The sequence below is a fragment of the Pinus tabuliformis genome, chromosome J, assembly GCF_031772625.1.
Source record: "Pinus tabuliformis cultivar Carrire ecotype Pingquan chromosome J, CPIR1, whole genome shotgun sequence".
NCBI lineage: Eukaryota > Viridiplantae > Streptophyta > Pinopsida > Pinales > Pinaceae > Pinus > Pinus tabuliformis.
The window spans coordinates 548,153,292-548,441,649 of record NC_142295.1 but is presented as its reverse complement, the minus strand read 5'-3'; the positions used below and the strand labels follow the sequence as shown (position 1 = coordinate 548,441,649).

The 288,358-nt window shown below is 38.8% G+C and overlaps 1 protein-coding gene across 1 annotated transcript; it reads left to right on the top strand.

Moving 5' to 3' along the window:
- The first annotated feature begins 142,386 nt into the window (after positions 1–142,386).
- On the top strand, positions 142,387–283,941 carry LOC149228184 (putative non-intrinsic ABC protein 5). The gene is made up of 4 exons (XM_089380696.1): positions 142,387–142,530; positions 142,806–142,892; positions 143,065–143,382; positions 283,810–283,941. The coding sequence occupies exons 1-4, from the start codon at positions 142,387–142,389 to the stop codon at positions 283,939–283,941; spliced, it is 681 nt and encodes a 226-aa protein (XP_089236822.1).
- The last annotated feature ends 4,417 nt before the right edge of the window (positions 283,942–288,358 follow it).

Here is a 288,358-nt window from a genome sequence, read left to right as displayed (position 1 = left end):
GGTGCTCAAGTAGTTGGTGGCAACATAAAATTAGGAATCCATGAGCCATTTTAACTTCGGAAAATGATACACGAGATGATAATCTGGTGCCAGAAAATATGAAAGCCTTTGTCTGCTAACATTCTTCAGAGTCATAGTCTTTGGATCTATATGAGAAATTATCCAGCTGAAGACGTGTACACATGGAAAATCCAAATAATTGCATGTAACCTTATGTAACCTTGACTTCTGGAGATTGATATACACATGTTTGTCTTCAAGGTTTGCTTTGAAGCTTCTGACTGAGAATGCTTCATTCACTTTATGCCATGTGATATTTGATTCTTTTTCTATGAACAATTAAGTATCTCCATAAACTGGTAAGTTCATTGGCATACTCTCAACTGCATCCATGGTGCTTATTTTTGTGGTGTCCTTTGAATCAGATCTCTTTGGTGCCATGAATTCATTGACTGATGGAGATAAGTGCTCAACAACTGCAATACCTGTAGGAGGAAAATGCACTCATGGCAAAGAAAAATTAGCTTTAGAAAATCAACTTACATAGAAAGATCACAGCAACAACGAGTAGATTGACTAGGAAAATTACGCAATTATTGAAGTGAAGGAGGGAGGCTGGTTGCCTGAACTATGCATTGTGTAGTATCAACATCTAGTTGTGCATCCTGAGGCTAGAGACTGTGTAATGCGTTGTTCATCCTAGGTAAAATGGGGTGGAGACTACACATTGTGCAATCTCAATGGCCAAGGGATGGGCTTGAGCCCTGGAACTACGTAATGTGCAATTGGGCTAGCAAGGTACTCCACATTATGTAGTCTTAGAGGCCAAGATCACAACTTGAGCCTTGGACTTGTGCAATACCCAGTTAGACAAGGCAACCACCAACCAAGGGATGAGCAAATTTTCTCGGTAAGAGTACAGGAAACTGGTAGATCTGAGTGATGGTGTAAGCTTAAAGTGAAAATATTACTAAGGATAGATGGATTAGTGCAAATCAAGTTCATAAGATCAGCATGCAAAAGGAAAAAAACATTCATGGAGAGTCGTCAAGACGACGACCACTAATGGGCAACAAACAAGAAAATTGATGTGACACTTGTAAAAGGTGAACGATGAGCCAAACCAAAACTTGTACAAGCTAATATACATTAAAACACTAGAAACCATGAAAATAAAAAAGAAAAACAACACTCACAAAAGCCAAACGACAAAAAGCAATAGAAAAAAGTGAAAAAAGATGATAAAAGCAAAACTCACCCGGAAAAGCACCGCACAATCCACTGAAGGCTCCTTCATCTCCTTGGAAATGCTAGAGCTCCACGATCGAATGTAAAAATGAGATCTAGGGCATCCATTATATAGATATAGATTGATTAGGGTTTATGACGCACATGCCTAAAATAAAGAAAAAAGTGACACTAGGCAGATAATTCCAAAAATAGTAAGTGTGCAACCTTCAGGAATTTAATTAATGACCGCTTATTTTTTAGGGATGCTTTTTTCTTTTTTCTTTTTTAGGAAGATGGGCATGCACACTTCCAAAAAATATTGTGCAAATCCAAAGGACTCATCAACTTCTTGACTCAGTGCATTGCACAGTTTCTAAGCTGATGAGATGCTTTGCACATTTTCCATCATCAAGGCTGGGATGACATCCAGAATTGCATAGTTTTCATGCTCAAGGTTGGATTGCCATGAAGAATTGTACAGTTTATGGAGGCAAGGTTGGCCGACCTTCCAAGATTGTGCAGTTTCTAGAGGAAAGCCCAACAATCCTGCAAGGTCAATTCAAGAGTTAGCTTGTGTTTGAAATACATCAAACCGGGATCAGTACATCACAAGAAAAGCATGAGAAGATAAGTCTTTTATCATAACATGAATACTTGACGACAGTGAAAGATAAGCTCCTATGGACAGAAGGGAGGCTCCAAAATCAAAGCATGGGAAAAATTTTGGAGGGTGGTTGTAGTAGCTACAACACTTGGCGACACACTGGTAGAACTCCAGCTCTCTGTATGGATCTTAGCTCATGTAAAATAGGTCTAACTCTTCAAGAAGTATTGTTTAGTTCATTGATCATCATAGCTTCTTTACTTAGCTTAGGTTAAATATGTAGTCCCTACCATTCTCTTCATCAGTGACACACTTAATCAAGCCAAGTCAAACTTAGTTGTTTCAATTAGGGATGAGGAGTATATAGATATACAACTAAAAGTATTTTCAGAGTTTTAGTTTTCATCTCTAGTGTTACTCCACTGTTAGCAGGCTTGGATAGTACCCCGGTAGAGTTACTTTAGGAGCACAAACATTGCTCCGCTGCCAATGATCTTGGACAATACCCCAGTTGATTTTCTCACTTCACCTCTCTGCGCAGGAAGCCTTTCTCTTCTTTCGCATTTTATTTTATTTATTTTATTTTTCATTTTTCATTTTTTTCATAGAACTATGCATAGTCACTTATTAATTTCATGGGGCAGAAGAGGGATCCCGACTTATTCAGAGAAAAAGAGGTTGTACCTTCAGAGAAGGATATTTATACAAATATGGCATACTTGTTAAAATTTGCTCCCATCCTTACTCTACTCGACTTAGTTGACAAGGAACGGAAAATTATAAAAGACATAGTAGAGTAGGTGGTGCTATTTATAGATTTAAGCATCATGATTCCACTATGGTTTTCTCTGAAAAATAACGTATTTTCCATCAGGTTATCATCAACTAGAAGGTGTAAGATTCATGCAAAGAGAGGGAATAAACAGATAATGAAGCATTGACAATAGCACAATTTCCTCCCGAACTTCACCATGCTTGCTTCGAAAACCAAACACGGTCTCATGTAGAATTTATCCTACGGCAAAAGGAAAGGAAAGGGGATGGACAGAAAGTAAATCAAAACAGGACAAACAAATAAAAAAAACAAACTACTCATAGTCCTAAACTAATTGATAATAGCCCTACTTACGTAAAATGAAACTTCCAACATAACCATTGATGCATCGGTTGACCTACGTAGGCGAGGCAATGCATATTAAGAAATATATTCAAAATAACAACAAACAATAAAGATAAAATGATGCATGCCATAACATTCAAAGTTTGAAAATATACACAGAAAAATATGAGAGAAAAGCACATGGAAAACATTTTGCGGGCACATGATGGTGTTTGAACACACTGCGACAATATGACATGCAAGAGCGATATTTCGAACTTTCAAACTAGGTGAACATAACGAAAGAAAAAAAAACTTGTTTCACAATAGAGCTTGCTAAGCATGAATCCTCCAAAGATTGAGCGAGAGGATCGTGCAAAAGAGATGGAGGGTACAAAAATTGAGCTACGAACTGATTTTCAATTTGTGTAGAGGAGTGATGAGGAGCCTTGAAAGATACAACGTTGTTTTGATTAGAATTGGAACTTACGTCAATATTGTGACAACCTGACATAACCATCAGCGCAGGTTGAAGTGCCTCGACAACTTGAAGTAATTCCAACACATCATAATGTAGATCATCAAAAATCAGTGGCTTAGAGAGACCAACAACAGAAAAATCAGAGTCGTGACCAGATGAGTCAGTGAAAATATCATGATAGCCATGATCAAAAAGTTCAAGATCAAAAACAAAGTCATCCTCCTGATCAAATGAATTGTAAAGAGGGGGAGATTGAAAATAAGAAATTTCACCCTCTATTTCTTCACAATGATCAGATGATGGATTGGAGAGATTAAGAAGAGAAGACTTTTCCTCTCCACTCTTCGATGTAAAACTGACATTCCATTAGTTTTAAGTGTGATAAAAAATAACATCATCAGAAACTTATTATTTGGAAGATTCAAATTAATCGTGGAATATGTCAGGGTAATGAGGGAGAGGTGCAGAAGGAGAAAAATCCACCTTTATCGCAGATTCTTGTTCATAAATAGACTCCCACACATAGTCATCATAAATGATATTTCAGGTTTGTTGCTCAACACTAACTCCATCCTGAACTTGATCCTCATGAACATAAAAATAAAAAGTTGAAACAAATGAACCAAACAACTCACAATCAGGAGGACCACAAGAATTGACAGATGGAGGGTGAGGAGAAAGAACATCACTAGAAAAATCAGATTCATAGTCCAAACCTGCACTAAAATTCTGAGTATGTGGGGTGGGAGAAGATGGTGTTAAATGAGTGGATTAACTCTCAAGTTCTCCCACTTCAACCTACAGAAATGGAGTTGTTTAATGAGAAAAAGATGAAGAGTCACTTGGGACAACAACTTCCTTCGTCGCAGATTCAGGAGTTCCATAATTGAGGTATGTTGGGAGACTTTCGAAAGATTCATATTCTTATGGATTCATAGAAATATCAACAAGAAATTAGAACTTCTCTTTCATTAAATTCCAATCAAAATCATCTTCAGAAAATTCAAAACATAAATGAATGGAGCGATCGTGAAAATTTTTAAGAGATTCATTAGTAGCTTTTCACAATCACATGATTTTCTTAAAAACAAATTTGTAATCATACCTATCAAAGGCATTGTAAATCTCCTTGACAAGATGTTTGAAAGAGTGTATGGAAGCAGCTGGCAATGTGTAACACCATTCCTTTATGTGTGCTTCAAACGTGAGGACGAACAACCTGCACACAGTATCCTCACAATGAACATTATTTTTAGTGAAAAATTCAAAAAAACGAGCGATGTGCTTAAGAATGGTTGTTCCACCCTCACCATCAAATTTCAGATTTGACAAGTCATTGGTTATCCCCATGAGAACTTTCATATTTTTGGTTCTGGAAAAACATGTAAGGGTTAAGGTATGGGAAGAAACCATTAGAGATATGGGAAGTTCAAACAAACTTCATGGGCTCATCTTGTCATCTGGCCCTTCTTCTAGCGTCAGAAATGTTGACAGTTTTGGACCTACCAACATTCAAGGGGTCTCCTCAACATGAAGTCCCAATTAGACCTCACACCATTTGGTGTAGGAGTCCTATCTAGAATATGGACCAATTACCGATGAAATGGATTTTAATGATGTGCCTTAGCTGCAATAATGCATAGAGTGTTGTACGATGACTTTGGTGGGAACAAGTGCGTGACTCTAGGGAAAGTCAACTGTAATGCATGAAGGTTCTAACACATGAAGGGAAAGTGAGTGAGTCCCTTAGAATCCTGTAATAGTACACAGCTTGGAAGGAACACATGAGCATAAAGACATCACAAGCTGGCCTGCAAAATAGTTCACAAATTAATCGTGATGGAAATATACAACAGGACGCATTCAACAAGATTTGTACCAATGCAAACAAAATAGTTCATAAGCATAAGCGTAAGTCAAATAACATACATTTCAAACATAACAAGAATAGTCCTACTATATTCACAACATATGCATGAAAACGTGTCGGCTCTGAGATTTTATTAAAGTGAAAGTTCCAATCATACATATACCATTGACGGACCACTAGCCCCAATAGTGGAAAATGAAGTCTACACCTTCTCTTCCAAAGAAATATACTCCCTCTATGCTACGAAGAAGCCAAGGCTCTCACTAACTCTCAAGATCTTGATTCTAAGCCTAAGCCTAGCCAAAAGCTTGGCTCCCCAAAATCCCTTTACATGAGTTATGAGGGTGTATTTATAACCAAAGGGGTGACTATTCCCTTCCCCTTGTGACTCTTGGACTTCCCTCATGACTCTTCACATTCCACAATTGACACTTGTAATTCCACTTACAAATTAATTACAAAAGAGTATTATAATACACTTGTACCCATATAATATAAAATTGGGTAGAGCCAACTAGACAATCTAATAAGACAAAACATTTAAGCTTTAGTTTGGGGAAAATCCAACTCAACGACTTCCACATGATGTTTCTTAGTCACGTAACGATGCCAAGATTTGTACTATGCGATGACATCCCCAAATTATGCAATGGTGTCAGGCTGGAAGTGGATTCTAGCCTCCATGCAATCCAGGTACATCGATTTGGAACCGATCTGTGTTTCCTTCTTGAGTAAGAGCAATACTATATTGATCTAGATAGGGAAGCCAATGTACTTTTGCATATTCTATGTATTTACTTCAAGATCTTCCTCGATGGTGATCTATCTCAAATATTCCAAGTATTCTTCAATCTCCTGCCTAACCTAATCCTATGTTTGATCTCTGTGAGTGAGTCGACCTATTGGATCCCATGCGATTTCACCAACAAGTCCAAGTTGTTGTACAATCATGCATATGAGGCCTGAGTGTTGGAAATGAATGAGGTGAGGTGTTTGTTATTTTGGATGATCATCCAAAACTTTTCTTTATTTATTTTTGCATCTTGACTTGTCTTCTTTCATAGTTCAAGCGGTGCCCCTTTGTATTTCATTGACCATTCATGCACAACGACAATAGCTTATTGTACAACCTTGAGAGTTTTGACATGATCTTTACATTTTTGTTGCAACCCATGCAAGTGGAAAACGGCCTTATGCACAGTAACAAGCTCCTCATAAAGATTATGCATTGTCTCTCTCAGTGTCGGTACTTCACCTAGTATCACGGCCTTCAACTCTTCCATATAGACCTATTGGGGAATTGCTTTCTGTAATTTTGCTCAAGGTTGTTCAACCTATTGCCTAGCATCCTGCAAGTTCTTTGAAACTGTTTGTTCTCAGCCATTAGGTAGTCCATGTTTGACTTTGTACACCTTCAAAGGCCAAGTTAGTTGCAGAAATGGCACCTGGATTACTTTTGGTGTCTTTCATGATCATCCTTTCTCTGATGAATGCAGGAGATGTGAGGTCATCCGGAAAATGTTTCTTCCTCACTTATACAATATTTTTCTAAATCTCATCATAAATCAATTTATATGTGTCCATAACCAGACCATCATCAAGAGGAAAAATTTCCTCTTTCTCACTTAGATCTTGCTCTGTCGGAGGGTGGAGAGATTGAATGGTGACCTGGTGTGTACTTGGCATCATATAAATATCTTAGTTTTACGGCTCCATCTCCTCCTTCATGTATTGGATCTCAATCAATTACTTAATCTCTTGAGCAAGCTCCTTGTCTTGCATCTTCTTTCTCTCCTCCTCCAACTGTTGGTTATGTTCCTGTTCTTCGGATTGTCTTCATGTGGCTTATTCTTCTTCTACTCTTCACCTTTCTTATTCTTCCTGCTTTTTCCTTTCTTCCTCCAATATGTTATTCTCTCATTCTTCCCTCTGCTTCCTTCGTCCTTTGTTTCCTCTTTTTCTCTATTGTTACAGTCACTTTAAGTATGATTGGATCTTCTTTCACCTTTCAGTTTTTCTCTCCCCCTAGATTGTGCACAACTTTCCTCTTTCCCTTCTCACACACTGTGTTGCACCCTTCTATTGGTACTGCCTTTGGAGTGATTTATTTTTGTGGAGTAACCTACAAAGTCCCAACGAATTTGACTGGTTCGTGGGACTTGGAGGCATTATAATAATTCTTCCATGGTTCCTCCTCCGGCCAATAGAATACCCCGCTTAGCCACTGGAAATGAATCCTTTCACATTAGTCTCTACAAACATTTCAAGGATTGTACAGATTGAATTCCAGAGTATCGAATGTAAAAAAAATTATCATTTTTCCTGCGGTATCCTCAAATTTTAGATTCTTAATCTCGTACAGTCTGATTTATGTTGAAGGAAATGTAACTAGGTTCGGTCTTCATAAATGTACTTTTGATATTTTTATTTATTCAAGAAAAGAAATATTATTTTTATAATATATGTCAATGATTTTCTTGCTCATTGAAATAGGTCTAGCACTATTTAAAGTGTTATAGGTGAGTCAAATAGTTAAAAGAACTATGTTGAAGACCTTAAGGGCATGTTACACCATGTACAAATATATATATTAAAGTCAAAGGGAAAACCTCCAAGCAAAGTCAAGTCTACTCCTATGCAATGGCACCATCAAGAAGCGCCTTCAAGAATGCTACACCTCCATGGAAACTATCTGAAGTTTGCTCAACAAGTTGACCTACAAACAGTCCTCAAAGTCGGCTCACAAACAAGGTGAGTAGTCGGCCTTCTAGTCAACCTAAATGGAGGGACATACCTCTATATATGGCATATGTCCACTCGTCTATAACATATTAAAAAAATACTATGAAATTAGTGAAGAGAAAATCTGAGAGAAGGAATGGAAGGGAAGTCTAAAGGGTCTCCAAAGGTCCAGCAAAGTAAGAAGGAAGGGCAGCGAAGGTAAGGGACTATTTCTAGGGCTAGAAATAGTCACACGTGCGAGGAAGAGGAGAAATCTGCGAGTATGACAGCAGGGAGAATCAGTCCATAATTTTATGTTATTTGGGTTTGACACTAGCCTCACAAGGCTCCCCAAGGCAAGCGAATAATCCCCTCTCTCTAGCGAAGGAAGAAAGACCCTAATTCACTAAGGGTACTCTCCACACATGAAAAACTAGGGCAGTAGAACAATCATACACTCAAAAAGGATCTCGGTTGGTAAAAGTTGAAGTATACTTGAGCAAGGGATAGAAGAGGAATACCTCATCTATAAGACTCACTCAAGGAAGGTCTATCTCTAGACAATAATCATAGTAAGGGAATGAAGTGTTGGAAGAAGGAGGATGAAATGTCAGAGAACAAAGTGCCGAAAGCAGTGTTGGAAGAAGTGTCAAGGAATAAGGTACAGAAAGAAGGAAGGAATTGAATTATGCTTGGAGGATACTCTTGTCAGGGGTATAGGGTTTGGCATTGATCAATATAAGCTTCAATAAGATAAATTCACTGAAGGGTTTTCCTCTCAAGAGAAGAGAGGCTTTGGCCCTGGCAGAGAGCCAATATCTTGTGTTCTTGTTCTTATGTTTTGGTAGAAGTTTGATGAAGTACACATGCATGCATTAATAAGAAGAAGAATAAGATTAAGCTAACAAAGAAATGTAAAAATACTTCACAAATTGTTATCAAGAAACGAAGAATCACATTACACTACTTTGCCCTAGATTCTTCAACATGGTATCAGAGCGTGAGGTGACACATCAAGGAAAGGGAAACTCAAGAACACTTATCAAGGAAGGACATCTACATCAAGCCTAGAAGTCTCAATCACTTCAAGGACAAGAAGGTCTCCAATCCATCATTCATCAAGGAACTCTACATAGAAAGAATAAGAGACTTGCATAAAGGAACCTACAAAGAAGGTCAGATCGAAGCAAGACCTACATCAATCTACAAGTCATCGAGCAAGTCCATTTGGAGAAGGAAACTTAAAGAACATCAAAGGAAGGCAAACCATCAAGTCTTCAAGCAGAAATAAAATCCACTACATCTCAAAATCTATCAAGTAAGTACATGTCCCCTTTTGAATATACATCAATGTCTTTTTGCAAGGAAAGCAATAAATTGGTAGGTACCAATAACTTTCTTGCATGGAAGAAGAGGACTGATTTACTTCTCAAGGAAAATGAACTCCTAGAACATGTCAAAGGGAATATCACTATCCCTGCTAAGGAACAAACTCAAGCCTTAGCTAAGTAAAATAAGGATGAGACAAGAGCTCAAAGGATTCTAATAGAATCAATCAAAGACTCTCTCATTCCCTATGTCTCCAAATTTGAGACATCGAAATAAATTTATGATAAGCTAGTAGATCTATTCTCAGTATCCACAACCAGAGAAGCGATATCTCTAAGGAATGAATTATACAATATGAAGATAACAAAGGAAGGAATATCTCCCTACTTCATGAAATTATTTGAAATGAGAGATCAAGTTCAAGAGTTTGGGGAAGTCATGTCTGATAGAGAAATGACAACTGTAGTACTCAATGCTCTACATGAGGAGAGGGGAAACTTCACAACAAGCATATATGCCAAGAAGGAAGCAACCACTCTCAGTGAAATGTGGTCTCTATGCAGAACAGAGGAAACTAGACTCAAGGCAATGGAAGATGTGGGATCAAAGGAGCAAGAATTTGCTACCATGGCCAAGAGAAAGGGTAAATTTGGCAAGTTTGGTCCATGAATAACTAACAATAAATACATGTCAAAAATCCAATGTTTTGGATGTCAACAATATGGACACTACGAAAGGAATTGTCCTAATCTTAAGAAGGACAACAACAACAACAAAAAACAGGAAAGAAGCTCACATAACTCAAGAGGTGAAAGAAGAATGAAATAAGCAAAAGAAGGAAGATCCTCTGGATCTCTACTATGGCTAGGTCAAACTCTTTACTTCTAAACTTCTTTCAAAGTTTTGAGTAGGATAGGAGCATGTAGGAATAGATTAAAATTTCATGGCTAGAAACATCCTCTAGAATCTAGAAGCATGGTGTACATAGAGTTCTAGATACTCATGAAGATGTAGCATTTATGATAAGAACAAAAATGCATGAGTAGAAATATCTTCTAGAATATAGGAGCATGGCAGATATAGCTCAAGATATTCATGTAGAAGAAGCATACCTAGTATAGGACCTCATCCACAATGAAAGAAAAATTGATCATGATTAAGAATCTTAGAAGACCTCCATCATCAAAAAGAAAAGAAACATTTGCAAGGCAAGGATCTTTAAGATCCTATGATGGAATCTTCAAAAGAAGGTTCATGGACCAAAGCAGATGTCTCATTGGGAATCCCATTCATGGGATTCAAGAAAAGGATGATATGCAGGCAAGCTAAGATGAAGCAAGAAGGGCCACACCAAGGACAACCAAATGAAGCTAAGATGATCAAAGGAGAATCAATATGAGGTATGTATACATCAAAGGTTTAGTCATGTTATCATATGTATATTATTGAGACATGGGAATAGTTCTATAACGTGATCAAGTATGAAAGAATCTATTTCATTGTAGACATGCTCGAAGGCATGCACTACATTTCAATGAAGGTCAACAAAAGAATATGCTCACATAAGGAGCATAAGATTGTTGACTAAGAAGCAAGAAGAAATGTTGATAAGTCCATAAAATAAGCAATGAAGGAATTCTCTCACAAGAAGCATTAGATGGTTGACCTATCTGAAAAGAAGAAAATGAAGAAAGAGATCAAGCATGTGAAGAACACCATGATCACCGAGAATCACTATCTGAAAAAATGCTTTGAAGATATCTCCCGAAAGAAGGTAGGAAAACTCTGACAAAGAAAGAAAGGACCCTTGACACCTATGAAGGCCTTGGAGATATGAAATATGAAGATAATTTATTCTACTCTACAAAGATGTCGTGATGAATAAGCCATCTAGCAAAAGAAAAAGAAATGGTGAAGCAATATCAAGATGAAGTCATAGTGGGCTACTAGGTCAAAGCATGTAAACAAGCAAGTACAACGAAGAATCCATGAGAAGAATATTCTAAATCATGGACAAGATGAAAAAGGAGTAGCCAAGACGACAAGAAAACCTGATGTATGACATGAAATCCACTTTCCACGATGGAAGCAATGACATGATAAACAAGGGAGGAAAGTGATAGATGGATGGTGCCTACCTAGAAGAAGTTCGAACAAAGACTTCATGACATCAAGAAAGGAAGGAGATCAAGCAGCTGAAGGACCCGCGAAGAAGAAGTTGTTGATGAAGGAAAGAGTCCTAGTTAAGAGGGAGCCCTGATAGGTCCCTTATCAAGAGGGAGTTTTGAATCACCCCTGATTACAAAGGAGTGACAATTGTGTTTTTCCATTTCATGGGTCATGCACTAGACCAAGACTAACAACCGTAAGTCTAGATGAAGGCCATGAATGGAAATGTAGACACAATATAGACACTACATTGTTGTCTTCAATTGGGAATAAAGAATGGGAGGATTAGGTAATCATCTAGCATATGATACTCTTTGAGGATGTGTAGGGCATCCAAGACAAAAGTAGGCAAGAGGACTAATATTCTTTGAGGGTTGGGAACCCAAGATAAGAATAGTCCTAGAAGGTCATACTCAGAGAACACCAGGGTGGGTATCTACCTTGAGAGACAATGATGAAGGTGTCTATAAATCATTGGTCTTGCCAGCATTGTAGCTCATGGTATCATAGAGAGATGGAGTTGTTAGTCAAGGCCTTGCACTATGACAATGTTGATGGATATGATGTTATAACAGATGGATTGCAAATCTGATTTCTCTTATGTGAATTCTTCAAGATTGATAATAGATAAACACCTTGGAATATTGTATGAATACCTCCCCAGTTAAGAGGGAGTGTTGAAGGAAATGTAACTAGGTTTGGTCTTCATAAATGTACTTTTTATATTTGTATTTATTCAAGAAAATATATTATTCTTATAATATATGTCAATGAGTTTCTTTCTCATTGAAATAGGTCTAGAACTATTTAAAGTGCTAGAGGTGAGTCAAATAGTCAAAAGAACTATGTTGAAGACCTTAAGGGCATCTTACACCATGTATAAATATATATATTAAAGTCAAAGGGAAAACCTCCAAGCACAGTCAAGTCTACTCATATGCAATGGCACCATCAAGAATCTACTTTAAGCATGCTACACCACCATGGAAACTATATGAAGTCTACTCAACAAGTCGGCCTACAAACAATCCTCAAAAGTTGGTTTACAAACAAGGTGACTAGTCGGCCTAAATGGAGGGACAACCCTCTATATATAGCAGTTGTCCACTCCTCCATAACGTATTCAAAAAACCTATGAAATTAGTGAAGATAAAATCCGAGATAAGGAAGGGAAGGGAAGTCTAAAGGGTCTCCAAAGGTGAAGCGAAGTAAGAAGGAAGGACAACAAAGGTAAAGAAATGTTTCTAGGGCTAGAAACAGTCACACATGCGAGGAAGAGGATAAATCTGTAGGTATGAAAGCAGGGAGAAGCAGTCCATACTTTTGTGTTGTTTGGATTTGAAACTATGCTCACAAGGCCCCCCCAAGGCAAGCGATGAAGTCCCTCTCTCTAGCAAAGGAAGAAAGACCCTAATTCACTAAGGGCACTCTCCACACGTGAAAAACTAGGACAGCAGAATAGCAAAATAGTCATACACTCAAGAAAGATATCGGTTGGTCAAAGTTGAAGTATACTTGAGCAAGGGATAGAAGAGAAACACCTCATCTAGAAGACTCACTCAAGGAAGGTCTATCTCTAGACAATAATCATAGTAAGAGAATGAAGTGCCAGAAGGAGGACGAAGTGAAAGAGAACAAATTGTCGGAAGAAGTATCGGAAGAAGTGTCGGGGAATAAGGTACAGAAAGAAGGAAGGACTTGACTTGTGATTGGAGGATACTCTTGTCAGTGGTCTAGGGTTTTTAATCAATAGAATCTTTAATAAGAGAAATTCACTAAAGGGTTTTCCTCTCAATAGTATAGAGGTTTTGGCCCTGGTAGAGAGTCATTATCTTATGTTCTTGTGCTTATGTTTTGGTTGCAATTTGATGAAGTACACACACATGCATTAATAAGAAGAAGCAGAAGATTAAGCTAATAAGGAAAAGTAAAAATACTCCATAAATTGTTATCGAGTAATGAAGAATCACATTACACTACTTTTCCCTAGATTCTTCAACAATTTACATAGCAAGAGTTGGCCAAGGTGATTTCTTCTTCCTATGTAAAGTTTATGACAACCTTGTGGACATATGATATGTAACTTCTTGCATGACTAATTTATCGGTAGCATACCTCGATAAAATATGCGAGAATTTTGTCCATGGAACAGGAAAGTACCATCCGATGAGGCAAACCAATTTTCTATCTCCAATATTGCTTCCATTACCCCATGTGACATGCAAGGGGGGTCTTCCTCAAAGATCAACCTATACAACGGAATGAGGAAGTGATTAGTCATCTTTTCCATTACTCCTCTATGGCTGCACTCTTAAAGCAACTTGCAATGAATCTGCATAGCAGGCTCTCGTGGTTTCCAAGTCCAATTCATGCCAGGGAATGAATTGTGTGCATAGATTGCATTGAGTAGATAGGAAGACATGTAAAATCTAGCTTGCTTGGCCTTGGGTGGACTAGGGGAATTAGATACAGTTGTTGAGCCAAAAAGACTGATCAATTGAATGGTTTAACTTCTTTCACAATCTGGTTCATTAAGAATTCCCACCCTTCAAGGAAGGTCTCATTGCTCTGTTGACCATAGATTCTGCAACATAGAACTATCAAGAGTTGATAGGCCCTCCTGAGAGATTTTGTCTTGTAGGTGTTGGTGGGTGTCTGACGGAACTTTGTTGGATTTTTCACCCAACCTTTAACAATATCCTTGTTGTTCAAGTAGCTAGTGGCAGCACAAAAGTAGGAATACATGAGCAATTTTGGCTTTGGCAAATGATACATGAGATGATAATCTGGTGCTAGAAAAGAAGCAAGCCTTTGTCCGTTGGAATTGTTTAGAGTCATATTCTTTGGATCTATATGATAAATTGTCCAGCTAAAAATGTATGCACATGGGAAATTTGGATACTTTCATGCAACCTTATGTAACACTAACTTCTAGACATTGATATACACCTCTCGGTCTTCAAGGTTTGTTTTGAAGCTTCTTTCTGAGAACACTTCATTCACTTTCTGCCATGTGATATCAGATTCTTTTTCTATGAATAGCTGAGTATCTGCGTAAAGTGGAAAGTTCATTGGCATACTCTCAACTGCCTCCCCAATGCTAATTTCTATGGTGTCCTTTGAATCAAATCTCTTTGGTGCCATGATGTCAGTGACTAATGAAGAGAATTTCTCAACAATTGCAATACCTGTAGGAGGAAAATGCACTCATGGAAAAGACAAATTAGCTTCAATAAATCAACTTATAAAGAAATATCACAGTAGAAACCAGTGGACTGATTAGGAGAATTGCACAATTATCGAGGAGAAGGAGGGAGACTGGCTGCCTGAACTATGCATTGCGCAGTCTCAGCATCCAGTGGTGTAGCCTGATGCTAGAGACCGTGTAATGTGTAGCTCAACCTTGGCAGACTCGGGTGGAGATTGCACATTGCGCAGTCTCAGTGGCCAAGGGATAGGATTGAGCCCTGAAATTGCAAAATGTGTAGTTGGGCCAGCCATGTACTTCACATTGCGCAGTCTAAGAGGCAAACTGACAGCTTGAGCCTTAGACTTGCACAATGCCCAGCTATACAGGGAAAACACTAACCAAGGGATGAGCAGATTTGCTTGGTAAGAGTGCAGGAAATGGGTAGATCTGAGTGATGGTTAAAGTTTAAAGTTAATATTTGACTAAGGATAGATGGATCATTGCAAATCAAGTGCATAATATCAACATGCAAAAGGAAAAAGCAAACATGAATGGAGAGTCGTCGAGACAACGGCCACTAATGGGAAAAAAATAAGAAAATCGATGTGACACTTGTAAAAGGAAAATGACAAACTGAACCAACACTTGTACAAGATAATATACATTAAAACACCAACAACCATGAAAATAAACAAGCAAAAAAACACTCACATAAGCCAAACGATAAAAAGTGACAGAAAAAAAAGCGACAAAAGATGACACACGAAGACAAAAGCAAAACTTACCTGGAAAAGTGTCGCACACTCCACCGAAGACTCCTTCATCTCCTTGGGAATGCTAGAGATCTAGGATAGAATGTAAAAATTATCTCTAGGGGCATCCATTATATATATCTAGACTGATTAGGGTTTATGTTGTGCATGGCTAAAATCAAGGAAAAAGCGACACTTGGAAGAAAGTTCAAAAAATAGTAAGTGTGCCACCTTCGGGAAACTAATTAATGACTCCTTATTTTCTAGGGATGCTTTTTGCTTATTTTTTTATTTTTTTCTTTTTCGAGAAACTGGGCACACACACTTCCAAAAAGGATTGCGCAACTCATAAGGACTAGGTAACTTCTTGACTAAGTGTATTGCGAATTTTCTGAGTTGATGAGATGCTTTGCACAGTTTCCATCATTAAGGCTAGGTTTCCATATAGAATTGCGTAGTTTTCTTGCTCAAGGTTTGCCTGCCAAGAAGAATTGCACAGTTTATGGAGGCAAGGTTGGCCTACCTTCCAATATTACTCAGTTCCTGGAGGCAAGCCCAGCAATGTTGCAATGTCAAGTCAAGAGTTATCTTGTGTTTGGAAGACATCAAACCAAGATCAGTATATCATGAGAAAAGCATGAAAATATAAGTATTTTATCATAACATGAATACTTGACAACAGTGAAGGATAAGCTCATGTGCATAGAATGGAGGCTCCAAAATCAAAGCATGGGGAAAATTTTGGACGATGGTTGTAGTAGGTACAACAAGTTGCAAAGAAAAAAATGAAAGAATTGTTAGAGCTTAGGTGAAACAAGTAGAATTAAATGCAATGATCTTATGATTTTATCATACTTACAAAGAAAAAACAATACGATGTTGGTGCCAACTATTTAGACAAATGCAAATACAGGAAAATACTAATTGACATAAAGAAGCATGGATTAGAAGTTAATCCAATAGAATACAGTAAATCAAAAAGGCACAAGCAAGCTAGAAAAGATCCTATAAGAAGAGAAATCCCAGGTAACACTCTAAAGAGAAAGGCATACAACCCTAGTCAGTCGTCAAGGACTGCAGCTCAAAGACATTATCGACAAGGAAGGAGTAAAAACTGTTTAATATCAGAGCAATTTAAGAAAGAAAATCCACCCACCTTCGACAGAGAGAATAAGAAAGCTTAAAAGCCGGAGGCCTAGTTGCTGGGGATGCATAAATATTTTAGAGTACATGATTACTTTGAAAACGTGAAGGGCAAGGTAGAAATTTTCAACTTAAAAGGTAAGGTTGATACATGGTGGGAGGAATTAAGTAACGTTAAAGACATAGATAAAAGGAGTTATCATGGAGTGAATTCAAAAAAAATATTTTAGGAGAAGTATACATTGGAAAGGTATTATGAAAGTAAGATCAAGGAATTTTAGAAGCTCAAATTGGGATAACTTATTACAGATGAGTACACAAATAATTTTTTAGAACTACTGAGATGTGTACCTTACATCAAAGATAAAAAAATTGAACATTCAAACGTACCTCAGTGGGTTGCATCAAGCATTCAGAGATAGGATTGAGTTCTATGAACCTTAAACATTAAAGGGTAATATCTGGAAAACCAATTACTACCATGAACAATTCAAAAATAACACTAAGAACTGGATTTACTGGAAGAAGGATCAAAGCAATTTCAAAGGAAAAGTGATTAAAACCATTTGGGCATAAGCAAATGAGGAAAGGATGAAAATTAACCACTCTTTCCAAAGGTGAATTCCAACGTATGTATCCTGCTAATGGAGAGTAATCCACTAAGCTAGTAAGAGAAGCAGAGGGGTACAACAAAATTGAATGTTGGAACTATGGAGGAAACCATATGTGAAGAAATTTCCCTCATCCACAGAAGAAAAATGACAAAATGATATGTAATGTAGAAGAGGCAATGATAGTGAACAATGTGGCTCAGAGTATGCCTCAAATTTATGCCACATTGGACAATTAGCAAGAGGATCATCCGACCTCAGTCATCGAGATGGGAGGTAAGATTATTGACCAATCAATTTAAATTTAATTTATCAATGATCTAAACTTAGTTATATTAACCCTAAAGTTTTAAAAGCTTGTGCCATGCAAAAGAAATAGCATACCAAACCATGTTTGGTCCACTTGACCACAGGAGCCAAGAAGAAAGCAACAAAATTAGTGGAATTACACTACTAGAATTGGATGGCATTTCTACAATAGCAAACCTCAACATCCTTTGATTTGGTTTGTATGATGTATTAATTGGTATGGATTGGATGGCACCCTGTAGGACCAAGGTGGACTATTACAATAAATCATTGGAATCCCTTGATGATGAAGGTGAAGGAAGGAGACTACAAGGGAAAAAAAATCCTATTACTATTAGAAAATTTTCAACATTGTGGAAAAATAAATGTAGTTAGAAAGGGTGTACTTGATTCATGATGAAAGTAAAAATGTATTAGAGGGAAGTAAAACTGAACTAGAGGATCACCCCATTTTATAGTTGTACAATGATGTATTCACAAATGAAATGCCAAGGTTACCACCTAAGAGAGACATTGATTTCTCTATTCAAATAATTTTTGGTTCGATGCCAGTCTCTAAGACACCATATCTTATGAACACCCCTGAATTTTTGGAAGTGAAACTACAACTAAAGGTGCTTTTGGATAAGGGATATATCAGACCAATGTGTCACCCTAGGGAGCATCGGTTATGTTTGTGAAGAAGAGATATGGCACATTACGACTATGCATTGATTATACACAATTGAACAAATCAAGAATAAATAATAAATATCCACTACCAGGAAGTTATGACTTATTTGACCAATTAAGAGGAGTTACTATGTTTTCTAAAATTGATTTAAGGTCTAGAAGTTATCACCAAGTTTGGATTAAAGATTAATACATTCATAAGACAACCTTCAGAGTGCTATACGAGCACTATGTTTTCGTGGTGGTGCCATTTGTACTAAAAAATTCTCCTGCCACATTTATGTGCTTAATAAACAATGTGTTCAACCAATACCTGGACAAGTTTATGTTAGTATTTATTGAAGATATTCCAGTTTACTCAAAACCAGAGAGGAGCATGGAGAACACTTGATGGCAGTATTACAGTTGCTGGGGGAACACAAGTTATATGCTAAACTCAAAAAATGTGAGTTATTTAAGACTCAGGTTCAATATTTAAGGCACATGATCTCAAAAGAAGGTGTGGTGTGGACCCTAAGAAGACCAAGGCCATCATAGAGTGGTCCACTCCCATAAATGTCACAAAATTCAAATCTTTTATGGGGTTGGTTGGATATTATTGGTGATTCATCTAGGACTTTTTGAAAATTAGGCATCCAATCTTAGCTCTGCAGAGGAAAGGGGTAAAGTTTCAGTGGACATTAGAGTGCACAACCAACTTCAAGCAACTCAAGCATTTTCTTATGCATGCACCCATCTTGAGGATTGTTGATCTAGAGAAAAATTCTTAGTTTGCATGGATGCTTGTAAGGAAGGATTGGGTGGAGTAATAATGCAGGAAGGACATGTAATCTAATATGAAACAAGGAAGTTAAACAAGCATGAAAGAAATTATGTCACCCACAACTTAGAACCTGAAACAATCATCCATGCATTAAAAATGTGGAGACATTATTTGATCGGACAAATTTTTTTGTTGATGTTAGATGATGTAGGATTGAAATTGTTGGCATTGATGTTGTGTTGCACTGATTGATGGTTGGCATTGATGTCAACCTGGGCATATATTGCAAATGTTATGCATATGCTTGATTGGTTTATGGTATTGGATTGTGTATGGTTGTTATGGAATATGTTTGTCTTGCAAGTGGCTTGTGTCTAGATGTTTTTTGGCATGTATCTGATGAGCTATGACCTATGACTTATGTGGGGTTGATCTAGGACAGATGAGTATGTGGTTTTTAGCCCGTGCTACTAATTATAGGAAATGTCACTTATGATTTGAGAGTTATGCAGGTGATGGAAGAGATGTGGAGAAAGTTGGCAAAGGATTGGGCTGAGAAGATTTTTTTTTCCTATACTCTGCCCTAGCCAAAAGGAGGCCCATGTGTGCAACTAGATGCCTCTAGCCGCTAGGAGGAAAGCCTATGTGTACAACTGCAACTGATATATGCTAGTTAGGTGCGTGCGGGCAAGGATCTGAGTATGCAAAAAACATACCTTGGTATTTGTCCTTGGTATTGGGCATGAGTGAAATAATAGCAAGGCATTTTCCCTTGGTATTAATTCGAGCTATATATATATATATATATATATATATATATATATATATATTTGTGTGTGTGGGTGTCATTTTTGTTGTATTATTAGTTGAGAGAGTGAGAGAGTGTGCTATAGTGCCTTGTATAACATATTTTCTATTTGTAGCTGTATTGAGTGGTGTAATTATTAGATTTCATTTTCAGATCAAAGACGCTATTGGGTTGCTCATGTTGAGAATATTTAAGAACCCAGTCTCAAAAATTTTGAAATGTGGTTCACATGGAGGAGTTGGAGGTGTAGAAACTTCATGCTTGTGGAGACTAGAAAATAACGATTAGAGGAGGAGAATCTCAATTCGATGGTAGTTGGATAGTCCAATGGGTGTTCAGCGAGGCTCATTGGTTGTGGTGGCTTCCAAAACATGATTATCTACAGAGTTGTGTGAGTAGGAACTTCTCAACTGATGGATGTCAGCACACTACTATTGGAGTCAAATCTTCCATCTAATGGTTGTTAGCTACTCCATGTACAAATATTTTTAGCTATTAATAGAAGATTCGAGAAGTAGTAGTAATGGGTGGTTTTTTTCCCTAGAGGGGGTTTTCCACTAGAAACGTGTGTCCTCTTGCGTGCATGCTATGATATTGTTTATGGTATTTTTACGTTATTGATATGATGGTTCTACATGTTTTTATGTGTTGATTTTATGTTGGTTTCATAAGTTTAGCTGGTGGGTTATTGAATCTTGTGCTTTGGTAAAAAGAGGTAAAAAATATAATATCACAGTCACTACTTATTCACCCCCCTCCCCTCAATAGTAAACTCATTTCCTACAATTTTTATCAGAGCCTAGTGCCTTCTTGTGTAGCTTCATCATTGGAAGGTAGATCATGGATAGGACTGTAGAAGCTGGAGTTTCGTTTCTTGATGGGACAAATTATTCATTATGGAAGGTGAGATTGGAGGCATATTTTATATCTATTAATGAGAACATTTTGTTATCAATTGAATATGGTTTTCAATATAAGCATAATGAAAAATCCAAAAGAACCATATTTAAGGGTGTAACACCCTCCTCCCACATCCACCCAAGTAACCATGCCAAATAGGGTAAACATGAGACGAGAGGCTATTGTGATCAGACTCGACCTCCTAGGTAACCTTAAGGAAGTGGAATCGATGGAACATCACACACATCCATCCAACATCATCAATAGAACCCTCAAGAGACAAGTCAGCCACTCACATAGCCTGTCCCTGGGTCCCACTATTCATCTGGATAAATTAAGGCTAAGTTTCTCTCATGCCATGGGCAAGGGAGCGACCAAAGACCTAAAGTCGCTCTCATAGGCATGCATGCCAGCAACTGTGGACAAAACTTGCTAGTTCTGTGCCAGTGACTCCAAGATTTGAGCCACTTTTTTAGGCCCAGAGCCCAAGCCATTGCCCAGAATGGAATGAAAGCTCATAATTAAGTAAAGTACAAGGAAACAATGATGCAAAAGTAAATAGTTGATCAAGGCCTTAACTAGACCCCCACTATCCATGACAGGAATTTCATCAAACATATCATCGACATGTAACCTACAAGTGTAAATAACAGAGTTAAAGGTAGGGATCTCTTACTTGAATGAGAATCACCATGAACCATTGTTTCCTCATTTCATTTGCTTCCTTATCACTTATTAGGTCACAGATACAATATCCAATCAAATACATGTAAAAATATGTTGAGAGCCAAACATAAATACGGCCATAAAATGAACATATAACCAACATAATAGGAACATAATTACAATAAACATATCAGCCATCAAAATCCATATATACACTAGTACATTTACACATGAAAATCAATGGAATGAATTTCTCATTAATCAATGAAATGAACCAACTGGTGATGGGACTACCACGTTCCACTTGACCATATATTGGCTGAGCCAAGTCTCTCTTTAGCCAATCACCCCTGTTCCATATTCCAAGCATGAATGTGGGACTCATAGAACACATCAAAAAACACCAATCAATGTGGATGTCACTGGAGTTCTCCGCCTACACCATGAGGAATTTGAGTGCCTCCTAGTCTCTCAGGATTTACCATGCATCTGCAGTCTGATCCAAGGATCACTAGGCCCTACACTGAGACATACTCTCTAGGCTTTACCGTGCATTCCATCCCATAATCACTAGGTACAACGGAGAGGAAATCCACCTCTTGGCTTTACCGTATATCTCACCATTCACCTACAAGGATTCCTAGGCCCACCGAGGCACACAATCTGGCTTTACCACAACCCACAGTCTAGTTCAGGGGTTACTAGGCCAATGGATTTATGCATCCTCATCCTAGTTCAGGGACCACTACCACCATATGTTTTTCAATTCAGAGATCCACCCCACTCAGCTTCGAATCCAATCTGGCCATCCCACACAAATTGCATGAGAGAACCCATCTCATCAAAGTTATCAGGAAATGGCAAGGCTAGGTTGAAAATACTATCACACCTGGCAAAACCCATGCCATGTTAGAAAAGAAACACATGCATGCCAAATCTACAAAGGAAAATACACATGCAAGTTGATACCTGCAATGAAGCCTGTTGTAGATGCTTGATCCTACCTTTCCATGCTTGATCTTTGCTTCCTCTTGCCTTCTTTTCCTTTCTTGCTCCAATGCCAAAGTGTTCCAAGAAAACTCTAAGTGTCCAAGAGTATGAGAGAGAGACAATAATGAGAGAGCTCCAAAGCTAAACTAACAAAAGGTTACCAACTGATCCTCAGAAGCCTTTTTATGAATAAGGCCTCTATTTCTTCATTTTCCTCCTCACATGCAACCTATGGCCTTTCACCTCATTTTTCTCCTAATTTCCATTATTTTCATAAATAAATGTACCAAAAATTCCATTTTTCCTTTCCAAATCCTTATCCATTGCCTTTGCCAATTTCCTTAGCCATAAACAACCAAATTAACACACACTAGGATGTCCTCCCCAACATTCAGCTTGGAATAAGTGTCCACGTCATCCACGGTTATTGTTTTTTAACATTTATTACATGGAATTTTCACCGGGCTATTACAGAACCCTCCCCCTTGGGGGACATCGTCCTCGGTGTTCAGTCACACATATACCTCAGCAACCTGCTAAAAGAAAACATACTATTTATGGAGCTTTATAACACAGTTCGATGTAGTATTTATAATGAAATATCTGCTCAAGACATAACATCATGACAACATACCGCATAATGGAGCTTTATATCACAACTCATTACGATATTTACAAATATCATCTTGTTGAGTGCCAATCCACATGACATCATGATAACATAACCATATGATAGAATAATAGCCTAACAACATAACCATAATGACATGACACCCATACCGCATAGTGAAGCTTTATAACACATCTCGTTATGGTATTTACATCCATACACGGGTGTACATATAGCAACATAATCAAAATTATATATACCAACATATATCAAACATACACTAACATCATATAGCATATATCAAAACATCATAAAGCATATATCAAAACATCATATGGCATGTATCAACCATCATAAAGAATATATCGATCACCATAAAGTATATACTAAACCAACGTAAAGTAAATAATAAACCACCATGAAGCATATACCAATCCATCATTATAAAATACTAAACCCCCATAAAGCAACTACTAAACCACCATAAGAAACTACCAAGCCATCATAAGCAATCATCAAACCACCATAATCAATCACCAAACCACCATAAGAAATCACCAAACCACCATATCAAGGTTGCTTTGCCTCAGCTGGCAAACAATGAAGGATACATAGCCCGCATCTAATATGCCATCTCCCATGTAGCTTCATGTGGCCCAAAGTGCTTCCATTGCACTTTAACTTGATCTATTGCTCGGTTCCGGAGCATGAGCACCTTTTTCCACAATATACAATGAGGGTCTGACTGGAATTCTCCATCTGGTTCCACCTACAATACATATCAGTCAATCACAATATCAGCATATTTATCATACTTCTTAAGTAATGATACATGGAAAAGATCATGGACTTTCATTGTCGGAGGTAGTGAAAGTCGATAAGCTACTAGCCCAATCCTCTCAATGATACTGAAGGGTCCACAAAATCGTGGTGTCAGCTTGGCACATGAGCCAATCCACAAGGAGCTCGTCTTTGGTTTGTTGTGAAAGTACACCTGTTCCCCTACCTACAACTCCTTGAACAACCTATTCTTGTCTGCATAACTTTTCTGCCTATCCTATGCTGCCTTGAGATTCTTCTTGATCACCTGCATCTCATGTTCCATGTCTGCCAACATATCTGGTCCAATAAATACCCTACTAACCAGATCACTCCAACTGATGGGAGTGTTACAACTCTGCCCATACAATGCCTCAAAAGGACTCATCCTCAGTGACTCCTCATAACCATAGTTGTATGCTAACTCTACCAAAGGGGGATACTCTTCCCACTTCCTCTGCTAATGCATCGCATACATCCTCAACATGTCCTCTAAAATCTTGTTGACCCTGTCAGTCTGTCCATCTGTCTATGAATGGTAAGGTGTGTTGAAGGCCAACTCGGTGCCCAAACCTACAAATAAATCCTTCCAAAACTTGGAAGTGAAGTTTGCATCCTTGTCTAACACAGTCTTCTTCGAGACACCATGTAGTCTAACCACATCTCTGATAAATACATGTGCCACATCACTAACTGAGAATGTAGACTTTACCGGAACAAAGTGTGCAACCTTTGTTAACATGTCCATAATGACCATGATGGAATCATGTTGCTTCAATGTCTTCGGCAAAACTGTGATGAAATCCATGGAAATGACCTCCCATTTTGGCTTGGGAATAGCGATCAGCTATAGCAGTCCACCTGGATGTTTGTACTCTGCTTTCACTTGCTGACAATCAAGACATCTAGCCAAAAACTCTGCTACATTCCTCTTTAGATTTAGCCAATATTAATATATCTTCACCATTGTGAGTGTCTTCTGATAACCTAGGTGACCCGAATAAGGCTTCTCATGAACTCCCTCAAGACCACCTTCTTGAGCTCACTGTTATCCGATACATATATTCTGTCTCAAAACCTAACCAATTCCTCTACTATAAGACAATAGCCCATGCCCTGTGCACCTGCACCTGCACCTGTATCTATACATGTGCATGTACCTGTACTTCCACCTATACCTATACCACTACATGTACATGTACCTTCACTTGTACATATACATGTACTATCACCCTGCTGCAACATGTGCACAATCTCCATATACCTAACATCATGTTGTCATGCCTGGAAGATCCTATCCTGCAAGTCTGTCCCATAGGAGCTCATAGCTGCCAAGTTATGTGATCACTCTGTAATTTCTTAAGACTGTAAAATAAATTGCAAAGGTAACAACACAACCACTTTTAAGTTTAGAAGCTAGCCCTTCTAAACTCAGAGAGGGATCTCTCTATCAGATTTAGCTTTATTGGCATTGTAGGATTTTAGGCTAGATGTGAAAGTTCAAGGTTTGATTTTTAAAATGGTTTGGTTGGAAGAGTAAAGAAAGCCATTGGGAAAATGGAATCAAAGGATCTTAGAGTGATAAATTTGCAGAAATATCAAGCTTAAGTGTAGTAGGGCAAAGTAGGCATACTATTGGATCCTTGTAGTTTGTTAAATGGAGAAGGAGGAACATATTAAGATTCACTTTAAATATAGAGCATTGTTACCTGAATTCTATATTTAAACTTGAGTGGAAAACATTGATATTGTTTTAAGCCAGAATAGAGTGTTATGAAACAAATTCTGAACTTAATTTTCTTTATAACAATAGAGGAAAGAAACACATATGAAAACAGAGAAGTAACAAAATTACAGTAAGGAGCACTTCACCAATAAATATGACACATGAATCCTGGAACAATTTGCTTGTATTGATGCAAAATGGCCACTTGAGCTTGAAAACAGATTTACAACAAATGGTAGTCTTTCTTAGTACAAATCCCAACACTAATACTTTGAAATCTGATGTATTTATAAAAATCATTACAAAATATATTCTTTGGAAAATATCTAGGATTGCTTGCAAAAATATCTCAAACTTATTACAAAAATAGAACTCAAATATAGGAAATCTGAAAATGATGGAGTTGTTGGCACTATTTTCCTGGGTTGTCAGTGATGACTGGATTTGAAAAATAGAGGCTTTGTTGTTGATTTCCTTATGGAGGCTCGATCACTGTTTACTCTGGTAACTCACTAAACTTAATTAACTTTCGATAAGTCTCATCTACCTCTGTGTATTTCTTAAAGGTAGGTTTACCAAGAAACAAATGATTGATTTCATGTTTATTTAGTAGGTGGTAACTGAGAACAACGTAAACTTTGAAACGAGAACTGATACTATTACTCGTTTCGTAGAGGTAGCAAAAAATTAACCCAATTTTGAAAAGGGGCGATGCAGAACACACATATTTTTTTTAGAGCATAGTTTTTGGCACTTTAAATAACCGATACGATTACCCATTTTGTAGGGGTAGTAAAAACGTGACCCGATTTTCAAAAGTGGTTAAGCATAATACACTTATTTTTGTTGGGAGCATATTTTTGACATTTTAAATTTTCTTATGTATCAAATATAATTATTTGTTTTTAAATATTAGTGATTTTCATGCTGATTTTGAAACGTCTAGATGCAACGTGTTGATGCAGCGTACATTTTCTTTAGAGGACTTATTTTTCACACTTTAAAATTTATTATGTCCAATTTTTTTTTAAATGTGTTTTTGATTTAAAAATAAATAAATAAATAAAATAAAATAAAATTTATTAAATTTTCATTGTTTATTTAAAAACAAACAAATAAAAAATTTTAATTTTAATTTTTTTTTTCCTTTTAAATAAAATTTTGTTTCTTTATTTTAATATATATATATTAAAAAAAATTCAATTTTTTTTTTTTAAATTTTGTTTATATATATATATATATATATATATATATATATATATATATATATTCTGAACGCCCATGGCCTGCCCGCCGCCCGGTGGTGGCGTGGCCGTGGGCAGAGGGGCTGCGTGCAACCCTCCGCCCATGGTCGTGCCACCACCGGGTGGCGGGCGGGCCGTGGGGCGATTCCAAGAATCGCCCAACCGCCGCCCGATGGTGGCGCGGCCATGGGCGGAGGGGTTGCGTGCTGCGCTCTGCCCGCGGTCGTGGGCGGAGGGGTTGCGTGCTGCCCTCCGCCCACAGCCGTGCCACCACTGGGCGGTGGGCGAGCCGTTGGGCGATTCTCACCGAGCGGCGGGGCCGTGGGCAGAGGGGTTGCGTGCAGCCCTCCGCCCAAGGTCGCACCACCATAGGGCAGGTGGCGCAGCTGTGGGCGTTAAGAAATAAATAAATAAATTGAAATTTTTTTAATAATTAAAAAAAAAAAAAAAAAAAAAAAAAAAAAAAAAAAAAAAAAAAAAAACAAAATTTTGTTTAAAAAAAAAAAAATTAAATTTTTTTATCTGTTTGTTTTTAAATAAACAATGAAAGTTTAATAAATAAAATATATATATATTTTTTTTTTAAATCAAAAACACATTTTTTTATAAATTTGAAATGTTTTTTAATTTTTTTTTTATTTTTTTTTTTTTAAATTTGAAAAGACATATTTTTAAAATTTTCATATATATATATATATATATATATATATATAAATTTTTTTTTTGAGTTTATATTTGCTTTTTTAGTTTTTTTTTAAATGTTTTCAATATTAATTTTACTAGTTTTTAAATTTTTTTGGGGTTAATTTTCTATTTTTGTTTAATCTAGCTTTTTTTTTTATTTTTTTTTCCTAGTTTTTGTTAATGATTTTTTTTTTTTATTATTATTATATATATATATATATATAATTTTGTTTTTTGTTTTTTTTTTGTTTTTCCAAATTCTTTTATGGTTTATGAGATAATTTTTTTTTTTAAACTTTTTTTTGTCTTTTTTATATATTTTTTATATTTTTTTTTAAGTAATCAACATTTTAATTTTATTTCACTAGTTTTTAATTTTTTTTGTCAATTTTCCAATTTTTTTTAAATCTAATTGGTTTTTAATTTTCAATTTTTTTTTTTAGTTTTTTGTTAATGTTTTTTTAATTTTTCTATTTTTACCTACTTAATTTTATAGTTTTTCCCCAAAATTTTTATGGTTTACATTTTTTTTTTTCATTTTATTTTAATATGCTTTTTTACTATTTATTTGTTTATAATTTATAAATTTTTTTTTGTTTTTTAGTTCTTATCTATAGGTTAATTTTGTTCCTCTTTTTTTTTTACATTTTTATGATTGATTTTTTTTTTTGGATGTTTGATTTTTTTTGTTTTTTATTTTTATTTTATGTTTTGTTTTTAGTATATATTTTAATTTATGTTTTGTTATTTTTTTATTTTTATTTTTTTAGTTTTCTGTTTTTTCATTGTTTTAATATTTATTTATTTATTTATTTTTTGAAATTTTCATGTTTTTCGGGGTCATGATAAAATATTTTACGCCATTATTTCGAAATGTTGAAATTTTACCCTTGAAAAAATTTGTTATCCCAGCGTCAACACTTTTCATTTTGAGGGTGTTTTTTGCACAAAATTTACCATTGACAAAAAAATAAATAAATAAAATAAATAAATAAAATAAAATGTTATTCGAACATCGACACTTCGTTTTGAGGGTGTTTTTTGGACAATTTTTGCACAAAAAATTGGTTTTCACCGCCATTTTTAAAACATGTTGAAAATTTACCCTAGAAAAAAAAGGGTGTTATTCCAGTATCAACACTTTTCGTTTTTAGCACTGTTTTTGATGTTTTTACGAGGTTTTTTGGCTAGAGTTCCCGTTTTGAGTTTATAGTTCCCGTTTCAAAGTTTACATTGTTTGAAGCCTTCCATGAATGCTTTTCCTGTAATTATACCCTTAATCTTAGAAAATTTTGACTTGTCTTTAGCAATTGAGTACGATTTCTGCTGATAATCTTCAAACTTGACCAATGTATCTCCCATCCCTTCCAGACCAGGGAGACCTTTCTGATGTAATATATTAAATTTCTTATGAAACCTTTGTATAATAGTCTCCAGACCATTGCATTTTCTCTCTAATTGTAGCATCAAGTTTCTCTTAGTGAGAACCTTTCTCACTTCCATGATGGTGTCTGTTATGTCCTGTATATCTAGCTCTTCCAATTCTTCTCTAGATTTTGAATTTAAAAATCTTATCAGAGCAGTGGCATCACTGGGTCTGGTGCCAAGGTCCCTTTTCACATATGTTAAGAGTCTCTTTGATTTCTGCACCAAATCATCTTATTCAAAGATGATCTCAATGGATGGCCATATCTTTGTGATGGCCTCATTTATCTCCAGCCATATGTTCTCTTTAGCTTGTGCCATGGTGTCAGCCATAATGGATTGGTTTTCTAGATATTCTATCTTTTGTGTGAGCTTGTGTGTTTTCTGTAACTCTGCCAGATAGACAATATCCACTTTAATTTTTTGTTCTTGCAAATTGTTCAGTTTTGCAGTCAATTTCTTGATCTCTTGGTCTTTGATGGACATGTTTTCCATTTCTTTGGCTAAGTCTAATGGTGTGTTTTTGGACTGTTCTTTTGTTGTTTTAAATGTTTCTGAAGTTGTTGCTAATGTTGATGCCTCTGTTGTTGATGTACCTATCACTGGAATCACAGCCAAAGGAATGGCCTACACTGAAACTACTTGTTGTTCTTTTTCTTTTAGGAGTATTTCCATTTCTTTCTCCATCTTAGCAATTTGATTTTTTTGTTCAATAATAATTTTGAACAGATTCTCTTTTTTCTTTTCCTGTTCTCCATACTCTTTAGTCTTTGGATCTTCAATGGAGGGGAGCTTAAGTTGTTTTCTCAATGATGTTATGTCTGCATTTTTATTCTTTATAATCTCCTTAACTGTTGTTATATTGTTGGGATCATATCCCAATTTAATGATCAAATCTTTCAAATACTTTATCTTTGTGTCTTTGGCCAGAGAAGAAATCCTTTCCAGTTTTAATTGTGCTTGAATGCTGTTTACAGAGACTTGGAGCTTAGTTGCAGCCATAGCTGAATTTGTGATAGTGTTGTAAATCATCTCACCAGACTGCTTATGGAAGTCCATTTGGTCTATAGGATGGATCATATATGTATCGAAAGAGAAAATGGACTACTTGTAGTCATCTACTGATTGAGGCTGAGCAACTTTGGGCTTTAGGAAAGGAATTTGCATTCATCTCTTCTCAATATCAAAGGCTGAAAGAAGCCTATGCTAGGTGGTGGTTGTTTTCTTCCAAAACTATGAAAATGTAGTAGCCTTGAGTGCTTGATTTTTTGCTTTAATTTCTTTGTAGATGGAAAAAATACTCTGATCTTTCTTTCTCTGTTCCATCTCTCCTGTTGGTGATGAAACAGGTGTATCTATTATTATTGAGGTCATCAAAGATACAAGAATGGTATCCTCTCTACTTGACACTGAAGGTATACCTGAGCTTGTTAAGATAATAGGTTATTCTTATTCTGCACTCTATTGTTGTGTCTCTCCTACATCCATGGTCTTCTGCCTCTTATTGTACACTATGAAATCCTTTGTTGAAATCTTTGTCACTGAAGGGGAAATGGTTTCCCTTGGTCTTTTTTCAACCTTTTCCTATGGTACTGGTGTCTGTGAAGTTGACAGCACCTGTTCTTCAGCCTCCTGTAATGTATTCTCCTGTCATTCTTCTTGGTTCATGAATTTCTCTATCTCTTGTCTGGAAGTATGGGCATAACGAGAATACTTATGTTTTACCCTCAATTTAGAAATTATACCAAAAGGTTCATAAGACCATGTAAAACTATGCTTGAAGTTCATCTGCTTCAAAATGGCATTTGCTTCTTGTCCTGTTGATCTTGAATTGCATGTGAAGGGACCAATTTGTGTTTTTGTTTTGAATTGTGCTTTCTTCTTTGCTGCCAAGAAGTGTAGTTGGTCCATGTTGATCATTTGTTTGATAAATTCTAAGGCAAAAATGTGAATTGGCACAAATTTGGGGAGTTTAAAAGGGGTCAATTCACACCCATCTATCTTGATATTTGTATAACTCTTGTATAAATACCAATCTCCTTTCTTGGTCTAGTCACTTAGGTGCAAAATTATGTTGATCTATGGATGTATTCTTGGTTCTGCATCACTGTTTAACAAACTAGTTGCCATATGCAAAAATTGATCCACAAAATCACTGAATGTGAATTTAGTGTTGTTCTTTCTGACCAGGGAGGTCTAGTGAATGACTGATTTGGGTTCCCTTGACTGTCTAACTTTTGTAGATGAAAATAAAACATGTTTTATTAATAATAAAGAAACAAATACACTAAGACAAATGCATACTTGAATACTCCTTCAATTGAAAAATTCATGAATTGTTCATGAATGTTGTCTGCTAAAAATTCACTATAACATAATATGGTAGGAGTATTTTCACCTTTGGAAAATATAGAAAGAAAGACTAGAATGATTTCATCGACCCATTGGTCAAAATGGTATCCTAATAGGCATGAAACTATTGAAATTATATGTTTGGTCATCTCAGGGAACATAGAAGCATGGTAAGGAGGGTTTGTTTTGGGCAATTGGGCATTTTTTGGTAGGAAAGTTTCAAAAAATTTAGCTCCTGGGGGAAATCTATTTTATTATACATTTCCATGAGGAAATCTGGGTGAAAAGGCTACATATGATTAGGATTTTGGATTTGGATCATCTCTGAGATTGAATGACTACTAATGGAAAAAAAGATTTCACCATTTTGGGTCACTACTGTTCTCTGACTGGGAATGTATCAAAACTAACACCAGGTTACAAATTCTAGGAAATAATAGGTCTAGGGAAAAATAAATTGGGGTAGAAGGGAGTCCCACAGTCCCAAATCATCGTTGAGGTCAAGGTGATTCTTTTTGAGCCAACTGTGAAGTTCATAAAGATTGAACTCACAATTTGTCTCTGCAACTTGGTATAAATGATTGACTAAGGGTTTATGGTCCAAATCAATAGGTGGAGGTTGTTAGTGCCTAGATTTACCTCAGGCTAAAAAGGTGGGATCCAAGGCCAACATCAAACCACGCTCAGCCTGGTAGCTATCCCTACCAGGTCAGGAGAGGGCTCTCTTCTGGTCAATCTCAGCAAATAATGATCGATGAGGGCTTGAGATGACTGATAGAAATACTCATCTTAGGCTAGGTATAAGTGCAAAAGAGTTTGATTTGATAAAGTGGTGTTTTGTTGGCTCAGATGGAAAGATAGATTTTGGGTGCGGGGATTGAGGCTCAGTCCTGCAGAGATCTCAATGGGGCAAGGTAGGCAATCATTTTTGGCACTTAAAATTGAATGAGATGGAAATAATAGACAGGTGAGGTGTTGAAGAGGGCAAGAGAAACCATGGATCCTCCCCAAACAGCTAAAAACATCAAGAAACTAAAGCAAACTTCAAGTAGAGCATTGCAATTTCAATGGATTCTACTTACACTCTTGTTTGTTTAGTTCATAAGAAACAAGATAGAGAATGGCATATATGATATATAAGCAAATTCACAATTACAAAGAAAAGCACTGTACCAAGACAAATTGCAACATGGATCCCAAAGAGTGCTGCAAACCCTGGTCTCAATTCCTTAGCCAAAATGCTGATATGAATGTCCAATGAAGCTCAAGGCTTTCTCAAAAGTCCCACCATGCTAATGACTGAAAAACAACATAATATAGACAACCATAGCTCATCCTTGCCTCTAGGGGTCGATCTCACATGTTTAGGAGCTGTTTCAACTAATTCTAAAATGAGAACTAGAAATTAGGCAACAGAACAGCATGCCTCTAGAAACAAGGGAACTAATTCATTCAGTTTCAAACAATTTTTAAACTGATGAATCTACCTCTACAATTGAACATTTGACATATTTACATCATGATCCATCAATGTACATTAAATTACATCACAAATTTTCCATTAAGAAAGTGAAAAAGTCAAATTGGCCAAAGCTGGGCGAAAAACAGAGCAATACTTGGTCAAACTGGCAATTTTTCCTCTATGCACCGCGCCTGATTCTCTATGTGTAGCGCCTGTTTGGACCCACTTTTGGAGGCCTTCCTGGTGTCCAAATTAGCTCCAAGTGTGCTTGTTGGAAATTTTTGCCTGTCTACTTTCCAACCCAAGTGGAATTTTTCAATTTGGCCTCCATTTTCCCCTCCAAAAGTCAATTCTCCCAACACTGCTTCCTGTGTGTCAAAATAGGGGCAGTGAGGTCATTTTTTGAGTGTTTTTGACCTTTTTGAGGGCTCAAAACCTGTCCAAATTTCTTGGCCATTGGTAGGAAAGCATATTTTTTCATGCCAAATCCAAAAATGCTGAGTTTTTGTGCTTTGGAGGCTCCTAGCAAAAGCGAGCGCCACGTGGCGCGGCGCATAGGGCAGAAAAACCTGTTTTTTGTGCCAAAATTTTCAAAAATACAAAAAGTGCTCCAAATTTTTTGAAATTTGGGTTGAGTCTTCTCCATAAAACATTGTGTTGGGCCAAGGAAGCCTCAGCCAATATCTGAAGTCCTTCATGCTCTTTTTTCCTCCTTGATGCTCTCTTCAACTTTGCCTTTAAACTCCTGATTCTCGCTTGGCACACCAAGTTCCTTGACAAGTAATGATATGACAGGTTTCTAAGCATATTCTTCTCATTGATGGCCTTTTAGAGCTTCCTCTCCAAGTGTATATTGACTCTTTAAAGCCATGACTCCCTATCGGCATTAACCTCCTGCTCAAGTGAAGTGAACTCAATCCTCCTCCTTTGGGCAACTTGGCGATTCACCCGAATGTTTTACAGCTCCATAATCACCTGCTGGTCCTCAAGCTGCTTATTCCTTTGCTCTAGGTACTATATTTTCCATTGGGCTCTATCCAAGTTGATGGATAAGGCATCAATGTCCGCCTGCTACTCCTGAATGATTTCTCTAAGATTTGTGCTTTGCAGGCCCAAATCGATATCATCACCCTCAATAAGAATGAAATCGATCTCCCGCTCACCTGATGGTCCTTCCTCCTGTAGTGGCCTCTTGCCTTTGTCCTAAACCTATTGTGTTGATGATGGAAGCGAGGCCCCTTCCACCCCGGGTGGAGATAACACTCCCCTTGGTGCTGCAAACAACTGTCTAGTTCCCTTCTGATAGGTGATAAATACTGGCATGCTAGTGGTCTGTATCTCATGACCCTTATGCTGATAAGAAGGTCCACCTATCTCATGCAAAGCCTCTAAAGGTCCCTGTGGAGCTCTGAAAAACTCACGAGAGATGAAGTCCTCCCAAGTGATGCCCTATAAGCCAAGCTGATGAATGACCACAATTTTAATGAGAGCAAAGTGGTAAATATTGTTGAACTACTGCTGAGGAGTCTTGTGCTGCACTAGGGTGGTCATCTTCTCTATGTTTCGGCACATGAAGTAAGGGATGTTCATCATCCTTACCCTGGTAAAATGCATCAGCAGCCTGATATGATAAGCATATAAACGTGAAAACCAGCCCTCACAGCTGAAATACCTCATGATCAATTTCATCAAAGGAGCATAAGTATCTTTGAGGTACCAGAAAGGAAATACTCTGTTGAGTTGTCTCAAATAGCTCGGTTTGATATATGGTTCATAATGCTGCCGGTCAATTTGCTGCCTCTTGTCCCATTGCTCTCTAATGTTGGGAATACCGGTTGCTAGTGAAATGGATTCTGGTGTTAATGTGAAAGTGACACCAGCTAGAGTGGCTTGACCATCATGTAAATGCAGCACAAACAAACGAGCCAACTCATGATGAAACTGAATGCTAGCAACCTTCTCACAAAATTCATAGCAGGACTGATGTTGGAAACAAGAGATGGCAAGAGGGCAGGCCTGTAATTCAGAAAGAGTGGTTGGTTCTTCTTTAATATGTTTTCCACCTCTACGAGGCCTCCTAGGTGCATGTACCTCTGTACGTGAATCACTGTGGGTTTCCTCTTCATAATCATATGAAGGATCAGATGCCATGACTGCTAGTGGATGGACTGTTTTGGAGCTGTCTTGATGAAAAATAGGTGATTTTGTGATGTGTTTAACCTTTGCCACCAAGGTAAATAGTGATATGAGGGAGGGGAAACAATGAGGGATTTAGGGACTGTTGGGACAGGTTTAATTAGGGAAATATGGGATTAGGGATGTTTTAGGAGTTTTTGATATAGGACTAGGGTTTTGGAGTTAGAGAGTATTTGGGACTTTGGGAAATGGGAATTAGGGTATGGGATTATGAATTTAGGGGTATGTGAACGTAGGGAATAGGGCAATCAAGGGAAAAATGGAGCAAGGGAATGTGAGGTGGGAGGAGTAACTTGGCAGCCAAACAGTTCATGCAAAACTATAACACTGTTTTCCTTGAAAATTTTAAAGAGATAGGGATTGATTTCTTTTAAAGAATCACCATATATCAACTACCATGAAACAACCACCAAACTTGGATGAAAAATAGTAGTAAAGACTCAACCTACTTGTACCAATGACAATCCACACGTTTTGGGCGATTTTGGAGCAATTGTTTGAAGTTTCGGGCTTGCTGGCTGTGTGTGCCACGCATCAAACCCAATGCACTACACCCTTTATATGCCCCATGCCAATGTATTTTTAACACTGTGGAGGCCGGCCCAATGTGCCGCACCTCTCACCCAATGCGCCGCGCCTTTGGATTTGCACAGTTTTGCTTCAAACTTGCTTCGTTTCTCCAACACAACCTTCTCTTGCTTAATATGTCTTCTTTGAATGAAAATGAGCTCTTTGAACATGACCAATGAGTTATATACAAGAGATTTTATTTTTTCACTTATCAAAAACCCACTTTGTAATGTTTGCATTTGACTTGCTTTTCAAACTCTGTTTTTGGGAAATTTCACTTTATTAAAACTTGTGATGGACTGAATGACCTGTGCTTTTATTGTTTTGCGGGTAGTTGGAGCTATTGGGGCTAGGGAAAGAGACCAGGGTTGCAGATGGAGTTATTCACATATGAAGAAAATCAAATTACATAAATTTGTACCATAAAAGAAAAAATACTATGTTTTTCCTTAAAACAGAGTTTTGAGGAAAGACACATTTCTGAGCACTTAATGATGAAATTTATTTGATGTTGGAACCTCCTCATGGCCTGCTGGTTGTTATTGGACACTTTGAAACTCCTTTTGACGAAACCCTAATGAAACCTAGACCTAAATGGCAATGAAACCCTAAAACAAAAATCTTTGCAATCTCTAAGACAAAAGATGATTGTATATGCTTTGTAATGAACATACATGAGCCAGCAGGTAGATAACATGAGGGAAACTATAGGAAAGCCACTACCGTCAGATGATCCATGCTCCTAATGGAATGCAGCTAACTGAGCGAGATATCTAACATGCAATGCAACAAGAGAATTTGATATCTGACGGAGGGATGAAGATACTGACACTAACAAAGGTAACATTGGGTTTTCATTGGATGCTTTGGATTTTCCCTTAAGTGCCATACCGAAACAAAAAAATGATATCGAAGAGATAATGGTTAACCGAGAAAAACAAAGTGGTCACTGTGTATTTTGTTGCCATGATAGGTACTTGACTGGAGGAATGTTGTATGGATTCTGCAGCAGTTGAATGGATAACTAAGTAGAAGGAGGTGGCAGTCGAGTCACGCAGCAGACCTTTATCGTGAATAGAAAAATAAAGGGGGGCCACCTGAGCAATTTTTGGCTTTTATAGAGCAATTGTGTTTTTCCATTGCATTCAACTCGTTATGGAGTGGGTTTTTTGCATACAGGAATGTTCTGATTAGGAACGGTTGGATTTCAATAGAAAGAAGCAATGGATGGGAGCGAGAAGGATAGGTGGCAGAATCAGAGTGGTTTGTGGCGAGATAGGATGACATGAGGCAATTAAGTGGTGGGGTAAGGTGGAGCGGAGGGAAACGGTTGTGTGGGCGGTCAAAGGTAGCGAAAAGCGGATTAGGGGCGAGCCTAGAGGGGGGTAGTGGCATAAATGGTTTCGGGCAGTGGAGTGGATGAAGGGACACCATGTAGCAAAAGCGGGTTAGAGGAGACCACTTACCCAGACCACCCCCCCCCCACACATGTTGGATAACCTTCGGAAGTGTTGGGGGGAGGGGGAACAATCCCCCTTTATTGATCTAGGTGAGGTAGATCGTGGCCTTTGAAAAATGCACTCAGCTTATTACAAATGAAAAAAGTGTCACATCCGACCATAACTCTATCACAAATTATGATAATCGTGATGAAATGATGCGATTAATTAATCTAACCATGATCTATTAATTCTAAGGGCGCATTTTGACTTGCAATCCCTTTTTTCATTTTTTCTAAGGTTTTAATCTTTTTTTCTCATTTGTTTATCAACTAACCAAGCTTAAACGATTTGGTTAATCCATTTATTCTACATAATCAAATTCAATTATGATTACATTGTGTAGTTGATTTATTTACTATCCTAAACTAATTTTTATTTGATTCAGTTTAATCATTTTTAAACAATATGATCAAACTAAGTAATCTACTTCTTACTTTGATGTAGCATTTAAACAAAATGCACACTTCATTGAAAATCTCTAAAGTATTATTCATGCATTTTTTTATTTTTTTGAGTAGCACTTAGACTTACTCTCTTTCATACATATTTTTTGTGGGCTCTCTTTCATATATATATATATATATATATACCCTCTTTTGTATTTTTCGTTGGAAATAAATTTACAAGATGGAAGATTATTTACAACATCTAATATACAAAATCATAGCTACAATCAATTCATCCTATGAAATATAGGACCCTAACAGTGGCTCCAATGGGGATGACACCTCCTTGTGAGGTGTTAAGAACGTTGTAGATCATTAGACTTGATCCATTGGGCATGTTGTCTTTATTCTGCAATTGAATCTGATCCATCTGATGTTATTTACCAATATGGGCAACAAATCACCAGAAGCTTAGGGCCTTCTCTCCAGGCTTCAACTTTTAATGTGAGCCACCCTCACTCTTGCAATAGAATAGTAAAATGACATATATACAATGGCTCTAAAATGAAATTGATTTAACATTAAAGAAAATAGTGTTTAAGAAGTCTGTCATTGACAGGTCCACCAGGCAGTGCTTCTTCATTCAAGTCCTTCAAGAAAAATTCATTATTGCCTCTAAAAGCTTCAATTTTATATGGCCCTTTCCACAAGCTGTCAAACTTACCATGTTTGCCCTTGTCTTCTTTCCTTAAATCCCACTTTAACACCAGGTCACCTAAATGGAATTCATATGCTTTTGTTCTTCTATAATAGATCTTTTTGATTTTGTCTTGAATAAGCTAAGTTTTTTTATAAACTTCTTCCCTTGACTGCTGCAATTGTATATTTTGGTTGATTCTTCTTTGTAGATCACTGGTTTCCACTTATGACTCTTGTAACAATTTCAACACAGGTACTCCTAGAGAAGTAGGAAAAACAACATCAAATCCATAGAGTATTTGGAAGGGAGAGATTCCAATAGACTTTTTAGTGTTGATTCTATCAGCCCACTGAGCATTGATCAACTTTTTATGCCGAGATTTTTTATTCGCCTACCAAAGCTTTTTAATGATATTGACCAAACTCTTGTTCAAGGACTCAGCTAACCCATTTCCTTGTGGGTAATAGGTAGTTGAGTGGCCTAATCTAATATGGTATTTATTGCAAAAGTCAACCATTTTTTTCGACTTAAAGGCAACAGCATTGTCATTGATAATTTTATGGGGGCATCCAAACCTAGACATAAAGTGGTTTTCTAAAAATTGGATAATGACAGTGTTTGTGGCTTGCCTAGTTGGGATATCTTCAATCCACTTGGTAAAATAGTCAATGTTTGTTAATATCCATCTATGCTAGCCTAAGGAGCTAGGATTAATTTCACCAATGAAATCCAGACCCCATTGTTGAAAAGGAGTTTCGACTGAGATTGGTTTCAAGGGTAAAGGCAACAACTTTCTTTTACCTTCAAATATTTGACACTGGTGGCAAGTGGTGACTTTTTTATGCACATCCAGGAACAGGTTTGGCCAATAAAAACCAACCCTTAAGATTTTGTTGGTAGTAGTTTTCCAATACAAATGGCCTCCACAATCTCCTTGATGAAACTCTTCCATAACATTGTCAGCTTCATCTTGCAATAAATAGTTTAGTAAAAGACCTCCAGAATCTTTCCAATATAAATTCTGATCTAAAATACAAAATTTCATAGATTTCAGTTTAAGAAACCTAGCTTTTGTTTTGGTTAAACCAGGAGGAGCTTGTAAGTTTTGTAGTATAAAGATAATGTCTACATACCATGGTGAGGTGGCAAAGGCTTCTGATACCTGTGGAGTCTACAACTCTTCCCATTCATCCAATGCGGCAATATAATTGATATCTAGTGCATGAAAATTGGATTCAACCATTAATTTTGCTAGTCCCTAACCTTTTATGAGCTTGGTTGGTTTGATTTCAGTGTCATACTCTAGGATCATAGCAATCTATTCCCTCTTCTTCCATCTAGGTTAGTCTGCGTTAGAATATCTTTTACCACAACACTTGGGACAAATGCAATGATATGTGAATGTAGGATGTATACTCTAAAATATTTTAATACCTTCACCAAAGCAAAGGCTTGTTTCTCCATAATGTTTTACTTCAGAGATGCATCCCTCAGAGCTCTGCTGAAAAAAGCTATGGGTTGTTCATGGCCTTCACTGTTTTTCTGCAATAAAACAGCTGCAATAGTATGCTCATATGCAAAAGAAAAAATCATAAAATCCTTAGTAAAGTCAGGGCTTATCAAAACAGGAGCAGTAGTTAAAGCTAACTTTACATCACTAAAGGATTTCTTAGCTTCAGTATTCCATTTTATTTCCACATCTTTCTTTAAAATATTTGTAATGGATCTTAAAATTTCAGCGAAGTTAGGAATAAACCTCCTGAGGAAATTTATTCTCCCAATGAAAGATTGAACTTCTTTCTTATTTCTAGGTGGGTCTATTTTGAGAATGGCTTCGAATCTTCTAGGATCTATTCTAATACCTTCTTTAGAAATGATATGGCCTAGAATTTTTCCCGCCTCCAAACCGAACAGTGTTTTCTTAGGGTTTAGAGGGATGCCATATTTCCTGCATCTTTCAAACACTCTCTTTAAATGCATCAAGTTTTCTTCATCTATCTTTGAAAACACAGTTATATCACCTAGGTAAATCACAATAAATCTGGCAATTTCATCAGCAAATGCTATGTCCATTGCTCTCTAGAAGGTGGCCCCAACATTCATAAGGCCAAAAGGCATTTTTACATACATAAAAGTGCCCCAGGGTGTAGTGAATGCTTTTTTGTGTTGGTCAACAGGATGAACCAGAACCTGGTTAGGAAGGGGATAGTTATCTTTCAGAGAAACCTTGTTAAGATTTATAAAATCTACACAAAGCCTAATTTCACCTGTTTTCTTCCTAGTAGGTACAAGATTTGAGACCCATTTCGAAAATCTAAGAGGTACAATGATCTTTGCATCGAAAAGTTTCTTGACTTCCTTTTCTATCAAAGGCAGTAAAACTGGGTTTATTCTTCTCAATTTTTGTTTAAAAGGATTTTGATCTTCCCTAATGGGAATGATGTGTTGAATGATACTTGTATCATAAGATTTTAAGTCTTCATAGCTCCAGGCAAACACATCAATGAATTCTTTAAAAAGATCAATGTATTTTTGTTTTTCTTTAGGAGGTAGGGACTTGGATAGTTTGACAATTTTGGGGTCCTCTGCAGTTCCTATGTTACAGTCCTCTACATCAGCTCCTATAGGTTCTATTTTTGGCTTCTTTGCCACATCATCAAAGTCAAAAGTCTCTTCCAATGGTACCAATCCTCTTGGTAACACATTGTCCTTGGACTACAGAACCTCAAGTTCTTCTTGATTAGCATCAATTTTATTAACTATGATTTCTTTTTCATTTTCATTTTCATCTATATCATTTTCTGTATCAATATTTACACACTCAGATTCATCTTTCATTTGTAAAAAAAAAATTATTTGTTTATCATTATCAAAAACCTACCAATCATCAAAGTCAAAAATCGTTTCCAATGGTACCAATCATGTTGGTAACACATTGTCCTTTAATTGTAGAACCTCAAGTTCTTCTTGATTATCATCAATTTCATTAACTATTATTTCTTTTTCATTTTCATTTTCATCTTCATCTATACTATATCAATATTTACAAACTCAAATTCATCTTTCATTTGTAAAAAAAAAACTATTTGTTTATCATTATCGAAAACCTACCAATATCTTACAATATTAGGAACAGTTGGCCTGTGTTGTAGAAATTCTCACTGTGGATTAACCTGATTATGCAATATAACTAAAGCAAAATACTTAATCTACTTCTATAATCAAATTTGTGGAAGCTTAATCAATTTGAGCAAGATCAAGCAGAACATATATAACAGAGAAGAAGAATCAATACACATGAAACACAGAAGAATACTCTAGGGAAAGCCTCAGCTAAAAACCCCGCTATCTATATTATCATACAAGGTGGAAATATCTCAGGATTACACAAATCTTTAGCTCTCACAGCTAGCCAGCTCTCAGTACAATCCTCCTGGATGCTCACAGGAAAACAAGGCTTCTCAAAAACCTTCTCCTCAGCCCTCCAAGCCTCCTATTTCCTTGCGTTGTTTCTCCTAGGTGATCCTCTTGTTACCAAGTGTAACACTGATCACTCACACTAATCTCACACCCTGTAAAACTGCACAATCCTAAAGGAACCTTGTTCCTTTTGCATGGATGAGTTTCCTTTATAGGAAAATTCCTCCAATTGATAGTTCAATGTCCCTGTCTTTAATCTCAAATGGGTCTTTGTCTGAACTGACATGCATGAGTTATTTATGAGAGAATATTCAGTTATCTAGAGTACACTAGTTGGATGCATGCCTGCATTAACTAACTGAACTCACAATTAGTTCCTCAAATTGTTTGGAACTAATTTAACTAGACTTAACTCAATTAACTGAGCTAACTAATTACAACTCAAATACAACTCATCATTATCTCCTTAATTAAGGGATAATCTCCTTAATTTAAGGGATAATTGTTGCATGACTTCACAAAGATTTCTAGCTTGAATTTCTCCAACTAATTAACTCAATATGAATTAATTAATTATTTTTCAAGCAGCTGGTGACACTAAATTCGAATTTCAATTCTCAATTTTAATTCAAGGACAAATTAAAATTGGAATATACTGGATTCTATTTTATCATTTCTTGTTGCTATTTTCAACATGTGTTTCACTTCCACAACATATTTCCTATTAGAATGAAAATGAATTTTTCAAATGCTGGCTGAAACAGCCAAGGCATCAGCTAAAATATTTTGGCCTCTATGAATGATAGACAAATCATATTCAGAAAAGCATTGGAAAAAATCCAAAACTGCATTTCTATAGGCTCTTAGTCTAGGGTGTTTACCAGCATATTCACCCTTAATTTGGTTGATTATTAGCTCAGAATCCTCGTGCATAGAAATTTGTTTTGTCCTAATCAGTGCTTCATATTCAGCTATGTTATTTGTGCACTGAAAGTTTAGTTTGTAACCATGGCCCTTAGCCATATTTGTGGATAAGTTTACAATAAAAACACATGCCCCTGCTCCATCCTTACTTACAGCCCCATCGAAATTCATATTCCAAAGAGCCTCACCCTCTACATATTTTTCCTCAAAATCCAATTTATTTCCTCTGTATCATTTTTTTCAGCTTCTAAGGATGAAACTTCATTTTCTACACATTCATTTCCCTCTTATCTCTTTGTTTAATCTGAGGTTGGTTTTTCTTGAAACTTGGATTTCTAATTTGGGAACCACCTTGGTTTTCCCTTGGAGGGGTTCTATCAGCTATAGAAATTCTCTCCATCATTTTCTCCATTATTCTTACTGAAGTTTCAAAATTAACATCGAAGGAAGAAGAAGCATGTTCCTCTTTTATAGTAACTCTCCTTTCAACTTTCATTCTAGCTCTCTTTGCTAATAGATTGGCTTCAACACTAACTGCATTTCTCTGCATTTCCTCCAGAGTTGCAGGGTTTCTTTCTCTTAATTGGTAAGACATATCAAGGTCAAAACCATCTGGGAATTTAATCAGGACTAGCCCAGGCGGAGGTTGTATTATTGTAGGGATAGAGTTATAGATATTTTTAAATCTTGTACAATAGTCTTGGACTGATTCACCTGGGGCTCTTTTGATACTTTCATACTCTGTTAAAATTTGTAGAGGGTTCTTTGTCACTTCCCATCTTCTGATGAAACTCTCATGAAACTGAGCAAGGTTCGGGATAGAGTTAGTCGATAACCCTTTAAACCATTTTTTAACCTCACCAGTGATACTTTGAGCAAACAATCGCATTTTTACGTCAGCATCATCTATCTCTTGGAGGTCTAAGTAATCATTCATTTTATCAATATGTTATTGAGCAGTTATGGGCCCAGTGCTATCGAATTGAGGAATCCTACTCTAGTAATCTTGAGGCATTGCATTGAGTTATGGAGGAAGGACCAAGGGGGCATACCTGCCATGATTGGTGTTTAAGATGCAGATGGGCTTACAATAGGTGTTTGAGATGAAGATGGGGTTGTAATAGGTGTGGGTATATAAGGTATGAAAGGGGGTGTAATTACACTTTGTTGTGTTTATGTAGAAGTAGTAGTGGTTGAAGATGAAATGGATGCAGTGAAAATGGGGGTGGTTATTAGAGAGGTAGTAGGAATAGAAACAATAGGAAATTATAAAGGGACAAAAATAGTAGGAATAAAAGGAATTGTATGAACAACTGGTATTTCAGATGGAACATAAAACTAGGTGGAATTACTGGAGTTAGGGATGAAGCAGTGGAAGAAGAATGTGAGGATTTAGGTGATTCAAGAGTTTTCTGTACATCTTGATCTAGTTCAGACACCAACACTTCAAGTTTGTTAAATTGTTTAATGACATCATCCTCAGAGTCTGATTTCAAAGTTTTATGTTTTGAAGTGTAAGGTTTTAAAATGTTTTCGTCAAAAATAGTTTCAGCTACAAAACTATCAGATTTAGTTCAGAAGAGACTATGTTCAAATGGTAAATCAAATTCTATGTCTTCTATTGTTTCAAAACCTTCATGCAGAGAATTAACCCTACGGAGAGGATTATTACTTGCATGACTCTCAGCTAAACTTTTCTTTCTAAGGATTTTTTCTTGATTATCTACAATTCGATGATTGTTTACTCTAGTACAGGCAATATTTTGTATCATATTACATTGTTATAAATAGCCTTAAATTTATTTTATATAAAAAAATTAGGTATGGAGGTTAGCCCACCTTATTTTAAGGGAGAGGGTAAAAAAAGTAAATTTAGCCCTTGAAATTATGCGTTACAACCTTCATTTGCCCTAATTTTCAAGAATAGGTATTTATGATAGTTATTTCGCCCTCCCCATTCAGTGTAAAAAAAAAAAAATGGTATTGGGATTAATTTAAAGAAAATGACCCTCATTTTTTGGAACAAATAGTCCTAAAAGAATAATTCATTTTTATTTAAAAATTTGTCTCTTATTGTCATGTCTATTTAAAGATAGCACTCTTCCATGTTTGCATTTGTTTAGTCATAATCATATACGAGGGTTGTTCGCAAAGTTGTAGAATTTGAATTAAGAAGTTGAGATTGAAAATAGTGGTATAGGGTTGTTCGCAAAGTAGTGAAATTTGAATTAATACGTCAAGAATCAGCGTACATTGGTACAAGTAAGTTTGTGTTTTAATGGATTTTTAGTATATACAATTATTAATTTTCTGCTATATACTTGTCATTTTCAAATATTATTTAGATAATAGTTTTTTTGAATTTCCAATCCCGTTAAAATAATTCTTGCTTTTCAGCTTCCACCCATCATTAAGTCAACATCTGTGAATATTTTAAAAATCTCTATTCCAAAAAAGTAACCCCTTACGTTCCAAAAACAATACAACCCAAATTCCATCGTTTATTTTGTTACTTACCCTTTATCTTCAATGTACACTATGTAAGTCACATTTCTACAAGAAATGATAAAGTAGTTGTTACTATTTGAATACCAAGGTGTTGGCGGTTTGAGAAACTCTACCAAAACTCTACCAATAGACAGTTTGTTAGAAGACACGCTATTAAAAATCAAATTTCGCTAAAATTGTTTAACTTTTATCGATTACGTTTCTACTAGGAATTGATAAAGTAGATGTTTTTATTCTTGGAATAGTAAGGTATTGGTCATTTCAAAAATTCAGCTGGAACACAATTAAATGGATGTGTGAAGACATCTTATTAAAAAAAACATATATATTTAAAATATATGTATTATCAAAACAAGGATTGTTATCCAAACTTTAAAGATGGAAACGAAAAAGGTTATATTAAAATGAGAATTTAAGAACATGAATAATAAATTTGAAACTATTTATTTCAAATAAATTTCATTAGCAAGATGAAGATGGAGGAGATATTTTGAGCGATTTTATATGCATAGATGCAGTGCAATTTTTATTTATTGGGTTCCCATAGACATCAATAATCATTGACATCTTATTCATATATATGGTAGCCATGAAGAGGAGAGAGATTTAACATTTTGAAGGCATTAAAAAAAATGAAGAGATTAAAAAATTACATGTGTTGTGTGTGTGGGTGTGGGTGTGTGTATTAGTTATAAATCTATTAGGTTTCTAGAGGGATTAAATCTATTCTATGCAAATGTTTTAGCCATTTTTTTCACTGTAAATTTTGAAGACATTGAATCCATTTTATTCATTCAAAAATATAATTTAAACAATGAAAAATTACACGTGGTATATATATATATATATATATATATATATATATATATATATATATATATATATATATATATATATATATATATATATATATATCTATATCTATATCTATATCTATATCTATATCTATATCTATATCTATATCTATATAGATATAGATATATATATATATATATATATATATATATATATATATATATATATATATATATATATATATATATATATATGTATATATATATATATATATATATATATATATATATATATATATATATATTAGGTTTTCAGAGGGATTACATATGTTGTGTGCAAATTTTTCACTGTAAATAAAAAAGGTGGGCTGTAAATTTTGAAGACATTGAATACATTTTATTCATTCAAAAATATAGTTTAAACAATGAAAAATTACACGTGGTATATATATATTAGGTTTTCAGAGGGATTACATATGTTGCTGTCTCTAGGAAAACTAGTGTCTTTTCGAGCGACTAGCCCTCTAGGTTTGGTAGCTACCTTAGAAACAACAATTTAAAGCAATTCAACGATTTCTTCTATGTGTAATGGATAAGAGAAAGATAATGGGACCAACCTGGAACTTCTGCCTAATCCTTTGCTTGATCTCTCTCCCCCTTGACAGAGCTTGCAACTCCTCCCCGTACTTATCCCGCTTGGAGAGTACCTGTAGAAACATAGTAACAAAGAACCATCAAAGCATCTTGATCTATTACAACATACACACTACAGAATCAGATATATAATGAACATATATTAGCATTCACAAATGATAACATTCACAATTGCACAATCATATGGAAGAAAACTTGAAGATCTTTATTAAATAGAAGGGAGAATTACAACCCAATTGTCTGATCCAGCATCATCCTCCTAGCATCAAGCCCTCTTCACCTCATGAAATAGAAAGATCACACCAACAATACAATGCTCTTTCCTCAATTACAAACTATCAGCACTTACTTGCAATTCACAACATTCCAGCCTCTGGATCTCTTAGATGAGGGATCCATTTATAGATGTGTGCAAGGGTGTGAGTCATCTCTGGGGTTTGATTAGTGTCATTCCACTTGTTACATTTGGTTCCACAAGAGAAGAGATAACTGAAGTTTAGATCCCTTACTCATCCTTGGGCGAATTCAGAGAGGCAAGTGGCAGAGGGGAAGTTTCTAGAAGATTCTATGAGCATCCACTTAGCAAACTGTCTCGGACATTTGTCCATCCTCGCTCATCACACCCTATAGAAGGCCTAATCAATATGCATCGCACCTGAGCAGTGTATCACTCAGTATGCATCGCACCTGGCTAGTGTAGCAGTCAGTATGGTTCAGTTTAGGCTATTTCTGGTTGGTTTTTTAGGTGGAACTTTTGGGGAATGATGTAATCAAATGACCATGTTCTTTTAGGGTATGAAACAACTCTTGTAGGGGTTGATGAGCCCTAGTTTATCGACATATAATTTTTGGGTTTGAAGTGTCCAAATATGTCTATAATAGTTTCCCCCTAAAGCATGAAGTTGTAAATCTTAATGTCGGGCGAAATGCTTTATCATGAGGATCCGAGGTTTTGAACTGGAAGGTGACCTGTATAAGATACAATACAATACATCATCATAATATATTTTTCATGATCTAGCTAAGGCGGGCATTCCCATGCTCAGCTTTATAAATTCATTTCATGTACATAGATCAGATAGTCGTCTGCAGATGCAGACTGGTGATTCTTCAGAGGTAGATTCATCATCCTTGGTTCAGATGACCATCTGTGAAGCATCTTTGTTCATTTGATGTTTTTATATCCCTGAATATATCGTAGCCCGGATGGATGAAACTAGATTCGGGGTCTTCAAACTCTTTCAATCTTCGCCCGATGTACAAGTCAATCCATGTGAAAAGATGTTCTGAAGTCAAACATAGAAAGACATCGCCTGATTAGCAGCCAATAATGTGAGCTGTTAATAGACGCAAGAGGAATCACTGATAATGATGATGACCCTAAAGGTACTACAGTACAATTCACGTGGTGTGGATATATGATCCGATGTCGAACACCACGCAAAATCTTTCGGTCGAAGGCCATTGATGTCAACCTGTCGTCGGAAGTGAGAAACTTGCCATTGAGGCATGCAAGCTTCAGAGCACTGAAAGGGTTGTTTCTAATTCAACTTCTTGGATAATGAGCTGATGTCGACAAGAAGTGACTCGTCGTAGCAGGGCCTTGATGTATCCCACATCTATGACACGAAACGAAGCAAATTATTTTATGGAGGTGAAAATGATCTAATGACACAAGGTTCAGGAATGGCGATCATGAAAAATGAAGGTTGAAAGTATTGCAGTGGATGAGACATTAACTGGATTGTGGTTTCTCGACTAAATGACTTCTCTTGAACATGTCAGTGACACTGAGATGGATTGGTAGCATTAACCCCAAAAGATGGATGGTTTAAAAGATCAATGGTGAGATGACCGGTGAACAGAATAACCCAACCCGACTCAATAATGGTGATGGAGTGAAAGTGTCATGTTCAAGAGCAACCTGATACCATAAATTTTTCAAGTTTTCTTCCCTTTTTCCCCAGTCATTGCTGACCAGTACCTCTTTATTTTTGTCAAGCTTGAGGAGGATAACATATTCTTGTTCTATAATTTGCCCTTTGGGCAAACCTGTCGCTATGTTTTAACGAGTCTAGCGACAGTGAAACTTGTTCTTGTCGAGAATGGACAAGTTTGTCACTATTGTTTTAATGAGTTTAACGACAAGGATAACTCAGTCCTTTTCATATTTAGAGAGTTTGAAAAGGGACAAAAAAGGAAACTCTGTCTCGTCTAGAATGGACAAGTTTGTCGCTATTGTTTTAATGAGTTTCATGACAAGGATAACTCAGTCCTTTTCATATTTAAAGATTTTGAAAAGAGATGAAAAGGAAACTTCGGAAGTTCTTTTTCGTAGAATAATCCCTTAGGCCCGAAAAAGGATAAAATAATACGAAAGGGATGACTTTTCCGATCACTTTAATGAGCCAAAAAATACAAGCGCTCGAACTTTTTCGTGAGATAATCCCTCAGGTCCGAAAAAGATTAAAATATACAGGAGGGATGACACTTCCGATCACTTTAACAAGCTGGAAAGGTCAATTGCTCAACGATCTTTTCATATTTAATGAGTCTGAAAAGGGTTTAAAGGAGACTCGATTTGAGGAACAGGTGGTGTCTAGGGTAGCAACTGGTTCCAGTGAATTTGGAGCTTCTCAAAACATGTTGAATTCTATGAAGAGGCTGGCTAATAAGACCACTCGTCGCAACTGTTCCTCAAAAAGGGTAAACAACCAAGTGGAAGTGTATGATTGGCCAAAAGAATGGAGGTGATGAGAGGTACACAAGAAAGTATCAAAAGGGTGATAGCATGGCAATCACAAAGGTTAATTACCCGAAGGTGGGTTCATTTTTTAACGAGCTTGAACCATGGGGGAACTATGCTCGGTTCTAGTTCTACTTTTACGCAAGCTAGAAACGACAAAACTAAAAAGCTAGAAAATGAAAATTGAAAAAGGAAATGAAAAGTTTGCATGCCCCCAGCATGATGAAAAGGAGAGTCTCCAGTAGCCATATGGAAACTTACTGAGGTTAGGTAGGATGGTTTCATCCAGAAGACAAAACACATCCTTGGCTTCATCCGCAGAATAGGCAAAGGTGAGTGGTATCTTAGACCAATCACATAACCTATAGGGAAAATTATCTTTTCAACTGGGTTCGTCTACAAAATAGACAAGGGCTCGATTTTAGTTCTACTTTTACGCAAGCTAGAAATGACAAAACAAAAAAACTAGAACTGACAAAACTAAAAAGCTAGAAAATGAAAATTGAAAAAGGAAATGAAAAGTTTGCATGCCCCCAGCATGATGAAAAGGAGAGTCTCTAATAGCCATATGGAAACTTACTGAGGTTAGGTAGGATGGTTTCATCTAGAAGACAAAACACTTCCTTGGCTTCATCCGCAGAATAGACAAAGGTGAGTGGTGTGTTAGACCAATCACGTAACCTACAGGGAAACTTATCTTTTCAGCTGGGTTTGTCCGTAGAATAGACAAGGGTGCATGCCCCCTAAGTTTCATTACCTTCACCAGACTACTCATGGCAGTCAGGTGGATGGAATGAAGGTTCAAAAGATACTTTTGATGCAAAAGGACTATTTAGGGATGATGTTTGACTTGGAGCTATGCTTGGACCGGGAAATGAAAGCTGGTCAACGGTGACAATTTTGCCTTCATGCGCGAAACACATCACTCGTAAGAGTGTTGAAACAATAGCTTCCATGTTAACATAGTCACGTCCAAGGAGTATATTGTAATCTAACGGTCCTAGGACTACCATCACGTTCAGATGAACGGTTTTCCCTCCCAAAGTGATTGGTAACTTAGGAAGGATCCCTAACGGCTGACTGGTTCCTTTGTTAAAGCCTAACATACTCTGTGTAATAGGCATAAGCAATGGTGAACCAAGCGTTTTCCAAGAAGTTGAGGAAAGGATACTCATTGATGCCCCTTCATCTAGGATAGTGCCTAAAATGATCATTTTACGAACTTGTACTATGATCTGGAAAGGTACATGATAAGGAAGGCGGGATCTTGTTGGTTGATTACAATCAAAGGAAGCGACTAGACTACTTGGAGGGGGTACCAAATAAATGGGTGAACTAACCTCTTGAGTTATGATAACTGGAGGATTTTCCTCCTATTGTGAAGGAACGGGTGGATTGCCCCCAAGTTCATCGGACTCTGAAGTAACAAAAATAATTTGAACGGTATCGTTCTCACTCTCTTCAGGAAGGGTATGATTTTCTGAAGGTAAAACTGGGTCAATTATCACCTCGACTTGTTGACTTTGGTTGGGTATAGACTCATAAGGTTCACTTTCAGAGAGAGTGGTTTCGACCAACGGTTGATTTAAGTCAGTCGGTTTTTCAACTAGTAAAGGACTTGGGGAGAGTTTCTGGTAACCAGATGGAAGTTGTTGCGGTGAAGCAGGACAGTTATCCAACACTCTTTTGGCTTCATCCAAAAAAGGACAACGGTGAAGGGAATGATTACCTTCACATAACCTACATGGAACTTTGACCTTTCCCTTTTGTCCATGAGCTTCACTATCACTAGTCGAAGGAGTGTTACCAACATGATCACCAGAGGTTGATGACACCGGACGGTGCGAACAGGGAGACCATTCTCTCAAGATCCGAGGAAAGTAGGGACAATCTCGATGAAAATGGTCTCCTCTACAAATTATGCAAGGAAATTTGGGTTTAGGAGCTTTAATGTGTAGATTTTCACCAGCTGATGCATCCAAAGCAATGGTTGCTTGGTTGCCCCCTTGCTGAATTGGCTTCTTCTTCTTCTCCTTCCCTTTCTTCTTCTTCTTAGCCACCTGGTTACTAGCATCACTACTTTCACCAAGCGAAGAGGAAGAAGGGGAGGGAGAAACAAATGAAGAAGAAGGCGAAGGGTCAACTTCAGTATCAGCTGGAGGTTGATTCGATTGTGGAGGAATCGTGGCATTTTGAACCACTAAGGTTGAGAACAGCCATACTAGCAGGCCAATGGTAAGTCCCGGAAGGGACAATGTGGCCATATGAGGAGCACCAATATTTCCCCAAGAAGTAAAAGGACTAGGATTCCCCTCAAAAGGGATTCCTTGATTGGTGGACTCCATATATCTCAACCTAAGATCAGCTAAGGAACAGGGATGTTATTCTGAATTCAATTAATTTTAAAGATGCTTTGACACAACTTCACTTTTTCAGTTTTTAAGAGTCGAGAAAAAGCTAAGATGACTCTAGTCCCCTTCGATTTTTAATGAGCCTGAAGTGACAAGTGATCAGATGGACCTTTTCTTTTAAAGAGTTGAAAAGGAACAAAAGTGACTACTCTGGAAAATCTAGACAAAGGGATTAACAAACCAATCGCAAAACTGCAATATACACCTTGGTGATAAATTAAAGAGAAATTACCAAGGACTTATGTATGGTAGTCAATCTTCCCGAATGTTGTGTTCAGTGCATTGCGATCAATAAGGCGGCAGACTCAACTTCCTATGGATAAAGGATATAAGCCTATTATGGTCTCCCAATATATACGCGACGGTACGGGGAGCACAAGTCCATGCTAGCACTTGTCGTATCAAGGAGGAGGAATCACCCAACCTTCAATGAAAACAATAGTTACTAGTTTTTACGATGTCGGAACACGTCTCTAGCCTAGACCTCTAGATATGTTGCATTAAGTTCCAAAGCATTGTTAAGTTCATTGAGATTTATTTTAAAGTTGATCTTGTTTAAATTTTTCCTTTCAATGGTTCACCGCGTGATGATGATTTGAAATTCCTAAAATGCAATCTATAATGATAAACAATCTTTATTTATTTCGATCAATGAAAATCCTAGCTACTAGGGAAAGAAGATTACAATTCTTTCAACAAAGAGCAAAGAGCACACACTAGTGCATTTTCCTAAATCATTTTTTGCACACAAACTAAATGCAAATGAAAATGCATGTATTTGTTTTCGTTCTCCTTAATGTGAAAAATGCCAAAAAGGAAAAGTAAATGCAGCAAAGATCTGAAATATTTCTTTCAAAGCGTCATTTTCGACAATTTCTTCTTCAAAAGAGAAAGGAAGACTAAATGACACTTTTCAATTTTGAATTAAAAAAATTCTTTTGACACATCGAATATCAACAAATCAAACCAAATACATGACGAAAATTTCAATCGATTATTCAGGGAAGGAAGAATCTACAACACTTCTCTTTTCGATACAAAATGATAGTTACGACACTTTTTGAATCAAAGCGACAGATCGATTTAAACAAATTTTAGACAAAGGATTGTAAATGATGAACAAATATGGAAAAAAACATTCACTAATCCTAATCAATGGAGGCTGATCTATGTGATGCAAGCAGGCTTCAGTAAGGAGGCACTGTTTATAAGCAGCAAAACAACTAAACAAAACTGAAAACAAGGTCAAAACCTTCAATTTATAGAATGGAAAAAGATTTCACTCAGTCATCGCACATGGGCTTCACAGAAACAGGGATGCATCGCACTTACTGCACTCGAGAGGTGCTATGCATACTGAGTCACAGTGGGAGATAGTGTGATGGTCCAGGGAGTGCAACTGAAGTGGGTTTTGGCTCAAATGTGTAGCTGTTTTCAGTGAGTTAAGCTGAGCTATGATGGACAGTAAAGAGAAAAGTACAGAGGAATTTCTTGAGAGGTTACTGAGCTACCAAAAGGGCATCTAGAATTCTTGTGAGTCAAATGTTTAATTTATAAACTAAACCAAAGATTGACTGAAGCAGCATTCATCTACTATGCAATTGCAGAGCAAGAGCAGTTCGAAGGCCACCTGGCTGACTTTAGGCTTTGTCTATAGTTTATAAACAAACAATAACAACAAACAAACATCTATTTGATCCCCAGTGGAGTCGCCAATTTGTTTATGGGAAAACTAGTGTCTTTTCGAGCGACTAGCCCTCTAGGTTTGGCAGCTACCCTAAAAACAACAATTTAAAGCAATTCAACGATTTCTTCTATGTGTAATGGATAAGAGAAAGATAATGGGACCAACTTGGAACTTCTGCCTAATCCTTTTCTTGATCTCTCTCCCCCTTGACAAAGCTTGCAACTCCTCCTCGTACTTATCCCACTTGGAGAGTACTTGTAGAAACACAATAAAAAAGAACCGTCAAAGCATCTTGATCTATTACAACATACACATTACAAAATCAGATATATAATGAACATATAATAGCATTCACAAATGATAACATTCACAATTGCACAATCATATGGAAGAAAACTTGAAGATCTTTATTAAATAGAAGGGAGAATTACAACCCAATTGTCTGATCCAGCATCATCCTCCCAGCATAAAGCCCTCTTCACCTCATGAAATAGCAAGATCACACCAACAATACAATGCTCTTTCCTTAATTACAAACTATCAGCACTTACTTGCAATTCAAACATTCCAGCCTTTGGATCTCTTAGATGAGGGATCCATTTATAGATGTGTGCAAGGGTGTGAGTCATCTCTGGGGTTTGAATAGTGTCATTCCACTTGTTGCATTTGATTCCACAAGAAAAGAGATAACTGAAGTTTAGATCCCTTACTCATCCTTGGGCGAATTCAGAGAGGCAAGTGGTAGAGGGGAAGTTTCTAGAAGATTCTATGAGCATCCCATTAGAAAATTGTCCCGGACATTTGTCCATCCTCGCTCATCACACCCTATAGAAGGCCTAATCAGTATGCATCGCACCTGAGCAGTGTATCACTCAGTATGCATCACACCTGGCTAGTGTAGCAGTCAATATGGTTCAGTTTAGGCCATTTCTGGATGGTTTTTCAGGTGGAACTTTTGGGGAATGATGTAATCAGATGACCATGTTCTTTTAGGGTATAAAACAACTCTTTTAGGGGTTGATGAGCCCTAGTTTATCGACATATAAGTTTTGGGGTTGAAGTTCCCAAATATGTCTATAACAGTTGTGTGCAAATTTTTCACTATAAATAAAAAAGGTGGGCTATAAAAAAAAATGAATATACATGTTATACATGTTATACTCTTATTGTCAACCATAAATAAAATATTTCAATTTCCATATCAACTATCATAATCTTATATCAAATTTATATAGAAATAAAGTAACTAAAAATAATAATAAAATTGTTATACTTTTGAGTACAACAAATTGTATAATTCTTATACTTTCTAAAAATATTTCAGTACCTGACTTAAAAAACTTTTTTAAAATATTTTAGTACATGACTCAAATAATGTTTTTAAATATGCATGTCCAATAATTTATTTCAATCTCAACTTCATGCATATGTATATGGAGAGAGCGTAAATGACTAATTATTTTAATGTTGATCATAATAAAATATTTCAATGCTGTAAGAGGAGTAATTAAAAGTAAAAATGTTCAAAGAGATATGTATTTTATTTAATTATTAATATAAAATTAAAATGCAACATTTAAAAATATATAATTAATAATAAAATATTCAATGTGACTAATAAATAAATATTTTAATATGGAGGGTTAATTAATATTGAAATGTATTCAAAAATATATTAATAACAGTAAACTCATTTTAATGTGAAAAATATATTCCATAGATAAAATATTTAAATGTGTATATTATATATTATTAAAATAAATTATATATTCATTATATAAAGCAATTGAAAAAAAAAAAAATTATGGTTAAAACATTTTAAGTAGTCTCGTTATGGCCCTTTTTTAAGAATATTTTTTTGGTTGGTTTTGTTTGAAATCGAGCAAAGATGTGTTAGAATTGCAAGTTTAAGTTATGTAATTTACACAATCCAAGTTCTCAGGTAATTTTTGAGGACATTGAACTCATTTTTTACATTCAAAAATATAATTTAAACAATGAAAAATTACAGTGGTATATATATATATATATATATATATATATATATATATATATATATATATATATATATATATATATATATAGATATATAGATATTACAAATCTATTAGGTTTCCAGATAAGTTGTGTGCAAAATTTTTAGTCAAAATTTTCACTGTAAAAGAGGTTCTCCTTGGAGCTACAAGATTGTCTTGCTCCCCCGAAAAAACCCTATATAGTCTCTCTCCAAGATTGAAATCCAATCTAAACCAACACAAACATGTACGTCTACACTAATTTGATCATGTGGGAACAAATTCGTTGTTAGTTCCAAGTACTGCAGTTAAGTTTCTAATTAAAGAATTGATCCTCATATCCCACTGATGAAAACATACAAAAAAATCACCATGATCACTCTCAATAAGAATTTGAGGCATTGTACATATGGATTTTTATCTAAAATGCTCAAGAAGCACTTGGAGAAAGAAAAATCTTCATGGATAGCCTCGTTTTCAAAAACCTAGGGTATAGAGGAACTATGTCTTTTGGAATTTTACCTTACACAATTGTATTTTATATCTAAATTTTTGTTACATTAATTTTAATCAAAAAATATTACAAGGTAAATGAGTATGATTAAGTAGATGAGGCAAAATATATACTTTTAGTTTCATGCACAACATTAGCACAGAAAGCATATGTTCCATCCACAGTTCGTTATTTCCTAATGGTATCCTATAACCATAATATCGATTCACATAGCATGTTCATCACAAGTTATAACATTATGGATGTTTACTGGCACACTCACATCCAAAAATAAATAGATGTAATGATACTTAGTAAAAACGTTGTACCATCATATTCCATTTACAATAATTACATTGGCACATATAACATTGATTTCCCATTATGAAGAAATAGTAAACCTATAGCAATATTCAACATTCAACATTCAAATACTAAAATACTCCAGCAAAGTGCATTGTATTAATCAATTGAATAAACAAACTAAAGGAAAAACTTATCTATTTGAAAGTTGAAGGCCAACATTAACTTAGGTAGATAAATGTTCCACCCAACCATACACTCTATTGCACTTATTATTTTTATACTAGGCCACCCCAATTGAGGCTATGATACCACTAAGGAAAATTAGAACATTTTTATGGAAATCATTCTATCTTAGGACAAAAAATTACCTATCCCATTGTCTCACCACTAATTTTTTTCTTGGAACAACACAACTATTTTGGTGACACATTGCTTTCCTTACATATAAAATGGATAATACTTTCCTTATCTACTCAATATTCCCTCAAAAGTCTCTGAGTTGTCCCTCTATGTGTGCATAGAGGGTCTAGATACTATCCATTAACTCCAACAACATTTACCTAGTTCTTGACCTTTTTCAAGTTTTAAAGGCTTCCTTGCTTGGCAGTTCAACCCACACTATGCTTTCCTAAGATTCTATCCATGGATTCTCCATCACATAGCTTGATATCTTTCCTGGATCCCTTTCCAACCCAATTTTTGAATCTCTTTATGCTCTCCCTCTCTAGAATTTGCTTATTTTCCAAGGAATTAGCTTCTAACGATTTGAATCTCTTCTTTATCTATTTTCATAATCTATACATATTTATGTAGTTCTCATCACATGAATTCAAAATGGTCTCTATCATTCCTTGATCAGCCTCCTAGTATGAATCAATACCTCTAAAACTACTTTCATCGATGTTAGCATCAACCAAGAGAGAATGAATTTATCTCTCCCTCTATTTTCTTTCTATCTTATAACCTACTTCTCTTCCATATGATTTTCCTTCTCGGTTGTGTCTATCCCCATGCATCGCTCTTCAATATTCTTTGCATGAGTTCATAATGGTCACATGCCATTCATGTGAATCTGAAATGGCCTCCACCATTCACCTTAGAACCAAAATTAATTATGTCATTTAGGTGATCATTTTATTGTACTATGTTGCTTGTCTTAGTCCAATAATTATCAATAATGAATCATTCCTTCTTCCCTACAACTATTCACATACATGCCTCTAAGACTACATGAATCATTACCTCTCTACAATCAATTTCCTACATCCAATCGTGATTTTGTTCCCTCCCCATCAACCACATGTGTGGGGGGTATAATGATGAATGAATGAATAAAAAAATCACCTCGTCCCCAACACCCCAAAGACCTCATTTTCCCCCTTATTGTGGGGACATGATTTTTTTCAAAGAAAATGTGAGAAAATCTAGGTTTTACCACTCCTCTCACAATTCCCATGATGAAGGTACTTATCGCCTTGATTTCGTAATTGTGGAAGGTGTACATCTCCACAACCACCACATGCGTTCCATGATTGGTAGTTAAGGTTTCTAGATTTTTAGTAAGGAACATGGTGATGAAGGAAACAAAATAAAGTTTTGAAAAATGGAAAACTAAGGATTATTCAGCATGTATAACCCACTAGTACCCTCTCACCTTTCCCATCTCCTGCTATCATAACCCCTTTTTTATGTGCTCCTATCTTAGGTAGCTCTATTATTTTATTAAATTCAAGAAAGATAATACATACATTATTCAATGTACCATAAAATTTCTTCCTCATGGTGTAAATAAAGCATGGTAATTAAAATATACATGCTAAAGAAAATTGAACATTTGATCATAATTAAGTATAGTTAAGATTTTTTTATTAATGAAAAGATAAATCACAGTTAGACCGGAGATATTTGGGTGAAGAAGCGGAGAGGGCGAACAGTAAACAACGAAGCTTGCAGGAAGTAATAATTGGGGAACCCTATGGAGGGTTGTAGAGGGGGGAGCTCCACTCCCTCCTTCAAGGAGGTCATGGCAAGTAGAGGCAAAAAACCTCTAGAAAATTCTGGAGGAAAGGGGGAGGAAGGGAAAAGAGATATGGAAGAAGAAGCAGAAGAAGCCATAAATAAGGAAAAGAATGGCACAAAAGACAAAGAGACAGAAGACAAAAAACAAAAAGGACCCTGCAAACCCAAAGCAGAGATAACACCTAGGGTCATTTTAAATGATCCAGCTCTGTAGGTGCACAAAGAGCACATGCGGACATATTCCATCATTTGTAAGTTCATGGGTCTATGGCCCACTGAAAAAGCTTTACAGTCGTGGATTAAATACCACTGGAAACCTAAAGGGAGCATAGATCTACATCTGGGGTCTAAAGGATTCTTCACAGTGGTGTTCACGAATATTGAAGACAAGGACAGAATATTTGAAGGAGGGCCTTACTTCTATGCTGCAGTGGGACTCTACATGAGACCATGGAGGATGAATTTTGTTCCAGAAATGGAAACCTTTACTTCAGTTCCAGTCTAGGTAAGGCTCTATTCTCTACCTCTTGATTACTGGCAAAATGAATCGTTCGCTGCCATAGGCAATAAATTAGGATGATATGTTAAAGCCTATGAAGCCACTAGAAGGGGAAAATATACTTCCTTTGCCAGAATATGTGTGGAAATGGATCTATCAGGAGCTCTACCGGACGAGGTGATCTTGGAAGTTCATGATGAAGAATGGGTGCAAACAGTAGACTATGAACACATTCCATTCAGATGTCGAAAATGTCATGAACATGGACACCCTTTCAGAGACTGTCCGCTCAGCAAAGAAGTAAATAAGAACAAAACCAACACAATGAAAGAAACAAACAGCTTCCAGAAAGTGGTTAATCGAGGTAAAGGAGGTAAAAGAGGACCGAAACAACCTCAAGATGAAGGAAAACAGTCTAGGCAAAACAAATACCAAGTGCTTCAAGAAGAGGAGGAGATCACAAAAGAAGATCAAGCAATGGAAGGAAGTACTATAGAAAGGGAGAAGGAAGAAAACCGGGAACAAACACAAAATTTTGAGTACCAGAAAGAAGCTACTATGAGTGATGTTGAACAAGAAATGGATCAGGAAATGACCCAGAATGAAATGGACCTGGAGGACCATGAACTACAGGAAATTCTTGACAAAGAAAACCTAGATCTAGAAGGGTTCTTGATGCAGGGAACCACGAGAGGAGTGGACTCGTTACCTCAAGAAAAGCTCAACATAATACAACAGTTGTTTCTATGGAAAACGCAGGCTAAAGCATTGGAAAGGGGAAAAACCAGTGATAAGCAGGACAACAAAGGAGTGAAAACGATGAAAACTACTCTGGGACTAGCCACTAGAAACCCAGGCAAGAAAAGAGGGAGGAAAAAGCAGAATGAACTCTTGATGGAGTGTGGAAAGCTAATGATTGATTCAGGTAAGATGAAAGATCTAGCCAGCTACTCCTTTACAAATCTTTAATAATGAAGTTCACATCTTGGAATATTAGAGGTCTAGGGAGCAGGAGAAAGCAAAGAATGCTTAGTAACATAATGAAACAAGAATCGTCGGATATAATTTTCATCCAAGAAACGAAATGTTCCATTCAAAAATTAAGACAAATTCATAGCAAATGGCTCAGCAAATTTGAGTTTCTTGAAGTCAAAGCAGAGAATACAGCAGGGGGAATTCTCACCCTATGGAACCCCCACAAAGTAGGCATTCTGGATGTTGAGGCCTCCATAAATTATTTATCAGTTGTCATTCAACCAGTAGGAGAAAGGGACACCTTTCTGGTCACAAACGTGTATGGTCCTCAGAGAATAAATGACAAACTCAAGTTTCTAAATTCCCTAGCAGATCTTAGGGACAGAAATGCAGATATACCCTGGATCATGGGAGGGGATTTCAACATGATCAAAACTCTTTCAGAGAAAAAAGGAGGAACAAGAACTCTAAGTAGCTTTCCAATCCTTTTCAAACAACATGAATCTTGTTAACACTAATCGCAATACTGGCCTCTATACTTGGAATAACAAAAGAGGAGGAGGTTCCCAAGTGGCCTCTATGTTAGACAGATTCCTCATCTCTGAGAATTTTATGATGACAGATAAAGAGGTAACAACGCAAGTTCTTCCCTTTGGAGGCTCAAACCACTGGCCATTTTAGTTGGAGATTAAAGGGATAGGCACTCCTAGGAACAAACCCTTCAAATTTGAAAATATATGGCTGACTCACCCAGACTTCATTAGCAACATTGAAAAATGGTGGTCAGAAGATTTGCAGATTCAAGGGACTAGAATGTACCTTCTTCACAAAAGACTAAAGCATATCAAGCTTTGGCTTAAGGAATGGAACAAGAAGGATTTTGGCAATATTTTTGAGGAGAAAAAAGCGGTGGAGAGAAAAATGCAGGTTCTCAACCAAGCTCTGATCAAGGAAGGCTTTGATGAAGGCATTGTGATCAAGCGGATAAACATTTTCAAGAATGGGAGAATCTATGTAAGCAAGAGGAAATATTCTGGAGACAAAAGTCCAGAGTTCAATGGCTCAAAGAAGGAGAGCGCAACACTAAGTTTTTTCATAGAACCACCTTAGCCAATAGAACTCACAATAGAATCTCTTCAATCAAGAATGGGGAGGGGGAGCTTCTAATCTCCCACGAAGCTATAGAAAATGTGTTATTCCACCACTTCCAAGGTATAACCCAAGAGAACAATTCAGATAGAGAGCAATTCATCAAGGAAGTTACCAGCAATATACCGAAACTGGTGTCCAGAGAGGACAATTGCAACCTTAACAAACCAGTGATGGATGTGGAGCTTAGGGAAGTCCTCAAAGAAATGCAGAATGATAAAGCACCAGGCCTGGATGGTTTTAATGTGGACTTCTTCAAAGCGTGCTGGAATATTGTAAAGCATGATATCTTGAATGTGGTGGAGGACTTCAGGTCAAACAAAACAATTCTGAAAGCACTCAACACTTCCTTCATCGCCCTGATTCCCAAACAGGACATTGCTCATACATCAGATAAATATAAACCCATAGCCCTATGCAATGTAATCTATAAGATTATATCCAAGGTTGTGGCTAACAGACTCAAACCTTTACTTCTGTTTCTTGTTTCAGGGGAACAATCAGGTTATGTGGAAGGCAGACAAATTCTTGATAACATCATTCAAGCCCAAGAGGTGGTACACTCATTAACAAGCAAGAAGCAGGTGGGCATGATCATGCAATTAGATATTGCAAAAGCTTATGACAAGGTTAACTGGGCCTACATAAGGAATATGTTGATAGCTTTTGGATTTGACCATAATTGGGTCAGATGGGTTATGGCATTGGTGACCTCCTCCAGTTTTTCTATATTAGTTAATGGCTCTCCCTCAGAGATTTTCAGTCCTTCAAGAGGACTCAAACAGGGAGACCTGCTCTCTCCCTTTCTTTTTATCATCATGATGGAAGGTCTGGGTAGGGCTATAAAGCAGGCGAAAGCAACAGGAAAGATTAAAGGGCTGCAGCTAACAGAAAATGGTCAAGCCCTGACTCACCAACAATTTGTAGATGATACCATGTTACAGGGAATCCCCACAGTCAAAGAAGCTACATCCTACAAAAAAAATTTGACTCTCTTTGCCTTAGCTTCAGGTATGGAAGTAAATCTCTCTAAATCAAAAATCTTTTTCTTCAATACCAATATTGCTATTCAGAAAAATATCTCCAAAATTCTAGGCCTTCAAAGGGATTCCCTGCCTTCAAAATATTTGGGAGTTCCTCTAACTGCTAAACCAATGCTCAAAAGCATTTGGGAACCTTTGATAAATAAGTTGCAGGACAAAGTCAGTAAATGGACCATCAGATCCTTAAATCTTGCTGGCAGGTTAGTTCTTACTAAAGTTGTTCTGCAAGCAATCCCTATTTTTATGTTATCTGCCCTCCCAGCTCCAAAAGGAGTCCTTCAGCAATTCAAAGATATTCAAAGAAAATTCCTCTAGGGCAAGGAGGAGACTAAGAAGAAATGGGCCTTTGTGTCTTGGGAAAAAATTTGTAAGCCCAAGAACCATGGAGGGCTGGGTTTGGATGATCAGGAGATACTCAATCAAGTTATAGGGTCCAAAATTTGGTGGCGTTGAGTTCAGCATCCAGAGACTCAATGGGCAAACATATGGAAAGAAAAATATGCTAGCTCCTGGAAAAACAGTGATCTCATAAGAATGTCAGGAAATATAAAGGGCTCATATATCTGGAACAAAGCCTAGGAGAATAGAAGACTAGTACAAGAAAATAGCTTCTAGGAAATCAGAGAAGGAAATCTTGCTCTTTTTTGGGAAGACAAGTGGCAACAAGAATCAATTTTGTTAAAAGAAAACTTTAGGGATCTTAAGCAGGAGTTATATTCCCAAGGATTAATTAAGGTAAAGGACTTATGGGATCATTCTCATCATACAGAAAAGTGGAGAATCTAGAGAAACATTGATTGCAGAGATAACGATCTCCTGAAAACAAAACCAGAGGAACTCAGGAAAATAGTGGAACTAAGGAAGATCTTAGTTGCAGAGGGACAAGATCAACTTAGATGGGGCAACAACAAAGAGGGCACCTTTAATCTTAAGGAAGCAAAAGGCATTCTCCTTGAGCTAGATCCCCAGGTTCTGAACAAAATCTGGCAAAACCTTTGGAGGCAGCAAGGGTGGATGAAAATCAAACTCTTCATGTGGTTAGTATATCATAAGAAAATACTAACTTGGGACAACATCAAGAAAAGGGGTGTTCAGGGGCCTTCAAGATGCCAGCTCTGTGAGGCTCAAGAAGAAACTATGGAACATTTACTCAATAGCTGCATTTTCACTTCCTGGTTATGGGACATTTTTGCTACAATCTTTCAGCAATTTGATAGAGATAGAGGGAGCATTATTAATACCCTCACCAATTGGAGAAGAAATTTTTTGGATTATGAAATTCTCAGCTCAGTGTGGGCTCTTATTCCAAGCTTCATTATATGGAATGTTTGGAAGGAGAGGAATAAAAGAATATTTAAGGATGAAAAGATGCCCCCACACCGCTTGTTAGAAAGAATCCTAAAACAGCTCAAGGAGACTATGGGAACTACGGTTCGCAACTACCCTAAAAAACTGCCCTGAGATTTAGATTTAAAAATTCTCAGGAAACTGGGGTTACAGGAGCTCACTCCCCTAGGACCTGACAAGAAGGTTATTACTTTGGATACGGATAAGGAATTATGGCATCCTCCTCCAAAAGGCTATCTAAAATACAACATTGATGGAGCTTCAAAAGGGAAACCAGGAACTGCTGGGTATGGTAGCGTCCTTAGAGATGCAGATGGAAGGATTATATCCATCTTCCATTGCCACCTTGGTACTACCACTAACAACATGGTTGAACTAATGGCTATGGAGCAATGCTTGGATTTTCTGAGCCAAGACAATTGTTTCAATGTTATGATAGAGGCGGATTCCGAGTTAGTCATTAACTCAGTGCAAAAAATAAATAATGGAACTACAGCGGAGAAAGTCTCTAAACATTGGAAATTAATTCGGGTCTTCCAAAGAATTCAGAGCCATCTGCAGGGCCTTCGCACGGTCAGGTTCCACCATGTTCGCAAAAAGGCCAATAAGTTGGCAGATCTTCTTGCCAACCAGGGGGTCAGTTGCACAGAAAATAAAGTGTCGATAAAGTGGCAGGAGTGGCGTCCGGGCAGATTGAAAGCTCTATGCTGTGAACAGGTGGAAGAAGACTAGGAAGTGTTTAGACATAAAGCCATGGAGGTCAACTAGATTTAACTTTTCCCCTGAATGAGTCACCATTATCAGGTATATTGTTCTTTGGTGGGAAGTAGACCATGTCTAGACACTCATACTCCAGAAGTTAGCAAGAGAAGATCTCTGTTCATAGGGGGCAACAAACAGAATCCCTCCAGTCTGCGTTCATTGGAAAGCCTCTAACCTTTACAAGGTTCCAGGTTCAGGAAAGGGAGATTAACAGGCGCAAGAAGAATCCTGTTTTGTCTGGAAATTGTTTTTTTCAGAAATCGGAGTCCTGACATGTAAAACCGCCTCCCAGCCGGTTTTTGGCTGATCGCACCACTTTCTTGTGGAAAACAGTTTTGATGATTTCAACTTATAACACATGGCAGAGTGGGGTCCCGAAAACCGGACTTTATCTCACGCTAAGGCCAGACCATCTTGTCCCGTGCGATATTATTCTTAACCGTAGGATTCAGGTGGAGGGAATCAACGGTTGAGTTTGTTCGTGCATCTCGGTGAGGTGGTTCCACTAAACGATGGGCTTTTTAGACTAAGCGATACTCTTCTCAGTCGTTGATCCTTTTGCTTTTGTTGGACGGCTCAGATGGTTCGGACTTTTCCGGGAGTGGGACAGCGGGAAAGTTTGCAGGCTTTCAGGCGGCCAGGCTTTATTTTGGTTGTTTGTTCCTTGGGTTCGGGTCTTTGGTTGTAAGGCTAGGAGGTTTAGCCCTTGGTGGCTTGGGCTTTTCTTTCTATTCTAATTCCTTGGCGTCGGATGGACATTTGTAAAAATTGTACACCTTTTTTTCGGATTATTGAAATAGAAGGACCCACACTTGCTTTAGCAAAAAAATAATAATTAAGTATAGTTAATCAATGGGATTCAATACTAGGACATTCTATCAAATCCCCCTTCGAATAACACAATCATAAATATTCTCTTCTCATTAACAACACTTATTTTCCTCATTCTTCAGTTGTATTTGCAGCTCCATCCTATTCACTATCTTGGTATAGCACCAAACTTCAACATTCCAACATATGCCTACATTAGTACTCAAGTAAGAATACATATTATATAAATTATCAAGAAACACTTATCTTATGCACAAGATTTCTCAATTCCATGATATAAGCATCTATTAAAATATATGTATGTATTTTTTATTTAATACTTATCTCTATGGATATGCATCTATCCTATATAATGTCTTCCATAGGAAATAATTAATTTCATTATCTTTTCTAATTCACCCACAAGATTCTAGCCACCATCCCACATGAAGTTTTAAGCTTCCTCCTCCTTGATACACTCACCCTCTAGGCTTAGATGTCCCCTTCTCTACTAAACAATCCCTTAGGTGATCCATATTGTCATGGATTTCTCATGTAAGGAGAGCACTAACTTACTACTAGACATCTACTAGTAGTATATAATGTGTGGCAATCACAAGGTTTCTTTGTCCTAACAATGGCCTTTCTTCGAGGGTTTCCATCTTCAATAACCATCATCTACCATGTATCATACACATACAGTTACCATAGATATATTTGTAATAATACAACTTATAAATTCCAAGTCTACTTCATAAATAAGGTCATATTTCATAAGTATGAGATTCCTTCTCATAGTGTTTGGCTCTTGTGTGTTGTAGCACCTAATATTTCTTACAGAATTACACTCATTTTCATATTTGAGACCATTCTACCTACAACCTAAACTTTTTAATAAACCAAATAAAAGTGAGTATTTATGCATATAATCCTTTCTTTCAATATTTACTACCATCCATTGCGTGTTCTCAGAATAGTATTAACAAACTAATAATTCAATCATTTTTAGTTGTTAATCATACTCAATGAAATGGAACTATGATTCAATGTACATTGGTTAATTAACATACCTACCTTTACAAGATGAAACTAAATATTTATTCCAATAAACCAATGTGCCAATACTCATGATCACGTCTACTCGGTCTATCTTTGTCGCTTAATATCAAAATTTTACATTTCTATACCATGTATTCCACCATCATCAGTTAGAAGGTCTAGCCAACACCTCAACACATCATCTAGTCACCTCCCATCTATACCTTAGGAATACTACAAGGAACTTCCATTCTCTACTCTATATTACCTTAGGAACCCTCTCCTCTATAGGTGCTCCTCACTATTTGCAAGAAGGTTAAAGTCTACAACACCAATATAAGCAGGGAGACAATTGGACACTTGTGCAGTATTATATCCTTCCATATCCATCAACAATATGGTCTCACACATTAGCTCTATTGGCATTCACTTTCATGTGTTATACAAATTCATAACATGATTATGTTACCCATTCACTCATTGTCATGTGACTCAATCATGATATACTAATTCATGGTTGAATCAAAGGGATTATAACAATCTTTCCCATACGAAAAGGTTCTTCCTTCATTATATCCCACCTAGGTATCATTATCATTCCATCATAAACAAATAAATGAATATATAAAGTACGCCTAAAGAAATCCTTACTCCAATAATTTCAAGTCATATATGTTGGCATGATTAATTTTCATACTTGGATAGTTTCCTTTAGCATTCCAAGCGTTACTTGATCAGTTGATGTCTCATGGCAACTCACATGATCCCTTAATAAAACTATTGACAAGAATCCTATCATCTTTATACTTTTCACAAGTTTTTCTATCACAAGCCACTTCATCATCAACATTTTCAACCATTGTTGATATTTTTTTTGGAATAAACTGTGTCAATATTTGAAATGCCCAATATTCGAGTGGACACTCCACCCATCATCAAGGAAAAATAAAGAAATAAAATATGAAGTGAGTTTAGTAATGAAAAGAGAATATAAAGGTAACGGAAAGGATTTAACCATGACATAAGAAAATGGGTTCCAAGGAATGGAAAAGATCTTTAAATCATATAAAGAATAATGTAGACATTACGAGAAATTTTTGCCATAAAAGATAAATTATTTTCTTTATATATTTGATTATTTAAGGAAAGTTTTTTTCCTTTCACTTTGTGTTGCCACAAAAGAATCTTCGCCTTTTAAAATATACTATGTTTATTTTATATTTTCTTTGAAAATACTTATTGTTTGTTAAGAAATGAAAATGAGATCTTCTTAGTTAACTGAAGAGAAAAATGCTCTATGCACGAGGATCCTATGTTTTCATTATAGGAGTCCTATTATCATGAGACCGACATTCATCTAATGAAATTATACTTTGATTCCAATACAAAAAAAAAATCATCACATGTTATTAGAAGAGAATGATAGACTATTTAGTGCACTACCATTCTTGAAGTGAAAAATCCCTTGATGATGATTGTTTTGTGACATATTTTTTGAAGTAATGAACATGCGGAAAATATTGTTTATATTTGTGTTATCTTTTTTTAACTCACCAGTTGTATTCTTTTAATGAGTTTGTGTTATTACCTTCTTTTTTCATCATGTATGAAATTAAGTTTCAATACATATTTATATTCCATTCATTTTCATTTTTCATTTTGTGCGATTTCAAATAATTGTTTACCAAATCAACATTATTAAATTTGTCAACTGTAGAATAAAGTGCAACAACTACTACAATAGTTATGGTCCAAAAATTAGGTGAAAAACCTACATATGACAAGGAAGCGCCATATTTTAAAGTCGTCAATTTATTTGAACTTGAGGAATTGGAGAAGTAACTACCTTATAGAAAATCTATGTATAAGAAAACAAAAGAATTTGATGTAAATATTCATGATTTTGAATCGTTGTTCATAGACCTTATTTTCATGTGAAGCCTACAGAATATGAATTACATTAAATATGATTGAGTTATCTAGATGCATCAAGAACAAGTTTGAGCAAAATAATTTCTTTAGTTCAAGATCACACACCTTTGGGGCCGCCTTTCCAACTAGTTTCCCCTTGGGATGTGATAAGACCTTTGTGGTAAAACATGATAAAAACATGCAAAAAGATTTTCAATAGTGTATAATAAGAACCTAGAGCAACATTACTCATGATTTTTCTTTTCCAAAACATGGAAAATTAGTATATTATAATTTAACTAAATAATTTTATTTATTATTATTATTATTATTATTATTATATATATATATATATATATATATATATATATATATATATATATATATATAGATACATTATCAAGGAATCACCAATATTTTACAATGTTTTCTATTTTTTTAGAAGATTAGCCAAGAATTTGCAATACCATATAACCTAGTGAAAATTTCACCAAGATTTAACAAAATTTTATAATTCAGTGAAAGATTCGCCAAAAAATTATATATGTATATTAGATCAATGAAAAATAGCCTATGAATTTTTCTATATACCATGGGGATTCACCCATTTATTATACATATAAATTTTGGGGGTTTCTAAAAATTTCCCTGTTGACCCGAGGAATGTTGTATGGACTCTGCAGCTGCTGATTGGATAGCTAGGTAGAAGGAGGTGGCAGTCGAGTCACGCAGCAAACCTTTGTTGTGAACAGAAAAAGAAAGGGGGGCCACCTGAGCAATTTTTGGCTTTTATAGAGTAACTGTGTTTTTCCATTACATTCAGCCTGTTATGGAATGGGTCTGTTGCATACAGGAATGTTCCGATTAGGAACGGTTGGATTTCAATGAAAAGAAGCAACAGACAAGAGAGGGCAGGACAGGTGGCAGAATGGGAGTGATTCGTGGCGAGACAGGATGACGGGAGGCAATTAGGTGGCGGGGTAGGGTGGAGCGGTGGGAAACAGTCATGTGGGCAGCCAAAGGTAGCGGAAAGCAGATTAGGGGGGATCCCGGAGGTGGGTAGTGGCGGTAAATGGTTTCGAGGGGGCGGGGAGCAGAGTGGATGAGAGGACGCCACAGAGAAAAAGTGGGTTAGAGGAGATCACTTACGACCCCCCAATTGGATAACCTTTGGAAGTGTTGGGGTGGGTGGAAATGATCCACCGTCGTTGATCCGGGCGGGGTAGATCATGGCCTTTGAAAAATGTGCCTAGCTTATTACAAATGACAAAAGTGTCGCATCTAACCATAACTCTATTACAACTTATGATAATCACGATTAAATAATGCGATTAATTAATATAACCATGATTTATTAATTCTAAGGGCGCATTTTGACTTGCAAGCCCTTTTTTCATTTTTCTAAGGTTTTTAATCCTTTTTTCTCATTTATTTATCAACTAACCAAGCTCAAACAATTTGGTTAATCCATTTATTCTACCTAATCAAATTCGACCACGATTACAATGTGTGGTTGATTTATTTACTATCCTAGACTAATTTTTATTTGATTCAGTTTAATCATGTTTAAACAGTATGATCAAACTAAGTAATACACTTCTAACTTCGATGTGGCATTTAAACAAGTTGCACACTTCATTGAAAATATCTAAAGAATTAGTGATGCATTTTTTAATTTTTTTAGTGGCATTTAAGCTCACTTTCATACATATTTTTTGTGGGGTTTCTTCATTCTTTTTCTTTTATTTTCTGATATTTTTTATTTTAATTCTTTTCACACACACACACACACATATATATACCCTCTTTTGTCTTTTTTCTATTTTTACTTTTTCTTTGGAAATAAATTTGCAGGATGGAAGATTATTTACAATATCTAATATACAAAATCATAGCTACAATCAAGTCATCCTATGAAATATAGGACCCTAATATGATGTACCTGTACCCGTCTGCTGATATCATCTGCCACCTTGTTCTCTTTACCCTTGATGTACCTGATCTCTAAGTCAAACTCAATGATCGTGGCCAACCATCTAGCCTACCTGACATTTATATTCGGCTGGTCAAACAAATACCTCAACCCAATGTGATCACTCATAAGCACAAACTGCCTGCCAAGAAAATAGTGCCTCCACATCTTCAGTGCATGTATAATCATTGCTAATTCAAGATCATTTGTCAAGTAGTTCTGCTCATGCTCATTTAATTTCCAGGACTCATAACATACCACCTATCCATATGGCATAAGGACTCCACTAAGTCCTCTCTTGCAAGAATTTTTACATTCTACAAACTCTTTATCTGGATCTGCAATCTATAGCACTAGTGCATGTGTCAACAACTGCTTGAGCTACTCCAAGCTAGCCTCACACTCTTTGGTCCATTCTAACTTCTTACCTTCCCTCTGCAATGATGTGATGGGATAAGTAATCTGTGAGAAGTTCCTGATGAACCTTCTATAATAGCTTGCCAGACCCATGAAAGATCTCATGTCATTCACACTCTTAGGAGCTACCCACTCCATGATGGCCCTTATCTTCTTTGGATCTACTACAATGCCCTCCTTGGCGACAACATGTCCTAAGTAGTGTACCTCAGTCTGAAAGAAGCTACATTTTTTGAGCTGAGCATACAACTGATGCTCTCTCAACAACCTCAATACTATTGCTAAGCGCTCGGCATGCTCTTCCTCATTTTTAGAATATACCAATATATCATCAATGAACACAATAAAAAACATATCCAAATAGGGACGCAACACAATATTCATCAAACACATGAATGTAGCTGGAGAATTTGTTAAGCCAAATGGAACAACAAAAAACTCATAATGCCCATACTTGGTCCTGAACACAGCCTTGTATATGTCCTCCTCTTTGATGTGTACCTGACGGTATCCAGATCTCAATTCAATATTCAAGAACATTGTTGCTCCCTTCAGCTGATCGAACAAGTAATCAATCCTTGGAAAATGATATATGTTCTTGATAGTCACTTTGTTCAACTGCTCATAATCAATGCATAATCTAAGGCTAACATCTTTCTTCCTCACAAACAAGACCAATGTGCCCCAAGGTGATACACTTGGCCTAATGTATCCCTTTTCAAACATTTCCTTAAGCTGCAATTTTAACTCAACCAACTCAGGTGTGCTCATCCTGTAAGGTGCTTTCGATGTTGGAGTTGCCACTAGCACTAACTCAATAAAAAATTCTACCTCCCTATGAGGTGTCAACTCTGTAATGTCCTCAGGAAATGCATCCTTGAACTGCTGCAACACTAGGTACATGTTCAACACATCTACATCTTCAACCTCCTTACCCTTATCACTAGAAATGTGTTCGCATATAGCTTGCACCCTTTCCTGCGACTACGCTTTGCTTGCATAGTTGTCACCATCCTAACGGATGTGGATTTCTTCTTACCTTGTAAGACTCTTGGTTCTCCATTGTCGTCAACACACTTAATAGCTTTGTCATAGCAGTCAACCTTGGTTCTATGTAAATACAATCAATCCATGCCCAATAACATATTGTATGAACCCAACAGTAACACATTCAAATGTGTTATCGTAGGCATACCATTCAAATCGAATGCATAATCTCTTACCCAATGATGAACTCGCTTCTTCGTACCTGTAGCCAACTGCACTAACCAAGACTCTGCATGCAACTCCTTATTTAACCCACACCTATCCATTAAGTTAGGACTAACATAGCTATAATTAGATCCAGGGTCAATCAAAATAGAAATAAATTGATCACAAAGCTTACCTCCCATCTCAATGATAGATGCATAGTGTGTTTCTTGCCCATTGTCCACTGTTGCATAGATAGTGGAATACTTTGACCAACATCCCCAACAGTCTACGCCTCCTGTGCACTATATATCTTAGGCCTTCCACCCTGATGCTGTGAACAATCTCTCCTAAGGTGCTCCTCACCACATGTCTAACACTCCAACAGACTAGTGCCCTCACCTTGTTGTTGTTGTGGCCCATGTCATTGTCTATCTGCATTAAATCTCTTTTGTGGTGCCACATTTTCTTTCCCATCTGCATGTTGAGGCCTTGTCCTATTAGGATGCCACTTACCTCTACCTTTGTTTTTTCCTTTCCATCCATGATGAGATTCATTCTTACGCTTTGACTTCTCATAGCAATGCTTCAATTTCCCAATAACTTCCTCAAGTGACCAAGTCTCATCATACTCAATCTGATCTCTAAATGCTAATGGAAAACCACTGACAAATCTCTAAACCTTAGCCTTCTCATCAGTAAGATGTGGTACATACCTCAACAACTCAAGAAACTTGGTCGTATACTCTTTGTCTGTCATTGACCCCATATTTAACTCATAGAACACTTTAGCCTTGTTGTCATAGTACCTTTTTGATAAGTACTTCTTCCTTAAAAGCCTCTTGAATTCCCGCCAACACAAGTCTTCTGTCCTAATGTCTCTAACCCGCTTAACATCTTCCCACCAGATGTTTGCTTTACCTTTCAAGCAAAAGATATATATCTAGGCCTTAATGTTATCTATGTACTCATCCAACTCAAATAATTTGTCATACCAAGTATCCATGTGAATAGGTGCTCAAAAATCAAAGTTGTCGGATCAGTGTGGAACTTGAACGACCATGTAGTGCTCGTCATCGTGAATCCGACGCAACTCATTTCGCGTGAAACGGACTCCGTATGCTCCCAGAAACATGTTATGTTCGTTTTCCTAAACAAACGATTTTTTTGCAAAAATAAATATGACAATCCAGTGAGCATTCTGTACTGTTGACGTGGTGTTGACTAGGCATGCCTACGTGTCAGGGTGACTGGGCATTGACTTTTTTCCTCCAACGAATTAGGTGGTGCCTGTTATCACCCCAAGAAACTCTCCTAGGTTGTATCTCATAGATGCTTGGGAACATTACAAACTCAACAAAAATGTTGGAAAATGGTGGATGAATGAAAGAAATGCTGCATATTCAAGCTAGATAACCACTTCTACTGTGCTTAACCCCAAACATGGGTGAACACCCCCAGACTACAAGGCTTTAGACCACCAACTACTCACAGTTTTAAGGAAAATGTGATGATGGAAAATACTGATCACACCAGCAGATTCACAGGACCCTGTGATGGCCAGCTGCAACCAGTTAAGAGGTCTGTAAATCTACTTCTTCATGCACAGACAGGATGATAGCTCTCTGGCATTAAAACAACAAAAACCTACATACATATTCAATAATACATGCTAAGTTCTAACAAAAAGGTAGGATGATAGCCCCTCTAATGCTAAACATCAACAGCACATGAATAAATGCATAACAGGCACAGCCTGGAGCAAAGAAGAAGTGGAAAGTGAGCAATTAACTGCAAAAGAAGCTTGTATTAGCTGAAAATGAAGACCAGAAGCTGCAGGTATCACAGTAGTTAAAGTCTCCAGAAGTTGAACCTTACATCAAAATAACATTCATCAACCCTCTTACACTCTGTTTCTGGGTATATATGGAGGTTGATTACAAAATTGTTCTGCATAACCTATGCGTGGAGGGGTCATAACTGACCACCAACCGCATTTACAATCAGACATGGTCTTTGATACAATTTGATTGTTTTAATGGATCAATTTGACATTTACTGGTACTTTGTTGTCCTTCCTGAATAGGTGAAGTATTATTTGAATGAATTTCAATAACTATTGTAGTCATTGAACTGCACGAGGATTGTCCTTCTCGTCTTTGGCCGTGCTATTCTTTGAATGTGGTAGCTGAGGATTTTATGCGCAGAATATTGAACCATGAGCTTCTTTCTTCTTCGGGTGCACAGGACAAGTCAAACAAGGAAAATGTATGTAAAATGGACGATGAGCTGGGAAAGAATAATGACCATTAGATGGCTCAGATGGACGGTTTAGATCTGATGGCGACAGGTGATGAGAAGGCGCGAGGCAAAACAACTATAAACCATCGGATCGTGTAATCAGACGGCGGCGAACGGTGTATAGAGGCTATCGGAAGGTAGGGGAGCATGGAGATCGTGGAACATCGGATCATGAGATGGACAATCAGACGATGGACGGGCACAGAAGTTGTGGAGAAATTAACAGGCAGGAGTAGTACGAGATTAGCGGTAACCAGTTTCCCTGCACCACTCTACGGGAATGGGTGGTTTATGTATGCAATGGCACAATCCTATAATAAAGCACCGCGTGGCAAATGGGATAGCGGGGAAACAGCTTTCTCCGCGGGCTATCGTGTGTGCAAGTTCGTGGGGCGGGAGTTGCGTACGCCGTCAGATCTTGTGGCGGATCATCAAACGGCTGGGAAAATCGCGCACGTTCCGGGGTTGATGTGACAGAGAAATTCGCGGGCCCGGGATTTTGTTAAAGCTTAGGGTTATGAGGAAATGGTCATATGGTCGTTTTAACTCTGCGCTCGGGCTAAAACGAAAAACCTTTGCATGTGATAATAAACGAATGACCCGCGGGAAAAAGAAGAAATGAGGATGAACGAGGTGGAGGGTGGCTTAAACGAGGTTTTGAGAGAAAAACAGAGATAAAGGGGTTTAAAGGAAAATGAAGGAGAATGAAGGGGGAGATGAAACCAACTTCTGTGAACCTCCTGAAAGCACAACCTGCACTGCCAAAACTACTTTTTACCCATCAAAAGCTTAATCTTATAGCAGAGCTAACACTAGCTCCTTCTAGGGATGAGAGCCTCCCTGTGAGGTCTCAATAACCTGCAGACCATTGCCTTTCCAGCTGCAAACAAATTAGCCAAAATTCCTAGTATTCCATTGGGCATGGAGTCTACTGCACCTATACTAAAACTGATAAAAAACACAATATTTACAACCTTTAAGGCCAAAGACCTTAAATCACATAAAATTTCAAAAACCACCCATTAACTGGGCCATCAAAAACTGCTTCTCCTCCCATACTTTTCAGTATGAAGGTGTTGTTCTCTTGAATCTGTGAAATGATGGAAGGCCCTGTCCAGAAAGCATCAAATTTCCCATGATTGCCTTTATTTTCCTTTAGTGCATACCACTTCAAAACCAAGTCACCAACCTAAAAATTATCTGTTTTTGCCTTCTTGTCAAAGGCTTCCTTGGTCTTTCTCTGATGTGCTGTAGCTTTTTCAACCAGTTGTTCTCTAATCTGATGTAACTCTGCCAAATCAGTGATTCTCTTTGCCATTTCTTCTTCCTCATTCTGCTCTTCTTGAAGGAATTTTGCCACGGGGAGAGTTAGCTGAATTGGGAATATAGCTTTAGTGCCATACACCAGCTTGAAAGGAGAATTCCCTATGGATTTCTTAATGGTCACTCTGTCAGCCCACAGTGCATACTTGAGCTTGGAGTCCCAATTATTTTTATTGTCCTCTAACAGCTTTTTAATTATCATGATCAGACTTTTATTAGAGGATTCTACCAGACCATTTCCTTGAGGATAATATGAGGTGGAATGAACAAGTTTAATGCCCATTGAATCACACATTTCCACCAACTCTTTTGCCCTGAAGGCTGCTGCATTGTCTGTGACTAATTTATGTGGACAACCAAATCTACTGAAGATATTCTCCATCAAAAACTTCATGACCACATTATGATCAGCCTTCCTAGTAGGGACTGCTTCAATCCACTTAGTGAAATAATCAGTAGCTACTAATATCCATCTGTGCTGGCCACTGGAATGTGGATTGATTTCTCCAATGAAATTCAAGCCCCACTGCTGAAAAGGTCCTTTTGCAAGTATTGATTTTAAGGGCAGGGACTTCAACTGTTGTTTTCCTTCAAATCTCTGGCACTTGTCACAAGATTTAACAAAAGAAAATACATCAGAAAATAAGGTGGGCCAATAGTACCCAGCTTTGAGAATCTTATGGGCTGTAGTCTTCCAATAATGGTGCCCTCCACACCTGCTGGAATAAAATTGTTGCATGACTTCTACTAATTGTTCTTTGTCCAGACACCTCAAAAGCACTCCAGATGGATCCCTCCAGTAGAGCATATTTTCATTAATGCAATATTTAGCCGCTCTAAGTTTTAAAGTTCTAGCTTGAATTTAAGTAAATCCTGAAGGGATTTCTAGCTTCAACAAGAAATTAATTATTACAGAATACCAATTACCTGAAGCTAGATTCTCAGCCACTGACTGCTTCCTCTTTGTTTCAGTTGCTTCCTCTTTTTCTGCCTGATCATTTTCTACAATTGTGCACAAGAGATTAATATCTAAAGACCTGCAATTTTCTTCAGCCAATAACTTGGCAAGCCCCTGACCTCTGACAAGCTTGGTGGGATTCAGTTCTATATTAAATTCTATCATCTTTGCAATCCATTTTGCCCTTCTTCCATCAGCATCAGGTTGTGTTAAGACATCTTTTATTGCAGCAGAGGGTACATATGCAACTATCTTTGAATGCAAGATATAAACTCTGAAAGCTTTTAAGGATTTGATAAGAGCATATGCATGTTTCTCAATAATATCATACCTCAGTTCAGCGTCCCTCAAGTTCTTGCTGAAAAATGCTACTAGATGTTCTGAACCTTCTTCATCTTGCTGCAATAAAACTGCTGCAATGGTTTCTTCAAAGGCAAATGAGAATACATGGAACTCCTTGCTGTAATCTGGACTTATTAATGTGGGAGCCTCCATTATAGCTTTTTTGATGGAATCAAATGATTTTCTTGCTGCATCAGTCCATCTTACCTCTGACCCTTTTCTCAACATGGAGGTAATATGCTTTACTAGTTCTGCAAAATTTGGTATAAACCTCCTGACAAAATTAATTTTGCCCAGAAAGGATTGGATATCCTTCTTTGATCTAGGGACAGACAAAGTCTGTATTGCTTTGACTCTTTCTGGATCAATCTGAACACCTGCAGCAGACACAATATGTCCTAACAGCTTGCCTTCCTTTAAAGCAAATTGTGATTTTTTGGGATTGACTGAAATCCAAAACCTTCTGCACTTCAGAAACACTCTTTTCAAATGCTACAAATGATTTTGATGGCTACTGGAGTAAACTGTTATGTCATCAAAGTAGATAAGGACAAATTTATCCTTCTCTCCCACAAATTCTATATCCATAGCTCTCTGAAAGGTGGCTCCAACATTCATCAATCCAAAAGGCATCTTGGCATACATAAAAGTGCCCCAAGGAGTGGTGAATGCGGTCTTCTGTTGATCATCTGGGTGGATAGCAATCTGATTAAAGCTTGAAAAACCATCCAAGAAAGACATTACTTTGGCACCTGAGACTTTTTGCAGCAAATGCTCCATCTTGGGTAGAGGATAGTTGTCTTTCTTGGAGCATTTGTTTAAATTTCTGAAATCAACACACAGTCTGATTTCTCCACTTTTCTTCCTTACAACCACCAAATTGGCTACCCATTTGGAATATCTAAGAGGAACTATAATCTTGGCAGCCAACAATTTTTTAATTTCTTTTTCAATTAGAGGAAGAAGCATAGGATTTATTGGTCTCAGCTTCTGTTTGAAAGGAATAGTGTCTTTCTCCAGAGGGATTTTATGCTGGATTATGTTCTTATCATACGTTTTCAGATCACTATATTCCCAGGCAAACACATCAGCAAATTGCTTCATTAAATTGCAGTATTCAGCACTCTGGTCAGCAGACAGATGAGTGGACAAATTTACATATCTAGGCTGACCTGGACTTCCTATATCATGCTTACAGACTGCAGATTGGTCTTCTTTTTGGGCAGCTTTGTAAGGCACATCATTCTGGTCAAACAGTCTTTCAAGAGGAATTAGACCCTTAGGAATATGGTTGCTGGGAAGCTGGACAATGTTGTCTTTGCCAATTTTATTTCTAAGCTGGGATTGGGGGTTTTCTAATAAGGCATCATTTTCTTGGTCAATTTGCATTTCGGAAAACTCATCAATGACTTGAAGGAACCTATTTATCTCATCATCATCTTCAAAAACTTTCCAATGGTGGACATTGTCAGGCAAGGATGGTCTATACTTCATTTGGACTTCATAAACTAGTCTGGGAGGCATGGGAGGTATAAATAGACTAGCAGAAATAGCAAGGGAATCAGCAAGCTGATTTTGGGCTCTAGGAATATATGAAATACAGAAATAATCAAAAGAGTCTCTGATTCTCCATACCTCATCTCTGTATGCTTTCAGCCTTGGGTGCTTTGCTTGAAATGTTTTATTTATTTTCTGAATGATCAAATCAGCATCTCCAAACACTTTCAGGTTCTTGATTCCTCTGTCTTTTGCTACATTAAGGCCCAATAGCAGAGCTTCATATTTTGCTATGTTGTTTGTGACTTGAAAAGCCAGCTTAAAAGACAGCTGAATGCTTTCTTGTTGTGGAGATATTAGCACCACCCCTGCTCATGCAGTATCCCTGGAACATGCTCCATCAAAGAACATCTCCCAAACCTGACTTCCTTGCTCTTCCTCAGCCTAAACTGTTGGTTTCTTGATCTGCATTGAGGCCTTCTGAGATTCTTCTATTTGGAGAATACCTGCTCCAAAATCGGTGTCCATTGCATATATTGGATGATTGGTAGGATTCTTCTCATCACTAATGATGTATGCCAACTGTGCTTCTCTATACAATCTCCTACTTTCTCCTCCAAATACTAGGACATTTGCATAAGAAAGATCATTCTGTAAGGTCCCACCTAGTCTCTTAATCCATCCTCTTGACAGCAGCATGCCAAACTTAGGAGGGACATCTGCTACCACAATATCCATCATCATACTCTTCATGGGCAGCTGAGTTAAGGTAATGGCTAGGTCTTTAATCAATCCCAGGCATTTCACCTTCCTTGAATCAAAAGAGAATAAATCATGATAAGGTCTGGTGATATCAAGGCCTAGCTCTTCCATGACAGCTTTAGGCATTAAATTGTGGTTGGCCCCTGTGTCTAGCAGGCAATTGTGGAGGATTTTGTCATGAATGGTCAATGATACATAAAAATATGGAGAATTATTATCAGCATGTTCAATCATGGGGCTAAGCACAATGGCAGGCTTGTCATCTTGCAAATTGACAGAGTCAGTAGAGGTTTGTGTGGTTTCTAGCTCAAGGGCTTCAAGGATAGGCTTTCTAAATACTTCACTCTTCACCAACTCTATTAGAGGCACAGATATTTTCAATTTCTGAACTTCTGACTCTAAGCTGAAAGAAGAAGCTAACTTATCAGAACCTTTTACCTCTTGAACTGGAGCTTTGAGGATGACTAGATCAGCCGCTGGTCTTCTCTGCTTGTTATTCTGTGACTCTATTTGGACAGCAGCTCTTTGGGCAGGATTCTCTTTGACATTTTTTGCATTTGATCTCAGGTTATATCTTTGTTGCTGCTCAGTTTGTAGAACTGCTCCTCTGTCCCACTCCTGACTGTTTTGTTCTTGCAGCAATGATTCTTCATAAGCAGCCAGAGTCAAAAATGCAGCGCTGTCTTTATCCTCCATGTAGTGAATTTCATCCTCATCTTCTTCAAATTGTTCCTCCTCCATGACTACATTTTGGAAGGGAGCTTTAACTTTCTGATCTTCCTTTGATTCTTCATCCCTCTACATTATCTGTAACTGCTCATTTGCTCTTCTGAAAGGATTTGGATTTCTTGGAGCAAATGTGTTCTGCTGCCTTGTTTTCCCTGAATTCTGCTTAACCTTCAGCTTAGAAATTTCAGCAACCAATGACTCTATCATCTTGGTCATTCTATCTAATTTAGGCTCTGAAGATAATGCGGAAGAAGTAGAAGCCTGACCTCTCTGCCTCCTTCTATCAGCTTGACTTTTTAGCTTTTTTGCAGCCATAATATTAGATTCCACTTCTAATGTTTCATCCTGCATATCAGCTATAGTGGCACATCTTCTTTCTCTCAATAACAGGCAGAAATCAGAGTCAAAATCATTGGCATAAGTGAGTTTGGCAGAGGTATGAGTAGGCTTTACCTCAGCTAGTATCTTACTATACATACGATTAAATCTTTTATTAAAAGCAGGCAAAGATTCACCATTTTCCCTCTTCAGATTACCAAACTCGGTATGGTAATATAGCAAGTCTTTTTTATCTCCCCAGTGCTTCAAAAATGCATCATCTAATGCTTCAATATTAGTTATAGATCTCTGGGGTAATTCTCTGAACCACTTCCTAGCCTATCCATCAAGGCTCTGGACAAAAACTCTCATCCACACATCATTTTCACTTATATCTAAATTATCAGCATAACTGTAAAAAGCTTCTAGGTGCTCTTCTGCTGTTACTCCCTCTGTTCCAGTGAACTTGGGCATATACTTCTGATATTCTCCCACAGGCATAGGATTCAGAGGAACAGGCAAGACTAAAGGTCCATATCTAGCAGCAACAATTCTCTCTATCTTCGTGGGTGCTTGTTGTCCTGCCATGATTGGAATATGTGGAAGAATGCTAGAAGTTTGAATGGTAGGAAGTGATATGATGCATGGCAGAGATAACGAGATGTTTTGGACTGAATGGGAAACTTTCTTTGGACTGAGATTCAAAGGGGAACTAACTGAACAAGGGGCTGCACTAATCTCTGAAGGAATTTCCTTATTAACAGTGCTTATTTCTAAATCCTGAATCTGTATATCTTCAGCTATAAATTTATCTTTCAGAGATGAATGAGATTTCTTAGGCACCTGATCTTGATGCCCCTATCAGTGATGCTTTGTTCTGTTTAACGATCTTCTCAGGGTCAGGCACTGATTCAGCTGGTGATTTCTGAGGATTTCTTTGAGTATGTCTCACAAACTGAGCCAGAACTTCAATGTGGAGTCGCCAAAGGATGGTCTTCCCCAATGGAGTCGCTAGATAGATGATTACAACCAGAAACTATGTTCAAACCTTGACTATCATCAAAGTTTGAAACTGTGTTGTTTTCCCAGGGAAGATGAGCTTCACTTCTCCTCTCCCTGGCAACGACGCCAATTAATGTTATCACCCCAAGAAACTCTCCTAGGTTGTATCTCAGAGATGCTCGGGAACATTACAAACTCAACGAAAAATGTTGGAAAATGGTGGATGAATGAAAGAAATGTTGCATATTCAAGCCAGATAACCACTTCTATTGTGCTTAACCCCAGACATGGGTGAACACCCCCAGACTACAAGGCTTTAGACCACCAATTACTCACAGTTTTAAGGAAAATGTGATGATGGAGAATATTGATCACACCAACAGATTCACAGGACCCTGTGATGGCCAGCTGCAACCAGTTAAGAGGTCTGTAAATCTACTTCTTAATGCACAGACAGGATGATAGCTCTCTGGCATTAAAACAACAGAAACATGCATACATATTCAATAATACATGCTAAATTCTAACACAGAGGTGGGATGATAGCCCCTCTAATGCTAAACATCAACAGCACATGAATAAATGCATAACAGGCACAGCCTGGAACAAAGAAGTGTAGAAATTTTGAATAATTTAACACATATTCAATGGAGATTATCCTGATCATGTACTATTGTGGAATACATACACAATACATAAGCTCCTCTACGTTGATCATCAATATAGCAGCATCAATAACAATAAAACATCAAGAGCATTCACACATTAACACAGTATGTAACCCGGGGAAAGCATCTCGCTAAAAACCCCACACTATCTGTATATTAATGATTGAGACCATGTAACATTACAAAGTACAATGCTTATCACAAGAAATCCAGTACCAACTCCACCTGTTACACACAATACAGCTCAGATCTGATCTCCAAATCTATTCCACTGCTTGCCTGCCTCTCCAGCTCAATACCTGCTCAAGAACTGATGAGAATGGTTTACCAAACTCGTATTTCACCTGCAAAGAATCACTCACACTCTGTTGGACGTGAGCACAAGCTACAATTCTTAATATTGGCCAATTCATTGGCATACTCAATCCCTTTGATTATGCAAATCATCATGCACAGCTATAGTCACAACTGATAGCAATCTGATCCTCTAACACCTGTCCCTGCTAAACTGAACATGCACTGACATGCAACTGAGTTAACTGATGTATTCTATAGTTGCATTATGAGTTAATAACTTGTGAATTAATTAATAACTAATTCACCCAATTCATCTCTAGTCTATTTGCCAGTTAGACTAAATACAACCAGTTTAACAAAGCTAAACTGAACACAACTCCATCAATTGCACCTCCAGTCCACTAAACTCAACTCACTTGAGTTCTAACTGAAGTCCTGCATGCAAATATTAGTCATCCCATAGGTAACCACGTATTTCCCTCTAGGATCTGCATGTACCACATCCGTAGCTCATCCTGAAGTGCTCCAAGAGAATAAGATCAAGTTTATAGTCCAAATATTATTATGAGACAATAATATTTGACTTTTCTATTTTTGACAGCCAGTCTAAAAATAGACTTTGATCACTTACACTGTGATCATCCCTGCTGGGATCAAAAATAGAACTTGCGCCATAATTTGCCTGCGAGCCCACTTAGTGAAGGCGACTCTTTTCACTAAGCTCCATTATCTTGTTGCATTCTCAACAAGCATTTCTTGTTGCACACTTTTCAACAAGAAGAAGTGGAAAGTGAGCAATTAACTGCAAAAGGAGCTTGTATTAGCTGAAAATGAAGACCAGAAGCTGCAGGTATCACAGTAGTTACAGTCTCCAGAAGTTGAACCTTACATCAAAATAACATTCATCAACCCTCTTACACTCTGTTTCTGGGTATATATGGAGGTTGATTTCAAAATTGCTCTTCATAACCTATGCGTGGAGGGGTCATAACTGACCACCAACCGCATTTACAATCAGACATGGTCTTTGATACAATTTGATTGTTTTAATGGATCAATTTGACATTTACTGGTACTTTTTTGTCCTTCCTGAACAGGGGAAGTATTATTTGAATGAATTTCAATAACTGCTGCAGTCATTGCACTGCTCGAGGATCATCCTTCTCGTCCTTGGCCGTGCTGTTCTTTGAATGTGGTAGCTGAGGATTTAATGCGCAGAATATTGAACCATGAGCTTCTTTCTTCTTTGGGTGCACAGGACAGGTCAAACAAGGAAAATGTATGGAAAAAGGACGATGAGCTGGGAAAGAATAATGACCATTGGATGGCTCAGATGGACGGTCGAGATCTGATGGAGGGAGGTGATGAGAAGGCGTGAGGCAAAACAACTATAAACCATCGGATCGTGTAATCGGACGGCAGCGAACTATGTACGGAGGCTATCGGAAGGTAGGGGAGCAAGGAGATCGCGAACCGTCGGATCATGGGATGGACGATTGGATGGTGGATGGGCGCAGAAGCTGCGGAGAAATTAACGAGCATGAGTAGTACGGGATGAGTGGTAAGCGGTTTCCCCACACTGCTCTATGGGAATGGGTGGTTTACATACGCAATGGTGCAATCCTGTAATAAAGTGCCGCGTGGCAGATGGGACGGCGGGGAAACAGCGTTCCCCGCGGGCTATTGCGTGCGCAAGTTCGCGGGGCAGGAGCTGCGAACGCCGTCAGATATTGTGGCGGATGATCGAACAGCTGGGAAAATCGCGCACATTTCAGGGTTGATGTGACAGAGAAATCCGCGGGACCGGGATCTTGTTAAAGCTTAGGGTTATGAGGAAATGGTCATATGGCCGTTTTAACTCTGCGCTCGGGCTAAAAGGAAAAACCTTTGCATGTGATTTTAAACGAATGACCCATGGGAAAAAGAAGAAATGAGGATGAACGAGGTGGAGAGTGGCTTAAATGGGGTTTTGAGAGAAAAACAGAGATAAAGGGGTTTAAAGGAAAATGAAGGAGAATGAAGGGGGAGATGAAACCAACTTCTGTGAACCTCTTGAGAGCACAACCTGCACTGCCAAACCTGCTTTTTACCCATCAAAAGCTTAATCTTATAGTAGAGCTAACAGTGCCAAGTGGCACGATTTCAATGGTGTTGACATGGCATGATATGGTTGGTCAATTGGTGGCCAGCCACAGGCTGCCATGTGGCCCAGCTAGGCACCACCACGTGGCAACCCAAGGGCCACCAAAATTTCTTAAGTTCTAAATGGACCGAGTGGGGGTCAAACACCATACCTCTGTCCAAAAAACGTTTCCATCTACCATTGCGCCACTATGTGTCTTGTTATATTATGTCATGTGGATTATATTTAAACTCCAATTTTTGTGCCATTCGGAAAAGGGGCTAACCCCTGGGCACGTGCAACCCAACAAAACTATGAGTGGAGCAAAGTGGGGGCCCGGCCAGCGAGGACGGGTCATTGGCCTTAGCCCCGGGCACGTGGCCCCCAGTGTGGCTGGGATTTTTCAAATAAGGCCTCATTGGGCATTTAATCGCTCCAACAAATTCGCCCAGAATTTGGTGGAATCGGTGCCCAATTAGTGGAAATTGGGCCAAATTTTGTAGGATGGTGCCAGATTTTGGGGAAATTGAGGTGCAGTTAGAAGAAAGACTTGGGGAAAACAAAACTTCTTCATTTTTTTATGAATTTAGGAGCAGGAAGAAGCTAAATAGGCATTTTTGGGCATTCTGGAGCCATTGGAGCAGGTTTCAGAGTTGTTTGAGCATTGTAAACTGATGTATTCACACTTTTGAGCATAATAGAGAGGGCTAAGCCACTAGAAGTTGGACCAAGGAGACGTATCCCAGGAGGGGTGAACTCTTTCATCATGTGCTATTATGATAATGTTTTGGTGATGTTCTTGTTTGTTGTATGTTGATGTTCAGTCATTTGTTTATGTTAATTTGTACATGAAATTTACATAAAACACTCAAAAAATCATGATAAAACTTGCAATTAACCTCATGAATCCTTAAGCACTTTTACATATTCTGAAGAGGAATTTAGCACAACAAAACTAACTTTCATATTCATATCACCAAACCTCTACATCTTCTGGCTTGTTCACATCTCCATCAAAAGTAGGTGGTTTTGCTTTCTTGAATTCATCCGGCAAGTACCCCTATCATTCCTCTTGTAAGGATGATAACGATGATGATCATGATGTCTATCAGAAACAGAACTAGAATAATACCTGTACTCATCGCCCCTCCTTTTTGGAGTGTCCAACAACCTGTCATCTCTCACTGTGTCAGATCTATCTGACCTATGTCTACCAAGAGATCCACTGCCATATGCTCCATTAGTTCTATATTCATGTGCATGGCTGATCGGAAGCAACCCTTGTCGCTGCAAGTCTGACAAACTCTGAAGAAGTATAGCATTCAAATCTTCCTACTTCTCTTGTGCATGTATGATTCAGTCATTATCTTCCTTACAACTCCTTATCTCTTCCTTCAAGCTCCTTGGTGTATTAGCCAAATCAGAAGTATGCCCCACACCACACTGTTCATCTGATGCATAGGGAGATTCTACGTAGTCTACCACCTTGCTAGCCATTTGATCTCTTTCTTCCTGCAATGCATAATATGTCAAATAAACCAAATCACAATAATTTACGTACCTTAGTATAGCTTGGGGAGGATACCTTGTCTGTAAGATCACCAAATCAGTGTGATACATGTATAACATAATCATAACAGCATATAGACATGCACAAATAAATGAATCAACACATAAACATCACTCTAACTAGGATCCAGTCATCAATGTAAGGCCATATCAACAATGCATGTTATGACCTCATGCATAACAACAACCATTACTCCATTGTACACATTTCTACATGCAATCGGAAATATGTGTAAGCAATGCCTAACCAACTAAAAATACACATAACCGCATGTAGTCAAACATAATCGATCAATTCTTGTAATCAACCTACAAGACTGATGCATGTAATCAAAATATTCAAAATGTAACCTAACATACAAGGATGTAAGTAGGCGACATAAAATCAACATGTAAGCGACAAATAACCATATACAGTCAGTCACATACCCATGTCAATTACTCTTCATGAAATCAACATCAAATTCTCCATGATAACCATACTACAACCCTAATCCATCATCAAGCAAATGCAACAAGTATATAAGTGTAAGAGACACACATGCAACTGACATGCATGCATGACTAACACATTCAACCCATTCAGTCTGAGAGTTGAACCATGCTCTGATAAACTCTGTAACACCCTATTCCCACATCCACCCAAGTAACCATGATAATTGGGGTAAACATGAGACGAGAGGCTACTATGATCAGATTCGACCTCCTAGGTAACCTTAAGGAAGTGGAATCGATGGAACATCACACATAACCATCCAACATCATCAACAGAACCCTCAGGAGACAAGTCATCCACTCAGACAAACTAACCTTGGGTCCCACTGTTGTTCTGGACAATTTAAGGCTCATTTTCTCTCATGTTATGGGCAAGGGAGCAACCAGGGACCTAAAGTCACTCTCATAGGCTTGCATGCCAGCGACTGTGGACGAAACTTGCCAGTTTTGTGCTAGCGACTCCGAGATTTGGGCCACTTTTTCAGGCCACTGCCAAAAATGGAATGAAAGCTCAAATTTAAGTAAAGTATAGGGAAACAATGATGCAAATGTAAATAGTTTATCAAGGCCTTAACCAGACCTCCACTAGCCATGACAGGAATTTCACAAACATATCATCGACATGTAACCTACAAGTGTAAATAACAGAGCTAAGGGTAGGGATCTCTTACTTATCTGAGAATCGCCATGAACCATTGTTTCCTTGTGTCATTTGCTTCATTATCATTTATCAGGTCATAGATATAATATCCAATCAAATACAAGTAAAAACATGCTGAGAGCCAAACATAGTAGTTGCCATAAAATGAACATATAACCAACATAATAGGAACAAAATTAAAATAAACATATCATCCATTGAAACCTATATATACACTAGTACATTTACAGATGAAAATAAATATAATGAATTTCTCATTAATCAATGAAATGAACCAACCAGTGATGGGACTACCATGTTCCACCAGACCATAGATTGGCTAAGCCAAGTCTCTCTTCAACCAATCACCCTTGTGCCATATTCCAAGCATGAATGTGGGACTCATAGAACACATCAAAAAACACCAATCAATGTGGATGCCACCGAAGTTCTCTGCCTACACCGTGAGGAATTTGAGTGCCTCCTAGTCTCTCAAGCTTTACCGTGCATCCACAGTCTGATCCAGGGATCACTAGGCCCTACACCGAGACATACTCTCTAGGATTTACCGTGCATTCCATCCCGGAATCACTAGGCCCAACAGAGAGAAAATCCACCTCTTGGCTTTACCATATATCCTGCCATTCACTGGAAAGGATTCCTAAGCCCACTGAGGCACACAATCTAGCTTTACCGCGGCCCACATTCCGGTTCAGGGGTTACTAGGCCAGTGGCTTCATGCATCCTCAGTCTGTTTCAAGGACCACTACATGTGTTTGTCAATTCATAGATCCACCCCACTCATCTTCGAATCCAATCCGGTCATCCCACATAAATCGCATGAGAGAACCCATCTCATCAAAGCTATCAAGAAATGGAAAGGCTAGGCTGAAAATACTGTCACACCTGGAAAAACCCATGTCATGGTAGAAAACAAACACATGAAATCCCATGCATGCCAACTCTAGAAAGGAAAATACACATGCAAGTTGATACCTGCAATGAAGCCTGATGTAGCTGCTTGATCTTGCCTTTCCCTGCTTGATCTTTGCTTCCCCTTGCCTTCTTTTCCTTTCTTGCTCCAATGCCGAAGTGCTCCAAGAAAACTCTAAGTTTCCAAGAGTATGAGAGAGAGAGACAATAATGAGAGAGCTCCAAAGCTAAACTGACAAAAGGTTACCAACTGATCCTCAGAAACCTTTTTATGAATGAGGCCTCTATTTCTTCATTTTCCATTATTTTCCTTCGTTTTCCTCCTCGCATGCAACATGTGACCTTTAACCTCCTTTTTCTCCTAATTTCCATCATTTTCATAAATAAATGTGCCAAAAATGTCATTTTGCCTTTCCAAAGCATTAGTCATTGCCTTTGCCAATTTCCTTAGCCATAAGCAACCAAATGAACACACACTAGGATGTCATGCCCAACGTTCATCTTGGAATAAGTGTCCAAGTCATCCATGGTTATTGTTTTTTTACATTTATTCCATGGAATTTTCACCAGGGTTGTTACAAAGGGTTTATCAGCTCATGATTCAGTCGAGGTAAGATATTGTCAAACAACCAAGGAAATGATGGACTGATTACATTGGATCTATTAAGAAGGTGGGTCATGTTCTATTGAAAGAGGTAAGGATTGTTGTTGCTCAAGTAATGAGACACATTTCAAGGATAATGCTCTAATAGTAAAACTCACAACTAAAATTAAGATCCAAAATAGAGTACTCCAGATATGTGATGAAAGGGAGCATGAACTTAAAGAAGAGATTATTAGACTGAAGCACCAATTAGAAAATGCAATAGGAGTTGAAGAATTAATGGACATCCATCTTAAAGAAAAGGTTGATAAATATGAAAAGATAAAGGTTGAGCCTACCAGTCTAAGAAGTGACTTAGAGGGAACTAGAAGACAACTATTTCAATATCAAAAGGTTGAAAGGAGTACTGAATTTTTAAATGAGATCCTAAACATTCAAAGATCCCCTCTCATTAAAACAAGTTTGGCCTTTAAGGAAGTTTATTTCTTAAAGAAAGGAATGGGAAATCAAATTGTAAAAGACTCCATTAGCAGCAAAACCAAAGAAATCCATAAGAGGCAGCAACATCAAGGAAAGTCAAGGAAGAGAAGCTCTCATAAGCAGAAACAATGACAAGCGGATCTCAATTATAAAAGGAAGCAACATTCAAGAAGAGAAAAGAAGAAGATAAGATCATATTTCCCTCATGGTTCAAGGATCCAAGAAACAAGGTATCAAAGTCTATTCCATGGTTATTGTTTTTTTTGCAACACTTTTGGACATAGAGCAATAGTATGCAAGTATTTTGTAAAAAAATAATTTTTGTTGAGTTCCAGTACAAGCTAAGGTAGTGTTCATGATCATGTTGAATGCTTTAAGTATGGTAGCCTTGGCCACGAGGCTTTAGTTTTCATATTTGGTAAAATAAAACTTGCAAAAAGTACAGCCCAACCATTGAAAGAAATGAAAGATTGGAAGAAAAAAGATATTCCTATTAGATCTCAGCCTACTAAGGTTTGGAAGAGAAAATATGAGCTACAAAAATCTAATGAACTTCCAAAGGATTGTAAACACAAACATTTTATTTCAGTTGGTGATCTGCATGATAATATCCTACTAAGGAGAGTAAGCCCTTGATTTATGCTCATTAGATAATTCCTTCAAGAGAATCCAAATATGATGGTTACAAGCTGTAAGAAAAGGAACATCCAACGCTATGTAGCAAATCATTTTTTTTATTTGTTTTTCATAATCACAAAGTTCTGCGTGAGGGAGCATCATATGAAAAAGATTTGATTTATGTATTTTGTGCGCCTCTGTGATGATAGAAAAGCATACTGCAATTCTAGTACCTGCGATCAAAATAAAAATAAAAAAGGTGAGGGACCAAAAAAATAATAATGGAAATAAATTGTCACTATTTCTATAAAGGGCTTGTAAACAACCACAAAAATATGATGCTTATCCGCAGTTCTATTTTAACATAGGTGGTCGTTTCTCTTCTATAAGGTATCTCCTGCTTAGGTGGATTCACAACTGATCTGAGTAGCATTTGACTTTGTCAGTGGGGCATATTCCCTCCATATCTCCAAGCTGAGCTATTTCTTGCTACACTTGCTCGATCATGGCTACTACGTCCTTATTAAAATTATTTCTCTTGGCAACAACTATTATTTCTCTTGGCAACAACTTGCTGAAGCATCTTGATTATCGAGTTACATTTAATGGATATCGAGTTATGTGACCAATTGAATTTGACATAGTCCTCCATGTATGCATTGGATTTGGTCTTCTAAATGAAAGTTTGATCAAATAGTGTATAAAAACAATGATTAAATGAATCATTGGTTAATGGTTAGATTTGATTATGCGTGGATAACCATTAAAGTTTTGATCTGGTCAAAGTCTACAAATGTGAACGCATTTAATGATGGTGCAAGTGGCTTTAATTTAATATTTTTCTGTGTTTGATAACTGAGGACGTGATTGGCGCTTGATCTAGTCCCGAAGATGAAAAGTTATTATTGTTAATTTGGTCGAGTGCATCGTGCATGAGTATGGTGGAATGATTAGATGAAGAGTGAAAATGAAGATCGAGTCTTATGTTAGACACTAAGGAATGTTAATCAATGTGATTAGGTGTTGGATTGAGTGATCTAGAATGACATGTGATCTTGTAGATTAATGGGAGAAATGATTTGATCTATGCATGTGGATAATGGGAATTGTTTGTTTGTAGGATCGGCCAAATCAAGAAGATATATATTGCAACTGCAACAAATTTCCAGGGATGTTGTGCATTTTGGTGTCTGGATGTAAACACTTGTAACATAATGCAATTTAGAGTAGCTTTATACTCCTTGTTTATGTAGGCAATTTTTAAGTCGATTGCAGATTCCCTAAATTTTCAGGAATTCGACAGACATGGACGTGATTTTGTTGTTCAGTTGTGATTGTTTAACAAAAATACAATTATGAATCTACTAGTAAAGTGTGAAGGCCAATCATGGTTCCAGGGACACAATCAAACTCTCAGCTCGATCTTTGTTAAAATGCAATGTCCCGTTTTGGTCACGTCGATGTGCTCGACAACACCTTACACATGGTTGGAAAATTCACAATCCTTCGATTTTTAATTCATCTTTGTGCTTGGATTTGTGTGGATCACCCTGAATTGTATCAAGTATTGATCGTTTATGTGCCTTAGGAAAATGCCCTTGAAGAGTAAGGAAGCTCACTGTGATTTGAAATAAAACACCCAAAACACAATGCACTACTTCAGAAACGTATTTATGAAGAGATCGTGGAATTGTGCCGGGATATGGTCAAATAATTATCGACTAGAGTCACCGATTTTCCTGAGGGAGAGACACCCTCTTACTTGATTAAATCATTGCAAGGAGAACCCTAGCTGTGCAAATCAGATTTGATAAATTGACCACCAAGTTTCTAGAATTTGAAATAAAACACCCATAACACTATGCACTGCTTCAGAAACGTATCTATGAAGAGATCGTTGAATTGTGCCCGGATTTGGTCAAATAATTATCGACTAGAGTCGTCGATTTTCCTCGGGGAGATACACCCCCTTGCTTGGTTAAATCACTGCAAGGAGAATCCTAGCTATGAAAATTGGATATGATAAATCGACCTCCAGGTTTCTAGGATGGGGAGACATGTAAACATATTGAGAGACTCGAACTGAAGGAAGAGCGGGAATTAGACAAAGAAAAGGAGGACCTTTCATAGAATTTGAGTCTGGCCTATTGCATTTGTTGAATGGTAGAAACAACATGCGTCAATCATCTGTAGAAAGAATTCAAGAGTTGTGCAAAGAACTAGTTCCAAATATTGTATCACGTCGTTGTCCAAAGAACTAGTTCCAAATATTGTATCACGTCCTTATCCAAATGATATTACTGAAGGAAGTATGAGCACACCGTTTGTAGATGAAGTTCAATTTTTTAAAAAATGACTACTAAAAGGGTTCTGAGGGATGGAGTCAATACACACATGCATGATGCTCTTTTATCTGCTATATGTATGGAGTCAAGATGAAACATGTGCAATGGACAAAAAAACAAAAGATCGAATAAGTGAAAAGGCTAGGACTTCAAGACTAAAAGAAAAGCGAGGAACAATCGAGAATGAACACTAACAATATTTAATGCCAAGCATTGGGTGGAAAACTTTTGATTTACCTTTTACATTATTTAATTGTCTTCTAGAGGTGATGCATTCAATTATTGTTTTGTAGCAGGTGCACATGGAATGTTCATTTGGCAGAGTGAATAGAAGAAATTGCTACTAGCAGCCTTTGTGAAGAGAAAACCTGAGTATCTAGTAGCATGGCTGAGACAGTAATTAGTTGCAGCTGCTAGTACATTATTGTTAACAATGTTTGTGTTTGCAGGGGTTCTTTTGAAGAAGTTATTGTTGTAACATTAATGTGTATGGCCAAGTGCCTAGTTGTATGATGTATTGATCATTTGTTGTATATTGTATGGTTGATGTATGGGTTGAACCTTGTAATGAGTCATTGATATAATGTGTGTATATGGCCTTCTATGGTGTTGTGTGATGAGAGGATTGATTGGTTTTTTAATAGAATTTCCATAGACATAAAGAGACTTGAGTCATATATGGGCATTTTGGAGACTTTGGTGTAATCTCTACATTGATATGATGTCCTTTTGTTGAGTCCTTGATGTTTATTTGGTTGAATGATCTAGGCATGTAAAGGAGGTTGTGTCATGTATTATAATGAGGTTTGTATGGGCTTATGAAGCTATTGATGTAATCTCTTTGCATTAGGTGAGAGATGTAAGTAGCGAGTCCATGAATTCCTTGGTGTCAGTTGAATGCTTCAACACTGCAAGATAACTATGAAGCCCTATAATTTATGGTCAAGTGTCAATCTTTTGGTTCATGAGTTGCAGTTTTCAACAAAGAAAGCTTTGATCACAAGTTGATGATAAGGATGATGTGGGGAGAATGGCTAGCATGTGTTTGTTTATTAGATGGATATTATCTTGGTGCTTGAGGATGATCATGTTTACTGTTATTGTGTATTGCTTAGAGGATGTTGTTGTTGCTCATTAGAGAGTGTTTCTGTTATGAAACCCGCTCAAGAAAAGATAGAGAAGAGAGATCAACGCCTTAGAATTCAGCCTCTTCGAGGGGGCAACCTCCTTTACATTACATAAATGAACAATTCTTGGATAATACAAATGACAAAACCTCCTTTCTATATATAGGAGTGTAAGGAGTCACAATATAATCCAGCCGACCTAACAATAATAATATAAAGCCACAAAAATAACAATAGAGGAATTCTATGGGGCACAGAAATAACAATATGGGGGTAATAGGGGCACAACAATATAAATAAGGGGTATAACTACAATAGTAATGGGGTAATTACTAGTATTATAGGGACCCAACATGCCCCTCTCCTTCAAAAAAGTGTTGTCCTCAACGCTTGAGCAGTTCTGGGTACTTCTGCATAAAATTCTCATCCTCCCATGTGGAATCTTCAGCGGATAAGTTCTTCCACTTGATAAGATACTCTGAAATTGATCGATTTCGTAGCTGTCGAGTTCTTGTTTCTGTGACTGCTTCTGGTTCCAATATAATTTTTCCTTCCTCGTCAAGTTCTGGCAATATTGTTTGAACTGGGAGCTTGTCGCCTATGACCTTCTTTAAACATGAAACATGGAAAACTGGGTGCAATCGAGAAGCTGCAGGAAGCTCCAATTTGTATGCCATAGTACCAATCTTTTCCAACACCTTGTACAGACCATAATACTTTGGTGATAATTTATTATCCTTCTTAGCTTGCTTTAGGGACATTTGCTTATATGGTTGTAGTCGTAGGAATACCCAATCACCTACATCAAAACTTCTTTCACTGCGATGTTGATCTGCCTGTTGTTTCATTCTATTTTGTGCCAACACGAGGTTATCCTTTAAGAGTTGGAGGACTTGTTGTTGATGTTCGATGTGATGTTCCACTGCCTGAACCTTAGAATTTTCTCTTAAATATGATGTGATTGATGGTGGTTGGTACCCATAAAGTGCCATAAATGGGGTCATTTTTGTTGCTGTATGGAAGGAAGTGTTATACCACCATTCAGCCCGAGGCAACCATTTGACCCATTGTGTCTGTTTATCAGATACAAAGCAACAAAGATATCCTTCCAAACATTTGTTTACTATCTCAGTTTGCCCATCAGATTGAGGATGATAAGATGAGCTATGAGCTAACTGAGTACCAAGACAAGAAAATAATTCTGTCCAAAAAATTCCAGTGAAAATGGGATCTCTGTCACTTACAATAATCTTTGGGTTTCCATGTAGCTTTTGAATTGTTTCCATAAATGCAGTAGAAACTGTACTGGCTTTAAATGGATGTGATAATGCACAAAAGTGTGCATACTTGGTAAGTCTGTCAACTACCACCATGATGACACTCTTTCCCTCAGACTTGGGTAAACCTGTGATAAAATCCATTGAAACCTCCTCCCAACGTTGGCTTGGAATGGATAAAGGTTGTAATAGACCCGGTGTCTTAATTGTTTCAACTTTATTTTGTTGGCAAACCAAACATTCCGCCACAAACTTTTGAATATCTGATTTAAGGCCATCCCAAAAAAATTCCTTCTTAACCCTGTGGTAAGTTTTTAAAAATCCTGAGTGCCCTCCTAAGGGAGAAGTGTGCAATTCCATAAGAATCCTTTGTTTTAGCTGGGAATTCTTACAGAGGTATAAGCGATCTTTGTACCATAACGAATCATTTTTCCAGCTAAATGTATCAGAAGTACTGGAATCTTGTTGTAGCTTTCGAATAAGTGCCCACACTTCTTCGTCATTCTTCCATTCCTCCTTTGCTTCGTTTATCCAATCTGGTTGGATAATAGAAATGGCACACAACAATGCTTCCATATCCTCATCCTTTCTTGAGAGTGCATCTGCCACCACATTTTGCTTCCCTTTTTTGTAGATGATTTCAAAGTCATAACCCAACATCTTTGTGACCCACTTTTGTTGCTCTTCAGAGGATAATCTTTGTTCTAAAAAGTATTTAAGGCTATCATGATCCGTTTTTACCTTGAAGTGTCTTCCCATTAGGTAGAGTCGCCATTTCTTAAGTGCATGGAGTATTGCCAACATTTCCTTCTCATAAATAGCTTTGCTTAAAAACTTTCCCTTGATTGGACGACTTTCAAAAGCAATGGGTCTTTCATCTTGCATTAGAACAGCACCAATTCCATTTCCTGAAGCATCACATTCCACAATAAAGGTTTTTGTGAAGTCCGGTGTAGCTAAGACCGGTGCTTGGCACATTGCCTCTTTAAGATGTTTAAAGGCCTTTGTTGCTTCCGGAGTCCATGAAAATGAATCTTTCTTCAATAATGTTGTTAGAGGTGCTGCTATTCTCCCATAATTCTTAACGAACTTGCGATAATACCCTGTCAACCCAAGAAATCCTCGCAGATGCTTTATGGATGTGGGGATTTTCCATTCCCTAATGGCTTTAATTTTGCTAGGGTCTACCTTAACTCCTTCATGAGATACAATATGACCCAAATATTCCACCTCCTGGACTCCAAAGAAACATTTGGATCTTTTTGCATATAATTGTTTCTCCTCCAATAGTTGTAGCACCTTGTCAACATGTTCAACATGATCCTTCCAAGACTTGCTGTAGATTAGTATATCATCAAAAAATACCAACACAAATTTTCTAAGGAATGGTTTGAAAATTGAATTCATCAAACCTTGAAATGTTGAAGGTGCATTGGTAAGGCCAAAAGGCATGACCAAAAATTCATAATGACCCTCATGAGTTCTAAATGTTGTTTTCGGAATGTCTTCAATCTTCATTCTGATTTGATGATATCCCGAACGAAGATCCAACTTGGTGAAGTAAATTGATCCATGCAATTCATCAATGACAGGAATGGGGAACTTATCTTTAATAGTGAGCTTGTTGAGCTCCCTATAATCTGGACACATGCGCCATGATCCATCCTTCTTGTGCACTAATACTACTGGAGCTGAGAAAGAACTTTGACTCGGTTGAATTATACCAGCCTCTAGCATTTCTGCAACCATACGTTCAATTTCACTTTTTTGGACATATGGATATCTGTACGGCCTGATGTTTGGAGGAACACTTCCTGGAATCAGATGAATAGCACGATCATGATCACGCATAGGTGGGAGACCTTTGGGAGTCTCAAATACCTTGGAATGATTGTCCAGGACTTTTTGGAGATCTGGAGAAATAGATGATTCCAATGTGGAAACATCTAGCGAACATAATTGTGCAATTACACCTCTTTGCTCCTTTTTTAGAAGCTTTGTCATGCCATTAGAGCTTATTATCTTTCCTGGTTTCCCTGCAATACCCCTTAATTCAACTTCCTTTCCTTCCACAGAAAATTTCATGAAAAGTTCTTGAAAATTAAAAGCTATTGTACCTAAGGATTGTAGCCATTGGACTCCTAGTACAACATCAGCACCTCCCATTGGAATGGAAAGCATTGGGCTAGTCAATACATATTCTCCCACGGATAGCTTGATATTATGGCACTTTCCAGAACAATTTATTGTTCCTCCATTTGCAATCATCACTTGACACTCTGGTGCTGGATATAGGAAGCAAATCAATTCTTTTGCTACCCTACAATGAATAAAATTGTGGGTGCTTCCTGAATCAATCAACACTATTACCTTTTTCTTCTTGATTTGTCATTCTATCTTGATGGTTTGAGGAGTGGTAATTCCCGCCAATGCATTACAAGATATGGTCGGATTTATTTGTTCTTCATCTAGGCTTTGTTCCTGGAATATATCCTCTTCTTTTGACCTTTCTTGCTCCTTTTCTTCTTCCTCTTCACAATCTATGTAGAATAATTTCTTCTCACCACACTTATGACCTTTGTGTATTTGCTATCACAATTGTAACAAAGCCCTTTTGCTCTTTTTTCTTCCAATTGTTGTGGTGTCAACCTTGTAGGTTGTGGAAGACTATGGGCAACAATACTTCCATCTTTATAGTTGTGAATGGTATGCTTCCTAGTTGCCATAATTTTGCTTTCCATTTTTCTTGCTAACCTGAATGCCTTCTCTAATGAATCAGGTTCCCAAAGGCGCACATCATGTTGGATATTATCCTTTAAAGACCCTATGAACACATCAATCCTATGCTCCTCTGGAATATCTTTTACCCTTATGTTCAATTTTTGGAACTCCTCAATGTGCTCCATTATTGAACCCTTTTGTTTGAGACTTATCAATTGGCTAAAAAAAGTGTTGCTTTTTGTATCCTCATAATGTGCTATCAATTCTTCCGTAAAAATTGCCCAAGTGATAAATTGTTTACGAGAACAAAGCCATTGATACCATACAAACTGATTTGGTTCCAAATATAAAGTTGCCATACATACCTTTTGTGTGTTTTGCACATTATTGAGATCGAAGAATTGCTCCATCTGTAATATCCATGTGGCGGGATCCTTGCCATCAAACTTCCTCATATCGATTTTTGGAACATGGTGAGTCTTTGATCCAACATTAGAGTCTATGGAATCATGATTAACATTTCTTTTGTTCTCATCATGAGTTTCCTTTAGTACTCTTTCACCCTCAGTGACCATTTCTTGTAGCAACTTATTCATATTTATCTTCAATTCTTCCATCTTATCATCCATGCCATCAATTTTAGCGTCCATGCCATTCACCTGAGCTTCCATGCCCTTTATCTTAGATTCCACGCCATTTATCTTAGCATCTGTTAGCTTTTGTGAGCGTGACATTTGTTGCACTTGTTCTTGTAATTTTGATATATCATGTAGCATTTCTTCCTCTTCTTCATGAGTCATGCTAGAGCTTTCAGGTTCCTTACTAGGTGTTTGCATTTTCTTTCCTCGGGGCATCAGTTACCGATAATAATGCTTTACTATGCCCTTTGAATTCCTTCAAACGAAGCTTATGCAAAAATTAAAAAAAAAAACTACACACCTTTTTTTTACTTTGTAGAAGCCTGATATTGAATCTGATGTATCTCTGTAATTTTGAATCATCCAGTTCTGAAATTGTGACCTGTAGTAGCCTTCTATGTCCTCTTTCCAATGCCACTAGTCTGATCCAAATTGGATTCTCCAAGAAAGAGTTATGCACAATCTCCCGCAGTGACCTGATTATAGACTAGTTCAGTAGAGCGAACTTGTATGAAGTGCCACATGTCACTGTTTCAACCTTTGACTCTGAAAAATATATAAAAGAAAACTATAGTCCGTCCTCTTTCTGTACCTTCTTACGAAATTTCAATCCGATGCTCAGAAAGAAAGTTATGACGATTTTCCCCAGGTCACCTGTTTTGAGTGTAATTCAGGAGTCTGCAAAAAGACCAACTTCCTCAGATCATATCTCCGAAAATATCGCGCGAAAAGCTCTGAAATTCGGACCCAAGGTTCAGCGCGATTTCTTCTCAAATGGGTTTTTTTTGCGACTTCTAAAACGTCACAGAAAAAAAAGTTATAGCGAAAATTCCACGATGACCTGTTTGAAGCAGCGAAACCCTAGAATCCAAAGCTCTGATACCAAATGTTATGAAACCAGCTCAAGAAAAGATAGAAAAGAGAGATCAACGCCTTAGAATTCAGCCTCTTCGAGGGGGCAACCTCCTTTACATTACATAAATGAACAATTCTTGGATGATACAAATGACAAAACCTCCTTTCTATATATAGAAGTGTAAGGAGTCACAATATAATCCAGCCGACCTAACAATAATAATATAAAGCCACAAAAATAACAATAGAGGAATTCTATGGGGCACAGAAATAACAATATGGGGGTAATAGGGGCACAACAATATAAATAAGGGGTATAACTACAATAGTAATGGGGTAATTACTAGTATTATAGGGACCCAACAGTTTCTATTTACTCTCTACTGCAGCTAATGGTCATATGTATGTTGTTTTTTCTTGAGAGTGATGATGGTGTACATGGAGTTGGTTGTTGAGTTTGTTGTTGCTACTTCAGAAAATAGTGATCTATTGTTGTTGCTACTTTTTGCCATGCATCCATAGAGAAGAGAGAGTTTTTTGTTACTTGTAAATCAGACCCAGCTTGTGCCCAGTGGGAGTTGTTGTTGACTCAGTTGATGATCAATCGAGTAATGATCTCATTGATGAGTTCATCCCTTTTCCATTGATGTTAAAGGGGGAGAAAGTGAGGAGATCAATTTTCAGTTGGTTGGATCAGTGAGGGTTGTCATTAATGCCAAAGGGGGAGATTATTGGCATTGTTGTTGTGTTGCAGTGATTTATGGTTGTCATTGATGTCTGTTGAAAATAGCAACAAAAAATGCTATAAATAGCAGTTTGGGTACCAGTGTTGGACATAGCAACAAGGAATGAAAAATGGAAGTGCTAAAAATAGCATTGTTATAAATAGAATTTCGAGATACATTCCAATTTTAGTTAGTCCCTGAACTAAAATTGAGAATTAAAATTCAAATTTTATCTTAGGAGTTGTTTGTAAAATAATTAATTAATTCATCTTGAGTTAATTAGTTGTAGAAAATCAAACATGAAGTCTATGTGAAGACATGCAACAGTTTCTCCTTTGATTGAGGAAGTTATCCCTTGATTAAAGGAGATCAGGATGAATTGTACTTTGAGTTGTAATTAGTTAGCTTAGTTAACTGAGTTAAGTCCAGTTAGATTAGTTCAAATAGTTTGTTGAACTAATTATGAGTTCAGTTAGTTAATGCATGCATGCATGTAACTGCTGCACTTCAGATAACTAAATATTCTCTCATAAATAACTCATGCATGTCAGTTCAGTCAGAGACCCAGTTGAGAACAGAGGAAGGGACATTGTACTATCAGTTGGAGGATTTTTCCTATATAGGAAACTCATCCATGCAGAAGGAATTATCTTCTTTAAGACTGGGCAGTTACTATTGAGTTTAATGTGTTGTGTGAGAGGTGAATTCACATAGGTGGCAGCATTGGACCCCAAGAGAAACTGCGCAAGTAAATAGGAGGCTTGGAGGGCAGAGGAGAAGGTTTGTGAGAAGCCTTTGACTATCTATGAGCAGCAAAGGGATTGTACTGAGAGCTGGATAGCTTGTGAGCTAAAGCTTTGTGTAATCGGGACATATTTCCACTTGTATGATAATACAGAGATCAGGGTTTTTAGCTGAGGCTTTCCCCAGAGTATTCTTCTGTGCTCATGTGTGATTGATTTCTCATTCTCTGTTATATGTTTTCTGATTGATCTAGCTCAAATTGATTAAGCTTCCGCAAAGTTTGATTGTAGAAGTAGATCTAGTGTTTTGCTTTAGTATATTGCATTATCTGGTGATCTACAATGGGAATTTCTACAATGTCAACTTGGGCATTTATTGTAGATGGTATGCATATGATTGATTGTTTGATGGTATTTTCTTGTGTCTAGTTTCTATGATATATATTTTTCTTGCAAGTGGCTTATGTGTAGATGGTTTTTGGCATGTCTCTGATGAGCTATGATATATGGCTTGTGTGGGGATGATCTATCATAGATTAGTATGTGGTTTTTAGCTTTTGCTACCAGTTTTAGGATATGTCATGTATGATTTGACAATTGTGCAAGTGCTGGAAGATTTGTTGAAAAAGTTGGCAGAGGACTGGGCTAAGAAGATTTTGTTTTTTTCCTATACCCTCCCCTGGCTGGAAGCAGACCCATGCAATTGGCTAGAGGCCTCTATTCGCTGGGAGGAAGGCATGTGCGTGTTGCCACAGCTGAGATATGCCAGTTAGGTGTGTGCAGGCGAGGATCTAAGTATGATCAAAACATACCTTGGTATTTTTCCTTGGTATTGGGCATGAGTAAAATAATAGCATGGTATTTTCCTTTGTATCGGTTTGAGGGTTATTTCTATATGTGTGTGTGTGTGTGTGGGGGTGTCATGTTTGTTGTATTGATGGTTGATTGAGTGTGAGAGAGTGCTATAGTGCCTTGTATAGAATATTGTATATCTATAGTTGTATTAGGTGGTGTAATTATCAAATTTCATTTTCAGATTAGATAGGTTGTTAGGTTGCTCGTGTTGAGAAGATTTGAGAACCTAGTCTGAAGCATTTTGAAATGTGGTTCACATGGAGGAGTTGGAGGCCTAGACACTTCATGCTTGTGTTGGGTTGTGTTATATTCTTTCCATGACTAGCCCACGTAGTGAACTGAGGGGTTAGAGGGGGGGGCAAAGCCCCCCCTTTGTTGTGTCAATTGCACGGGGGGGGGTCACGGGGGGGGCGGCAGCCCCCCCTGTCCGAGGGGTTTGGAAGGGGGGGTAGCCCCCCCTCGTTGCGCTGATTACGCAGCAGGGGGGTCACAGGGGGGCAGCAGCCCCCCCTGTCTGGGGGGTTTGAGGGGAGCGGATAGCCCCCCTCTACAGGGTCTCGAGCAGCACCCCAGGAAAAAATTTTCTGGACCCTATATTAGGTTGGGCAGACCTACCTATGGTTTGTGCATGATTTCGCACATGGTTTTGGACGCGATGGTTTTCGGTTCATGGTTTTGGACGCGATGGTTTTCGGTTCATGGTTTTGGATGCGATGGTTTTTGGTCCATGGTATATAAATATGTATTGTAACATTGAAAGGAACATAATGAAAAATCAAGCTGGTAGTCCCGGTTTTGGGATCCAGGGGAAAATCTCTGTGTATATGTGTTTTATGTGTTATGCTCTCGCATTGTTTATTTTCTTTGTTTTATAATCCGTATGCGAGTAATTTATGTACGGGGTTAAAACCTACAGCTTGTGGAGACTACAAAACAGTGGTTAGAGGAGGAGAATCTCAATCCAATGGTAGTTTGATAGTCCAATGGGTGTTAGGTGAGGCTCATTGGTTGTGCTGGATTCTAGCGGATGATTGTTTACAAAGTCGTGTGAGTAAGAACTTCTCATCTGATGGATGTCAACACATTTTTATAGGAGTCAAGTCTTCCAGCTAGTGGGTGTTAGTTACTCGATGTACAAATTTGTTCAACTATTAATAAAAAAATTGAGCAGCAACAGCAGCGGGTGGTTTTTTTCCCTAAAGGGGGTTTTCCACAACAAGCATTTTTGTCCTCTTGTGTGCATGCTTTGATTTTTTTTATCGTGTTTTTACATTATTGATATGATGTTTCTACATGTTTTTTTGCATTGATTTCATGTTGTGTTCATAAGTTAGCTGATAGGTTATTAAATCTTGTGCTTTGGTAAAAAGAGATAAAAAATATATTATCATAGTCACTATTGATTCACCCCACCCCTCAGTAGTGAATTCATTTCCAATAGAATTATTTGTTTGATCTGCCTAAATTAAATGTAATACAGGCTAGAAGGTTAGTTGTCATCAACAAATTTGAATTTGAAATCAAGTACATTAAGGGTAAAGAGATTAGGGTGGTTGATGTGTTTATCAAAAGTCTACAAGTGACTCACTTGGAAACCATGAGCTCTTGTGAATTTAACATCAAGGAAAAGATCAGGGAAGCATTGGTACAGGATGAACACTTCCAGTGTGTGAAGGATTGTTTGCGAAAAGAGCCAAAAGGACCATTGAGTAAGAACTACACACTCACAAATGAGGGAATGCCAAAGTTCAAATACCAATGGTATATACTCTATGTGGATGTCTTGAAGAAGGTCGTTCTAGACAAGTTTCATAAAAGACTCTATTCATGTCATCTCAAATATCAGAAAATGATTATTGCCATCAAAAATATGTATTATTGGTTGGGTATGAAAAAGCAAGCCACTAAGTACATTGTTAAGTGTCTGGAGTGTCAACAAGTTAAGGTGGAATATAGAAATTCATCTAAACTATTGCAACCAATTCCAATCCTTGAGTGGAAGTGGTAAGTCATATCCATGGACTTCATCACAGGTTTACCAAAGAGGCCAAGACATCATTATGCCATCATGGTGGTAGTGGACAAATTGAGTAAGAAAACTCACTTTGTACTTGTTAAGTCCACCCACAAGACCATTGATATTGCACAGATCTTCATGAAGAAAATATTTAGGTTGCATGGCATACCTAAGAAGATAATCTCATACAAGGATGCCAAATTCACATCCAAGTTTTAGAAATCACTATTCGTGGATTTGGAACTCAATTGGAATTTAGTATAGCATACCATCCTAAGACTGATGGACAAACTGAGAGAGTGAATAGGGTGTTGGAGGACATACTGAGAATGTACGTTATGCACCATCTAAAGGGGTGGGAATAATTTCTTCCCTTGGTTGAATTTGAATATAACAATAGCAATCAAGATAACTAAAAATGAGCCCCTTCGAGGCTCTGTATGAAAAAAGGTGTAATCCACCCATTAGATGGGATGACCCAATGAATAGGGTAACTCTTGGACTAGATATTTAAAGGAGATGGAACAAAACCTATCAGTATCAGAGAGAAGATGAAGGTGGCCTAGGATAGCCAGAAGAGCTATGCAAATCAATAAGGAATGCATAAATAATTTTAAGTAGGGGATCACGTGTACCTCCACATTAAATCAAGGAGGATCTCACTAAAAGTGAGGTTATGTGCTAAGTTGGTACCCAGGTTTTGCAAACCATTTCATATTTTGGAGATAGTGGGGCTAGTGCCTTATAGACTAGCCTTACCTCCCACCATAAAGGCACATGATGTATTATGCATATCCTTAATGAAAAAGTATGTGTGTGATTCTAATCATGGTATGATAGATTATTTTATGATATATGTGGACTCGAAGGGAGAATTCTAGCCCAAGCCTTTGTGGATCCTAGACTAGATGGATGTAAAAGAGCTACTACTATAAATCTCAAACAATTTTGTTGAGTTTTTTAGTTTTGTACAACCTCGAGGATGGTGTTCCTTTAAGGGGGCGGGGTTTATAACATCCCTTGTATTGACTATGAACTTTATAAACATTTTTGTATAAATGATCATCATAGGATGATATTTGATTACTAGTAGAAACTCTATTTAAAAATAATAAAATTATTACTGATGAAATTCATCCATGTCGCAATCATGGTATTAAGGTGTATGAATGCTTTGTTTATTGTTAATCATGTATTAACGCTCTAATCATTATCAAAATTAGAGTAATCATATATTAATGCTTGAAATAAAATTGAAAAGGATTAATTATGTATTAATGTTTAATTACAAATAATTATTAATTAAAATATTAAAATTTATTATTATTATTATTATTATTATCATTATTATCATTATGTATATCTATATATATATATATATATATATATATATATATATATATATATATTATCGTTATTAAAACCTGAGGAGAAGAAATGACGGGCCAGAGTTATGAGGGAATGGTGTCTGACGTGAACTACCATACCCATCTCATCCAATCTAATGTTGAACCCCTAAGACTAGGAAAACATTGCTTTGATATGATTTGGTCATTAATGAAACCAGTGGTGTCGTTTTGATTTTTTCCCATCTTGGGAATCAAAAGGGTAACTTTCAAAGGTAGGCAGCACAGGGGCAAAGAGTACCCTCTCGACCATGCTTGAGAGATGGTTGAAAGACATAATTATGATGGCCACACTCATATGGGGGTTCAATTTTGTATTCCTAGAGAAATTTTGTGGAAGAGTCGGTGTTGGGAAGAACTCAATGAGAGCATTCACATACACTGGATTGTTACCGCTCAATTTCTGATTTTTAGCTGTTGTTGCCAAGCCCGAGTGTGGAGTGAGATTTAGTGAATATATTATGTGCTTGTTGGGACTAATAAACCATTGGTGCTTTCTTTCGCTAAAAAACCAACAGTGCTTGTCTTTGATTGAGAAAACACATGTACAACGAATCATTGGTGCTTGTAATTGGCTGAGAAACCAATGATGTTTGTTATGGCTAAGAAACCATGGTGTTTTCTAGACTAATGATAAACCATCTGCAAGTGATATCACTCCCTTAGCTCAATTGGTGTATTACCTCGTGAATTTTAACTCTCAAGCTCTGGACTTGGCATGGGGGTGGTGAGTTATAAGAGTGCATTTCGTATATGGCCTATGGTTGGGAGGATAACGTGAAGCCCTTCTGCAATTGCCAGTAGGATTCAACTATATATATATATATATATATATATATAAGTAATTTTAGGTATGAGTATTGTTTGTGAATTCTGATTTCATTGGTATACATTCGATGTGAACTTACTAGAATGTTTAATTTATATCTCTATATGTTAAATGGGTTGCATCTTCTAGATTTATGCATGCTTTTAAACTTTTTAATTGAATGGATGCCAAGTCGTATTGGGTATATTTTTCATGTCTCCCTTATCAAACTTACAGAGGAAAAAACAATATGATCTTGGTCTCAACTATCTAGACAAATGAAAATACAGGGAAAACCCATTTGAGATAAAGAAGCATGGATTAGAAGTTAATATAATAGAAGACGGTAAATAAAAAAGGCACAAGTAAGCTAGAGAATATAGTGTGAGAAGAGAATGTGACAACCCCTCGTTAATATTCCCTCATTGTAAATAATTGTATCATTTAAAAAGATTGAGAGAAAGGGGCACAAATTCCAGTTGCTTGGGGAGTGACTCTTTGTATTGCAGTATCTTGGCGTGGATGTTAATCAGTTGATAAATTTTGGAAGGAATAAGTGGAAGCTTGTGTAGTTGGTGGATTAAGTCAAAGTGACCTTGTGACATCTTGTTTCAATTGTCAATATTTTTTAGGTTTCCTCTCAAAAGCACTCCCCCTCAAGAAGGGAAATTGGCTCGAGGGTGACAGCTACAAGTAGAAGTGGTTATAGCTTGTCTAAGGTTGGGTGGAGAGTTGAAGTCCCACTCCGAGTCGAACAAATTATTGTGTTTCATAAGATAAGTATTTATTTGTGCTCCTTTGTTTAAATTCATGTCCATGTGGTTGTACTAGTTGAATGTTGTGTTTGTGATATGAAATTGGGGCTTCACTCATAAAATAGGAATGTCATTGCCCAATGTAATGATTTTCAAGGAAATAATTGTTTACCTGCGAATAATTATGGACTGGAAAGTAACCTTAATAATTAGGCCAATGTACGGGTGAAATCTTGTCATTAAAATTAATTTTGTCTTTAATTTGAGATTGAAAAGTCCAGTGGCACGTATGCAACCTTCATATATGAATAAGTATATGGTTATATGCATTGGGCTATAATTTTCTTGTTTAAGCTTAGAAGAGATAGTGTAATTACTTATATACATGTGCATAAGCAAATACACATGTATGTATACATAGTGGATTATGGGCCATGGCCAAGTCTTGGCAAAGCTCGGGAAGGATAGCCCGAACAGGCTTGCATACACATTATCTATTATACATGTATTCATGTGTGTATGAGTAGGTATGAATCTTTTAATCCTAGAGGAAATGGCCTAAACCCTTTTCAACCCCGTGATCAAGTGCAATGATTAAGTGCTTAGACAAGAGAAATTTGGGTCGTTTCAGGGTAAGAGCTTATGGTTGTTGGATGAACCCAAGACCTTTTCCCCCGAAGGTCACTAAAGGGGACACTAAAGGGAACTCCCATGATTTAAAATCCTCGAGATGATGTGGGAGTGGGGCCATTGTCAATGCTTGGTGAAATACTATGGAGAATGTTTCATTTCCCATATGACGAGAATGATGTGGTTCGCAAGGGACCTAGAGCCTTTGGTGGAACCCACATTTATGTGGAATTTGATGTTGGAAGGGTGCGATGAATGATGTCGTCACCTTGGCACCTAGGACCGGTGACATCACCCAGGACCCTAGACCCCAGATATTTCAAGTAGAACACTCGAGATTTAAATCTTGGGGTTACTTGGCATGTGGCTCCCATTCAATGGGGACAAGTGCCCCATGGTGTAAACATTTTGCATATAAGTTGAGGGTTGGATAAGCTTTGTTATAAGGTGTATATCACCACATAGCCCTCGAAGGTTATCCCCGACAAATTCAGTGGGGGACAGTATTAAAACTCGCCAAGATTCTATTTCCGAGGTGACATGGCCATGGAGGACCTACACCAGCGTACATAGTATATGTTCCATGTTTGTTATAGGTTGGTATGTGTGGACCATAGGAAATGGATTATACATGACCTGGTATGAATAGTTCGATAACTACCACGTGTTGTGACGGGGTGCATAACTTGGACAGCCACATGGGAACCATGTGGGCGCCACATGGGAACCATGTGGGCACCACTTGGTAGGTCAAGATGACATGGCACTATCTAATATGCTAATTCTTTGAACGGTCATGTATTTTGATCTAGAATTTGGATGGAAGCAAATTTTATATGATTGGAAAGGTTTTAATGAGCCAAACACAACAATGACATTCATTTAGGGTTATGAGAAAGTTGAAAAAGGGTCAAAACATTTAGACCTCATTTCCACAATGGGACCTTAGAGATAGTAACTCCCTCCAGATTCTACTCTTAGTTGGGGCCAAGGATAGTAGGGGGTATGTTATAGGGCGGTATTAGAGCTTGCAAGTTCAACACTTAGACTGGATGGGCTCTAAAGCAGAGGAAACATAGCAAAGGTTCAACATCAAACCTTTGGAGATCAAATGAAGCCTTGGAGTGTGTGATAGATGTCAAAAACCTTATTATCATGTCAATTGATCGTATGCATTGTTTGTTGTGTCTTCATTGTGATAAACATATGCATGTAGCATTATACTAATGATTGATATGATTTTATTAATACTAATGTACTAATTGAGATTTAATGTTCCAGCTAGCTTTACACTAACATATTTCCAACAACAAGCCAATGCGATAATGTTTACTGTGCATTAGAAATTTGTTTAAACCTAAAAATAATGTGTGTATATGAAACAACATGAAGATAAAAGATCGAATGAACAATGAATGATGGTATAGTATAGAACTGAAGGACCGAGGAATGAGTAACATGATGGTATAGTATAGATCAGACCAGTCACAACATGGATATGAATAAGAAATGCCAATTGAAGAGGAAATATCATTTGAGGAATGAGGAGGGGTAGAATCCTCGGATTGGATGGACACATTGAGGATCTTGAGAGCTAAAATAAGGAGTTGTACAATGAAAGGCTTGTCAGAGCACAAGAAAAACAAACATAAGTCAAGGTAGTCATACTGTAAATCCTGTCAGACTTACAAAGGCAGAGGCAACATGAATTAGATATTGGTCATGGAGACAAGTAGAGTCCTTTATGGCAAGAAGAAAGAACTAATGGGGAAAATGAGAGTAGATCTAGAAAGAGGAACAGGCTATCAAGTGAAGACATTATGAAAGGAGGCACTCTGCTAAGTACTCTGAAAAATATTTAAGCACCATGAATAACAATATGATAAAATTCACAAGATGAAAAATCATCATCATTACTATGATCACCATCATGGGAAAAGAAGGGAAAGAATATGTACCAGAGGTATTTAATAAGGCTAAGCCTCTTACATTTAATGGTGAAATTAAGAAATCAAAGGATGTAGAATCCTAGCTACTAAGAATGAAGAAGTTACTCATAATTTATAACTACTCAGAGAACATGAAAGTGAAGGTAGATAATTTCAGCCTAAAGGGAAAAGCTAACATCTTGTGGGAAGATTTGAAAAATGTAAAAGCATAAAAGAAGAAAGTAGTCCTTGAAGGAATTTTAGGAATATTTCAGGAACAAGTATCTATCTGAGAGATACTTCAACAGCATGGCTAAGGAGTTTTATGAGGTTGGAATGGGACAAATTTCAGATGTCGAGTATACCACCAAATTCTTAGAGTTGCTAAGATATGTTCCCTACCTTAAGGAAGAGAAAGAAAAGATTCAGAGGTATGTCAGTGAACTACCACAATCCTTCAAGGATAGAATTGAGCATGATGAGACCAAGGCATTAGAAGATGTAATTCAAAAAATGAAGCACTATTATGAGTAGTCTAGGCTTAGAACTAAGTATAAATTGAATTGGAAATTCAATAGCAATGCCAAGTTCAAAGAAGATATGTAGAAAGAAACCAAGGGAATGAGTGCGACTCCTATTAATCAAGAATATCAAGAGAGGTCCAACACTACCAGTGGAGGCTGCTCTACTCAAGAAGAAGCCAAGAGTTATGAGAAGGGTCCATATAAGTGCTGGAATTGTGGAGGGAATCACTTAAGGAAGGATTTCCCATAGCACAAGCACATTGGTCTGAGACCTTACAACGCATGGGAAGTAGAGACAATCAAAGATGTGGCACAAAATATACCTAGAATTTATGCAACAATCGATAATCATCAAGCTGATCACCAAGCAACGATTATAGAAATGGAAGGTATGCTATGTCACCAAAACATTTTAGTTTTGATTGACCTTGGTTGAAATTATAGTTACCTCAGTCCCGCCATTGTTGAAAAAAGTGCACTAAAAAAGGAAGTGCATGTTGAGCCTTGGCTAGTTCAGATGGACATGGGGACGAGAAGGAGACTGGAGCACATAGTAAGGCTAGGCCCGATTGAGCTAAATGGCACAACAATTGTAACTAATTTCAATGTATTTCCACTTAGAGTATATGACACACTGTTAGGAATGGATTGCTTATATATGCGTCGTGTTAGGGTCCTATAATAATAGGATTCATAATTTTGAGATCAAAAAAGTGAAAAATATGAACCCAAAAAAGAGATAAAAATAGATCATGAAAGTGTGCAAATTCAAATGCCACTACTTTTTACTTTACTGTGCAAAATAAGATTGTGTGCAACTTGTCAAAAATGCCACAATCCATGATGGTCAAATAGTTTAATCTTGACTCGTTCATGCTTTAAATTTCATGTTGATAGATAGAGAATAAATATCTAGCCAAACTGTTTAAACTTGGCAAAACAATAGTTAGGTAGAGAATAATAATGATCTCACCAATTCAATCTGAGCTATTGGAAGTTATGAGGTTAGAATTAGATAATTTTCTTATCAAAAGAAAAAGAAATAAAGGATCAACAAGCTCAAATGCACCCATTAATGAAGAGAAAATGTTAGGGTAAATAAAGGGTAGGTAGAAGAACTTTTGCAAATGCACAAAGTTGCTAAGTCAAAAGCACATTCATCATGCTTAATCCTATGTTTCATGTGCAGGAGGAATTGTGAAAAAGAAAGGATATTCACCAAAGCTGTTTTACTAATTTCCCCTCATTTCACTAGACCCCCACATACTTATTTGTTAATTTCCCCTCATTATCCCTTCATTACTTATAAAAACCCTTTTCCTTCATTTTGACCTTTTATTGCCTTGGTTTCACACATTTCCCTAGACCTTACCACTCAAAAATCATCCCCCCTTCCCAAAAACCCCTTTCCCTAGTGTGAAACCCATTCCCATTACAAAACCACACTCCCCCCTTATTAATTTCCCCTTTTTCCTTTAAAAACCCACAAAACCCCTTTTATCCTAAGTTTTTCCTAAAGTCTTGCTTTATAAACCCCCCATGTTATAATTTCCCGAAACCTTTTTTAACCCACCAAACCTTGGTGCAATTAAAAAACCCCGCCATATAACCATGGTCCCACCTTTATTAATCAACAACTTATATTAAAAATCCTGTCATTACCTTTTAATTAATTTCAATTCTTTTTAATTAAACCCCGGGCCCCGCCAACCACTTTCCCGATTCCGTCCGTGCAACTCAACTGCGTGATATCCCTCTGATCTCCCACCCCCAGATCCAACAGCACACAGCCATATCGCACAGATTCATCATCTGACTGTTAACGGCCCGAGAGCACGTGATATTCGTGGTTTTGGCCAAGCGATGTTTGGCTATGTGGTGGCACCAGGTTATATCGCGTGCTCATGAAAAATACCGCCCTCCTCCCAAAAGCGGTGCGATATCGCAAAAAACCACCTCCCCGCCCAAACCAAAAACTGCCCATTGTTCATTCAATAAATCTCGCGCCAAAATGTAACCGTTATTGGTTAAAACGCTGAAAAAGTCGTAGTTTTCTCTTTTCGCTCGTTTTCACTATAAACCTCTGCTAAACCAATTCTGACACCCTAAACTTCTAAGCGACCAATTTAGCCACCTTTTGCCACCCGAAGACGTTGCAGACACCCAATTGAAGCAGCAAATTGACAAATTGAAGCCTCAGAAGCCTCTGCTGCCACCACAGAACCCTGTCTGCGCATCAAACCGTCAAATTTCCAGGTATTCTTGATAGAACTAGAACGGCCATGTGAATTTAAATTATACACAGTAATTATCCAAGGTTAATTAATTAAATTGATTAAAAAGTCTTCCTGAAGTCAAGAAAAGCTTACTGTGCACCCAAACCCCTTTTTACAGATTGTAATTACCCTCCCCACTATTCCAGAGCTCCTGACCTCACTCCTAAAGCCACAGAAAGACTAATTCAGTTGAATTAACCCAATTATGGCTTCCTAAACATCTTTGGATGTAAGACCTCTGCAAAACCCTCACCTGGACATTGACCACCTTCCATTAGCCGACAGAGAATTTCAAATCAAGGACATTGCTTCCCCTGCCTACCTATTGAAACTCCATTGCTGGAGTAAAGACAAGTTTTTGAACCAGAATGATGACATTCACCTATGGGAGTCCAATTTTCCCAAGTACTTGTTCCCAGAAGTACACCCATTCCCAGAAATCATCCACTTCTGCCAAGTTTGCTATATTCCTAGTCAAAGAGCCATAGTCACCCCTGACCGGCAATTTTTATTCACCATTACTACAAAATCAATTAATCAAATGCTGCAAATCCAACCAGGCCCCAATGAGACCCCACTCTCCATGAAAGGCTTACTTGAAATCTACATTAAGCTAGACCTTCCCAAGAAGGCTCAGATTTTTCAAACCTTCATCATAGAGGAGTCTCACACTCCAACAGATAGTCCTCCATATGCTACCACCATTTTTTCTGAGAGAGGCAAAGAAATTATAACCATGCTCTCTTGTATTCTAGGGTACACCACAAATGAACATGTGGATGAGATTGTCCTTCCTTTCCTTTCTATCTTTTGCCTGGGCAAGCCTCCTGCTACAATTTACAACTATGCTCTGTTCATAGAAGACAGAATACATGAATAGTTCATTAGACTACCAAATGAGAGAGTCTTCAAATATTCATCAGTGTTATTTCATATGTTCTTGTACTTTTAGTCAGACAAATTTCCAGCCAGCATTCAGAAGTTAGATACCAAAGGCAATCCAAGATTTGTCATCCATTGGACACCATTGATCCAAAAATACTCCACTGTTTTTTCCTATAAAGACTTCATTGATTCATTTGTCCATCCAATTATGAACATGCCAACCAGTAGCTATCAGCCCAGGATTAGTCAAGATATTAAAAGAGTTTTATAGTTGGCTAAAAACAGTAGAGTGGGAGACTGGTATCTATACCAGGACCACACAGAAATCAGAATATATGGATGCCAACTTACTCCCTACAAACTGCCCAAATACCTCCCCATGAGTGTATTTGCATTAGAATACTTTAGGCAAATTATAAACTCTGATGAAATTAATTTCCTATCAGTTAGGAAGAAGACCCAATTTAAAATGAAAAACCAATTGGGACCATTTATTTGTAATAATAGGGAAGTTGGACTAGAGGAGGATAAAATTTTGCAGCAGATGAATTTCAAGAACAATTTTATGTGGCAGTATGACCCTCATGGATTCATAAATAAACTAAGGCTCAAATTCAAATTGGGACCTTTCATACATGATCCTAGGCCAGACATTGAGAGATTTTCCAACCAATCAGAATGGTTGGAAAACACTTTGATAGATATGGACAATACTGTGGTAGATGTGGAGAATAATTTGATAGATGTGGAAAAGCAGATTGATACTAGTTCCTTTCTGCATGTTCCAGCCCTAGAATAACATATGAATATTCCTCCTATTTTGTAGACTCCAGCCAATGAAGACAGAAATGCAAAAAGAACCAAGGAAGAAAGTTCTAGCTCAGGAATGGACACCATAGATGACCAATTTGAGATCAATTACAGGAAGAGGCCCAAGCTTAATCTTGTAACTTAACAGGAAGACACCATTGATACAGTGGAAATCACTAACACTGAAGCAATGGTTGGAAGGAGTAAAGGCCCGGCAACTTCACAAGAAACGCACCATCCTTCTACTACAAACACTCAACTTATTGAGAAACATCTCAGCATTGAAGTCTCTTCATCCAGCAAGCCTGTAGATAAAGAGAAAGATATTAAAGAAAAATACAATGAAATTAAGTTGAGGAATGAGGCATTGAAGGCTGAGACTTATGCCCTGTACTTCAAGCAAACACCTACAAATCAAAACAGATTAATGTTAGCCTTTGACATTAAAATGGGTAAAATGGAAATGACATTCATGCAGCCTATAGTCCATCAGCGCAAATCTTCGGTGGATTACAGGAAAATAGATTTTTAGGTTTTGGCTAGGGTTGTTCACCCTATTGACCAAATTGATTTCCATAAATAGGCAAGTGAGATGATTCATTCCACCATGACAAATAAAGCAATGGTTGTGCACAAACTCCAAAGCTTGCTAGATAATATTACAGCACAATACAAGCTAGAAAAGGCATCCTCACAGGCCAAGGATAACAGAATCAAGTCACTGGAAGACTTGGTGGTTGAGCTTGGATATAGTCCCAATGATGTCAAGGCTGCAGAGAAATTAATAAAAAATAAGAATGAGGATATTGATGCTCTCAAAAAACAATTGAATTTTCCTCATTCAGAACATCCACAGACCAAGGAGGTCCTTGAGAGCCAAACTCAGCAGGAGGAAATGATGGACCTTGTTCTACAACTTAATGACCAATTGAAAGAAATGGAGAAGGAGTTGGACAGCTTAATACAACTGAAATAGGCCAGCCTTGAGACAACCACTACCATTCCCACAGTGACTACAGTAGTTCCATCAACCTTGGCAGCTTCATTGGCCCCCACAGCTCCACTAGCTACAGCACTTCCAGCTGCAACAGCATCTACATCAGCAACAGGTTCAACAACAACAACAGCTCAACCAAGTGATGAGGCAAGCAAACTAGTCAAAGCAATGGAGGACATGTCCATTCATACCTCTGAGATAAATAGACTCAAAGAACAGTTAAGGAGTCTAGAGGATGAGAAGAAAATGGCTCAGATTATGCACAAAGATGAAATTCAGAAGTCAACCAGGATGAATGAGAGGATAAAGAGCTTAGAGAAAGAGTTTACATTAAAGAAGCCACTTGCCCAAGCTAAAGAATAGCTATGGGCCAATATCATTGACTCTGTCAATGATATTTGGCCATCTATACAAGTCATCTTTGAACAAAATGATTTAGTCAAAGAGGCTACAGAAGCAATTCAGAGAGTTAAGGCTGAACTTGGAGACATGCCAGAAGAAGCCACCAGAATAATCCACTTCCTTAACTCTAAAAATAAATATGAATTGCAGGAGCTGGACATAGCTGACAGGACTGGCACCATACTAGAGGTGAAAAAGGTGCTCACCAAGAGGAATTTAATGATGAACCTTGAGAACAAATGCCAAACCATGTAGCTGGCTATAAACACATTCATGGTAAAGTTTGATGCTTTAAGACAGAAAGGTCTGCCAAATCCTTTGGTGATAAATGAAAGATTAATGCCATAGGAAGACTACAACAGGAAAAGCATAGAGGTGGCAAGAGATCAAGCTAATAATTCCTCTATGAAGGGGATGCCTACAGGAAAGGTTCTGTACCAAACATTTGAGAACCTATTTTACCTCCAGCATGAGGTAAAACCCCTTTTTGTGAACAAGCCCACTTTTGCAAAGTACACAGAAGTAGATGAAATCTACAAAAAAATGGTAAATATCAAATTACCAGATGCAGAGACATGGGAGAAATTAAATGACTTACTGTAAAAATTGCAAGGTAAAAGTAAAATACAGCAGAGTGAAAGAAAAGTGACAAATCAGCCAGATGAAAGAGTATCAGGTGAAAGTGTATCAGTTAAAAGAAAAAGTAAAAAGAACAGTCAGCGTGGAAGACAAACAACAAAGGAGAATAAACAGAAAAAGATCAAAGAATAAGACAACAGAGCCTAATAAACAGGGACAGATTGCAACAGTTGAATATCTGTCTCTATCTTGTTGCATGAAGATATTTCTTTTTCCTAGATTAATTCTCAAGACAGTTTGGTATATTTTGTAAACTATTTTTGTATAAATACTTCATAATTCGAAGTGTAGAGGGTGGATTACTAGACATTTCTAGAGTTGTATTGATCTGTAACCTGAGGGTTCATTATACCAATTTTTCAAGTCAGCAGATTGGACTGAGTAATAAAGAGATTGCATTACTGATTCATGTGTTGAGCGACTTCAATGAAGTATTTTCTTTTGTCAAATTGTTATTTTCTTATGTATTTCACAAACTTGCATGTTATCTAAATTGAATGAATTGACTGGAATTATATTAAAAAATTTGTTTAAGTACACTCTGTCTTGAACAGTTAATCATTTTAATGTTTTCTTCTGATATCCAAATTAGGGAATCCTTCATTGCTCCCTAGTTTCGATTGACCCCTACCATTTCCTTCATTATCCGGTTCAAGGAACCCTTAATTGCTCCTTGGATCTAATTGAAAATCACCTCACCATCCAGCCCTAAGATATGAATTTACTCAACTACCTTTCCCTGTAAACACTATCTTTAGAACTTGATCCAGTCCTGTTTGCTTGATACTTGACCCCATAGCCCAAAGGTAAAAGACATCCCTCTATCCATCTAAGTCAGTGATCCCAACACCAAATCAAAACCAAAACCCAAGTACAATAATAACTAGCCTAAAGTCAATTGATTAAACAAAGTTAAATCATAAAGAGAGAGCCCTCTCTGAGCATTAGGAAGGCTAGATCCTAATCTCCAAAGTATGTTTGTGGTTATCTCTATCATTTATTTCACAATAACTCTAGAGAAATTTTGGAGTGATAACATATTGGCGACCACACTGGGGACTCGATCCTCAGTGTAATAAAACATTGAGGAAAGCTTAAATCTCATCTTTTGCACCTTAAGGTTATTTTAGAGTTGTTAAAAGGTTTCATAAAACAAGTAAAAAATAAAATTCTAGCTCCCAAAAGAACACACTATACTAGGGCAAATCTAGATCCAAACCCTGCTACAATAGTTGATGATCCTGATAGGATTTTAAGAAAACCAAAAAAGGTAGAAACTCAAGGAAGTAGTAGTCAGTTAATTAAGGTAAATTCACTTCCTAAGGAGTTGTCATGTTTGGAGGATGTTCAGTTTGATTTGTCATTTGAGCTTTCTTTGTTTAGAACCAAATCTGAAAATTCAATTCATGAGACTGAAATAGACCCCAATTTTATTCAATTCATTGAGTCAAAAAAGGTGCCTATACATCCTGATTTAGATCAAATTGTTTTGGATACTTTTGATAAACTATAAGCTTTAACCTCAACCTTGATAAGTCATATAGATCATGCCTATCTTCAACAATCAATTGAATTAGCTGCCCTCATTGTTGCTGCCTCTGAACTTTCTACAGAATCTTCAAAAACTGTAAATATAGCTTCATTTACTACCACCTCACCTATAATATCCACCACAGTTCATTCCCCTAAACCAGTCATACCTCAGCTTCCTCTCCAACCAAACATCTCAAGTTCATCTAGTTCATCTACAACCATCTCAAGTCCTTCTCCAAGCACCACTAATTTTCCCCCCAGTCAAACCAAAATCTCAGCCATGGCAGATTGATATACACCTTTGGTTTTACCAGCGCAACTACATGCCATGCCCCAAGACTATCAAACTAAAATATTTTTGTTTGATGCTACTAGTCAGTATACTGCCCAACAACATGTGAATAAAATGACTGGTTACTTTAAATTGCATGAGATTGATGAGTTTGATGTCCAAATGAGGCTATTTTCCCAAACACTGACAAGGGATGTTAAAAAATGGTTCAAAGGTTTACCTACTAATCATATTACAGATTTAGATGCTTTCCATAGATTGTTTATTGATAGATGGGAAAGAAAGAAAAACCCCTTATAAATATTGTTTGAATATGATAACTTTAGAAGAGCTCCTAATGAATCTGTTCAGGATTATTGTACTAGGTTCAACAGTATCTATAATGCAATCCCTGCAAATATTAAACCCCAACCATACTTAGCACTAATCAAATTTCCTGATGGGTTTGACACTGATATGTCTTACCAATTGAGGGAAAGAAACCCTGAAACATTGGAACAAATGCAAAGTAATGTTGTTAGTGTAGAAGAAAATTTATTAGCTAAGAAAAATAGGATGAGAAATGAGAAAAGAGTTGTCATTAAAGAAGAAAACTCCACTTCAGATGGTAAAATAGATAGTTTAGCTAAGAGTGTAGAAAGGATAATGGATAGATTAGAAAACATGGAAAGAAAATCTCAATGGGAAAATCAACAAACACCCCCAATAAGAAACCCAACTTTAGGAAGAATCCTAACACTGGAAAAAAATGCTTTACCAGATCAACAAATTATACCTCCTTTCCAGGAAAATTATGTTGAGGGTTCACAAAACCATGAAGAAGAGGAGGATACTCAGATAAATCTATTAGGAATTAAAAATGAAGATGTTGTTTTTCTTACTCAAGAAGAATAGGAAATGTAAATGTTACAACAATTGAAATTAGAATCTAGGGAGTCACTTGACTATAAACAAAGCTATGAATCTGCTACTTATGAAGTTCACAAACAGTATAGCCTTAGAAGCAAAAAGAATAATGAAATTCCCACTAAGAAATCAGTCCAAACACAAACTAAAAAATAATAGAAGCTCCTGTGACCAAAGTTCTACAAATTCTCCCTATAGGAACTCAGGAGACTTCCAGCCCAAAAATTGTAGATATAACTTCAGTTGAAACTCAAACTGAAACTGTTAATCAAACTATCCCAAATAAGAGAATTCAAAACAAAACTGCTGATACACAAACTAAATTGCCAAGTACTAAAAAAAAGAAGATAAAACTACACATACCACAATTGCTAAGGTAGATCTCATACAATCAAGCAAAACTCAACTGCCATTCAACATTAATACTGAGATAGCCAAGTTGAAAATATCAGTGCCTTTGACAAAGCTAGTGAAAAATCAATCAAATAGAGCACAAATCACTAAAACACTAAACATATGTGAAGGCGAAGATGTTATAAACCTTAATGATGATCAACCTGAGTTATTATTTGGTCCAAAAGTAAATGGAAAACATCAACAAGGGGGTATCCCTCCATTCTACATTAGCTTAAATTTTCATGATAAAATCTTACATAATGCTATGCTAGACTCAGGGGAATCCCATAACTTAATGCCTAAAGCAATCATGGAGAGATTAAACTTAGATATCACCAGACCATACAAGGACCTCTTTTCCTTTGATTCTAGCCAAGTCAAATGCCTTGGCCTGATTAAAGATTTGTGTGTGACTCTAGTCCAGTGCCCAGCAAAGAGTATTGTCATGGACATAGTAGTTGTTGATATCCCACCCAAGTATGGAATGCTATTATCTCACTCATGGGGAGCAAAATTATAGGGATCTCTACAATTGGACATGTCATATGCCACCATATCTATGTTTGGTCAGCAAAGAAAACTTTACAGAGAAACATTGATGAAATACATGGTAAGTAGTTCAGAAAAACCACAGAATTACCCCATATACTCCATGCATTTTGATATGGACTCATTTATCTTGTACAATTCATACAATGACAAAAATGAAATCACAGCGGTAGAAGAGAAATACAAAGCACCTGATAGTGAAAACATATTTCATAAGTCTCTATGGCATTCAGATTTTGATGGCTCTGTAAAAATATTAGGAGCAGGTGCATGAGTTTGGATTCACAACATGGAAAATAATCATTGTGAAGGTCATGCCTTTAGATTAAACTTTAAATGCACAAACAACATGGCAGAGTATGAAGCTTTAATCTTAGGACTACAAATTGTAAAAAAACTCGGAGCTAAGAGAGTTTCTATTATGGGAGATTCAGAATTGATTATAAAACAAATTAAAGGAGAATATTCTGTGAATAATCCTAGACTTAGCCAATACAGAGAGACTATCCTAAATCTGATTAAGGATCTTCTTGAAATCGATTTTGCTGCTATTCCTAGGAAACAGAACATGCAAGCTCATAGTTTGGCTACTTTTGCTAGCACTTGCAAACTGCCTTTTCAGCCCAACCACAAGTACATAGCAGAAGTAAGACACAGACATGTTATACCTGAACATTTGAAATATTGGCAGATTTTTTCACAAGATTCTCAAATCTATGATTTCATGAATACTGAAGGAGAGTTTTAGAATTGTAACATAAATACTGATTTTATAGTAGATAACATCATACACAGTGAAATAGATATAAAAGCTTTAGATGTACATAAACCCACTAAATTCACTAAATTAGAAATAGACAATTTAGAAATAGTAGAAATAGAAGAAATAATCAATGATGATTCTGAGATTTTAAACCTTAAAAATAACTTTTTGCCTAAGGGATTAGTCCCATTAGAAGATTTGTTTGATTCAAATGATGTAGCTAGAAAACCAAAAATGGAGCCTTTAAGAGCAGACATAGAAGAATGTAACATAGGAACTGAAGAAAAACCCAAGCTTATCAAAATATCCAAAGCATTACCTCCAGATGAAAAGCTAAAATACATAAGTTTGTTCAAAGAGTTTCAAGATGTCTTTGCTTGGAGTTATGAAGACCTTAAGTCTTATGATACCAGCATTATTCAACATAAGATACCCCTCAAAGAAGATCAGAAACCCTTTAAGAAAAAGCTTAGGAGAATTAATCCAGTTCTCATGCCATTAATTGAAAAAGAAGTAAAAAGGATGTATGATGCCCAAATCATAGCACCAATTAGATATTCAGATTCGGTCTCTAATTTGGTCACTACTAGAAAGAAAACAGGAGAAATCAGACTCTGTGTTGATTTCAGGAACTTGAAAAAAGTGTCATTAAAAGATAACTACCCTCTCCCTAAAATTGACCACATTCTCCAGAGGGTAGTGGGTTCATCCAGAATTTCATTGCTTGATGGATTCTCTGGATACAACCAGATATTAGTTCAACCAGAGGATCAAGCAAACACTACATATACCACTCCCTAGGGTACTTTCATGTATTTGAAGATGCCTTTTGGATTGATGAATGCTGGAGCAACATTCCAAAGAGCAATGGACATAGCTTTTGCAAAATAAATCCATGACTTTCTAGTGGTTTACCAAGAAGACATCATAGCATTTTCCAAATCAGATAATGAACATCTAGATCACCTAAGAAGAGTTTTCATTAAATGTAGAAAATTTGGTGTTTCCTTAAATCCCAAAAAGACACTCTTTGGTCTAGAAGAAGGTAAAATATTGAGACACATAATATCAAAAGATGGAATTAGAATAGATCCAGCAAGAATAGAGGCAATCCTAAACATCACTCATCCTAGAAACATCAAGGAATTACATTCATTTTTAAGCAAAATAAATTTTCTTAGAAGATTCATTTCAAACTTAGCAGAATTAATCAGAGAATTAAATAATATGTTAAAGAAAAAATCAACACTTAAGTGGACAGTAGAGGCTAAACAATCTTTTAAGGAAATCAAAGAAGCCCTTACTAAAGCACCAGTCCTCATAAGTCTTGATTTCAAAAAATATTTTATAATTTTTCTTTTGCTTTAGAACATACTATTGCAGCAGTCTTGTTGCAAAAGAATGATCAAGGTTATGAGCAGCCTATTGCATTTTTTAGCAAATCTTTGAGAGATGCTACACTAAAGTACAACATAATGGAAAAACAAGCACTTGCTTTAGTAAAATCTATTAAAGATTTTAGAGTGTACATCTTGTATTCACACATCATTGCTTATGTTCCAAATTCAGTAGTAAGGGACATTTTGACACAAAATGGGCCTGAAGGAAAGAGAGGCAAATGGATTTCCACCATTTCGGAATATGACATAGAAATAAAGCCTACAAAACTTATCAAAGACCAAGGTTTAGCTAAACTCATGGCTTAAACGAACTGTCAGGCCTTAGATATAAATTTCATTGGTGCCCTAAATGATCAGGAAGAGATGGCGACTCCACAGATCAGTGAAGCTTTCATAGATTCACCTTGGTATGCAGATATCATATTTGTTTTACTAAACTTACAAGCTCCTCCTGGTTTATCTAGAACTAAAAGTAGATTTTTTAAAATGAAATCAATGAAATATTATGTCATAGACAATGCTTTATTTTGGAAAGATAATGGTGGCATTCTATTAAATTGTTTATTAAAAGATGAAGCTGACAAAGTTATGCAAGAATTTCATGCAGGAGATTGTGGAGGACACCTATATTGGAAAACAACTGCTGATAAGATTCTAAGGGCAGGTTTTTACTGGCCCACCCTTTTTGCAGATGTCAAGAAACATGTGACCTCCTGTCACAAGTGCCAAATATTTGAGGGCAAAAAGAAACTCTTACCATTACCTCTCAAACCCATCTCCACAGAAATACCTTTTCAACAATGGGGTTTAGACTTCATTGGGGAAATTTACCCAGCCTCCTCAACCCAGCATAAATGGATTTTGACAGCCACTGATTACTTTACTAAATGGATAGAAGCCATCCCTTCTAGACAAGCCACAGACTCTGTCATCATTTCATTCCTTGAGAACAACATCCTTTCTAGGTTTGGATGCCCACAAAAGCTCATTACTGATAATGCAGCTGCTTTCAAATCCAAGAAAATGGTAGACTTTTGTAACAAATATCACATTACCCTTGGTCATTCAACTGCCTATTACCCTTAAGGTAATGGACTTGCGGAATCCTCTAACAAAAGCCTTGTCAATATCATCAAGAAATTGTTGGAAGACAACAAGAAGACCTGGAACAAAAAGTTGGTTAATGCCTTATGAGCAGACAGACTAACTACCAAAAAGTCCATTGGTACATCTCCTTACCAGCTAGTATATGGAATGGATGTTGTTTTTCAATCCTCCTTAGGAGTACCAGTGATGAAAATGATTCAAGAGTTGTAATGTTATGCTCTTAACCTGCAAAAAGATACCCAAATACAGAATATGCGAAGAAAGATACCCATAACATAGAATAGTGAGAGACAACAACAAATATTTTATTATTTAGAAAGCAATGTTCACTGGCCTCTTCAAGGGGGCAGCCTCCAATAGAGTAGAGCTCGATTCAAAAATAAGACATGATGCTCCTCGCAGGGAGTCTCTATCCTTTATATATGACTCATACATGCAATACCATGGATCAATACCATGGGTTTTATTAATACCATCTATCTAATACCATGGCCCATTTGCAACTAACTGTGGTCCCGACATTAATTGTGGGTTAACCACTTACAATTATTAATATGGGCTTTATTGACTCTTTGCTATGACTCGATCCCACTACATAAATAAGGGGGTTAGGGTGGGACCCTAACATGCCCTCCCCCTTAAGAATAGCCTTGTCCTCAAGGCTGAAGCTACGGAAACTGTTGAAGAATAGTGGCTGGTTCCCAAGTTACATCTTCCGGAGAGGTGTCTTTCCACTTGACGAGAACTTCCCTAATCATGCGGCCACGCAGATGCCTTTCTCGTGTGTCTAGGACCTGTTCAGGTTGGAGCCAGGTTGACCCTTCCTCGTCCAATTCAGGTAGACTAGATTGAATTCTACAATTGTTCCCAATCACTTTCTTGAGGCATGAGACATGGAAAATTGGATGGATTTTTGCATTAGGTGGCAAAGCCAGCTTGTAGGCTACTTCTCCAATGTGCTGCAGTACTTGATATGGTCCGTAGAATTTTGGAGATAGTTTCTGACAACCCTTGTCTTTGAGTGATGTTTGCTTATATGGTTGCAGCCTCAAAAAGACCTGATCCCCTTCTTGAAATTGGCGCTCTAAGCGATGCTGGTCTACCTGTTGCTTCATGCGGTTTTGAGCTTGATGAAGATTCTCTCTAAGATGGGTGAGCATGGTTGCGCGGTTTTGTAGGAGTTGATCCACTGCTTGTACCTTTGAGCCCCCCTTGATATAAGAAGTAGGGGAAGGAGGGAGTTGACCATATATTGCTTCATAGGGAGTCATTTTGGTGGTGGCATGATAGTTGGTGTTATACCACCATTCAGCCAGAGGTAACCACTGTACCCAAAGATGTTTCTTTTCTGAAGTGAAACACCTAAGGTAGGTTTCCAGACATTTGTAGACGGCTTCCGTTTGACCATCCGTTTGAGGATGATAAGAAGTACTAAGTTTTAGTTGGGTGCCTTGTAGCCTGAAGAGTTCCTGCCAAAAATTACTGGTGAAGTTCGGGTCGCGATCAAACACAATAGAAGTGGGCATGCCATGCAATTTGAAGATCTGATCCATGAAAGATTGAGCGGCCAAAGTCGGTGTAAACGGGTGGGGTAGGGCGCAGAAATGAGCATACTTCGAAAGTCTGTCTACAACCACCATGATGACGGACTTGTTTCCTGACTTTGGAAGACCCTTAATGAAATCCATAGAAACCTTTGTCCATATTGTTGTTGGGATGGGCAACGGTTGTAATGTGCCTGGTGCTTTGACGGTCTCCCCTTTGTGGAGTTGACAAACATCGCATTCTGCTACAAAAGTGAGGATGTCCTTTTTCATGCCTGTCCAAAAAAATGATCTTCTGGTGAGAGCATACGTCTTCTGAAAGCCTGAATGTCCTGCAATGGGGGATGAGTGCAATTCTGCCAAAATACGACTTTTGAGGGTGGATGTTGGTGATATTACGACTCTGTCCCTGTAGCGAAGAATCTCATCCTGCCACGAGTAGCCCTTGGTGGAATTTGGATCCGCCTTCAATTGAGAAATGAGTTTGGAGAGCCCGGAATGTGAAAACCATTCCCTGCAAGCCTCTTCAATCCATTCTGGAATGGGAAGGGAAATTGCTAGCAAGGTACTTCCCTCCTCAAATTGGCGAGATAATGCATCTGCTACACTATTTTCTTGCCCTTTCTTGTAAATGATCTCATAATCATATCCTAGCATTTCGGCAAGCCATTTATTTTGTTGTGGGGAGGATAGGCATTGCTCCAAAAAATATTTAAGACTGTGATGGTCTGTGCAGATTTGGAAACGTCGCCCCAATAAGTAAGGTCGTCAGGTCTCTATTGCATGTAAAATGGCCATCATTTCCTTCTCATAGGTAGATTGGCCCAGGTTCTTCCCACTTAGTTGTTGGCTTGTGAAGGCCAAAGGTCACCCTTCCTGCATTAAGACCGCCCCAATACCCATACCCAAAGCATCACATTCAATGACAAAAGGTTTGGTGAAGTCAGGTAGTGCTAAGACTGGAGTGGAACACATGGCATTTTTTAGAGCTGTAAATTCCTGTTGTGCGTCCTCATTCCAGGAGAATGAATTTTTCTTCAGGAGTTGAGTGAGGGGCTTCACTATGCGACCATAATTGCGGACAAATTTGCGATAATAGCCTGTGAGACCCAAAAATCTCGCAGACTCTTCAAGGTCTTAGGTTGAGGCCAATCCTACATTGCCTGGATCTTTTTTGGGTCCACCTTGACACCTTCACGCCCCACAATGTGGCCCAAATACTCAACTTCTTCCATACCAAACGAACACTTGGACATCTTGACAAATAATTTATGCTTGCTGAGCAGTTGCAAGAGTAGATCTACATGCTGAAGATGTGCGGCCCAAATGCAACTATAGATGAGGATGTCATCGAAGAAGACAAGAACAAATTTCCTGAGATATGGTTTGAGAAGGTGGTTCATAAGGCTCTGAAAAGTAGATGGGGCATTACAAAGACCGAATGGCATGACCAGGAACTCATAATGGCCTTCATGAGTTCGGAAAGCAGTCTTTGGAATGTTGGCTTCCTTCATGTGAATTTGGTGGTAGCCTGAGCGAAGATCTAGCTTAGTGAAGAATTGAGCCCCATTGAGTTCATCCAACAAATCATCAACCACCGGGATGGGAAATTTATCTTTGACTGTCAACTTATTGAGGGCCCTGAAGTCTGGACACATTCGCCACTCCCCATCTTTCTTGAGCACCATGACCACTGGCGATGAATAAGGACTAATGCTGGGACGAATGACACCTGCTTCCAAAAGTTCCTTGATTATTTTTTCTATTTCATTCTTTTGGGTGAACGGATATCTGTATGGGTGCACATTTGGGGGTTGGGCCCCTGGAACCAAGGTGATGCTATGATCATGTTCCCCTCTCGAGGGTGGAAGCTCATGAGGCTTATCAAAGACCAGCAGATGGTTATTTAAAATCTGTTGCATCTCAGGATGAATCGGCAGAGACTTGGTTTCGACTGCTTGGATGGCATTAAATTGAGCTATAACTCCATGATGGCCCTTTTTTAGCAATTTTTCCATCCTATGCGAGCTGATGATAGGGGTAGCTCCCCCCTGGAGTCCACGGAGGGTATGTGTGGAGTTGTTCTGTTTAAAACTCATATATAACTCCTAGAAATCCATTGTGATTGGCCCAAGGGTGCGAAGCCATTCAGCACCGAGGACAATGTCGCACCCTCCCATGTGTATGGCAAACATGTGGGTCTTCAACTGATAATCCCCCAATTGAAGTTTGACATTTTCACAGTGGCCTTCACATTTCATTGTGCCCCCATCAGCAATTTGGACTTGGAAGTTAGAAACTGCTCATACAAAACAATGCACTACTTCCGCAACTTTTTGATAGATGAAATTATGTGTACTTCCACTATCAATCAAGACTACTACTGGGCGATGTTTAATAAAACCTCTGATTTTGAGAGTTTGAGGTGAAGAAATCTCGGCCAAAGCATGCAGCGAAATAACGGGTTCGTCAGGGACATTGTCCTTTTGGTTGTCCTCTTCTACCGCCTCATGTTCCTCCAGCGGTGGATCTTCCTCCGATGAGTTGTAATCAGTGGAATACTGCAATCGCTGAATCCTCAAAATGTCAATGCTGCCAAAAGTCCTATGAAAATCATGCCCCGGTATAGGAACCCCACACAACTACTTAGATCAGGTGGATCTGAGAGATCTGAATGGTGGATCGGATAGCTCGGAGAGGCGGAACAGATTGCTGCTGCGGATCTGATGGATCTAATAGATCGAAATGGGTGGTCTGCTAACTCGGAACTGCGGGACTGATGTCTGCTGCTGCTGCACCCCTTTACGCGAGCAGATCTAGCAGAGATGATGCGTAATCCCAAGATAGAAAAGGGAACTATGGTCTCGAGGAGTGTCAGGTGCTACAGATCACAATATACATAAGGGTCTGACAGTAGTACTCAGACCAATGTTTCAGGGCTCTAACTAAGGAGGATCAACCGTACCCTTAGTTGTACAACCCGACTACCCTATCGTACGAGCGAGTAATCTCTCCGAGTGCTATTCTCGGTGTACTGTAGCAGCAAGACGGCCGACGGTTTATCTATGGCTAGGTTGCAGAGGAGCTAAGGGGCTTCCGATATACCCAGAAGGTACTTGGAAGACATTCCGTACGCGGTTCTGTCTAATGTGCTACTACTCGAAGGGGTACCCACAGGGGTTACAAGGGAGTCCAACAAGCATGACCACCTCTTGTATTTCCTGTGTGCATGCCTCCCCAAATCCACAGGTTTATGCACTCAACGACAGATCCCGTGGTTTAAAGACGCCAGAACACGTCTCTAGCCGAAAAAAAAAATGCTAAGAAATGGAGATCCCACCGGCCCTGGAAAGTGCTTTGATACCACTTGTTATGCTCTTAACCTGCAAAAAGATACCCAAATACAGAATATGCGAAGAAAGATACCCAGAACATAGAATAGGGAGAGACAACAACAAATATTTTATTATTTAGAAAGCAATGTTCACTGGCCTCTTCAAGGGGGCAACCTCCAATAAATCAGAGCTCGATTCAAAAATAAGACACGATGCTCCTCGCAGGGAGTCTCTATCCTTTATATATGACTCATACATGCAATACCATGGATCAATACCATGGGTTTTATTAATACCATCTATCTAATGCCATGGCCCATTTGCAACTAACTGCGGTCTCGACATTAATTGCGGGTTAACCACTTACAATTATTAATATGGGCTTTATTGACTCTTTACTATGACTCGATCCCACTACATAAATAAGGGGGTTAGGGTGGGACCCTAACATGTAAGTAGAACCAAATGATATCCAAAGGAGGATAAATCAAACAATACACTTGCAACAAACCAGAGAAGAAGTCTATATCAAATCACAAGTGATCCACGATAAAATCAAAAATATTTTTGGCAAGAAGACCAAATCTGATGATTTTTACATAGCTGATAAAGTACTCAAAGCAGATTCTAGAAGAGAAGAAAAGGGCAAACACAGTAAATTTTATTTCATGTGGCAAGGCCCTTATGTCATTTATGGTTACAGAGGTAACAATGCATTTTTCTTGAGACAATTAGATGGAACAGATCTACGAGGAGGACCAATCAATGGTAGAATGTTGAAGCACTACTTATCCACAGATTAACAAGTAGTTCATTTGTTTACTTTGCTCATTGTATATAACATTGAAAATTTTAGATTGGATTGGATGGTAATCTTTTGAAGTTGAAACCCGAAGAGAAGGCCTTGAACCTTGAAAGGAATACCATCATATGTATGAATAAACCAGATCACAGAGGAGCAGTTACAAGGCAACTATAGTCAAAGATTCAAAGGCTTCTGATCTTAAAGTTCTTGACATTCAACCAGGAAATGCCATCCCCACGTGGAGCCACTGTTAGGGTCCTATAATAATAGGATTCATAATTTTGAATTGACTATGGTTATTCTTGTAATAGTGTACATACTTTTGCTTTATGCAAAATGTTTTCCCATATTAAAATTAAAGGGTATGTCCTAAAAGAATAATCAAAGGACAAAAAGGAAGAAAAAAGTGAAAAAAAAAAAAAAGTGAAAAATATGAACCCCAAAAGGAGATAAAAATAGATCATGAAAGTGTGCAAATTCAAATGCCACTACTTTTTACTTTATTGTGCAAAATAATATTGTGTGCAGCTTGTCAAAAATGCCACAATCCATGATGGTCAAATAGTTTAATCTTGACTCCTTCATGCTTTAAATTTCATGTTGATAGATAGAGAATAAAGATCTAGCCAGATTGTTTAAACTTGGCAAATCAATAGTTAGGTAGAGAATAATAATGAGCTCATGAGTTTAATCTGAGCCATTGGAAGTTATAAGGTTAGAATTAGATAGTTTTTTTATCAAAAGAAAAAGAAATAAAGGGTCAACAAGCTCAAATGCACCCAATAAATGAAGAGAAAATGTTAGAGTAAATAAGGGTAGGTAGAAGAACTTTTGCAAATGCACAAGGTTGTAAGTCAAAAGCACATTCATCATGCTTAATTCTATGTTTCATGTGCAAGAGGAATTGTGAAAAAGAAAGGATATTCACCAAAGCTGGTTTACTAATTTCCCCTCACTTCACTAGACCCCCACATACTTATTTGCTAATTTCCCCTCATTATCCCTTCATTACTTGTAAAAACCCTTTCCCTTCATTTTGACATTTTATTCCCTTGGTTTCACACATTTCCCTAGACCTTACCCCTCAAAAATCATCCCCCCTTCCCAAAACCCCCTTTCCCTAATGTGAAACCCATTCCCATTACAAATACCACATTCCCCCCTTATTAATTTCCCCTTTTTCCCTTAAAAACCCACAAAAGCCCTTTTATCCTAAGTTTTTCCTAAAGTCTCGCTTTATAAATCCCCCACGTTACAATTTCCCGAGACCTTCTTTAACCCACCAACCCTTGGTGCAGTTAAAAAACTCCGCCATATAACCCATGGTCCCACCTTTATTAACCAATAGCTTATATTAAAAATCCTTTCATTACCTTTTAATTAATTACAATTCTTTGTAATTAAACCCCGGGCCCCGCCAACCACTTTCCTAACTCCGTCCATGCAACTTAAATGAGTGATATCCCTCCGATTTCCCACCCCCAGATCCAACGACGCACAGCCATATCGATTGGATTCATCATCCAACTGTTAATAGCCTGAGAGCACGCGATATTCTCAGATTGGCCTAGCGTTGTATGGCTACGTGGCGGCACCAACTTATTTCATGTGCTCGCAAAAAATACCACCCACCTCCCAAAAGCGGTGCGATATCGCCAAAAACCACCTCCCTGCCTAAACCAAAAACTGCCCACTGTTCATTCAATAAATGTCGCGCCAAAATGTAACCGTTAGTGGTTAAAAGGCCGAAAAAGCCCCAATTTGCTCTTTTCGCTTGTTTTCACTGTAAACCTATACTAAACCAATTCTCACACCCTGAACCTCTGAGCGACCAATTTAGCCACCTTTTTCCACCCAAAGACGCTGCAGACACCCAATTGAAGTAGCAAATTGATAAATTGAAGCCTTAAAAGCCTTTGCTGCCACCATAGAACCCCTTCTGCACATCAAACCGTCAAATTTCCACGTATTCTTGATAGAAATAGAACGGCCCTGTGAATTTAAATTATACATAGTAATTATCCAAGGTTAATTAATTAAATTAATTAAAAAGCCTTCCTGAACTCAAGAAAAGCTTACTGTGCACCCAAACCCATTTTTACAGATTGTAATTAGCCTCCCCACTATTCCAAAGCTCCTGACCTCACTCCTAAAGCCACGAAAGACTAATTCAGTTTAATTAACCCAATTATGGATTCCCAAACCTCTTTGGATGTAAGACCTCTGCAAAACCCTCACTTGGACATTCACCACCTTCCATTAGCCGACAGAGAATTTCAAATCAAGGACACTGCTTCCCCCGCCTACCTATTGAAACTCCACTGCTGGAGTAAAGACAAGTTTTTGAACTAGAATGATGACATTCACCTATGGGAGTCCAATTTACCCAAATACTTGTTACCAGAAGTACACCCATTCCGAAAAATCATCCACTTCTGCCAAGCTTGCTATATTCCCAGTCAAAGAGCCATAGTCACCCTTGACCAACAATTTTTATTCACCATTACTGCAAAATCAATTAATCAAATGCTGCAAATCCAGTGAGGCCCCAATGAGACCCCACTTTCCATTGAAGGCTTACTTGAACTCTACATCAAGCTAGACCTTCCCAAGAAGGCTCAGATTTTTCAAACCTTCATCATAGAGGAGTCTCATACTCCAACAGATAGTCCTCCATATGCTACCACCATTTTTTCTGAGAAAGGCAGAGAAATTATAACCATGCTCTATCGTATTCTAGGGTACACCACAGATGAACATGTGGATGAGGTTGTCCTTGCTTTCCTCTCTATCTTTTGCCTGGGCAAGCCTCCTACTACAATTTACAACTATGCTCAGTTCATAGCAGACAGAAGACATGAACAGTTCTTCAGACTACCAAATGAGAGAATCTTCAAATATTCATCAGCGTTATTTCATATGTTCTTGTACTTTCAATCAGACAAATTTCCATTCAACATTCAGAAGTTAGATACCAAAGGAAATCCAAGATCTATCATCTATTGAACACCATTGATCCAAAAATACTCCATTGTTTTTTCCTATAAAGACTTCATTGATTCATTTGTCCATCCAGTTATGAACATGCTAACCATTAGCTATCAGCCCAGGATCAGTCAGGAGATTAAAAGAGTTTTACAGTTGGCTAAGAACAGTAGAGTGGGAGACTGGTATCTATACCAGGAACACACATAAATTAGAATATATGGATGCCAACTTACTCCCTACAAACTACCCAAATACCTCCCCGTGAGGATATTTGCATTAGAGTACTTTAGGCAGATTATAAACTCTGATGAAGTTAATTTCCTATCAGTTAGGAAGAAGACCCAATTTAAAATGAAAAACCAATTAGGCCCATTTATTGTAATAATAGGGAAGTTGGACCAGAGGTAGATAAAATTTTGCAACAGATGAATTTCAAGAACAGTTTTATGTGGCAGTATGACCCTCATGGAGTCATAAATAAGCTAAGGCTCAAAGTCAAATTGGGTCCTTTCATACATGATCCTAGGCCAGACATTGAGAGATTTGCCAACCAGTCAGAATGGTTGGAAAACACTTTGATAGATATGGACAATACTGTAGTAGATGTGGAGAATACTTTGATAGATGTGGAAAAGCAGATTAATACTAGTTCCTTTCTGCATGTTCCAACCCTAGAAGAATCGATGAATATTCCTCCTATTTTGCAAACTCCAACCAATGAAGACAGAAATGCAAAAATAACCAGGGAAGAAGGTTCTAGCTCAGCAATGGACACCATAGATGACCAATTTGATATCAGTTACAAGAAGAGGCCCAAGCTTAATCTTGTAACTAAACAGGAAGACACCATTGATACAGTGGAAATCACTGACACTGAAACAATGGTTGGAAGGAGTAAAGGCCCAGTAGCTTCACAAGAAACACACCAACCTTCTACTTCAAACACTCAACTTATTGAGAAACAGCTCAGCATTGAAGTCTCTTCATCCAGCAATCCTGTGGATAAAGAGAAAGATATTAAAGAAAAATACAAGGAATTTAAGTTGAGGAATGAGGCATTGAAGGCTGAGAATTATGCGTATCAGTTAAAAGACAAATTGTATCAGTTAAAAGACTTCACTTCACCATCCAGCCCTAAGATCTGAATTTACTCAGCTACCTTTCCCTGTAAACATTATCTTTAGAACTTGATTCAATCATGTTTGCTTGATACTTGACCCCATAGCCCAATGGTAAAAGACATCCCTTTATCCATCTAATTCAATGATTCCACCACCATATCAAAACCAAAACCCAAGTACAATCATAACTAGCCTAAAATCAATTGACTAAACAAAGTTAAATCATAAAGAGAGAGCCCTCTCTGAGCATTAGGAAGGATAGATCCTAATCTCCAAAGTAGGTTTGTGGTTACCTCTATCATTTCTTTCACAACAACTCTAGAGAAATTTTGGAGTGATAACATATCACACCAAGGTTGATTGTTGTAAGAAGACCATCGAATGCCTCGATGAACTTGGAGAATATAGAATATTATAGAGAAAACTGAAACATACTTCTGTGAGATTAATTTTGGCTCTGCAAACCAAGAGAAGCCATAGAAAGGGATGTCTTTTATTTTTTGTGCAAATATCTAGAAATGTTGAAGCTAATTGTAGCTTTGGGATTGTAAACAATGATGTTTCGAGGAAATAGCCTATTTTAAAATAATTCTCATATGTCTTTCCTGAGGAAATGTCTGGGTTTCCTCCTTGTAGAGAGGTGGATTTTTCTATTGAATTAATGTTAAGAGTGGCTCCAACATCAAAGGCTCCATATAGAGTGATTACACCCAATTTGATTTAACTAAAGTTACAACTCAAGAATATGTTGGACAAAGGCTACATAAGGCCAAACATGTCTCCATGGGGAGCACCAATCTTATATTTGAAGATGAAAGATGGCACACTTAGGCTATGCATTGAAGGACATGGAACAAGAAATGAAAGCCATTAGAAGGAATCTAGAGGTTGCACAGGACAAAAAAAAAAAAAAAAGATCCATGTGGACCAAAATAGGGTTCACAAGGAGTTCCAAGTTGGGAACATGTTTTCCTATGAGTTAGACCAAAGAAGAGCTCAATAAAAATTAGGTCATGTGCTAAGTTGGCACCACAATTTTGTGGGTCATTTGAAGTGCTTGAAAGGATCTGGCCAGTGGCCTATAAGCTAGCTTTTCCTCCATCAATAAGAGTTCATGATGTCTTTCATGTTTCATTGCTTAAAATATACGTACAATATTTTAATCATGTAATTGACTGGTTTATGTTATAGGTAGAACTAGAGGGAGAGTTCCAACCAAAACCTCTATGCATCGTGGATCAAAGGCAACTCACACTCCGGAATCGAGCAATATGGCAAGTCAAAGTGAAGTGGAGGCACTTTGGGACCAAGGAAGCCATGTGGGAAATGGTTGACCATATGTGGGAAACATGTCCCTTCTTAGTTATTGAGTAAATAAAATGTAAATACATTGTAAATGATGTACAAAGTTGTATATATAAAGCTCCATATCAGTTGTGCTTGGTTTTTAAGCATGTTATGTTTGCATATGGTTATTGAACAATGATAATGTGTTCCCCCAAGGGGGGATGGGACTGTGACAGCCCTTGGTTAATATTCCCTCATAGTAAATAATTGTAATTATTTAAAAAGGCTGAGAGAAAGGGACACAAATTCCAGTTGCACGGGGAGGGAGATTGCATGAGGAATTGGTGAAATTAAATACATCAGCCATGGGTTGGCTGAGAAGCTTAACGGGCTAATTGTGCAATAAATTTAATTATAAAGGAAAAGGACAAGCCCAGGTGTCCTTTATCTCTAATAATAATCAAATAGGACAAAACAGTAAAGAACAAGAATGGGTTTCACTATCCAAGGTTGGTTATTTGTGTGGAGCCTTGGAAAAAGACAAACAATTAGTTTGTTGGGAAGGCATAAAAGCAAGTTGAGGGAGGAAAGAACTCATTTGTTTCTACGCACTGGAGTGGCGGAGAACTCATTCTCACACATATATAGTGGAAGATAATAATGGTGAGTGTTGGAAGAAACTCATCTAAGGGTCGGAGGTGTCACACGAGAGCGGAAATAAACATCACAATGATTCAGCTTTGAAGAAAGTGAACCAGTTGATGAACCCTCAAAGAGGATTTCTAGGTGAAAACATTACAGAGAGAAGTGGCTTGCATGAAGGCGGAAGAACCCACTAGAAGCTTGTGGACTGATGAACCTACTGGATTGGGAAGAGGTATATGGATATTTGTGAGGGTTGATGAACCACCAAGATTTTCCTTGGGGATAAAGATATGGTGCCCAACTCACTAATGAAGCACATGAAGGGGTGATCTCTTACCCAACAATAGCTTGTCCACTAATGGACCTTCCGTTGATGTGGACTTTCTTCTCCTAAAAATGAATTGAGACTCTCTATATTGTGTTATCATGTCATGGATGTTAATCATGTCTGTAAATTTTGAAAGGATTAATTGGAAGCTTGTGCAGTTGGTGGATGAAGGAAGAGTGACCCTGTGACATCTTGTTTCAGTTGTCAATATCGGTTAAGTTTCCTCTCAAAATAACTCCACATAAAGCACTGGAATCTAGCTGGAGGGTGACAACTACGAGTAGAAGTGGTTGTAGCTTGTCTAAGGATGGGTGGAGAGTTAAAGTCTCACTCTCAGTTGGAAAATCATTTTGCTGCATAAGATAAGATTTATTTTTTTTCTTTGTTTAAATTTCCTTTACATGTGGTTGCATCGGCTAAAAGTTGTATTCATGATATGAAATCGGGGCTTCACTCATAAAAGAGGAATGAAATTTACATGTGTAAGAATTTTCAAAGGAAGAATTATTTTCCTATGACTAATTATCGACTAGATATACTGTAACCTTAATAATTGGGCCTACATATGGGTGAAATACGATCGTCAAAATGATTTATGTATTTACTTTGAGATTGAAATTTAGTACAATGGTGTGTATGCAACCTTTATATATGGATAATATATGGTTATATGCATTAGGCTATAATTTTCCCATTAATCTCAGAAGATATAGTCTAATTACTTATATACATATGCATAAGTAAATACACATGATGTATACACAGTTGATTATGGGCCATGGTCATGTCTTGGAAAAGATCAGAAGGACCTAGTCTCCACAATGTTGGAGCCAATGAGTGGCTTGGCATTTGGATGGATTTTCTGTCAAATCTTGTGTTTGCATTCTTTTTGGTGTTCCTCATTCGCTTGCCTCAAGATGTAATTAGCCCAAGTAGGTACAGAAGCACTATCTTGGCTAACAATTATTTTTCCTAAACTGATCTCAGCAGACTAGACATATTCTTTATAATTAAATATGGAAGTAAATGAAATGGCACCTTAACAGGCACTGCAGGGTTGGCAGTAACATATAGTCTAAGTCTGAACATGGTACAAGCCTGGGTAATATGGTGCCTTTGTTATGTGGAGACCAACATGATCTTAGTGGAGAGAATAATGCAGTATTCACAAATTCCTAGTGAGTCACCAGTGATTATAGAGAATTGTAGACCAAACTCCAACTAGCCATCTAGAGGAACGATAGATCTAACTAATTTGCAGGTCAAAACTCAATACAAAGAGACTCTATTTCACGCATTCAATGCTAGTAATTTGCATGTCAGTTCATCTATAAATTTGATCCATACAATCAGGTGAGTTATGGACCACATCTTTCGCTTGTCTTAAAAGGCCTTACATGCACTTTCCCTGGAGGCACGAAGGTGGGAGTTGTGGGGCGGACAAGAAGTGGAAAATCTACTCTTATTCAATCCATTTTTCGCATTTTGGAACCAACAACGGGCAGAATTTCCATTGATGGAGTCGACATCACATCCATAGGCCTCCATGACCTAAGATCCAAATTAAGCATTATTCCCCAAGAACCAACAATGTTCGAAGGCACTATAAGAAATAATTTGGATCCTCCCGAAGATTGCTTGGATGATGAGATTTGGGAGGTTAGTTCTACTTCATATTCTATAAGCATTAGTATCAATTTTAGCGCCAATTATTCTTGCCTTGAAGAATATAGATATTTCCCTGAGGATCTTGCTGTAAGTTTATTGTGTAGAAATTTTGAATAATTTAACACATATTCAATGGAGATTATCCTGATCATGTACTATTGCGGAAAACATACACAATACATAAGCTCCTCTACGTTGATCATCAATATAGCAGCATCAATAACAATAAAACATCAAGAGCATTCACACATTAACACAGTATGTATCCTGGGGAAAGCATCTCGCTAAAAACCCCAACTATCTGTATATTAATGATTGAGTCATGTAACATTACACAGCATAATACTTCTCACAAGTATCTCGACCTCTGTTACACACAATACAGCTCAGATCTGATCTCCAAATCTCTTCCACTACTTGCCTGCCTCCACTGCTCAATACTTGCTCAAGAACTGATGAGAATGGCTCACCAAACTCGTTTTTCACCTGCAAAATAGTCACTCACTCTTTGTTGGACGTGATCACAAGCTATAATGTGGGCAAATACGTGGGCAAACTCATTGGAATACTCAATCCCTTGATTGTGCAAGATCTGGTGCACAACTATAGTCACAACTGATAGCAATCTGATTCTCTACCACTTGTCCCTGTTGAACTGAACATGCACTGACATGCAACTGAGTTAACTAATGTATTCATTAGTTGTATTATGAGTTAATAACTTGTGAATTAATTAATAACTAATTCACCCAACTCATCTCTAGTCTATTTGTCAGTTAGACTAAATACAACTAGTTTAACAAAGCTAAACTAAACACAACTCCATCAACTCCACAATCACTCCACCAAACTCAACTGATTGAGTTCTAACTAAAGTCATGCATGCAACAACTCAACTGACTCATAAGAAAAGCGTATTTCCTTCTGACAGCTACATGTGCCACCTCTGTAGCTCAAACTGAAGTGCTCCAAGAGAATAAGATTAAGTTTATAGTCCAAATATTATTGTGAGATAATAATATTTGACTTTTCTATTTTTGACTTTGATCACTCACACTTTCATCAAAAATAGAAGTCCATCTATTTTTTCCCAACTTGATCAATCATCCATAAACAGCAACCTTCAATCCATAGACATGATCCATATGTCTAAAAATAGACATAGTCTAAAAATAGACTTGCGCCAAAAATAGCCTGCGGGCCCACTTAGTGAAGGCGACTCTTTTCACTAAGCTCCATCATCTTGTTGCAATCTCAACACTCCCTCTCGACAAGATATGGATTATCAGCAACCCCTATCCTGCCTCAGTGGTACTCGAATTTGCTCCTGGTGAGAGCCTTCGTCAGAATATCAGCATCCTGATCCTCCGTTGGAATGTACGAAAGTAACATGATCCTCCGTTGCACACAATCTCTGATATGATGGTACCTGATGTCAATATGTTTAGATCTATCATGAAATACAGGATTAGCCGAGAGTTTAATGCAACTCTGGTTATCACAGTAAATCACAGTAGGATCCAAATGAGAACCGAACAAGCCAACTAGGATCTTCCTCATCCATATAGCCTCGCATGCAGCCAAACTTGCTGCCATATACTCGGCCTCCGCTGAACTGAGTGCCACGGATCTCTGTTTCTTGCTGTACCAAGAAACTGTTGTCGATCCAATACTGAAGACCCCTCCTGATGTGCTCTTTCTGTCTGTTGGGCTCCCTGCCCAATCTGCATCCGTGAAGCCACATAGCTTCACCTCATCCTCATGTCTGTACCACAAACCATATCCCGGTGTGCCTCTCAAGTAGCGCAATACATGCTTGCCCACCTTCCAGAAGAGCTTGGTAGGCTTAACCATAGCTTGTGAAAGTTGGTTAACTGCATAGCATATATCAGGTCGTGTATTGACCAAATACATCAGCGACCCCACCAACTGTCGATAAACAGTGGCATCCACTTCTTCTCCCGAAGTGGCATCCTCCTTCCTCCAACCTCCAGGAAGAGGAGTATCAACAGGCTTGCAGCCATGCATGTTGAACTTCTCCAGTATCTCCCGAGCATACTTGCCCTGAGAAACAAACAGTCCACCACTGCGCTGCCATATTTCCAATCCCAGGAAATAGTGAAGGAGGCCCAAATCCTTCATCTCAAACTCTGTAGCAAGATCCTTCTTGCATGACAGTATCAACAGCTCATCACCCGTTAGAATCAAATCATCAACATACAGTACAATGATAAGCAACTTACCCTCCACCACAATCTGGTATAGGTTCGGATTCGCCTCGCTCTTGGAGAATCCAAGTCCTGTGAAATAGCTGTCTATCCGTGTGTACCAAGCACGTGGTGCTTGCTTCAACCCATACAGCGCTCTCTTGAGCCTGCACACATGCGACTCGCTACTGAAGACTTCAAAGCCTTCGGGTTGCTCAATGTACACCTCCTCCTCAATGACTCCGTTGAGGAACGCAGTCTTCACATCCATTTGATGAATGTGCCATCCCATCTGCGCTGAGAGAGAAAGAATCGTCCGTATGGAAGAATACCTTGCGACAGGTGCAAAGGTCTCCTCATAATCGATCCCCTCAATCTGTGAAAAGCCTCGGGCAACAAATCTTGCCTTGTACTTCTCCACACTCCTGTCAGCTGCCTGCTTAACTTTGTAGATCCATCTCGAACCCACCACTGATTTCCCTTCCAGTCTAGGAACAATCTCCCATGCACTGTTTCTGACAATAGAATCATACTCTTCCACCATGGCGTCTACCCATGCGGGATCCTCCACAGCTTCCTCGAAAGAGGATGGCTTAGTCACAACACACTTGCTCATAAGAGCCATGTATCCAGTGTACCGATCAGGTGACTGTCTCTGCCTACGTTGGGCTGTAGGTGGTCCTACAACTTTCTCTGCATCTTGAGCCAGTCGCTCAGCTTCTATCAAGCGCTTTCGCCCTCTGATGGTTGGCGCTGCATGAGTGGTCTCTTCCACTCCATGAACCTCGTCCTGTGGCTGATCCATGTCCTGAAGCTCATCCTTAGGAACTAATAGCTCCTCATCTGCATGCAAGTGTAGCTCCCTCTCAAGCGAACACTTCATGGCTTTCTCCTCCTGAAATTTTATATCCCGTCGCACAACAGTTTTACCACTGTCTGGAAAATACACACGATAGTTGTGGGGCGTATCAGTGTACCCCACAAATATCCCAACCTCTGCGGTCGGCTCCAACTTCTTCTTGGCATCCTTCGTCACATGCATGTAAACGTTAGCACCAAAAATCCTCAAATGAGAAAGATCAGGCTTCTTACCAGAATAAGCCTCCTTGGGTGTACTCATGCCAAGTATCCTGTGAGGACAACGGTTATGCACATAAACTGCTGTATTGCATGCTTCCGCCCACAAGTGAAGGGGTAGGCCCTGATCATGCAACATTGCCCGTGCAGCACCCACAATCGTTCTGTTCTTCCGCTCAGCTACCCCGTTCTGCTGTGGGTTATGGGGAGCAATGAGCTCTCTACGAACCCCTTCTGTCTTGCAGAAATCCTTGAACTCGTCCAAGATGTATTCACCACCATTATCGCTCCTAAGAGACTTCACCTTCTTCCCCGACTCCTTCTCGACCAGTGCTTTGAATTCACAGAACTTTGAATATGTCTCGCTCTTCTTCTGCATGAAGAAGATCCAGCACTTACGAGAGAAATCATCAACAAAAATCACATAATACCTGTGTTTTGCTGTCGAAGCAACTGAGAAAGGTCCACACACGTCTGTGTGAATTCTCTCAAGGATCGTCGTGGCGCAACTATCCTTCTTGTGAAAGGTGGCTTTCACAAACTTCCCCAAAGTACACCCCTTGCACTGATCTGACTGCGCAAGTGTGCCTTTAGGAAGCCCTGTAGTGATCTGTTGCGGTATCTTCAAGGCTCCATGGTGAAGGTGACCCAATCTCCTGTGCCACAACTCGCCATCATCCCGGCTCACCAATCCTTCTGCCTTGCCTGCCATTGCTGCGCATCCATCTACATGCAACTGATAAAGGTTCCTCACTCGAACCCCTATCTTCCGGGTCTCACCAGTTGTCTTGCTGCGCAGGAAGGCCTTTCCCTCGCTGAAAACAACATCATACCCCTTGTCTTCTAACATCGCCACTGAGATGAGATTCTTCTTCAATCCTGGAACATGCATGACTTCCTTCAATACAAAGGGTTTACCAGACTCCCTCTCAAAGGAAATGGTACCGATACCAGTCGCACTGTATCTACCATCATCGCCCATCTCGATGTGCACTCCAAGATCCTTGTCCTCCAAATCAGAGAACAAATCTCTATCTCCCGTCATGTGAAAAGATGCACCACTGTCCAAGAACCACACTGATCCCATCACACTTGAAACCAAGCATGCGATCAATGAAAAATCAAGCTCAAACTGTGAGGCTAAGGCCTCTCCCCCTGCAGATCCAGCAGCTTGCTTGTTCTTCTTCTTCTGCGGACAATTTGTGGCATAGTGTCCGTGCTGGTGACAGTGAAAACACTTCACCTTGGACATATCCTGCTTCTTGCCTTTCGCACCGGAATGAGAAGCTTTCTTGCTCTTCCCTTTCTTTGCTTTGGCAGCCAAAGCACAATTCTCTTCATCAGATACCTTTGATGAAGATCCATTCTCACCTTTATTGTTACTAAGTTTATCCTTGAGCGCCAGGTCACTCTTGCTTTGGAATAACATTTGCAATCAGTTGAAAGACATTTCAACAACACTGCTGCAAATTCGATTTTCCACCAGCTCCAAACTCAACTGCTTCCGATCTAGAATTCGTGAGAACAAAATATTTCTCTTACAGAGATTGACTGTATGGGCATTCACCAGATATCTCACCTTCCAAAGGAAGGATGAATCCAGAGGCTACCTGGCCCGATTACAGACTCTGCCGAAAGAAATAGAATGTAAACACTTCTTGAATAGCAGATCTGATGATCAATCCTTGCTTGATATCCTGTAAAAATCTCTTCTACAAATCAAGCACCTCTGATACCATGTAGAAACTTTTTCTACAATTATCTAGCTCGCTCCGATACCATGTAGAAATTTTGAATAATTTAACACATATTCAATGGAGATTATCCTGATCATGTACTATTGCGGAAAACATACACAATACATAAGCTCCTCTACATTGATCATCAATATAGCAGCATCAATAACAATAAAACATCAAGAGCATTCACACATTAACACAGTATGTATCCCGGGGAAAGCATCTCGCTAAAAACCCCAACTATCTGTATATTAATGATTGAGTCATGTAACATTACACAGCATAATACTTCTCACAAGTATCTCCACCTCTGTTACACACAATACAGCTCAGATCTGATCTCCAAATCTCTTCCACTGCTTGCCTGCCTCCACTGCTCAAGAACTGATGAGAATGGCTCACCAAACTCGTTTTTCACCTTCAAAATAGTCACTCACTCTTTGTTGGACGTGAGCACAAGCTATAATGTGGGCAAATACGTGGGCAAACTCATTGGAATACTCAATCCCTTGATTATGCAAGATCTGGTGCACAACTATAGTCACAACTGATAGCAATCTGATTCTCTACCACCTGTCCCTGTTGAACTGAACATGCACTGACATGCAACTGAGTTAACTGATGTATTCATTAGTTGTATTATGAGTTAATAACTTGTGAATTAATTAATAACTAATTCACCCAACTCATCTCTAGTCTATTTGTCAGTTAGACTAAATACAACCAGTTTAACAAAGCTAAACTGAACACAACTCCATCAACTCCACAATCAACTCCACCAAACTCAACTGATTGAGTTCTAACTGAAGTCATGCATGCAACAACTCAACTGACTCATAAGAAAAGCGTATTTCCTTCTGACAGCTGCATGTGCCACCTCTGTAGCTCAAACTGAAGTGCTCCAAGAGAATAAGATTAAGTTTATAGTCCAAATATTATTGTGAGATAATAATATTTGACTTTTCTATTTTTGACTTTGATCACTCACACTGTGATCACTCACACTTTCATCAAAAATAGAAGTCCATCTATTTTTTCCCAACTTGATCAATCATCCATAAACAGCAACCTGCAATCCATAGACATGATCCATATGTCTAAAAATAGACTTGCGCCAAAAATAGCCTGCGGGCCCACTTAGTGAAGGCGACTCTTTTCACTAAGCTCCATCATCTTGTTGCAATCTCAACATATTGTTTATGAATCTACTTTGATTTTGCTTGTGCTTTCAAGCTTTGGACAAGTGCCAACTTGGTGAGATTGTACGAGCAAAAGAAAAGAAACTTGATTCCTCAGGTCTGTGTGTCTTTATCACATTCAATGGAAGTCCTGAAGGAGAAAAATAAAACCTTTTACAGTAGCTATTTCTGCTATTTGCTTTCCATCTTAGTGCTCATGTTTTGTTTATTTTTTGGTGTCCTTGAGACCTACCTGGTCTCTAGGACCCCTTTTTTTAGAATGAAAATTGAGAATCGAATTTAATGGAATGATCTCTTGTACAGTGTCTGAGAATGGAGGAAACTGGAGTGTGGGTCAATGCCAGCTTGTCTGTTTGGGACGGGCACTACTAAAACAAAGTCGGATACTGGTCCTTGATGAGGCAACTGCCTCAGTTGACACTGCAACTGATGGGTTTATTCAGCAAATAATTCGCCACCAATTTTCTACCTGCATAGTCATTACTATAGCACATCGGATTCCATCTGTTATTGAGAGTGATATGGTTCTCCTATTAAAGGATGGTATAACATTTATAAGTTGTTTATTTTCTAGTGTTTTGTTACAGTTACTATTTTTTTGGACACATTTCATTTTTTACTTACTTTGTATTTGTTTTGAATCAGGACAAATTGCTGAGTATGACACTCCATCCAAACTACTCAGCAACAAATTTTCTGCATTTGCAAAACTTGTTTGAGAGTACAAGGCCACATCAGAGACATTAAAAATTATGAGGATCTTAAAATTGCAGGCTTGGGAGACAAGATTTCTTCGGAAACTAGAAATTTTGAGGCAGGCAGAATATAGTTGGCTACAAAAATATGTTTATGCATCAGCTATCACAACATATGTTTCCTCTGTTGGACCAATATTTATCATTGTTGAAAATTTTGGTACGTGTATGCTTATAGGAGTGCCTTTTACAGAAGGGAGAATTCTTTCTGCACTCGCAACCTATGGGACACTTCAGGGAGCTATGGGCATGCTTCCTGGCTTAATCCCTCAGATTGCTCAAACTAAAGTGTCAATAGATTGCATTGTGGCCTTTCTACAGGAGGAAGAGCTGCAACACGATGGGGTAGAAAAGGTATTAAAGGAGTCAACAGACTTCGCGATTCAAATCCAAGGAGGGATATTTTCTTGGAATCTTGATTCCTCTAGTCCAACTATAAGAGGTTTAGATGTCCAACTAGAGAGAGGCATGAGGTTGTAGTATGTGGAACTGTGGGTTTAGGAAAATCAAGCCTTTTATCCTGCATATTAGGTAAAATACCAAAAATATTAGGCTCTGTTAGCTTAAGAGGTACCAAAGCATATGTCCCTCAGTCTCCTTGGATGCAAAGTGGGAAAATTAAAGACGCTATTCTCTTTGGAAAGTAGATGGATACTATTAGATACAATAGTGTACTTGATGCTTGTGCATTGAAGAAAGATCTTGAACTTTTTCCTTATGGGGATGAGACAGACATTGGAGAAAGAGGGTTAAATTTGAGTGGTGGACAAAAACAGAAATACAGATTGTCCGTGCTTTATATCAAGATGTAGACATTTGTATTTGTGATGACCCTTTTATTTTTGTGGATGCACATACCGGAAAACATATTTTCCAAGTATGTTTCTCTTATCCTTTACATACTGTAGGTTTGTTGAATTAATTAGTTTTAATGTTTTGATGGAATGATGAAGCTCTACAGTAGCACTCTGAAATTCATTGTTCAGTCTGGATAATATACATTGTTGGTTGTGCGCTGCAAATTCATGTCCATAAACATCTAAGAAATTGGACTTGCTTGTTATAGGAATGCATACTTGGTATTCTGGGTTCAAAGACTGTAGTCTATGTAACTCATCAAGTGGAGTTTTTACCCTCTGTTGACATCATTCTGGTAGGTTTGAATTTCTTTCATCCTGTTCTAGTGATATTAAAATTTTCAATGTAATTGGTAAAGGGACAGTGGGTTTATTGATCATTTATTGAGAGGAGGAGATAATTGATCCATATTTTGTTGATGTAAATGATATTCTTCATAGGTAATGTGAGATGGTGAAATTACTCAGGTTGGCAGATATGATGACATCTTACAATCAGGCACAGATTTTGTGGAATTAGTTGGTGCACATCAGAAAGCTTTGAAAACTATTTCTGCTATGGAGAAATCTGAAGTGTACACATCAGAGAGATTTGTTGAAAGCTCATGTCCTGGCAATACAGCTGCAGTGAAAAATGTTACTACCAGTGACACATTGGAGCAGTGCGATGTTCAGAACTCAATAGATGTAGAGGAAGAGGTTGAACCAGAAAACCACAACGAAAAATTGGATAAAGAGAATAAAAATTCACAGCTTGTACAAGAAGAAGAAAGAGAGAGAGGCAAGGTAAGCATGTCGGTATACTAGTCTTACATTACTGCTGCATACAATGGTAATTTGATACCTATTGGTGAGCTCCAGTATTGTAGCAATAATGCTACAACTCCTGGGGCTTCCTGTCTCTCATTTTATCAACCCGGTAGTTCGTACAAACTTGGAAGCGACGGTGTTGTATGCACAAGTACTAGCTCTTGTCGCAGCTGTCACTTGGTCAGCTGGCACAAGTCCGCTAGGGCTCAAGCCAACTTCTATAGGCTCACAGAAGAAGCTTTATCAATGATGGACGAAAGCTAGCTCAAAGGAAAACTACTCTACTTGACAAAATGGACTGAAAGCAAATCAAAGCATGTAAACCTAGGAAACCCTAATTTAACTAGTCTAACCTCTACAATGCAAGAAATGTGAATGAAACTTCTACCAATGCTGCTGTTACCTCTAATAAGTGAAAATGCATGGATCTAAGCTGCTTGCATCATAAAAGACATGTTTTTGTATTTTTCCTTTAAGTGTGTGGAATGATTGTGATTTTGTGCTAACTAGGGTTTGATTGTGCAGATGGGATGGAGAAGGAAGGAAAGCGTGGGATAGGTTGGGGAGGCTAGGAGAGGTCCCTAGGGATCCTTAGCATCCATCCACAGAGGTTCCTCACATTCAGAAGCTCAGCAACCGAGTGAGTGGCCTCCTACAGGATGTCTGCAGGGGATCCTACAGGATACTTAGAGGTTTCTACAGGATGTCTATAAATGGCTACAGGATGACCTACCGTGAGTGTTTGGCGTGATGGAGGAGTGATGGAATGGTAGGGGGAGATGTGCAAGGTGGGAATGAGGCTGGTGATGGCTCTAGAAGTGGAGGAATGAGATGAGAAATGAGTGTAGGGAGTAGGTTGGAAGATAGAGGGCTAGGTCAACAAAAGGCTAGGAAATGAAGTTACGTGAGGAGTGGAAGACTTTGGGAGATAACAGAGCGGGGTAAAGGTCGAGGAGATGTGTTGCATGCGTGATCAAGATGGAGAATGAAGTAATGGACGAGAGAGAGCAGTGCAAGTGAAACAAATGCTTGTGACTGTTACCAAACCGAAAATGCATTAACCTAAACTACCTGTGCTTGTAAATTCAATGAACAGCAACCCAAAACGCGAAGGAGAATGTGCATGAAGCTGTGGTAAAGGAGTGTGGTGCAGGTGTGAATTACAAGGAAGCATCTAACATAACATGACTGTGTTTGCAGCAATCATGAAATAAAGAAATGCGTATTTTTGGTGGTTAGTCATGGACTGCACCCCAATCCCAAATGAGACGGCAGTGAGCCTTAACAACCTTTTTGTTGGAGCTCCAATCGATTATATCTATCCTCTGCTACACTAAGCAAGTGGAAACAAAGTCATCATAAGCAACTCCTATCTAACTCATGAAAAAGACCAACTTAACAACCTGTAATTCGAATTGCATGTGCAAATGAAAAGCTCAAAGTGCTGAAATGAAATGGAAACAACACTACAGCAGAGGGGATCTATGGCTCTCAGGTTGGGCCCTAACCTAAGAGCTATAGTCTCCTTAAGAAAACTCAGAACTAGATCACAAACTGCCTTCTTTATTCATAATCTGATGTCATGCCAAATTGGCTTACAAAAAGGAACGAAAACTGAACTGTGCTCCAAAATTACAATAGCAATACGAGAGTTTCAACAACCTATCCAAGGCTAAGGCCTCTACACTTATACAAAAACGATGATCCAACAAGTGTCCTTGATTTTAGGAGCTCGGCTGTCCAACTAGAGTTTAACTGCTGATCCTGTAGGACGGTCATAACTGTTGTTCCTGTAGAGCAGTTTATAACTGCTGTTCCTGTAGAACAGCTGGCTGCTTCTAAGCTCGGAGGGGAGATGGATTGGAGCTCGGAGTTCTTGGTGGGAATCACGAGGAATGTCCCCAAGACCGTGGACATCCTCTCCTAAAAGTCAGCAGTGCCACCTCATTGTCTCCTTGTCTCCTTTTCGTTGTCTTTTGCTCCCTTTTAATGCCAAAACCTGGAATCACAATGCATTAGTCACGTAGATAGAGTGCCTACCCTTCTTCCTACAAACAACATGAATAAACTAAGAAATGCATGCATAAGCAGTAAAAAATGAATGGTTTGAGCAAGTAGAATAGGCCAAAATGAGCCCAAATTGTACCAAAATTGGGGCTCATCATCACCCCCCAGCTGAACCATTTGCTCATCCTTGAGCAACCTTGCTCCTGCTCCTTGTCCTTGGCCGAGGACTTGGGACCAGAACAGGCTCTTTCTTTTCTGCTTTTGATGGCCCTGCCTTCTCTGCCCCTGGTGGTGACGAGGGTGATGCTTCCTTCCCCTTTCCTATTTCCTTGAGTCGGGATTCGGAAGGCGACTGGCCGATCTTTCGTGTCCAGGAAGTTATTTTTGGGCTCCCCTTTTCGGGGGTAGCTGATGTTTTAGAGGGGTTCCTTGCACTGGGTGAAGTAGGGACATCCCCTGAAGTGGTTTGGCTGCTGGGTGGAGGTTGTGGCTTGCCCGCGGTCATCCTCTTGCTTCTCCTAGCTTCAGGTGGTAGAGGGGTCTCCCTCTCCCTTTTCTCTTTCGGTTTTGGAGGTGTGTTGAGGGCAGCCAGTGCCGCTGCTGCCTCCTTTTCGAGAATGCCAGCCTTCTCTTTCCTGCGTTTTGCTCTCTCGGAGCTCCTTGTAGAGGGCCCCTCCTTTTTAGATTTCGGGCTTCCTGTGGAAGACCCTGCTTTGCCCGCTTCCGGGCCTCCTGTAGAAGATTCTTTCTTTGTCTTCGGACTCTCTATAGGAGGCTGTTTCTCAATGACCTTCGGGCCTCTTGTAGAAGCCCCTCTTTCCAATCTCGGGCTTCTTGTAGAAGCCCCTGTCTCTGTCTTCGGGCTTCCTGTAGAAGCCTGTGGTTGCACTTTCGGGCTTCCTGTAGAAGCCTTTGTCTCCATTTTTGGGCCTCCTGTAGAAGCCTGTTCTCCAACGATTTTCGGGCTTCCTGTAGAAGCCTTGGTCGTTGCTCTTGGGCTTCCTGTAGAAGCCTGCTCCTTACTGATCTTCGGGCTTCCTGTAGAAGCCTTTGTCTTTGTTTTCGGGCTTCCTGTAGAAGCCTGTGTTTGTGTTTTCGGGCTTCCTGTAGAAGCCAGTTTTTGCGTTCCTGCAGATGCAACTCTCACCACCTTTTCTTGCTTGGTTGCATGGATTTTGCTTTTGGCTTTGACTGCAGGAGCTGACGAGGTGCTTGGGCTGACAGGGACCACCTCCGCTTTGTCCATTCTGCTCTTCATCCTCTGTTCTCTTGCTGTCAAAACAGGTGTGTCACCCTCCTCTTCGTCTTCCTTTTCTTCTTGCTTCCTCTTTTGTTCCTTCCTCTGCACCGTGGCAGGGGTCTTCTGACCTAGTTCCCTCTTTTCTTTGGCCACTGCCTCTTTGTCTTCACTGCTGGAGGAGCCACTATCTTCGACCAGCATTTTGATGTCCCCATCTCGTGTTAGATTTCTAAATGACTCCCAAGAGAGGGGAACTTTATAGGAGTGCAGTGCATCCTCTACAAGCAACTTGATCAGCCCATGGTGTGCCACCTGATCTGGGACGCCACCCTTCAGCTTCGTAGCACATTCCATTAAAGATTGCAACAGGAAATAAGGAATGCTTAATTTCTTTTCTACAGGAAGCTCACTTCGGTGCCTTAACTCGTTCAGCAATCGAAAATGGTACCCGTAGACGATGCTATAGCGCCCCTCACATGTAATATATTTCATAATCTGCAAGCTGACCTCGTTCCAAGGTGGTGACAAACTATTCCTTCGTACTCCATTCTTATCTTCAGAGAATTCTTCCTCAGGTGGAAAGAATTCCTTCTTCGCTTGCTGGCTCTGTTTTCGTTCTTCTTTATCCCACAGGAGACCCATGGGCAGTTCTGTGATTCGACTTATATGCTCTGGGGTGAGTTGGAGGCTGAGACCTCTGAAGCTTACTGTGGCCAGTGTCTGGGACTTAGGCTGCAGAGCCTGCAAGAATTCCTCGGCTACTTCATCATCGTAGCCCTGTAGTTTATCACAAAAAGGCATCCATTGTGCTCTAGTGAAGAGCTCAACCACTGCCGGATTTCTTCTTAGTGTATTTGAATCAGTGGGCTCTCGCCTGATAAACCCACCAGGCATGATGAACACAGTGGTTTTGACCAAAGGCGGTAGATACAAAGGAAATTCGGTCTTATAGACAGAGCATGCAATGAATTCACAGACCACAGTCTAATTATACTGCTATCCTGTAGAAGCGATAGTATAGGCATGGCAATCCAATATTTTTTATGACCAGAATGTGAATAATGACCTTGCCACCTTTGAAAGCCAATTGCGGAAGGAGTTTCAGGGTTACCTCTTTTCCGCCACCTTTTTTTACGTGAAGACTTCACCTTCCTGTAGAGACTGCTTCCTGTAGGACTGCGTTCCTGTAGAAACTGTTCCTGTAGGAGCAGTGCGCAGACTTCGGGGGGAGCTATAGTTGGACAGCGGTCGAGAGGTGCCTTACCAGCATTCAGGTAGCCGAGAGCTTGGCGTATCAACATGCAGAGGTAATCAGAGGAGCTACTCGAGTTTTGAAGTGAGGTTGATGGATATACACGCTTAATCGAGCCGATTAGATTTTGAATCGGCGCAGCTCGTGGCGCGGGGGGTGAGCTGTCCCCGCCGGACCGTTGGGTGACGTCACCCATCATCCGCCTGCACATTCGCTTGCTGCCGCATTCATTCCCACAGATCTGCCGCCGCCCTTTTCGGTTAAACTCGTTTCATGGTTGACGGGACTAATCTTCACGTGCGTGCTACGTGTGTCTTTTGTCGTGGCTGCCACCTCATCATCTGACTATCCTTTCACTAGCCGATGTGGCCAGTCAACTGGCCTTACGGCCGCTCAACTATTCACCTTTATGCCATGCAAAACAAATCAAAGTAATATCCATGCGATTTGATGGAGAGAAGGATTAGAACACTTACCTGTGCGCGGCTGCACATGATTTCCAGTTTGTGGACGATGGATTTACCTGCTGCACGCGGCTTACACAGACCCGAAGGCACATGGCTACCGGTTGCTGACGCTGGAGTGGATGGTTTCGCGTTCATGCGCCCGTGTTTTATCTCAGATGGCGGTGCTGTGGACGGTATTCACTCGAGCAGGTTGAACTGTTACAGGATCCCCGCGAGGGGTCTTGTCACAGTCCTTTCTCCTTGGGTACATGCTGCATGCTGGCGGTTCTGGCTTCTCGATCACGATCCCAGCGCTTCTGATGCATAACGTGGATGTGGTATGGCTCTCGGTGCTTGGTTTTTCTTTGACAGATGTTTTTTCACGAGAACTCATTGCTTTGTTGTGCTGCTGCAGGGATCTTGGTTGCATGGCGACGAGGATGGTGGAGCAAGATAATAGCAATGTTCAGGGGTGCCATCAGTGGCATGCATGCGTTCAATCCACTCCTCAGTCGCTAGATCTTCACTTGAAACACATTTCGGCCGTCGCAACCTTCTACAGGAAGTTTCCTGTAGAACACAGAGCTTCCTGTAGAAATTTTGCACTTTCCTGTAGAAGATCCGCGTCTTCCTGTAGGAAGACTGTCTGTTCCTGTAGAAAACTGTATCTTCCTGTAGAAGATCCAAATCATGATAAAAATTGCACATACCTTGAAAAGCATTGTTATTCTTGGAGGAGGTGTTGATGACATCCTTTGATAGCATGATGAAGGCCCCTGGCTTGGAGTGGAGAGGCTTCTTCTCCTCCATAGAACATCTGCATGCAAAACTTTTATTGTGCTTATTGTTTTTTTTTCTCTCTTTTTTTTTTGAAAAGATAGCAGGGGCGCCCCAAAGAGGTTTTCACCCTTGCTACCTGCCCTGAGCGCCTCAAAGAGGTTTTCACTCAAGGATCTTTTTTCTTTTTTTTTTAACTTTCTTTTTTTTTTTTTTTTTTGAAAGACAATAGGAGTGCCTCAATGAGGTTTTCACCCCTACTGCCTGCCTTGGGCGCCTCAGAGAGGTTTTCACCCAAGGATCTTTATTTTTTTTCTCTCTTTTTTCTCTTTTTTTTTTTTTCTTTTTTCTCTTCAGGGTATGCCCAAAGTGGAGGCAGAACCCTTCTCTATGACCAAAACAGATTTCTCCATAGTGCTGATAAACTCTTGTCTTGAGAGAGGTCTTCTGTAGATCTTCAATCGGTGCCCATTGACAAGCATGGGAATGGCTTCCTCATCAATGGTTCGAATGAGGACAGATCCATTGTCATGGCACTGTTCCACTACATATGGTCCTAGCCATCTGGTTCTCAACTTCCCCTTGAAATCTTTGAATCTGGAGTCATACAACAAAGCCCAATCTCCCGGCTGGAACTGCTTGTCATGGAGATGTTGATCATGCCACACCTTTCTCTGAAGTTGAACCACTTCTGAGTGAAGGAGGGCCTGCATGCGGTGCTCATCTAGTCCATTCAGCTGCAATAACCTTTCTTGCTGTGCATGGCTGAGATCTAGGTCCAGCTGAGCTGCCATCCTCAAAGTGTTATACTCAAACTCAATGGACAGCAAAGCTTTCTTCCCATAGACCAGCTCATAAGGTGTGAAGCCGGTGGTGGTCTTCCAGGTGGTGTTGTAAGCCCATGTGGCCTCAACCAGGCGATCTGCCCAGTCCTTTCTGCTGCTGCTCACCACTTTGGTCAAGATCCCTTCTAATGCTCTATTGGTGACTTCCACCTGCCCATTTGCTTGAGGGTGATAGGGGGTGGAAGTCCTGTGCTTGATCTTGTGATGAGCTAGAAGATCTTCAATCAAGTTGGATGTGAACTGGCTCCCCTGATCGGTCACCAACTCTCTTGGGTAGCCAAACTTGTAGAAGATGTTCTCTCTTAAGAACTCGACCACCTTCTCTTCTGTTGCTGCTTTGATTGCTTTAGTCTCTGCCCACTTTGTCAAGTAGTCAGTACACACAATGATGTAGGACCTCTGCCTCGAAGAGGGATTGATTGGACCCACAAAGTCCATGCCCCACTTCTCAAATGGCTCAAGAGTCACTTGAGGTTGGAGAGGCATCTCATCCCTTTGGGTTGGTTTCCCCATCCTTTGGCATTGGTCACACTGGCTGACATATCTTCTGACATCTTGATGAAGTGTGGGCCAATAGTAGCCTGCCTGCAGGATCTTGAAGGCAGTTCTCTTTGCTGCAAAATGTTCTCCACAAGGCCCATCATGACAGGTGAGGAGGATGTCAAAGACTTCCTCTTCCCTTACACAACGCCTTAAGATCTGATCAGGGCCAAGCTTGAACAGGTTGCCCCCGATCCAAGTGAATGAGGCACTTTTTCTGATGATTTTGCTCTTCTCTTTTGAAGAGAGGTGCGGAGGGAACTGAGCTGAAACAAGGTAGTTCGCTATATCAGCAAACCATGGAGAGAGTACTGAGATAGCAAACAGATGCTCATCAGGCATCTGGTCATCCACCGTCCCATCTTCATCTGCAGACAAATCCAATCTAGACAAGAAGTCAGCAACAACATTTTCTCTTCCTGGTTTATCAACAATGGTTAGATCAAACTGCTGCAATAAAAGTAACCATCTAATAATACGAGCATTCACATCGGGTTTATTCATCAAATATCTAATAGCAGCATGGTCAGTATGTACAAAAGTCTGGTAACCAGTAATATAATGTCGGAACTTGTTCAGTGCATGGACCACAGCTAAGAATTCCTTCTCGGTTACAGTGTAATTCAGCTCTGCTTTGGACAAGTTTTTGCTAACGAAGTAAATGGCATATGGAAGTTTTTGCTCAACTTGTCCTAAGGCTGCACCTATGGCTTTGTTCGAGGCATCAGTGTGGATGTGGAAAGGTAGGGCCCAGTTTGGACCTCTCAAGATTGGTGCTGACACCAACTTGTCCTTTAACTCATTCAAACTCCTCTGACAATCGTCAGTCCACTTAAACTCCACATCTTTTGCCAACAGACCAAACAATGGTGAGGCGAGCTTGCTGAAGTCCTTAATGAATCTCCTGTAGTATCCCGCTAATCCCAAAAAACTCCTAACATCCCTTACCTTTTGCGGAGGTGGAACCTTCTTGATTAGAGCAATTTTGTTAGGATCCACCTGTAATCCTTGGCTAGAGATGGTATGGCCTAGCACGGTCCCTTCAGTCATCAAGAATTCACATTTTTCGGGACTGAGGGACAGGTTCATCTCAATGCATTTGGTTAGGACTTTCCCCAGATTGGACAATGCTTCCTGGAAGTTGGCCCCATAAGGAGTAAAGTCATCCATATAGATTTCCACTGCATCATGGACCAGCTCCGAGAAGATGCTTAGGACAGCTCTCTGGAAAGTAGCAGGAGCATTGCATAGCCCAAAGGGAAGGACTCGGTAGGCAAAGGTACCCCAAGGGCAAGTGAAGGTGGTCTTATCTTGGTCTTCCAGGCTGATTTGGATTTGATTGTACCCGCTAAACCCATCCAGGAAAGAGAAGAACTTCTTTCCTGCCAGTCCATCCAACACTTGATCTATGAAAGGTAGAGGGAAATGGTCTTTCTTGGTAGCTTTGTTCAGCTCACGGTAATCTACACAGATCCTCCACTTCCCATTCTTCTTGGGAACCAACACTAGAGGGGACACCCATTCACTATCTGAGATGGGGTAGATGAATCCGACATCCAACAGTTTTTGCAATTCTTCCTTGACAATGTCTTTAAGGGCTGGATTCATTCTCCTCTGAGGTTGCCTAACCGGTTTACAGTCCTCTTTGATGTATATATGATGAGTACAGACCGAGGGATGGACTCCTTTCATCTCCTTATAGCTCCAAGCAAAAGCATCTAAGTGGCTGGCCAATAGGCTACACAACTCCTTCTCCTGGGAAGGAGATAGGGAGGAGCTGATCTTTAATGCTCTCTCCGGGCCGAACTCCACACTCTTAACTCTGGGAGTGACAGGGTTGGTTGTACAAAGATCCACTAAGGTGCTAGCTTGGGCATCCTCCACCAATTTTTCTAAAGGTAGTGCACTGGTAGGTGGGTTTTGGATCAAGTTCTCGATCAAATCATCCTCGGTTGGGGTATTTCTTCTATTGGTTTCTATGGTACACAGAGGTGCTGAATACACCTCGTCTTCTTCTCCTTCTTCCAACCAGAGTGGTAAGTCATGCTCCAAAGAGGGTTGGGCAGGAGGGTATAGGACAAGTTGCTTGGACATAGGACCATTTTTGATGGTCATATTTCCGGCACGACAACTGATATAGGCATCTGCAGTGGCTAACCAAGGCCTTCCCAAAATGAGGGGATATCCAGTAAGCTTTGCCTTTGGTTGCAGAACCAGGAAGTCTGCAGGATACTCCCAAGAGTTAATAGAGACCAAGACATCCTCCACAATCCCTTCGGGAGTCACAGTGGAGCGATCTGCTAATTGCAGTACTGTCAAGGTCTTCCTCAAGGAACCTTGAAGATTGAGCTTGAGCATGGTATCCCTGGTCATTACATTAATGGCAGCCCCCAGATCAATCAGGGTGTGGGGTATGATGGTGCCATTGATGTGGACATCTACTACAGGACTTCCAGGATCTAAGTACTTTGGGCAGATGACTTGTCCTAGCATAAGGTCAGACAGTTGTCCTATGACATTGATAGTTGAAGCATCTTTCTTCCGTCTGCCTGGATGTTTGAAACACTTCTCCTTAACCAGCTTGTTATAGATTGGCACATCCTTGATGGCTTGGAGAAGTGGGATTTTTACACACAACTGCTTGAGCTCACCCAAAAGCTCATCTTCTTCCGGGTTGGGTTGTGTGGTGGCTGTAAGTCTCTCAGGAAAGGGTGGAATAGGCTTTGGTTCACTTTCCTGATGGTCTTCCTCATCCTCTGGGGGAGGAGGTTGGCGATCTGGAAGAGTCTTTCGAGATCTAAGATTGATCTCCTGGATCTCCACAGCATAGGTAGGGCATGAGGTCTCCCCAGTATATACCTGCTGAGCCTGTCTATTGTTGGGGTTCGGGTTCGGTTGAGCAAGCATTTGAGGTTGCCTTGGAGGAGCAGGAGGTAATGGTGGTGGCTGAACTGGTGGTGGAGGCAAAATGGCAGGAGGAGTGTTGTACTGGGGCCTCCACCCCGACTGAGGTGCACTCCACTGAGGCTGTGATTGGGCATGTGAGTGATATGAGTGAGTAGTGGGTTGAGTAGGATACTAAGGTGGATAAGACCATGGAGGAGGCATGGACCAAGAAGGATGAGCAGGGGGACCCCAAGAAGGCATGGGAGTCGAGTGGTTGGGGTTGTAATAAGCTTGAGATGCCCCTTGCATCCCCTGCTGATAAGGTCTAGATCCTTGAGGCCTCCTTTGGTTGATGAAGTAGAGAGGTTCAGTGGGGGCTTCGGTTCCTTGGTACATGGCTTTAAACCCAGGTAAGGTTGGACACTGATTTGTTGGGTGGTCCTCCTCACAAACGAAACACACTTCAACCGAATGCAATGGACATTCGTTCTTAGGGTGTCTTCTGGTGCACCTAGGACAGAAGACAGCCAAGGCTCTCTCAGCTTCTTCTTTCTTCTGCTGGATCCTGAATGTGTCTAGCTGCATGGCAATGGTCTGTCTCACCTCACTTAAGATCTTCTAATTGGTTTGTAAACTCATGTTTGGAGAAAGGGACACCGGTGGAGAGGGGATTTCCTCTACCTCGTTTTCTAGCTGCCCTAGAATGATTTCTAAACACAGTTTTGATGTCCTCATAAGGCAGTTGGTAAATGTCCCCCCCAGCTAACATGTGAAAGGTATCTAAGAGATCTTCAGGTACTCCTCGGAGCAGAACCAACTTAAGGGATTCAGGGTCAAGTGTGCACCTGGCCCGCTTGTAACTAAGTTGGAACCTTTCCTCATAATCCTCTAAAGACTCATCGTTTCCCATGGTCATTCGAAAGATCTCTCCCTTGGTTTCCTTGGACCTACAATAATCCCTATACTTGGTGTTGAAGGCTTGCTGCATCTGAGCCCATGTGGTGATACTATTCCCAGGCAAACCCATGAACCAGCGTAATGTTGCATCCTTGAGAGTGGAAGGGAAAAGTTTTAGCTTTTGTTCATCTTCAGTATAGTCATAGGTTCTACAGAGGACAGCAAACTCAAATAGGAAGGTATCAGGATCCTCAGTGGTCAGTCCATGGAAGTGAGGCAAAGCAGAGGGGCTAATGTTTTTCATTTTCATATCTCCATTAGTCTCTCGGATGGGGAAAGCTCCTTCTATTCTCTCATCTTCTCTCCTATTATCAGCCATAGCTTCGGATGGAGTGGTCTCTAACTCTTCTTCTTCTATAGGATTTTGGTATGTCTCGGGATGTTCACCTATAGTTTCCTCTGGATCACTGTCACCACCGAAGAGTGAAGGGTGACTAAGTGATGTGGTGGGGGTGTTAGGTAGGAATTTGCCTGATCTATCTCGGTTCCTACGAGGCATGAAATGGAAAGGACTTTTCTTTTTTTGAGTGCTTTTGCTTTTTCTTTGGTACCTGCAAAACTGAAACAAAGTGATCTACAACTAACTATATTGCTCAAATGAAATTGCAGAATTAGAAAGCTAATCTAGGAAAGCGAGAAATACTAGTCTATGAAAGCAGGAAATGCTAATCTATGAAAGCAGGAAATACTAAGCTATGAAAGCAGGAAATACTAAGCTATGAAAGCAGGAAATGCTAATCTATGAAAGCAGGAAATACTAAGCTACTTTTGTAGAATGGAAATGAAATAAACTACTGAGCAGAAGTAAGAGTACGAAAGTAGAAGAAAAGCAACAATTACTAATACTCTGACGCTTCCCCGGCAACGGCGCCAAAAAGATGGTGAGCTCCAGTATTGTAGCAATAATGCTACAACTCCTGGGGCTTCCTGTCTCTCATTTTATCAACCCGGTAGTTCGTACAAACTTGGAAGCGACGGTGTTGTATGCACAAGTACTAGCTCTTGTCGCAGCTGTCACTTGGTCAGCTGGCACAAGTCCGCTAGGGCTCAAGCCAACTTCTATAGGCTCACAGAAGAAGCTTTATCAATGATGGACGAAAGCTAGCTCAAAGGAAAACTACTCTACTTGACAAAATGGACTGAAAGCAAATCAAAGCATGTAAACCTAGGAAACCCTAATTTAACTAGTCTAACCTCTACAATGCAAGAAATGTGAATGAAACTTCTACCAATGCTGTTGTTACCTCTAATAAGTGAAAATGCATGGATCTAAGCTGCTTGCATCATAAAAGACATGTTTTTGTATTTTTCCTTTAAGTGTGTGGAATGATTGTGATTTTGTGCTAACTAGGGTTTGATTGTGCAGATGGGATGGAGAAGGAAGGAAAGCGTGGGACAGGTTGGGGAGGCTAGGAGAGGTCCCTAGGGATCCTTAGCATCCATCCACAGAGGTTCCTCACATTCAGAAGCTCAGCAACCGAGTGAGTGGCCTCCTACAGGATGTCTGCAGGGGATCCTACAGGATACTTAGAGGTTTCTACAGGATGTCTATAAACGGCTACAGGATGACCTACCGTGAGTGTTTGGCGTGATGGAGGAGTGATGGAATGGTAGGGGGAGATGTGCAAGGTGGGAATGAGGCTGGTGATGGCTCTAGAAGTGGAGGAATGAGATGAGAAATGAGTGTAGGGAGTAGGTTGGAAGATAGAGGGCTAGGTCAACAAAAGGCTAGGAAATGAAGTTACGTGAGGAGTGGAAGACTTTGGGAGATAACAGAGCGGGGTAAAGGTCGAGGAGATGTGTTGCATGCATGATCAAGATGGAGAATGAAGTAATGGACGAGAGAGAGCAGTGCAAGTGAAACAAATGCTTGTGACTGTTACCAAACCGAAAATGCATTAACCTAAACTACCTGTGCTTGTAAATTCAATGAACAGCAACCCAAAACGCGAAGGAGAATGTGCATGAAGCTGTGGTAAAGGAGTGTGGTGCAGGTGTGAATGACAAGGAAGCATCTAACATAACGTGACTGTGTTTGCAGCAATCATGAAATAAAGAAATGCGTATTTTTGGTGGTTAGTCATGGACTGCACCCCAATCCCAAATGAGACGGCAGTGAGCCTTAACAACCTTTTTGTTGGAGCTCCAATCGATTATATCTATCCTCTGCTACACTAAGCAAGTGGAAACAAAGTCATCATAAGCAACTCCTATCTAACTCATGAAAAAGACCAACTTAACAACCTGTAATTCGAATTGCATGTGCAAATGAAAAGCTCAAAGTGCTGAAATGAAATGGAAACAACACTACAGCAGAGGGGATCTATGGCTCTCAGGTTGGGCCCTAACCTAAGAGCTATAGTCTCCTTAAGAAAACTCAGAACTAGATCACAAACTGCCTTCTTTATTCATAATCTGATGTCATGCCAAATTGGCTTACAAAAAGGAACGAAAACTGAACTGTGCTCCAAAATTACAATAGCAATACGAGAGTTTCAACAACCTATCCAAGGCTAAGGCCTCTACACTTATACAAAAACGATGATCCAACAAGTGTCCTTGATTTTAGGAGCTCGGCTGTCCAACTAGAGTTTAACTGCTGATCCTGTAGGACGGTCATAACTGCTGTTCCTGTAGAGCAGTTTATAACTGCTGTTCCTGTAGAACAGCTGGCTGCTTCTAAGCTCGGAGGGGAGATGGATTGGAGCTCGGAGTTCTTGGTGGGAATCACGAGGAATGTCCCCAAGACCGTGGACATCCTCTCCTAAAAGTCAGCAGTGCCACCTCATTGTCTCCTTGTCTCCTTTTCGTTGTCTTTTGCTCCCTTTTAATGCCAAAACCTGGAATCACAATGCATTAGTCACGTAGATAGAGTGCCTACCCTTCTTCCTACAAACAACATGAATAAACTAAGAAATGCATGCATAAGCAGTAAAAAATGAATGGTTTGAGCAAGTAGAATAGGCCAAAATGAGCCCAAATTGTACCAAAATTGGGGCTCATCACCTATAATACTACTAGCCCAAATAATAAGTCAGCTACTTCAAATATGTAGTAACCTCTGGATGACATCGGCAGCCTCTACAAAAGAAAATGAGAGTTCCCCTATGAGAAAGTCCCTTTTCATTCTGGTTTATGTTGCTTTGACATTAAGTAGCTCCCTGTGCGTTCTTGTGAGGTCTATGCTTCTTTCATTTGTTGGACTTAAAACTGCTAATAAGCTTTTCAGCACTCTTCACAGGTGTATATTTCATGCACCAATGTCCTTCTTTGATGCAACTCCATCTAGGCGAATACTGAATCGGGTCAGTTGACATTTATTGTTTTAATAGGCTAATACCTTTCCTGAGAGAGAAGGAAATCATTTGATTCTAGTGGGTCAGTAACAAGCTCTCTGTTTCTTGGCAGGCATCAACTGATCAGAGTGCAGTGGACACATTGATTCCTTCTCAACTAGGAGAATTGGCTTTTGCATTTATACAACTTTTGGGGATCATTGCAGTCATGTCTCATATTGTTTGGCAGGTCTTCATTGTGTTTATACCAGTGGGTGCAAGTTGTATATGGTATCAGGTATTCTCTGTATTTCTCAATAATAATAAATACGAACTTGCAAATTTTAATTTTCTCAGAGGAACATAAATTGGCGATAAGAGAGTTTGATTTCTACTTCAAGGTTTACTGTAGGTAGATCCCATAATCTGATTGAAAAGGATGTTATCAAATAGATTAAGTTGCATCAGGATTTTATCATGACAACAATTTATCTGTAGTTCTTTGTTTCCATGCTTTTGGGTTTTTATAGTAATAAGAGAATTCTTGTAACTCCTCTGACCTTCCTTGCATGCAGCAATACCACGTAACATCAGCTAGGGAACTGGCTTGGCTGGCATCAGTTTTTAGAGCTCCAATCGTACAACATTTTGGAGAATCAATCTCTGGAGCAGCCACCATTAGAAGTTTTGACCAAGAATTTCGGTTCATGGAAAGAAATCTCGAGTTGATTGATATATATATGAGACCTAGTCTCCACAATGTTGGAGCCAATGAGTGGCTTGCATTTGGATGGATTTTCTGTCAAATCTTGTGTTTGCATTCTTTTTGGTGTTCCTCATTCACTTGCCTCAAGATGTAATTAGCCCAAGTAGGTACAGAAGCATTATCTTGGCTTACAATTATTTTTCCTAAACTAATCTCAGTAGACTAGACATATTCTTTATAATGAAATATGAAAGTAAATGAAATGGCACCTTAACAGGCCCTGCAGGGTTGGCAGTAACATATAGTCTAAGTCTGAACATGGTACAAGCCTGGGTAATATGGTGCCTTTGTTAGAATGGGGTAAAAGCATGTTAATGTGTCTCATTATATGGCAAAAGCAAAAAAAGTACTCAAATGAAAAAAGATAAAAAAAAAAATAATATAAAAATATCAATTAAATGAGTTGAGTTTCATACTTGTTAATTATAAAAATAAATGCTAAATTTGTAACAAAGCTAACTCACAATAAATTTTGGTAAAAGCTATAGTGAACCTATTTAATGGGTTTAGAAAATATAAATAATGTTATAAAAAGTAAATACTAAATTTGCAAATAAGTCAACTGATAGTAAATATTGGTAAAAACTATGGTTAATCACTCACAAAATATAAATAACTTTATGTAAAGTTAAATGAAATGCTAAAACTCTTTAAAAATATATATAAAAATAGAAGTAGAATTTCTAAACAAATAATTTTATATATTATATTTTGAATAATATAAAATACGTTATTATAATCATAATTAAAAATTTTAATATAAAAAATATAAAATATATTTTAAAATTTTTCAAAAAATAATTTTAACATTGTGTTATATGTTATTTTCGAATTTCTATTAAAAAAAAATGATTTTATAAACTTGAAAGGGTAGTTTTTTGGGTCGCGGTTTTATATATACAAAAATATGATCATTTTTACTAGTATTTTAATAATAATTAAAAAAATATGCTTACTTTTTATTTTTAAATTTGTTTAGCAATCTTTAGAATGTTTACAACACATCTCTTAAAGAAATTGGAATTAAAAAACATAAATCAATAGAGAAATGGGGGGTCGCGGTTTTGTCACTACTTAAAAATTTATTCACGTTATTGATTATTTTTTTTCTAAATAAAGCTAATCTATTCACATTAAAGGGGTACAATTACATCATGACCGAAGTCTACAGCAACTGCCCAGAAGGAGAGGCAGATAGAAACAGAAAAAATTGCCCAAGACAGAGAATTTGGACGAGACATGGTAATCCAATCCCACATAGGGGAACCAGAGATGACCTTCTGGACATTATAGAGCTTACAGATATTCCAAAAAACTTGCATTTGAACCTTATCTTATTAGCATTAATAAAAATTATCAGCAGTGACAAAAATTTGCCCTTTATAATGGGCCGCATGACCTGAAACAAAGCAGCAGAGAAAGAACCAAGCATCAAGAAGCTCTTCCATGATTCTACACCAACCGAAGTCAGGTGGATCCCGAGCATGAGCAGCATCATTCTCAGACGGACCTAAGCCACTGGCTCCATCACCATGTCAATAGCATTGCTCGCTAGAACCTCCACAGCCTGCATAGAGACCGAACCAGGACCCTCCTGATGAGAGTTGGACTCTCCCACCTCCTGGGATTCCTCGAGAAAGAACACCAAAACATGAGCAGTAATCCTTGGACGATTCAGGGAGCAATTGAAAGTGAAAATCGCAGAGCCGAAAGAGGGCGAGGACGAGGAGTCTGGAGGACGGGGCTCAGGCTAATGGTTGGGCAGATGAAGACGCCCTCTCCCACTGCGAGTACGAGTGTAATGGCCATAAGTGAAATCACTAGAGAGGGAGGGAGAGCTGGAGGTCAGGCTAGAGGGCACCTGTCACTGAGTGCCTCTGTGGCATCTCATCCTATGGTGCCGAGGGGGCATTACGAAAGCGACAGCGGCCCTATGGGAACAAGACCAAACAATTACAATAGCAGAACACTGGCAAATCAAACGTTCAACCAGACGAGAGCCCGATGCCTTAGAGAGAATCCAAGGAACTGGCGGAGGTAGCACCATAGGTCTATCAGAGCCAGCATCCACGAGGCCATACCTCAACCAACAAGACATAAGAGGCTCCAAAGCGATCCCATGGTGGAGGCTAGATTTATTACCCTCATTCCTGCCTCGAATTGCCCCTGCCATTACTATGGCATTTAAGAGAGTCGAGGTCCAGAGCATATCAGAGCATGCGGAGATGAAAATCATATCGAAGGACAGGTTGGTAGTATCAAATTCGCCTGCAGTGAAGCCGTTAAACGCTACGATACCCAAATGCCAAGGATCATCTGTCGTCCGGCTATAATATTCGTTGTATAGGGCGAGCAGGTGGCATTCAAGATCGCTCCACCCCTATCCCGTCACGTTAATCCGCTGGCGAGTCACCCGCATCCGGGGAGACGTGATTGATTATAAGAGTGGCTCTCAAATTAGAATTGAAACTTTGAAAACAATTCCATGAAAGTACAGGGAGTTATCTCCTTTGTATGAAAGTATAGGGAGTTATCTCCTTAGTTTAATGTTCTTTCCATGCCAATTAAAATGTAATGAGGGATCATTCCAAACTTTCTATAGAATTCATACTATGCTTTCTCCCCCATTTAAAACTTTCTCATCATTACTAAGGGTTCAGGTTTTAGTGGAGTGAAATTTGGAACTTAAGACCATTGAAAGATCAAAAGTGTTAAAATTGGCAACTAGTGCTAAATTCCACCTTCGAACAATTCATTTGATGGAGATGATGAATGCATTAAATTTCACTTTAGGAGAGAGAAGATAATTGTTGGGAATACTTTCTGTAACCTAATTTTTGGCCATACTTTCTGTAAAATAATCTAATAAAAATAATAAATAATTTTCACAAAACCGCTATTCTTAATCGTTTTTGTTGCAAATTCAATTGCTTGCCAGTGTTAAATATTTACAAAATGGAAAAAAAAAATATAGGTGTAACAAAATGATGAGCACATTTTTATCACATAATTTGCGACCTAAAACCAAAGAACCATGTTTAAAATTTAAAAGTGATAGATTGTAAAGGAAATAAATAAAACATAATCCCAATTATAACAAATTAGCTATAAATTTTTGTCCGTGGAAGATTTATTTGCATAATGAAAAAGGCAATATGGGAGATTCCAATCACGTTCCAAGGCATTTTTTAAAATGTGGATGTGACAAAAGGTTGTTATGGAAGGTGCTATTTGTATATGGGAAATTTCTTGATCATTGTGTATAATCCTAATGTTGATAGATATGTCTACTAAGTGGTTCCAGTTAATGGGGCATTGATTTGAGCGTTCAATATATTTTTATTCTTTATCAAAGTATTCTTTTTTTGTATTTGTGTTCTTCAATTTATGCCTTATGGCGTTTCCTTTGCAACATCTGGTGCAAATGCTAATATATGGTTATATGCATTAGGCTATAATTTTCCCATTAATCTTAGAAGAGATTGTCTAATTACTTATATACATATGCATAAGTAAATACACATGATGTATACACAGTTGATTATGGGCCATGGTCATGTCTTGGAAAAGATCAGAAGGGATAGCCTAGAATGATTTGCATACACACTGTCTATTTATAAACATATTCATGTGTGTGTGTGCATGGCCAAACCTTAGAATCCTAGAGGAAATGGCCTAAACCTTTTTCAACCATGTGACCAAGTGTAATGATCAAGTGCTTAGACAAGATAAATTTGGATCATCGCAAGGTAAGCGCTTATGGCCATTGGATGACCCTAGGAAATTTTTCTCGGAGCTTATTAAAGGGGACACCAAAGGGAATTCCTAGGATTTAAAATCCTCGGGATGATGTGGGAGTGGGGAAGTTGTCAATACTTGGTGAGAGACTATGCAGAAAACCACATTTCTCATACAATGAGAATGATGAGATTTACAAGGGGCCTAGAGGCTTCGGTGCAGCTCACAGTTACATGGCATTTGGTGCGGGGAGGGTGCAAAAAAGGATGACGTCACCATGTGCTTAGGACCGGTGATGTCACCACCGACCCCAGACCTCGAATATTTCAAACGAAGGGCATAATAGAACATCCATGATTTAATTCTCATGCTGACTTGGTGCGTGGAGCCCATTCAGTGGGGACAAGTGTCGCGTGGTGTAAACTTTTTGCGTATAAGTCAAAGGCGTGGCAAAGCTTTGTCATAAGGTTTTAGACACATAGCTTGGAAGGTTGTCCTTAGTATTTTTAGCAGGGCACAATATTGAAACCCGCTTATATTATATTTCTGGGGTAACATGGCCATGGAGGTCTTGCACTTGTGTACATCTTATATGGTACATTTTGTTATAGATTGGTCTACGTGAACCATAGGAAAGGGATTATACATGACCTGGTATGAGTAGGTCAATAGTTTTCACATGGTGTGATGGGGTGCATGACTTGGATAGCCATGTGGGTGCCATGTGGGCACCACGTGGGAGGACAAGATGACACGACACTATTTGATAGGCTAATTCTTTGAAGAGCCATATGTTTTGATCTGAATCAAATGAAAACAAATTTTATATTGTTGGAAAGATCTTGATGAAATGAACATAACAATGCCATTCATTTATGGTTGTGAGAATGTCAAAAATGTCAAAAAATTCGACTCCATTTCCACAATAAGACTTTGGTGATCAAGTCAGTTTAGAAACACCCTCCTTTTATGCTTAGTTTGGGATAGGGATAATAGGGGGATATATTACATAGAAATCCCACAAAACACTCCAAAGAGAAGGGCATACAACTATGATCAGTCATCAAGGATTGTAGCTTGAAGACATTATCGACAAGGAAGGAGTGAAAAAGTTGAATATCAAAGGAATTTAAGAAAGAAAAGCCCCCAACCTTTTATATAGAGAATAAGAAATCTTAAGAAGTAGAGGTTTGGTTACTGGGGATGAAGAAATATTTTAGGGTACATGATTACTTTGAAAACATGAAGGCCAGGGTAGCAATTTGCAACTTAAAAAGTAAGGTTGGTATATCGTGAAATGAATTAAGTAATGTTAAAGACATTAGAGAAAAGAAGTTATTCTGGAATGAATTTGAAAAATTATTTCCAGGAAAATTATACATCGAAAAGGTATTATGACGATAATATCAAGGAACTTCACAAGCTTAAGATGGGACAACTTACTACAGATGTGTACACAAATAATATTTTAGAACTACTAAGATATGTACCTACCATCAAGGACAAAAAAAGTAAAGATTTAATGGTACCTCAGTGGGTTGTATCAAGCATTCAGAGATAAGATTGAGTTTGATGCACCTAAAACATTAGAGGGCGCTATCCAGAAAACCAATTACCGCCACGAATAATCCAAATATAAGACTAAGAAATTGATTGTTTAGAAGAAGAAAGATCAAAGCAATTTCAAATGGAAATGATCAAAACCATTCGAGAATAAGCAGATGTGGAAAGGAAAGATTCACCACTCCTACCAAATGTGAATTCCAAGCTATGTATCTCGTTAATAGAAAGCAATCCTCTAAGCCAGTAAGAGAAGAAGTCGAGGAGTATAAGAAACTTCAATGTTGGAACTATGGAGGAAACCACCTATGAAGCGATTTCCCTCAACCACAGAAGAAGAATGACAAAAGGCTATACAATGTAGAAGTAGCAATGATAGTTAACAATGTGGCTCAGAGTGTGCTTCAAATTTCTGTTGCATTGGACATTGACAAGCAGATCATAATGCCTCAGTCATCGAAATGGAAGGTAAGATCATTAACCAATCAATTTCAATTTTAATTGATCTAGGATCTAACCTTAGTTATATTGGCCCTAAAATTGTAAACTATTGTACCGTGCAAAAGAAACAACATAGCAAGCCATGGATTTTCCACTTGACCACAGGAGCCAAGCATAAAGTAACATAATTAGTGGAATTATGCCACCCAGAACTAGATGGCATGTCTAAAATAACAAACCTCAACATCCTTCCATGGTTCATATAATGTTTCAATTGGTATGGATTGGTTGGCATCCCACACAACCAAGGTGGATTGTTACGATAAATCATGAATTCCCTGATGATGAAGGTGAGGGAAGGAACCTGCAAGGAAAGAAAAAGCCTATATCTGTTAGACAAATTTTATCATTGTAAGCAAAGAAATGAAATCGTAAAGGGTGTAGTTGGTTCATAGTTCAAGTAAACAGCGTAGTAGAAGGCGGTGAAACTAAACTTGAGGATCACCCCCATTTTACAGTAGTACAGTGTTGTATTCACATATGAAATACCAGGGTTACCACCTAAGAGAGACATTGATTTCACTATTGAGCTAATTCATGGTTTGGTGCCAGTCTCTAAGACCCCATATCGTATGAGAACCCCCAAATTGGTGGAATTGAAACTACAGCTAAGGGAGTTATTGCATAAGGGATATATCATAACCAATGTTTCACCCTAGTGAGAACTGATTCTATTTGTGAAGAAGAAGGATGGCACGGTAGTACTATGCATCGATTATTGACAATTTAACAAAACAATAATAAAGAAGAAATATCCACTACCAAGAATTGATGACTTATTTGACCAATTAAGAGGAGCTACTATGTTTTCAAAAATTTATTTAAGGTTTGGATATCACCAATTCAGGATTAAAGATGAAGGCATTCATAAGATGACCTTTAGAATGAGATACAGGCACTATGAGTTCGTGGTGGTGCCATTTGGATTCAAAAATGCTCTTGCCACATTTATGTGCCTAACCAATACCAGGATAAGTTTGTGTTAGTATTTATTAATTATATTCTAGTCTACTCAAAACCATAGAGGAGCACGAGGAACACTTGATGGCAATATTACAGTGACTAAGGGAACACATGTTATATGTTATACTAAAAAATGTGAGTTCTTTAAGACTCAAGTTTAATATTTAGGACACATTATCTCAAAAGAAGGTGTGGCTATGGACCTTGAATAGATCAAGGCCATCATGGAGTGGCCCACTCCCCAAAATGTCACAAAAGTCAAATCTTTTAGGGGGTTGGACGAATATTAATGATGATTCATTTGGGACTTTTTGAAAATTGGGCATCCAATCACATCTCTACAAAGGAAATGTTGGAAAATCAAAGATAATGTATTAGGGTTTGATTCTCCTTTCTTGATAATTACTTGTGTGTGTTGGCTTCTTTTGCTTCTTTATTATCTTACTCTTTCATCAAGCAATTATACATACATGAAGATACAAAACAAGAGACACAATATAAAGGCACATGCCAGGGAAAAACCCCCCTCGAGGGGAAAACACACTCAAATTAATTCTTCCTTTCAATAGTATTATTTGAGACTCTTCACCTTAGACCAAGACCAGACTTTCCCTCCACACCATGTCAGCCTCCAAGATCTTTGACCCCTTCCAAGAACTTCAACTAGGCAGCAGTTTCCATAAACATGCAGCTTTCGGCAGCAGCAAAAACCTAGGAGATTTCGATCTCCCAAACCATACCGTGAAACAAAGAGAGAGAGACACCAAAAGATCGATTTTCTTCTTCTCTAGAGATTGCCCCAAACTCAAACTTCTTTTCTCCTTTCGGCTGTAGACTTCACATTTCCTAGCTCTTCTAGAGATATTGAATTGCTTGAGATAGGGAGTGCTCCAAATGACTTCGACCTCCTTCAATATATATGCTTCTTGTGGGTTGAATGGGGGTCTTTAGGCCAACATGATCTTGAGGACACATAATTCATATTTGACTTGATACAAAACCTTTTTACATGATCCGAAAGCCCAAGAAGGGTCTCTTCAAATGTACCATGACCCTATAAACTCAATATTAATCCTAGGAGTCCACAATGGGGACTTTGACTAATATAATGATGATCCAAGCATGAAAGCCATGCTTTAATAAGTCATTGTTACAATAATAAAAAATATTTTATTTTTTCTTTTGACAAATACATTTACATAATGACTCAAGTACATTATTGAAGACCAAACATAGTTACTTTTTCCAACACTCCCTATTAACTAGGGAGGTATTCATAATGTACAAATATAATGGAAGATCTCAAAACTATATGAAAACATGAAGAACCTTTAGGCATCGCAATGCCATGGACTCGATACCTAACCAGGGTAATCTAATTTAGGAACCACAATTCCATGGACTAGATTCCTGACAAGGGAAATCTATCCAACCAATCACTCAACAATTTAGGCACCGCAATGCCATGGACTAAATTCCTAACCAGGGCAATCTATTCAACTAGTCACTCGACAATTTAGGCACTGCAAAGCTATGGACTAGATTCCTGACCAGGGACATCTATCTTGGTGGGGCTAAGGTGGCCTCAAGATTTCAACCCCTCTAGGTACCATCAGGCTTACTTGCTAACCACCAACCCAAACATACAGTTGTGTATCCAAAATTGAGCTCAATAAACAACACCACCTTTTTATATTTCAGTATTCCTGACATACACACAGAGTGTCGGCCTGATGTCTCCCTAAGCAATGCTTCACTCGCAAAGCCTCAACAAATATATTTCATTTCTTTATCATTGATACAATCACCAATATCTACCAAACTCAATAGGTTCCTTAGATATTCTAAATTCTTATTAGGAAGAGCCTTTCTCACTATGTCTCCTACCTGTTCGTCTGTCAAAACATATTCTAACTTCACGATCCCATCCTGCACCAAGTTCCAAATAAAGTGGAACTTATTATTGATATGTTTCATCCTCGAATGAAACACAAGATCTCCATAAAGCTTGATACAACTTTGATTATCATAGTTAATCACAATAGGACCCAGAGACTTTTCGAACAAGTCTGTTAGAAGCTTGCTTAACCAAACAGCCTCTTTTCCTACTTCACATGCAGCCACATATTTTGCCTTAGCACTACTTAATGCAATGGGATCTTGCTTCCTACTCATCCATGAGATCAGCAGCTCCCAAACTAAAGCATCCCCCAGTAGCGCTCCTTCCATCAATCTCACTGCCACCCCAATCAAAGTCTGTGAAGTCAATTAGTTTGACTTCCTTACTATCATACTTTAGGCAGTGATGTAGAGTGCCACAAAGATACCTCAATATATGTTTGTCAATTATCCAATGATCACGATGAGGCTCCAACTGAAAATGACTAAGAATGTTCACTACAAAGCATATATCTAGCCTAGTATTTACCAAATACATCAGGGAACCCACCAACTGATGATATGAGGTAGGATCCATGAGACTCAAGTTGGAGCTCCTTAAATTCTTGAGGTTGGTGATCATAGGAGTAACCATCAGCTTGGAGTTCATCATCCCAAATTTTTGCAATATCTTAATGATGTACTTTCCTTGCACCAAATATATTTCCCCAGGTCTCTGCCATACTTCTAGACCTAGGTAGTAATGAATCAGTCCTAGATCCTTCATCCCAAATTCACTTGCCAACATTTTCTTACATTCATGAATTCTTCGTTCTACTCTAGTGATGAATAGATCATCCACATATATTAGAATAATGATCAGCTCATTATTCATGACCTTGATATATAGATTTGGATCAACAGTACTCTTCACAAACCCAATCCTGAGAAGATATGCATCCATTCTTGCATACCGTGCCCTTGGTGCTTGCTTCAAGCCATATACAGCCTCCTTGAGTCTGCAAACATGAGAGTCCCTGCCATTCACTTCAAATCCTTCAGGTTATTCAATGTACACCTTCCTCATCAATGGTCCCATTCAAAAATGCGGTCCTAACATCCATTTGATGGATGTTCCACCCCATTGTAGCAACCAGTGAAACCAACAATCTAATGGTAGTGTACCTTGCAGTAGGTGAAAATGTTTCTTCATAATCAATGCCTTCCTTTTGAGAGAAACCCCTTTCAGTGAACCTTTCTTTGTACTTGTCTATACTTCCATCAACAACATGTTTGATCTTATAGATCCATTTCAATGTGACAACCGATTTGTCACTAGGTCTAGGAAATATTTCCCAAACCCCATTCTTCATGATGGATTGATATTCTTCGGGCATAGCTTTCTTATAAACCTCTTCATGCTTGACTTCCTGGAATGTAGATGGTTTGGCTTTAATCAACTTTGTCATATATGCAGCATAACTAGAATACTTTGTGGTTTCTTACTTTCCCTGGAGGACCCTTTTGCAGCCTCGTGCCCTTTAGCATCTTCTAATGTATCTCTCAACCAATATGGCCTCTTTCTTATGGTTGGGATAACCACCAATTGAATAGGCTCACTTGGTCCTTCTTCTTCATTATTTCCAGTAGGGTTCTCATGAGCTTCATCTTCTTCAAATATAAGAACTTCTTCGTCATCATAAGCAATAGGAATATCCTTTGATTTCTTGTAAGCTTGATTCTCATCAAATATGACATCCCTACTTAATTCAATGTATCTTCCCTCCTTTATGTAGATTCTATATGATTTTGAGGGAAGACTATAACCAACGAATATTCCTTTGATGCTTGTCGAGTCCAACTTATTTCGCTTGTCTTTCAAAACATGGACATATGTTGGACTTCCAAATATGTGAAAATGATCCACACTTGGTTTATTTCATGTGAATACTTCCTCGGATGTAGTATTATCAAGACTCTTATGAGGACTTCTATTTTTAACATACACAGAAGTCATCGCTACTTCACCCCATAATAACTTCGGTAGATCTTGATCAAGGAGCATGGTTTGAATTCCTTCTTCGATTGACCTATTCTTTCATTCGACCAATCCGTTTTTTTCGGGATAGTAGGGAACAATGAGCTCCTTCTTAATACTTGCATCCTTACAATATGCAATTAAATCTTTAGAGGTGTATTCCCCACCATTGTCACACCTTATATTTTTTATCTTCCTTTCGGTTAGGATCTCCACATTTGTAACAACCCTGGTGAAAATTTTCAATGTAATAAAAGTAAATAAAAGGCAAAATAAGACCACGATTAAGGGACACTTATTCCAAGCTTAATGTTGGGCAAAGACATCCTATTGGGCATCACTGGATGTGTGTTTTGGCCAAGGAAAATTGGCAAAGGCATTAAAAGGCAGAAAAGCATTTTTGGCACATTTATTTATGAAAATAAAGGAAATTAGGAGAAAAGTAAGGTGAAAGGTCACAGGTTTCATGTGAGGAGGAAATTGAAGGAAAATAATGGAAAATGAAGAACTTAGAGGCCTCATTAATAAAAAGGCTTCTAAAGATCAGTTGGTAACCTTTTGTCAGTTCAAGTTTAGAGCTCTCTCATTATTCTCTCTCTCTCTCTCACTCTTGGACACTTAGAGTTTTCTTAGAGCACTCTAGCTTTGGATCAAGGAAGGAAAAGCAAAAAAAAGGAAAGGAAGGAAATCAAGGATCAAGGAAGAAGAGAATGATCAAGCAACTTTGGTAGGAATACTTGCAGGTAACCTTTTGCATGTGTGATTTCCTAACTGGTTTGGACATGCATGGCTTTGCAAGTGTATGGTTCTCTTATTGTCAGTGGCATGGTTTTGTCGGGTTATGACACTGCTTTTCAACCTAGCCTTTCCTTTTTCTGGATTCCATGGTGTTGGAATGTTTATTTTGGTTTTTAAGCTTTGGTTGTCAGATGGATTTCAGAATCCGAGGCAAAGGTGATCTCAAGTTTCATTCCCACAGGCCTAGGTATCCCTTGACCGATTCTAGCGGGATACACGGCAAAACCTGAGCGAGAAGTCTCAGTTTAAGGCCTAGTGATCCGAGATTCGATTGCGGCAAAGCCTGAGAGACAAGGAGACGGAAAATTCCTCAAGGATAGTGATGGATTCTAGATGGCATTCCAAGTTCAGTTCGGTTGTGATTAGAGCATCGGTTTTGGTGTGATCACGGTTTGAAGAGGGTGGAGGTGGTTTAACCTCTGGATTCCCTTGGTTGTTTTTGGATTGGTTTTTTTATGAGATCCCACATTCATGCTTGGAATATGGCACGGGGGTGGCTGGCTGAAAGAGATATTTGGTTCAGTCATGTCTATGGACGGGTGGTACGTGGAAGTCCCAAACCTAGTCAAATTTACTTATGATTAATAAAAGTGAAGTTCTCTTATTTTTGTACTTGTTTATATGTGGATTTAATGGTTATCATATCTGTGGTATTTATATGGGTTTAGGTAGTTATAAGCATGGTTGAATGACTAGTTTATGTCTTGGTTATTTCATGTATTTACTTGTGATTGTTAAATGTGGGGATGCAAGACCTAATTGATGATATAATAGCTCAATGGAGAGGGAGTTGATCCTTCTGGTTATGTTTCATAAGTTCTTTCAGTAATTTATGCTTTGTCTTGTATCCTAGACCTGTAGGTTACATTAATGCCAAGTGTTTGAAAAAATGTCATTCCCGTTTTGGGATGCTCAAGCCTAGTCCTGAGGTTGATTTTTTATTTATCAGCATTGATGTCATGTCTTTGATGAATTTTGAAGGTTGTAGCAAGTTTTTCGTAGAGGCCAGAATTCTGGGCTAGAAAAGTGGCTCAAATCTCAGGGTTGCTGGCACAGGTCTACTGAGAAAAGTCCACAGTCCCTGGCACAAAGGCCTATGAGAGTAAATTTGAGTTGTTGGTCGTTTTCTTGCCTATAGCATGAGAGTGAATTTGGGTTAAAAGGCTTAAAACATCAGTGGGACCCAAGGACAGGATGTCTGAGTGGCTGACATGTCTCCTAGGGTGTAATTGCTGATGGGGATGGGTTTATTTGATGAGTTCTGTAGATTCAATTTCCTTAAGCTCACCAAGGAGATTGAATCCCTTATAGTAACCTCTCTCATCACATGTTTTCTCGACTAGTTGTCTGCTTTGGTGGACCTTGGAGGAAGGGGTGTTACAGATTGGTATCAGAGCGTGGTTGCGCTCTCCTTGGGTGAAGGGACTTGGTCATGCATGCATGTCAGTTGCATGTATGTCTGTTACACTTGCATTCCATGTGCTTGTTGCATTACATCATGTTCATCATGATTGTAGTAAGGTTTTCTTGAGGAGCTTGATGTGATTTTGTGGAATGCATCGTAAGAAGTGTACGACTGGTTGAATATGGTTATATGTCACTTACATGTTGATTATATGTCGCTTGACTACATCCTTGTATGTCAAGTGCATTCTTGAATTCTTTGATTACATGTATCAGTCTTGTAGGTTGATTACAAGAATTGATCACTTATACTCGACTACATGCATTCATATGTATGTGTAGTTGATTAGGCATTGCTTATGAATGTTGATAGTTGCATGTGGCAATGTGTGCAATGGAGTAATGGTTGTTGTCATGCATGAGGTCATAACATGCATTGTTGATATGGCCTTGCATTGATGACTGGACCATAGCTAGAATCGTGTTTATGCTTTGATACACTTATTTGATAGATGTCTATATGTTGTTATGATTATGCTATACATGTATCAAGTTGATTTGATGATCTTGCAGAAAAGGTATCCTCCCCAAACTATGCTAAGGTGCGTTGTTTTATTGTGATTTGGTTTAGCTAACGTAGTATGCCTTGCAGGAAAGAGATCAGATGGCTAGCAAGGTGCTAGACTACATAGAATCTCCCTATGCATCAGATGGGCAGCATTGTGTGGGGCACTTTTCTAACCTAGTAGACACATTGAGAAGCCTGGAGGAAGAAATAAGGAGTTGCAAAGAAGAAAATGACAAATTCATGCAAGCACAAGAGAAACAAGCAGACGTGAATGTGATAATACTTCAAAGTTTTTAAGATTTGCAGTGACAGGGACCACTTCGGATCATACATGGACATGAGGATAGAACTAATGCAGCATATGGCATTAGGTCTCTTAGTAGACACAGGTCGTACAGATCTGACACGATCAGAGATGGCAGGTTGTTGGAGACTCCGAATAGGAGAGGTGATTGACACAGGTACTATTCTAGTTCTGGTCTTCAGATAGACATCATGATCGTCATCATCATCATCCTTACAAGAGGAGTGATAGGGGATACTTGTCGGATGAATTTAAGAATTTAAAGCCACCTACCAGTGATGGAGAGATGAAGAAATCATAAGATGCAAAAGCATGGTTGCTTGGTATGAAGAAACTGTTCTGATTGCATGATTATTCAAAAAACATGAAAGCAAAGATAGCCACTTTCAGTCTCAAAGTTAAAGCGAATATTTGGTGGGAAGACGTGAAGAATGTCGAAGGTATACATGAGGATGATTTGACTTGGCATGCATTTGAAAGGCTCTTCAAGAAGAAGTACTTGTTTGAGAGGTACCATGATGGTAGAGTTAAGGGGTTTTATGAGTTGTGGATGGGTTCTATGATAGATGATGAGTATACTAGCAAATTTTTGGAGTTGTTGAGAAATGTGCCTTACCTCAGGGAGGAGAAGGCCAAGGTTCAGAGATTCGTCAGTGGATTTCTAGTTGCATATAGAGACCGGATTGAGTTTGATGATCCTAGATCGTTGGATGAGGCCATCCAAAAGTTGAAGCATTTTTATGAGCCGTCGAAGCACAAAGTTGAGCGTAAACATGACTTGAAAAGAAATGACAAAGATAAAGGAAAATGGTCACCAAAAAGAGGAAGACCTCAAGATGCAAGTGAGAAAGAAAATGCAGTTCCTTACAAGAGATTCAATACATCTAAGAAAGGACGTGGAGAGCAACAAGCTAGAGGCGGTGGTAGAGAACCATCGCAGTGTTGGATATGTGGTAAGGATCATCGTAAGAGGGATTGACCACATTATCGGAGTGGTGGTAGACCCCAGATCTATAGTGCTTAGGAGGTGCATACAGTTGGTGATGTTGGTCATAGCATTCGTCAGACCTATGCAGTTGTGGACAACAGGCAGGCAAATCATCACACATCGATCATTGAGATGGACTACAAGCTTTTTGATCAAGTTGTTTCTATTTTGATTAATCCTAGATCTAACTATAGTTATATTAATCCTGACCTGGTGGATAAGTGTGTTTTGAGAAAATAAGTGCATGCAGAATCTTGGTTGGTACAGTTGGCTACAGGTACAAAGAAGCGAATTCATTATTGGGTAAGAGCTTGTGCATTTGAGTTAAATGGTATGCCTACAGCCATACATTTGAATGTATTTCCATTGGGTTCGTATAGTATGCTTTTGGGTATGGATTGGCTATACCTTCACAGAACCAAAGTGGATTTCTTCGACAAGGCCATTGAGTGTGTGGATGATAGTGGGGAAAAGAGGACTTTTCAAGGGAAGAAGAAGCCTACATCAGTGAGGATGGTTACTGCTATGCAGGTTAAGCGTAGTTGCAGAAAATGTTGTATGATTTTCGTTGTACAAATTTCTAGTGACAAGGGTAAGGAGGTTGAGGATGAAGATGTGTTAAGAAGATACCCAGTTTTGCAGCAGTTTCAGGATGTATTTCCTGAGGACATTACAAAGTTTCCACCTCACAAGGAGGTATACTTTTCTATTGAGTTGGTGTCAGGGGCAGCCCCAGCATCAAAAGCACCTTACATGATGAGCACACCTGAGTTGGTTGAGTTAAAGTTGTAGCTGAAGGAAATGTTGGACAAGGGGTACATTAGGTCGAGTGTATCACCTTGGGGTGCACCAGTGTTGTTCGTGAAGAAGAATATGGTACTCTTAGATTGTGCATTGACTATAGGCAGTTGAACAAAGTAACGATCAAGAACAGGTACCCTTTGTCGAGGATTGGTGATTTGTTTGATCAGTTGAAGGGAGCAAGAGTGTTCTCTAAGATCGATTTGAGATTGGGATACCATCAGGTATGCATCAAGGAAAAGGATATCTTCAAGACCGTGTTCAGGACCAGGTATGGGAATTATGATTTTGTTGTTTTTCCATTCAATTTGACTAATGCTCTAGCTACATTTATGTGTTTGATGAATAGTGTGTTGTATCCTTACCTGGACAAGTTTGTTGTTGTATTCATTGATGACATACTAGTATATTCTAAGAATGAGGAAGAACATGTCGAGCATTTAGCAGCAGTGTTGAGGTTGCTAAGAGAGCATCAATTGTATGCTAAACTTAGCAAGTGCAGCTTCTTTCAGACGAAGGTACATTATTTGGGGCATGTTGTCTCCAAGGATGGCATAGCAGTGGATCCAGAAAAGATAAGGGCTATTATGGAGTGGGAAGCTCCTAAGAATGTGGATGAGGTGAGATCATTTATGGGATTGGTAGGCTACTATAGGAGGTTCATCAGGAACTTCTCACGCATTGCATATCCTATCACATCATTGCAACGGAAAGGTAAGAAGTTCAAATGGACAGAAGAATGTGAGGCTAGTTTTGAGCAACTTAAGCAGTTGTTGACACATGCACCAGTGCTAAAGATTGTGGATATGGACAAGGAGTTTGTAGTTTGTACATATGCTTGCAAGAGAGGACTTGGTGGATTTCTCATGTAAGAAGGGCAAGTAGTGTTCTATGAGTCATGAAAATTGAATGAGCACAAGCAGAACCATCCAACACACGATCTTGAGCTAGCAGTGATCATACATGCATTGAAGATGTGGAGGCACTATCTTCTTGGCATGAGGTTTACATTGATGAGGGATCACAATGGGTTGAGATATTTTCTTGATCAGCCGAATCTGAATGCCAGACAAGATAGATGGATGGCTACCCTTAGTGAGTTCGACTTCGCGATGAGATACATCAAAGGGAAGGAGAATTGGGTTGCGGATCCTCATAACAGGGAGGTATAGGTAAATCATATATCAGCTATGAGCTCTTATGGGATAGACTTACATGATAAGATGTTGCAGGCAGGACAACAGGATGACAAATACATGCAGATTATGCACAGGTTATAGTAGAGCACAAATACAGGTACAGGTGATCAAGATGCTGACTATCGTCTCACGATAAATGTTTTGGTGAAGTTTAGAGACAATATATATGTGTTGAATTGTAGTGAGCTCAAGAAGCTTATCTTGAGGGAATTTCATGCCAATTCATACTCGGTTCATCCAGGATATCAAAAGATGTTGACGGCAGTAAAGAAGTCCTACTATTGGCTGAATCTGAAGAGGGAAGCGGCAGATCTTGAGGCTAGATGTTTAGATTGTCAGCAAGTCAAGGTAGAATGTAAGCATCCAAGTGGTTTACTACAACCTATAGTGATTCCAGAATGGAAATGGGAGGTCATTTCCATGGATTTCATCATAGGTCTTCCGAGGACAGTAAAGCAGTATGATTCCATTATGGTCATGGTTGATAGGTTGAGCAATGTAGCTCGCTTCATTCCAGTAAAGACCACATATTCAACTAGTGAGGTAGCACAAGTGTTCATTAGAGAGACAGTGAGATTGCACGATGCTCCAAAGAAGATTGTGTCAGACAAGGATGCAAAGTTCACTTCCAAGTTTTTGAAGGAACTATTTGCAGGCTTGGGCACAAATTTGGCCTTTAGCACAGCTTATCATCTGCAGATAGATGGACAAACGGAGAGGGTCAATGGTATCCTAGAGGATATGTTGAGGATGTACATGATGCACTAGCAGAAGAAATGGAGGAGTATCTTCCATTGGTTGAGTTTGCATACAACAATGGTTATCAGGAGTCATTGAGAATGAGTCCTTTCGAGGCATTGTATGGGCAGAGTTGTAACACTCCCATCAGCTACAGTGATCCAGTGAACAGGGTACTTATTGGACCAAACATGTTGGCATACATGGAGCAGGAAATGCAGGTTATAAAGAAGAATCTAAAGGCAGCACAGGATAAACAGAAGAGTTATGCGAATCAACACAATGTGTTCAAGGAGTTTTAGGTTGGGGATCATATGTATTTGTGCATCAAGCCCAAGAAAATCTCTTTGAGGATTGGATCATGTGCCAAGCTGGCACCACGACATTGCGGTCCTTTCAAGATCCTTAAGAGGATTGGACCAGTGGCATATCGACTTGCACTCCCTCCAATAGTGAAAGTCCATGATGTTTTCCATATTTCATTGCGCAAGAAGTATATAAAGGATGTTGATCATGTTATTGATTGGTCTTTACTGCAGGTGGAGCAAGAAGGAGAGTTCCAGCCGGAGCCTTAGTGCATATTGCAGTGGAAACATCTCATGCTCAGGAATAGAGCCATAGAGCAAGTTAAAGTGCAGTGGAAGCACTTTGGGCCTGAAGAAGCTACATGGGAGATGTCAGATCATATGCGGGCCTTGTATCCTTCATTGTTTGCTGGTTTAGGCAAAGTAGTTTTGGTTTGATGTTGGTATATGTTTGGCATATGTTTTGTTGATGTTTTGGTATATGTATGTATATGTATATGGATGTAAATATCACCGTGAGCTAAGTTATAAAGCTCCAATAAGTGGTATGGGTTTCATATTATTATGGTTGTTATATTGTCATGTTGTCATGATGTTTTTCTTTCGAGTAACTCTTTCATTGTAAATATTGTAACAAGCTAAGTTATAAAACTCCATGGGCAGTATGGTTGCTTTTCAGCGGTTTTGTTGAGGTCATGGTGTGGTTTAACACTGAGGGCGGTGTTCCCCGAGGGGGAGGGTTCTGTAACATCCCTAGTGAAAAATTTCATGTAATAAAAGTTAATAAAGGCAAAATAAGCCCACGATTAAGGGACACTTATTCCAAGTTGAATGTTGGACAAAGATACCCTAGTGGGCATCACTAGATGTGTGTTTTGGCTAAGGAAAATTGGCAAAGCCTAAGGCAAAGGCATTAAAAGGAAAAAAAGAATTGTTGGCACATTATTTATGAAAATAAAGGAAATTAGGAGAAAAGTAAGGTGAAAGGTCATAGATTGCATGTGAGGAGGAAAATGAAGAAATTAGAGGCCTCATTAATAAAAAAGCTTCTGAGGATCAATTGGTAACCTTTTTTCAGTTCAAGTTTGGATCTCTTTCATTATTCTCTCTCTCTCTCTCACTTTTGGTCACTTAGAGTTTTCTTGGAGCACTCTAACTTTGGATCAAGGAAGGAAAGAAAGGATCAAGGAAGAAGAGCAAGATCAAGCAGCTTCAGCAGGAATACTTGTAGGTAACCTTTTTCATGAGTGATTTCCTAGTTGTTTTGGACATGCATGGCTTTGCATGTTGGGGTATGGTTCTCTTGATGTCAGTGGCATGGTTTTACTGGGTTATGACAATGATTTTTAGCCTAGCCTTTCCTTTTTCCAAATGCCATGGTGTTGGGATGTTTATTTTGGTTTTTGAGCTTTAGTTTCCAGATGGATTTCGGAATCTGGGGCGAAGGTGGTCTCAAGTTTCATTCCTAAAGGACTAGTAATCCCTTGACTGGTTTTGGCAGGGTACACATAAAGTGTGAGGGAGAAGTCTCTGTTTAGTGCCTAATGATCCTAGTTTTGATTGCGGTAAATCCTGAGAGACTGGTCTCGGTTTAGGGCCTAGTGATCCGAGATTGGATTGTGCTAAAGCCTGAGAGACAAGGAGATGGAAAATTCCTCAAGGATAGTGATGGATTCAGAATGGCATTCCAAGTTCGGTTTGTTGTGATCGAAGCACCAGTTTTGGTGTGATCACGGTTTGAAGAGGGTGGAGGTGGTTTAACCTCTGGATTCCCTTTGATTATTTTTGGATTGGTTGTTCTATGAGATCTCACATTCATGCTTGATATGGCATGGGGGTGACTAACTAAAAGAGAGATTTGGTCCATCCATGTCTATGGTAAGGTGGTACGTGGAAGTCCCGAACCTGGTCAGATTTACCTATGATTAATAAAATCTAAGTTCTCTTACTTTTGTACTTGTTTATATGTGGATTTAATGGGTGTCATATCTCGGATTTAATATGGTTTTATGCTGGTCATAAGCATGGTTGAATGATTGGTTTATGTAATGGTTATTTCATGTATTTACTTGTAATTGTTAAATGGATGGATGAAAGACCTAATTGATGATATAATAATTCAATGGAGAAGGAGGTGATCTTTCTGGTTATGTTTCATAAGTTCTTTCAGTCGTTTATGTTTTGTCTTGTAACCTAGATCTGTAGGTTGCATTGATGCCAAGTTATCGACAGAATGTCAGTCGCAGTTGGGGATGCTCGGGCCTAGTCCTGAGGTTGATTTTTTTTATTTATTAGCATCGTTATCATGTCTTTGATGAAATATGAAGGTTGTAGCAAGTTTTGGGCAGAGGTCGAGATTTTGGGCTAGAAAAGTGGCTCAAATATCGGGGTCACTAGCACAAGTTTGCTAAGAAAAGTCCACAATCACTGGCACAAAGGCCTACGAGAGCAACTTTGAGTTGTTGGTCATTGTCTTGCCTATAACATGAAAGAAAATTTGGGTTAAAAGGCTTAAAACATCATGTGGACCCAAGGACAGGATGTCTGAGTGGATGACATGTCTTCTGGGGGTGTAATTGTTGATGTGGATGGGTTTGTTTGATGAGTTTCGTTGATTCCATTTCCTTAAGGTCACCAAGGAGATTGAATCCCTTATAGTAACCTCTCTCATCACATGTTTTCCCAGTTGGTTGACTGCTTGGGTGGACCTGGGAGGAGGGGGTGTTATAACCTTAGCCCTAAACTCCTTGAGCTTATCAAATACTTCATCTTTAGTTTTGAGTAGGTAGAGCCATGTCTTCCCTGAATGATCATCAATGAATGTTACATAGTAGAGATGACCTCAAAGTGTCTTGTCACACATGGGCCTGCATACATCAGAATGGATGGGATCTAATATTTCTTTAGATATATATTCACTATGATGAATTGGATTTCTAGTATGATTCCCCAAATAACATTCCTTGCACACACCTCCATGGTCTAACTCCATATCAGGAATTTCATGAACCAATTGACTAAGAGTAGGGATGACCCTATAATGAAGATGGCCATACCTTTGATGCAATAGTTTAATGGGACTTATTTCCATATGAACCAAATCTTGAGGAGATGGAGTGCTAACTCGGTAAAGACTTCCTTCATGAACTCCAATAACCCTAACTTTGTCAATACTAGAGTTCTTTCCCCAAACCAATACTTTTCCATCAACAAAAGCAATTCTTTCCCCTTTATCTTCTAAATAAGAAATAGAAAGTAAATTCGTTTTCAAACATGGAACATAGAGAATGTTGTTGAGATGTAGCTTTGATCTATCATCTAGATTTAATGATGTCGATACCATGCCTCTAACAACATATTCATGCATTGTCATCAGTAAGAGATCCTGTAAGGGCAGCTAAGAACCCATGAGTCTTTACTTTATTGAATAGGTAGTAGATGATCTTCTTGATCCATCTTCTAGCAAACTTGAAACCCAATCTTATGTAGCTTACCATAGAGGGAGAATCCATGCCAACAAAGTGATCTTAGACTTCTCTTGACCTTAGCTCTAACACCATGTTGGAAAATCAAAGATATTATATTAGGGTTTGATTCTCCTTTCTTGATAATTACTTGTGAGTGTGTTGGCTTATTTTACTTCTTTATTATCTTATCATACATCAAGCAATTATACATACATGAAGATCACAAAACAAGAGAGACAATATATAGGCACATGCCAGGGCAAAACCCTCCTCGAGGGGAAAACACGTTCAAAGTAATTATTCCATTCAATAGTATTCTTTGAGACGCTTCACCCTAGACCAAGACCATACTTTCCCTCCACACCATGTCATCCTCCAAGATCTTCGACCCCTTCTAGCAATTTCAACTAGGCAACAGTTTCCAGTAACATGTAGCTTCCGGCAACAACAAAACCCTAGGATACTTCGATCTCCCAAACCAGAATAAAAAACAAAGAGAGAGAGAGATATGCCAAAAGCTTGATTTTCTTCTTCTCTAGAGATTCCCCCAAAGTCACACTTCTTTTCTATTTCCAACAGTAAACTTCGCACTTCTCAACTCTTCTAGAGATATCGAATTGCTTGATAGAGTGAGTGCTCCAAATGACTTCGACCTCCTTCAATATATAGGCTTCGTGCAGGTCAAATGGGGGTCTTTAGGCTACCTTGATCTTCCTTAGGCCAACATGATATAGAGGACACATAATTCATATTTGAGTTGATACAAAACCTTTTTACATTAGCTGAAAGCCCAAGAAGGGTCTCTTCGAACGTAAAATGACTCTATAAACTCAATATTAATCCTAGGAGTCCATGATGGGGAGTTTGACTAATATAATGATGACCCAAGCATGAAACCGATGCTTTAATAAGTCACTGTTATAATAATAAAAAATATTTTCTTTGTTCTTTTGACAAGTACATTTACTTAATGACTCAAGTACATTATTGAAGACCGAACATAGTTACTTTTTCCAACATGAAAGGGGTAAGTTTCAATGGACATTAGAGTGTATAGCTAGCTTCAAGCAACTCAATAATTTTCTCAACCATGCACCCATCTTGAGGATTGTTGATCCAGAGAAAGACTTATTAGTTTGCACATATGCTTGTAAGGAAGGATTTGGTATAGTGCTAATGCCAAAAGCATATGTAATATATTACAAATCAAGGAAGTTAAATGAGCGTGAATGAAATTATGACACCCATGACTTATAACTCGTGACAATCATTGATGCATTAAAAATATGGTGACACTATTTGATCGGACGAAAATTCATGTTGATGTTAGACCATGCAGGGATGAAATATTTGTTTTACCAACCTAAATTAAATTCAATACAAGCCAGATGATTAGTTTTCATCAATGAATTTGAATTCGAAATGAAGTGCATTAAGCGTAAAGAGAACATGGTGGTTGATGTTCTTAGCAAAAGTCTGCAAGTGACTCACTTGGCAGCCACGAGCTCTTGTGAAGTTAACATCAAGGAAAATATCAAGGAAGCATTAGTACAGGAAAAACATTTCCAGTATGTGAAGGATTTCTTTACAAAAAGAGCCAAAAGGACCATTAAGTTAAAACTATAGACTCACAAAAGTGGAATGCTAAAGTTCAAAGACAGGTGGCATATCCCCTATGTGGATGAATTGAATAAGCTCATTCTAGACGAGTTTCATAAAAGATCCTATTCATGTCATACCAAATATATAAAAATAATTGCTGCTATAAAAAATATGTATTATTGGTTGGGTATAAAAAAGGAATTTGCAGAGTACATTGCTTTAGAGTTTCAACAAGTTAAGGTGGAATGAAAACATTTGGCTAGACTATTCAACCAATTCCAATCCCTAAGTGGAAGTGGGAAGTCATATCCATTGACTTCATCATTGTTTTGTTAGGGAGGCCAATACATCATGATGCCACGATGATGATAGTGGACAAATTGAGCAAGGAAACTCACTTCATACTTGTTAAGTCCACCTTCAAAACCATTGATATTGCATAAATCTTCATGAAGAAAATATTTAGGTTGCATGGCATACCTCTAAAAATATTCTCAAACCAGAATGCCAAATTCACATCCAACTTTTGGAAAGAAATATTTGTTGGATTAAGAACTCAGATGGCATTTAGTATAACATACCATCCTAAGACTAATGGACAAATTGAGAGAGTGAATAGGGAGTCGAAGAACATGCTGAGAATGTACATTATGCACCAACCAAAGAGGTGGGAATAATTTCTTCCCTTAGTTGAATTTTCATATAAAAACAACTATTAGGAATCACTAAATATGAGCCCCTTCGACGCTCTATATTGAAAAAGGTGTAATACTCCCATTAACTGAGATGGCCAATGAATAAGGTAGCTCTCATACCAGATATGTTAAAGGAGAAGAACCATAATTTATCGGTATCAGAAAAAAGCTTAAGGAAGCCTAGGACAGACAAAAGACATACACATCAATGGGGAGTATATAGAGAGTTTTAAGTGGGGGATCACGTGTACCTCCACATTAAATCAAGGAGGAGCTCATTAAAAGTAAGGTCCTATGCTAATTTGGCACCTAAGTTTTGCGGACCATTTCACATTTTGGAGAGAGTGGGGCCAATGCCTTCTATACTAGACTTACCTCCCACCATAAAGGCACATGATGTATTCCACATATCCTTAATGAAAAAGTATGTATGTGATTTTAATCATTGATTTGATTCGTCTACGATACAGGTGGATTTAGAGGGAGAATTCTAGCCTGAACCTTTGTCTGTCCTAGACCAGAGGTCGACCGTGCTTCGTAATCAATTAATAGAGCAGGTAAAGGGGCAATGGAAGCACTTTAGACTTAATGAGGCAAACTGGGATCACGTAGATCAAATGAAAATGTTGTATTCTTTTTTGTTGAACATGTAATGGATGTAAAAGAGATACTTCTATAAAGCTCCAATTTTTTTGTTGAAATTTTTAGTTTTGTAGAACATCGAGGATAGTGTTCCTTTAAGGGGTTGGGATTTGTAACATGCCTTGCATTGACAATGGCCTTTATAAAAAAAATTGTGTTTGTGTGTGTGTGTTTATGTATATATGAGGAGAAGGTATGGCGGTCCAAAGCTCTGAGAGGATGAGGTTTGACATGAATCACCATACCCATCTCATCCAATCTAATGTTGAACCCCTAAGGCTAGGAAAAAGTCATTGTGATCTGATCCAGTCATTAATGTAATTAGCGGTGTCATTTCGATTCTTTCTCTCTTGTAAATCGAAAGCCTAACTTGCAAAGGTAGGCAACACAAGGGCAAAGAGTGCCCTCTCGGAAATGCCTAAGAGGTAGTTGAATAACATAAATATGTTGTCCACACTCAGAAGGCAATTTGATTTTAGAATCCTCGAGAAATTTTGTGGAAGATTCAGTTCCAGGAACAAACTCATGGAGAACATTCACTTGCATTGGACTGTTATCACTCAATTTCTAGTTTTTATTGCATATTGCCATGCCTAAGTGTGGAGTGAGATCGAAGTAATGTAATGGGTGCTTGTTGGGACTAATAAACCATTGGTGTTTGCTTTGGTTGAAAACTTCCAATGCTTGTCTCTACCATAGAAACCACCTGCACAACGATTCATTGGGACTTGCAGTTGGTTGAGAAACCATTAGTGTTTGCTATGACTAAGAAACCATCAATGCTTTCCAGACTACTGATAAACCACCTGCAAGTGACATCAATCCCTTAGCTCAACTGGTGTATTTCCTGGTGAATTTTAACTCTCAGACTCTAGACCTAGCATGAGGGTGACAAGTTACAAGAGATAATTTCGTAACTGGACTACAATTGGGAGGATATCATGAAGCCCTTCTCCAATTGCCAACAAGATTCAACTTATCCAAATAAGTAATTTATGGTGTGAGTATTGTTTGTGAATTCTAAGTTCATTGATATACATTTAATGTGAACTTACTGAAACGTTTAATTTCTATCTCCATATGTTAAATGTGTTACATCTTCCAGATATATGCATGCTTTTAAACTTCTATAATTGAATGGATGCCAATTTTTCATTTCTCTAGAATTGCATGTAAATATATAATTATATATATATATATATACACACACTTAGTTTTGTACTACTGGAGTTTTACCTTCGTGGTCCAACAATTCCCTTTTTGTTGCAATTACACTTAATCCATTTAATATGCACTTTGTCGAGAGAGTATTTGTAAGTTCATGAGAAAGACATTCAAAATTGGTTGGGTCGTGCCCTCTATTATTTTGTTGGACTCAACATTATTGTTGGGTGAATGTATAAATATTCATTCACAAAAACCATGTAATTATTGAGACAACACTCAACTTCACCAAAATTTGTGTATCAAATTTACATTTTAACACGTGTATATGTATAGTCTGTAGGTGGGGAAATAATATTTAAGCCACAACTTTTGTTTTCACCTTTGAAATTGCTAATAAAGTCACCCATTCAATTATACAATGCCAGTTAATATTTGCAAAACATCATGGATAGGTTGGCCCATAAGTAATTCATCATAAATAATTCATCCCATGCGTAATTCAATGAAATTAAAGTAGTCCAAGCCATACCTAATATGACCATGTTCTCAAAGGAATGACTGATGTATGTAAGTTTGTAATCTGGGCCTTTGACCCCCGATGGAGCAAGGAGCTAGGCCCCAAATTTATGTATCCAACCATCGATACTTACATGAGGTATAATGCTTTGCAATAGGTCTTGGACACCAAAATCCTGATGGGGTGATGAGGTGCGTCTACCTTGTGCTTAAAATTTTTAATCATGTATATCTATAATTCAGCCATCAGTGTGTAAGTAATGTAAACAGTTTGCAACAAGGCTTGGACCACTAACCCCCAATGGGGTGATGAGGTGGGTCTGCCTTGGGATTAAAATTATAAATCATGTATATATATGATTCAAATGTTAGTATGTATGTAATGTTAACACATTGCAATAGGGCCCAGAACCCCGACCCCCGATAGGGTGATGTAGTTCATCTACCCTATCATCGCAATTTAAATTATATACGTAAAGTGTGTGTTGACACCTAATCCTCAACGAATGGGTGAACTGGACAGTCATCAAGAAGATGAACTGATCCATCATATTTATGTATATAACTGATAGTTAGCTAATGAATAAAGCAGTCAGTCTTTTCTTCCGCTCATTTAATTCTGGAGTTACCCTGGCCTGACATGGTATTAGAGCACAGGTCCCAGTCCTCAGAATAGTCGTAACTCCTTTTCTCTGGCACACCAGCGCTGCCTTTGTAACGCCAGTCTGTCCATGATGTTCTCTGGTGCACCAGCGCTGCCTTTGTAACGCCTGTCTGTCCATAAACGTTGGCCTGATACCTATGCGTCCTCTGATATCGATATACCTGTGCCATATACCTGTGCGATATACCTATGCGTCCTCTGATATCGATATACCTGTGCCATATACCTGTGCGATATACCTATGCGTCCTCTGATATCGATATACCTGTGCGATAGGCCTGTGCATCCTCCCGCGTCCATTTTTTTTGCTAGCCGAGGCCTGTGCATCCTCCCGCGTCCATTTTTTGCTAGCCAAGGCCTGTGCATCCTCCCGCGTCCATTTTTGCTAGCCGAGGCCTGTGCCTCCTCACCGCATTCGGTTATTATTAAATCAGCTTTGCATGCGTTTGGATGTCCCTCCACCGTTGGGTCCTATATGGATTCTTGGAGATATTTTCATGGGCGTCTACCACACAGTGTTTGATTATGGAAACTTGAGAGTGGGATTTGCTGAAGCTGTTTGAAGATGGACATATAATGTTATATGGCGCGACAGTGCGATATTTTTATTACTCTCTCGTGTGCAGAATAGATGGAAACACGCATTTTACTTCAAGAATGCTTTCTGTACCCTTGTTGATACATATTCTCTTGTATAGCGAAGCTTAGTCTCTATAGATACTATTGAAATATTTTTAAGTACAGGAACAGATTGGATTCCTGAGAACTGCGCTAATCATATTTCTCTCAGAAACTTTGATGTTTCAAAATATGCTCAGCGGGACCAAGGCATAAAGATATTGTATGATGATATTATTGTATGCATGTATTTGAAACATTAGCTGTCAGCTGTATAGACATTGAATATTATAGTATGCACACACAGATGCTTATACTTGGAGCGGAAAGGATCGAGAGGGTCGGTCTCCATGCATTCTTGACACGAAGCTGCTGGGATAGTTGAAAGTGTTCAGTATTGTTCAAAACATTTGTATCATTCAAAAGTTTTGTTGCGCTGCTTTCATAATAGTTTTGATATATATATTGAAGTGATATATCCCTTGCGCATTTTTAATATATTGAAGTGATATATTAATAGAATGAAGTGAAGTGATCCATTGTGCATTTTTCAAACATAGTAATATTGCAGTGAGAAATTTGATGCTTCTATCAAACATAGGAAGAAAATAAAGTGCATAAGGTTGTGGCATAAGGATTTTCTTTTTCAGCAGAAGTTTTTTTTTATCAACAGAAGTTTTTTTTTTAGCAGAGATATTCTTTTACAGAATGCATTCAATCATTTCTATGGTCGGAATAGTTCTCACTGGCAAGGAGAACTATTCTGAATGGTCTCGGATGGTAAAACACACCCTCATCTACAATGAGTTGTGGAAAGGAGTGTGTGTCGGAGAAGAAGACAAAGACCCTGTGCAGCCTACATCAGATAAAGAACTTGTCATTTGGGAAAACAAGAACAGCAAAGCCTATGCATTGATTGCAGCATCTGTAAATGAAGAAGTAAGTCGTCATATTTCATCCTATTCCACTGCCTTTGAAGCTTTACAAAAGCTGAAAGAACTCTATGATTCTCATTCTGCACTTGAAGTTGTTCAGCTCATGATTAAACTCTTCACTCTTGAACTGAAAAATAATGATCCCCTTGCTCTTGCATCTGAAATAAAGTCTATAATGCATGATATTAAATCCACTAAGGTTGAGTTGGATATCTCTCTTATTGCCTTTCTCAAAGCACTCTATCCTACCTACTCTAATTATCTTGAGTCTTCACAAGCAAATGGAAATCTTAAAGACATAACCTTTGAGTCTCTTGTGAAAAAGTTTGCTGAAAGAGAGAAAGCCTTTGGAAATAAAACAGTCCCTGAATCTTCTGAAGAGACTGTTTGCCTTGCTCATAAAGAAAAGCATCCTGCTCAAGATTCTACAAGAGGAAGAGGTGGACGAAGACGAAGAGGAAGATACTTCAGAGGCAGGGGGGGCAGACATTCTCAAGCAGAAAAGGCAGATCTGCATTGCATTCGCTGCAAACAAAATGGATCACATGATGCTTCTACATGCAAGCTACCATGGGACAAAATTGAGCAGAGAAGAAACCAGCAGAAAGGTAAAACTGATGACACAGACAAAGGTAAAGCACCTGAATCCGCTCACTATATTGAGGCACAATGTAACATTGGAGTAAATGAAGACTTGTTTAATGCTTCACTTGCTTCTTCGAAAAATGACTGGTTGCTTGATTCAGGAGCAACCTGTCATATGACTTATAGGAAAGATTTTTTTGAAGATTTCACTGACAATGTTGATGGAGCAGTATACTTTGCAGATCAGTCAAAAATCAAGCCATCAGGGCTTGGCACAATCAGGCTTAAACTGCCTGGTCTTCCAGACTTTCTTCTGGACCATGTTCTATATCTCCCACAGCTCAAGAGAAACTTGCTGTCCCTGGTCCACATCCGCCAGCAAGGTCACTCCATTCATATGTTTGATGGCAAGCTTGAGGTAAGAAAGGCATCCGACCACTCACTTGTCATGAGGGGTATAGAAGAAGAAAGACTTCTTAAACTGCAAGGAACTTCTGCTCATGCACAACATTTCTCATATATTTCTCATCATGAAGAAGGTACACTTCCGTCAAGTTTATTATGGCATGCTAGATTTGGACATTTAAACTATGATAGTCTCCGCTTGTTGAAGAAAAATGGTGTTGCTGGTTTGCCTACAATTCCTAGAAAACATAAGCAATGTGATGCTTGCATTCTAGGAAAGCATAGCAAACAGTCTTTTCATGATTCACATTCAAGAGCACATAGGAAGCTTGAACTCATTCATTCAGATTTATGTGGTCCAATGCCTGTTTCTTCTGCAAATGGAAATAAATATATCATGACATTTATTGATGATTACACCAGAATGTGTTGGGTTTATTTATTGAAGAACAAATCTGATGCTTTTCAAACATTCCAGAATTTTCATAAATGGATTGAAAATGATGCACAATCTCATATTGGGTCTATTCGCACTGATAATGGAAAAGAATATACATCAAATGAATTTGAACACTATCTTCGCCAACATGGGATTAAACATCAAACAACTGTGCCTTATAATCCTCAATAGAATGGTGTAGCTGAAAGAATGAACAGAACAATTTTGAATATGGTACGATCCATGCTTTTCTTCAAAAATGTAAAGACAATGTTTTGGGCTGATGCTGTTCTATGTGCTGCATATATAAAGAATAGATGTCCATCTAATGCTATAAGAAACAAGACTCCTTATGAATTGTGGTATGGACATGTTCCTTCGGTAAAACATCTCAGGATCTTTGGTTCCACCTGTTATGCTTTAATACCAAAGGTACATAGAAACAAACTTGGTGCTAGAAGTCGTAAGTGTATCTTCCTGGGGTATTCAAACACTTCTAAAGCATACCGCCTCTATGATGAAGTAAATAAAAAGTTTGTTTTATCTAGAGATGTCATTTTTCTTGAATCATCCAAATCTGACAGTGTTGTTGAGCGGCAACTTGATCGCTTGGATAGATTCACAAAACCGAAATCATTCCAAGAGTTTGATAATCAGATTCCACATCTTGAAGGGGGGATTCCTATACTAGATCAACATGTGGAATCTCCTTCTGAAGAACAATCTCCCCTGCATGACACTCCAACAACGGATGATGCTTTAAGTGATGTAATTGATAGAATTGGGAGACTCAATCTTGATTCAGACCCAACTCAATCAACAGAGCAGCCTAGACCATCTCAGAAAGGTCCCCCAAAGTGGCTAACAAAGACACTTGAAAGTGTTCATCCTGATGAAATTGGAAAAACAGGAACCAGAAATACAAACCGACAAGATGGAGGTGATGTAGATAACTCTAATTCACCTATTGATATGGATGTTACTTATGATTGTGAATTGAACTTGTCTACAGATTTTGAACCAACTTCCTTCAAAGAAGCTGCTTCTCATGATGAATGGAAAGAAGCGATGCAGAAGGAGTATGATGCCCTCATAAAGAATGGCACTTGGAAGCTGGTTGATCCTCCATTTGGAACCAAACCAATTGGCTACAAGTGGGTCTACAAGAACAAATACAAAGCTGATGGCTCACTTGACAAGCATAAAGCTAGGCTTGTGGCAAAAGGTTTTGCACAGAAGGAAGGGGTCAATTATGAGGAAACTTTTGCCCCCACAGCAAAATGGGCCACCATCCTGACACTCTTTGCACTAGCTGCTCAGAACGGTTGGAAAGTCCATCAAATGGATGTAAAAACTGCATTCTTGAATGGAGATCTAAAAGAGAATGTTTTTATGTCCCAGCCTGAAGGATTTGCTGTGAAAGGACATGAACATAAAGTATGCAAACTTGTGAAGTCCTTGTATGGCCTCAAACAAGCACCACGAGCCTGGTATGAAAAACTAACTGAGCATCTTCTGAAACTCAACTTCAATCATTTTGATCTTGATGATGCAACTTTATTTGTCAAGAAAGTCGGCAAAACAGTTGTATATCTTGTGGTATATGTAGATGATCTTTTAATGACAGGGAACAACGAAAGCTATATTGCATCCATAAAGAAAGAATTAGGAAATTTTTTTGAAATGACTGATTTGGGCTATGTTCATTACTATCTTGGCATTGAAGTAACCCAACATCCAAAGTCCATATTTCTTTCTCAAAAGAAATACATTGGAGATTTGTTAAACAGATTTGGCATGACAGAGTGTAATCCTCTTTCTACTCCAATGGAACAAAACTTGAAGCTCACATCTATTGAAGGAAAGGAATTTGAGGATGCAACAAAGTATAGACAGCTTGTAGGAAGTCTCATCTACCTCACTACTACCAGACCAGACATTTCATTTGTTGTTGGAATCCTCTCCAGGTTTATGCAAAAGCCTTGTGAGGGACATTGGTCTGCTGCAAAAAGAGTTCTAAGGTACTTGAAGGGAACTCAAGACCTTGGAATCAAGTATACACAGGTGGACGACTTCAACTTGATTGGATACTCTGATTCAGACTTCGATGGAGACAAAGAAACTGGGGTATCTACTTCAGGATATGCTATGAATCTTGGATCAGGAGCTGTCTCCTGGAGATCACGCAAACAATCAGTACCAGCAGATTCCACAACAGAAGCAGAATATGTGGCAGCAGCTGAAGCAATAAAAGAAATTGTGTGGCTCAGGAAAATTCTTGAAGATTTGCAGGTAAAACAAATACAATCAACTCCACTCATGATTGATAACACCTCTGCAATAAAGTTGGCCAAGAACCCAAAGTTCCATGATCGTACTAAGCACATCAATACTAAATATCATCTGATCCGACATCATGTTGAGGCCAAAACAATCCATCTCCGTCATTGTTCCACAAACGAGCAAATTGCAGACATCTTCACCAAAGCGCTTGGAAGAGAAAAGCTTGAAAGATTCAGAACGATGCTTGGACTCACCAACATCCCTTCAGATTAAGGGGGGGAATGTTGACACCTAATCCTCAACGGATGGGTGAACTGGACAGTCATCAAGAAGATGAACTGATCCGTCATATTTATGTATATAACTGATAGTTAGCTAATGAATAAAGCAGTCAGTCTTTTCTTCCGCTCATTTAATTCTGGAGTTACCCTGGCCTGACAGTGTGGACTTAATATACATCACTCAATGCACATTGCATAAAATATTTGATGTAGGTCCCTTATGATCTGGTCGTCAGCGTGATGGTGGTGGTGGGGCATTGCAACAAGGATCGGACCTCGACCCCTGATGGGGCGATGTGGTGGGTCCTCCATGTCTTCACCACACACACACTTGCCCAATGAGTATCGAACTATTATGGTGGACCTGTTGGTCCATATGAAATTGCCATGTGGACCAAATCCAAAGATCACACAAGTGTCACATGGCACGCTAATGTTTTCATGCCATTTTTTTTAATGGGCCAAGTCTTCTTTTAACATAACTTTCATCTAGGACTCGGGTCAACAAATAAATTTACATCATCGGAAAGCTTTCAATGAGTTGTATGTGATGAAAACCTTAGTATCTAATTCCAAAATCTTAGAAAATGGTATTTTTGCAACTCCAACATATTGTAATACTTTAATAAAGTGAAGTTAAAACACCAGTAACACCTACCACAACCAACATTATTAATAAGGGGTGGTAGGTAGTGTAATAGTGAGCTACTTTCCTTAATGAAAAAGCTACTTTGCCTTGAAAACCCAATAGAGTTGTATGTTTTGTTGGCAGGTATCCTTCATCTTGGTGCCCATGTTCCAATTCACTATGGTCTCTTCAATGCAGTTGGGATTGAGTTGTGCGGGGGCTAATTGCTTGGCTACCTTTGAGGTGTCCAAGAGAGGCAGAAAATACGATCAAAGCAACTTCACATTGAATACTAGGTGCAATCCAAGGAAAGAGGGAATACTGAATTCAAAAACATTTTCACCCACAACCTTTGTGATTATGTATGGCCCATATCAGAGTGGTCAGTGCTTCCTATTAGGGCTTGTGAGGTGCTCTTTTAGAAATTGAAACCATACCTTATCACCAACCTAAAACTTGTGTGAAACTCGATGTTGGCCATGTCGTTGTTTGTACTTGGCATTGGATTTTTATATTATATCATAAACTTGTTGTTGGAGGATTTGTATCCATTCTACAGTTTTCCTACTCTATCTACCTTGGCTTGAGCATGGGAGAACTCTGCCAGGGAAAATGCAATGGGAAGCACTACATTAACTGAGGCCAATGGTTGGAACCCCAAGCACACCTAAAAAGGAATGTGGTAAATAGAGCTATGGAAGGCTTGGTTATAACTATGTTGAACATATGGAAATCTTCCATCCCATATATGTGGATGCTTGGAGTTCTACATGCACAAGATATACATAATCATCTTGTTGACCACTTCTGCTTGTCTATCTATTTAGGGATGAGAGGCGCTCAATTTGGTCGACTTGATATCCATTAGATACCATAGGTTGGACCAAAATGTATTGAGGCACTTGTTATATTTGTCTAAAATAATGCTTTGACGTAGCCCAAAATGAACTAAAATGCACTCAAAGAAGAGTATAATAATGGCTTCGGCCAGGATAATCTTCTTGCATGGTGTTGGGATAGCCATATTAGAGAACTAATCGACAACCATAAACACACAATCATTACCATGCCTAGTGGAGGGTAAACATAACATGTAACCCATGGATACTAACTCTGAGGGCTTGTCTAGGGTAGGTAGAGGAGTATACAATCCCTACTTCTTGATGGATGGTTTATCAATGGCACAAGTAGTGCATGATTTGTTATATTGATGGAAATCCTGTAAAATCTTTGGCGAGTAGAAACTCTTCTATAGTATTGTTATTGTCTTCTCCACGCCAAAGTGCCGTGCCACCCGATTGTAATGTGCCTCCCAACTTAGCTTGGAACATTGGCTTAAAGTAACACAATAATTATTGATTGGCCGTTAGGGAGAATATTTTCTATATTCATTCTCCTTTGAGTTTTCTCCTGCGTCTCTTTCCATGTGGTATCTCTCTTCCATAACTCTATATATACATTAGCCCATTAACTATATAACAACTCTATATACACGTAAATAGTTGCGTAGAATTTTTCAATGGAAATTAGTAATTTGAAGAGAAAATTAGGATTTGGCCATATATGCCATGTCATGGTATAGTCGAAACACCGGTACTAACACCACATATTGAAGCAATAACACCAAAAGTGAATGACCAAGTTTATCTAGTGGAATATGTGTCCTAGGGTTTGAATATTCAGTAATAGAAGAGGCAAAATTTGCAATCCCAAATGATTCACTAAAGATGTCAATTAATGACCCTTTTTCTAGCTATTATTTTTGGGAGTTGAAGCACTACATGTGGTTTTCTCTTGTAGATTGAAAACAAGAAACAATTCTACCTCAAGTTCCAGAACTTGTGGAAATAAACGCAGAGATTTAGTTCAAGTTCTAGATCCATGAATAGGTGCACACTCAATTTTAGATACTGAAGCACCTATAGCAGCCTCTGCAGTTTCCTTTTAACAGAAAAGAGTATTTGACTCATTAATCACATCCATAATAATTGCATTTTTTCTCAAATTGTTTACTACTCAATAAGTAAATGATCCAACCATTCTAGAGCTATCAGACCATCAATTTTTTTTTGGAATTGGTCTAAAGTTAAGCTAAACTATGCCCATTTTGACTCAATACTTTAATAGATTCACATCCACCAGTAGGTTTTGTGCATATTCCAACTTAAGATATTAATTCTAACGTGCATTTTCCATAGAAGTTAACACCCTCATTTTTTGTGCTTGAATTGTGATTCGAATTGACGAGTTATTAGAGTTACTAAATACTCTAATATAGTCTAGTATTGACAAGACGATAAAAATTGAAAAGTTATTCTAACAGATGTTTTAATCTATTTACAAGGATCACATGACAAAATCTTATTTCTATAGCTTGAGTCACATCTCAAACAAGATGAATTACAACAAAGGAATCAACATTTTGAACTAGTTCTTGTTCAGAACAATTCTTTGTTTGACATTGATTCTCATCAATAACCAACAATTGATCAAATTAGTGATGCCATTTCAAGAGAACATTTACATGAAGTTGTAGAGGTTTCACTTGAAACTCGCAAGCCCATCATCAAACCTTGGGAAGAAGTCATTAATAACAGGCAGATAAATGGTCTTGGATACAATTACAAATTGTCCTTTGACATTCCAGACTATTTCAAACCAATCCAGTTTCAGTGGGGACAAGTGCCACATGGTGTAAACATTTTGCATATAAGTTGAGTGTTGGCTAAGCTTTGTTGTAAGGAGTATATCACCACATAGCCCTGGAAGGTTGTCCCCGACAACTTCAGTCAGGGATAGTATTGAAACTCGCTGAGATTCTATTTCTGATGTAACATAACCATGGGGGGCCCGCACCAACGTATATCTTATATGATGCATGTTTTTTATAGGTTGGTATGTGTGGACCATAAGAAAGGGATTATACGTGACTTGTTATGAGAAGGTCGACAGCTACCACATGGTGTGAAGGGGTGCATAACTTGGACAACCACGTGGGAACCATGTGGGCGCCATGTTGTAAGTCAAGATGACATGGCATTATCTGATATGCTAATTCTTTGAACGATCATATCTTTTGATCTAGATGTTGGATGGAAGCATATTTTATATCATTGGAAAGGTATGAATGAGACAAACACAACGATGACATCCATTTAGGGTTATGAGAAAGTTGAAAAAGGTCAAAAAAATTTAGACCTCATTTCCATAATGGGACCTTAGAGATAGTAACTCCCTCCTTCTACCCTTAATTGGTGCTAGGGATAGTAGGGGGTATGTTATAGGGTGGTATCAGAGCTTACAGGTTCAACACTTGGACTGGATGGGCTCTACCACAGAGGAAATGTAGCAAAGGTTCAACATCAAACCTTTGGAGATCAGATGAGACCTTAGAGTGTGTGATAGGTATCAAAAACCTTATTGGCGTGTCAATTGATCGTATGCATTGTTTGTTGTGTCTTCATTGTGATAAAAATATGCATGTAGCACTGTAATAATGATTGATATGATTTTATTTATACTAATGTAATAATTAGGATTTAATGTTCCAGCTAGCTTTACACCAACAAATTTCCAACAACAAGCCAATGTGATAATGTTTATTGTGCATTAGAAATTTGTTTAGACCTATAAATAATGTATGTATATGAAAGAAAATGAAGGTCAAAGATTACATGAACAATGAACGATGGTATAGTATAAAATTGAAGGACAAAGGAATGAAAAACATGATGGTATAGTACAGTTCAAACTAGTCACGACATGGATATGAATAAGAAATTCCAATTGAAGAGGAAAGATCAGTTGAGGAATGAAGAGGGGTAGAATCTCCATATTGGAAGGAAACATTGAGGATCTTGGGAGCTGAAATAAGGAGTAATACAATGAAAGGCTTGCTAGAGCACAATAAAAATAAGCAGAAGTCAAGGTGGTCATACTGCAAATCATGTCAGAGTTACAAAGGCAAAGGCAACATGAGTTGGATATTGGTCATGGAGACAAGCAAAGTCCTTTGTGACAAGAATAAATAATTAATGGGGAAAATGATAGTAGATCTAGAAAGAGGCACAAGCTATAATGTGAATACACTGTGAAAGGAGGCACTCTGCTAAGTACTCCTAAAAATATTTAAGCACCCATGAACAACAATATGAGAACATTCATAGGAGGAAACATCATCATCGTCACTATGATCACCATCATGGGAAAAGAAGGAAGGGAATATGTAAAAGAGGATTTTAATAAGGCTAAGCCTCCTACATTTAATGGTGAAATGAAGAAATCAAAGGATGTAGAATCTTGGCTACTAAGAATGGAGAAGTTATTCGTAATTTATAACTACTCAAAGAACATGAAAGTGAGGGTAGATACTCTCATCCTAAAGGGAAAAGCTAAGATCTGGTGGGAAGATTTGAAAAGCGTAAAAGGCATAAAAGAAGAAGAGTAGTTCTCGAAGGAATTTTAGGAATATTTTAGGAACAAGTATCTATCTTAGATATACTTCAACAACGAGGCTAAGAAGTTCTATGAGTTCATAGTGGGACAAACGTTAGATGCGAAGTATACCACCAAATTCTTAGAGCTGCTAAGATATGTTCCCTACCCTAACGAAGAGAAATCAAAGATTCAGAGGTATGTTAGTGGACTGCCACAATCCTTCAAGGATAGAATTGAGCTTAATGAGCCCAAGGCATTAGAAGATGCAATTCGAAAAATGAAGCATTGTTATGAGCAATCTAGGCATATACTTGAGTATAAATTGAATTGGAAATTCAAAAGCAATGCCAAGTTCAAAGGAAAAATGTGGAAAGCGACCAAGGGAATGAGTGTGACTCATGTTAATCAAGAATATCAACAGAGATCCAACAATGCCAGCGGAGGCCACTCTACTCAAGAACAAGCCAAGAGTTATAAGAAGGGTCCATATAAGTGTTGGAATTGTGGAGGGAATCACTTAAGGAAGGATTTCCCGTAGCACAAGCATGTTGGTCTGAGACTGTACAACGCGTGGGAAGTAGAGACAGTCAAAGACGTGGCACAAAATATACCCATAATTTATGAAACAATGGATAATCATCAAGCTGATCACAAATCAATGATTACAAAAAAGGGAAGGTATGCTATGTCACCAAAAAAAATTAGTTTCGATTAACCATGGTTCAAATTTTAGTTACATCAATCCTGCCATTATTGAAAAAAGTGCACATTGAGCCTTGGCTAGTTTAGCTGGACATGAGGACAAGAAGGAGACTAGAGCACATAGTAAGGCTAGGCCTGATTGAGCTAAATGGCATGACAATTGTCACCAATTTCAATGTATTACCACTCAGAGCATATGACGCACTGTTGGGGATGGACTAGGTATATACGCATCACACCAAGGTTGATTGTTTTAAGAAGACCATTGAATGCCTCGATGAAGCCAGAGAATATAGAATATTATAGAGAAAACTGAAACATACTTCTATGAGATTAATTTTGGCTTTGCAAACCAAGAGAAGCCACATAAAGGGATATGTTTTATTTGTTGTGAAAATATCTAGCAATGTTGAAGCTAATTGCAGTGTTGGGATTGGAAACAATGATGTTAGGAGGAAATACCCTATTTTAAAATAGTTCTCATATGTCTTTCCTAAGGAAATGTTTGGGTTTCCTCCTCGTAGAGAGGTGGATTTCTCTATTGAATTAATGTTAGGAGCGGCTCCAACATCAAATGCTCCATATAGAATGAGTACACTCATTTTGATTTAATTGAATTTACAACTCAAGAATATGTTGGACCAGTGTTGCAGGAAACGTCCCCCCCCTCGGGATCAAAACCCCGATCCGCGATCCGTATGGATGCGTGGGGGAAGCGTCGTCTGAAACGTGTTTAGGAAAAACGCAAATGCGTTTCAGGCTGATAAACACACTTCCTGGAAATTTCAGGAAGCGTGTGCCCGAAATGCGTTTCAATTTTTCCAAAACATGTTTCGGACGACGCTTCGGCCGTACGAAGCGTCAAGCTTCGGAGTACGAAGCGTACGAATCGCGAGCTTCCTCCATGTTTTTTTTTGTATGAATTTTTTGAGTGGTTCCAGGATGATGATGATCATGTTGAGATGCCACCCCCATCTGGTCCCTTGTTTCCTAGGTTCCATGGTTCAACACCAACAGCAAGGGGTTCGTTTTCATCAGTTTTAGTGCCACAACTTCCACAGGCACCATCTTCTTCATTGCCACCACGTGGAGGCCCACCGCCATGTTCTCTTCGTGGTGGAAGGAGGACAGATTAGTAGATATATTCATAATTTACTACTTTTGTCATAGATTAATCATTAGACTTGTAGAATTATGAATTTGAACCTTTTTGGCTTGGCGGTAACCAAGTGACCTATTTTGTAAACATTATTATTTGAATTTTGTACATGACAAATGTTGACAGTTGCTCACTTGCTAGATAAATCATAATATGCTCTATGTTTTATGTTTTATAATATGCTTAAATGTTTTATGTTTTTTAAGATGCTTAAAAATTTGATGTATGTTTGTAATTGCTAGAATATAGATGGTTGATGATCGAATAATTAATCATTGATGTACATACTACATACTAGTAACTACAATGGAATCATGGATGCCATATCTATCTTGTTTTATGCAAAAATATGCATGTTTTCATGTCTTCTACAACTAATTTGGTATTTGGGATGCTTGTTTTGAATATAAATGCAAAAAAAAAATATATATATATATATATATATATATATATAGCAGATGCTTCGCTTCCTAGATTTTTTGAAAATGATGCTTCCACATCCCCGCTTCCAAAAAACGTCCCCGCTTCGTGCAACATTGTGTTGGACAAAGGATACATAAGGCCAAGTGTGTCTCCATGGGGAGCACTTGTCTTAATTGTGAAGAAGAAAGATAACACATTTAGGCTATGCATTGAATGACATGGATCAAGAAATGTAAACCATTAGAAGTAATGTGAAGGTGGCATAGGACAGACAAAAGATCCATGTGGACCAACATAGGCGTCATCAGGAGTTCCAAGTTGGGGAACATGTTTTCCTATGATTTAGATCCAAGAAGAGCTTATCAAAAATTAGTTCATGTGCTAACTTGGCACCACAATGTTGTGGGCCATCTGAAGTGCTTGAAGGGATATGGCCAATGGCCTATAGGTTGGCTTTTCCTCAATCAATAATAGTACATATTGTATTTCATGTTTCACTGCTTAAAATATATGTACAAGATGTTAATCATGTAATCGATTAGTCTGTGTTACAGGTAGAACTAGAGGTAGAGTTCCAACCAAAACCTCTATGCATCATGGATCAGAGGCAACTCACTAACCAGAATCGAGCACTATAACAAGTCAAAATGTTGTGGAGGCACTTTGGGACCAAGGAAGCCACGTGGGAAATGACCATATGTGGGAAACATATCCTTCTTATTTGTTGAGTAAAGCAAATGTAAATACATTGTAAACGATGTTCAAAGTTGTATGTATAAAGCCCGATATCAGTTGTGCTTGGTTTTTAAGCATGTGATGTTTGCATATGGTTATTAAACAGCCTTATGCACATTGCTTCTTGGAACAATCAAATGAAGGGCGGGGAGGTAGATGTGTTGAAGTTCGAGGGTCGAGGTCTAGATCGAAGTGGAGGAAGCCGTGGTTGGGTCGAGATCAAGGGGTCAAGGGTCTAGGGCAGAGGGTATAGTTCGAGATGGAGGGGACCCTCTTTAGATGTAAACTCTATCGGGACGGTATATAAATTCAAGTAAAGCTAAGCATCATTTTCATTCAGCGAGTGGTATAGGGCTAAATTTCTAGCTCTTAAGGTGGGCAGGTAGGTTAGGAAACACAGAAGTAAGGGAGAAGGAGAAGGTTGTCTCATGTCATCCCATGTCGGGTCTCTAGTTGTACCTCCTAAGCGCTTCATGACTCCAAGTGGTATAGTCTAGGTCTATAGGTGGATACGTAGTGATTAAACACATAAGTAAGAGGGGGAAAGGATAAGAAGGGTTTGTTTCATGCGATCCATGCCGGTGTCAGGTCTCTAGTTGTCCTTCTCTCTGAAGTGCTTCATTCAGTAAGGTGTAGGGCTAAAAGGTGCTAGGTGTCTAGGTGGGGCAGGCCGGTAGGTTAGGAAAACAGAAGGTAAGGTATAGAAGGTAAAGAAGGGTTTGTTTCATGCCTGCCATACCATTCTGCTCGGGTCTATAGCTATACCGTACCTTGCTTGCTTGCCTAATCGCTTTCATTCAGTTGTGGTATAGGGCTAAATGTCTAGCTCTTAAGGTGGGCAGGTAGTAAGTAAACAAATAAGGAAGGGAAGGGATCTATCTATCCATGCATCCGTTCCTTCTAAGAGAAGGGTAGTTAATAGCTCTGTCCCTCCTAAGATTCATAAAGCAAGTGTGAACATGCATCTCCTAGCGATTAGTCAGAAGCCCGTCCAACATAAGGCTCTCTGCTTGACCATCCATCCAGCCATGTCTCATAAGTTCTGGCTGTTGATAATCCATCCATCTGACAGTTCCACGATCTCCGCTAGTAGAAGGGTGGTTAGGAGGTCGTCCTAAAAGGTCAAGGTTCAAGGCTCTTGGTCTCAAGCAGTAGTAATCCTGAAGAAACATATCCTGGGCAAGGCTCGTCCGGAATAGTCTTAGTGGTACCAGTATTTATTGATCCATCCATCCATTCCTTATAAGAGAAGAAGGGTTGTTAATAGCAGTACTTCCTAAGCGATTCATTAATCAAGTGAGGGCTATCAGTTCTAGGTCTTCAGGTGGGGTGGGTTGGAAACAAGGGAAGGTAAGGGATTCTAATAGTGTCGTACCCTACTGATCTTCCTGGTCTAATAAAGAGTTTGGGCATGACTCCCTCGACTAGGATGAAGCAGTAAATCAAGTCAAGGATGAGGTCAATCCCGTTCCTACAAGAGAAGGCATTATGTTGAGTAGTAGTAGTCCAGTGAGGTTAAGGTGATCCCTCATCTATCCATCCATATTTATCCATCCATGCATCCAAGCCATCGACTGCTGCTTCTAAGAGAAAGTAATGGGTGTTGGGCATCCATCACTCTATATCCTAGGTGGAAGGGAAAAGGTAAGAGTAAGGTATTTCAATGCCATCCCATGCCGGGCCTCTAGTGGTACCTCCTAAGCGCCTCATTCATTCATCCAAGTATAGGGTACTAGGTCTTGGGCAGGTATTTAGCACATAAGTAAGGGAGAAGGGTAAGGTCAAAAGCCCTTATAAGGGAAGACATATGGCACAGTGAGTGACGGTTCTAGGTCTAAGGTAAGGGATCATAACATTCCCGACTCACTACGTGCATTCATGGTATAGGGCTCCAGGTCTGTCTAGTTCTTTCTTGCAGGTGGGTGCCCTTGAAATGGTAAACAAGGGAAGGTATGTGTTCCCCCAAGGGGGAGGGGACTGTGACAACCCTTGGTTAATATTACCTCATTGTAAATAATTATAATTATTTAAAAATACTGAGAGAAAGGGACACAAATTCCAGTTGCATGGGGAGGGACATTACTTGAGGAATTGGTGAAATTAAATACATTAGCCATGGGTTGGATGAGAATCTTGATGGGCTAATTGTGCAATAAATTTAACTGAAAAATAAAAGGACAGGCCCAGGTGTCCTTTAGCTCTAACAGTAAACAAATAGGAAAAAAAATTGGAGAACAAGAATGGGTTTCACTGTCCAAGGTAGGTCATTTGCGTGGAGCCTTAGAAGAAGGCAGACAATTGGTTTGTTGGAAAGGCACAAAAGCAAGTCGGGGGAGGAGATAACTCATTTGTGTCTATGAATTAGAGTGGCAAAAAACTCATTCTCACACATATGTAGTGGAAGAGAATAATGGTGAGCATTGGAAGAAACGCATCCAAGGGTCGGAGGTGTCACGGGAAAGCGACGATAAGCATCACAATGATTAAGCTCTAAAGAAAGTGAACCAGCTGAGGAACCCTCAAAGATGATTTCTAGGTGAAAACATTACAAAGAGAAGTGGCTTGCATGAAGGCGGAAGAACCCACTAGAATCTTGTGAATTAACGAACCAATTGGATTGGGAAGAGTCACTCAGTCATTTGTGAGGGTTGATGAACCACCAAGAGTTTCCTTGGGGCTAAAGCTCTGGTGCTTGACTACTAATGAAGCACCTGAGGAGGTGATCTCTTACCCAACAATAGCTTGTCCACTAATGAACATTCCCTTCATGTGGACTTTCTTCTCTTGAAAAATGAGTTGAGACTCTCTATACAATGTTATCCTATCATGGATGCTAAACATGTCTGTAAAGTTTGGAAGGACTGAGTGGAAGCTTGTGTAGCTAGTGGATGAAGGAAGACTGACCTTGTGACATCCTATTTCAGTTGTCAATTTTGTTAAAGTTTCTTCTTAAAAGCACTCCACCTCAAGCATTGGAATCTTGCTCAAGGGTGACAACTATGAGTAGAAGTGGTTGTAGCTTGTCTAAGGTTAGGTGGAGAGTTGAAGTCCCACTCTCAGTCGGAAAATCATTATGTTGCATAAGATAAGTACTTATTTTTATTTCTTTGTTTAAATTTCCTATACATGTGGTTGCAACGGCTAACTGTTGTTTTCATGATATGAAATAGGGCGTCACTCATAAAAGAGGAATCTCATTGCCCTGTGTAATAATTTTCAAGGAAATAATTATTTTCTTTTGACTAATTATGGACTAGATTGTAACCTTAATAACTAGGCCAACATATGGGTGAAATCTCAACGTTAAAATGATTTATGTGTTTACTCTGAGATTTAAATTTAGTCCAATGGTGTGTATGCAACCTTTGTATGTGGATAATATATGGTTATATGCATTGGGCTATAATTTTCCCATTAATCTCAGAAGAGATAGTGTAATTACTTATATACATATGCATAAGTAAATACACATGTATGTATACACAGTGGATTATGGGCCATGACCAAGTCTTGGAAAAGCTTAGGAGGGATAGTCTAGACAGGTTTGCATTCACATTATCTTTTTATACACATATTCATGTGTGTGTGCACAGGGTCGAACCTTAGAATCCTGGAGGAAATGGCCTAAACCCTTTTCAACCATGTGACCAAGTGTAATGATCAAGTTCTTAGACAAGATAAATTTGGGTCATCGCAAGGTAAGCACCTATGGCCATTGGATGACCCCAGGAAATTTTTCCAGAGGTTACTAAAAGGGACACCAAAGGGAACTCCTAGGATTTAAAATCCTCAAGATGATGTGGCAATGGGGCAGTTGTCAATACTTGGTGAAAGACTATGGTGAGCACCACATTTCCCATATGATGAGAATGATGTGATTTGCAAGGGGCCTAAAGGCTTCGATGCAACCCATAGTTACATGGCATTTGATGTGGGGAGGGGGCAATGAAGGATGATGTCACCCTGTGCTTAGGACCAGTGATGTCACCACGGACCCCAGACCTCGAAGATTTCAAACGAAGGCCATAAGAGAACGTCCATGATTTAATTCTCGTGGTGACTTGGTGCATGGAGCCCATTCAGTGGGGAAAAGTATCGTGTGGTGTAAACTTTTGTGTATAATTCGAAGGGGTGGCTAAGCTTTGTCGTAAGGTTTTTGCCACATAGATCGAAAGGTTGCCTCTGACAGCTTCAACATGACACAATATTGAAACCTACCTATATTGTATTTTTGGGGTAACGTGGCCATGGATGGCTTGCACTTGCGTCCATCTTATAACCTACATGTTTGTTATAGGTTGGTCTATGTGAACCATAGGAAAGGGATTATACGTGATCTGGTATGAGTAGGTCGATAGCTACCACATGGTGTGATGGGTGCATGACTTGGATAGTCATGTGGGTGCCACATGGGGACCATGTGGGCACCATGTGGTAGGACAAGATGACACTTCACTATCTAGTAGGCTAATTCTTTGAACAACCATATGTTTGGATCCAAAAGTCAAATGGAAAACAAAATTTTATATTGTTGGAAAGGTCTTGATTAAATGAACGCAACAATGTCATTCATTAATGGTTATGAGAATGTTGAAAAAGGTCAAAAAATTTAGACTCCATTTCCAAAACAAGACCTTGGAGATCGGCTTAGTTTATCAACTCCCTCCTTCTACGCTTAGTTGGGGATAGGGATAATAGGGGGTTATGTTATAGATAAAGCTCACAAAGCACTCCAAAGAGAAGGACATACAACCCTGATTAGTCATCAAGGACTGTAGCTTGAAGACATTGTCGACAAGGAAGGAGTGAAAAAAGTTGAATGCCAAAGGAATTTAAGAAAGCAAAGCCCCCCACCTTTGATGTAGAGAATAAGAAAGCTTAAGTAGCGGAGGCCTGGCTACTAGGGATGAAGAAATATTTTAGAGTATATGACTACTTTGAAAACATGAAGGCCAAGGTAGCAATTTTCAACTTAAAATGTAAGGCTCGTATATGGTGGGATGAATTAATTAATGTTAAATACATTATAGATGATAAGATATTGTGGAATAAATTTGAAAAAATATTCCAGGAAAAGTATACATCAGAAAGGTATTATGATGATAATATCAAGGAATTTCACAAGCTCAAGATGGGACAACTTACTAGAAATGTGTACAAAAATATTTTTTTAGTACTAAGATATGTACCGCCCATCAAGGACAAAAAAGTAAAGATTTAATGGTACCTCAGTGGGTTGTATCAAACATTTAGAGATAAGATTGAGTTCGATGCACGTAAAACATTAGAGGGCGCTATCCAGAAAACCAATTACTGCCACGAATAATCCAAACATATGAGTAAGAACTTGATTGTTTGGAAGAAGAAATATTAGAGCAATTTCAAATGGAAAGGATCAAAACCATTCGAGCATAAGCAGACGGGGAAAGGAGGAAAATTCACCACTCCTACCAACGGTGAATTCCAACCTATGTATCTCGTTAATAGAAAACAATCCTCTAAGCAAGTAAGAGAAGAAGTCGAGGAGTATAAGAAACTTCAATGTTGGAACTATGGAGGAAACCACCTACGAAGGGATTTCCCTTAACCACAGAAGAATAATGACAAAAGGCCATACAATGTAGAAGTGGCAATGATAGTGAACAATGTGGCTTAGAGTGTGCCTCGAATTTTTGTTGCATTAGACATCTACAAGCGGATCATCAGGCCTCGGTCATTGTTGTAGCATCCATTGTCATTTTAATTTTATTTTCAGTTTTATCACCAAAAAAAATTTAAAAAAAAAAATCAAATATTATGTTATAACGGAAATAAAAGGGAATGCAGAAATTTGAAAGAAATGAGTTGTTTTATATTATTGACGGCTTTTGAACATAAGAAAATCGGGAGAAGGTGTGAGCCATCCTATCGACAGGCAAAAGATCTGATGGTAATTGCGTGGATAACAAGGATGAAGTTTAATTCAAAATCGGATGCGAGAAGTTATAAAACCGAGTTAAAACCTTAGTTCATCAGGGTTGTTTGCTTAAAGAATGCAACTCCGACGGTAATCACATGGTTAACATGGACGAGGTTTAATTCAGAAAATGGACGTGATGGTTTATGGAATGAAATCTAATCCGTTGAAGTCCGGATCAATCACAGCCGCTCATCACGAAGGGACGAGATCCGACAGATATCGTGTCAAAAAGTGCATGTGTTTTATTATGAATTTCGAACCCGAGAAGTCTATAAATTGCAGCTTTGTTTCCTATCAGATCTGTGGGGAAGGCAAAGGTTTGTGGAAAAGGCGGATGCGATAAGATTATGAACCGGAGTTTTGTTTCCTTCAGTTCCGTGGTAGGCGAAGGTTTGCCATATTCCAAGTAAATCAACCAATTCCACTATTTTAGCAGAATAACTAAAATTAGAGGCGGATGACCGAAACTCCAAAGGAACGGTGATTGGTCGGGTTTCTTTGTGTTTCCGCCAATCAGAACACTTCCGATATAGATGTGGGCCATAAAGGTTTCTTTGTGTTTCCGCCAATCAGAACATTTCTGATATACACGTGTGTCCATAACCCATAAGTCCACGGAGTTTGGTAAAGATGCAATTTGCTATATTAAAATAGTCGGGTTATCATCAGAACATCTATAGAGAAACTTCATCAACAGTCAAGCCACAGATTCGAATAGCGAGCAGCCATCACCTTCTAATTTCTGTTATTTCTTGTTATTTTGTTTTCTTGAGAAGAATGAGGTGTATTTTACCCTCCAATGTAATATTCTATAATGACTTTTACCTTAGACAGTTAGGAGATAGTTAAGCAATTTGATAGTTTTGGTGATTACAAACTGTCCCATGATGTATAAAAAGAGGGAAAATTATAGAAAAATGGTTTGAATTTTGAAGAACCTGGAGACTAAGCTATTGTATTTTTGATAAATTGTTGATTAATGAAAGAATCAAAAGTTTTTCGCACATTGTTGGGTGTGATTTTGTAACTTCTATGTTATGTGTCACCATATGTCTTCTTTTCTTTAAGTATAGTAATGAAGTTGCAGGTCTTTGTTTACTTATGTGAATGAAGTTAAAATTCCTTAAAAGAGCGCTCATATACTTAAAACCCCTACTTCAACATTTCTTCTAAGTTACCAATAATAGTTTCTGTGAAAACAGCATATGTCTCTAACTTCTCAAAGTGTTACAGATAATAGTTTCTGTGAAAAATAGTATATTGTCTCTAACCTTTCAAAGCATTCTTCATTTAACGTTTATATCCAACATCATATGACATTCTGAGACTTTCATATCACCTAAGTAGTAAGGGTTAAGAACCAGGTATTTCAGGTCCTTCATTTGAGGTATAACATACAAATAAGTGACAAGAATAATAAACATTAATGTCTTAAGCACAATTTCTACACAGCCAAGAAATTGGTTTCTTAAGGGACAACAGCCATCAAATGGAAGGTAAAATCATTAACCAATCAATTTCAATTTAAATTGATCTAGGATCTAACCTTAGTTATATTGGCCCTAAAGTTGTAAAATATTGTACCATGCAAAAGAAACAACATAGCAAGCCACGGTTGGTCCACTTGACCATAGGATCCAAGCAAAAAGTAACATAATTAGTGGAATTAGAGCACCCAGAACTAGATGGCATGTCTACAATAATAAACCTCAACATCCTTCCATGGTTCATATAATTTATCATATGGTATGGATTGGTTGGCATCCCACACGACCAAGGTGGATTGTTACGATAAATCATTGGAATTCCTTGATGATGAAGGTGAGGGAAGGAACCTGCAAGGAAAGAAAAATCTTATATCTATTAAACAAATTTGAGCATTCCAAGCAAAGAAATGCAGTTAGAAAGGGTGTACTTAATTCATAATTCAAGTAAACAGTGTAGTATAAGGCATTGAAACTATACTTGAGGATCACCCCATTTTACAGTATTATAGTGTTGTATTCACATATGAAATACCAGGGTTACCACCTGCGAGAGACATTAATTCTCTATTGAGCTAATTCATGGTTTAGTACCAGTCTCTAAGACCCCATATTGTATGAGAACCCCCAAATTGGTGGAATTGAGACTATAGATAAAGGATTTATTGCATAAGGGATATGTCATATCCAATGCGTCACCCTAGTGAGCATTGATTCTGTTTGTGAAGAAGAAGGATGGCATGGTACGACTATGCATCAATTATCGACAATTGAACAAAGAAAGAATAAAGAATAAATATCCACTACTAAGAATTGATGACTTATTTGACCAATTAAAAGGAGCTATTGTGTTTTCAAAATTTGATTTAAGGTTTTGATATCAACAAGTCAAGACTAAAGATGAAGACATTCATAAGATGACCTTCAGAATGAGATACATGCACTATGAGTTCATGGTGGTGCCATTTGGACTAAAAAATGCTCCTGCCACATTTATGTACTTAATAAAAATTGTGCTTAACCAATGCTTGGACAAGTTTACGTTAGTATTTATTAATGATATTCTGGTCTACTCAAAATCAGAGAGGAGCACAAGGAACACTTGATGGCAATATTACAATTACTGAGGGAACACATGTTATATGTTAAACTCAAAAAATGTGAGTTCTTTAAGACTCAAGTTTAATATTTAGGGTACATGGTCTCAAAAGAAAGTGTGGCTATGGAGCTTCAATAGATCAAGACCATCATGGAGTGGCCCACTCCCAAAAATGTCAAAAAATCCAAACCTTTTAGGGGATTGGACAGATATTAATGTTGATTCATTTGGGACTTTTCGAAAATTCGGAATCCAATCACAACTCTACAAAGGAAAGGGGTAAAGTTTCAATGGACATTAGAGTGTATAGCTATCTTCAAGAAACTGAAGCATTTTCTCAAGCATGCACCCATCTTGAGGATTGTTGATCTAGACAAAGACTTATTAGTTTGCACATATGCTTGTAAGGAAGGATTGAGCAGAGTGCTAATGCCAAAAGGACATGTAATCTATTATGAATCAAAGAAGTTAAATGAGCATGAATGAAATTATGACACACATGTCTTATAACTCATGACAATCATTGATGCGTTAAAAAAGTGGTGACATTATTTGATCAAATGAAAATTTGTGTTGATGTTAGACCATGCAGGGATGAAATATTTGTTCTACCAAACTAAATTAAATGCAAGACAAGCCAGATGATTAGTTGTCATTAATGAATTTGACTTCGAAATGAAGTGCATTAAGGGTAAAGAGAATAGGGTGGTTGATGTGCTTATAAAAAGTCTCCAAGTGACTCACTTGGCAGTCATGAGCTCTCGCGAAGTCAAATTCAAGGAAAAGATCAGGGAAGAATTGGTACAAGACAACCACTTCCAATATGTGAAGGATTGTTTACAAAAAGAGCCAGAAGGACCATCAAGTAAGAACTACAGACTCACAAAATATGGAATGAAAAAGTTCAAAGATAGGTCACATATCCCCTATGTGGATGACTTTAATAAGCTCATTCTATACGAATTTCATAAAAGATCCTATTCATGTCATCCCAAATATAATAAAAGGATTACTGCTATAAAAAATATGTATTATTGGTTGGGTATAAAAAAGAAAGTCGCAAAGTACATTGCTTTGGAGTGTCAACAAGTTAAGGTGGAATGCAAAAATTTGGCTAGACTATTACAACCAATTCCAATCCCTAAGTGGAAATGGGAAGTCATATCCATTGATTTCATCACTGGTTTGCCAGAGAGGCCAAGACATCATGATGCCATCATGGTGGTAGTGGAAAAATTGAGCAAGGAAACTCACTTCATACATGTTAAGTCCACCCACAAAACCATTGATATTGCACAGATCTTCATGAAGAAAATATTTAGGTTGCATGGCATACCTAAGAAAATAATCTCAAACCAGGATGCCAAATTCACCTCCAACTTTTGGAAAGAACTATTCGTTGGATTAAAAACTCAATTGGCATTTAGTATAACATACCATCCTATGACTGATGGACAAATTGAGAGAGTGAATGGGGCATCGAAGGACATGCTCAAAATGTACGCTATGCACCAACTAAAGAAGTGGGAATAATTTCTTCCCTTAGTTGAATTTGAATATAAAAATAGCTATTAGGAATCACTAAACATGAGCCCTTCGAGGCTCTGTATGGAAAAAGGCGTAATACTCCCATTTACTGAGATGACCCAATGAATAAGGTAACTCTTAGACCGGATATGTTAAACTAGATGAAGCATAATTTATCAGTATCAAATAGAAGTTGAAGGCAACCTAGGACAAACAAAGATCTACACATCAATAGGGACTATATAAAGAGTTTTAAGTGGGGGATCACGTGTACCTCCACACTAAATCGAGGAGGAGCTCACTAAAAGTGGGGTCCTATGCTAAGTTGGCACCTAAGTTTTGCGGACCATTTCACATTTTGGAGATAGTGGGGTCAATGCCTTCTAGACTAGCCTTACCTCCCACCATAAAGGCACATGATATATTCCAAATATCCTTAATGAAAAAGTGTGTACATGATTCTAATCATGTGATTGATTGGTCTATGACACAGGTGGAGTCGAAGGGAGAATTCTAGCCCAAACCTTTGTGTATCATGGACCAGAGGTAGACTGTGCTTCATAATTGATTAATAGAGCGGGTAAAGGTGCAATGGAAGCAGTTTAGACCTAATGAGCCAAATTGGGATCGCACAGATCAAATGAAAATGTGGTATCTTTTTTTGTTCAATATGTAATGGATGTAAAAGAGCTACTTCTATAAAGATCCAAATTTTTTGTTGACATTTTCAGTTTTGTCGAACATCAAGGATGGTGTTCCTTTAAGGGGTTGGGATTTGTAACATGCCTTGCATTGACTTTGACCTTTATAAACATTTGTGTGTGTGTGTGTCTCTCTATATATATATATATATGAATGAGGAGAAGGGATGATAGACCAAAGCTCTAAGTGGATGGAGTTTGACATGAATCACCATACCCATCTCATTTCATCTAATGTTGAACCCCTGAGGCTAGGAAAAAGTCATTGTGATCTAATCTAGTCATTAATGTAATTAGCGGTGTCATTTCGAGATTTTCCCTTCTTGTGAAATGAAAGGGTAACTTGCAAAGGTAGGCACATAGTGCCCTCTTGACAATGTGTGAGAGGTAGTTGAACGACATAAATATGTTGTCCACACTCAGAAGGCAATTTGATTTCAGAATCCTTGAAAAAAATTTTGGAAGAGTCAACACTAGGAACAACCCACGGAGAGCATTCACCTGCATTGGACTGTTATCGCTCAATTTTTAGTTTTTACTTCATGTTTCCATGCCTAAGTGTGGAGTGAGATTGAATGAATCTAATGGGTGCTTGTTTAGACTGATAAACCATTGGTGCTTGCTATGGATGAAAAAACACCAATGCTTGTCTCTAGCTAAGAAACCACCTGTACAATGAGTCATTGGGGCTTGCAGTTGGTTGAGAAACCATTGGTGCTTGCTACAACTTAGAAATCACTAATGCTTTCTAGACTACTAATAAACCACCTGTAAGTGGCATCACTCCCTTAGCTCAACTGGTGTATTTCCAGGTGAATTTTAAAGGATATGAAACATAATTTATCCATATTAGACAGAAGCTTATGGCAACCTAGGACACACAAAATATCTACACATCAATGGGGAGTATATAGAGAGTTTTAAGTGGGGGATCTTGTGTACCTCCACATTAAATCGAGGAGGAGATCACTAAAAGTGAGGTCCTATGTTAATTTGGCACCTAAGTTTTGCGTACCATTTCACATTTTGGAGAAAGTGGGGCCAACGCCTTCTAGACTAGTCTTACCTCCTGCGAAAAAGGCACATGTTGTATTCCACATATCCTTAACGAAAAAGTATGTAGGGGATTCTAACCATGTGATTGATCGATCTATGATATAGGTGGAGTCAGAGGGATAATTCTAGGACAAACCTTTGTGTATCATGGACCAAAGGCATATTGTGCTTCGTAATTGATTAATAGAGCAGGTAAAGGTGTAATGGAAGAACCTAAGTTTTGCATACCATTTTGCATTTTGGAGAAAGTGGGGCCAATGCCTTTTAGACTAGTCTTACCTCCCACCAAAAAGGCACATGTTGTATTCCACATATCCTTAACGAAAAAGTATGTATGTGATTCTAATCATGTGATTGATCGGTCTATGACATAGGTGGAGTTAGACGGAGAATTCTAGGTCGAACCTTTATGTATCATGGACCAAAGGCAGACTGTGCTTCGTAATCGATTAATAGAGCAGGTAAAGGTGTAATGGAAGCACTTTAGACCTAATGAGGCAAATTGGGATAATGCAGATCAAATGAAAATGTTGTATTCTTTTTTGTTCAATATGTAATGGATGTAAAAGAGATACAATTATAAAGCTCCAATTTTTTGTTATTGACATTTTCGGTTTTGTAGAACATTGACAATGTTGTTCCTTTAAGGGGTTGGGATTTGTAAAATGCCTTGCATTGACTATGACCTTTATAAGAATTTGTGTGTGTGTGTGTGTGTGTGTGTGTGTGTGTGTGTGTGTCTGTGTGTGTGTGTGTGTGTGTGTCTATATATGTGTGTTTGTGTGTGTGTGTGTCTATATATGTGTGTTTGTGTGTGTGTGTGTGTGAGAGAGAGAGAGAGAAAGAGAGTGAGAGAGGAGAAGGGATGATGGACCAAAGTTATGAGGGGATGGGGTTTGACATGAACCACCATACCCATCTCATCCAATATAATGTTGAACCCCTAAGGCTAGGAAAAAGTTGTTGTGACTTGATCCAATCATTAATGTAATTAGCGGTGTCATTTCGATTTTTTGTCTTCTTGTGAATCGAAAAGGTAAGTTGGAAAGGTAGGCAACACAAGGGCCAAGAGTTCCCTCTCAGGAATTCCTGAGAGGTAATTGAACGACATAAATATGTTGTCCACACTCATATGGCAGTTTGATTTTAGAATCCTACGGAAATTTATGGAAAAGTCAGTGTTGGGAATAACCCATGAAGAGCATTCACTAGCACTGGACTGTTATCGCTCAAGTTCGAGTTTTTACTTCATGTTGCCATGCCTAAGTGTGGAGTGAGATTTAATGAATGTAATCGGTGCTTGTTGGGATTGATAAACCATTGGTGCTTTTTTTTGTTGAAAAAACAACAATGCTTGTCTCTGCCTAAGAAACCACTTGTACAACGAGTCATTGGGGCTTGCAGTTGGTTGAGAAACCATTGGTTCTTGCCATTGCTAAGCAACCACCAATGCTTTCCAGACTACTAATAAACCACCTGCAAGTGGCATCACTCCCTTAGCTAAACTAGTGTATTTCATGGTGAATTTTAACTCTCAAACTCTAGACCTAGCATGGGGGTGACGGGTTACAAGAGAGAATTTCGTAACTGACTTACAATTGGGAGGATATCATGAAACCCTTCTCCAATTGCCAACAAGATTCAACTTATACAGATAAGTAATTTCTGGTGTGAGTATTGTTTGTGAATTCTAATTTCATCGATATACATTTAATGTGAACTTACTAAAACGTTTAATTTCTATCCCTATATGTTAAATGGGTTGCATCTTCGAGATTTATGCATGCTTTTAAGCTTCTATAATTGAATGGATGCCAATTTTTTCATATACACACACACACACACACACACACATATTTTTGTACTGTCGGAGTTTTACCTCTGTGGTTCAACAATTCCCTTTCCTTAGCAATTACACTTCTTCCATTTAATTTTCACTTTGTCGAGAGCGTATTTGTAAATTCATGAGAAAGACATTCAAAATTGGTTGGGTCGCGCCCTCTATTATTTTGTTGGACTCAATGTTATTGTTGGGTGAATGTATAAATATTCATTCAAAAAAATCACGTAACTGTTGAGATGACACTCAACTTCACCAAAATTTGTGTATAAAAATTTACATTCTAACACGCTTATATTTATAGTTTGTAAGCGAGGTAATCAAATTTAAGCCACCCATTCACTTATACAATGCCAATTAATATTTGCAAAACATCATGGATAGGTTGTCCCAGAAGTAATTTATCATAAATAATTCATCCCAGGTGTAATTCAAAGAAATTAAAACAGTGGCTTCGATCGTGATATCAGTTATACCATAGAGTTCATTCTCAAGTTTTTACATGTCTTGCAGTGGATAGATCTTCATCTTCTCACATTATACATGATAGGGGGGGAATTGATGGTCAACTAGTAGACTCAAAGTTGTATCAAGCAAACCTGAGCCACAACTAGAACCAGAGGAAACTGCTGGAGTCAACCAGAGCCAAAGTTAGAACTGTAGCTAGAGACAAACTCATGTTCCATGAACATGATTTGGTTAGTGACCCCTCTTAAACCACCACTAGTAGAAGAATTTGACTTCAGGTACCCATCTCATTAGTTTGTGGTCATATTTAAACCATCATCAGAGATAACTTCCATTTTGTAGAAGACTTCAACTTCCAGCTAGATTTAGAATTGTTCCAGGAACTACTTCAATCCAAGTTCCAAAGTCGGTGGTTAGCCTTAAACCACCATCGATAGAAGACTTCAACTTTTGATACACTTTGTTAGTGTGTGGTCGACCTTAAACTGCTACTAACAGAAGACTGTGGCTTCTACTACCTCATTTGGTTTATGGTATTCCTTACATCACCATATTCATAGAGCACATCCAGCCATTGGTTGCCATACAATTTTGTATTTCAGCTTTCTTCTTGGACTCACATAGAGCCTTTCAAATTTGAGAGGGGAATGTTGGAAACATAATCCTTTGCGGTTATCTGAATTTGACTTATTCACTTGAGAGGAATGTGAAAAGTCTCAAGAGAATTCCAATAGTAATAAGAATTCCAAGAGACCTCTTGCAAGATGAAAACCAAGAGTCAATGAAAATGTATTTATATGTATATTGTAACAACCCTTGGTTGATTTCCTATGTAAATAAAAAAATAAGAACAAGGTCATGGGGCACATATTCCAATCTAAATGTTGGGTAAAACATAATGATGGGGTATCACTAGTGATTAATTAATGCTTATGGAAATTGGAAAAGGCACTGACAAATGAAAAGAAGCATTAATTGGAATTTATTTATGAAATAAAGGAAAATAAGAGAAAAGGGAGATGAAAGGTCACAAATTTGCATGTGAGGAAAATTGAAATAAAATGAAGAAAATAGAGGTCTCAATGATAAAAAAAAACTTTTGAGGATTAGTTCACATCCTTTTCTCAGTTTTAGCTTGGATCTCTCTGTTATTCTCTCATTCTCTCTTACTATTGCACACATAGATCATTCTTGGAGCATGTTTGGAGCATTGTAGTATTCACTTGGATTTGGAGAAAGAAGGAAAAGGAAAGCAAGAAAGCGCAAGGGAAAAGTGGATCAACAACTACATCTGGATTACTTTGCAGGTAGTAGGTTGCATGAGTGATTTCCTTGCTGATTTCCGAATGCATGATATATGCATGTGATTATTTGGTTATGAGTTGTCATTGGCATGGATGATTTCCTAGTTGACAGTGATTTTTAGCCTTGCCTTGCCATTTCTTAGATAACCATGGCGTTGTGTGTTTTTTCCACTTGATTTTTTTTTGGATGGTGTTCATAGTTCCTTATGGTTGTGGGTTGGAATAAATGCTCTAGAAGCCTTGGAGAAACTTGGTTTGAGTTGCTTGTCTTGGAGCCTAGGTTGGGACAAACACTTTGGAGCCCTTGGTGGGTTGAGTTACTAATCCTTGGAGCTAGGTAGGACAAACTATTTGGAGCCTTGGAAGGTTGTGGGTTGAGTTTCTAGTTCCTCGAGCCCTGGACAACTTGGGTAGAGACTGATCTGGTTGGTGTTAGTGATGTTTGACTAGGAGGTGGAATCATTGGTTGAGGGTTGAGGTGGTTTGGCCTATGGAAGCCCTAGTTTGGTTTGTCTTGGTTTATTCCATGAGATCCCACATTCATGCTTGGAATATAGTGTGGGGATTGGTTAAAAGAGAGATTCGGTTCAGCCCAATCTATGGTCGGGTGGTACATGGAAGTCCTTGACTTGGTTGGTATCTTCATATCTTAATAAGAGTTATTATTCTATTGTGATTCATGTATATTTGTTGACAATGTGATGGTGATATTTTGGTTAGGTTTCCATGGTTTATATGCTGGTTATTTTCTGGTTATATGTTGTTCATATGATGTGTATCTCCTATGGTTCTTGTCATGAATTGTTTAGATATTGATCAATTGATGAATTTATGGACCAATAAGTGTTGTTGCAACTATGGAGGGCATAGGGCCTTCTCGGTGATTCTCAGATGAGCCTCGAACTTTTATGATCATATATGCATTCATGACCTGTAGCTTACATGGTTTCCATGTGTTTGACGAAATGTTTGTTATGTTATAGGAAGCCTAGGTCAAGTTATGCCTTCAAGTTTGTATGTTTAGCCTTGTTGTGATGTCATTAATGATTCCGATAAGTTTTAGGAAGTTTTGGGCAATGGTCTGGAGGATGACCTGGAATTTAGGCTTAGATCTCGGAACACACCCTCTGAACTAGACATTTTGGGTCATAACCGCACCCAGGAAGGCTTGTGCATGCAATTGGAGGCCTATAACCACATGGAGGCATTTCCATGCATGTGGTTGGGGGTTAAAGTGTGTGAAAGGGAGCCCCAACTCAAGGTTTGGTCACTTGGGGTAGTTCTTTGATCGTGAGTGTCCTTGTAGCCCTGTGAAATGTTGTGAGTTTTCAGTTGGTGGACAATTGTAAGCCACACTTCCTTATTTGGAGCTAGGAGATCAGGTCATGTCATAGTAGCTCTTTGTCTCATGTTTTCCCTGGCAGGCCGGTGAAAGTGGGTAAATGTGGGAGGAGTGGTTACAGATTGGTATCAGAGTGAGTTTTCGTTCTCTTTGAGTAATATGTGATATCATAGATTGGTATGAGAGCGCCCAGGTTCAACATTTGGACAAGATGGACAGAATGTGTTTGTCATGCATGCATGTCAGTTGTTTATGTGTTTATTATGCATGCATTGTGATGGTCATTGTTGCAACAGTGTCCTCATGTAGAAGTTGATGATGTTGATGTTGATATGATTGATATGTTTATTTTACTATATATACATGTGTTGTGCTAATTTGAATTGATTTTGCTGACAAGATAGCCTACCCTGAACTTCACTGAGGTATGTTGATTATGTTTATATTTGGTTTATTTGACATGGTATTTTTGCAGGAAGAAGAAGATCAAGATGACAAGCAAAATGGTGGACTACAGTTCACGTGATTCTCCCTACATATTAGATGAACAACATGATGATGAGGACTCCCCTGACATAACATATACATTGAGAAGTTTGAAAGTAGAGATCAAAAGTTGTAAGGTAGATAATGACAATATCATTCAGTCACAGGAAAGACTTGCTAGAGAAGAAGAGAAGCAAGCAGAAGTTGATGCAGTCATCCTTCATAGTCTATCAAATTTGCAGAGACAATGACCGCTTAGGATCAATCATGGACAAGAGGAAAGGACCAATGGGGCATATGGCAACAGGTCTCGATCAGGATACTGATTTGATAGGGATGACACAATCAGAAAATGGTAGGTCCTTGGATACAACTGACATAAGGGGTAATGAGTTTGGGTTCTATTATAGTTCTGGTTCAGAGAGAACATCATCATCATCGACATCACTTGTATAGGAGGAAAGAGAAGCAGTACTTGTCAGAGGAGTTAAAGAAAGCAAAGCCTCCTACATTTGATGGAGCAATGTAGAAGTAACAAGATGCAGAAGCATGGTTTCTTGGGATGAATAATTTATTCAGATTGCATGATTACTCAGAAAATATGAAATCCAAGATAACTACTTTCAGTCTTAAAAGAAAGACATACATTTGGTGGGAAGATGTGAAGAATGTCAGAGGCATTCGAGAAGAGGATCTAACTTGGAGTGAGTTTGAGAGATTTTTCAGGAAGAAATATATATCTGAAAGATATTTCGATGACAGGGAAAAGAGTTTGATGAGTTGAAGATGGGATCTATGACTTATGAGGAGTACACTAGAAGATTCTTTGAGTTGTTGAGATATGTGTCTTATCTTAAGGAGGAGAAAACAAAGATTCAGAGATTCATCAGTGGGGTGCTGGTGTATCCAAAGACAGAATTGAGTTTGATGAGTCTAGATCGTTGGAGGAAGCCATCAAAAAGTTGAAGCACTGTTATGAGAAATCGAAGTGCAATATTGAGTCTAAGCAGAATTGGAGAGGTAATGATAAGAATAAAGGAAAGTCAGTAAGAAGAGAGGAAAACCTCAGGATACAGATGACAAGGAGAATATAGTGTCGCACAAGAAGTTCAATACAATTGACAGAGGACATGGATTTCAGTATGAGGAGTAGAATAAGGGTGATTGTAGGAATATTTTGCAGTGTTGGACTTGTGGAAAGGATCATCACAGGAAAGATTGTCCACAACATCAGGGTGGCAAAGCACATATTTACAGTGCTAAGGAGGCACAAAAAATTTGGGATGTTGGACAAAGTATTCCTCGGATTTATGCAAGGTTGGATAATAGGTAGGTTGATCATCAAACATCTATTATCAAGATGGAAGGTAATATTTTTGATCAAGTTGTTTCTATTTTGATTGAGCCTGGATTTAACTATAGTTATATCAGTCTTGACCTGGTGGATAAGTGTTGCTTGAATAAAGAAGTGCATGTAGAGTCTTGGTTGGTGTGATTGGATATATGTATTAAGAAAAATAGTTCATCATTGGGTAAGGTCTTATGCATTTGGGTTGAATGGTATGCCGACATCAGCGCATCTAAATGTGCTTATGTTGGGATCATACAATACGTTGTTGGGTATGGATTGGTTGTACATTCACAAGACTAAGGTAGATTGCTATGATAACGCTATTAAGTGCTTAGATGATGATGGAGAGAAGAGAATCTTGTAGGGTAAGAAGAAGCCTACATCTGTAAAGATGGTTACAACTATGCAGACAAAGCACAGTAGCAGGAAAGGGTGTGTATTGTTTGGAGTTCATATTTTAGTGACAACGAGAAGGATATTGATGATGCAAAAGTCTTGAAGAGGTATCTGGTTTTGTATCAGTTTCAAGATGTATTTCCAGCAAAGATTTCATAGTTACCGCCTCATAGGGAAGAGGACTTTTCTATTGAGTTGGTGCTGGGAGTTGCACCAGCATCAAAGGCACCTTAAAGGATGAGCACTCTAGAGTTGGTAGAACTGAAGTTGCAGCTTAAGGAAATGTTTGATAAGAGATACATTAGGCCAAGTGTGTCACCTTGGGGTGCACCAGTGTTTTTTATGAAGAGGAAGAATGATACTCTCAGGTTGTGCATTGATTACATGCAGTTGAACAAGGCGATGATTAAGAACATGTTTTTATGTGGAATTTTGCATCTACGGATAAATACAATTTCCCTAGGTGGGTAGCTACACCTAAAAAAACAAATTTAAAGTGTTTAACCTTTTATATAGAAGATAAATAAGACAAGGGACCTACTTGTTATCTTTCACTTTCCCTTTGTCTCCTTTGTATAGCTCCCATCGCTCCTTCTCAAACTTAATTCGCTCGACAGGTACCTGCAATCATAAACAAAAGACAAAAACCAATCAAAGCAAGAGATCTATCTACTATAAGTAAATGGAATCGAAAGCATTTACACATATAATCATCATACATAAAGACAAGAATATGGGAAAAGTTGTAAACAATTTTATTAAGTAGAAGGAAGAGTTACAACCATGAAGTCTGATCCAATGCCACTCCTCCAGCTTGAGTTCCATCCAACATCACATCAAAAGCACAACACTCCGGCAGCATAACAATACTTGCTTACAATCTCAAACCTCACACCAACAGTATCTCCTTGCAAATTCTCAAATTCCAACCCTTGATCACTTAGATGAGTGTTCAATTTATAGGAAAATGGAGGTTGTTTGGTCATAAATGAGGGTATTGAATGGCCTTCCAAACTTAGAGTTAGTTTCCATGGAGGAAGAGTTAGTTTCCATGGAGGAAGGGATGAGAGGATAGGAGTTACTTAACTCATTCCCTATCCAATTTCGAGCTCATAGGAGATGACAAGTGTGGGAATATTCTAGAAGGCTCCAGAAGATAATAATATTCCCAGAACCCTATGAGGATTTCGTTCAATCTCACCCAGTGCAGATCAAAGTGGGCTTAGGTGCACTTAAATGCACCCTTACAAGGGCTTACCTACACTAAAGCGCATTTACCCTGACCAAGGCTGCGCTGGTCTCTCAAGGATGCATTTCTGGAGGGCTTCAGGCCAGAAAACTTTCAGGGAAGGAGGCATTCAAAGTGATGACTTGTCTAGGGCATGTAGAGACTCGATTAGGGTTTGATGAGCCCTAATAGTGCTGATCTGAACGTTGGGAGTGATGTGCCCAAATAGATCTATAATAGCTGCCCCCTAAAGCATGCACTCGACTAACTAATATCGAGTGATATGCTTTACGATGTGATGAGGAGGTTCCAAAGCGGATGGTGACCTGCATCAATTACAATACATAATATCATGATATTTTAGATTTTTCATGAATTGTTGAGGGAAGGCATACCCATGCTCAGCATATAAACTTTCATTACAAGTACATAGATAGTCGTCTACAGATATTGACCCATGATGCGATGATCATCAGTGTAAAGCCATTATACAAATGATTTAGTACTATCTTGAAATCGCAGCCTGGAGGGATGAAACTACATCCGGGGTGTCTAGTCAATTTAGTGTCCTAAATTGCTCTACATAAATTATCAATCCAGGTATCATAAACTGATGAAGTGTGGTGCACTATATGTGCTTAGTTAACCTTTCTCTTACTTCATTGTTTTATAGTTTATGTTGTTTTTCGGGGTTTTGTTTCTCATGCCTAAGAAAATTAATCTAAAAAAGAAAAGTTATGCTTCTAGATGAAAATCTCTAAATGTTAATGGACAACTAAATCTAATGACTTTTAATGTTAAAATCTAATTTCTAAAAAAGGGAGAAAAGGAAATTAACATTAGATAAAAACAAATCAAAACTTTGAACAGTTAGATTAATCTAAGCCGGCAAAATGTCTATGAAATAAAAGCAAAAATGATAACAGCTAAATGAAGTGTTTTATCACTTTGCTACACAATTTGGGAGAACTACCTCCTTGTGATAGCGTTTGGAGGGATCCAATACTTCATTGTTCTAAGAAAAAGTAAACATGAAAATGCAGAGAAAGACTCATTCATAAATGAAATACTTCACACTTAGTGAACCAAGGGCTTTCAGAAATATTCACTTACAATATGAGTTATTAAACTATGGAAAGCAAATACAAAACATGTAAAGGAAAACTAATCTATTGTGTGCTCTAATGCTCCAAGCACCAATTGGAAAATAGGAGGACTACTTTCTTGGACTATTTTGTCAAGCATATATTACACAGTTAGATAAATCTATAATCAATCGGTTGAACACACTTGCATGAATTAAACTTGCATGAATGGAAAATTTAAACTATTAAACCTGAAAACAATAAAATGACATACTTGAATGAAATCGGAGCAAAACTACAAAATAAAATCTACTCTACCTTACATTCTAATATGCTCCATGACATCTACTTCACATCTCCTTCCATGTTGAGAACATCAAAGCTTTATTCAAATTCTTCAAAATTACAAAAGTTTACAAAGCTCTCCAAAGCTTTCAAAAAAAACTTTCCAAAACTAAAAAGCTACCAAATGAAGGAGAGAGATCTCCTATTTATACAAAAAGATGAGAAGTCATCTCATTAATGAGAGTCCATGAATCTCTCCCTATACCTCTAGAGTTCTAATCAAAATAGGAAATGATAAGACACATGTCTTCTTAGAGTTTCAATACAAATAGGAAATGTGACACATATCCTCATGATCCCATGATCCTCTCCACTCAAATTCGAATTTGGCCTTAGGGTGCCACATAAAAGTCTTCTAGAAGCCTCCTTTTGACCTACACATGTCAACAATCTCAACCCACTTGTTAGGTATAAGCATATGCACATTATTTTCTAATTTTTAACCACAAATTCACTTAAAAAGGCTAAGAATTAATAAAGTTTGGAAAAACATAAATGTGACCCAATGATAATGAAAGTGAGATGAATGTAGTGACATGGTAGTGAAATGGAGATGAAATGGAGGTGATATAATGGACATGATAGTGAAAGTTTTATGGAAGTGAATGACAATTTTAAGACCCAACATACCCTCCAACTGAAGCTATTGCATGTTCTCATGCAATATATATTACATTAATTCTTTTGATCCTTGAGCTTTGGCTTAACTTTGCATGATATCATTTGATAACTTTATACTTCTGCAAAGTGTTTTACTTGAATTGCAACACAGTTGGTTCTTGTGTTACAACCATATTTTGTTGTTGTATTCAATTTTGATCTTTGAACTTTGCATAATGATAATTTGATTATTGTTGCAAAGTATATCTTTATTGGATTGCATCATGGTTGGTTCTTGTGTGACAACCATGATTGTGTTTGTATCAAATTATCCTTTAAGCACTTTTGAAAAACCATTGTATGCTCATAATAATAATGTAATAGTTAATGTATTTTGGAAGTATGTGGGCTTCTGAATATGATATGAACATGGCAAGATACGAATATGAATGTATCCCCCCCCCCCCACAACTGATGGTATTGGCAATTTTATGAAATGAGGAAGAGAAATGTTTTTCCAACAATTATCATTCTAGCTTTTTATGGAATTCTATGGTCAAAAGTTAGAAAATGGCATACCTTAACTTACCTTTTGAAATGGATGAGTTGTATGTATGGTGGCTACAAAAATTCTGATCATAATCTTCTTCAAGTGGCTGGACAAAAAGAGTCATGGATAAAAGAGTCAAGATGACTTTTTATTTCTTCTACTAAAACTTGTTGAATCTGCTCCAAAATGCTGAAAATAATAGTCTTCATGTCTTCAAAACTCATTGCCACAATTCGTACTATGTGAAGAGATGTTCTGGTGTCAAACATAGCAGGAATTTGTTGACTTAGTGGCCATTAGTGGATGCCACTAGTCAACACGAGAACTCTCACCATTGATGACAATGAAAAACAAGATGCCCAAACACATCTTGCTAGATACAAATAAATTTGTCGATGTTGAGTCACCTAAAAGATCCGATGAACAAGGGACATTAATGTATTCCCATTGTTTGTCGACATGAGGACTTTCCATTAAGGCATGCAAGCCTCAAGGTGTTTTTGCAAGGAATTTAGACTCAAAGGACTATGGACTCAATAATTTGCATTGAAGCAGGGTTTATTTGCGAAATGAAAATGACAGGAAATGGAAAATGAAAATGGAAGATGGCAATGGAAAGTAGTAATGGCAATGAGCAATAAGCATGTAACTGAGCCTCTTGCTTTTATTTGTGGGTTAGGAGTGGACAAAAAGTAATGGAAAGTGAATGTAAATGGAAAATATGAAGGGAAATGAGGTGAATGGTTTATTATGAAGTATGGATGTAATGGAGACAATAGTATCTGAAAGTTTTTTCAAGTGTTTGGATCTGATTTTGCATTAGCATGTTTCTTCTTTGTTGTTGATCATCCTCTTATGAAACAAATTGGTCTCTTAAGAGGGACACTATTCACTTGTAATCATTTGTCCTTCCTCCTGGAACTACAAAAAAACTATTACTTCTTCTGCAATAGAAAGTAAGATTATCAAAGGAAAGAGGTGATCAATCTCTCTAGTTATGATATTTATACACAAAACTAAGAATTGGTATTAATGAAACAAGTTTACAAAGGAAAACCAAGAGAATTTATACCTGCTTCAAAATTAGTGCCTCAAGTTAACTGTTGTATCTTTTCAGCAATTTATTTCATTATTTACTGTTTCAAACATTGATAATGGATTTCTCATTGTGTAGATTTCATTGATATCTTTCCAATGGCACTTGAATCATCGAAATCTGATTTCATATGAGAAAGTTATGCTGAATTTGAACCAGTGAGGTTTTTCAGTTGCAAAATTGATGTTTAGCTGCAGAATGGCTTTAGCTGCGAAACGACTTTAGCTGCGGAACAGGGCTGCATTCCACAGCTAATTTGCAAAATCTTATTAAAACAAGACACAGTGTTTGAGGGTCACTACAAACCATAACCAGTCAATCTTGGACAGCTGAACCTATTAAAGCAGTTGGATTTTTTTATTTTTTTCATTGAATCAAATGAAATGATTTTATTTTCTTTCTTTTTTTAATAATTTTTTTCAACATAACAATTCTTTTTCTGATTCTCCAGATCACACAAAGTGTAGGAGAAGAAGATACTCAAGAATTTATTTATTTTTTAGATGTAAGAAATAAGGTATCCTAATTACACTTCACCGACAAAAGCGCCAAAATGTCTAGTCAATTTAGTGTCCTAAATTGCTCTCCATAAATTATCAATTTGGGTATCGTAAACTGATGAAGTGTGGTGCACTATATGTGCTTAGTTAACCTTTCTCTTACTTCGTTGTTTTATAGTTTATGTTGTTTTTTGGGGTTTTGTTTCTCATTCTTAAGAAAATTAATCTAAGAAAGAAAAGTTATGCTTCTAGATGAAAATCTCTAAATGTTAATGGACAACTAAATCTAATGACTTTTAATGTTAAAAGCTAATTTCTAAAGAAGGGAGAAAAGGAAATGAACATTAGATAAAAACAAATCAAAACTTTGAACAATTAGATTAATCTAAGCTGGCAAAATGTTTATGAAATAAAAGCAAAAATGATAACAACTAAATGAAGTGTTTTATCACTTTGCTACACAATTTTGGGAGAACTACCTCCTTGTGATAGCATTTGAAGGGATCCAATACTTCATTGTTCTAAGAAAAAGTAAACATAAAAATGCAGAGAAAGACTCATTCACAAATGAAATACTTCACCACTCAATGAACCAAGGGCTTTCGGAAACATTCACTTACAATATGAGTTATTAAACTATGGAAAGCAAATACAAAACATGTAAAGGAAAACTAATCTATTGTGTGCTCTAATGCTCCAAGCACCAATTGGAAAATAGGAGGACTACTTTCGTGGACTATTTTGTCAAGCATAGATTACCCAGTTAGATAAATCTACAATCAACCGGTTGAACACACTTGCATGAATGGAAAATCTAAACTTGAAAACTTGGAAACAATAAAATGACATACTTGAATGAAATCAAAGCAAAACTACAAAATAAAATCTACTCTATCTTACATTCTAATATGCTCCATGACATCTACTTCACATCTCCTTCCATGTCGAGAACATCAAAGCTTTATTCAAATTCTTCAAAATTACAAAAGTTTACAAAGCTCTCCAAAGCTTAAAAAAAACTTTCCAAAACTAAAAAACTACCAAATGGAGAGAGATCTCCTATTTATACAAAAATATGAGAAGTCATCTAATTAATGAGAGTCCCTGAATCTCTCCCTGTACTTCTAGAGTTCTAATCAAAATAGGAAATGATAAGAAACATGTCTTCTTAGAGTTTCAATACAAATAGGAAATGTGACACATATCCTCATGATCCCATGACCCTCTCCACTCAAATTCGAATTTGGCCTTAGGGTGCCACATAAAGGTCTTCTAGAAGCCTCCTTTTGACCTACACATGTCAACAATCTCAATCCACTTGTTAGGTATTAGCATATGCACATTATTTTCTAGTTTTTAACCACAAACTCACTTTAAAAGACTAAGAATTAATAAAGTTTGGAAAAACATAAATGTGACCCAATGATAATGAAAGTGAGATGAATGTAGTGACATGGTAGTGAAATGGAGGTGATATAATGGACATAATAGTGAAATCTTAATGGAAGTGAATGACAATTTCAAGACCCAACACAGGGTCTTCTATCTCATTCAATCATTCGCTCAAGTACAAGTCTAACCATGTGAATATGTGCTCCGAAGTCGAACATGGGAAGACACCGTCAGATTGCCAACGATGTAAGTCGTTAATAGACGCGAGAGAAATCATCGATAATGATAATGATTCTCAAGGTATTGCAGTATATTCTGTATGGCGTGAATAGAAGTTTTGATGTCGAACACCATACAAAGTCTTTCGGTCGAAAGCGAGTGATGTCAACCTATCGCCGGAAAAGAGAAACTTGCCATTGATGTATGCAAGCCTCAAGGTACTGAAAGGGTGTTTCTAAGTCAACTTCTTGGATAATGTGTTGATGTCGACAAGAAGCAACTCATCGCAGGAGGGCCTTGATGTATCCCACATCAACGACACGAAATGAGTGTAATTATTTTTGGAGATGGAATGTGACTGACGACACAAGGTTCAAGAATGGCGGTCATGAAAATGAAGGTTTATGAATATTGCAAAGGATGAATTTAACTGAGTGACTTCTCTTGAACATGTCGACGACACTGAATGAATTGGCAGCATTGACCCAAAATCAAAATAATGGATGGTATGATAGACCATTGGTATGATAACCATCAAGCAGATAACCTAACCCAAATAGTCACAATGATGAAGTGAAAGTGTCATGTTCAAGAGCGACCTGCTACCATAAAGTGGTTTACCCCTTTTCCCATTTTTCCCAGTCATTGCTGACCAGTACCTCTTTATTTTTTATCAAGCTTGAGGAGGATAACATATTCTTATTGTATAATTCCACCCTTCGGGTGAATCCATTGCTATGTGATGTTTTAATGAGTCTAGCGAAGGTGAAAGTCGGTCTTGTCATGATGGACAAGTTTCTCACTATTTGATGTTTTAACGAGTTTAACGACAATGATAACTCGGTCCTTTTCATGTTTAGAGAGTTTGAAAAGGGACAAAAAGAAAACTCCACAAGTTCTTTTTCGTAGATTTGTCTCTCAAGTCCAAAAAAGCGTAAAATAATACGAGAGAGAACCTATTGACCATGTTCAATCAACATATTCCTTTTTCGTAAATAATCTATCTCAGTCTGGAAAAGGGTTAAACTTATACTTAGTAGATGTCGTTTCCAATCTATTAACGAGCTGAAAAGGACAAGCGCTCAACATTCTTTTCATATTTTGAGAGTCTGAAAAGATCTTAAAGAGGACTCCAAGGGGGTTCCTTTTTTGATGTTTAACAGAGCTCGAAAAAGAGATAAAAGTATGCTTTGTGGTCAAAGTACAATTTACGATCGTGCACGTCAAATTTTGTAAGTCAGATGTAAATTTGTTCAAAGAAACACCAAACAGATCAAACATACCTGTTTCATTGGTAAAAATAGGTAAATACTAAAGTTTACTCATTTAATGATCATGAAATAAACATAAAATAAGAATTTACCATGTCATTTTCACCACTTCATATTTACCATTCAGTTTGGTGTTTTGAACCAGTTTTTTACCTCGATCTTCAGCAGCTGATTGTGAGAGATTCTGTGGATTATTTCTCATGTCTTCCAGACCAGGTAGAAGATCTACCCCTCCTCTTTCTTTTCATGTCATTCTTTCACAGTTTCAGGCAATTTTTGGGGGATTTTAGGGCCCCTGGGGTTAGAATATTTCACCCTGGGATCAGTGCAGCCTTCCACATTGAAAATTGCGTTGCAGAGCACCCAAACAGAAGGGTACCTACTCTGCAACGCACTATCTCCTTGCCTAGGCTGCAGTGGGCGAGTTTTACAAATTTGCTTCACCTGTTTGGCCCAAAATTTCTCCAGATTTTTGCTTGAAATGGATCCTAACTAAGCTTATGGTTTGATTTCAGGCTTTCATCGGATCAAAATATCTATTACTTGGCGAGAAAGAGAGCATGAAGAACAAGAAATGATTGCCCTAAATTATCCGGGTACTGTTTAGGCCCTTAGAAACTGTGGATTGCTCAAATACTTCAGGTTGTCTGGGATGAGGCAACAATCAGAACTATTGCAGTTCCTAGTTCATGCATGGGATCCAATGGATCAAGCTTTTCACATAAGGGACAAATTGGTCCCTATTATGATTCATGATTTTTACTTTCTTACAAGGTTGTCGAGACATGGTGTCCCCATTTGTCTTTCAGGTTCTTCCCGCGGGGGTGAATCAGTGAGGGACTATGTTCGACAATTCTGTCGGCTAGGTACACAGCCTAGCAAAGACGGAAAGATAATCATCAAAGATATTCATGATTTTCCTTTGAGAACAATCATTTTCACTATCACAAAGTTGGTAGCAGTGTGACACTTCATCTGGCGAACAGATCATACATGCAGTATGCACTTGAGTGTCTTGAGCCAACTGTATTCAACTGGTGTGAGGCCGTACTTTCTTCATTGAAAGAGTAGCTGACAAAGGTAAAGAGCGGTAAGATGAAGAATTTTAGCTATGGATCGCTCTTAATCACTTTCACCTTAGAGAGAATTCCATTGATGCAACCTCAGCATGTAACATTGGGTGTAGTTGGTCCTAGAGATCCACGGATGCAGAGGTGAGTCGAATTGATGGCTAGACATGTTGGTCAGTCATCAATCACATTTTCTACTCCATTCTTCAGTTGGCTCGATCGACAACACATTATCATCAAGGAGCATCCATACGCAGAGATGGATTTTCGTGGAGATCCAGAGTTGAGTTTACTAGTGGGTGCTCAATCGGGTGCTATAGGTAAAAAAAAAATTCACCAAATGATTTTGTTTTTTTAAGTTTCTACATGTTTTGTGTTTTTAATGTTTCCAAGACTAAACTAAAATAATTCTCATGCATATAGATGTTGGTATTGTTCGACCTATGGGACATCAACAAGAGGCAGGTGGACCAGCGCGGAGAAATGTCGGGAGGGCAGTTCTCCAGGATTTGGATTTGACCGAGACACTAGCAGAGTTGCAGGATCACGTAGAGGGGTTAACCCTCGGTATTCCAGATATTCGGATCGAGGAGTTACCTATGAGGCTGCAGCGCCATACTATTTGTGTTCCTGGTCGTTGGATGTGGCTATTGCGCATGATAGCTCAGGCTATGACCTGTTATCATGAGCATCACTAGGTCTACTTAGGATGATTTTTGTATGCATTTTGAGTTTTTAGGTCAGATGACCAAACATGTCTTGGACACAAATTTTGTAAAAACTTTAAAACATCTATCTATTTTTTACTTTCAGAGTTTTTATATATGGTTATGTGCAATCCTATTCAACTAATGATGTGAATTGAAAATTTACTTTTACATGTGTCGCAAATGTTTGTTTAACACATAGTTCGCTAATGAATCAGTTAATGTGTTAAAGTTTCTGGAAATATGTTGATATTGAATATACTCAAAATGTCTTTCCAAAATACGAACTCTAAGGAACATACGAAGAATTGTTGGGTTTCGGACGGGATAAAAATTTGTTAGTTGTAGTATGACGAGTTGTGAGTTCAGCCTAACGATGATTCAGTGAATCCCAAGTGAAATGGAATCAGAGAGAAGTTTGATCAATGTGTTATACTTAGCGATATCGTTTCTAGAACGACCGATACAAATCCCTTGAAAACTCACTAACTCACCACTTGAAGCGAAAATGGCCCATGCTGCAGAAGATAGGTTCTGCGTACTACGACTAGCACCATCGGCGTAACCAACAAATGGTTCCAAAGATTCCGACATCTGCAACAAACGTAAAGCGGATTACTTAACCACATAAAAAATCTAAAAGACACACTGACACACACACACACACATGCAATTAAAGCATATATATATAGTGATTTTACTACACTCAATTAAGCATAGTAACATTTGAGGTACAACCCGTTTCAGAGCTGCGATAATGGAATTCCATCATAATCCACCAACTCGTAGGCACCTTTTGCCAGAACACACTGGACAATATAAGGGCCCATCCATAGTGGTTCAAATTTTCCTGCTCCTAGTCTATTAACTTCTTGATCATAAAGCAAGACCAGGTCTCCTTCTGAGAAAATGCGAGGCTTGACATTTTTGTCATATTGTGCCTTAATTCGTTTCCTATGTGCTTCGTTAGCCAATGCGGCTTCATGACGGGTTTCATCCAGATGGATGAGCTCGAAGTAACGCACTTCTTCATCAGAAGTGTCAGGTAACAGGTCAATTGCGAGTTTAAGAGATGAAATTTCACATTGTATCGACAAGATTGCCTCCAGACCATACACCAATTGAAAGGGTGTGAATCCAGTTGCATTCCTTACCGAGGTTCGATATGCCCACAAAGTAGAGTATAGGATTAAATTCTAGTTTCTTTTATGAACCCCTATCATTCTTTGAAGCATTCGCTTCAAGACTTTGTTGATGGCCTCAACTTGTCCATTAGCTTGTGGATAATAAGGAGTAGAACTATCATGTGAAAGTCCTAACTTGGTAGTTAACTCAGTCATCATGTGATTGCAAAAATGCGACCCATGATCTGTAACTATAGCCTATGGTACACCAAACCGGGCAACCACATGGTTGAAAAAGAAAAGTGCAGTCGTCTCGCCACTGTTGTTTAATGTAGGCATCGCCTCGACCCATTTTGTGAAATAGTCAATGACGACTATAATGTACCCATGCCCCCCAACCGAGTGAGGGTTACATGTCATGAAGTTAATGCCCCATTTGGCGAATGGTCGAACAACAACGACAGGATGCAGTGGTGCATGTGGTAATATAGCTTTACGGTCATAGATCTGGTATGCATGACAACTTCTAACAGTAACAATGCAATCTTTGAATATGGTAGGCTAGAAGTAACCAGCACAGAGAATCCTCTGTGTGGTAGCATAACCAAATAAGTGTCCACCACAAGCACCTGAATGGCAATCATTCAAAACTTTCTCGGCTTCCTCATGTGTGAGGCACCTTCGTAAAATCGTATTGATACTACGACCGTAAAGAGTGTCGCCAATGATCAAATAATCTTTGGCTTGGTATCAGATACGTCGTTGTTGCGAGTGAGAGGTATCGGGCCGGAAAGTTTGGGTCTGGAGATAAATCAGTATATCTCCATACCACGGGTTAGATGATGAAATCAGGAACAAAGACTCATCCAGAATTGATGGTTCTGATGTTGAATCAATGGTATTCGAGGGAAGGTCGCAAAGAAGCTCAGCGAAAACTAGAGATTTCTTTGATTTGGATTTGATGAATTCCAAATCAAATTCCTGCAAAATGACAATCCATTTTGAGTATTCCCCCCCAGCAATTGACGTGACAAAATATATGTCATAGGGTTGCAATCTGAAATGACAGTGGTCTTTTGGAGCAGGATATAGTGGTGAAATATCTATACATATTGAACATCAGCCAGAGCTAGCTTTTCGACGTAGAGTACTTAACTTCTGTGTCATTGAGATTTCGGCTCAAATAATATATCAGATGTTCAATCCGATATTCTTCTTGGACTAAAACCATTCCAATGGTTTTATCTGCACGGCGAGATACAGGAAGTAGTCATTTTGATCATTCGGGGAATACATTAATGACGCTCTAATCAAGGTATCTTTAAGAGCATCAAAGGAAGCTTGCGCAACCTGATCCCAATGGAAGGGTATCCCCTTTTTCAAAAGACGAATAAATCCTTTAGCCAAACATAATTGGGAATGAACCTCCTCATAAAGTTAGCATTCCCTTGGAGTCTCTATAACTGTAATAGATTGGAAGGTGGAGGCAAGTCAAGAATTGCCTGAACCTTAAGTGGGTCGAGCCGAATTCCTTCCTTAGACACTATGAAACCAAGAAAACGACCAAAACCAACACAAAACACACATTTGTGTGGATTGAGTGGTATTTTGTAGTGTCGGCACCATAAAAATATAGCTCTCAAACGCTGCGGGTGATCAATCCACTTTTTTGAATGAGCAGGTAAATCATCAAGATATGGTTGAACAATATGTTTGATGTCATGGAAGGCATATTTCATTGCCCTCTTGTTACACAACATTTGTCACTGTCCCTGTAATCCCCATTCCTTGATCCTGGAGGACCTCTATAGTGAACCTCGCATGCTTTTCCTTCATGGAGAAACTCCCATTATGTCCCTCTTCATGAGAAAATCATTTCCCTTTTGCACCATTGCCCCTGAAACTTCTATTTTGCCTAGTTTACAAGGCCTGCGCTAATGACCTTTGTCTCCCCCACGCCAATGTGTAGAGATTAGCACTATTCCCTACGCTAATTGGTGCGACTGAGTTGTGTTCCAGTCGCATCGGTCCTGTTATGGAAAGTTTTTTAAATTAGAGCCAAAGCTTCCATCTCTAGAAGCTCTGTAACGAAAGTCTGATAAATGGTTTGGCTAGATGAGGTCGAAGATGATAGTTTGGGCTCCTTTCCCATATAATGATGGAACTACCTCAAGGGATAAGTCCTTCTCCCATGAGAAGAGGATCCATCTCCCATCCATATTTCCTATTAAAACCTCCCTTCTTCCCAAGCACAAGCTAGTTAGAGTTTTGGCTTAGTGTGAGTATATTATTTTGATTAGACAAGCAAGCTATTACTAGTTGTAACCATCTAGTTGTGTGAGGGAGACGTGTGTTTGGTTTGGAGTGAAGTATAAAGGAAGAGCCTTTAAACTATTGTTGTTTAAAGCCATCATGGAATGCTAGCAGAAGTGTGTGAGAACCCAGTCTTGTCAGAGGAAGACTCTGACGTTAAGACGAATGGTTTTAATCTCTCTTTGATATTAATATATGCAACTATCGATTGATTTCATACATGTTATGTAATATTACATATTCATGGCTTAATGTTTCTTGACTTGTTAAGTAGTTTGAATTGCAATTTGTCTATTATTATGTTTGTGTGTTGTCATTGTTTACTTGTTTCAGGAGCTTGAAGAAGGAAGCGAGAGATTGTTGGAACGAGGACATCATCAAGCATGATAAGCGACCAAGAGGTAGGCTCTCTTGATTGATTATGTTATGAAACCAGCTCACAAAAATATAGAAAAGATAGTTGAACGCCTTAGAATTTCAGCCTCTTCGAGGGGGAAACCTCCTTTACATTACACAAATGAATAATTATTCAATGATTCAAATTACAAAACCTCATTTCTATATATAGGAGTCTAAGGGGTCACAATATAACTAAGCCGACCTAACAATAATAATATAAAGGCACAAAAATAACAATAGAGAGATTCTATGGGGCACAGTAATAACAATATGGGGACAATAGGGGCACAACAATATTAATAAGGGATACAACTACAATATTTATGGGGGCATCACTAGTATTATAGGGACCTAACATGCCCCTCTCCTTCAAAAAAGTGTTGTCCTCAACGCTTGAGTAGTTCTGGATGCTTCTGTATAAAATTCTCATCCTCCCATGTGGAATCTTCAGTGAATAAGTTCTTCCATTTGATGAGATACTCTGAAATGGATCGATTTCGTAGTTTTCGAGTTCTAGTTTCTATGATTGCTTCCGGTTCTAATATAATTTTTCCTTCCTCGTCAAGTTCTGGCAATATTGTTTGAACCGGGAGCTTGTCGCCTATAACCTTCTTTAAACATGAAACATGGAAAACTGGGTGCAGTCGAGAAGCTGCAGGAAGCTCCAATTTATATGCCATAGTACCAATATTTTGCAACACCTTGTACGGACCATAATACTTTGGTGACAATTTGTCATCCTTCTTAGCTTTCTTGAGGGACATTTGTTTATATGGTTGTAGCCGTAGGAATACCCAATCACCTACATCAAAACTCTTTCACTGCGATGTTGATCTACCTGTTGTTTCATTCTATTATGCGCCAACACGAGGTTATCATTTAAGAGTTGGAGAAGTTATTGTTGATGCTCGATGTGATGTTCCATTGCTTGAACCTTAGAATTTTCTCTTAAATATGATGTGATGGATGGTGGTTGATATCCATAAAGTACCATAAATGGGATCATTTTTGTTGCAGTATGGAAGGAAGTGTTATACCACCATTCAGCCAGAGGCAACCATTTAACCCATTGTGTTTGTTTATCAGATACAAAGCAACGAATATATCCTTCCAAACATTTGTTTACTATCTCCATTTGCCCATCAGATTGTGGATGATAAGATGAGCTATGAGCTAACTGAGTACCAAGACAAGAAAATAATTCTGTCCAAAAATTTCCTGTAAAAATGGGATCTTTATCACTTACAATAATCTTTGGGTTTTCATCTAGCTTTTGAATTGCTTCCATAAATGTCGTAGAAACTGTATTGGCTTTAAATGGATGTGATAATGCACAAAAGTGTGCATACTTGGTAAGTCTGTCAACTACCACCATGATGACACTCTTTCCGTCAGACTTGGGTAAACCTGTGATAAAATCCATTGAAACCTCCTCCCAACGTTGGCTTGGAATGGATAAAGGTTGTAATAGACCTGGTGTCTTAATTGTTTCAGCATTATTTTGTTGGCATACCAAACATTCTGCCACAAACTTTTGAATATTCGATTTAAGGCCATCCCAAAAGAATTCCTTCTTAACCCTGTGGTAAGTTTTTAAAAATCCTGAGTGCCCTCCTAAGGGAGAAGCATGCAATTCCAGAAGAATCTTTTGTTTGATTTGGGAATTCTTACAGAGGTATAAGCGATCTTTGTACTATAACGAATCATTTTTCCAGCTAAATGTATCAGATGTACTGGAATCTTGTTCTAACTTTTGAATAAGTTCCCACACTTCTTCGTCATTCTTCCATTCTTCCCTTGCTTCGTTTATCCAATCTAGTTGGATAATAGAAATGGTGCACAACAATGCTTCCACATCCTCATCCTTTCTTGAGAGTGCATCTGCCACAACATTTTGCTTCCCTTTTTTGTATATGATTTCAAAGTCATAACCCAACATCTTTGTGACCCATTTTTGTTGTTCTTCAGAGGATAATCTTTGTTCTAAAAAGTATTCAAGGCTATCATGATTCGTTTTTACCTTGAAGTGTCTTCCCATTAGGTAGGGTCGCCATTTCTTAAGTGCATGTAGTATTGCCAACATTTCCTTCTCATAAATAGCTTTGTGTAAAAAATTTCCCTTGATTGGACGACTTTCGAAAGCAATGGGTCTTTCATCTTGCATTAAAACAGCACCAATTCCATTTCCGGAAGCATCACATTCCACGATAAAGGTTTTTGTGAAGTCTGGTGTAGCTAAGACCGGTGCTTGGCACATTGCCTCTTTAAGATATTCGAAGGCCTTTGTTGCTTCTGGAGTCCATGAAAATGCATATTTCTTCAACAATGTTGTTAGAGGTGCTGATATTTTCCCATAATTCTTAACAAATACCCTGTCAACCTGAGAAATCCTTGCAAATGCTTTATGGATGTGGGGATTTCCCATTCCTTAATGGCTTTAATTTTGCTAGGGTCTACCTTAACTCCTTCATGAGATACAATATGACCCAGATATTCCACCTCTTGTACTCCAAAGAAAGATTTAGATCTTTTTGCATATAATTGTTTCTCCTCCAATAGTTGTAGCACCCTGTCAACGTGTTCAACATGATCCTTCCAAGACTTGCTGCAGATTAGTATATCATCAAAAAATACTAACACAAATTTTCTAAGGAAGGGTTTGAAAATGGAATTCATCAAACCTTGAAATGTAGAAGGTGCATTGGTAAGGCCAAAAGGCATGACCAAAAACTCATAGTGACCCTCATGAGTTCTAAATGTTGTTTTCGGAATCTCTTGAGTCTTCATTCTGATTTGATGATATCCTGAATGAATATCTAACTTGGTGAAGTAAATTGATCCATTCAATTCATCCAATAATTCATCAATGACAGGAATGGGAAACTTATCTTTAATAGTGAGCTTGTTGAGCTCCCTGTAATCCGGACACAAGCTCCCTGTAATCCGGACACATGCACCATGATCCATCCTTCTTGTACACCAATACTACTGGAGCAGAGAAAGAACTTTGGCTAGGTTGAATTATACCAGCCTCAAGCATTTCTGCAACCATACGTTCAATTTCACTCTTTTGGGCATAGGGATATCTGTACGGCCTGATGTTTGGAGGAACAATTCCTGGAATCAAATGAATAGCATGATCATGATCACGAATAGGTGGGAGACCTTTGGGAGTCTCAAATTCCTTGGAATGATTGTCCAAGACTTTTTGGAGATCTGGAGAAATAGATGATTTCGATGTGGAAACATCTAGTGAACATAATTGTGCAATTACACCTCGTTGTTCCTTTTTTAGAAGCTCTGTCATACTGTTAGAGCTTATTATCTTTCCCGGTTTCCCTGCAATACCCTTTAATTCAACTTCCTTTACTTCCGCATAAAATTTCATGAAAAGTTCTTGAAAGTTAAAAGCTATTGTACCCTAGGATTGTAGCCATTGGACTCCTAGTACAACATCAGCACCTCCCATTGGAATGGAAAGTATTGGGATTTTCAATACATATTCTCCCATGGATAGCTTGATATTATGGCACTTTCCAGAGCAATTTATTGTTCCTCCATTTGCAACCATCACTTGACACTCTGGTGCTGGATATAGGAAGCAATTCAATTCTTTTGCTATCTTACAATGAATAAAATTATGGGTACTTCCTGAATCAATCAACACTGTTACCTTTTTCTTCTTGATTTGTCCCTCTAACTTGATGGTTTGAGGAGTGGTAATTCCAACCAATGCATTACAAGATATGGTCGGATTCATTTCTTCTTTATCTAGGCTTTGTTCCTGGAGTATATCCTCTTCTTTTGACCTTTCTTGCTCCTTTTCTTCTTCCTCTTCACAATCTATGTAGAATAATTTCTTCTCAGCACACTTATGACCTTTAGTGTATTTGCTATCACAACTGTAACAAAGCCCTTTTGCTCTTTTTTCTTCCAATTGTTGTGGTGTCAACCTTATAGGTTGTGGAAGGCTAGGGGCAACAACACTTCCATCTTTATAGTTGTGAGTGGTATGCTTCCTGGTTGCCATAATTTTGCTTTCCATTTTTCTTGCTAACCTGAATGCCTTCTCTAATGAATCAAGTTCCCAAAGACGAACATCATGTTGGATATTATCGTTTATAGTCCCTATGAACACATCAATCCTATGCTCCTTTGGAATATTTTTTACCCTTATGTTCAATTTTTGGAACTCCTCAATGTGCTCCATTATTGAACCCTTTTGTTTTAGACTTAACAATTGGCTAAAAATTGTTGCTTTTTGTATCCTCATAATGTGCTGTCAATTCTTCTGTAAAAATTGCTCAAGTGATAATTTGTTTACGAGAGCAAAGCCATTGATACCATACAAATTGATTTGGTTCCAAATATAAAGTTGCAATACGTACCTTTTTTGTGTTTTGCACATTATTGAGATCGAAAAATTGCTCCATCTGTAATATCCATGCTGCGGGATCATTGCCATCAAACTTCCTCATATCGATTTTTGGAATATGGTGGGTCTTCGATCCAACATTAGATTCTATGGAATCATGATTAACATTTCTTTTGTTCTCATCATGAGTTTCCTTTACTACCCTTTCACCATTAGTGACCATTTCTTGTAGCAACTTATTCAATTTTATTTTCAATTCTTCCATCTAATCATCCATGCCATCCATTTTAGCATCCATGCCATTCATCTTAGCTTCCACACCTTTCTTTAAACCATCCATCTTAGCTTCTACACATTTTTGTGCAAGGGACACTTGTTGCACTTAGTCTCGTAATTTTGATATATCATGTTGCATTTCTTCCTCTTCTTCATGAGTCATGCTAGAGCTTTCAGGTTGCTTACTAGGTGTTTGCATTTTCTTTCCTCAGGGCATCAATTACCGATAATAATGCTTTATAATGCCCTTTGAATTCCTTCAAACTAATTTTTCAAACCAAGCTTATGCAAAAATTAAAAAAAAACTACACACCTTTTTTCACTTTGTAGAACCTTGATATTGAATCTGATGTATCTCTGTAATTTTGGATCATCCAGTCCTGAAATTGCAACCTGTAGTAGCCCTCTGCGTCCTCTTTCCAATGCCACCAATCTGATGCAAATTGGATTCTCCAAGGAAGAGTTATGCACAATCTCCCAATATGACCTGATTATAGACCTTTCCAGAAGAGCGAAATTGTATGAAGTGCCACGTGTCACTGTTTCGACCTTTGGCTCTGAAAAATATATACAAGAAACTACAATCCGTCATCTTTCCGTACCATCTTACAAAATTTCAATCCGATGCTCAGAGAGAAAGTTATGACGATTTTCCTCAGGTCACCCGTTTGGAATGTAATTCAGGAGTCTGCAAAAAGACCAACTTCCTCAGATCATATCTCCGCAAATATAGCGCGAAAAGCTCTGAAATTCGGACCCAAGGTTCAGAGCAATTTCATCTCAAATGGGTTTTTTTTTAAGCTTCTGAAACATTGCAAAAAAAAAAAATAAGTGTTATAGTGAAAATGCCACAATGACCTATTTGTAGCAGCGAAACCTTAGAATCCAAAGCTCCGATACCAAATGTTATGAAACCAGCTCACAAAAAGATAGAAAAGATAGTTGAACGCCTTAGAATTCAGCCTCTTTGAGGGGGCAACCTCCTTTACATTATATAAATGAATAATTCTTCGATGATTCAAATGAGAAAACCTCCTTTGTATATATAGGAGTCTAAGGGGTCACAATATAACCAAGCCGACCTAACAATAATAATATAAAGGCACAAAAATAACAATAGAGAGATTCTATGGGGCACAGTAATAGCAATATGGGGACAATAGGGGCACAAAAATATTAATAAGGGATATAACTACAATATTAATGGGGGCATCACTAGTATTATAGGGACCTAACAGATTCTAACCTAAGGAAATCTTCCATAGAATGTATCTGTTGTGGCTAGACCCATTATCGGGCTAGAGGAATTCGTTCGTGTCCGCACTTATAATTTTACTTCACCACAAATTGGCAACTCCGCTAGGGATATCCCATCTTTTGTTTGTTTTGGATTTCATGATTTCGTGAGAACTTTTCTAGTTTCATGTTTTCCCTTTGGTTATGTTCCTGTTCTCCTGCTTACTAGCCTAAGTCTAAAATTCATAGTAGCAGATATGGTCCCTGTTTTGATTTTTTTTCCTTAATTCCCCCGGATAGCGCATTTAATCAGCTAACAGTCGCGCCAACCCTCATGAATTGTGGAGGAACAGTCGCACCGACTAGCCTCTGGCGCTTGTTGTCAGTTAGGCAGTTGTGTCGATCCCTGTAAGTGAATATTAGGGTTGGACACCAATCTTGGCCAGTGTGTTCTGCTATTGCGTTTTTGACCTCGTGAGCCATTTTTACTATTTTCTCCCTGATTAGGAAGCTACTTTTCATTTGGTTTTGCTTGCTTGTTGGCTTGTGATGCAGGAGCATTCAACCCAAGGAAAATCATTGTACTTTATTAGACATAGGGGGTCATGTGTTTTACAGAAGTTAGTGTACTAAGTGTTGAATTAATGTAATATTAGGCTTTTGAGTGGGTAGAATAGGAATTAATTAGATGTGTGAGGTTGTTTATAAATGCTCTCGAATAAAGGAGAACATGAGTGGTTAATAATAATGAGAGCGTTTGAAGTCAATTATAACTCTCTAGGTAGTTTCATGATTCGAGGAACTAGAGAGAGTTCTTAGGAAATAAATGAAGTTAGAAGTGGACATAGAGGATTTAGGAGTCAGTTCAATAGATTTAGGATTGGAACCAGAATTAGTTAAAAAGAGCCTTTCTGGTATAAATGAAAGCCTACGGGCAGAGTGAAGAGGAGGAGGCCACTGATATTGAAGATCGGGCCTGTGAGAGACAGAGAGTCTCGATTGTAACCAATTGTTCATATTTATATATAGAGGTTTATTCCATAATTGTGTAAGTGTGTGAATTAATATCGAATGATTGAATTACACGTAAGTTGTGAATTCGTAGGTTCTGTAATAAGGGTTGCAGGCAGAGTTATGTAGATAGGCAGAGGAGAGAATGATTCAGAGGAACCATCACGGTCTTAGAATCCAATTGAAGAAACAAAGTGAAACTCTGGAGAGAAGTAGTGAAGTGAGAATTCGCAGAGGAGTTAAGCTTAGAGAAGTTGAGCAGTGGAAGCGGAAGAATGAAACCTTTGAAGAAACTTGAACCACAAAGGAAACGTTGAAGAAACAGCGAAAACCATAAAGGAAAGGACGAAGGAAGAAGCGAGTCATCGAAGCATAAGTATCGATGGATCTTATAGATCAACGGCGCAGGCGACAAGGAACGAGAACCATCGATCTCATAGATCGACGGTCATCGAATGCTGAAGGAGCATGGAGGATAATCGGTGAAGAGCAGTTTACAAAGGCAGGAAAGTGGGTTTCGGGCGGAAGAAAGACCGTAAGCGGAATTCTTCCGTTTGGCTTCGATACCATTCATAACATGACACGTAGCAGAGTAGTGGAGAGGGGAAACTACTTTATCGGGAAATTAAACCCCATGCTTGTTATCTACCCAAAATTGGGGTGAACCGTTGGATCTATTAAGGATAGATCAACGACGGAGGTTATAACGCAAGTTCTGTTGATCGAAGAAGACATCATTCGTTGATCTAATGGCGATAGATTAACGACAGAGATTAATTCGCATCGCAAATGTTAATGGAGTTGTATCGGCAGAGAAGTAATGTGATGACTGATGGAGCGGACCCGATAAAGTATTGAGGCGTGGCTTTTAATAATTTGAGTTCTGGAGGTTAATCGCATATCGGAGGAGATGGGGAACACATGTTAATGTGACCCGCGGACTATAGCGATTGCGATAAGCGAAAAGGTAAACCTTGGTAAATGTGCCAAGGCCATACCAAGGCGGAAAAGGTATGGTGTGCGTATATTTCCTTTGTAAATGGTTTATTAAGGAAATAGTGTCGATAAAAGGGTTATGCGTTGAAATATATGTAACCAAGGTTTAAATAGGAAAGGTTATATATGTGTGGCTAAAGGGTTAGTGAAGGTTTTATAAAGGTTATGAAGGGTTTTAAAAGTCACGATAGGAAGAATTATAATGAAAGGTTAAAAAAGGTAAAGGAAGGTTAAAGCGGGGTGATTGAGTTCCGATATAAAGGAAAAGGTGGGTTAATGATTAGACTTGGTTAATCTATAAATTGTTCCGCATGAGACTATTAAAGGGGACCTTAACCATATTTAAATGAAAATTTGACTCCTTTGAGATTTAAATACCTGGTACAAATGTGCTTATGCATTTTACATGCATATTGTGGGTGTAAGCAGGGGTAACCCTGGCATCATTTAGTATCGGAGCCAGGTTTGTAATTGAAACAATTGGTGTTAAAACAGAACAAAGAATTTCTATGTGAAAGAATTGAGAACAAAGTTATGTGTCAAAGATGTTTATGCAGGCAAGGAAGGATCAGATTCTAATTTGACAGAAAGTAGGCACACAGAGGTGATGTGTAGCAGAACTTGCAGATGCAAGAAACAGAGGACAATCCATTCAAGGTACAGGTGGAATGGTGAAACAAGATCATGTTGAAATCTTGAAGGTGAGGTGATATGTTCTGTTTTGATTTGAGAATGTGTGTTTATACATTGATATGCAGGTGACAGCATAAGAAGGTGTGAAGGTTGCAGCAATCTAGAGCAAGGAGTGCTCAATTGGTTCCAAAGGAAAGAACCAGAGAGATGCTAAAAGATTGAGCTCAAAGGAGAGAAGCTTAGTGAGGCATATGTAGCAAGAAGGAGACTTGTTACTGCAGAGGTATTGTTGCAGCTCACAAAGTAATTCCACAAAGGATGTGGGCAGAATTACCAAGGTAATGAAGGAAGCTATTAAGACTTTCTAAGTGAAAGAAGAGGTGGTCAGAACCAAGTATTTCATTGTGATTGAAATACAAGAGGACAGTTTCATTCTTGAGAAGTTCAGATGAGTTGAAGCCTAGAAGGAGCAGAGAGAAGTGCTCAAAGGAGGTTCCAAAGATAGAGAACCAAGGGCTTGCCAAAAGACCAAGTATATAGGAAAGCTTGGTGAGGTAAGTTGCAACAAGGAGGACTTGTTGTTGCAGAGGCTTTAATGCAGCTCATAGTGAGTGAGTGAGGAGCTCATGAAGAGAGAAGAGAAGAAGATGGCTAGTGATAGTCATAGTAGAGGTTCTAAGGAAGACCACAACAGAAGAAAGATGAAGAAAGAGGATGCCAAGGCAAATGGAAAGAGGATGAGTCAAGAGGAAATTGAAAAAGAGATTACAGCTTTAAAAGTATAACTCGATGCATTAAGGAGAATACTTGAGGAAAACTAGAGACTAGGTTGGGTCTTGAGGAAAAATCCAGTGAAGTGGCATAAGATGCAGAGAAGGCTACAACAAAAGCAAGTAAACTGGCTGAGGGAAAAACTCAAGGAAGTTGAGTTGGAAATGGAAAAGTCCATTTGTGAACCAGAACAGGGAGAAATTCTGAGAGAAAGTGAAGACTACAGTGAAGCTAAAAAATGGAGATCAAGTGAAGATCTCATGGACTATTGGGATAGCTCAAAACATCATGAGGAGATGCTAACTGAAGATGAAGACTTGAAGACTGAAACTTCAAGTAAGGCCAAAGGGTCACATGGTTTTAAATCTGACAATTTGTGTATGTTTGCAAGTGCAACATATGAAGGAGAATTTGCTGATATTGTCATAAACGAGGAAGAAGACAAGCAGAAGCTAAATTCTATTCTAGAAGAAGATGAGATAGATAGGTGTCATATACAGTTGGGGAAAAATATCAAGCAACCAAGTGAAGGGCTTGAGGAGATTGAAGAGGAGACCATCGAAGAATTTCTTAGTCATAAAGAGAACTTGGAACAATAAGGAGATAAGACAACTGAAGCATCAAGTGAGACCACAAGGTCTTATGTTTTTAAAACTGATCGTTTGTGTATGATGGCAGGTATTATAGGAGAAAAGAAACCTTTTGAAGATATCTTCAGAGTAGATGAATATCTAGAAGTAAAAGTTGACAAAGAAAACTTCTTAGAAGAAAAAGAATTTGACTGCATACAGAAGAAAAAGTCTATGGATGAGTTTATAGAAGCTGTCATAGAGATGAGGAACCAGGACCTTATTCTCATGAAGAATGAGGGAATATTGTCTCCAGAAAGGTAATCGAAAGAGTTTGATTAATGATTTTGATGAAGAGCAAATGCAGGAGAATATTAATGCAGATGGTGAGACAAGGGTAGCTCTTGGAGAAGGTAAACAACAAGAGATTAAAGGCAAACTTGAAGAAGAGACTATGTTAGCTAAAAACATAGTAAAGGATCATCAGTTCGCCATGATGATAGGCACAGTGGAAATAGCCATGGAAGTTGTTGAGATAGTCAGAAAAAGAGAAGGACATCTACTGAAAGATGTTAAGAAGGAAGAAACCTATGCAAAGGATTTAACCTTGGGAAAAAGGACATCTGATGATTTATCAATAACAAAGGAAGGTATGGAAAATTGTGTGAAATTTCCAAATTCTACTCCAATTGAAATTATTGAGTTATATAGAAAATTAGAATTTCAAAGAAGGGAGTTGGAAAAACAGAGGATAGATGTTCAAGATAGATTGTTGAAAAAGGAAGACAAAAAATTTGTCATGAATGGCAATCATAAGAAAAGGAAGATGGTAATGAAAGTTCAACAAATTGACACTGCAAAAGAAGGAGTTCACTACAATGAACAAGGACAGGAAAACATCATTAGAGCAGATGATGTGGAGAAGAGACTAGTTGACAGTCTCATGAATTCTTTTGAGAGTTCAAAACAGCATACTGATGTGTTGACAAAGGAGAAAGAAACAGAGCAGCAAATTGAATTGTTGCCAAAGGAAAGTAAGGCACTGAAGCCTTATGTTTTTTATTTTAACAAATGTTTTGTGAATGCAGGTTTAGTTGCAGATGTTGGAGGAAATTTGGCACAAATGAGCAACCAAATAAAGATGAAAGAAGAGGATTCTGTGGAAGAATTTAATCCATGGAACAGAGATGCTCAATTGCTGGAGAGAATGCTGGAAAGTCGGAATTCAATGTAGAAATTAGATGTTGCAGAGGGAGATATCCTTAAAGATATTCAGGAAGTTTGGGTGGAAGCAATGTCTACAGTGGTACCTATAGTAGTAACTACAGCAATATCTAGAGCAGAAAAAGTTGGAGCAAGAGCAAAAGTAGAAGAAAAAGAAACCAGCAACTACAAAGTGAAAATAACCAACAACAATTTGAAGAGTTAGTGGATAGTAGCAACAACTTGAAGCAGAGAGAAAGGGGTAACAATGAATGGCAAAATATGGACCAGACCAAAGATGTGCTGGAAAAATAAATTGAAGAATTATGGCAGCTAATGATGAAACAAGCCATAGGGAGGAAAATGATAGCAGCAGGAAACATGATCAATCAGAACTTGATCCTGATTGACAAGGAGAGGAAGATGAAACAAAAAATAGCAGACATACAGCAGCAACAAACGTGTAGAGCTTTCAGACAGTTACAAACTAAAGTTTGGGACCCTGGAGGTTTCTATCAACACATGAAAACACATGATCAGGAGATCATGAATATTTTCTACTTTGGGAGTCTGATGCAGGAGCATTCAACCCAAGGAAAATCATTGTACTTTAGTAGACATGGGGGGTCATGTGTTTTAGAGAAGTTAGTGTACTAAGTGTTGAATTAATGTAATACTTAGGTTTTTGAGTGGGTAGAATAGGAATTAATTAGATGTGTGAGGTTGTTTGTAAATGCTCTCGAATAAAGGAGAACATGAGTGGTTAATAATGATGAGAGTTTTTGAAGTCAATTATAACTCTCTAGGTAGTTTCATGATTTGAGGAACTAGAGAGAGTTCTTAGGAATTAAATGAAGTTAGAAGTGGACATAGAGGATTTAGGAGTTAGTTCAGTAGATTTAGGATTTGAACCATAATTAGTTAAAAAGAGCCTTTCTGGTATAAATGTAAGCCTACGGGAAGAGTGAAGAGGAGGAGGCCACTGATATTGAAGATCAGGCCTGTGAGAGACAGAGAGTCTCGATTGTAACCAATTGTTCATATTTATATATATAAAGGTTTATTCCATAATTGTATAAGTGTGTGAATGAATATCGAATGATTGAATTACACGTAAGTTGTGAATTCGTAGGTTCTATAATAGGAGTTGCAACCAGAGTTTTGTAGATAGGCAGAGGAGAGAATGATTTAGAGGAATCATCACGGGTATTAGAATCCAATTGAAGAAACAGAGTGAAGCTCTGGAGAGAAGTAGCGAAGTGAGAATTCGCAGAGGAGTTAAGCTCAGAGAAGTTGAGTAGTGGAAGCGGAAGAATGAAACCCTTTGAAGAAACCTAAACCACAAAGGAAACGCTGAACAAAGAGCGAAAACCATAAAGGAAAGGACGAAGGAAGAAGCGAGTCATCGAAGCATAAGTACCGTTGGATCTTATAGATCAACGGCGCAGGCGACAAGGAACGAGAACCATCGATCTCATAGATCGATGGTCATCGAATGCTGAAGGAGCGCGGAGGATAATCGACGAAGAGCAGTTTGCAAAGGCAGGAAAGTGGATTTTGGGCGGAAGAAAGACCGTAAGCGGAATTCTTCCATGTGGCTCCGATTCCATTCATAACGCAACACATAGCAGAGTAGTGGAGAGGGGAAACCACTTTATCGAGTGTGGGTGAATCGTTAGATCTATTAAGGATAGATCAACGACGGAGGTTATAACACAAGTTGTGTTGATCGAAGAAGACATCAGTCCTTGATCGAAGAAGACATCAGTCGTTGATCTAATGGCGATAGATTAACGACAGAGATTAATTCGCATCGCAAATGTTAATGGAGTTGTATCAGCAGAGAAGTAATGCGATGAGTGATGGAGCGGACCCGATAAGCTATTGAGGCGCGACTTTTAATAATTTGAGTTCCGAAGGTTAATCGCATATCGGAGGAGACGGGGAACACATGTTAATGTGACTTGCATACTATAGCGGTTGCGATAAGCGAAAAGGTAAACCTCGGTAAATGTGCCAAGGCCGTACCAAGGCGGAAAAGGTATGGTGTGAGTATATTTCCTTTGTAAATATCTTATTAAGAAAATAGTGCTGATAGAAGGGTTATGCGTTAAAATATATGTAACCAAGGTTTAAAGAGGAAAAGGTTATATATGTGCGGCTAAAGGGTTAGCGAAGGTTTCATAAAGGCTATGAAGGGTTGTAAAGGCCGATAGGAAGAATTATAATGAAAGGTTAAAAAAAGGTAAAGGAAGGTTAAAGCAGGGTGATTGAGTTCTGATATAAAGGAAAAGGTGGGTTAGTGATTAGACTTGGTTAGTCTATAAATCGTTCCGCATGAGACTATTAAAGGGGACCTTAACCATATTTAAATGAAGATTTGACTCCTTTGAGAGTTAAATACCTGGTACAAATGTGCTTATGCATTTTACATGCATACTGTGGGTGTAAGCAGGGGTAACCCTGGCATCAGCTTGTCATCTTGTTGTTTGATTGATTGAGTCATTGAGTGGCCAACGACACTAGGGCATCTAGCTAATCGCCCATTCGACAGCTTGTGGACTCATCAAGTCCGGTTGTGGGTGTGTTTGGTCCTTGCATTTGTTTTTGGTCCCTCTTACAACTTTGACCTCTTTTTGCACAAGTTTGAAAAAGTTTTGTTTACTAGTTTGAATGTCTTTTTCCAGCATAGATTACATTGTCGGTCTTGTGTTTGGTAAAATCGGTGTTTCATTGATCTGAATGAATTTCTCTTTTCATGTTTTCATTTGCGTGAAGAGCTCATAGGCTCAAAAACTTTTTCATTGAAAGATTGTATGTGAAAAGTTTGTTTTGTTGTTTCATGAGAAAGTGTGAAATTCTAGCTTGTTGCATCATTATGATTTACATCTCTTAAAAACTAGAATTGCACCAGCATTTGAAAAAGGAAGAGAAATTTTTTCATTTTGAAAGGACTGATAGATAAGTGCTTGTTGGGAAATTAGGTATTGGAATGCATTTTTCATTAGTTTATTTTTTGAAAAAGTGAAGTAGTGAAAGATCATTTCATTTTCAGTTGCTTGATTGTTTGCATTTGATTGAGTAATTTCTACCCTCTCTAGTGTAGGCATTTCATCAAATTGAAAGGGTCTTGTGCCATTTAGTTGCATTTTAGGTTTTTTGAGTAGCATCGCTAAGACCTGAAAACTGAAACTTAACTCAAGATCAACTCTAAAATGAATTTAATTAACCTAAGGTGAATTTGACATTAACGATCATATCTAGAAGGTCTAGGCTAGAGACGTGTTCTGGCGTCTGTAAACCTAGTAGCTATCGTTAGCTTCGGCATTAGACAACGTTAGCATGGATTTGTGCTTCCCGTACCATCGAGTATATAATGGGAGACCCCACTAGGCTGCAATCCTTTTATCCTTAGGAAGCCGAGTCGGCCGCTTTGCGAACGTGATACAACGAACACAACATTCGGGGAGATTGTCTGCTCGTACTTCTTGGTTCGCGAGGAGGTATTCTACAATTCACGGCTGCCTGGTAATCCTGTTTACCTAGATCATCCATAGTAGTAATTTGATATTTCTGACTCATTAAACTTAAAAGATCATTTGAGCACTTGCCCTTTCGAGCTCATTTCCAATCGAAAGTGATAGAATCATCTTTGTTTCTTTCTTGACTCTTAAAAATGAAAGAACATCAGTATTTTATGCATCTTAATAATTGATTGCCCATGATCCAAAACATCCTGTTATTCTTTCTGACCAAATCGTGAGTTCCCTTAAAAGGACATTTTAAAGCCTTGAAGTTATTTGTTCTGTCGACTAAGACAAGGTCATCGTGGCTGAACCATCTGGTTCACCCAATTCCTCTTCCTCTCCTCCATCTGAAAGATTGTCTGAGGATCCGTTTCCTGAGTTATCAGAGTCACTTGAGGACCAAAATGTTGAACTCACAATTGTTTTGAGTGTTCAACCATTGTCATCTCGTCCTTCGCCTACTTTTGATTCAGGGTCATCTGCTGATCTTGGCCTGGAATCTCCAGATAATCTCGTTCGAACTCCAGAGAACTCGCTGACCACTGACAGTCAGCTTGGACTGGTTATCTATCCTCCGAACCCTCTGTTTGACGTTGTTGAGATATCACCGTAGCGTCCTTACAGTCTGTACAACCAACTGGGTGTTTCTTTGGAACTATCCCTCAGTACACATTTAGCCATTCGCCGTCGTTTATTTTCAGACATGGAACCCGAAGGCGTTGCTCCAGTCACTTCTCCAGATGAGTCCAAAGTTTCTACTCCACACACTGTTGAGGGGGAAGAACTATAGTTGCAGTTTCCCCCCTAGGGTTTCCCTTATTCAGAAGGTATTCCTGTAGAAATTTTGAATAATTTAACACATATTCAACATAGATTATCTTGATCATGTACTATTGCGGAATACATACACAATACATAATCTCCTCTACGTTGATCATCAATATAGCGACATCAATAACAATAAAACATCAAGATCATTCACACATTAACACAATATGTAACCTGGGGAAAGCATCTCGCTAAAAACCCCAACTATCTGTATATTAATGATTGAGACCATGTAACATTATAAAGTACAATGCTTATCACAAGCAATCTAGTACCAGCTCCACCTATTACACACAATACAGCTAAGATCTGATCTCCAAATCTATTCCACTGCTTGCCTGCCTCCACTGCTCAATACCTGCTCAAGAATGAATGAGAATGGTTTACCAAACTCATATTTCACCTCCAAAGAATCACTCACACTGTGTTAGACGTGAGCAGAGGCTATAATACTGGGCAAATACATGATCAAACTCATTGGCATACTCAATCCCTTGATTGTGCAAATCCTCATGCACAACTATAGTCATAACTGATAGCAATCTGATTCTCTAACACATGTCCCTGTTGAACTGAACATGCACTGACATGCAACTGAGTTAACTGATGTATTATATAGTTGTATTATGAGTTAATAATTAGTTTAACAACTCATCATTAGTCTATTTGCAGTTAGACTAACTACAACTAGTTTAACCAAGTCAAACTGAACACAACTCCATCAACTCCACAATCAACTCCACCAAACTCAACTGATTGAGTTCTAACTGAAGTCATGCATGCAACAACTCAACTGACTCATAAGAAAAGCGTAATTCCTTCTGACAGCTGCATGGGCCACATCTGTAGCTCAAACTGAAGTGCTCCAAGAGAATAAGATCAAGTTTATAGTCCAAATATTATTATGAGACAATAATATTTGACTTTTCTATTTTGGACAGCCGGTCTAAAAATAGACTTTGATCACTCCTGCTGTGATCACTCCTGCTGTGATCACTCCTGCTGTGGTCACTCCTGCTGTGATCATCCCTGTTGTGGTCACTCCTGCTGTGATCATCCCTGCTGGGATCCAAAAATAGAACTTGCGCTATAATTTGCCTGCGGGTCCACTTAGTGAAGGCGACTCTTTTCACTAAGCTCCATCATCTTGTTTCAATCTCAACACTCCCTCTCGACAAGATATGGATTATCAGCAACCCCTATCCTGCCTCGGTGGTACTCGAATTTGCTCCTGGTGAGAGCCTTCGTCAGAATATCAGCATCCTGATCCTCCGTTGGAATGTATGAACGCAACATGATCCTCCGCTGCACACAATCTCTGATATGATAGTACCTGATGTCGTCCGTTGAGCTCCCTGCCCAATCTGCATCCTCCTGTCTGTACCAATATCCATATCCCGATGTGCCTCTCAAGTAGCGCAATACATTCTTGCCCGCCTTCCAGAAGATTCTGGTAGGCTAACCATAGCTTGTGAAAGCTAGTTAACTGCATAGCATATATTGGGTCGTGTATTGACCAAATACATCAATGACCCCACCAACTGTCAATAAACAGTGGCATCCACTTCTTCTCCTAAACTGACATCCTCCTTCCTCCAACCTCCACGAAGAGGAGTATCAACAGGCTTGCAGCCATGCATGTTGAACTTCTCCAGTATCTCCTGAGCATACTTGCCCTGAGAAACAAACAGTCCACCACTGCGCTGCCATATTTCCAATCCTAGGAAATAGTGAAGGAGGCCCAAGTCCTTCATCTCAAAATCTGTAGCAAGATCCTTCTTGCATGACAGTATCAACAGCTCATCACACGTTAGAATCAAATCATCAACATACAATACAATGATAAGCAACTTACCCTCCACCACAATCTGGTATAGGTTAGGATCCACCTCGCTCTTGGAGAATCCAAGTCCTGTGAAATAGTTGTCTATCCGTGTGTACCAAGCACGTGGTGCTTGCTTCAACCCATACAGCGCTCTCTTCAGCCTGCACACATGCGACTCGCTGTTGAAGACCTCAAAGCCTTCGGGCTGCTTAATGTACACCTCCTCCTCAATGACTCCGTTGAGGAACGCAGTCTTCACATCCATCTGATGAATGTGCCATCCCATCTGTGCTGAGAGAGCAAGAATCGTCTGTATGGAAGAATACCTTGCGACAGGTGCAAAGGTCTCCTCATAATTGATCCCCTCTATCTGTGAAAAGCCTCAGGCAACAAATCTTGCCTTGTACTTCTCTACACTCTCGTCAGCTGCCTGCTTAACTTTGTAGATCCATCTCGAACCCACCACTGATTTCCCTTCCGGTCTAGGAACAATCTCCCATGCACTGTTTCTGACAATAGAATCATACTCTTCCACCATGGCGTCTACCCATGCGGGATCCTCCACAGCTTGCTCAAAAGAGGATGGCTCAGTCACAACACACTTGCTCATAAGAGCCATGTATCCAGTGTACCGATCAGGTGACTATCTCTGCCTGCGTTGGGCTGTAGGTGGTCCTACAAATTTCTCTGCATCTCGAGCCAGTCGCTCAGGTTCTGTCAAGAGCTTTCGCCCTCTGATGGTTGGCATTGCATGAGTGGTCTCTTCCACTCCATGAACCTCGTCCTGTGGCTGATCCATGTCCTGAAGCTCATCCTTAGGAACTAATAGCTCCTCATCTGCATGCAAGTGTAGCTCCCTCTCAAGCGAACACTTCATGGCTTTCTCCTCCTGAAATTTTATATCCCGTCGCACGACAGTTTTACCACTGTCTGGCAAATACACATGATAGTTGTGGGGCGTATCAGTGTACCCCACAAATATCCCAACCTCTGCGGTCGGCTCCAACTTCTTCCTGGCATCCTTCGTCACATGCATGTAAACGTTAGCACCAAAAATCCTCAAATGAGAAAGATCAGGCTTCTTACCAGAATAAGCCTCCTCGGGTGTACTCATGCCAAGTATCCTATGAGGACAACGGTTCTGCACATAAACTACTGTATTGCATGCTTCCGCCCACAAGTGAAGGGGTAGGCCCTGATCATGCAACATTGCCCGTGCAGCACCCACAATCATTCTGTTCTTCTGCTCAGCTACCCCGTTCTGTTGTGGGTTATGGGGAGCTATGAGCTCTCTACGAATCCCTTCTGCCTTGCAGAAATCCTTGAACTCGTTCGAGATGTATTCACCACCATTATCGCTCCTAAGAGCCTTCACCTTCTTTCCCGACTCCTTCTCGACCAACGCTTTGAATTCACCGAACTTTGAATATGTCTCGCTCTTCTTCTGCATGAAGAAGATCCAGCACTTACGAGAGAAATCATCAACAAAAATCACATAATACCTGTGTTTTGCTGTCGAAGCAACTGAGAAAGGACCACACACGTCAGTGTGAATTCTCTCAAGGATCATCGTGGCGCGACTATCCTTCTTGTGAAAGGTGGCTTTCACAAACTTCCCCAAAGTACACCCCTTACACTAATTTGACTATGCAAGTGTGCCTTTAGGAAGCCCTGTAGTGATCTGCTGCAATATCTTCAAGGCTCCATGGTGAAGGTGACCCAATCTCCTATGCCACAACTCGCCATCATCCCGGCTCACCAATCCTTTTGCCTTGCCTGCCATTGTTGCGCATCCATCTACATGCAACTGATAAAGGTTCCTTACTCGAACCCCTATCTTCCGGGTCTCACCAGTTGTCTTGCTGCGCAGAAAAGCCTTTCCCTCGCTGAAAACAAGATCATACCCCTTGTCTTCTAACATTGCCACTGAGATAAGATTCTTCTTCAATCCTGGAACATGCATGACTTCCTTCAATACGAATGGTTTACCAGACTCCCTCTCAAAGGAAATGGTAATGATACTGGTCACATTGTATCTACCATCATCGCCCATCTCGATGTGCACTCCAAGATCTTTGTCCTCCATATCAGAGAACAAATCTCTATCTCCCGTCATGTGAAAAGACGCACCACTGTCCAAGAACCACACCGATCCCATCACACTTGAAACCAAGCATGCGATCAATGAAAAATCAAGCTCAAACTGTGAGGCTAGAGCCTCTCCTGCTGAAGATCCAGCAGCCTGCTTGTTCTTCTTCTTCTGCGGACAATTAGTGGCATAGTGTCCATGCTGGTGACAGTGAAAACACTTTACCTTGGACATATCCTGCTTCTTGCCTTTCGCACCAGACTGAGAAGCTTTCTTGCTCTTCCCTTTCTTTGCTTTGGCAGCCAAAGCGCAATTCTCTTCATCAGCTCCCTTTGATGAAGATCCTTCCCTGGTACTCCGCCTGATCTCCTCCTGCACAAGATTTGACCATAGTCTTTCCCATCCTGGCAATTTCTCCCGACCATTGACAAAGTCCTGATAGGAATGCCAACTCTTCGTAAGACCAAGGAGAGCCAAGCTCACCAAGTCCTCATCATCGACAGTAACCCCCACACTTCTGAGCTCATCTCGACACTGAGTGAACTTCGTGAGATACTTGCGCATACTGTCACCCTTCTCGCATTTGATGTTTCTGAGTTTATCTTTGAACGCCAGCTTCCTCTGACCGCTCTTGCTTTGGAATAATTATGTTAATGATTTCCACATCAAATATGGAGTAGCGTTTCCATGGAGGCTGGACACAATGTGATCCTTCATGCCCTCCAACAGAATCCTTCGACATTTTGCGGTCTTCTTTTGCCAAGCATCAGCTTGAGTAGCATCAGTAGGCTTTGGGATATCCGTATCTATGAACTCCTTCAGTCCGTTATCATCCAATACTGCCTCCATCCTATCCTTCCATGCAATATAGTTTGAGCTGCCCTCAAGAGCATACTCCAATCGCAATCCGTTGAAAGACATTGCTGTGTTGCCACCAAGAAAACACTGCTGCAAATTCGAATTCCACCAGCAACCAACTCAACCACCTCAGATCTAAGATTCATGAGAACACAATATTTCTCGTACAAAGATTGACTGTATGGGCATTCACCGGATATCTCACCTTCCAAAGGAAGGATGAATCCAGAGGCTACCTGGCCCGATTACAGACTCAGCATGAAGAAATAGAATGTAAACCCTTCCTGAATAGTAGATTTGATGATCAACAGCTTTGATACCATGTAGAAATTTTGAATAATTTAACACATATTCAACAGAGATTATCTTGATCATGTACCATTGCGGAATACATACACAATACATAAGCTCCTCTACGTTGATCATCAATATAGCAGCATCAATAACAATAAAACATCAAGAGCATTCACACATTAACACAGTATGTAACCCAGGGAAAGCATCTCACTAAAAACCCAAACTATCTGTATATTAATGATTGAGACCATGTAACATTACAAAGTACAATGCTTATCACAAGCAATCCAGTACCAGCTCCACCTGTTACACACAATACAGCTAAGATCTGATCTCCAAATCTATTCCACTGCTTGCCTGCCTCCACTGCTCAATACCTGCTCAAGAATGAATGGTTTACCAAACTCGTATTTCACCTCCAAAGAATCACTCACACTGTGTTAGACATGAGCAGAGGCTATAATACTGGGCAAATACATGAGCAAACTCATTGGCATACTCAATCCCTTGATTGTGCAAATCCTCATGCACAACTATAGTCACAACTGATAGCAATCTGATTCTCTAACACATGTCCCTGTTGAACTGAACATGCACTGACATGCAACTGAGTTAACTGATGTATTCTATAGTTGTATTATGAGTTAATAATTAGTTTAACAACTCATCATTAGTCTATTTGCAGTTAGACTAACTACAACTAGTTTAACCAAGTCAAATTGAACACAACTCCATCAACTCCACAATCAACTCCACCAAACTCAACTGATTGAGTTCTAACTGAAGTCATGCATGCAACAACTCAACTGACTCATAAGAAAAACGTACTTCCTTCTGACAACTGCATGGGCCACATCTGTAGCTCAAACTGAAGTGCTCCAAGAGAATAAGATCAAGTTTATAGTCCAAATATTATTATGAGATAATAATATTAGACTTTTCTATTTTGGACAGCCAGTCTAAAAATAGACTTTGATCACTCCTGTTGTGATCACTCCTGCTGTGGTCACTCCTACTATGGTCACTCCTGCTGTGGTCACTCCTGCTGTGATCATCCCTGCTGGGATCCAAAAATAGAACTTGCGCCATAATTTGCCTGCGGGCCCACTTAGTGAAGGCGACTCTTTTCACTAAGCTCCATCATCTTGTTGCAGTCTCAACAATTCCCACCATCTTGTGACCTAACTATGTGTCTTTAGGGCACTTAGTTTCAGGCACACCTAGTGCCTCATCACTCTACCATAATCCTGTTTGGGCATTAGGCGTCAGGTCCGTTTGTCATGAACACGACCTCCCAACCAACTGTTACTTCAGTCTCGGTGCAACCAACCATCTCGAATACTCTTGTATCATCAATCCCAGTTACACGTTAGTCACAACCGACTATTTCAAAGATTGTTTCCATCAGTTCTTTTGTCCCATTAGTCAGTGGCCAAATTGTGCCATTGCCTGGGAGCAGAACCTGAATGTCTCTATAGTGTCAGGTGCCACTAATGTGAGTGGCTCATAAGCTCACATTCATGGTATAAACCAACCCTCTTCTGGTATTATTTATAACCCTGATGACCCTACTGGATCAAGAAATGTCCAATACCAACAGGTTTAGAATCCTGGTGGTTCGTCTGGATCGAGCAATGTTCAGTATCAGCAGTCCTATGGGGCTCAGGTCCAATACCAAAATCCTTATGTTCCATGTGGTTCTCAAGGATTGGTTAATCAACCTCACCCTCCAATTTGGGCAGTACATCCAACCTGGCTATGGCCAGATTCAGTTCGGTAATTTCCCAGGCACTATTCAAGTACCCTTGCAACAACCAGGCCCCAACCTTTGCAACAACCAGGGAAACCTTTGTTACCGCAAGGGAAACCTTTGTTGCAGCAAGGGCTTTCCGCGCAACAGCAAGGGCAGATTATCCCACAGCAAGGTCACCTGCAAAAACCGCAAGGTCAGTCATTTCAACAGTTGCAGCAGACCGTGCAGCAGTAGATGCAATATGCTTTGCATACCTCTCAACCCATACCCTTGCAGGGCCAACCTCTGCAGCCCTAGGGACAAATTTTGTAATCACAAGGTCAGCCATTGCAAAAGCAAAACCAACCAGGACAACAACAACCCTTATATACATATCAACAAGGTCAACCCTTACAGGGACAGGGTCAAGGTCAAGTCCTGCAGCAGAAGGCGCAAAACCCTCTTGTCCTAGGTCAACAGGTTCAGAATCGTGCCGACCAAGGGCACTTGGTACAAAACCCCTATGTCCAAGGGCAACAAGCGTATCAACCTTATGCCCAAGGATTGCAGGTCCAGAACCCTCTTATTTAGGGACAACATGCCCAACAGCCCTATATTCCAGGACAACAGGTCCCATATCCATATGTCCAAGGTCAATAGGCTCAACAACCTTTTAACCCATACGTTGCCTATTAGCAACCTGTGCCTGGATAGTTTCAAGGTATTCAAGGTCCAAATCCTCCCTTTGGTAAGGGTAATCTGCAATGGGGGTAGCCTCAGATGCCATATGGCCAAAATCCCCCACTGTGGGGCCAAAATCCTTACCAGCATGGATGGGCTCCTCCTTATGGGCCCGCTTATCGACCACCTATGCCTTTTAATACTCAATTACCTTTCTTGGCTACACTTGAGTTGCCAGATGTATCGCATCTTACGAAAGATCCGATCCTTCATTCACCATATTGGCCTCCGGTGTCGTCCAAGGTACCAAGTGATTGCCCAAAGTTTAATGGAAAAGCTAAAGAAGATCCTCAGGCCCATGTGACGACATATCACCTCTAGTGCTCGTCGAATGCATACGTGGACGATGCCATTCGTCTTTGTCTTTTCCAACAGACCCTCACGGGTGCCGCAGCGAAATGGTACATCGAGCTACCTCAAAGTACTTTCCATGACTTCAATTCGTTGGCCATGGCTTTCCTCACACATTTTCAGCTGCCGGTTCATTATGAAACTGGCACCTATTTGCTCACATCGCTTAAGCAAGACACTGCGATGCACATCTCTGATCATATCCATGAATGGAGATGTAGATGTCGCCTGATCAAGTTTGAGATAGCTGATCAGTTGCTCACTAAATGGTTTACCAAATCATTCGTAGCCCCAATTGCTCGCGATATAGCTATGGGTGGATGCATCACTGAGGAGCAAGCCATTGGCCATGCACAGTACTTGGATTTGGTGTACTCTTAGTCTGGCACCTTATATGAGTTATTACCCAATGCTCCACGTCCATCATCCGATCTCGCAGCATCAAAGTCACCAGTTGTTCCTCTTGTTGATGGAGTTATTGGTTCAGTATCCCAGACCCCTGATAAAACCTCTTCCAAACAGAAGTCGGTCTCGAATGCTGCTCCTAATAGCTCATCTCAAAGTCTACCAGGCCCTGGTAAAACCTCAGAGGTCCACGTTGTCCAGTCTACCACAATGAACAAATCCTTGAAAGGAAAAAAGAAAGGCAAAGGCAAAGTTAATGTTGATGCCCCGAAACAGGGTCCCCCCAAATTGTTTGATGGTGAATCTTCGCAACGGAAACCTAAGTATCCTTGCCTCATTTGTGAGGAGGATCACTACACTAAGGATTTTCCATGACAATCTGAAGTTAGTCACCTGCTCAAAGGGACCCCTACTGTCCTTAAAGAGCCATTTCCGTCTCAGCAGACTCAGATGGTAGACCAACCCCAATCTGCTTCCTCTGGATCCTAATTGTTCATGGTGAGCATGCCCATTAATGTGGCTACCGGATCGAAAGATTATTAAACTCCAGCTCCGGTGGCTGGGAAATAAAAAGAAGTTGCACCTTCTTCTTCTACCCTGAGTTCTAGCCCTCTGCAAACCGAGCGCCCTAACCCTAATTTCGCTACGCGGTCACCCTCTCGAGGTGTGCTGCGGAAATCCTCGTATAATCCCAACGCCCGAGCCGCTCAACACTACAATATTGTTGAAGATTTGGCTCAGGCGCCGTCAGCCATGTCGGCTTTGGAGGTACTCCAAAGCTGCCCATCGCAGCAGAAATATTTGCTGTTAGCTATCGGGGCATCGATACCACCGATTCTAATTTGATATGTTTCGATCTGGAGAACGATGTTCCACGGATCCCTCATCAGATTGCCTTTCTTATTCAAGTAATCATTAACGAGAAGACCATCCACCATACTGTCATAGATGAAGGTGCTTCCACCTGCATCATGTCAAGTGCATGCTGGAAGGCTATTGGTTCCCCTGCACTGAACCAATCTCCGAACACTTTGGAAGCTTTTGATGGGTGCAATTCGTGACCCTTCGATGTCTTACCTAACCTTGCCATCACCCTGGAAGGCAAGACAGTGCAAGTTGAAGTAGAGATTGTTAACGCTAATCTCAATTATAGCCTTCTACTTGGTCGAAGTTGGACTCATGCCATGCATGTCGTAGCCTCCTCTTTGTTTCATGTGATTCATTTTCCCCATCAAGGGAAGATTGTCACTCTTGATCATCTATCTTTCTTTGCCTCTTCCTCTTCTGATGGCAATGTTTCGTACGTCGAGCACTCTAGTGCTCCCTATGAGAGTGTGGGGGCAGGTCTCTTCAAAGATTCTGCCTTAATGGGAATTTTTCCACTCCCACCTCCTCATGTTGCCTCTGTCAACCTTATCTTGGTCAAATCTGATCCCTGGGTCATACCTGCACTAGATCTTGTTGATACTTGGGGCGAGGTTATGCCGCTTAGTCCTGCCAAGGGTACCTTTCTCCGTTCATGGATTCAGGGTTTTTTACCCTCCCCAAGTTTTCCCTGATTGTCTTATGACTCGTAACCCTCCCTCGCCCAAGGGGCATGGGGGAAAAGCTTTGAATGAGTTCTACTCTATTATTTGGCCAAGTAGATGCTTCCTTGTCATGGCAACGGTAAAACTCTGGTGTCTTTTTGTGTTGATTGATTACATGAGGCCCAGCATGAATTCCCTCAAAAATTATTATGCTTAGGTCATCTTGCATGGTTACTTATGTACATTAGTGTGTGATTCATTTTTGTACAGCGTGGTTTTGTGTGATAGTCTTCAAACAGCTTTCCTGTTTACTATGCTTTTCTTGCTTTGCAGATGTCGGCAACTCCTCACGTTGGTTTCGCCGATGGTGCTTGTTGTAGTACTCAGAACCTATCATCCACAACATGGGCTATCTATGACCCTAATGGTGATTTGATTGACCTTCAAGGTATCTGCCTGGGTTGCACAACCAACAACATTGTTGAATACAATGCGGTCATTGAACTGTTGTCAGAAGCCATCAGCCTAGGCATCAGGGAATTGGTTGTCAACCTAGATTCACAGGTTTTCATCTTTCAACTACGCGGTCACCCTCTCGAGGTGTGTTACGGAAATCCTCGTATAATCCCAACGCCCGAGCCGCTCAACACTACAATATTGTTGAAGATTTGGCTCAAGCGCCGTCAGCCATGTCGGCTTTGGAGGTACTCCAAAGCTGCCCATCGCAGCGGAAATATTTGCTGTTAGCTATCGGGGCATCGATACCACCGATTCTAATTTGATATGTTTCGATCTGGAGAACGATGTTCCACGGATCCCTCATCAGATTGCCTTTCTTATTCAGGTAATCATTAACGAGAAGACCATCCACCATACTGTCATAGATGAAGGTGCTTCCACCTGCATCATGTCAAGTGCATGCTGGAAGGCTATTGGTTCCCCTGCACTGAACCAGTCTCCGAACACTTTGGAAGCTTTTGATGGGTGCAATTTGTGACCCTTCGGTGTCTTACCTAACCTTGCCATCACCCTGGAAGGCAAGACAGTGCAAGTTGAAGTAGAGATTGTTAACGCTAATCTCAATTATAGCCTTCTACTTGGTCGAAGTTGGACTCATGCCATGCATGTCGTAGCCTCCTCTTTGTTTCATGTGATTCATTTTCCCCATCAAGGGAAGATTGTCACTCTTGATCATCTATCTTTCTTTGCCTCTTCCTCTTCTGATGGCAATGTTTCGTACGTCGAGCACTCTAGTGCTCCCTATGAGAGTGTGGGGGCAGGTCTCTTCAAAGATTCTGCCTTAATGGGAATTTTTCCACTCCCACCTCCTCATGTTGCCTCTGTCAACCTTATCTTGGTCAAATCTGATCCCTGGGTCATACCTGCACTAGATCTTGTTGATACTTGGGGCGAGGTTATGCCGCTTAGTCCTGCCAAGGGTACCTTTCTCCGTTCATGGATTCAGGGTTTTTTACCCTCCCCAAGTTTTCCCTGATTGTCTTATGACTCGTAACCCTCCCTCACCCAAGGGGCATGGGGGAAAAGCTTTGTATGAGTTCTACTCTATTATTTGGCCAAGTAGATGCTTCCTTGTCATGGCAACAGTAAAACTCTGGTGTCTTTTTGTGTTGATTGATTACATGAGGCCCAGCATGGATTCCCTCAAAAATTATTATGCTTAGGTCATCTTGCATGGTTACTTATGTACATTAGTGTGTGATTCATTTTTGTACAGCGTGGTTTTGTGTGATAGTCTTCAAACAGCTTTCATGTTTACTATGCTTTTCTTGCTTTGCAGATGTCGGCAACTCCTCACGTTGGTTTCGCCGATGGTGCTTGCCGTAGTACTCAAAACCTATCATCCACAACATGGGCTATCTATGACCCTAATGGCGATTTGATTGACCTTCAAGGTATCTGCCTGGGTTGTACAACCAACAACATTGCTGAATACAGTGCGGTCATTGAACTGTTGTCAGAAGCCATCAGCCTAGGCATCAGGGAATTGGTTGTCAACCTAGATTCACAGCTTGTCATCTTTCAACTCAATGGGAAACATTTCGTCAGAAACCCTCAAATATTACGAATGTATCTCCATATCTATCTATTGGAAAGACATTTTGATTATATTACATATCATATAGACGCATGAATACATTGACAAATGCATTAGTTAATTACGTGTTAGATAGACATTTACAAAACATGTAAAAGATAAGACAAACCATTTGTACCATAATAGACAGGAAAATACAACATATATATGTGTGTGTGTGTGTGTGTGTGTGAGAGAGAGAGAATGTTTGATACATCAGAACCCCAAAAAATAATAGGTGTGTCTATAATAACATCAGCGGCTCACAAGCCTCATACATATGTGTCACGCAGGCCTAAAAAAATATGTAGGTGTTGGACCTAGGAACTAAGCAGCATTGTGGTCATGGTAGCATGAGACAACTCATGCAACACGACTCAATAGTCAGCAAATCCGATCTGAGACTCCCACTGTGTGCCTCTGGTATCGTCGGGGCATGTCTCCTATTCAAGCATACTCTGAGATACCATGAGTCAACCCCTCGAAGTTCCTCACAATCTCCTACTCATTATCACTCCCTTCCTGATAATGGGCGACAACATCAATAGGACGGGGGACGCCCTAGCTATCGGGGACATCCCGGCTAGCTGCTCTGGTCCAACATCTGCATAGACAAGAGAAATGTTATAAGCATGCATATACCGAAAACAATTAAAAAACATCAAAATAAAAAATTTGATCTTTTACCTTCATCATCGAAGTCCTCTCCATCTGGTAAGGGCATATCTAGGTCTCCATGGCAATCAATGCCGCTTTATGGCCAGTCCTCCACGACGATCTTCTATCGTCGTAGCCATGAAAAGAATGTCGGTCGGTATGACATGTGCTGACCCCCAGTGATCTTGGGCATCAGACGACTCTAGTGGGCCATCCGTGGATCGCGTGGCGTAGGAGGATCGACCTCAGTCAACTAATACTAGAACAGTGACACTCATTCCAGGAAAAAGGTCACAAGTACTTATCTGAAGCCAAATTGCTACAGATTCTCTGGCTTGACCTTAGACAACTGGCGCTTGATGTTCATCTTCACGGCCTTTGCCTAGTTGAATATCGTAGGGGCTGTGCAATCAATAGCATAAAGGAACTTCGACTTGTTAGTCTCATGTTCCGCCTGGGATCCTGCCACTCTGTTGATAGTCAATAGGATCACCCTCAGTGTAAAATCTCGCACACTGGAAATCTCTATCTTCCCACTCTTGTATTTCAAGGCCTCAGGACAATGTTCGACAAGCAGGGAAGATATGCTTGCTCCAATCGGACGTGACCCATACAAGTTCACTAGCTCACCTCTATGAGACAGTCTAGTGATGAAGTAGATATCTGAAGTTGTCAACTCCAGCTCTTGGACCCTAATCACAAAAATATCGCGATTGATGTCCCAAAGGCTTATCAAGTATCGAAGCAGCTCGGGCTTCCCTGGTGTGAGGAAAAATTTGAGGAGCCTACAAGCCCTCAAAGCCTCCAGGTAATTTGGATCGTTTAATGCCTGGGTGTCAACCTCTTCGTGTTCTCTTTCCTTCCAATCCACCATTTTCGGCAATTTCTCTCCTGCAAAAGCCATTTATTTAAGTCAATGATCAATTTTGACACATAAAATTCAAGTTTTAATGGTTAGTTCTTGAGAAAAAATGGTTTTGCCCTATCCACGGTTCTGGCGCGACTGTTTTAGAAATAGTCACACCGGTCAGCGCGGATGGTTATGCAAATAACCCTCGGCCGATGCGATCCCGTGCCCAAAAATTGTGCCGACCAAAGGCGAATTTTTTTCTCAAAAACCTCCCTAAAAAGTGGCGAAAAACATAAATTAATAGCATGGAAATGGAGCTCAGGGCTTCAGCTATTACTGATCAGGTGCTCATGTCCTAAGTGTTGTAAAATGCTCAAAATTTAAAGTGCTTAGAATTGGTTCAAAGTTGAATGACTGGAAAGTGCTCGTCTTCCCGATTCCGGCGCCGCAAACGGTTCGAAAAACGGTCGCCATATGAGGAAGTTATGGCAAAAAGAAGAATTTATCCATAACATTAGAAATTGGAATATGCCGCCGGGCACGAAATCCGAGGCAACCACCAAACATTAAATGTAACTGCAGTTAAGTTGGCGGAATTTTGGCAGGAGCGCCAAATTTGGCGGACCCGCCATAATTGGCGGAGCTATTTGGAGTTAACTAAAGTTAGCTGGAGTTTTTCTAGGGAAAAACTGGAGAAACTTTAAATGGCCATAACTTTGGCTAGGAAAGTCGGTTTTGGACGATTTTTTTTTTGATTTTGGGTATTTTCGACCTTCTGAAGCCATTGGTGCAGGTCTTACAGCCATCTGAGGTCATTTGTAGAGGTTTTGGAGCCGTGAAAGTTCTAGGAGCCACTAGGGCCCAGTTTTGTGAAGACTGGATATGGTTGCAGGTATCCATTGGGGGTGATCCAATAGTCAATCCTGAAGGATTCAAGTGTTCCGAATCTATTTTTACCATCTATTTCTCTTGTAGATGCTTCTATTCAGCTGTATTTTCAATTTGAGCATTTAATAAAAACAAGGACAAGCCCGGTTGGGAGCTTTGGACCTAGCAGACGTAGCCCTGGAGGGGGTGAACTGCTTTATCAACTTCTTTTGCATTTGTGGTTGATTTATTTTGCAGAACAAATTCATTTTAATGTGTTAAATAGTAAAATGAAATAACTCTGCTATGCTTAAATGGGTCATAAACAGCTGAAAATTTCATGTGTTTTCTTTCTGCAAGACATGGAAATATTTTAAACATGTTTAATTCTGAATTGAATACCTTGCAAAAAAATTTCAAGTAGTTTCAAATTCAGATCAAGATGGTATCAGAGCTCAGGGTTTTGTGCAAAGATCTTCTAACTGTCTTGCAAGTATTGATGCTTACCAGGTTGAAACTTAAAAGAGGGGAAGGACAGTTGACTAGAGAACGAGAGAATCCTCAGTCAAGGAAGGCCAGAGAGCCATCACCTCCACCTTCAATTTCACCCTCAAGAGTCTCAGCAGAAGCTTCAAGGATGTCTGAACATGAAGGAGAAATTCCTACAGAGACAGATCCAAGAGAAGAAGAAAGAGTCTTCAGAAAGGCTTTCTTGGACCTCACTGAAATGGTGAGGATACTGTACCAAGAAAGAAATGAGAAATTGGCTGGAGAAGGGTCCAAACATCCACATGAAGGAGAGGGCTCTTCGGGAGGTAAGAAGGATGATGATCATTCCAAGAAAGGACATGGAGGAAATGGTGATCCACCACCCCCATCTTCACCTTCTTCCTCTTCATCCTCGTCTTCTTCTGTTCATAAGCATAGATCCTCTGGAAAAAGTCCTTTTTTGAAGCTTGATGTAAAATTAGAATTACCTATGTTTAATGGTGAAGTGAATGCAGAAAATATTGACAACTGGATTAGGCAGTTGGAAGTTTACTTGAGGATCTAGAATATGCATGATGATGCCACAAAGATTCAGTTGGCTTCTTTGAGAATGGATGGAGCAGCATTGGTCTGGTGGGAGGCCAAGACTAAAGAGGAGACCAAGAAATTTGGTAAGGTTACCTTAACATGGCCTGAATTTTTGTTAGCCATTAAAAAACAGTTTTATCCTCTTGCTCACATGCAGAAGGCCATTATGAATTGGCAAAATTTCAGACAACTTAAGGGTCAGAGTGTCCAAGACTACACCCAAGAATTCAGGAGAAGAGCTCTCTTGTTAGGGGTAGATTTGCAGACCCAGGAAACCTTGCTGAAATACATTGGTGGCTTGAATAGCTACCTTAGACACACCATCTTGATGTTTAACCCTACTAGCCTGGACGAGGTTTGTGTCCAAGCTACCCATTTAGAGGCAAGGGGAAAAAACACATTTGAAGAGGGTAGAAACAAGCCCCCCAAGGGGAAAAACAAAGAGAAAACTTCCAAGGGAAAGAGCAAAAAGAATGCATCTGTCAAACAGGAGAGTGAGAAAGTGATATGTAAACACTGTTCTAAACCAGGTCATGAGGAGAAAAACTGTTGGAAATTATATCCTGAAAAAAGACCTCAATTTAACAAATCCAAAGGGAAACAGAAAACTACTACCACTACATCTACACCAGAAGATTTAGGGGAAAATTCAGGTGATGAAACCAAAATTACAGCCATGGGTTTGAAAAACTTGAAGGAAAAAGAAATTGAAACTCAAGCCAGCACTAGTACCTCAAACTGCCATTACAAGCTCCTATGAGGAAGAAAGAATTGAACTGTTTCATGTGAGGGTGATTTCAAAACATACTAAAATTGACACACTTTTTGATAGTGGGTCACAAGCAAACCTTATATCAGAGGACTTGGTCAAGCAGCTTAAACTTGAGACCGTTCCACATCCAAAGCCATATCCACTTGGATGGATTTGCAAGGATGCAAATTTACAAGTTTCAAGAAAGTGCACATTGCGCTTTGCAATTACTGCACATTGTATTGACACAGTTGAACTTGATGTGGTACCTTTTGATATAGCAGGAATTGTTTTGGGAAGTCCTTACTTGTTTGACAGGAAAGCTATCTTTCATCGCCATGAAAACAAATATCATTTGTTCAAAGATGGAAAGGAGTTCTTGTTAGAGCTCATCGCAAGAAGACAAATATAGCGATGGTGAATGCAGGACAGGTAAAAAGGTTGGTCAATTCAAGTAAGAATTTTGTTCTTCTTATGATTAAGCCCAAGGTTGATGTGAATCATGAGTCATTTGACAATTGTGATCCAAAACTTAAATCAGATCTGTATGATGTAGTTGATGCATATCATGAGATGTTTCAGGAGCCTACAGGTTTGCCTCCTAAGAGGGAGATTCAACATGAAATCCATTTGCATCCAGATTGTCCTCTTCCAAACATAGGCATGTACCGCATGTCTATTATGGAGAATGCTGAAATAAAGAAGCAAATCAAGGACTTGTTGGACAAGGGTTTCATAAGGCCAAGTACTTCGCCATGTGGGTCACCGATTGTATTGATTCCAAAGAAAGTTGGCACTTGGCGTATGTGTGTTGATTTCAGGGCCTTGAACAAGATAACGATAAAGAATCGTTACCCACTCCCAAGGATAGATGATTTGCTAGACCAGCTGAAAGATGCTCGATATTTCACTAAGCTAGACTTGCGCAGTGGATATCATCAAGTAAGAATTGAAGAAAGTGACATTTGGAAGACAACCTTTAAAACCAAACAAGGACTCTTTGAGTGGCTTGTGATGTCGTTTGGTTTGTGCAATGCACCTGCAACTTTCATGCGGGTAATGGATGATGTCTTGCGTCCTTTTCTTGATGATTTCGTTATTGTCTACTTAGATGACATCTTATTTTTCAGCAAGTCTAGAGAAGATCATGTCATGCATGTTAGAAAAGTACTTGATGTTTTGAAGAAGAATCAGTTATTTCTTAAAATTTCAAAGTGTGAATTTGGAAAGACTTCTTTGGTTTATTTGGGACACATAGTAGGAGGAGGTGCTTTGAGAATTGACCCTGCTAAGATTGAGGCTATTGTGAAGTGGCCTACTCCCAAATCCATAACAGAGGTAAGAAGTTTTTTGGGTGCAGCTCAATATTGGAGGAAGTTTATCTCTAACTTCTCTTCTATAGCAGCTCCTATGCATGCAGTGACAAGTGTGAAGCATGCTTTCCAATGGGGAGGCAGGCAGCAAAAAGCTTTCGAATCTTTGAAAGAGAAGATTAGTTCAGCTCCAGTCCTTGCATTACCGGATTTGAGACAGCCATTTGAGATACAAACTGATGCTAGTGATTATGCTATGGGTGCAGTTCTTCTATAGCATGGTAAGCCTATTGCTTTTCATTATGAAACTTTTAATGGTGCTGTTGTAAATTATCCTACATATGATAAGGAGTTGTATGCGTTGGTACAAAGCGTCAAAAAGTGGAAACACTACTTGATGGGCAAAGAAACTGTTATACATACCGACCATCAGCCCTTACAGTACTTGCAATCACAAAGCAAGTTACAACAGTCACGACACTTCAGATGGATGGGCTTCTTGCAACAGTTCCATTTGGTAATAAGGTATAAGAAAGGTACTTTGAATAAGGTTGCTGATATGCTTTCAAGGCCTATTATTGGTGTTGTTACTTTACTTAAGAATGATTCCATTGTACATGATAGTTACATAGAACAATATGCATCTGATGATGACTTTAAAGATGTGTATGCTAACTTGAGTAAAGGAAATCATGTAGAGGAAAATGACTATCACATGCATAACAATTTGCTGTTTCATTTGGGCAAGTTGTGTATACCACAGGGGGAGAGGATAAATGTCATAAGAGAAGCTCATTCTTCTCTTATTGCTGGCCATTTTGGTGTGAGCAAAACAGTTGCACATCTACAGAGGTATTGCTATTGGCCTCGCATGGTAGATTATGTTTCAAGGTTCATAAGAGGTTGTTCATTATGTGCTACAAGCAAGCCTAGCAACAGGAAGCTTGGTTTGTATACTCCTTTGCCGGTACCTTCTAGACCATGGGAGGGCATCTCTATGGATTTTGTAGAAGGTTTGCCAAAATCTCGAAAGCAGCATGATTATTTATATGTAGTAGTTGATCGTTTCAGCAAAATGTGTATACTTATGCCTTGTAAGAAAACTATAACTGCTGAACAAACTGCTGAATTATTTTTTCATCATGTATGGATTCACTTTGGTTTGCCTACTTCCATTATTAGTGACAGGGATTCCAGATCTGTGGGGAATTTTTGGTCCAACCTATGGGAGATGATGGACACAAAGTTGAAGAAAAGTATTGCTTTCCATCCGTAAACAGATGGACAAACCGAAGTTGTGAACAGAACCATTGTGCACCTCTTGAGAGGTTATTGCAGCAAGCATCCCAAGCTTTGGGATGAACATTTGCACTACATACAACATGCTTACAATCGTGCCAAGCACTCTTCCACAAACACCTCATCGTTTGAAGCTTGTTTTGGTTACTTGCCAAAATCACCTCTTGATTTCATTCTTGAGAAAGATGTTGCCATTGAGGGACATAGTGACATTGACAAAGCTCGTTCATTCAATGAAAGAATTCAGCAAATAAATCAGAAAATTCAAGAACAGCTTGAGAAGAGTCAAGGCAAGTACAAGGAAAGACACGACAAGCATAGAGTCGATCACAAGTTTCAAGAAGGAGATGAGGTATGGCTGTACATTAGTAAGGAAAGGATGCAAGGAGAAGGTAAAAAGCTGAAGCCTATTCGTTATGGTCCATTCAAAATCCTCAAGAAGGTTGGAAATAATGCTTTTCAATTAGATTTGCCTTCCTACATGCAAATGTATTCTGTTGTCAATGTGGAGAAATTACGTTTGTATGAACCTCCTTTGATTGCTGATCATGAAAGTGTTGTCCAGCTGCCATCTATAGAAGATTTCTCGCCAGAATTCTTAGATGAGCTGAAAGAAGATACAATCCTTGACAGAAGGACACGCACTTTAAGAAGGGGCAGTGTAGATTATGTTCGGGTTGGTTTCAAAGGCAGCAAACCGAACAAGGAAAAGTGTATGGAGGTGGACAGAGTGAGGGAGCTATACCCTCACCTCTTTAACAGGTAGTTGAAGGCTTTTGGGGTCCAAAAGCTTCCCAATGGGGAGGCGTGATCAGGTGCTCATATCCTAAGTGTCGTAAAATGCTCAAAATTTAAAGTGCTTAGAACTAGTTTAAAGTTGAATGACTGGAAAGTGCTCGTCTTCCCGATTCCAGTGCCGCAAACGGTTCGAAAAACGGTCGCCGTATGAGGAAGTTATGGCAAAAAGAAGACTTTATCCATAACATTAGAAATTTTAATTTTTCAAAAAAAAATTTAAAAAGGAATATTCCGTCGGGCACGAAATCCGAGGCAACCAGCAAACATTAAATGTAACTGCAGTTAAGTTGGCATAATTTTGGCAGGAGCGCCAAATTTGGCGGACCTACCATAATTGGCGGAGCTATCTGGAGTTAACTAAAGTTAGCTGGAGTTTTTCTAGGGAAAAACTGGAGAAACTTTAAATGGCCATAACTTTGGCTAGGAAAGTCGGTTTTGAATTTTTATTTTTTTTATTTTGAGTATTTTCGACCTTCTGAAGCCATTGGTGCAGGTCTTACAGCCATCTGAGGTCATTTGCAGAGGTTTTGGAGCCGTGAAAGTTCTAGGAGCCACTAGGGCCCAGTTTTGTGAAGACTGGATAGCGTTGCAGGTATCCATTGGAGGTGATCCAATAGTCAATCATGAAGGATTCAAGTGTTCTGAATCCATTTTTACCATCTATTTCTCTTGTAGATGCTTCTATTCAGCTGTATTTTCAATTTGAGCATTTAATAAAAACAAGGACAAGCCCGGTTGGGAGCTTTGGACCCAGCAGACGTAGCCCTGGAGCGGGTGAACTGCTTTATCAACTTCTTTTGCATTTGTGGTTGATTTATTTTGCAGAACAAATTCGTTTTAATGTGTTAAACAGTAAAAGGAAATAACTCTGCTATGCTTAAATGGGTCATAAACAGCTGAAAATTTCATGTGTTTTCTTTCTGCAAGACATGGAAATCTTTTAAACATGTTTAATTCTGAATTGAATACCTTGCAAACAAATTTCAAGTAGTTTCAAATTCAGATCAATTACCTGGAACTGACGACTTACCGATTGACCTCCCGGATCTCTTGTAATCTGCTCCAGAACAACTAGGGCAAAAGTGGGTAAAAAGTCTTCACTGCAAAGGTAAAATGGTAAATGGTAAAAATATATTTACTTTTCCCCTTTTTATTCATTTTTTCATGAAAATATCAGGTTTTGTAAATATTTTTGACCTATTTTACCTCAAGGACTCGATAATACACTTTGCCTTACTTGTGCAGCAACAGGTGATGGATGTTCAACGATGGCGATGAGTCACATTTCAGCTCTTTTCTTGACTCGTTAAACTCATATGAAAATATTGCCAAGTATTTTTTCCCTTTTTGACTCGTTAAAGAGAATAAAAATGGGGGGTCCTCTTTCAACTCTTTTCCGACCCTTTAAAATCGAAAAGATGGCTGAGCCCTTATCGTTTCGAACTCGCTAATGGATGCGAAACGTCGTGTGTCTAGTGTAAGTTTACCCCTTTTTTGGGCTGGGAGGCACTATTTATGAAAAAAGGTACTCCTTGACTGAAATGGTCAAGCGGTTCTCTCAAGTATTGTTTTCTACCTTTTCGGGCTCGAGAGACACAAACGTACGAAAAGGGACCATGTGGAGTTTTCTTTTACGTGTCTTTTTCAAACTCTCTAAACATGAAAAAGATACTGAGTTATACCTTTGTCGGACTCATTAAACTATCAAACGACATTGGATTCGTCGCCATGACGAACATGAGCTTCTCCTTCCTAGGGCTCGTTAAACTTACTAGGTCGGATTCGTCCGAAGGATGAACTTACAGTGCAAGCATATGCTATCCCCTTCAAGCTTGTGATTAAAAAATAATTGGGGTACTCGCCAAAAATGGTGGGGGGGAAATTTGGAAATCTATCAGTCGTGTCGGTAGCTCACTCTTGAACATGACACTCTTTGCTTCGTGTCGGGTTGGGACATCCTCCTTTGTATCATTGACCTTCCTGGGTTTGGGCCATTCATTTTTGCCTTCCATTTGATCTCTGCCATGTCATCATGACCACCGATCCCATGGATCCAAAAGCTGCCAAACTTCCAGTTGTGTCGCTGATATGTTCAAGAGTTGTCCTTCTGCAGTTACACTTACCTTTGATTCTCTGTATCATCCAAAATCATTTTGCATCCTCTCATCTCGCGTCGATGATGTGGGATTCATTATGGCCCTCCTTCGACATGGTCGCTTTTCGTCGACATCAACTCATTATCCAGGAAGTTGATCAAGAGACTCCCTTCCAGTACCTTAGAGCTTGCATGCCTTAATGGCAAGTTCTTCACACTCGACGACAAGTTCACATCATTGGCTTTCGATCGAGTGATTTCACGGGTGTTCGACTTCAATTCATGTATTCACATTCCGTGAATTATGTTGATAGTACCTTGGGGACCATTGTCATTATTGGTGGTTTTCTCGCGCTTGTTAACAATTTACATCATTGACTAGTAATCAAGCGACTTTCTAGCATGTTCGATGTCAACACACCTATTCGCATGCTAGGATTTGTACTTTGATCGGGTCGTGTTGGAGCACAAGACCCTAGACTCAGATCACAAAGAGTCCAGGTTGCAAAGTGATGTGACATGGTTATGATGATATGCATGTCTCTTTCAGATGGTTGGTTGCGACCAGACCATGAGTTATCATATGTGATCCTTCTCATTATTGGATGGTTGCGACCATACCTTGGTTTCATTATGATCCTCTTTGACGGATGGTTGCGCCCATACCTGGATCCATTTACATGATCATTCTCTGGATGGCTGCGTCCATGCCACGATTCATGTATCATTTGATAGAGATCTCAATTTATGTATATGTATTTGTACTTGCTTGCAGGTTTTCCGATGGCAGATTGGTTCCCCGCACTGATTTATAAAGCATTTCATCCCTCACTCTGGCTCGGCCTTCACGCTTTAGGGGGCATCTGTTACACAGCATTTTGTCACTATCCCTGTACTCCCCATTCCTTGATCCTGGAGGACCTTTACAATGAACCCCACATGCTTTGCCTTCATGGACAAACTCCCATTATGTCCCTCTTCATGAGCAGATCATTTCCCTTTTACACCATTTCCCCAGAAACTTCTGTTTTTCCCAGTTTACAAGGCCGACGCGAATGACCTTTATCTCCCCATGCTGATGTGCAGAGATTAGCACTATTCCCCACACCGATCGGTGCGACTAAGCTTTGTTCCAGTCGCGTCGGTCCAGTTATGGAAAGTTTTTTAAATTAGAGCCAAAGCTTCCAGCTCTAGAAGCTTCGTAACGAAAGTCTAGTAAATGGTTTGGCCGGATGGGGTTGAGGATGACAATTTGGGCTTCTTTCCCCTATAATGATGGAACTACCTTAAGGGATAAGTCCTTCTCCCATGAGAAGAGGATCCATCTCCCATCCATATTTCTTATAAACCTCCCTTCTTCCCAAGCACAAGCTAGTTAGAGTTTTGGCTGAGCATGAGTATACTATTTTGATTAGACAAGGAAGCTATTACTAGTTGTAGCCATTTAGTTGTGTGAGGGAGAAGTGTGTTTGGTTTGGAGTGAAGTCTAAAAGGAAGAGCCTTTAAACTATTGTTGTTTGAAGCCATCATGGAATGCTAGCAGAATTGTGTGGGAACCCGGTCTTGTTAGAGGAAGACTGCGATGTCAAGGCAAATGGTTGTAATCTCTCTTTGATATTAATATATGCAACTATCGATTGATTTCCTACATGTTTTGTAATATTACATATTCATGGCTTAATGTTTCTTGACTTGTTAAGTAGGTTGAATTGCAATTTGCCTATTATTAGGTTTGTGTGTTGTCGTTGTTTACTTGTTTCAGGAGCTTGAAGTAGAAAGCGAGAGATTGTTGGAGCGAGCAAGCGAGGACATCATCAAGCAGGATAAGCAACCAAGAGGTAGGCCCTCTTGATTGATTCTAACCTAAGGAAATCTTCCATAGAATGTATCTATTGTGGCTAGACCCATTATCGGGCTAGAGGAATTCGTTTGTGTCCGCACTTATAATTTTACTTCACCATCTCTGAAAAGTTGCCCCTGCGTTCTTCAAACCAAAAGGGAATATCTTGTAAGAGAATGTGCCCCATGGACAAATAAAAGGAGTTTTTGATTGGTCCACTGGGTGGATATTGATCTGATTATAACCGGGAAAACCATTCATAAATGAAAATATTTCACATCCGGTACATTCATCAATAATCTGGTCAATGAATGGAGTGGGATAATTGTCTTTTGAACAAGCCTGATTAACATCCCTATAATCGACGCACACTAGTATTGCCCCTTGTTTCTTCATGACAAGAACAATATTGGAAACCCAATCAGTAAGAGGAACAGGGTATATGTAACCAACATGCAAAAGTTTTTCAACTTCTGTTTTAATGGCAACAACCTTCTTTGGATGAACATGACAGAGGTGTTGTCGCACTAGTTTGACATCATGATACATTTTGATTTCATGTTCAACTATACTAGAGTCAATACCTGGCATCTCCTCATATGACCATGCAAATATATCTCGGAATTCATGAAAGAGAGCACGGTAAATATCAAGTTTTGATGGAGAACAAGATTTTCCAACGTGAATATTTTCTACAACTTTAGGTTTGGTCGAAATATTGATAGAAATAGTTTCTTCGATATTTGACAAGTTTTGCTCGGAATCTATTATATCTATGAAAACAAAATTCGAAAGGAAATCAACAACTAAAGGGTGATTAAGTTCATTTGAAAAATCTTCTATGTAATCTGGAAGATGGGAACGATGATGATAATTTTCCCATGGTTCTTCTTCCGTCATCATTGATTGGATGATTCCTTCATTAGTAGAAAATATACGTGAAAAGGGATCGGAGGAAGTACCACATTCTAACGAACAATCTACCCATACAATTGGAGAAGATGGATTTGGGTTTGCTGTGCAAGCCAAAAAGATTGATTGCTATGCGATCTCAATAGGGCTTAGCAACATGATTTCATTACTACTATCAACTTCAGAACTATTGGTAATCTTCCTTAAATCAGATGAAGTGGAAGATATCATGTTGCAAGTCTCAACTTTTGCCACTTCCGCCATGTTTGATGGTGGCGGTAGTGAAAAAGTACCCATTAGGGAAGAATCCTTGAAGAGACCTACACCAATGTTTTGAAGAGATAGCGGGGGTCTGTGAACTAACAGAATGCTTCCAGTAGCCTGTGAACTAGAGGCGAAGAAAGCGAGTTGATCGATAACTGTGATTCCGCCCTTATGAGGGAATGAAATCGTATGAAAGTATGTTGAAACCACAAAATCCATAGCATAAACCCACGATCTTCCTAGCAAAATGTTGTAGTCAAGGGGTCCGTCAACAACCTCAACTTCAACAGTTATTGTTTTGTCCCCTAGTTCAATTTGCAGATTACTTAAGATTCCACAAGGTGTATATGTGCGACCGTCAAAAGCTTTTAATGTTGTTGGTGAACATGACAAAGGCGGTGAGCCAAGTGTTTTCTAGCAATTCATTGACATAATACAAGTAGATGCCCCCTCGTCAATAATGGTTCGGTGAATAAGTTTATTCAAGGCATTTACTTGAATCAGGAATGCTAATTGTGCTAGTAATTGTGGCGTATAACCCGCATGGTTGAAAACCACAAGATTGGAATCAGTTGGATCGATTCCACCAATTGCTGACAACAAAGCCTACTTTTGGGAGGGACAATTTTGAAGCACCTCAAGTGTCGACATAGCAAAAGGTGACTGAGCCAAATCTTCTACTATGTTATAGTTCTGTGCAGCTCGAGCTCAAGGGTTAAATGTTGATTTATGTACAACTCCCTTAGGCGGTTTTATTGTTAACTCTGGTGAAATAGGTGGTGGAATAGGATCAGAAGAAGTCGAAGTCGAAGGATTAGGTTGATCGACCTGGTTATTCGAAGACAACAGTTGATTTCCATAATATTTACTTCATGTTGACACCAAAACATCAATTTTAGGCTTAGATGTGGATAGCATAAGCACTTGGGAAGTGGAAGCATGATCTGTAGCAACCATATGTGTCTCTAGGTTCGGAAAAGGATCAATCAACACTACGAATGTACTAGAAGCCTTAAGAAGCTTTGAGACTTCATAGCAGTGAGGACAATCTCGCGTAAAGTGCTCATCATTACAGATTAAACTTGGGTAATGAGGTTTCCTAGCTGAAGGAGAGGGATTAGATGATTTCTCTTGAGGGGGATTATTTTGTTTCTTCTTGTTTTTCCCCTTGTTCTTGCTTCCTGGTTGCTTTTTATTCTTGCCTTTGTCAGATGACACGGCATTGATTTCGAAAGCAAGAGTGTTATCAGATGCATTTGAAGTTTGATTGGAAATGGCAAGTGTTTGACCAGATGGTCTACCTGCCGTTTGTGTGCTCGAAGAACCAATCACACCGTCATCGGCATGAGAGTCCTTACTCGATGGTGGTGGAGGAACAATGAAAGATGGTCGAGGTGCATTCAGGATCTTGTCATAGCCAAACTGTGTATAAATAAAGTCCAAATATTGGGCATGAGCAATTACTTGCTCTTCAGTGACAACTCCACCTTTCGCCACATCCTCGGTGATAGACGACAACAAGGATTTTATAAACCACTAAGCTAAAAGCTGATCAGGAACATAAGTTTTAACCATTTGATGACGACGACGCCACTCATGAATATGATCAGAGATATGGGTAGCAGTAGTCTGTTTAAAGTTGGTTAATAGTTCCGTTCGAGTTTCATATCGTGTGGGTAACTGGAAGTGGGTTAAAAATGTGGTAGCTAAGGTTGTAAAGTTATAAAAAGAAGCTCATGGTAACTCAATGTACCACTTCACAGCTAAACCAGTGAGCGTTCTCTGGAAAAGACGTAGTCTAACTGAATCATCATTCAAGGAGTTTGATGAACACCATAAATGAGAAGTCATGACATGGTTGGATGGGTCTTCTCCAGGTTTTCCATTGAATTTTGGAATATCAGAAGGTAATTTATGAGGAATCACTGGCCACCAAGGTGCATAAAGAATTGGGTCATTGGTGAGCCGATTTAGATCTGGTAATTCAAGTGTTGCAACAAAAGGCAACTGTTTATTAAGGTCAGGTTGAGCATATCCAGGGTAAGATGGGATTGCCTAGGTAATAGGTCTTTGCATACCAGCATAAGGCATTTGCTACTGGCAACCTTGATAAGGGTAAGTTTGCTGAGCAAATCCGGTTTAAGGTTATTGTTGAGCACCAAGATACATTTGTTATTGTCCAAACCCAGCATAGGCCTGTTGACCAAGACTTGGGTAAACTTGTTGTTGACCAAACCCAACATAGGCTTGTTGACCAAGTCCAGGATGAGGTTGGTATTGCTGGAATTGTTGTTGTTGATATTGGGGCTGCCAAGGCTGTTGAAGCAACTATTGTTGTTGTTGATACAATGGTTGTTGCCCACCAATGTAAGCTTGACCAGGTTGTGAATACACTAAACCAGTGTAAGTCTGAGTCATTCCAGTAAAAGGTAAACTGGCCTGAGGTTGTTGGACTCCAGGCACAAGTGGTTGTTGTAAAACTGCCTGAGAAGGCTGAATCTGTAAACCTGAAACTTGGGGGTTTGAGGTTGAAGGACCAGCTTGCACAGGTTGAGATACAACAATCTGAGCTTGTGATTGCGGTAAAGCTGTAACAATAGGCGTAGTAGGTATGGATGAGACAAATTGCATAGGTTGTGATGGATACACAAGCCTAGGTTGAACGGGCATTGTTGGCTGCCACTGACAGACAGTCATTCCAGGCTGACCTAAAGACGACGGCATACCGACATATGGTTGCCCCCTAGAAAATGGAGGATAAGGAGATTGTGCATATTGTTCTCTGTATGGGGTAGTCCAGTGTAAAGCAGATACATAGGATGGTAACCAGATGAACCAGCTTGATATTGACTTGATGGGTCCAACTGTTCAGTATTCGTTAATGAGGAACCAGATAAAATTCCTATAGAGGACACTGGTGAAGACCAATGGCTAGAAGCAACACCTGAGTGGGTTCCGGATAAAGATTGGTAACCCAATGGGACGGACGGAACACCATACAAATGTGACTTAGGTGTCGTAGTAAACATCGAAGAGGTTGCGACAGAAGATTCTGCCGTGGCTGTAACAGATGGTACAGTATGGGATGTTGACTCTGCCATAGTCAAATGTCCAAATAAATTTCCTAACGAATCAACGGGTGTCTGAAAGTAATCAAGATCAAAAGGAGCAATAAAATGAGGTGTATGAGGATATAGATAAAGTCTAGTTCCAAAATGGAATGGATTTCTAGGTGTTTCTACCCCAGGTTCCTCTTCTATTGAAATCAAATCAAGTGGGAGGATTTCACCGTTAGGTCCGTAATAGATTTCCGGTATTTGTTCCTGAGGTAAATGGGAAGTCTCGAGAGTTACAGATGTCTGAGGATGTACCGGTCGATCTTCTTCCGGTATGGTAACAACTTCTGATTGTTAAACCTCAAGATCCAAGTGTTCTGGTAAAAAAACAAGTTCAGGTTGGGCTTCTCGAACAACTTCTGGTTCAGAAGTAACTTCTGATTGAATAGTGATAAGTTCAAGATCAACTTCAGGTTGAACAGATTAAGGTTCAGAAGTAATTTCTTGTTGAACAACCTGCGTTACCGTTTCACTAGATTCAATTCTAGTATCCTTAGGTAATTATGGAGATTCCACTTCAGTAACAGATGTACCAGTAATTGTAGGAGTAATTGGAGTGACAATACTTACTGGTATAGGTGTTTTTGGTAATTCAGATGAAGAACCAGAAGTTTGTGAAGTACTGGATTCGATCAAACGAGACCGCTTTGACCGGATGGGTGTAGCTTCTGGCAGTAAAGGCGATTTACTCACTGTCCTCCGCGAATGACGGGGTAAGGGTTGATGTTCCTCCATGATTTCTTATTAATTTTATTACAAAAAGGGGTAAGCTAGGCAAAAGGTTTATCAAGCAGCTGTGAACTGCATAATACCTCCCGATGAACCGAGAAGTACGGGCAGGCAATGTCCCCGAATGCTATGTTCGGTGTATCATAGTGTACAAGGCGGTCGGCTAGGTTACCTAAGGATGGATAGCAACCTAGTGTTGTCCTCCCATATATACCCAAAAGTACATGGAGGCCCAATCCGTATTAGCGCTGTCTAATGCAAAACCGCACAGTGAGAACATTCCTTTATACTTTACGTACTGTAACACCACCCTATATACCTGAAGGTACATGGACGAGCTATGATATACTCAAGTACGTGGAATGAGGTATCACACTCGGAATGTATCACAGACAAGTTAGGGACAGCTGCTATGTTTTACGATGCCACAACGCATCTATAGCCTAGAACCTCTAAATGTTTTGCGTTAGGTGACAATGCTCCATTAGGTTAATTGAGGTTAATTTTAATTTGATTTTGATTAAGAATTTGCCTTTCAAGGTTCACCACATGATGTCTTTGAAACTCCTAGAATGCAGCTAATATGATAAGCATTCTTTTCATTCAATTTGAACAATGAAAACCTTAGCTAGTAGGGATAGAGCAATCAGATTCTTTTAGTTAGAGAACAAAGAGCACATCTAATGCAATTTCCCTAAACTATTCATATGAACACACACAAACTTTTTCAATGCACAATGCAAGTTTTTCTTTTCAATTCCCTTAATGCTGAGATGAAGAAAAGGAAACTAATGCACATACAATCAATCAATCTTTTTGCAAGAACGAAGACTTTACGACAGTTCCTTTTCGAAAGAAATGAAAACTTTTACGACACTTTCTTTTGAACAAATATTAATCGACTATAAACTAACTTTGATAAAGAATTGATAGTGATAAAGAAACCATTTAAGAAACACTAAACAATCAAGGCCAAAGTAGGGCTAGGAAAGGAAACACAAATTGATTTCAGAGACACAAAAATCATTGATCTTTCAGTAAGCAAAAACAGAAGGAAATTTGGGAAAAATCAAGTCAAAGGTGGGATTTTTGACCTAAGGAGGATCAACGCAACCCTGAATGGGATAAAGTGCGTTTCAGAGCATTGTCCTCAAGCCAAGGGTACTCTGCAGAGCTCTGTGTCCTGACCAAGCATGCGCTGGTGCCAGAGAGGCCATTCTAGGGGCTTTCCAACACAATTTTTACCAAAAAACACTTCAAAAAGGCTGAAACAAGATCAATGGAAGCAAGTAAAGTCTACTAGGGTGTACTAGGACGAAGGTAAACTACCCGGAACGATGATCGTTCCCTAGCGGAGTTGCTAGTTTGTTATGTGGAATTTTGCATCTACGGATAAATACAATTTCCTTAGGTGGGTAGGTACACCTAGAACAACAGATTTAAAGCATTTAACCTTTTTCTATAGAAGATACATAAGACAAGGGACCTACTTGTTATCTTTCGCTTTCCCTTTATCTCCCTTGTATGGTTCCCGTCGCTCCTTCTCGAACTTAATTCGCTTGACAAGTACCTGCAATCATAAACAGAGGACAAAAACCAATCAAAGCAAGAGATCTATCTACTATAAGCAAATGGAATTGAAAGCATTTACACATATAATCATCATACATAAAGACAAGAATATGGGAAAAGGTGTAAACATCTTTATTAAGTAGAAGGAAGAGTTACAACCATGAAGTCCGATCCAATGTCACTCCTCCAGCTTGAGTTCCATCCAACATCACATCAAAAGCACAACACTCCGGCAGCATAACAATACTTGCTTACAATCTCAAACCTCACACCAACAATATCTCCTTACAAATTCTCAAAGTCCAGCCCTTGATCACTTAGATGAGTGCTCAATTTATAGGAAAATGGAGGTGGTTTGGTCATAAATGAGGGTATTGAATGGCCTTCCAAACTTAGAGTTAGTTTCCATGGAGGAAGGGATGAGAGGATAGGAGGTTACTTAACTCATTCCCTATCCAATTTCGAGCTCATAGGAGATGATAAGTGTGGGAATCTTCTAGAAGGCTCCAAAAGATAAGAATATTCCCAGAACCCTATGAGGATTTCACTCAATCTCGCCCAGCGCAGGTCAAAGTGGGCCTAGGTGCACTGAAATGCACCCTTACATGGGCCTACATGCACTAAAGCACATTTACCCCTGACCAAGGCTGCGCTGGTCCCTCAAGGAGGCATTTCTGGAGGGCTTCAGGCCAGGAAATTTTCAGGGAAGGAGGCATTCAAAGTGATGACTTGTCTAGGGCACATAGCAATGGAATTAGGGTTTGATGAGACCTAATAATACTGATCTGAATGTTGGGAGTGATGTGCCCAAATGGATCTGTAACACATGTGCCATTTTCCACAGATTGATGATTTGTTTGATCAGTTAAAGGGAGCAACAATGTTCTCGAAGATTGATTTGAGATCAGGATATCATTAGGTATGCATCAAAGAAGAGGACATCTACAAGATTGCTTTCCGGACCAGGTATGGGCACTATGAGTTTGTTGTGTTTCCTTTTTGTTTGACTAATGCTCCAACTACTTTCAAGTGTTTGATGGATAATGTGTTGCGTCGTTATCTAGACAAGTTTGTGATACTATTCATTGATGACATATTGATATATTCTAAGAATGAGGAAGAACATGTAGAACACCTGGTATCAGTGTTAAGATTATTGAGAGAGAATCATTTGTATACCAAGCTTAGTAAGTGTAGTTTCTTTTAGACACAAGTTTATTACTTGGGGCATTTGGTTTCCAAGGAAGGTATAGTAGTGGACATGGAAAAGAGCAGAGCTATCATGGAATGGGCAACTCTTAGGAATATGGATGAAGTCATGTCATTCATGGGATTAGCAAGTTATTATAGGAGGTTCATCAAGAACTTCTCACAGATTTCCTATCCTATTACATTTTTGAAGAGAAAAGGAAATAAATTTGAATGGACAGAGGAATGTGCAGCTAGTTTTGAGCAGTTGAAGCAATTGATTATAAATGCTCTAGTTCTAATGATTACATATCCAGATAAAGAGTTTGTGGTGTGTACAGATGCTTGCAAAAGAGGATTTGTTGGGGTTCTGATGCAAGAAGGACATGTAGTGTGCTATGATTCAAGGAAACTGAATGAGCACGAGCAGAATTATGTGACACATGATCTTGGGTTGGTAGCTATCATTCATGTATTGAAGATGTGGAGACACTATCTTCTTGGTAGGTGATTCATTCTGATGAGTGATCACAGTGGGCTAAAGTACTTGTTTGAACAACCTAATTTGAATTCCAGGCAAGCTAGAGGGTTGTCTACGCTTAGTGAGTTTTACTTCAAGATCAAGTACATTAAGAGAAAATAGAATAGGGTTGTAGATGCACTTAGCAGGAGAGTGCAAGTAAATCATATAGTAGTTATGATTTCATATGGTACAGATTTTCAAGATCGAATCTTGTAGGCAGGACAACAGGATGACAGGTACCAACAACTTAAGCACATGTTACATTAACAGGGTACAGGTGAACAGGATGTGGATTATCATCTCACGTTAGATGGTTTGGTCAGATTTAGGGACAAGATCTGTGTGCCAGACATCAATGAGCTCAAGAATGTTATCTTGAGGGAATTTCATGTTAAGCCATATTCAGGTCACCCGAATATCAAAAGACTTTGGCAGTTGTGAAGAAGTTTTACCAATGGTCGAATTTGAAGAAAGAGGTGGTTGAGTTTGTCGCTAGGTGTTTGGATTATCAACAACTAAAAGAAGAGTGTAAGCATCTAGGCGGTTTATTGCAGTCGATTCTGATCCCATAATGGAAATGGGAGGCCATTTCTATGGACTTTATTACAGGTTTGCCGAGGACATCTAGACAACATGATTCCATCATGGTTGTGGTTGATAGGTTGACAAGGGCAGTGCACTTCATTCCAGTGAGTGAAGTCAACTAACTCAGCTAGTGAGGTAGCTCAAAGTTTCATTAGGGATATAATGAGACTGCATGGTGTTCCTAAGAAGATCGTGTTAGACAAAGATGCCAAGTTCACTTCCAGGTTTTGGAAGGAGTTGTTTGCAGGTTTGGGTACAAAGTTGGCCTTCGGTACAAATTATCATCTGCAGACATATGGATAGATAGAGAGGATCAATATGATTCTCGAGGACATGTTGAAGATGTACGTTATGCATCAACAACAGAAGTGGGAAGAGTATATTCCACTGGTTGAGTTTGCTTATAACAATAGGTATTAACAATATTTGAAGATGAGTTCGTTTGAGGCACTTTATGGGTGGAGTTGTAATACTCCCATTAGTTGGAGTGATCTAGTGAACAGAGTGTTGATTGGACTACATATGTTGGCAGAGATGGAACATGAACTGCAAGTTATCAAGAAGAATCTAAAGGCAACACAAGACAAAGAAAAGAGTTATGCATATCAACACAAGGTATTCAAGGAGTATTAGGTTGGGGAACATGTGTACTTGCGCATCAAGTCCAAGAAGAGATCCTTGAGGATTAGGCCACGTGCCAAGCTGGCACCTTGGTATTGCAGGCCTTTCGAGATCCTTGAGAGGATTGGAACAATGGGCTACCAACTTGCACTGCCTCTAACAATGAAAGTCCATGATGTTTTCCATGTGTCATTGCTTAAGAAGTATGTGAAAGATGTTGATCATGTAATTGATTGGTCTGTATTGTAGGTGGAACTAGAAGGATAATTTTAGTCAGAACCTCAGTGCATTTTGCAGCAAAAGATGCTCATGCTCCGAAATTAAGCAATCGAGCAAGTTAAAGTGTAGTAGAAGCACTTTCGCCCTGATGAAGCTACATGGGAGATGACTAATCAGATGTGGGTTATGTGTCCTTTTCTATTCTTTGGTTGAGTAGATGTGCCTTGATATATGTTTTGATGTTGTGTTTTGGTTATGTCTATATATATGCGTATGTATGTAAATACCACATCGAGTTGTGTTATAAAGTTTCAATAAGTGCTATGGTGTTCATGTTATGATGGTCATGGTCGCAGTAGTATGATATCCTGTAAATGCTTGGAGCACCTTAGTATTCACTTGGATTTGGAGAAAGAAGGCAAAGGAAAACAAGAAAGCACAAGGGAACAAGTGGATCAACAACTACAACTGGATTGCTTTGCAGGTAACAGGTTGCATGTGTGATTTCTTTGCCGATTTATGGATGCATGGTATATGCATGTGATTATTTGGTTATGAGTTGTCATTGGCGTGGAGGATTGCCTGGATTGACAGTGGTTTTTTGCCTTTCCTTCTCATTTCCTAGATAGCCCATGGTGTTGTGGGTTTTTTCCACTTGATTGTTTTCTGGTTCGTGCTCATAATTCCTTATGGCTGTGGGTTGGAACAAACACTCTGGAAGCCTTGGAACAACTTGGGTTGAGTTACTAGTCTTGGAGCCTAGGTTGGGACAAATGCTTTGGAGCCCTTGGTGGGTTGAGTTACTAATCCCTGGATTTGGGTTGGACACATGCTCTAGCGCTCTGGAAGGATGTGGATTGAGTTACTAGTTCCCAGAACCCTAGATAGCTTGGTAGAGACCGATCTGGTTGGTGCTAGTGATGTCTGACTGTGAGGTGGAATCATTGGTTGAGGGTTGAGGTGGTTTGGCCTCTAGAAGCCCTAGTTTGGTTTGTCTTGGTTTATTCCAAGAGATCCCACATTCATGCTTGGAATATGGCATGGGGGTAATTGGATGAAAGAGAGATTTGGTTCAGCCTAATCTATGGTCAGGTGGTACGTGGAAGTCCTTGACTTGGTTGTTATCTTCATATGTTAAAAAGAGTTATTCTTCTATTGTGATTCATGTATATTTGTTGGCAACTTGTTGGTGATATTATGACTGTGTTGCCATGGTTTGTATGCTGGTTATTTTCTGGTTATATTATGTTCATATGATGTGTATCTCCTATGGCTCTTGTCATGAATTATTTAGCTATTGATCAGTTGATGAATGTATGAACTAATAAGTGTTGTTGCAACTATGTGGAGAGTGAATATGGCCTTCTTGATGACTCTCAAACTTTTATGATCAAATATGCATTCATGACCTGCATCTTTCATGTTTTCCATGAGTTTAATGAAATGTTTGTTATGTTATAGGTAGTCTAGGTCAAGTTCTGCCTTCAAGTTTGTATGTTTAGCTTTGTTGTCATGTCATTAATGATTCTGAGAAGGTATAGGAAGTTTTGGGTAGTGGTTTGGAGGCTGACTTGGAATTTAGGCTCAAATGTCGGGACTGCACCCTTTGAACTAGAAATTTTGGGTCACAACCGCACCCAGGCAGGCTTGTGCGTGCGGTTGGAGGCCTATAACCGCATGGAGGCCTTGTCATGCATGCGCTTGGGGGTTAAAGTGTGTGAAAGGGAGCCCCAACTCAGGGTTTGGTCACTTGAGGTGGCTCTTTGGCCTCGAGTGTCCTTGTAGCCTTATGAAATGTTATGAGTTGTTAGTCAGTGGCCAGTTGTAGGCCCCACTTCCTTATCTGGAGCTAGGAGGTCGGGTCATGTCATAGTAGCTCTTCGTCTCATGTTTACCCTAGTAGGTCGGTGAAGGGGGTAAATTTGGGAGGGGTGGTTACATATATTCCGTGAATAATATGCATCACATGAGTTATCTAAATCAATCTTTCATCTATGTGTGTTTAACACAATTCATAGAAATCATGATCCCTTTTCCATAGGCCAAGCAATTGCTTACAATTTTGGAGATAGAGTGCAATCATCTCAAGCATATGGTGGAATCAATGAATAAAGAAGCTCCTTCAATAACATTCAATTAAGAGATCTCAATACAAGGAAACAATGGGGATGAGAACACAATAACACATATGATCAAAGCCATGGATATTTTAGAACAAGAACCAACCAACAACAATTTTGAACTTGATGAAGCAACAAGTCATCACTTCTTCCTTTAGACTATGTTTTGTAAAACAATTAATATTTTAAAATTGTTTTTTAGGATTTGTTAGTCACTTTTTTAAAATTTTGTCAAATGACATCATTAAATTGTATATAACCCTCTAAATAAACTTGTTGATTAAGAGTTAAGTAGACATTATCTATGTACTTTTAATGTTCTAACTTTTATTAAAGCAACCTTAATTATGCACAAATTATGTTTCATAAGAAAAATAATCTAGATTATATTCAATTTAAGAGTAAATTAATAAGTGAGCATATATATATATTTATTTTGGGGCGATTTTAGTTATTTTAAAATGACCCTATTTTTTTAAAAACAAACTTTTTATGTAAAATTATAACATTATTGTTTTTTAATAAATTAAATAATTTTGTTTAATAATTATAAAAAATAATTCTTAACGTCATTTAAAAATAATTAAAATAAAAATACATACTAAATTTTTAAATATTATGAAAAATTATTTTATTAATACTATAAATAGTAAAAAACTTTTATTAAATATATAAATAAGTTTATAGATTTTGTACGGTAAAATGATTTTTTTTTAATAAAATAATTGTAATACACATTACAAAATAATTGCTAAGTAGTAGCTAGTATATGTCACTTAGTTTAAATATAGTTAATTAGATTAATTCAAATTGATATGGAGAAACTTAGTTTCAAGTAAATGAGATGCCAATTCCAAGAAACTTGTTTTGCAAACCATTTGTCTCCTACAAAGTTCATGGGCATTGTATATGATTGATATAGAGATAAAAGCAATTGTGTTTGTGGCATTGAAGACAAACAAATATGGAATAAAACTTTTATTGTTTTTTTTTTTTTTGACTTTAACGGTTAGATTTTTATTTAAAAGGCGGCAAAACAGCTGCCGCTTGCATTTACATTGGATTGAGTTTCTCAATTTCATTTCTCTCTGAGTTCATGAAGTCCACGAATCCATGATCAATCTTTGATTCAGGGTCGTCTTTTGGAGAAGCAACGCTGTATCTCTGCCGGATGGTTCTTTACCTTGATGTTACCAGCTGATTCTGACAACCTGAGTATGCCTTTCTGGAGCCTTCCTCTAACTCTGTTGCCAGAGGAGCTAATCGGATATGAGCTATTTCCACTTGGGAGTATGAAAATCGTTTTCCATCTCTAGTCTTCATTCTAACCTTCCAACGCCTTGATTTTTGTCAAAGCAATTTCCCCTGGAGCAGAAAGAGCCGTGCGAAATGGGCAGCTGTCCGATTGAATGTACAGAGCCTGACGTCAAAATTTTGCATTGCTGAATCACCACGATCGGCGTTGCTGAAACACCAGTTTCAGCAACTGATAAATAACTGTGTTGCTGTAACACCATTTCCAGCAAGCAAATTTCTGGGTTTTCTGTGTTAAAACAGAATTACTGGTTAATCCGATTATGGGATGATGCAGAGAGAATCTTCCAAATTGACTGATAGGGTTCTTTGGCTTCTGGCAGCTCCAAGGTTGGCTTCAAAATCATTTGTCAAAGCAATTCCCCCTGGAGCAGAAAGAGCCGTGCGAAATGGGCAGCTGTCCGATTGAATGTACAGAGCCTGACGTCAAAATTTTGCGTTGCTGAAACACCACGAGCGGCGTTGCTGAAACACCAGTTTCAGCAACTGATAAAATAACTATGTTGCTGAAACACCATTTCCAGCAAGCAAATTTCTGGGTTTTCTGTGTTAAAACAGAATTACTGGTTAATCCGATTATGGGATGATGCAGAGAGAATCTTCCAAATTGACTGATAGGGTTCTTTGGCTTCTGGCAGCTCCAAGGTTGGCTTCAAAATCAGCTTGAGAATTAAGCTGCCTCATAATGTGGTAGAAGGAGATTTTCTGAAACTTAGCCAGCATGGGTCTTATTTTCTTTAGAATTCGGCCTAAATGAATCTGCCACTGATTCGAAGGAGAATTCATTGCTTGAATGATGAGCCGAGAGTCTCCGAAGACCGTCAATGTTTGAATGTTCCGTTTTAGAGCCAGAGTCAGCCCCTGCCACAAAGCTAGAGCCTCAGCTCTATTATTTGATTCGATTCCCAGACCCCAATGGTACTTGAGAAAAGTAGACCCATCGGGTTTCAGCAGCACTCCACCTCCACCCGCAGCTCCTGGATTGCCTTTAGAGGCCCCGTCGAAGAAAAGACAATGGTCATCTAGTGCCGATCTCCACTTTAGAAATTCCTGTTCTTCCATACGGATTTCCCACTTAGCATGGCAAGTGGTTGGAATAGTAGGGATGGGTTGATTATTTGGAACGATTTCTTTTAGCCACAGCTCCTCCTCATTGTCCAGCTTTACTTCATTCCTTAGGGTTGGCTTAGCTTCCAAAGTCTCTCCCAATAAAGCTTTAATTTTGGATATAACATTGTTTACAGTGCAGATTTCTCCTCTGAAGATTCTGTTGTTCCTTTCCAGCCATAATTTCCAACATATGTATTTAGGGGTCCACATCCGAGCAGTCCTAAGGAGATTTTTATTGTTGGTGCAGATTGGAGGAAGCTTGGCCCACTCGTAGGACAGGGATGGCACACTTCTTGGTAGCTCAATCTTGTCCGCCCTTGAACTCAGGACCCCTTTCCAGACTGCCTTGGCAAAGGGGCACAGCAGCAACAGGTGATCAGCTGTTTCTTCCTCTGATATACATAATGGACATCTGGAGGGCCCTTCCATTCCCCGTTTTCTCAGATTGTCTCCTGTGAGAATACTATTATGAGCAAGTGTCCAGCAGAAAAAGTCTATTTTAGGGAGAGAAGGAAAGTTCCATATGAATTTCCATTGCGTTGGGTCTGGAGGGACATTCGGGACAGCAATTAAACTTTTGTATCCTTCAGCTACCGAGTAGGAGCTAGTATGGGAGCCCCACCCTCTTTTATCCTTGGCTGTTGCTGATAATGGTGATTTCCCTTGCAGATTGTCTAACAGTAAAGAAGCTTCAGATTGCAAATGGTGTGGTACCTCCTCGAGATTCCAGCTGTCCCATCTTCTTTCAGCATCCTCCGTCCAGTTGGTTATGTCCCATAGAGTTTCCTTGTTGTTGGAATGCAACCATAGCTTAATATTTGCCAGGCCTTTTATATGATGAAGAGGCTGGTCTCCAAGAATCTGATCATTCCAAATTCTTATTTTTTTCCCATTACCTGGGATCCAATAGAGGTTGAGGCTGAAGTTGTCCAGAGCAGCGATACAAAGTTTGGATATTGGGGAGCCTTTGGAATTTTTTGGAGGAAGATCAAGACATCTCAATCGTTGACCTTGAAAGTATTTCTTCCACAGCACTTTCTTGCTCCAGCTTATTTTTCCTGCCACAATATTCCACAATATTTTTGAGCCAAGAGCGAGATTTTGGGCAGCCGAGTCTCTAATTTGCAGACCTCCTTCTATGAAAGGTTTCTTAATGGTGTCCCAATTTACTAAATGAAGCCTTCTTTCGTTGTTTTTTCCCCCTTCCCACAGAAATCTTCTCAGCATACCATCCATTTTATTGAGAAAGGTTTTGGGGGCGAGGAGAATGGAATGCTGAAACAGAGGCATGCTTGTTAAGACAGATTTTATAAGGATAATTTTCCCAGCAGTGTTCAGCCAGGAGGCTCCCCAGGCATTAATTCTGAGTTTGAGCTTGTCCAAAAGGGGCAACCAATGGGAAACTTTGGGGATGGATCTGAAAATTGGGATCCCAAGATATTTGAAAGAATCCCAGTCTTGACAGATTTTCATTTCAAGAAGCCTAGCTATATCAGCAAGGTTTTTAGCTGAGCAATTCCAGCCATAGATTGTACTTTTTGAGTAGTTAATCTTGCTGCCGGATGCTTCCTTATAGATGTCCAGTTCCTTTTTGAAAGAATTGGCCGAAATAATACTCGCTCCACCTAGTAGCAGAGTATCGTCGGCAAATTGAGCATGGTTTATTTCTTTGACATTTTGCACCATTCTGAGACCTGGCAGAATTTGGATTTGTTGACAGTAGTCGAGCTGGAAACTCAACACTGAGGCTTGAATGGCATAGAGAAGCGGGGACAGCGGACAGCCTTGCCTTAATCCCCTTGAAGCTGTAAAAAATTCAGTTGATCTTCCATTTACCAGCGGAGCAATCCAAGGAGAGGCGATGCAGGCTTTCACCCAATTTGTGAATTTTGTTGAAAAGCCCATTTTTGTCATAACTGCAAACAGGAAGTCATGCCTCACCCTGTCAAAGGCATTAGCCAGATCTAGTTTTATTACCATTCCTTTCTCTTTTCTCTGGACACTTGAATGTACTGCCTCTTGAACCAGTACAATATTATCCAGTATCTTTCTCCCTTTGATGAAGCCTCCTTGGTTCTCCGGTATGATGTTCGGCAATATATTCTTGAGGCGCATGGATATTATTTTGGTAATAAGTTTATAGCTAGTATTACACAACGAAATGGGGCGGAATCTACTGAACTCAGAAGCTCCTTTTTCTTTCGGAAGCAAAGCCAGGAAGGCTGAATTGGTGCTGCCTCCTATCTTAGTACAAAATTGGGATTTCCTTACCATTCTCAGAAGGTCTTTGTTGATAATTGACCAGCAAGACTGAAAGAACCTGGCAGTGAACCCATCAGGCCCTGGCGCTTTATCCGGGTCCATGCAATCCAAAGCTTTCTTGAGCTCATCCATGCTGATCGGGGCAGTCAGCATATTATTGACGGGGTCTTGCACACAGAAGGGGATCAGATTGTACGGATATGCTTGGGGATCTATAGGCTGGTAATCAGGAGCTGAATAGAGATCTTTAAAAAAGGAGAATGCTGCTCTCTTTATGCCCTCAAAATCATTAACCACTGTGTCTTGGAATCGGATTTCTGAAACATTTTTGTATTGCTTTCGGGCTTCGGCATGTTTGTGGAAGAAACTAGTATTTTTGTCGCCGGCTTGTAACCATAAGTTTCTAGATTTCTGTCTCCAATACTCCTCTTCGTCCCTACTGGCTTTATGAAAGGCTTTTTGTAACTCAACTTCTTTTTGGAGCAGACTTTGAGTAATATCTGAATTCTCCATTGAGGATTGGAGGGCAGCAAGATTTTCTATAGACTCTTTTCGATTGGCAGCAGGAGTTTTCAAAGCTTTTGCCCATTCCTTGAGCTTTCTCTTAAGAGCCCGCAATTTTTCTTCCCACACGAAGAAAGGGGAACCCTGAATTTTCCGGTTCCAGACTTCAGCAACCACCTCATTGAACCCCTCTTGCTGAATCCATAACGGGCTAAATCTAAATGGAATGGGTCCAAGATATCTATCCACGGAGAGTTCCAGACTTATGGATGGGTTTGTGGTCAGAGGTGCAGTTGGGCAGAATTTTGGATGAGGTCATTAGGCCACTAGTGAGGAAGGAGGTTTGGACAAGGAATCTGTCCAAGCGAGCTGCTATATGGCTGGGACCTAGTCTTTTATTAGACCAAGTATATTTCCCGGCTGAAGGTTTGATGTCCTCCAAATCCCAATCGTTCATGATGTCTTCTACCCATTCTCTGGCAGGGTCCCTTACAGGTGAACCACCTTTTTTCTCTTCAGCAGCTAGAGTAACGTTCAGATCCCCTGCAATAATGATATTTCCTGGATTGTGCAAAACAAGAAAGGACTGGAGCGAGTCCCAGCAAATTTTTTTCTCCGATGGCAAGACTGGAGCATAAAGGTTAAATAAACTTACTTGTTGACCAGAGTCTTTGTGAAGGAGTTGAGTGAAAATCCAGTGCTGGCCACTTTCTTCTTGAATCAAGTCGTATTTGGAGCTGTCCCAGAAGGAGGCGATCCCACCAGAGGCACCTCTAGCACTGACAGCTCTTCCAGGGCCTTTGCGCCAGAATGTTTTGCTGGATTGGAGGAGAAGAGAGTCCTCCATCTTTGTCTCCTGGATGAGAAGGATTTCAGGCATATGCAACCTTACAATGTCTTTCAGGGCCTCTTCTTTCAGCCTGCTACCTAATCCTCTGCAATTCCAGGAG

Bases quoted from the DNA above. Each gene is read 5' to 3' on its own strand.
- LOC149228184 (XM_089380696.1), top strand. From the start codon at position 142,387: ATGGATACTATTAGATACAATAGTGTACTTGATGCTTGTGCATTGAAG. The intron at 142,893-143,064 runs GTAGGTTTGAAT...GAAATTACTCAG, and splicing joins CCTCTGTTGACATCATTCTG to GTTGGCAGATATGATGACAT. The intron at 143,383-283,809 runs GTAAGCATGTCG...GGGATGATGCAG, and splicing joins AAGAAAGAGAGAGAGGCAAG to AGAGAATCTTCCAAATTGAC.